This window comes from Labrus bergylta, chromosome 16 (genome assembly GCF_963930695.1).
Source record: "Labrus bergylta chromosome 16, fLabBer1.1, whole genome shotgun sequence".
NCBI classification, from domain to species: Eukaryota; Metazoa; Chordata; class Actinopteri; order Labriformes; family Labridae; genus Labrus; species Labrus bergylta.
This window is the reverse complement of record NC_089210.1, coordinates 4,917,992-5,204,142: the sequence shown is the minus strand read 5'-3', so window position 1 is coordinate 5,204,142 and position 286,151 is coordinate 4,917,992. Positions and strand designations below refer to the sequence as shown.

At 41.0% G+C, this 286,151-nt stretch overlaps 17 protein-coding genes, 2 long non-coding RNA genes and 3 other non-coding genes across 27 annotated transcripts in view; 15 read left to right on the top strand and 7 right to left on the bottom strand.

Annotated features, from left to right (window-relative positions):
- Window positions 1–798, bottom strand: part of LOC110002442 (MBT domain-containing protein 1-like) — a 14,605-nt gene extending 13,807 nt beyond the window's left edge. The window contains exon 1 of the mRNA XM_020658045.3: window positions 659–798. Coding sequence (XP_020513701.2) covers window positions 659–679 — 21 coding nt within the window. The 5' untranslated portion in view covers window positions 680–798. The remainder of the gene's footprint in view (window positions 1–658) is intronic.
- A 1,181-nt stretch (window positions 799–1,979) lies between these two features.
- LOC110002440 (keratin, type I cytoskeletal 18) lies at window positions 1,980–6,991 on the top strand. The gene is made up of 7 exons (XM_029282203.2): window positions 1,980–2,180; window positions 3,001–3,129; window positions 4,001–4,083; window positions 4,157–4,316; window positions 4,396–4,545; window positions 4,674–4,790; window positions 6,749–6,991. The coding sequence occupies exons 1-7, from the start codon at window positions 1,980–1,982 to the stop codon at window positions 6,989–6,991; spliced, it is 1,083 nt and encodes a 360-aa protein (XP_029138036.2).
- trnas-cga (transfer RNA serine (anticodon CGA)) lies at window positions 4,930–5,011 on the top strand. Its single transcript has one exon. It is a non-coding gene; the product is annotated as a tRNA-Ser (tRNA).
- trnas-uga (transfer RNA serine (anticodon UGA)) lies at window positions 5,271–5,352 on the top strand. The gene has a single exon. It is a non-coding gene; the product is annotated as a tRNA-Ser (tRNA).
- trnas-uga (transfer RNA serine (anticodon UGA)) lies at window positions 6,185–6,265 on the top strand. The gene has a single exon. It is a non-coding gene; the product is annotated as a tRNA-Ser (tRNA).
- Window positions 6,992–10,579: 3,588 nt separating the features above from the next.
- Window positions 10,580–11,291, top strand: LOC136183097 (uncharacterized). The gene is made up of 2 exons (XR_010668913.1): window positions 10,580–10,994; window positions 11,080–11,291. It is a non-coding gene; the product is annotated as an uncharacterized lncRNA (long non-coding RNA).
- Window positions 11,292–11,436: 145 nt separating this feature from the next.
- On the bottom strand, window positions 11,437–14,817 carry LOC136183098 (uncharacterized). The gene is made up of 3 exons (XR_010668914.1): window positions 14,468–14,817; window positions 14,316–14,374; window positions 11,437–13,402 (listed from the first exon to the last, which is right to left on the bottom strand). It is a non-coding gene; the product is annotated as an uncharacterized lncRNA (long non-coding RNA).
- Window positions 14,818–29,291: 14,474 nt separating this feature from the next.
- On the top strand, window positions 29,292–33,164 carry LOC110002443 (keratin, type I cytoskeletal 13). The gene is made up of 8 exons (XM_020658047.3): window positions 29,292–29,782; window positions 30,136–30,218; window positions 30,994–31,150; window positions 31,323–31,484; window positions 31,752–31,877; window positions 31,956–32,030; window positions 32,128–32,273; window positions 32,889–33,164. Exons 1-8 carry the CDS (start codon window positions 29,360–29,362, stop codon window positions 33,079–33,081), a joined length of 1,365 nt encoding a protein of 454 aa, XP_020513703.2. The 5' UTR covers window positions 29,292–29,359; the 3' UTR covers window positions 33,082–33,164.
- Window positions 33,165–38,163: 4,999 nt separating this feature from the next.
- Window positions 38,164–41,945, top strand: LOC110002444 (keratin, type I cytoskeletal 13). The gene is made up of 7 exons (XM_020658048.3): window positions 38,164–38,602; window positions 39,237–39,319; window positions 39,911–40,067; window positions 40,678–40,839; window positions 41,060–41,185; window positions 41,271–41,491; window positions 41,763–41,945. The coding sequence occupies exons 1-7, from the start codon at window positions 38,201–38,203 to the stop codon at window positions 41,866–41,868; spliced, it is 1,257 nt and encodes a 418-aa protein (XP_020513704.2). The 5' UTR covers window positions 38,164–38,200; the 3' UTR covers window positions 41,869–41,945.
- Window positions 41,946–49,406: 7,461 nt separating this feature from the next.
- LOC110001442 (keratin, type I cytoskeletal 13-like) lies at window positions 49,407–53,102 on the top strand. The gene is made up of 7 exons (XM_065965130.1): window positions 49,407–49,845; window positions 50,371–50,453; window positions 51,045–51,201; window positions 51,806–51,967; window positions 52,215–52,340; window positions 52,426–52,646; window positions 52,923–53,102. The coding sequence occupies exons 1-7, from the start codon at window positions 49,444–49,446 to the stop codon at window positions 53,023–53,025; spliced, it is 1,254 nt and encodes a 417-aa protein (XP_065821202.1). The 5' UTR covers window positions 49,407–49,443; the 3' UTR covers window positions 53,026–53,102.
- A 7,460-nt stretch (window positions 53,103–60,562) lies between these two features.
- On the top strand, window positions 60,563–64,218 carry LOC110002441 (keratin, type I cytoskeletal 13-like). The gene is made up of 7 exons (XM_065965129.1): window positions 60,563–61,002; window positions 61,528–61,610; window positions 62,202–62,358; window positions 62,962–63,123; window positions 63,371–63,496; window positions 63,582–63,802; window positions 64,036–64,218. The coding sequence occupies exons 1-7, from the start codon at window positions 60,601–60,603 to the stop codon at window positions 64,139–64,141; spliced, it is 1,257 nt and encodes a 418-aa protein (XP_065821201.1). The 5' UTR covers window positions 60,563–60,600; the 3' UTR covers window positions 64,142–64,218.
- A 1,862-nt stretch (window positions 64,219–66,080) lies between these two features.
- Window positions 66,081–69,145, bottom strand: LOC110001435 (keratin, type I cytoskeletal 50 kDa-like). 2 transcript variants are annotated; one of them, XM_065965128.1, is made up of 7 exons: window positions 68,704–69,145; window positions 67,876–67,958; window positions 67,599–67,755; window positions 67,357–67,518; window positions 66,961–67,086; window positions 66,613–66,833; window positions 66,081–66,383 (listed from the first exon to the last, which is right to left on the bottom strand). In XM_065965128.1, exons 1-7 carry the CDS (start codon window positions 69,112–69,114, stop codon window positions 66,254–66,256), a joined length of 1,290 nt encoding a protein of 429 aa, XP_065821200.1. In that variant the 5' UTR covers window positions 69,115–69,145; the 3' UTR covers window positions 66,081–66,253. The 2 variants fall into 2 exon arrangements, with proteins under 2 accessions (XP_065821200.1, XP_065821199.1); XM_065965127.1 differs by having other exon boundaries at window positions 66,081–66,386; window positions 68,704–69,144.
- A 9,188-nt stretch (window positions 69,146–78,333) lies between these two features.
- Window positions 78,334–82,976, top strand: LOC110001441 (keratin, type I cytoskeletal 13). The gene is made up of 8 exons (XM_020656931.3): window positions 78,334–78,798; window positions 78,975–79,057; window positions 80,108–80,264; window positions 81,060–81,221; window positions 81,317–81,442; window positions 82,175–82,249; window positions 82,358–82,506; window positions 82,751–82,976. The coding sequence occupies exons 1-8, from the start codon at window positions 78,391–78,393 to the stop codon at window positions 82,872–82,874; spliced, it is 1,284 nt and encodes a 427-aa protein (XP_020512587.2). The 5' UTR covers window positions 78,334–78,390; the 3' UTR covers window positions 82,875–82,976.
- A 7,234-nt stretch (window positions 82,977–90,210) lies between these two features.
- Window positions 90,211–94,365, top strand: LOC110001440 (keratin, type I cytoskeletal 13). Its single transcript, XM_020656930.3, has 8 exons — window positions 90,211–90,745; window positions 91,525–91,607; window positions 91,947–92,103; window positions 92,373–92,534; window positions 92,621–92,746; window positions 93,050–93,124; window positions 93,214–93,359; window positions 93,989–94,365. Exons 1-8 carry the CDS (start codon window positions 90,281–90,283, stop codon window positions 94,125–94,127), a joined length of 1,353 nt encoding a protein of 450 aa, XP_020512586.2. The 5' UTR covers window positions 90,211–90,280; the 3' UTR covers window positions 94,128–94,365.
- Window positions 94,366–95,733: 1,368 nt separating this feature from the next.
- si:dkeyp-113d7.1 (uncharacterized protein LOC407709 homolog) lies at window positions 95,734–104,244 on the bottom strand. 2 transcript variants are annotated; one of them, XM_020656929.3, is made up of 3 exons: window positions 104,003–104,244; window positions 100,970–101,657; window positions 95,734–98,797 (listed from the first exon to the last, which is right to left on the bottom strand). In XM_020656929.3, the coding sequence occupies exons 2-3, from the start codon at window positions 101,441–101,443 to the stop codon at window positions 97,709–97,711; spliced, it is 1,563 nt and encodes a 520-aa protein (XP_020512585.1). In that variant the 5' UTR covers window positions 101,444–101,657; window positions 104,003–104,244; the 3' UTR covers window positions 95,734–97,708. The 2 variants fall into 2 exon arrangements, with proteins under 2 accessions (XP_020512585.1, XP_065820895.1); XM_065964823.1 differs by lacking the exon at window positions 104,003–104,244 and adding an exon at window positions 103,309–103,903.
- A 1,303-nt stretch (window positions 104,245–105,547) lies between these two features.
- On the bottom strand, window positions 105,548–129,178 carry si:dkeyp-113d7.10 (uncharacterized). The gene is made up of 5 exons (XM_065964824.1): window positions 127,831–129,178; window positions 116,061–116,372; window positions 115,199–115,531; window positions 113,864–114,102; window positions 105,548–113,138 (listed from the first exon to the last, which is right to left on the bottom strand). The coding sequence occupies exons 1-5, from the start codon at window positions 128,222–128,224 to the stop codon at window positions 112,893–112,895; spliced, it is 1,524 nt and encodes a 507-aa protein (XP_065820896.1). The 5' UTR covers window positions 128,225–129,178; the 3' UTR covers window positions 105,548–112,892.
- Window positions 129,179–140,781: 11,603 nt separating this feature from the next.
- Window positions 140,782–147,596, top strand: prf1.3 (perforin 1.3). The gene is made up of 8 exons (XM_029281922.2): window positions 140,782–141,207; window positions 143,010–143,262; window positions 143,764–143,805; window positions 143,883–143,975; window positions 144,135–144,271; window positions 145,246–145,741; window positions 146,292–146,662; window positions 147,150–147,596. Exons 2-8 carry the CDS (start codon window positions 143,017–143,019, stop codon window positions 147,439–147,441), a joined length of 1,677 nt encoding a protein of 558 aa, XP_029137755.2. The 5' UTR covers window positions 140,782–141,207; window positions 143,010–143,016; the 3' UTR covers window positions 147,442–147,596.
- A 5,909-nt stretch (window positions 147,597–153,505) lies between these two features.
- On the top strand, window positions 153,506–215,885 carry stx1b (syntaxin 1B). The gene is made up of 10 exons (XM_065964825.1): window positions 153,506–154,096; window positions 181,965–182,039; window positions 182,653–182,752; window positions 190,093–190,167; window positions 198,800–198,873; window positions 200,481–200,589; window positions 203,731–203,804; window positions 205,491–205,628; window positions 205,724–205,834; window positions 206,229–215,885. Exons 1-10 carry the CDS (start codon window positions 154,067–154,069, stop codon window positions 206,307–206,309), a joined length of 867 nt encoding a protein of 288 aa, XP_065820897.1. The 5' UTR covers window positions 153,506–154,066; the 3' UTR covers window positions 206,310–215,885.
- Window positions 215,886–218,255: 2,370 nt separating this feature from the next.
- si:dkey-89b17.4 (zinc finger protein 850) lies at window positions 218,256–242,325 on the bottom strand. The gene is made up of 5 exons (XM_020658244.3): window positions 242,129–242,325; window positions 232,258–235,037; window positions 230,838–231,947; window positions 228,828–229,687; window positions 218,256–224,142 (listed from the first exon to the last, which is right to left on the bottom strand). The coding sequence occupies exons 2-5, from the start codon at window positions 234,825–234,827 to the stop codon at window positions 223,715–223,717; spliced, it is 4,968 nt and encodes a 1,655-aa protein (XP_020513900.1). The 5' UTR covers window positions 234,828–235,037; window positions 242,129–242,325; the 3' UTR covers window positions 218,256–223,714.
- Window positions 242,326–244,624: 2,299 nt separating this feature from the next.
- thoc6 (THO complex 6) lies at window positions 244,625–251,792 on the top strand. 2 transcript variants are annotated; one of them, XM_065964679.1, is made up of 14 exons: window positions 244,625–244,726; window positions 245,332–245,372; window positions 246,646–246,737; window positions 246,842–246,906; window positions 247,027–247,130; window positions 247,787–247,824; window positions 247,969–248,017; window positions 248,592–248,663; window positions 248,755–248,857; window positions 248,944–248,993; window positions 249,071–249,133; window positions 249,371–249,481; window positions 251,269–251,397; window positions 251,543–251,792. In XM_065964679.1, exons 2-14 carry the CDS (start codon window positions 245,346–245,348, stop codon window positions 251,621–251,623), a joined length of 984 nt encoding a protein of 327 aa, XP_065820751.1. In that variant the 5' UTR covers window positions 244,625–244,726; window positions 245,332–245,345; the 3' UTR covers window positions 251,624–251,792. The 2 variants fall into 2 exon arrangements, with proteins under 2 accessions (XP_065820751.1, XP_020513901.1); XM_020658245.3 differs by lacking the exon at window positions 244,625–244,726 and having other exon boundaries at window positions 245,218–245,372.
- A 962-nt stretch (window positions 251,793–252,754) lies between these two features.
- On the bottom strand, window positions 252,755–263,627 carry med15 (mediator complex subunit 15). Of its 3 annotated transcripts, none has more exons than XM_065964676.1 (18): window positions 263,467–263,627; window positions 262,402–262,489; window positions 262,218–262,269; window positions 261,627–261,650; window positions 261,295–261,459; window positions 260,759–261,078; window positions 259,890–260,303; window positions 259,609–259,725; window positions 258,983–259,129; window positions 257,259–257,377; window positions 257,022–257,149; window positions 255,838–255,972; window positions 255,569–255,632; window positions 255,391–255,457; window positions 254,575–254,732; window positions 254,204–254,370; window positions 253,931–254,029; window positions 252,755–253,573 (listed from the first exon to the last, which is right to left on the bottom strand). In XM_065964676.1, exons 1-18 carry the CDS (start codon window positions 263,532–263,534, stop codon window positions 253,437–253,439), a joined length of 2,469 nt encoding a protein of 822 aa, XP_065820748.1. In that variant the 5' UTR covers window positions 263,535–263,627; the 3' UTR covers window positions 252,755–253,436. The 3 variants fall into 3 exon arrangements, with proteins under 3 accessions (XP_065820748.1, XP_065820749.1, XP_065820750.1); XM_065964677.1 differs by having other exon boundaries at window positions 260,759–261,075; XM_065964678.1 differs by lacking the exon at window positions 261,295–261,459.
- Window positions 263,628–265,955: 2,328 nt separating this feature from the next.
- On the top strand, window positions 265,956–268,928 carry LOC136183131 (uncharacterized). Its single transcript, XM_065965198.1, has 2 exons — window positions 265,956–266,056; window positions 267,046–268,928. The coding sequence occupies exon 2, from the start codon at window positions 267,087–267,089 to the stop codon at window positions 267,990–267,992; it is 906 nt and encodes a 301-aa protein (XP_065821270.1). The 5' UTR covers window positions 265,956–266,056; window positions 267,046–267,086; the 3' UTR covers window positions 267,993–268,928.
- The last annotated feature ends 17,223 nt before the right edge of the window (window positions 268,929–286,151 follow it).

Sequence of the window (286,151 nt, the reverse complement as noted above, 5' to 3'; positions counted from 1 at the left end):
TTAATTAATGACACCAAAGACGGGTGTCACTTTTAATTACCCAGGGCTGGTTTAAACCCGGGTTAAGCCCTTACGATCGGCGTCTATAAAACGCACGTACGACGCAGATTACAAATGAAATCGCGTGTTTTCTAATTGATTCACCTTTATAGTGAAGTGGACGAAGCGGGAAAATAGCAAAGCGATAATAAAAAAGGAAATTCACCTTAAAAAACAGGAACTTGGTAAAGAACACCTTTGCCGAACAACAGATACATAAGCATAGTTTACTCGAAATAAATTGCTGATCAGTAATCAAGGTGCGGTTTTTTTTTAACACGAGATAAATCTAATATTGCATGACATTTCAATGCCGGTTTGGCAGGTGAATAACAGGCAATACAATTATAAAAGGCTATGTTTTGACAAAAATTAATAAACACTTGGCACAGAATATATATGCCGAATGAAAGAGTATATAGAGCTCCTACATTAAATTGTATAATTACATGTCCATGTGGTATATATTCCTATTAGAGACCTGGGGAATTGTAAAATCCTGCGTTTTTTAAAGGAGTTTCTGACTTGACTTCTCAGCCTTGAACACCGCTATCACAACCATAACAAAGAGGGGGGGGATTCGCTTTCCAGTCGGAGAGACACAAGCCTAAGAACTTACCAGGTCTCTCGGGTTCTCCATGAGGCTGGGCCGCGGAGGGTCACACTCACTCAAACACTCAAACACTTAAATATAACCATTAAAAACCAGAGCCACACATATCTACAAAAATATCCCCTTTCGAGTGCGCAGGCGCAGGGACCGCGGCTGCTGGTCTCTGATTGGCCGTCGCCTCTGCTTCGTGTGTGGAGTTCAGATAAGGTGGTCTTTCCTGCGAGTGACCTCTGCTGGACAGAATATGAATATCAGTTTTACCTGAACACAAAAATATATTTAAATAAATCATATACTAACATTACATTAGATTTATTTTTATGCACTCCCAGCTGCATTTTCCTAATTAATAAATAAACATTGTGTATTTAAAAACTAAAGAATGTTAAAGTACTGTAGATTTCTTAATGGACCTTGGTGTTGACTGAACCCTGTATGAATTGGTGATTAGAATGTATTTTATGTGAAGAATTAGCAGTATTGGATATTGAGTAATGGAGTAGTTGTTTTTTATTTTATTGGTTTCACTAACATATAGGCTACTGTTTATTTTTCATGCTTGAAATGAAAAACACAAAATCATTCTTTCTCCTTTACATGATGGATCCAGAAGCTGAAAAAGACCACCAAAATGATGCTTAATTGTTTATCTTATTGTGACATACTTTTAAGGGAGGACAATTTTAAACGAACAAACAGATTGCTCAACAGAGCTTTGTCCGTACTGATTACTACGTTCTAAAGTCTTTACATTGCTGTTTAATGTGTATCTTTTATGATCATTCTGTCGCTGAATTGGGGATTACTGTGATTTCAAACAAATGCACGTCAACTGACGACACATTAACTCAGATTATAGATGATGTATGAAGAAAAATTAGTTTGTCATGTAAGATATAATGTGTTTAGGACAGTTGCCATTTGGCCCTCAGGTCAAAGAAAAACTGCAGAACAGGTAAGTACTTGATGTTCTTTTCTATTCCACTGATCACTAAAATAGCATAAAGGGGCAGGGCGTCCATTCTGCTGAAACCTGTTCTAAATGTCACTATTTAAAGGTTAATGCAGATTAAATTTCGCTTCACCAAGTCCTAACACATCTGTGGCAGAAACACCAGAGGGCTGCTCAACCACAGCAGGGAGTTTTTAACAGCAGCAGAGGGATTAGTTTAAGACATGCAGCTGTAGAATAAGGGAGAAAAACCTGTGTTTGTGTCTTCACTTCTGCAGAGAATGACTCTTTAAAAGGAGCAGTGCATGTTAGGAGCGTCGATGAGTCCAGGTGTGACATCCGCACTTAAGAACGTAAACACAAGTGAGTGATTAGATGTCACCGTGGCAGGTTCTTCGTGCAGGCCGAGCGAGCTGGGCAGCTCTGGGTTACCGTGTTCATCATGGACCTGGAGTTCTGGTGCATTACAGCACAACTCCTGCTACAGCTCGAGACAGCAGTAGAAGCTTCTGTTTGTCCAGGGAGAAAGTCGCCCTGCAGGATCTGAACAGGAGGCTGGCCTCGTACCTGCAGCAGGTAGGAAAAGCAAAAGAGGGAAACACAAAAAAAGACTCACATGATGGATTCAGCAGCAGCAGAAAACAAAATTAAACTAATATTCAAACGTGATTTCCATTGCTGTTTCGAAGCATACGAAATAAAAAATAGCAGATCTCTTGTGTATTCTTTTGTCCTGTGAACTGTAGCATGATCAAAAAAAATCCTCACTTCTGCTCGTCTTGATTGATTGAATATCAGTAAAAACTGATTTTTTTAAACTTCAGACACAAGGGAAGATTACTCATACCAATAGTTTAAGAATCATAAAACACAAAACTATCAGATTTCTTGATTGAGTTTTACAGAAGAACGTGTGTACTTCTTGTTTATAAGCAATTGCTGATTGTGAGAGGGGAAAAAGAAAGATTGGTTCAGATTGTTTTTTGGCGTTACTCATGTTACATTAATATATTTTTTTCTGTTGGGTTTAAGCCACCCAAATCTTTACAAGCACTCCAAGGCTTGTCCGAAGGGTTTCATATTTGACTTCACTTCACCTTAAGGGGCCCACAGTAAAACAGATTAGGGGCTAACGCTCCAAAATAAGACAGAAGACATTACTACATTTGGCCTACCAGGAAAAAATCACATTCAATTGAGATTTGCAAATGATTGATAATGGTTGTTGTACACAAAAGTAACAGATTTCTGAGTGGAGTTTGGCATTGACTTAGCAGAATGTTAAGTATAAGAAATTCATAATAAAGACAAACCAGCTGATTTAAAAAAAAAAACAACAACATCATTATATCTGTTTATTGATTTATTGTTTGTCTCCTCTGATTGGTGACTGCAGGTCCAATGTCTGGAGGCCGTCAATCAGAAGCTGGAGCGTCAGATCCAGGAGGAACTGGACAAAAAGGGTCCCGGAGAGCTGAGAGAGCTGGACACACACCTGAGGACAGTGTATCTGCTGCAGCACCAGGTGTGCTAAACCACACGGATATAAACAAACAAAGTGAAAGGAGATTTAAGCAGTTCAATTAAATAAGAAAAAAACTGAATAAACTTCAATAATAGAAAAAATAATAAAAATTCATAAAAAATGAAGACTTAAAAGAAAGGAAAAGACAAGGACAAATGAAGGCAAAAAAAAAGTGATATATAAAGGCTAAGAGCAGCTGTGCAGATAAACTGGCGAGTTCAGACCTGTCAGGAAGCTTTGCTCTGTTTAAAGGTCAGACTTGTTGAGACGTATCTTAATAAAATCTGAAGTGACATCTTGCTCATCTTGAGATTGAACTGGATTTTGAACAAAAGAAAGTTTTATTGACAAGCAATTACCTCTGAATAGAGGTGTGATGTGAACAATCAGGACAATAAACATGACAACTAACATTCATCAACAAGGTTTTTCAAGCTTGAATTCATCTTAACCAATTCTCACCACTGCAATCAAACTTTTAAAACAAATTAAACATGGTGAGTGTACTTCTGGGATTTTTAACCATTAGACATACAACGACGTCAAGCCACAAACAGATCTTGAGTCATGTCCCAAACCAAATCCCAAGTATTAGCTAATGAGTCTGAAGTCTAAACCATTAAGTCCCAAATCAAAAACAGAACATTTCAAAGTGATATCTGTGTGCGAAGTCAAGAAGTCAGGACCCTGATATCAACTAACAAGTCCCCAATCAAGACAAACAAGTTTTGAGTCAAGACTAGTTAGTCCTAAATCAGAACTAAAAAGTTTAAATTCACGTCCTAAGTCAGGGCCGACAACCAAAAAGTCATAACTCATTATGCACAATCACCCAATAAGATGTTGTTTTAACTTTTTCTCTCACCCTTAGATTAGTGAATGTCTCTCGGCTCAGGCTCAGGTGAAGCTGCAGCTGCTCAGTGCAGAGCTCACCTCCTTGGACCTCAGTGCAAGGTATTTACACAAAACATTTAACACATAAAAAGCAAATGTAGACATATCCCATCATGCTTTGCTGTGTACACAGGTATGAAAAGGAGCGAGAGCGTCGTGTTCGTCTGGAGGCGGAGCTTAGTGACCTGAGGCTGCTGGGGGATGAGCTTAATGTCCACAAACTGCCAGAGCTGCAGAGTCTTCTAAACAATCAATTACAACAACTGATGGAGCTGCAGATTCAACATCAACAGGTGAAACAATATAAACTTACCTGAATTGTTCAAAACAGAAGACCTCCTCTGACTTGATGTTTCCTGTATACATGTTCAGGACATGCAGGGTTGCCCAACCCAGGTGTCAGGGGTTGCAGTGAAGATGCAGACCACCGGGTCATCAGACCTGATCCCGCAGCTGGAAGACCTGAGAGAGTGTGTGACACTGCTGAACAAGAACCAGAACGAGTGCTGGTTCAACACTCAGGTATAAAAACATTTACTGCATGTTTTTATTTCGAAAGCAAGCCACACATAAGTGAAAATGAACTATTTTAATGTTCTTAAAATAGTTTTGTGAGCATTGTAGTGCATTTCATGACGTGTTGTTTTCAGGTGTCCATGTCGGCCTGTGACTCGATAGCAGGGTCAGAGGTAGACCAATCAGAACTAGAGGACCTGAGAAGAACAGCAACAAGTCTGGAAGAGGAACTAAGCCAACTTCAGGATCTGGTAGGAGTGATTATCCAATCGTAGGTTAGCAACTAGATGGGGTAGGGGCTGAAGTGAAATACTTGAAAAACAAAAAGCTGAGTGGACTTGAAAAAACTGAAGTTGATTTGAATTTAGAGCACGAACCTAGACTCATCCAGCTGTAATGGCCGAGTGGTTAAGTTGTTGGACTCGAAATTCAATGGGGTTTCTCCGCGCAGGTTTAAACCCTGCTCACAGCGCATGTCACTAAAAATAAAGTTATGATATGATAAGCCAGTCAGGAAAAACTTGACTGGCGTCTCAACATTGCTTCATAAAGTTGGTCCTGACCTAGGGTTTATCAGTCATCAGACTGAGTTGCTTGTAAGGCCGAACAGTAGGTAAGCAGGTGTTTTAGTATCAACAATATCTCAATATCTTAATTTCTGCAACATCTCCTTTCAATCACCTGTCTAAAATAGATCATTTGAATTTGGCGTACTGTTTCAGCCTACACCAGCTGTGATGGCCGAGTGGTTAAGGCGTTGGACTTGAAATCCAATGGGGTTTCCCCGCGCAGGTTCAAATCCTGCTCACAGCGCATGGACACTTTAATTAAATTATAATGACCCAGTCAGAAAATTTGAGAATCAGGAAAATACTTCAAATTGCTTCAAGATACCATTTACACAATCTGGTCTTGACCCAGGGTTTATCAGTGATCAGACAGAGTTTCTTGTGTGACGGAACAGGAAGCAAACAGGTGTGTTAGTATGAAACAGGTATCACCAGATTAATTTCTGCAACATCTCCTTTCAATCACCTGTGTCTGAAAAGTCAATTTGATTTTAGCTCACAAATCTGAACTCCCCCAGCTGTGATGGCAGAGTGTTTATACTCTGGACTTGAAATCCAATAGGGCCTCCCCCTAGAAACTTGAACATTGGTTTGTTGGAATGACATATCATGAGCTTGGAACAGCTATCCTCAGCCTCAATTCTTAATATAATAGAGTTGCCAGGGACCTTCAAACCTGAGCCTCAATTAAGGGTTTTCTGGATTTAACAAAGTAGTTTCTTTGGACGCAACATAGCCCAGAGCTGTGATAGCCGAGTGGTTAAGGCGTTGGACTTATAATTATATAGTATATAGTTATAATGACCCAGTCAAAAAATTTGAGAATCAGGAAAGTACTTGAGATTGCTTCAGGATACCAGTTACCTTGTTTGGTCCTGACCTAGGGTTTATCAGTAATCAGACTGAGTTGCTTGTGTGACAGAACAGGAAGAGAGTAGGGTAGTAGAGTAGTAGAAGTAGGGGGTTAGTAGCAATGAAATCTAACAGTATCACCACATTCACCTTTACACTCTTTGCCCTGCACCTGTGTCTGATAAAGTTAATCTAAATTTAGAGAACAAATCTAGACTCCAGTAGCTGTGATGGCCGAGTGGTTAAGGCGTTGGACTCGAAATCCAATGGGGTTTCCCGCGCAGGTTCAAACCCTGCTCACAGCGCATGGACACTTACATTTAATTTATAACCCAGTCAGTTAAGTACTTCAGAATACCAGTTGGTCCAGTTGGTAGTGTTTATCAGTCATCAGACTCAGTCACGTATATGGTAGAACAGGAAGCAAGCAGGTGTGTTAGTATCAACAAAACCAAACAGTACAACAAAGTTTCTGCATTGTTCGCCACAATTTCAAACGTCCAATATCGCCCTATTACTCCTTATATCTGATACTCTTCTTTGGAACTTGCTCATCATAGCGAGTAAAACCTTGTTGTTCTGCCCTCCATTATATTTTAACAATGTAAGCTTGACAGTCAGTGGAAGAAAACTGAAAAGAGCTAATCAGTTTTAGTGAACACCTAGCTACTTACTGTTGTAGTTGTTTATTGCATGGTATACCCCTTCCAACCTGCTAAGGAAGGATCACCTTCCACACCCCATAACAGTGAGTATTATAGATGTCCTGTCTGTCTGTCTATCTGTAGAATGCAGTGTTGGAGGCTTCTGGTCTGGAGCAGACAGAGTCCTTCGTTCTACAGCTGGAGGTCCTGCAGCAGAGAGCAGACTATTTGGGCAGAGAATTTGACTCAGTTTTGCAGGGAACAGCTCAGCAGGCTGCAGACTATGAGGCCCTGCAATATGTCAAGACAAAAATGCAGACTGAGATAAACGACTACAAGAGGCTGCTGGACGGATTGAGTCAAAAAAGGTATGAAGTTTATTATTAACTTCAAATCAGTCCTTATCACTTTACAATCCTAATAAAAAAAAATTTCAGTTCCAGACATGTTTTAGTTTTCAACAAGAAGGTTTTATCTAGCCTGAAACAATGCTTTAAAACACCCAAAACAATGAAAATTGTAAATGTCCCATACTCCAAATATCATAAAATAATCAACAATCACATTCAAAAAAATAAAATGTCAACATTAAAATGATCACACAATGATAAAAACAAACCCAATTTGAATTGTAAGTCTTTCCATTATGTCATGAAAAATATTTGTTGTTTAAAGAATCCCCAGAAATACAAATTTGTCTCTGGTTTTCTCTATTTAGCACCAATATGCATTGGCCTTTTTGGAAAATTCCCAGGAAATATTTGATAAATTAAAGAGGTTTGTTTTAACACCACTGTGCCTTTAACAAAAACATTCAGATCTGTTTTTACCATTCTCCATGTTTGTATTTGTCCTTATCTTCACAGGTTCTCAAGTCTTCACTTAAACTCTGTGACCAATTTCTCATCTTACTGTGCCACAACCAGCCCCTCTGCTTTAATGAAAAACTTTACAGTGCACAAAACTGTCAGTAGTCAGGTAGGAAATCAAAGAATGAATCAGATTCAGACTGTCTCCAGAGACAACAGCTGCACTGTTAAAAAAACACCCGTACTTGGTTCACTCACAGAAATAGTGACCACAAGCCAGACAATCACGGACAACAGCAAACATCCAAACAGTTTAACAGTAAAATCTATTAACACATCAAATCAGAAAGAGTCATTCCAGAAGTCTGAAAACAAGAAGACTGAAGCTCTTTCTGAGGGGACTGAAAGGGAATCCATGACCACTGGTGCAAAAATTAACAAACAAAGCATCCCTGTGGAAGATAAAATTAACTATGAACATCATGGCCCACTGAACTCAGGGTTTGTTGATTGTCAGATTAGCCAAAATGTCCAAGACAGAGCTGTTTTTAAAGCCTCTAAATTAGAGTTACATACGTCCAACAACATGTTGCTTTCTGGCAAACAATCTGCTACAAGTCCTACTGTTCTTCCAAAACTAGAAACTCTGATTTCCAACCAAGCAACAACAGAGGCCTTTAAACACACAACCCCTCCAACTGAGATTAGCAAAGCCTGTGACACTGATCCCAGTGAACAGACTGCTGCAGAGATTAAGACGGAGACAGAAACTGTAGGTCCCTCACCAATAAATTGCATTGAGGGCGCCATTCAGGCTGAGGAAAAACAAGAACTTATCACTTCTGAACAAAACACCACTGATGCTGGTTTACAGTCTGACAGGTTAGGTTCAAACATTCATGATGTGATCATCAAAACCATTCCTTGTGCAGAACCAGATTATGCATTCAGTAGCGAAGAAAATAATGTCATGCAGGAGTCAGATTCAGGATCTGGCATTGCATTACATTGCCCAGACACCAATGTTGACTTCCAGAGAAGAACTGAAAGTGAAGCTATTTTGAACAAAGTAGAAGTAGAAGGGAACAAGAGGGAGGTAGTCAAAAGTTCTAATGATATCAACAAGGTGGAGATTAACCCTGCTGAAATAGATGATGACATCAATAATCCACCATGTCAAGAAGAACTGATCAGTACTACAAAGTCCAAAGAGTCTACAAGTCGAACAGATTCTGGTGTGGCTTTGAGTTCATCCAGCACTGATGGGTTTCTGAGTCCAGATGAAGGTCGTGTCTTTATGAGCCATTCAAATCCACTCTCAGCTTTGAGTCAAGAAATGTGTCTTAGCCCAGTTGAGACAGATGTGATAATGAGCATGACTGATCAAGTATTTTGCCCAGTTGATCTAGATAGTAGAAGTCCTGATTCACTTCTGAGTCCAGAGGACCCAGACATGTTTCTTAGCCCAAATGATCCCAACACATGTTTGAGTCCAGTTGAGTCAAATTTGTGTCTAAGCCCGAATTTTGAAGATGAGGACGAGGACGCATGCCTAAGTCCATCAGAGGCAAATACGAGGGTGAGACCAGTCGAGAAATATGTTCTTACAACAAAAGAGGAAGGCCGATCCCTGTCGTTTAGTGGAGATCAAGCTTTGCCAGGAGAGGGCAGAAACAGAAAAGTGAGCGATGGAGACAGTCTGTGTTTTGGATCATTTGAAGATAACACAGAGAGTAGCTTTAGTGTGAATAGTTCAAAAGTCAACTGCAAACCCACCAGTCAAGGGATTGGAAGCCAGTCAAAAGACTTGGAGTTCAATGGTCCCAGTGGAAGTAGTGTCATAGCAGACAAAGAGGAACAGCTAGGTTTTGGAGGCCTTTATCGAAGAAGTACAGGAAATGCACCTAGTCCCCGAGATATGGACAAAAGTACAGGAGACACTAAAGACATGAAGAATATCCAGAATCCTGGTGGCAGCCTAGGAGGCACAAATGGCACAGACCAACAGAAAGAGGATTCCTGTCTGAAGAGTGGAATAAGGGAGCAGAATAATTCTAATAATAAATCAGATGACTTTTGTATTGTACCTGCCAATGAAAGGACTACCTTTATTGGTGTGACTAATAATTTAAATGACGTGGTTCCTAACAGCGGTGTGGCAAGTGATTCAGCTAGTCTCTGTGAGATAGTTGCTAATTCATCAGGTAGAGTCAGTAATAATGAAGATGCTGCTGCAGAGATACAGGGAAGATTTAGGAAAGGCAGTGGAGATTGGAAGGTTTATGGTGTCAGTACAGAAAATACAAGTACAAGCTTATCCAGCACAGGGAGTGAAGAAGGTCCATCAGCGGCCACGCTTCCAGCAACAAGTCGGCCAGAAACAGGGAGGTTTAGTAGAAGAGGAAGTGGGGATTGGATGGTTTATGGCAGTCTTGGGCGTAAGAGCAGCTTATCTAGCACAAGAAAAGAAGAAGCCATGCTCTTTTCAACAAGCCAACCAGAAACAACATTTGGTAGCATGGTTAGCACCACTGGAGAGTTGATGGTCGACAGCAGCAGTCTTAAACATACCATCCGCCAGGCTGGCAGTGATGATTTATTCAACACAAAGAGAAGAGAAAGTCTGCCAACAGCCCCGCACCTAGCAACAAGCCCAACAGAAACAGGAAGGTTTGGCAGCAGAGGAAGTGGAGAGTGGAAATTCTATGGTGGAAGTACTGGTCGTATTAGCAGTTGGGCTGGTAGCAGTAGCTTACCAAATGCTGACGACAAAAAAAGGTCATTGGCTGATATACAACTAGCAACAAGCCCACCTGCAATACCTAGAACAGGAAGATTTGATGGTGGGGGGAGTGGGGAGTGGAAGTTTTATGGTAGGAGTACTGGACGTTCGAGTAGTGCCAGCAGTGCAGATGGAGCCAATGTCAGTCATATCATCAGCCCACCAACTAGTGGACAAAGACTCAGTAGTGGTGGGAGTGGAGGCAGACTCAGCACTGGAGGTGTTGTAAGGCGCAGTAGCAGTGTAGGTAGTGGGGGCAGGCTCAGCAGCTCATCTGGTAGCCACAGGACTAGTAGATCTGGGAGATATGGTAGCACTGGCAGCGGTGAACGGATGCCTGTCTACGGCTCATCTAGCGGACGTAGGAGCAGTTCAGTGAATGCAGGCTTGTCAGGTGGGAAGACCAGCAGCCAAAGAGCCCCAAGTCCTGGGGGAAGAATGAGTGGCAGTATTGGTAGTGGTGGTTGGCTGAACAGTTCAACAGCAGATGGGAATCACATGAGTAGCCCTGTGAGCAGGCCTAGACTCAGCAGTGCAGGTAGCAGTGACAGAGTTAGCCGCCAACCAGGGGGTAGGATCAGTAGCTCCTCTGGGTCAGGAAGAGCCAGTAGCACAGGGGGGAGGGCCATCAGCAGCAGCAACTGGCCAATCAGAAGCACTGGCAGCAGAGCAGGAAGCAACAAGGAAAGAATCAGTGTTTGCAAGATGGCGGCTCTGTCAATGTCAGCAGCTGGGAGGGAGAGAAGTCAGGACAGAAGAAGCCAAGCTCAGAAAACCCAACATCAACAACAGGCTACAGGTGAGAGCACCCACTTTCTATTCACAACAGCAACACAAACAAGAGAACATTGTTTACAAAAAACACTCTTATTCTTACGTTGCAGGTACGTCTCCTCTTCTCCAGCGATGGCTGTCAACTGGTGTTGGGGTCACCAGTGCTGACCCTGAAGGCATTAATGATGTCATGCATCTCTGATAGGCTATCTAGGGAGGGACAACCCACTTAGAAGCTTAACATACCTACAAGTGCAAAACTACTAAAACACTGTAAACTTGTTGTTCTTGAATGAAGAGATTAAAAGCAAGTGCTAGAGAACTTGTTTAAATTGTTTTCTTAAGTAAAAGTTTCTTAAAACAAAAAAACAAAGACACTCCCTTACAAGATACTTTTAGCAAAAATTAAAAGCATTAAGGGAGTGGTGCCCGTAGCCTAGTGGTTAAAATGTGTGTCCCATTTAAAAAGGCTGAAGTCCTCAAAGCAGGCAGCCTCCTTTCCTCCATGTAACTCTTCACTCTCTTTCTCCCCGATATACGACTCTATCCACTGTCCTGTCTCTAGAATAAAGGCATGGAAAGCCCAATAATAAATATTTGGCGGGGGGGTATAGGGGAACTATGTTCTCATCACAGACATAGTATACTAAAAACAAAAAATGTAAATACCGAAGTGGAGTACAGGCACCTAAAAATGGAACTTTAAAAATGGAAATGGAACCTCTTGAAATCTTTCCACCGAAGAAAAATACATTACAATACATGTTTGATTATTAAAAATGTATTTCAAACTTACTTCTTACTTAAAGTATCACAATCATTGATAAAGGAACTTACATAAATCACGTTTTTGTTGCTTTTTTTGTTTTTACTCACTGTCAATGTACCTTTTTCCTACGTATGATTCAAATTGTAGATTTTGGGTTGTTTCTTCTTTTGTTTCAGTGGTTTAACATGGTTTTAAACATAATATTTTACAGAAAAGTAAAATATTAATTAATTAATTAATTAATTAATTAAAAAGTTAAGAGAAAAGAGTAACATTTATCCAAAAGGAATGGGGATATATTCCAAAAGGTACACAATGCTGGAAGAGTTGTCTGGCTTCATGTCATTGACAAATGTTGTATACTTCTAACCTCACTACATGTTCATGTTTAAAAGTTCCTTAATATTAAACAGCAACAGAACTTTGATTGAAGTAGTTTACATTTGAAGACAAAAAGAAACAGATCCAGAAACCTTTATCTTTTTAAAGAGGATTTGTGGGGATGAGTTGATACCAGCAGGTGGCAGCAGAATCCAAAGTTGTGACAATTGAAGAAGAGCTGCAGACTTCAGTCAGCAGACTAGAGAACATGATGACATTAATGTGACTCTGAACAAAATATATGAAGCAGAGCTTTATTAAACACTTCTGAGGTCGATTAAAGAAAATTATGACAGAAAATTATTAGTGTGTCTTCAGCAGCAGAATGATCCCTGTTGTTGTTTTTTAATCACTTTATTGCAATGGTCATACACAATGAAAATTCCAGATCATTTCCATCTTTACAATGCATTGCCAAAGAGGACACACAAAACAGAAGAGCTAATTAAAGCTAAATTAGAGAGTCCAGGAAGAGAGAAAATCAAAAATAGTAATAATTGTGGGTGGGGTTGGCCTATTTACAGACCTTCAGACTTTATGTTATTTATTTTCTGTGAATTCCCTCTTATCATAAATGTACGTTTTTAGTTGTCTAAGGTTTGTTCTATTGTCACAATTTGAATTTTGGTTGATGTTATTGTTTCCATGTCCTTGTCACCTGCTTCATGGCCATCCATCGCAGAATGTTAAAAAGATATATCTATGTTGATAGCCAAAACGTGTTCAACATGTTCATTTAAAATAAAGAAATGATTATAACGCTTCCTCAGCCTCTTTCAAAAATGATGATACAATATGTGTATAATTTGCCTCTTGCTCCCCACACCTCCTCCAAAAATGTGGTCCTGCAAGGGTGAATATTATCTGTGTTGGCAATGTGAAATAAAATATCTCATACTCACTTTCCGCTATTTGCAATATTTAAAATTTCTACTTAAGCTGTTATTCCAGTCTTCTGCTGTGATATGGATTCTCCATTATTTTCCCATCTTTTTTCTATCTTATGATTAACAATAGTATGCTACTGCAATATTGATATTGATATACAATTGTAATTCAAGTACAGCTGATTAATGACTATGAAAGCTTAAAAAATACATATTTTACTTATACTGATGTTCTATAGGGGGCAGTTAACATCAAATAGTCATGATTTTTTCAAAAGTATGGAGAACCTGATAGGTTGGTTTATCCTGCAGTGAGTTTCTTGTTGGTCCTTTAGTGTAATTCTCACTCTGACCCGTGGGGGCAGCAGAGTGTCAGAACTCTGATGAGACATTTACCTGCAGAGACAGCAGACAGGTGATATGAAGACACAAAGACAGACAGATTCACAGAGTGTATAGTTAAAAAGCCAATAAACTTCATAATAAGAATTTTTTAAAAGCCTCATGATAAAAAAAAAGATGCATTGATGTCCCCGCAAACCACATAAAGGAATATAACAACATGGAAACAAATGTAGGTCAAAGGGTGGAACTTTATTTCAGTATTCAAAGTGTCTTTTGTTATATCATTTAAACTGTCCACAATAGATGTGTATTTTGTAAAGGTTTCAGAGAGTCCACACATCTTTGTTAAAATGTCCTCAAAAATCTGACCCTTGACCAAACTGTGGAAAGCTTGAGGGTTGACAGGATTCCTTTAACTGGAAACAAACTCAGTTGTATTGTGTCTTCTGAACATTCAATCCATTCATTATTTTAATGTGTCGCTTAGAGAAACATTTTTGCCTGACATTCAAATGGTTGATCATATTGAGTAATACTACTGAGCATGTGCAGTGGGTTACGCGCTACCAGGAAGCAACACTTTAAGAAAAAAAAAAAAAATTAAAGTAAGAGAGCATCATGAAGAGATCATTTTCAAGCTATTTTTTTAGATTTCAATCCATCTCGTATGCTTTTTGTATGCAATTCAATCAATTCAATTTTTTTTTAAATCAGTTGGTTAAAGTGATAAAGTGAAAATGAGGTTAATATAAATAACATTAAACACACGTAATATCATGATATTTGCAACATCCAACATTCTTTTAGCCTTAGAGAGACTCTTGACTGGTTGAGTTTTATCACCAGTCTCCTTAAAGTTTTAGCTCTTCGTTTCTACTGACACACTTTACTGCAGAAATCTTAATAAAAACGTGAAATCTGCACACTCCTCCTTCTCTACAGGATCGTCCACTCACTGACCTACCTCCTCTCCAGCAACCACTCCTTCCTCAGAAATGTAAAGGTCAAGATATTTCACGCAGCCTGCAGCAGAAAGGAGGTTTGTGTCTGGAATTTTATGTAGCCTACTTTAACTACTCATACGTTGAATAAAGTATGTGGTCAGCAGAACATTACCTATTTGAGATTTGATAAATGGCCTCAGGCGATGTCACTGCAGTCAGCGCTGGTCAGGGTTGATGACTACAAGTTTAAAATGAAATATCTCTCCAGACCATTTTCGTGAACTGTTTCTACTGCAGACGACACTAACTGTGGTTGGCACTAAATACCACAAACTCCCACACAACTGTCAGAAGATAAGTTGCCTTGTGGGTAGGGCTGTCAAATATTACCTTTTTTTAATCGCCATTTATCGCTTAATTTAAAAAATCACGAGTATGTTTGATGTTACAAAATTTTGCATTCAAAATTTGGCTTTTATTTGGCATGTTTCTAGTGTCATAAACTGAGAGTACTTGACTTGCTTTTTTATTCAACCCTGCTTTTGTTTTGAAATACAGTAAGAACCACATAGACCATAAAGCAGGGGATGATTTGGGGGGGGGGAGGGGGGGGGGGGCTACCTGTGATTGACAAGACACACCCACCGCTATTTGGAAAATGTCTTGTTCAGCGTTTTTTTTTGTACTGTAAGACACTCTTCCACAGGAGTTGAGAACATTTTGTTCAAAGCCTGTTTTCCCGCACAGCCCCCTTTTGATGCCTCAGGGTCTCAAAACCTGAAAGAGAACTTCTACAGTCCTGCAGACTCCACCATTACATGAAAAGGGCCCGTGCTAATTCCTTATTCACATTATCAAGCTTATTGAGCAGTTGGCGTTGATTCTTTGGAGAATGTTTTTGGTCAAAAGTCATTAAGTTGCTATAAAAATCATTTTTATTATTAACAAGCAACATTTAGGCGACAATGAAACTTAACAAAAGCGGAAAGCATATTTAACTATTTTTTAGTTAATGTATAATAATAGTATAATGTGAGAATAAATTAAGTTAAATATTAGGACACATTATTAATGGCAAACACATAAATGAAAAAAATACAACTTTATTTCTCCTCACATAATGTTTGGCACTTTAACATTTGGCATTTTAAATTGAATATTTTCCCTTTGCAGTTCCTGCAAACATGATTAATTAATTCAGTCACGGTGTGTGGATTAATGCAAATATTAGCATTTTGCTGAAATTCCAAATTCAAGCACCCAGATCGACTTATGTGGTCATAAAAGTCTTATGGAATTGGGCACAAAGCTGGAAATGGCACGGATAAAAGAATAGTGTGTGTGTGCCTGTGTGGGGTATGTTTATAGTGGCTGCAGGATGAAGGTGACACTCGGGTGTGGCCTAACTGACAGGTACTAAGTGATGAGATGTTTTCTGAAGTGAATGCTTTAAACCCTTGAGGTATTTTCTGGGTTATAAAACATTCAAACAAAGGGCTTCTTTCTGTTACAAAGAATATTTAAAGTGTGGTACAAGACATGACACTTTATTCCAACTAAACTTATATAATATCAAACTATTCATGTAGCTTAAGTAGTCACTATATTTAAAGGATATAAAAACTGAAACACTGAAGTTTTAGTATTTTGTTTCAGTCTGCAATTATATTACATATCAATCCAGCATATTGAAGCATTAAATAAAAGATTCATTCCCTTTTTGACAAAACAATTACATACAGATAATACTGTTGCATCTCCATTTAAGTTGCACAAGGACAAAACAAAAGAAACGTCAGAGTTACAAAAATGTTATACAAAAGATGGTGATAGCTTGATTTAAAGTCACATTGATTTAAACTTAAGAATAACCTACATTATAACCCACGATGACATGACATGATACACAGTGTGTGCAGGTTACTGGTTCCTCTATGTGCTCTTATACAACTACAGACTCTGCAGAGGGTGTGTGTGTGTGTGTGTGTGTGTGTGTGTGTGTGTGTGTGTGTGTGTGTGTGTGTGTGTGTGTGTGTGTGTGTGTGTGTGTGTGTGTGTGTGTGTGTGTGTGTGTGTGTGTGTGGTTTTCATGCATGTTTGAACAGGATGTGTTTGTTTCCCCAGAGGCCTGTTGGAACACTTTGAATATTTGAAGTATGAAGAAGAAAAAAACAACATAAGAAAGTATTTTCCCTGTGTCACACACACACACACACACACACACACACACACACACACACACACACACACACACACACAAATCTTAGAATGGAATAATTAACCTTTCCCTAATCTCTGCAGTGATCTGTTAATTCCCATCTCTGTTCATTTTAATCTTTTTTTTCTCATTGGCACTCAGCCAATCAGCCCGCAGGGCGGTTGCCGAGATGGCGACACGCCTGTCACTGTCTGTGTCTCTGTCTCTGACAGGTCTGATTCAACCACACCTGGATGTGGATCAAACACAAACATAACCTCTTTAAAATTGACTATAATCCCAACTGGACTAAAGTGTTTTTATGATCAGACAGATGACATGAGAAAACAGATCCAGTTAAACCTGCATAAGCTCAACTTTGGCAAACATGGAGCCGGTAATTATTATCAAGGCCCTGCTGGGTACCTCCTTAAGAAAACATGTTTTATTTCGGAATTATTCAGAATGATTATAACAGGGTATAGCAATACGTTTGTCTAAAAATTATAAAAAGTTAAATGACGTTTAGTAGAAAGATCCATCAATCTTTATTTGTAGAGAGCCAACACATTTTATCTCAAGACACTTTACAAAAGAGCAGGTGAAGTACCTTACTCTTTGTTATATTATCTACAAAGACCCAACATGAATCCATCATGAACACTAAGCAACATTTAGCAGTGTTGCAGCAGCAATGAAAAACTTCCTTTTAGAGGCAGAAACCTCGATCAGAATCAGACTCATGATGAACAGCCGGGCTCTGCTGAAACTGTGCCGGGCTTGGAAAGTGGGAAAGAAGCAGGATGCAGGAAGAAGGAGAAGGAAAGATGCCCTTTGTTAATTGCGTTTTCTCTGAAGAAGCTTTTACCTCAAAGAAAATAAACTGCTGCAAAAATAGGCACGTTCATCATTTTCTGAAAAACATGCATTGTAACATGAGGGTGTGGCTCAGTTGGTAGAGTCGGTCATCTCTTAACCGGACGGTTACCACATGTCTGATGTGTCCTTGGTCAAGATACTTAACCCCAAGTTGCTCCAACTGCTTCATTGCTGGTGTAAGAATGTATATGAATGAGATGAGTTACTTCTGATGGTCTCTTTACATAGAAACCTTTGCCATCAGTGTGTGAATGTGTAGGTGTGACATGCGGTGTAAAAGCGCTTTGAGTAGTCAGAAGACTAGAAAAGTGCTCTACAAGCTCAAATTCTTTTTACCATAACATTTGGTCACACATTGTTTTACTCCCAAATCATTGAATGGAGTTTGGTTTGAAGATGCGAATATCTGAACTCAGGAGGATTTGTGTGTTTCTGTGATGAATCATGGCTTTTACTCAAATTAGGACAATCTACCACTTTCACCAAATGACTGTTCATTCACGTGTTTCAAAACAGAGTCACATGCAGATTGAACATTACGAGATGGCGACTGCTTTTTAATTGAAGCTTTTGTAGTACGTAGAAAAGTAGTTCTCTCAACAGGAAACCTGCTGATACAAAGAAGATTTCTAGCAGAAGCAACAACATTGGCAGTTTTCCCTCATTGTTAAAAAACTGAATGGAGTTTGGTGTTCATATGAGCGTCTCTCAAGATTTTTGGTGACTGAAGTCGATCTTTGCAGAATGTCTTGACGCACCAGCAGAAAACGTTGATCACGCTCAAAGAAAAAACAGAGGTGGCAGGTGATGTGTGTGTGTTTTTATTAACACTCGGAGTTAAACGCACAGAGAAGCAGCGAGTAGAAGAACTGGAACTTGTTGGAATGAAAAACAGTTGAACAGTTTGTGCAATGGCACGATGGATTCATTAGAGCAGAAACCTGGCAGCAGATGAATAGCGACTGATCTGCTGTCAGTCTTTAGTGTGCAAGGGTGTGTGTGAGTGTTTGATGGCATCCAACATAAGAAGACATTAAATCTTTAATTGTGACTCTCTTCTCCTCTGCTAGCATCTCAAGGTCAGAGCAGTAAACTGATTACTTTTATGTTAAGCATTAAAACAAAGTAGGAACAGCATCAGGGTTATAAAACACAACTCTTACTCACTGAGTAACTGATTGTTGTGTAACTGATCGAACTCCGGAATAACTTGTAATTAGATGATGACTCCATTTAACGGTTTCACACATGGGAACAAACTTTACAGGTGTGTGCAGACCAAAGGGTTAAATAAAAGTACAATGGAATATTTTGAGCAAGACATTTGTTTGACAGTTTAGATCAGATTTTCTGTCCCAACAGTGACGGATATTCTCCTTTGACACTCACGCTGATAAAAAAAAAGTGTCGGCTTTATCACAGGCTACTGATTTCAAACTCAACAGTGTGACCTGTACTGCTCTGCTGGCTGGCCCTTGTTGGCCAAACAAAGAAAGCAGTATTGTATTTATTTAAAGCACTCCTTGTTAAACTCCCCCCTTACATGACTAACCTGCTTTACTAACATCTCAAGCCATACAATCAGAACTCAGACCTGGATCCCCTTGAAAATACCAAGGTTTAGGATTGAATGCGCTTAGCAATGCTGGACCCATTATGTGGAATCATTTTTAAATGGCGGCTAAGTTGCCTTCTCTCATATCATTTAGGGTTTTTTTTTTAAAGATTTAATGTCTGAACTACCTCAGGAAAGTCATTGAAACTGTTTTATTTTTTTATTTTTTATTTTTATTTTTTTACTTTTTATTATAGTTACAAGAGAAACAGAAAACACATGAACAAAACAAGGCAACCAGAGAAAAACAGACAATCATCCGGATTGGAGAAAGAGAATAGAAACAAATGAACAAAAAGAAATGCATGAAAAATGAGAGTGGCTGTGATGACAATTTTTGATGATGAATATGATATGAATATAAGGGGGGAGAGGAAATAAATCATCAAATAGGTCATAATAAAATGGTGGCTACAGACAATAATAATAATAATAGTAATAAGAAAAGATTAAATTTGATGGTAAGAGGAAAATAAATTCATAAATAAATTGTGATAGTTATACAGAAAGGAAACAAAAGAAAAAAAATGTTGTGTGTCTTTGTGTATGTGTCTTTATGTGTGTATGTGTATTTATGTGTGTGTATTTGTGTAAGTGTGTGTGTGTCTTTATGTGTGTGTGTGTATGTATTTGTATGAGTCTATATTTGTGGTAGGGAATATCAGGGGTTTGGACTATGTTGTTCGGGAAGTAGTGAGGTGAGGATTGGCTCCCAAGTTGTCAGAAATTGATGTGTTTCATTGTGGATGGATGCTGTAAGTTCTTCCATGGTGATATGTTCGACAAAGAGGTCTATCCATATTGAGGTGTTTAGTTTTTTTCTGCTTTTCCAGTTGAGGAGGATTGCTTTCTTGGCGACAGTGAGCCCAATGAGTATTGTGTTTTTTTGGTTGTTGGGAAGTGTGATTGAAAGAGTGAAACTGTTTTAAAATGTCATTTTAGCTAGTAAGCATGGTTTTGTGTTCACTACCCCCTTGCTCCTCGTGAGCTCCACCCTCTTCCCTAAACATGTTCACCTCTGGTCAAAAGTTAAGACGGCGAAAATTGGAAACTGGAAACTGGAAACTTGAAAGCAGGTGTACACAAACCAATGTGATATCTCTGTGGCTACAAGCAGAGTGCAACATGAGTATAAAGTTATGTGAATACTGAACTTTCTGAATCTGCTCATAGAAGTTATTGCAGAATATTGCATCAAACAGGTGTGTTTGTTTTCTAAACCTGGACTCAGGTGTCTCAGCCCTGCACCCTGTTCATCCGCTTACACACAACTCTAGGATAAAACACATCAATGTAGAGCTTAACGATTCCACTAAACATGAACATCAAATTACGATGTTGATATCAAATCATTGAGAAAATAATTTTGTTAAATATAAATTCTGTCTGCACCTTCAGCTCTGTCAGGCACAAGATGTCATTTTGAATATGCCAACAGTGTAAAAGTATCAGCAAGAGCAACAGTATTAGTCTTTTCCACTTGAAATCTTAATTTGCCCTGTAATGTCAACAGTACTTTTAAGAGCAAGCAGTAACTGCTGAAAATCAGAGTGTAGTCACTCTCGCTGCAGCTCAACTTCAGGGCTCAGAACAGCCTCAGGTGAGAACCACCTTGACATTTCCTTTTATGGTCAAAATATTGAGCTGGAGATGAAAAACAGAGGAGTGGGCATGCTGCAACAAATCCCGGTTTATCTGAGCATCATGAAAGAGTGAAAGTTCTCTGCAGGACACAAACGTACAGAGTCGCACAAAGAGCAACAAAATCTGAAGTAGGAAAAGCTTTGATCACTTTTTACAGATGAGCAGAATGTTGTCATTATCATTTGAAAAACTAATAAGGTAAAGTAAGGTTTAGTTTGTCTAAAGTTGTGTTTCTGCAGAATGGCATGCAGAGTTTTGGTTTCCGTGCAGAGTGGTGTGATGCGTATAGAGCTGTGACGTCTGAGTGACTGATTGATGGTCTGTTAATGGGAGAAAGTGAGACAGCAGAGCAGGATTTATGACAGGGACAGAAAGCCAAGATGTTGTTTGAGGGAAGATCCAGAAGAATTCATGTGCTGCCACACCCTGTTTTGGACGCGGAGAGGAGGGAGGGCATGTTATTATCTCAGTCAGGTGATGTTTGATTTAGTGCATGTTTTATGACACGGTCTGGGGACGTAGAACAAGGAACTATCAAAACGACAAGATTTACTGTGAGATTATCCTCAAATAAAGTCACTGTGTTGAGGAAGTCACAGGTGAAGGAAGTATTCTGAGCTCTTAAAGCTGTTTCTTTGAGTGTCTAATACTGCTGGTAATGGGTTTACACAAACGTTTGTTTAAAGTCTGATTGTGAACACATACTGTAAGGGTTTCTTGTGGGTCTGTTTGATACTAAAAGTGCAGTGACAAAGCATCACTTGCTTAGTCATCTACATCTTGGGAATGTGAACAGTCTGTAAACTTATTTGCAGTAGTATTACACACTTCATCTCTGATAAATGTAAATAAAGATACTTTAGAAAACATTAAGGTGGAGGTCAGGTTTATTTTCCACCTATTGATGGTCAGCATACAGACATATTGAACTCTTTTAATAATCACTGCATATCCTCTGGCTTTTTATCGAAGTTGGAAAAATTCCCTGTGGTGTCTCAAATGATTGACAATACAAGTTGCAGCGAGCTTTTACCCTCAGTCCTTTTACGATATCAGATGTTTATATTGCTCTTAAAAATCTCACCCTCATAAACCAGCTGGTCCAGACAACTGGGGACCTTTTTTTTAAAAACATGCCTGACATTTTACAGCTTCTCCGCCATGACACATTTTCTATCTTACCTTGAGTGCAAATAAAATCCCCATAGTCAATGAACAAGTAACGGGAAACCACTGCCATACTTTTGAGTGGTTTGTTAACTTTACTGGTATAACTCAAGCTGTTCAGTTAGAGGTTGACTTACTACAATTACACAAGGGGGACACATCAAGGTTTTGTTCTGGGCCCACTATGATTTACTATCTATATTAATTGCCTTGGACAGAATATTCTTTTTTTTATTTGTATGCAGATGACACTGTTATTTACCGCTGTGCACCTACACTTGCACAAGCTTTTGCAGATCTTCAGCATATATTTGACTCAGTACGAGAACAGCTCTGTCAGCTGTGCTTTGTTCTTAATGCAGACGGAACCAAACCCATGTTCTTTACATCTTCAAGGAGAGCATTTTCAAAGTATATTGTTGCAGAAGACAGTAGATAAATTTATCTTTTGAATACTCAGAGGTTTTACTTAATGGCAGCTTGTCTTTCAGTATGTTGCTAAATGGTTTTCTGGGATTTTACGACAGAAATAAGTCCTGTGAAGAGTCCACCTTTTAACCTTTTTCTTGATTATGGTGATGAATAAGAAAGTCTTCATATGCTGGACAGTGTGCATGCACTGAGATTTATCACAAACTGTGGATTCTTTACTCCTCATTGTACTTTATATCCGGAAGTCAATTGGACTGGCTTAAGTACATGCCAGCTTGCACATTGGTATATCTTCATTTATAAAGACATTCTTGGCAAGATTCGGAACTACCTTCTCTCTCTTTTAATCATGAAGGACGAAATTAACAACCCCCCATTCATTGTGCATCGTTCAATTTGTCATTTCCCAAAGTTAGACCTGAGAAGGAAAGTTAGCGTTAAGTTTTTTCATGTGAACATGCAGTTACTCAGGCTGGTTTGAATGCATGAAACTTGTCTGAACATTATCTTTATTATTATAACAACATCCTGACAGTGTTTGACTTTCTCATTCAGAGAAACCATCACCTGCAGGCACACACCTGGTGCTACTTGACAAAGGCTGGTCCGGACCCTCCGATAGTCTGTTCAAGAATCTCTGAATCCGTGGCCTCAGAAGTTCTTGGATATTTTATTTAAGTAAAGCTGTGAAAGCAAAGTACTTTGTTCAAAGTAAGTATACATGGACAATTCAGGGGCGTGTCCAGGGAGTGCCTCAGTATTTGGCTATCTGACAAAGCCAGGTGTGGTACCCAGAAGGGTTGACAGATTGTATTGTCCAACTGAAGATTTGCACAACATTGTCAGCACAATATTCTGTTGGTAATTTACACTATGACTATTGTTAAATGTGTAGTCTTTTTTCCGTATGTAGCCATGTTGAGGACTTAAAGATAAGGTACATACAGGCTTAACAATACATTTGTTTAGTGTTACTCTGTTGTTTAATATTTACTAGGAATATTTATTCAGGAATTTAAATATCAGACATACACATGTTAAAAAGTAGGATTCTCTTTCAGTTCTTGAACTTTGTTCACTATAAATGACTAACGTAAAATCCAGTGTATAAGACGCACTATACTTTATCCTGTCCTATATAGCGTTGCAACAAGCATACCAGAATGAAACACGTCATGACCAGTGGCAACTCTAAAGTCTGTTGAGGCCGTAGGCAAAAATTCACAGTGGGCCCCTCCAGACATCAATCATCCCCATTATGTCAAATGTGAAATGTGAACCTTTTTTTTTTTTTTTTTTACAGATTTTATATATTACCATTATTGAATACTAATGTTCTTCTGGTGACTACAATAGTAGGTTTTAACAGCAAGAGTGAGTGTTGTAAGATGGCGCCACCTTAGAGGGATTATCTAGTGTCATTGCAAACTTTGGGTATTGATGAGCAACTGCTGTGGTTTAAAATACATCAGACTTGGGGGGGACTAAGAAAATCAGACTGAAAATCTGAAGAAAAGTTCAGCTGCATCACTCCTGAAGCACCACCAAAAATATTATTCAGCAAGAATTTAGCAAAACTTCAAATCCACAACATAAAAAAAACATACTTGAGTCATCCCTCTTACCTGTCACAGTCTTAAACATGATGGTGTTTCAATTCTTCAGCACAAGGTAAATTTCCTAACCAAGTACTATTGGTGCCTTAAACTACATACAGAAACTATTTAGTTTAATTGTTGTTTCTTTAATTTTTTATCCCCTGGAGTACATGTTAGGACCAGTTTCTGCTCTTGGAAGTTTGCTTTCTCTGAGATTAAAAGACCTACAAACAGAAGCAATACGTTGGTTAGCTTTTGTTCCAATTTTGCCAATAAAAAAATATACATACTAAACATGCCTGACAAAGAATACATAACAACGTTCAGCTGTGTAAGGTTTTCTGTTCTTTGTGAAGACTTTGCATCAATAAAGCTATTGTAACTTCTGGTAGAGAAGCAATCAGTCATAATGAGGTTTTTTTTCTTACTTTGAGCTTTTAAATATGATACAGAAATCTTGTTCATGAGGTCTTCGTTGTATCTTTTTCAAAGCAAATATAGTTTTTATGCCACTTATTTGTTATTTACATCTCTTTTAGCTGACCTACTGTAGTTTAAGTTAGAGAGATTCTCCTCTGTGCACCAGCAGCCCTGCCCTCTCAGGTAACATCTGTTATATAAGTTTGATGCTGCAGGCGAAGGATTCAAGAGTAGGGTTCATTAGGGGTTGGGGGGCGAGCTGGAGCAGGTTTGGAGGGTTTCTCCGCAGTTTTCCCTGAGGTGGTGGAGAGGATTGTTACCAAAGTATGTATGTGCATCTGTTATAGACAATAGCTGTCAGTTTCTGAGTCGAGCCCGTGCAAAGTTCTCAAACTCAAAGTCTCCTTTTTTTTTTTTGAACTGAGACTGATAACGATTTGTGGTTTTCAATATTTATTGTTAGTTTATCCATGGTAAGAGAGTTCCCACCTGTTGATACAAAACACAGTTTTAATACTAAACTATTCTGGAAAGCCAGATTCCTGCTAGAACCAGATATTAGCACATTTACTGTTCCATGCAGTGTGCATGAGGTAGTACGTTTGTTTTTTAGTTTACTGCTCATAGTTCACTACATCTCAGAAAGACATATTGTACATATTGTCCATATATATAAATATATATAGTAGGAGAGTAATAGAAGTTCTCTGGTGTAAGTAACAGTAGCAATGTAGCTCTGATGTTAGCTATTGTTGCAGGAGAGTTTTCATGTAAGCACTAGAAGAAGCAGAGTTGTGATTTTTCTTTTATTAGCGGGAGAGTTGTATGAATAGCTGTAGCAGCAGGAGAGCTTTAGATGTCAGCTTTAGTATCAGAAGCTGTGTTAGTTTGAACAGTAGAAGAGTTGAGACGTTAGCTTTAGTAGCAGGCGAGTTTTCTAATTGTAGTGTTATCTGTGTATGAGGAGAGTTTTGTTATAAGCTATATCGGGTAGATATACACATTATATCTGGTCAACCCCATTCTTCAGTTAGATCAGCTTTTAATCCCATCACGGCCAGATGACATCATCGACCATCTTCTCGTCAACCTCGGGCTTCACAGTTCAATCAGCTTCTTCATTGCATACGACCAGACGACATCATCGGCTAACACCTGCACCTTAATCTGGACTCTATGAGGGGGTAGAGCTTGCTGCCGCTCAGGGCAGATATCTTCAATCAGCCTATCTCCTAGTAGAGTTCAAGCGCCAAAGATTCTCTGACAATCATTCAATCTCACATCATCATGTAAAATAAATATTCATCTTTAAATCATTAAGTTGTCTCTCCTGATTGAACTGGTATCGTCCCATATCTTACATTTAAAGGCAGGGTTGGTAATTCCCTCAGTGCTCCGTCACATAAAAAGTGAAGCCAAGCCCTGGATCTCTTTTTTTTGTCTTGATGAAGAAATATATGACAGAGGTTTTAAAATGTAGAAGAAATGAAGCAGAAAAGATTTAAAAACATATAAATGAATGTAAGTATCATAAGAGTAATAAAGCTGAATCAGAGCAGTACATTACCCCCAGTAACCCTGCAGAAGGCTGCCCGTCTGAACATGTTCTTTGTTGGTAAAATTGTCCCTTCAGAGCCAAATATCTGTGACAAACACGCCTATTAAACAAACATGTCTGAATTCAAGCAAAATTAAATTATCACCTGTAATTACTATGGAGAAGATAGGGCATGGGTGTTGTACATACCTGTCTGTTTTCCTTGCAGCCTGAGAGCAGATGCTCATGATGGGAACAGGCCTGCAGCAGAATACCACGAAGCCACACCCAACCTGCATTTCCACTTAAATCATTAAACTTAAATGACTGACATTGCTCCAGGATGCATTTATGCATGAAGTGAATCTATTGAGTCATCTGTCCCAGTTTGATGCCTCTCATTCAATCGCTGTCGTTACATTATTAACTTAAGTATCGATGATTCTTGAGAAACAAACTGCTGAATTTGCCAAATTCAAACTTTAAAGATCACACAATATTTACTAGAAGACAATATTAATATTCCTCATGTACTCATTTGCTATTCAACATAAACATTCAGGGCTTTGAATGTGCCATGTTTTTAATGTGTACAAGCAACTAATCATGAATCATTAGCAGGGTGGAGAGACAATGTGGACGCTAAGATTGCTAGCGGCCATCAAATGCAAAGTGTGTCTAGAGCAAAATTGACGTTAGATGATAGCAGAAGGGTTCAGGGATTCCATTAAGCCTCCACGCAGACTGTTTTCTGCAGACTGTTTTCTGAGATACTTAGCCAGCTGAAAACCAATCCAGCAATAATTGGCCTTGTATTAGAGGTAATGTGCTGGTCTTCATTACATTTCCTCTCGTTTCTCCTACACTCTGCTCATCCCGTACACACCACCCACTTCAATAAGGAATTACTATGCTGACAGAAACCATGTCGGAGGAAATAGAAGTGTATTTTAATTTACAGTTTGACCCAATGCATTGTGTTACCATTGGAGGTGGAGCTTATGAACTATACTACAGCCAGTTAGCATGAGGCGCTCCAATTACTTCACTTTCTGGTAGCAGCCATCTTTTTAATCCAGTCTTTAGCTGTCAGAAAACCACATACTTACTTACCGCCTGCTACATACTAAAACAGTATAAACTGCACACTGATGCCAACCTGACCATTACTATATATATATACACATATATATGTCTTTAGCAACATACAAAACTACAGGTCACATGACTTCATCAATCATGTATCTACGGCCCAAGCTACGTTGGATATGCTAGCTTCGAACTAGCGCAACCATCATCCCATGAATATACTTACTTTCATTACTAATACAGCTGCGTAGTTATATACTCTGTGTGCTGCTGCGTCTCAGTGCGCATAGATCCACCAGAGAAGATCTTTGCTCTGTAGCATAATAAGGGGAGCATTTAACCCTTTGTAGGTGCCGTCTCAGCTAATGTCTCTACAACAACATGCAACACATTTCTCTGTGTGTTTAAGAAGTGCAGGGAGAAGTGCTTTATGGAAGGAGAGCTTACTTTGATGGGGGAGAACGGAGCATGTGTCTTGTCCCAGATCCCATTGCCGGATTTGTGCCCGGCAAATTGAAATTCGTTTACATCGTTGTCAGTAACTTATTTGATTGTAAAAGAGAAAAATTAATCCAAATGTCAGACTTGTTGCTTTATCTTAATGTTGAAAAAAAAAAGTTGAATCTTCCTTCCACCGCATTTGTTAATTCTATCATTGTGACCACTAGCTATTTGGGACCATCCGGGACCCGCAGTAATTTTATTTCCGACCGCCCAGTCCAACCAGATTGGTGTTGGGTACCGCCGGACCTGTAAGACGCAGCCTTTGTGTCCAAGACTACGGACAAAGAGTTTAGTGAAAAATATATAATTTTAAAAATATATAATTAGTAATCAGATCTTAAAAGGCTGTTTTGTGGTGTTCAATACTGTGATGTTATTAAGTTTTGTTCAGAGAGCTCATTAACTTTCATTAACTCATTCAGAGTCATATGAAAGGAAGTTAAATGGATATTGGGTTTGACATTCAGCAATGAATGTTGTATAATCGTTCAGTGAATGCGGGGCTTTAAGTTAAGTCTGAATACCTATTCACCGTGGATTAAGTGAACAGCATGTGGCTAAATCCACATTCCTAATATCTGGTTCTATATGACTGCACCTATAATTAAAAATAATTATTTAAAGCATTCATTATATTATGTTAAAGATCTTAATGCGTATTATGACAAGCTTTACCCAAATGTCAGAACTACAGTATGGGTGTAATTGTAAATGAACTTGATCTTGGAAAGAGTTCTTGTAGTCTTCCAGACTTGTGGTGTGATACTGTTATGTCAAATTAAAAAAAAATAATTACATTTTTATACATTGATCCTGATCCAGTTGCTCTGGGTTATACTTCCCTGTCGGTATATTACAGAGGATCATATTTTGGATGCGTTAACTCTGCTTTTAAGGTAATTGGTCTCATCAAACATTGCTTTGTCATTCAAAATATACTGGTTAAAGTAGATACCAAATCGTCTTTGGCCTAGCAGAGACCCTCAGGGTTTCAGGTAAAACGGTCTACAGCTGGGGCCAGAACATGCAGAAGACAAACCATCAGGATAAAGAGGGGAATATCCGGGCAAAGGCTGGAAAATATGGAATGGAGACTGAATCATTGAAGCAGAGGTTTGATCATCTTTGATCATCAGACCTATCTGGGCCTTGCTTAAACCATCTCCAGCAGAGGTCAAATTAAACAGGATTTGAGGTCAAATGGGGTTGAGGTCATCTAACCATCTTGGGTAAAGGTGGGCAAAATCATCATATAATTGAATCGAACATATTTCAAGCTTTGAAATGAACTACAGTCTACCTGTTTCAGATGTGACCCAGTGGATCAGGGATTAAACATCAATCATTTTGGCAAATTTCCAGTATGAAATAATTTTACTGGTAATGACTTAATTCATGGTTGAAAAACTTCTCCACACTTTAAGTACAATAGTCTCTCTTAGTCTCTTAGGCTTGTTTCCTCAAACAAGTGGTTTAGTCTTTAAGGCACTTTGGCTCACGTGTCCCTCCACAATAACTTGCGGCCAAGTATTACCCAACCATTCCCTCATAAAAAGATGTAATAACAGATTGTGGTTATTGTGAAGAAGGTCACTCTTTGCTGCTGCTGATTGATTGGATGTGTTTTTGCATGTAGTGAGGGACCTTTAAATCTAAATGTCATCCAAGTTTGAACTCGCCTGCAGTCCTTTAATACTTTAATCTTCTGATACAAGCTGAGATCTTTCTGTGTGTTCACTAACAGGTGTATGCACTAATGATGGGTGGATTCCGCATTTCTCAGGCACACCTACAGCCCATTATCCCTTCTGTTGAGTTAAACAAGGACAGGTGTCTCCTCCCAGGCTTGGCTGCATCCATCTCTCCTCCTCCTCACCAACTCCTCCAACAGTATAAAAAATCAGCCGCTCTCTGAGCTCCACAGTCTTGTCTCCTCTCCTCAGCTGAAGCAGAAAGACAGCCTCCTTTACCCTCATCTCAATATGAATGTGTACGGGAGCGCCAGATCAGGGAGGGCTGGGACCTCTCAATCCCTCTACGGAATGTCATCGGTCAGAATGTCCTCAGGTTCCTCCTTTGGCGGAGGTGGCGGAGGTGGCAGAGGTGGTGGAGGTGGCTTCCAGTACCAAAGTTATTCTAGTGGTGGTGGAGGTGGAGGTGGTTCTGGGTTCTCCTTCGGTGCTGGCGGTGGCGGTGGAGGAGAGATGGACATCTCTGCCAACGAGAAGGCCTGCATGCAAAACCTGAATGACCGTCTGGCCGCCTACCTGGAGAAGGTGCGCAGTCTGGAGGCTGCCAATAGCGAACTGGAGCTGAAGATCAGACAGTTCCTGGAAAAGAAGAGCTCCCCGTCCTCCAGAGACTACAGCGCCTACTATGCCACCATTGCAGAGCTGCAGGGAAAGGTGGGTTGAATTCCGACATGTATACAGACATTTAGTCGTGTGACCTTAACACAACAACAGCAACTGAGTTTTATCATTGAATGAAAGTTAGAAACTAACATTTTAGTTGTAGTTTATTATCATGTTTTAATTATGGTTACTTGAAATTATTAAGTTTATCAAAGCAATACCATAGATTTGCAATTATCTTCATGCTGAAAAAAAGATCGCAGAAAGCAGAGAGTATTTTTTGACTCATTCATGGGCTCCGCTAGCTTTCCATCAGTAGTATTTTTTTCATCAATACAGTTACTTTATGCAAGATAAACACAAACTGAAAGTAAATAGCATTTCTTTCCTCTTGTGTCTCTCAGATCCAGAATGCTACCAGAGACAACGGTGGTATCTACCTCTGCATCGACAATGCCAAACTGGCTGCTGATGATTTCAGGCTCAAGTGAGTGAATTCATTTGTTAATTAGAGCTAAAATTGGGGAAACTAGGGTGCGCACATCCAACCAACACGCATGCAGATGCAGGACAAGAAATGTCCTAACTTAAAAAAAAGTAAAGGATCTGCACATTGGCCAGCTCCCAGTGTCTTTACAGTGCTGACCTTTGACTGTACGGAGAGCCAGAGAATCCAAATTTCTTCAATTTCACTTAAGGTCTTCTGTCAGAGACATATTTAGCACACAGACCTGAGGGTCAATAACACAATCAAGTCCTTTAGGTCAAACGGTCATCATAGCTTTCAAGCTAATTAGCTAGCTTACAGAAATTGAGTAGACTGATCATGAGCAAGACAAGTGTTTTATCTCTTTTAGTTATAGTTTACAGACAGGAATCAATGATACTTTAATGTTAAACGGTCCAGTTAGCCATCAAGCGAATTAGCTAGCTTACAGATACTCAGTTAACTGGAATTTAGCAAAACATCTGCTTTACATTTTTCCAGTGACACTGCTTCTATGGCTGGAGACAAGAGTTCACGATTCCGATACATCTATTCTGCACTGTCCAGTTAGCTACCGAGCTAAATATCTTGTAAAATCACATAGGCTACAGCTAGCAAGCAAAAAAGAGCGGGGATAGGAGTCCATGATAGCGAACACTATCTATTTAGCTTCCAAGTTAAATAGCTTTCTCATATTTTATTAATAGTTGAAGAGAAGAGAGATTTCCCCAGAAAAACTGATTTAAACCGTTTTATTAATTTGTCCTCTTTGTAGGTACGAGAACGAGCTGGTCATGCGCCAGTCAGTGGAGGCAGATATCGCCGGGCTGAGAAGGGTCCTAGACGAACTGACAATGAGCAGGTCCGACCTGGAGATGCAGATCGAGGGTCTGAAGGAGGAGTTGATCTTCCTTAGAAAGAACCACGAGGAGGTCAGTGAATCTCTTTCATCCATTTAAGGGGTTCATATAATTCAATTAAAAATAAATTAAAGATGTTTATGAATTAGGTTCCCACAGGCTTGGGAAATTTCTTAAAGGACCTTTCTGGTAAATACAAGTCTGGAATTCTACTTTAATTAGTCTCTCTGTTGTTTTTCTGCAGGAGCTGCTTGCCATGCGGACTCAGATGAGTGGTCAGATAAACGTGGAGGTTGACGCCCCATCAGGACCCGACCTCGCTGCGATAATGGAAGAAATCAGAGATCAATACGCAGCTAGTGCCGCCAAGAGCAACAAAGATCTTGAGGCCTGGTTCCAAGCGAAGGTACGACTTCATTTTTTTTGTAGGATTTCAAATATCGAACATTTTGTACCTATCTGTAATATCTCAACAGCTGTCTGAATTGTAATAAAAATCTCTCCAGATATTTAGTGTTGTGAAGTAAAATTACCTTTAGATCTGAGAGTTTTCCTGCCAAAACAGAAATTATTTATGACAATAATATCACAACTTGACACATGTAGATCACTAAATCAGTTGGTACACTTACAGATTGTAAAAACAATGCTGTAATTTTTTCCTTCCAAACAGACAGCAGAGTTGAACCAAACTGTTGCTGTCAACACAGAAACCATGGCAACGTCCAAAACTGAGATCACAGACCTCAGGCGAATGCTGCAGAGTCTGGAGATCGAGCTGCAGTCACAGTGTAGCATGGTGAGAATCACACACACACACACACCTTTTACATGGAGTGTCTGTTATGAGTACTGAACCGGCTCCGCTCTCCTGCAGAAATCGTCACTGGAGAGCACCCTGGCTGAAACCCAAAACCGGTATGCCATGCAGCTCGCAGGTTACCAGAATCAGGTGAGCATGCTGTTTCATATTTACACTCAGACTATTGCTGCTTGTCGGATTAAACATGTAAACCTTATTTTTTCTTCTTCTGCTTTTTCTTCTTCAGGTGACGATGCTGGAGGAGCAGTTGCTGCAGCTGAAGGCCGACCTGGAGAGACAATCCCAGGAGTACCAGATGCTGCTGGACGTCAAGACCAGGCTGGAGATGGAGATCGCCGAGTACAGGAGGCTGCTGGATGGAGAGGGTGGCAGGTGAGTGATTTAAAGGGTTGTTTGTGCAACTGCAGGACATAGAATTCAAGTCAGACATAAACAAACAGTTAAAGACATACTAAATTCTTCAGGATTGTTTTTGACATGAAAAAAGATTTAGGAGTGTATGCTCGGTTTAGGAATAGAAAGTCTTTGTTGTCACATGACACTGTCCCAACTTTTGAAGCATAATTATGGCATCAAATTCAGTATGGGCATTTCATTTCCCAAACACAATGGCTTTCTCAGTTTCAAAATTTTAACATGACGTCTTTGTGCAATTTTCAATTAAATACGGGGTTTCAATGTTTCAATGAGGAAAAATAACTACATGTGATTTGGAAACATAAAGGAAAAAAAAAATCTTATATATATTATTCACTTTAATTATATTTCTGCATGTATTGATAAATAAAAACAAATGAATATTGAATGAATATTAATCTTGATAGGGTTAGGGCAAAAATTAACATTATTTATTTTTTGCTCCTTCCACTTCCACTTCTTTACTTTTGCATATTCAGCGCACTGTATCTCTCATGACGCTTAGAAAGGACAATTCTTTACTTTGAATGTGACTTGAGATGTAAAAATCTATTTCTCTTCCTCTTGCAGTTCCTCCTACTCCTCCTCTCAATCCAGGTCTTCCGTGACTTCCTCCAGCTCCTCTAGCAGTGTCGCTACTGCCGTCGTTGCTGCCCCCGTCAGCACCTCCATCACCAAACAGAAAGTCATCACCATCGTGGAAGAGGTAGTGGATGGTGTAGTTGTCAGCAGTAGAGAGCAAGTCCAAGTCCAAGAGATGTGAGCACCTTTGGGTGGCGCACTCACTCAGCTACCATCGAAACAAATCCACAAAATAAATGTGGGCTGAGGTGCCTTAAAAAAAAAGTTTGTGTGTTGTGTATTTTTTTAAAGTGTCCCTCTTAAGACCGCTATGTGCTGCTGTTGTACTGAAGGTTACCAAGGGCTATAACAATAGCAAAGAACTTAAAGAGTGAACAACAAAAGACATAAATGTGTCTCAAGAAAGAAAAAAAAGTGGTGAACAAAAAGGCTTATAGAGGTAAAAGGTTTTTTATCCATTAAGTTTTTCCTAACCCAGTGTTTCAGTGAGTGTTTCACATTACAGATTTCAGCACAAAGTATGACAAAAGAAAAACAACGGAATTGAACTTGTGACACTCAGAGTATTGTAGTCGTACCACAAAGCGCCACAAGGTGGTGCCTCTGTTATGTTCTGAGTTTGCGAGAAAGTGTGTCTATGACAGTCAACTCGTATGTGTGTAAGATTGTGACAGGACTCTTAACTTCAGTGATGAGATGGTGCAGGATATCTATGTTTTACTGTTCATGTATGAACGGTGCATAGAGCGCCGAGGATACCTGGCTTTGTATGCTCGATAAAGTGTAGTAGAATAATGGTGCTGAGAGGAAATCCTGCACTCTATTGTCTGTCGACTATCTGATGCTAACCAGCTATCTCAGGACTTCGGCTAATTGCTGCCTGCCCCTAGCGTCTCCTCCTGTGCCAGCCACTTTACAAACTAAAAAGAGAAAAATTAAATTTCTTTATCACTTTATGTTTAAACTGCATTAAGAAAGGTTTTTAGTAATGAAATTGAAGTGATTCTATCTAACTCTGCTCTCGACAATGTGTATAAAAAAAGGGTTAATGTTCCTCTTTATCTACCACTTGACTTTTTTAGTTTTTAAATACATATTACAAATACGCTTTATATGACTGAGTCAGAAGTAAAATATATCAGGATTCAATAAGGCAAACAAAAAAGCCCTCTTTACATCCGAATGGTAAAAACAAACAGGTTGTCCACACCATAAATCATATATCATATTAGATATGTTTTAATGAAAAGCAAAGACACTGTTAGGGGGGTCGCGAGATTCCTTCCAAAAACATAGAAAAATGGAAAATGGTGTAAAATTGCATATTTCACCCCCTATTGTGTGGTGTTTTAATGCTAGTGTTTGGAGTGGCCTAGTGCGTCAAAGGTGGGGTTGTTAGAACACTTTTTGACCAAAGTTTGCAGTACCATTTTAGTTTTATGTTCGAGTTTAGTTTTATACCTTTCATGGTCTGCCTCTGGTCAAAGTGGTTACTTTACAATGTGGTATAAATTAAATATCTTTAGTCTGGAAATAATTTAGTGTGTGAAAATGCATTTCTGTTATTTTCTTGGATTCTACAAGACCATTAAACTTACAAGGTAGATTTATGTTCTTCAAATATTCTGGCTTTAGAAACGTATGCACAGTTTGATCGAGTACTTTATAGCATCCTTGCATACTTTTCCCTCAAACAATATCAAAGCTGTGAAGTAACAGCTAAGTGTCGAAAGATGTGTAAAAAGCAGCATGAATGTATACAATAGCTTACTGGTCATTTCCAGTTTAATCAGGACCATACCTAACCCTAACCTATCCTTCCATTGTCTTCTGTTTTTCAGGTGTTAGGTGGCAGTGAAAGCAGGCTAAGCAAGTTGGTTCAGTTTTCTGTCCCCCGGGAGAATAGGGTGTCCAACTGTGATATATAATCCTCTCAGTGAGCTTTGGGTCTACCTCTATGGAGGATACATTTTTTAACCCCTTGTGAGTGTAATATCATTACTTTTGTTACTTCTAAAAGCTCATGGAAAAATGTGAAGATTTGAAGTTAGATTAACTTGTAAATATAAACCTTATCCACAATATGAAGAGCATTGGTGCCTTGATGAGTAACCGTAATGTATATTTATATGCAGATGATATGATGATGATGATTTGTTGACGAGGTAACTGGAAGGTAACACCTTCAACTGTCATGTATTGTTCTGTTTTTATTATTGTTACCCCTCTTGAACATTACCCTGGCTGAGGATTCATCATTATCATCTTCATTTATTTATTTGAATCCTTGTCAAACACACTGAGGGAGAGCCCTCAATAGACCCTCGTACGTTTTGAAATAAGAGACTTTTTAAAGTCATCACATTGCTTCCTGAGGCGAGCATAACTTTCTGATCCAAATTTTAGTCACGATCGATCCAAAATATTTAGAGACGTTTCAGTCTGAGGTAAAGAGGTGGAGAAACTTTTTATTTTCATACAGACACATTACTTCCTCTTCTAAAATGACACAACAGTCCAGGTTCCTTATCTGTCCTCACAAACACAGACGACCACACACTAAGTAAACACCATTGTTAAAAAAAACTGCAGACAGTCGTAGTTAATCTTCCACTTTGTAGCAACATGAGAGGAATGCGTATTCCAGCTTTAACCAGCAGCCCTTCAACACACTCTGAATGTGTGCACTTTCAGAAGCAACAGTTGGAAGACTTCACAGTTTTAAGGTGTTCGTAAATAAACGACTATTATAAATCAAGCTCCAGAAAGCTTTCATACACAGACGGGTGCCTTGTATCCACTTAGCTAAGTGACTGGAATATAGATATGTAAATATACAGATGATGCCTCCTAGTGTCCAATGTAGGAAAGTGCATTTCTTTACGGTTAGATAGAAACCTTATACTACCAGTAGTCATGGGGAGTGGGCTAATATTGTCTGATTTTTCACCATCCAGCAGTTTGGAATATGTGTTTGGAGAATTTCAAACTGATAAAGCGGATGACTATATTTCATATCAAACTGATAAATCTGACTATATGACTATTTATAATTGTTACAATATTTTAGCAGAATAACATTACTCTCTCATTACCAACAATGTGTTTAAACTAGCAACCTGTTAGCTAAGCTAAGCACCTAGAATGATAATAATGTTGGGAATTTTGACAATACTGCATCCCAGTTTAAGAAAAAATTAAGCAACAGATGTTTAAAGATTTTCCAGTGGGAACAGCACAGTATACGTCAGTTTGTTATTATAGCTAAAATTCTCCTCTTAAACAGTTGACAGAGAGTGCATTTTGATATGGTAAACATCCAGTGGCTGGTGTCATAAAAGTGTAAGTGCAAAGTGCAAGCCTAAAACTTACTTTGAAGGCAAATATCAACCAGTCTTTTCTGGTTTTGGGATATATAATGGGTAAAAATGTAAAAACACGGGCTTTCAGTACGAGGTTAATCTCAAATAACACCAAAATGTTTTTAAAAGTTGTAAGGGACATAAGCATCTGGTGCGACTGTTGTCATGTTACTTTCAAATCGTGAATTCATGTGTACATCTAACCTTTGCACCTACCAGCCACCGGACATAAGATTCTTTCAAAAATACTAGACATTAAGAAAATAAATAGCAAAGCAGAAAGAAAATAAATCAAAAATATGTGAGTCATGATTCCAGTGTTTTTGAAGATGCTGCACGTTTCTACATGTACGTCATTGCAGCCGTTGCAGAGCCTTTGCACCCCCCTGGCCACCATACTTCTGTCTATTTAATTGTACATTCAGGATCAGAGAAAGGAGTTTCACTGCTCCAGCATATACACTAAAATGTGATTCCCCCATGGAAATGTTACACCCTGTAGGCCAAACTATGTTGGCGACCCACATACTTTCTTTCAACGCTGTGTCCCTCTCCTGTTTCAACATGAAAAAAAAATTCCAAGAGAGCAAAAGTCACAACCACAACCACAATGCTCAGCTTTTATCTAACCAAAGATTTGGAAGATGTGACATTCAGTGGTGTTGAACAATAATGTGTTGCAAGTCGTAGACTGCGTCAGTGTAACACAAGGGGTTAACGACAGATCAGATACAACCTGGTCCAGTCTTGTTGGTTTTCTCGAAACATATGAGATGAGATGAGATTCAACTTTATTGTCATTACACATATACAAGTATAGAGTAACGAAATGAGGTTTGGCATCTCACCAGAAGTGCAAATAAGCAGAAAGTGCAAGAGTCTGTGCTATGTACAGTAATTACAAAATTTACAGATGTAGACTAAAAAAAGTGAATTATTAGGTATATATGGATGGCTGGATTAATGGGATGCTATAAATATAAATAAATGCTATAAATATAAGTGTATTCTTAGGATTATAATATACAGATTAAGGTGCAGTGAGCATGCTATACTAGTTTACAGATAATATAAAGAATATGGACATATTGTACAGGTCGATAACTTATTGAGGTGATATGAACATACTATAATACAATAATACAGGTGGATGAGAGATGTGTGTGTGATATGGAGGTTGAATATGAAGTATTTATGTCCCAAAGTATGCGGACGCTCCTGTTGTTAAACTGAAGTGTGGTATAAGTCTGTGTCTCTGCTTTTTGGTTTTTCTTTTTGGTTTAAATGAAGGGAATCTTTTGTCACACTACACCAGCTGAAGACTTTATGACTGTGTGCTTTCTGTTCTGTATTGTCACAGCAAACAGACCCTGAATGAGGAGCTGCCACAAAGGATTTCATTGTTTACATGCACAATAAATGTGGAGAGAGGGGAGTGTGTGGTGCAGACCTGCAGGCCTGGAAAAACACACACACACACACACACACACACACACACACACACACACTCAGAACTAAGAAACAACATACAGGTCTGAACATGAAGGGAGGAATCCAGGTGGACGTGAGACAGAGGAGGGTCGAGGGTCTTCAGGTATTTGAAAGTGCAAGAATCAGCAGCAGATTAGATAAAAGAAGATTTCATCAGGTAACAGAGGAGAAGATTCAGCTGAGCAAATGGATGATTGAGTATCCAGAGAGCAGAAAAAAACAGAGGGTCTGGAGGGTAACGTTTGTATAACACTTGTATACTTTACATTCCTGCTGTGATTGGCTTGTTTGTCACGTGGCTCAACCCGCTCAAGTCGCTAGCCCTTAGGCGTGGAGCAGGGGCTGGACCCTTCACCCCTCCCTCACTTACAGGCAGCATAAAAGGAGCTGAGTCCAACCTTGCCTTTATTCTCTCCACTCCATCCAGAGCAGGAAGACACCTCCACCATGACCTCCTACTCACGCTCAATCAACTACTCGGCTGGAAGCCGCATCGGCTCCCAGAGGGCCCCCAGTGTGTATGCCGGCGCCGGAGGCTCTGGGGTCCGCATCTCCAGCATGAGCGCTCCCAGAAGTTTCTCCTCTGCTGGTGCAGGCTTTTCTGCCTCTGGGGCTGGTGGCAATGCTGGCTTCAACCTGGCCGATGCCGTTGACATCTCTGACAACAAAAAGATGGCCATGCAGAACCTGAATGACCGTCTGGCCACCTACCTAGATAAGGTGCGCAAGCTTGAGGCAGCCAACAGCGACCTGGAGCTTAAGATTAGACAGTTCCTGGAGAAGAAGACCAAACCTGAAGGCCACGACTACACTGCATTCAAGGTCTCCATCAGCGACCTGCAGGACAAGGTGAGACAAAGTTCTGGTTCTGTACACAGATCTGCCTCTATCCTTCTTAAAATAGGTAACTTTAGGCTGTGGCTAAGAGTGAGATCATTTCCAAGCATCAGGATAATAATCATTTGTGTAACTGGAGATGCCAGAAGACATTTGTAACTGAAGATGCCAAAAGACTTTTGTAACTGAAGATGCCCAAAGCTTTCAGGGTCAATAATGAAATCTTCTACAGCACAAAAGCTTTAAAAGCCCCACACCCAAACTCAGGCGTTCAGTCACACAGGCAGGAGTGATGAGTAGTTTTCTGCAGGATGTACACAGGTGCAGCCACACCCTGATCACCACCTGCAACAGAGACATGCGAGCTGCAGCTCTGAGTTTGCACAGCGTGGGCACAGGAAGAGAAAACCAGTCAAACATTGAGAGAAAAATTTGCCTCATATTTGCATATCTTGTTTATATATCATTTGTGAAACTAGCTCATGAAACTCTGTACTAGAGAAGTATAGAACCAACATTTCCCTTTAATTTTATAGCAAAGGAGGATAAAGCTGCTTCTGCAAAGACTTACAGTGTCAGTATGTGTTTCATTTACAGACTCTGATAAAGCCTGAGCAGGAAATGGAACTCTTCTTTTGTGTTTCAGATCTTTTACGCCACTGGTGCCAATGGCTCTCTCTACCTGGCGATCGATAATGCCAAGCTGGCTGCTGATGACTTCAAGGTTAAGTGAGTATATTAGCCCTGGTTTCAAACACAAAATGTTTTGACTAAAATGAACAGCTGACTCCTCAGAGTGTCTTAAAGTACAACTACATCCTGAACAAGATTCATGGTTTTCTTGTTGAAAATCACATGAGAAGGGGTGCATATAAACGAGGACCCTGTTGAAATGGAAGGACAAAATTGTTTTTTCTTTGTCCAAATGAATTGCTTATTTAGGGTCCTGAACATGGCCCAAAACTCACTAAACTTGGAATGCCCATCAGGTCTGGTCAGAAATGTAATATTTTGCAAAAAGGCTCCACAGCGCCCCCTTGGAATTTTCAAACAGGGCTCCTCATAGAGGTTACTTTGACCTACATGAATGAAACTGGGTATGCATATTAACCATGTCAAGACCTACTGAAACTTCTCATGCACCCTTAGCTAAAACTCAACAGGAAGTCCACTATTTTGATTTGAATGAAAAAAGAATGACTTTATTTTCATACTTGAGAAAAATTGTCACATTTCAAGGTTTCATTTACTCATTGCTATCTATTAGATTTCTTACAAATGGATCACAGTAGTGATTGATTGTTGTCTGCTGGTGTGCAGGTACGAGAACGAGCTGGCCATGCGTCAATCAGTGGAGGCCGACATCGCCGGGCTGAGGAGGGTCCTGGATGAGCTTACTCTGGGAAGATCAGACCTGGAGATGCAGATCGAATCCATGAAGGAGGAACTCATCCAGCTCAAGAGGAACCACGAGGAGGTGAGCAAGAAGCTGCAATTAGCCACAATAAAACATTCCTGGTTTTAAGTTATATATAACATCTTCTTGACCATTATTATTTGTTTAACAGGTTTCTGTAAAACTGTAAAACTATTTTGACAAAAGAACCCCCCCCCAAAAAAAAAAAGACAGGAATGACTTTTAATTCTTTCGAAAGGTGATTGAAGCAGATATATTTGCATCTAATGTCTCAGGAAGCTTGAAGTAAGATAATGGTAAACCCATTACACATTGCTATATTTAAATGCCATTGTTAATTTGGTAGAGAGAATGTCTAAAAGTTGAAATAGGTCAATTTAAGTTTAATTCTTAAAGGTAACATATTATGCAACATACAACTTACCAGGTTTTTGGTGGATTTTTAAACATGAAACTTTACAGACATGTTTTGGGGAGCTCTGAGACTTATTTAAACTGCTTAAAAAGGAGGATAATATGTGACCTTTAAAGTTGGTATTCTTGTCTGAAGGTCAGTAAAAATGGACCAAATGACAAAAACTCGACTTTTGACTTAAAAACCAACATAAAAAACGAATGAGCTCCTGTCATGAACTCATTTTTTCTTTGCTGTTGATGTGCTTTCCTGCAGGACCTTCTCAATATGAGGGCCCAGGTTGGAGGTCAGGTCAATGTGGAGGTGGACGCTGCTCCTCAGCAGGACCTTTCTGTTGTCATGGCTGGAATCAGAGAACACTATGAGACCGTTGCCAACAAGAGCCGCAAAGACCTGGATGCCTGGTTCTGTGCCAAGGTAAGCTAAATGTTACTTTCTTTATGTCTTAAGTTCTTGAATATTAAATAATTATTTTTAGTCATTGAAGAACTCCAGTTAGCCATCAGATCAATAAAGTGTTTGAAAAAGATGGTAAAAAAAATAGTAGTGTCCTCTGCATACAGCATGAGTATAAGCAGTTTTAAAATGCCCACATGATTGATGACATTTAATCTTTGTATTTTTGTTGTTTGTTCAGTCTGAAGAGCTCAATAGGGAGGTTGCTGTGAGTACAGAGAGTCTTCAAACATCCCGCTCTGAAATCACAGAGGTCAGCCGCAACCTTCAGGGCCTGGAGATCGAGCTCCAATCCCAGCTTAGCATGGTGAGTTTCTACTTTTTCTTGGTCTCTTTTCTTGTGAAAAACACAGTATGTAAATCCCCTTCACACTGCTGCTTCTCCCTTTCAGAAAGCGTCTCTTGAAGGAACCCTAACAGAAACCAATAACCGCTTTGCCAGCATGCTGGCCGGGTACCAGAGGCAGGTGGGCAGTCTGGAGGAGCAGCTCGCCCAGCTGAGAGCAGACCTGGAGCGTCAGGGAAATGAGTACCAGACGCTGCTGGACATGAAAACCAGACTGGAGCTGGAGATTGCTGAGTACAGGAGGCTTCTGGATGGAGAGCTCTTAACGTAAGTTCACCAGTTTTGTTGTTTTGGTTAAAATAGGTATACTTAGTATGTTAATTGGATTACAACAATGGGTTTTGCGACACATAAAACAAAGTGACATTAATTAAATAACTTTAAATAATACAAATTTGATTTTTGGCTGCACGTTTTACAAAAATCCAGCATAAAGCTGTACTTCTGACATAACCTATCATTGATTAGAAGAGTCCATGGTATACTCTCGTTTATCAGTAAACTGACAGCTGACTCATGTTGTTGTGTTTTCCTGCAGACCGCCTGTCTCCACAACCACCACAACAACAAGGAGGGTTGTCATTGTCACCAAAGAGACCGTGGATGGTGAAGAGGTCAGCTCTGAAACTGTGATGAGAGATTGAGACAACAAACATCCGTCAATTTGCTGCCAGCCATTCTTAGAAATACACCAATAAAAAATACTTCTGATGAACTGAAACATGTTTGTGTGTGTGTTTGATGTCTGTATGTATCATTTATGCTCTCACTTGTCAACTTCAAACAAGTAAATATCTTTATTTTTCCTAATTTGGTTCCAAATGTTGCACATTAGAAGACATACATTTTAAAATACTGTATGTACAATTGATACTAATAATAAGTACTTTAATTATAGCACCTTAAAAACATATGTTTACAAAGAGTTTCGACAGACAAAGCAAAGGCATAAACTCAGGACAACAACAGAACAGACATCAACAGTCGAGCCAAACAGAGAGTAGAAAAATAATATCAATGGTAAAAACAGGAATAAGAAAGACAATCACTGAAAATTAAACAACAGATAAAAAGTCAACAAGATGCTGAGAACAACACAAAAATAAAGAAGAAGAGGGAGACAATGTCACAACACAGGCACTTGAAACAGAATGAAGATCCATCCATCCATTCTCTTTAACTGCTTCCCGTCCGGGGTCACGGGGGGCCGAAGCCAAGAGACAACCAGCCACACTCACATTCACACCTACCGGCAATTTAGAGTCACCAATTAGAGAGGAGAACCCACACATACACGCGGAGAACATGCAAACTCCACAAAGAGAGGCTCCTGTCCCAAGGGGATTTTAACCAGGAACCTCCTCGCTGTGAGGAAACAGGAGGGTCTGAGGTCACGAGGTCTATTTATTTGTTTTTTAAAACTTTCCATAATCTCACCCCAAAGGAAGAATGTGCAACTTTTTGATCCAGTAGATGTCGCCTTTGAGCACCAGCAAGAAACCAAAACAAACTGCTCTTTGGCGACACCTCCGCTGTTCTGAAGCCCTCCGCTCTCCTGCAGTGACACACATCCAACCCCTCTCCACTCGCATTCCCACGAAGCAGTTCTACGTTATCTGTTACAACGCACCATAGTTAGGCACCATTAAGCGCAAGTGGCGGACAAAATTGTTCTTGGCCTGAGTTGCAATCACCTGTGACCTGTGTTGTTGTGTTAGCAGGCTAAAGTTAGCACACTTTGGCTAGCTTGTCACTTCATTGTGCACATAAATTGACACGGAATGACCATGATGTAAAGACACTTAATTGACATCCAAATAAGCAGTGAGACTATGAACAATACAAAGGACATTAATTTCCAGCAATACTCATCTCACTTGTCTCACGGACGCACACAGTAATAATAAAAGTCAGTCAGAAAATACACGAGTCCTTTTAGTTGAATCCAAACTTGTCTGGGCATGTCTCTCTGACTGCCGTTACTTCGGAGATGTGCTGTGAATGCTACATTCATGGGCGCTCAGACAATGAGCAACACATTCAGGTGCACTCAGAAACAGGAGATGCAGAACAAAAGACAAACCTGAACAGGCCTTTTTTACAGCCGCCCCCAAATTTGTTAATCAAATTTGCCATCAGTGTGGTTTCTGTCATGTATCCGTCCCTTATTGGGGTAGTGCAGGTAATCGGATGAGGCGTACCACAGGGCGGGTGTAGGTTCGGGTGTAGGTTCGGTCTTACTTTTCCATCTGCTCCAGGAATAACGGCCTTTACAGTTCCAACTTTCCCTCTTCTGATGAACTGCTGATCAATAACAAGGAGGATAGTTCCAACAGTGATGTCATCTTTCCCTGTGTTCCACTTCTTTCTTGTTTGTAAGGTGGGTAGGAAGTGCTGTATGTAGTGTCTCCAGAAATGATCAGTGAGGACTTGAGTGTGCCTCCACCTTTTGCGACTGAGCAATTCGGTTTCTGGGTAGACGACTTGTGGGAGGGAGGAGTCTGGCCGCCCCATCAACAAGGAGTTTGGTGTGACAGGATCTGGGTCGGCTATGTCTGTTGAAACATAACCCAACGGTCTGGAGTTAAGGATGTTCTCTACCTCGATAAGAACAGTCCTTAACACCTCCTCTGACACATGCTGTGCTCCTAAGGTAGTGCGGAGAGCAGTCTTCACTGATCGCACTTCACGTTCCCAAGACCCGCCAAAGTGTGGAGCATTTGGGGGATTGAAACGGAACCGGATTTGTTCAGCTGCCTGTTGGTCTTGAAGTGCAGTTTCCATGGCCTTAATTGCTTCATGCAGTTCTGTACTGCCTCCTTTAAAGTTAGTGCCTTGATCTGACAGAAGCTCAAAGGGTCTTCCTCTGCGACCAATGAAGCGTCAGAGCGACATCAGGAAAGAATCTGCATCCATATTGACCAAAAGATCGATGTGCACTGCCTGAGTAGTAAGACACTTGTACAGGATGCCCCACCTCTTCTCGGTTCGCCTTCCTACTTTGACGAGCATTGGTCCAAAACAGTCCATTCCGGTGGAATAAAAGGTAGGTTTGAAGAGTCTCAAACTTGAGGGAGGCAACTGTGCTATTTTTGGGACCTCTGGTTGGCCTCTCCATTTCCTGCATTCAGGACAGTTGTGTTGGTGTCTTCGTATGATCTCTCTTCCTCTTAATATCCAATATTTTCTGCGGAGCTCAGCGAGGACTCGTTCAGCTCCAGGGTGCTTCAACTGATTGTCAAAGTGCTGAATTAGCAGCTTTGTTACAGGATGAGAGGGAGCTAGAAGTACTGGGTGCAGAAACTCCAGGCTCAGACTTTCACATTTGCGGAGTCTGCCACCTACTCGGATCTGGTCAGCAGACTTGTCATACTCAGGAGAAAGAGTAAGCAGTTTGCTGCTTGTTGGGATGGCTTTCCCTGATCTGATTCATCCAAATTCATCGGGAAAGCTCTCCATCTGAGCATGTCTCAAGAGGACAACCTCTGCTTCGCGGAAGTCATCAGATGTAGGGTGAAAACTGCTGTCAGCCGCCCCGTGTAGTGACCTCGTTGTGGCTTCCAGGAGTTTCTGATATGTGCTGAATTGCTGGATATCAGATAAGGTGGGACTGGCAGTTCCTGTCAGCAGACCGCAGAATGCTGTCTTTCTCAGCTCCTCAGCCTCTTCAGTAGATTCTCCAACAGATGCCTGTGGCCAGTGGTTGGGAGGGAGTAGTAGAAAGGGTGGACCTTTGCTCCAGCGATTCTCTCCAACCAGCAGAGACAGTTGTTTCCCTCTTGTTATATCATCAGCAGGATTGGTCACTGTGTCGACATAACACCAGGCAGCTGGGTCAGAGAGCTCCTGTATTTCTGCCACTCTGGTTCCAACAAACACTTTATATTGGCAGGAGTCTGACTGAAGCCAGTTAAGTACTGTGGTTGAATCTGTCCAGTACACTGTCTCAAGGACATCAATTATCAGCTCCTTCTTCAGGACTCAAGCTAACTGAGCTCCTGTTAGTGCACCACACAGTTCAAGCCTTGGGATAGAGAGTTGTTTCTTGGGTGCAACTCTTGATCTTGCAGCAATGAAGGCTACCTGGACTTTTCCATTCTCTTCAGTGCGCAGGTAGGCCACAGATCCATACGTAGAGTTCAGAGGAGTCGCAGAAAACATGAATGCTGCGACGGCTGTTGCTACAGTCCTGGTAGGGTCTGTGTAGCATCTTGGCAATGTTATTAGCGACAGCTGATGTAGCTCCGATACCCACGCTTGCCAGGCCTGGAGCAAGTCTTCTGGGAGATAGGGATCATCCCAGCCCCTTTTTATGTCCCAGAGCCGTTGCATAATGATCTTTGGCTCTTGTGGTGTATGGAACAATGAATCCAAGAGGGTCATACTGTTGAGCAAGCAGCCGATACAAGCACTCTGTTGGTGAGAATCGGACTTACACTGCCACACTAGTCCGAGAGTGCGCTCTTGGGGATCTACCTTCTCCTGTGTGAACCAGAGTTCACTGCTCTCAGATCGCAGCTCTTTGGTTCGCTGACTTATGACAGACGGAATGTTGCTAGCCCATTGTCGTAGTTCGAATCCACCATCCTTTAGGAGTGATTGCAATCGGTCCAACAGTTCCTTAGCTTGCTTTGCAGAGGGCAGACTCTGTAAACAGTTGTCAACATAGAAACAGCGATCTATAGACAGGCGAGCCTCTTCCCCTGGCTCTGTGTGGCGCTGGACATGAGTTTGTAGCGCAAAAGTGGCACAACACGGACTGCATGTTGTCCCAAAGGGGAGCACCTGCCACTCGTAGACAGTTGGTTCTTTGTCTAACTGCATGTCACACCATAAGAAACGGAGGAATGGTTTGTCTTCTTCCAGCAGGTGGACCTGGTGGAACATGCCTTTAATATCTCTGCTGATGGTGACTGGATGTTCCCTGAACCGTAGGAGAACTCCTAGCAGGCTCGATCCCAGTGTGGGACCAGGAAGGAGGTGGTCATTCAAATTCTGGCCCTTAAATGTGAAGGAGCAGTTGAAGACTATCCTGTCTTTTCCATTGTGGTGTACCATATGGTGGGGTATGAACCACGAATGGCTGCTCTCTTCAGCCTCTCCTGGAGAAATGGGTGTAATATAGCCAGCATCAAGCAGTTTGTGAACCTCCTTTGAATAGATTGCTGCATTATCAGGTGCTCTTGCTAGCCTTCTTTCCGTTCCACATAGCAGATTCAACACAGCCTCATTTGTAGCACAGAGTGGAGGAAGATTTTCTTTCCACAGAAGTGGAGTAGCATAGTGTCTAACCCCATCCACTTCTACTCTAGTTGTCTTCTCCTCTAGCTGTCGGACTGCCTCTGTGTCCTGTTTCGACCTGGTGATGAGCCGCTCACTCCGATAAGGCAGCGAATCTAGTTGCCAGAGTTTCTCAACATGGTTGAAGAGCTCGGTTTCTGGAAGGGTACAGGAGGTAAACAGGCACTGTTGTGGAGTTAGGCCATACCTAACCCTAACCTATCCTTCCATTGTCTTCTGTTTTTCAGGTGTTAGGTGGCAATGAAAGCAGGCTAAGCAAGTTGGTTCAGTTTTCTGTCCCCCGGGAGAATAGGGTGTCCAACTGTGATATATAATCCTCTCAGTGATCTTTGGGTCTACCTCTATGGAGGATACATTTTTTAACCCCTTGTGAGTGTAATATCATTACTTTTGTTACTTCTAAAAGCTCATGGAAAAATGTGAAGAATTGAAGTTAGATTAACTTGTAAATATAAACCTTATCCACAATATGAAGAGCATTGGTGCCTTGATGAGTAACCGTAATGTATATTTATATGCAGATGATATGATGATGATGATTTGTTGATGAGGTAACTGGTTGTTAAGAACACCTTCAACTGTCATGTATTGTTCTGTTTTTATTATTGTTAAGCCTCTTGAACATTACCCTGGCTGAGGATTCATCATTATCATCTTCATTTATTTATTTGAATCCTTGTCAAACACACTTAGGGCTCTCCCTCAATAGACCCTCGTACGTTTTGAAATAAGAGACTTTTCATTGCTTCCTGAGTCGAGCATAACTTTCTGATCCAAATTTTAGTCACAATCGATCCAAAATATTTAGAGACGTTTCAATCTGAGGTAAAGAGGTGGAGAAACTTTTTTATTTTTCATACAGACACATTACTTCCTATTCTAAAATGACACAACAGTCCAGGTTCCTTATCTGTCCTCACAAACACAGACGACCACACACTAAGTAAACACCATTGTTAAAAACCAGTCGTAGTTGATCTTCCACTTTGTAGCAGCCATAAACATGAGAGGAATTCTGAATATGTGCACTTTCAGAAGCAACAGTTGGAAGACTTCACAGTTTTAAGGTGGTCGTAAATAAACGACTATTATAAATCAAGCTTCAGAAAGCTTTCATACACAGACGGGTGCCTTGTATCCACTTAACTAAGTGACTGGAATATAGATATGTAAATATACAGATGATGCCTCCTAGTGTCCAATGTAGGAAAGTGCATTTCTTTACAGATGGATAGAAACCTTATACTACCTGTAGTCATGGGGGATGGGCTAATATTGTCTGATTTTTCACCATCCAGCAGTTTGGAATATGTGTTTGGAGAATTTCAAACTGATAAAGCGGATGACTATATTTCATAAAAAAATGATAAATCTGACTATATGACTTTTTATAATTGTTACAATATTTTAGCAGAATAACATTACTCTCTCATTACCAACAATGTGTTTAAACTAGCAACCTGTTAGCTAAGCTAAGCACCTAGAATGATAATAATGTTGGGAATTTTGACAATACTGCATCCCAGTTTGAGAAAAATTTAAGCAACAGATGTTTAAAGATTTTCCAGTGGGAACAGCACAGTATACGTCAGTTTGTTATTATAGCTAAAATTCTCCTCTTAAACAGTTGACAGAGAGTGCATTTTGATATGGTAAACATCCAGTGCGGACCATGGCTGGTGTCATAAAGGTGTAAGTGCAAAGTGCAAGCCTAAAACTTACTTTGAAGGCAAATATCAACCAGTCTTTTCTGGTTTTGGGATATATAATGGGTAAAAATGTAAAAACACGGGCTTTCAGTACGAGGTTAATCTCAAATAACACCAAAATGTTTTTAAAAGTTGTAAGGGACATAAGCATCTGGTGCGACTGTTGTCATGTTACTTTCAAATCGTGAATTCATGTGTACATCTAACCTTTGCACCTACCAGCCACCGGACATAAGATTCTTTAAAAAATACTAGACATTAAGAAAATAAATAGCAAAGCAGAAAGAAAATAAATCAAAAATATGTGAGCCATGATTCCAGTGTTTTTTAATATGCTGCACGTTTCTACATGTACGTCATTGCAGCCGTTGCAGAGCCTTTGCACCCCCCTGGCCACCATACTTCTGTCTATTTAATTGTACATTCAGGATCAGAGAAAGGAGTTTCACTGCTCCAGCATATACATTGAAATGTGATTCCCCCATGGAAATGTTACACCCTGTAGGTCAAACTATGTTGGCGACCCACATACTTTCTTTCAACGCTGTGTCCCTCTCCTGTTTCAACATGAAAAAAAAATTCCAAGAGAGCAAAAGTCACAACCACAACCACAATGCTCAGCTTTTATCTAACCAAAGATTTGGAAGATGTGACATTCAGTGGTGTTGAACAATAATGTGTTGCAAGTCGTAGACTGAGTTAAAGGCGTCATATGCACTTCACACTTAAATGTTATAGTAAATCAAGTATATCCTCTGAGTAATGACTGTCTACAATGGGTGTAACACCGAGTCCCACTGTCCGTGATGTTTTCTGAGTTTTCCGAGTCATATTTTCAGTTTGTTGACATAGCCAGGACGATTTTGAAATGGTATTTGAAATGTGCAAGAATCAGCAGCAGATTAGATAAAAGAAGATTTCATCAGGTAACAGAGGAGAAGATTCAGCTGAGCAAATGGATGATTGAGTATCCAGAGAGCAGAAAAAACAGAGGGTCTGGAGGTTAACGTTGTATAACACTCGTATACTTTACATTCCTGCTGTGATTCGCTTCTTTGTTATGTGGCTCAACCCGCTCAAGTCGCTAGCCCTTAGGCGTGGAGCAGGGGCTGGACCCTTCACCCCTTCCTCACTTACAGGCAGCATAAAAGGAGCTGAGTCCAACCTTGCCTTTATTCTCTCCATCCAGAGCAGGAAGACACCTCCACCATGACCTCCTACTCACGCTCAATCAACTACTCGGCTGGAAGCCGCATCGGCTCCCAGAGGGCCCCCAGTGTGTATGCTGGCGCCGGAGGCTCTGGGGTCCGCATCTCCAGCATGAGCGCTTCCAGAAGTTTCTCCTCTGCTGGTGCAGGCTTTTCTGCCTCTGGGGCTGGTGGCAATGCTGGCTTCAACCTGGCCGATGCCGCCGACATCTCTGACAACAAGAAGATGGCCATGCAGAACCTGAATGACCGTTTGGCCACCTACCTGGATAAGGTGCGCAAGCTTGAGGCAGCCAACAGCGACCTGGAGCTTAAGATCAGACAGTTCCTGGAGAAGAAGACCAAACCTGAAGGCCACGACTACACTGCATTCAAGGTCTCCATCAGCGACCTGCAGGACAAGGTGAGACAAAGTTCTGGTTCTGTACACAGATCTGCCTCTATCCTTCTTAAAATAGGTAACTTTAGGCTGTGGCTAAGAGTGAGATCATTTCCAAGCATCAGGATAATAATTATTTGTGTAACTGGAGATGCCAGAAGACTTTTGTAACTGAAGATGCCAAAAGACTTTTGTAACTGAAGATGCCCAAAGCTTTCAGGGTCAATAATGAAATCTTCTACAGCACAAAAGCTTTAAAAGCCCCACACCCAAACTCAGGCGTTCAGTCACACAGGCAGGAGTGATGAGTAGTTTTCTGCAGGATGTACACAGGCGCAGCCACACCCTGATCACCACCTGCAACAGAGACATGCGAGCTGCAGCTCTGAGTTTGCACAGTGTGGGCACAGGAAGAGAAAACCAGTCAAACATTGAGAGAAAAATTTGCCTCATATTTGCATATCTTGTTTATATATCATTTGTGAAACCAACTCATGAAACTCTGTACTAGAGAAGTATAGAACCAACATTTCCCTTTAATTTTATCAGATCTTTTACGCCACTGGTGCCAATGGCTCTCTCTACCTGGCGATCGATAATGCCAAGCTGGCTGCTGATGACTTCAAGGTTAAGTGAGTATATTAGCCCTGGTTTCAAACACAAAATGTTTTAACTAAAATGAACAGCTGACTCCTCAGAGTGTCTTAAAGTACAACTACATCCTGAACAAGATTCATGGTTTTCTTGTTGAAAATCACATGAGAAGGGGTGCATATAAACAAGGACCCTAATGAAATGGAAGGACAAAATTGTTTTTTCTTTGTCCAAATGAATTGCTTATTTAGGGTCCTGAACATGGCCCAAAACTCATTAAACTTAGAATGCCCATCAGGTCTGGTCAGAAATGTAATATTTTGCAAAAAGGCTCCACAGCGCCCCCTTGGAATTTTCAAATAGGGCTCCTCATAGAGGTTACTTTGACCTACATGAATGAAACTGGGTATGCATATTAACCATGTCAAGACCTACTGAAACTTCTCATGCACCCTTAGCTAAAACCCAACAGGAAGTCCACTATTTTGATTTGAATGAAAAAAGAAAGACTTTATTTTCATATTTGAGAAAAATTGTCACATTTCAAGGTTTCATTTACTCATTGCTATCTATTAGATTTCTTGCAAGTGGATCACAGTAGTGATTGATTGTTGTCTGCTGGTGTGCAGGTACGAGAACGAGCTGGCCATGCGTCAATCAGTGGAGGCCGACATCGCCGGGCTGAGGAGGGTCCTGGATGAGCTTACTCTGGGAAGATCAGACCTGGAGATGCAGATCGGATCCATAAAGGAGGAACTCATCCAGCTCAAGAGGAACCACGAGGAGGTGAGCAAGAAGCTGCAATTAGCCACAATAAAACATTCCTGGTTTTAAGTTATATATAACATCTTCTTGACCATTATCATTTGTTTAACAGGTTTCTCAAAGCTTCTTTAGGACAGAAGAAACTGTAAAACTATTTTGACAAAAGAACCCAAAAAAAAAAAAAAAAAAAAGACAGGAATGACTTTTAATTCTTTCGAAAGGTGATTGAAGCAGATATATTTGCATCTAATGTCTCAGGAAGCTTGAAGTAAGATAATGGTAAACCCATTACACATTGCTATATTTAAATGCCATTGTTAATTTGGTAGAGAGAATGTCTAAAATTTGAAATAGGTCAAATTAAGTTAAAATCTTAAAGGTAACATATTATGCAAAATACAACTTACCAGGTTTTTGGTGGATTTTGGGGAGCTCTGAGACTTATTTAAACTGCTTAAAAAGGAGGATAATATGTGACCTTTAAAGTTGGTTTACTTGTCTGAAGGTCAGTGAAAATGGACCAAATTAAAAAAACTTGACTTTTGACTTAAAAACCAACATAAAAAACGAATGAGCTCCTGTCATGAACTCATTTTTTCTTTGCTGTTGATGTGCTTTCCTGCAGGACCTTCTCAATATGAGGGCCCAGGTTGGAGGTCAGGTCAATGTGGAGGTGGACGCTGCTCCTCAGCAGGACCTTTCTGTTGTCATGGCTGAAATCAGAGAACACTATGAGACCGTTGCCAGCAAGAGCCGCAAAGACCTGGATGCCTGGTTCTGTGCCAAGGTAAGCTTCAAACAACATGTCGACAACATGCCTCTAAATGTTACTTTCTTTAAGCCTTACATTCTTGAATATTAAATAATTATTTTTAGTCATTGAAGAACTCCAGTTAGCCATCAGATCAATAAAGTGTTTGAAAAGGATGGTAAAAAAATTGTAGTGTCGTCTGCATACAGCATGATTATAAGCAGTTTTAAAATGCCCACATGATTGATGACATTTAATCTTTGTATTTTTGTTGTTTGTTCAGTCTGAAGAGCTCAATAAGGAGGTTGCTGTGAGCACAGAAACTCTTCAAACATCCCGCTCTGAAATCACAGACGTCAGACGCAACCTTCAGGGCCTGGAGATCGAGCTCCAATCCCAGCTTAGCATGGTGAGTTTCTACTTTTTCTTGGTCTCTTTTCTTGTGAAAAACACAGTATGTAAATCCCCCTCACACTGCTGCTTCTCCCTTTCAGAAAGCGTCTCTTGAAGGAACCCTAACAGAAACCAATAACCGCTTTGCCAGCATGCTGGCCGGGTACCAGAGGCAGGTGGGCGGTCTGGAGGAGCAGCTCGCCCAGCTGAGAGCAGACCTGGAGCGTCAGGGAAATGAGTACCAGACGCTGCTGGACATGAAAACCAGACTGGAGATGGAGATTGCTGAGTACAGGAGGCTTCTGGATGGAGAACTCTTAACGTAAGTTCACCAGTTTTGTTGTTTTGGTTAAAATAGGTATACTTGATAATGGGTTTTGCGACACATAGAACAATGGGTTTTGCGACACATAGAACAAAGTGACATTAATTAAATAACTTTAAATAATACAAATTTGATTTTTGGCTGCACGTTTTACAAAAATCCAGCATAAAGCTGTACTTCTGACATAACCTATCATTGATTAGAAGAGTCCATGGTATACTCTCGTTTATCAGTAAACTGACAGCTGACTCGTGTTGTTGTGTTTTCCTGCAGACCGCCTGTTTCCACAACCACCACAACAACAAGGAGGGTTGTCATTGTCACAGAGACCGTGGATGGTAAAGAGGTCAGCTCTGAAACTGTGATGAGAGATTGAGACAACAAACATCCGTCAATTTGCTGCCAGCCATTCTCAGAAATACACCAATAAAAAATACTTCTGATGAACTGAAACATGTTTGTGTGTGTGTTTGATGTCTGTATGTATCATTTATGCTCTCACTTGTCAACCTCAAACAAGTAAATATCTTTATTTTTCCTAATTTGGTTCCAAATGTTGCACATTAGAAGACATACATTTTAAAATACTGTATGTACAATTGATACTAATAATAAGTACTTTAATTATAGCAGGCAAAGACAAAGCAAACAGACAAAGCAAAGACATAAACTCAGGACAACAACAGAACAGACATCAACAGTCGAGCCAAACAGAGAGTAGAAAAATAATATCAATGGTAAAAACAGGAATAAGAAAGACAATCACTGAAAATTAAACAACAGATAAAAAGTCAACAAGATGCTGAGAACAACACAAACATAAAGAAGAAGAGGGAGACAATGTCACATCACAGGCACTTAAAACAGAATGAAGATCCATCCAACCATTCTCTTTAACTGCTTCCCGTCCGGGGTCACGGGGGGCCGAAGCCAAGAGACAACCAGCCACACTCACATTCACACCTACCGGCAATTTAGAGTCACCAATTAGAGAGGAGAACCCACACATACACGCGGAGAACATACAAACTCCACACAGAGAGGCTCCTGTCCCAAGGGGATTTTAACCAGGAACCTCCTCGCTGTGAGGAAACAGGAGGGTCTGAGGTCACGAGGTCTATTTATTTGTTTTTTAAAACTTTCCATAATCTCACCCCAAAGGAAGAATGTGCAACTTTTTGATCCAGTAGATGTCGCCTTTGAGCACCAGCAAGAAACCAAAACAAACTGCTGTTTGGCGACACCTCCGCTGTTCTGAAGCCCTCTGCTCTCCTGCAGTGACACACATCCAACCCCTCTCCACTCGCATTCCCACGAAGCAGTTCTACGTTATCTGTTACAACGCATCATAGTTAGGCACCATTAAGCGCAAGTGGCGGACAAAATTGTTCTTGGCCTGAGCTGCAATCACCTGTGACCTGTGTTGTTGTGTTAGCAGGCTAAAGTTAGCACACTTTGGCTAGCTTGTCACTTCATTGTACACATAAATTGACACGGAATGACCATGATGTAAAGACACTTAATTGACATCCAAATAAGCAGTGAGACTATGAACAATACAAAGGACAGCAATATTCCAGCAATACTCATCTCACTTGTCTCACGGACGCACACAGTAATAATAAAAGTCAGTCAGAAAATACACGAGTCCTTTTAGTTGAATCCAAACTTGTCTGGGCGTGTCTCTCTCACTGCCGTTACTTTGGAGATGCGCTGCGCATGCTGCATTCACGGGCGCTCAGACAATGAGCAACACATTCAGGTGCACTCAGAAACAGGAGATGCAGAACAAAAGACAAACCTGAACAGGCCTTTTTTACCGCCACCCCCAAATTTGTTAATCAAATTTGCCATCAGTGAGGTTTCTGTCATGTATCCGTCCCTTATTGGGGTAGTGCAGGTAATCGGATGAGGCGTACCACAGGGCGGGTGTAGGTTCGGTCCTTCACTTGGACAACTGCTGTTCTTACTTTTCCATCTGCTCCAGGAATAACTGCTCCAGTTCCAACTTTCCCTCTTGGAAACTGCTGATCAATAACAAGGACGATAGCTCCAACAGTGATGTCATCTTTCCCTGTGTTCCACTTCTTTCTTGTTTGTAAGGTGGGGAGGAAGTGCTGTATGTAGTGTCTCCAGAAATGATCAGTGAGGACTTGAGTGTGCCTCCACCTTTTGCGACTGAGCAATTCGGTTTCTGGGTAGACGACTTGTGGGAGGGAGGAGTCTGGCCGCCCCATCAACAAGGAGTTTGGTGTGACAGGATCTGGGTCGGCTATGTCTGTTGAAACATAACCCAACGGTCTGGAGTTAAGGATGCTCTCTACCTCGATAAGAACAGTCCTTAACACCTCCTCTGACACATGCTGTGCTCCTAAGGTAGTGCGGAGAGCAGTCTTCACTGATCGCACTTCACGTTCCCAAGACCCGCCAAAGTGTGGAGCATTTGGGGGATTGAAACGGAACCGGATTTGTTCAGCTGCCTGTTGGTCTTGAAGTGCAGTTTCCATGGCCTTAATTGCTTCATGCAGTTCTGTACTGCCTCCTTTAAAGTTAGTGCCTTGATCTGACAGAAGCTCAAAGGGTCTTCCTCTGCGACCAATGAAGCGTCAGAGCGACATCAGGAAAGAATCTGCATCCATATTGACCAAAAGATCGAGGTGCACTGCCCGAGTAGTAAGACACTTGTACAGGATGCCCCACCTCTTCTCGGTTCGCCTTCCTACTTTGACGAGCATTGGTCCAAAACAGTCCATTCCGGTGGAATAAAAGGTAGGTTTGAAGAGTCTCAAACTTGAGGGAAGCAACTGTGCTATTTTTGGGACCTCTGGTTGGCCTCTCCATTTCCTGCATTCAGGACAGTTGTGTTGGTGTCTTCGTATGATCTCTCTTCCTCTTAATATCCAATATTTTCTGCGGAGCTCAGCGAGGACTCGTTCAGCTCCAGGGTGCTTCAACTGATTGTCAAAGTGCTGAATTAGCAGCTTTGTGACAGGATGAGAGGGAGCTAGAAGTACTGGGTGCAGAAACTCCAGGCTCAGGCTTTCACATTTGCGGAGTCTGCCACCTACTTGGATCAGGTCAGCAGACTTGTCATACTCAGGAGAAAGAGTAAGCAGTTTGCTGCTTGTTGGGATGGCTTTCCCTGATCTGATTCATCCAAATTCATCGGGAAAGCTCTCCATCTGAGCATGTCTCAAGAGGACAACCTCTGCTTCGCGGAAGTCATCAGATGTAGGGTGAAAACTGCTGTCAGCCGCCCCGTGTAGTGACCTCGTTGTGGCTTCCAGGAGTTTCTGATATGTGCTGAATTGTTGGATATCAGATAAGGTGGGACTGGCAGTTCCTGTCAGCAGACCGCAGAATGCTGTCTTTCTCAGCTCCTCAGCCTCTTCAGTAGATTCTCCAACAGATGCCTGTGGCCAGTGGTTGGGAGGGAGTAGTAGAAAGGGTGGACCTTTGCTCCAGCGATTCTCTCCAACCAGCAGAGACAGTTGTTTCCCTCTTGTTATATCATCAGCAGGATTGGTCACTGTGTCGACATAACACCAGGCAGCTGGGTCAGAGAGCTCCTGTATTTCTGCCACTCTGGTTCCAACAAACACTTTATATTGGCAGGAGTCTGACTGAAGCCAGTTAAGTACTGTGGTTGAATCTGTCCAGTACACTGTCTCAAGGACATCAATTATCAGCTCCTTCTTCAGGACTCAAGCTAACTGAGCTCCTGTTAGTGCACCACACAGTTCAAGCCTTGGGATAGAGAGTTGTTTCTTGGGTGCAACTCTTGATCTTGCAGCAATGAAGGCTACCTGGACTTTTCCATTCTCTTCAGTGCGCAGGTAGGCCACAGATCCATACGCAGAGTTCAGAGGAGTCGCAGAAAACATGAATGCTGCATGGTAGGGTCTGTGTAGCATCTTGGCAATGTTATTAGCAACAGTTGATGTAGCTCCGATACCCACGCTTGCCAGGCCTGGAGCAAGTCTTCTGGGAGATGGGGATCATCCCAGCCCCTTTTCTTGTCCCAGAGCCGTTGCACAATGATCTTTGGCTCTTGTGGTATATGGAACAATGAATCCAAGAGGGTCATACTGTTGAGCAAGCAGCCGATACAAGCACTCTGTTGGTGCTTGTATAACAGAGAATCGGACTTACACTGCCACACTAGTCCGAGAGTGCGCTCTTGGGGATCTACCTTCTCCTGTGTGAACCAGAGTTCACTGCTCTCAGATCGCAGCTCTTTGGTTCGCTGACTTATGACAGACGGAATGTTGCTAGCCCATTGTCGTAGTTCGAATCCACCATCCTTTAGGAGTGATTGCAATCGGTCCAACAGTTCCTTAGCTTGCTTTGCAGAGGGCAGACTCTGTAAACAGTTGTCAACATAGAAACAGCGATCTATAGACAGGCGAGCCTCTTCCCCTGGCTCTGTGTGGCGCTGGACATGAGTTTGTAGCGCAAAAGTGGCACAACACGGACTGCATGTTGTCCCAAAGGGGAGCACCTGCCACTCGTAGACAGTTGGTTCTTTGTCTAACTGCATGTCACACCATAAGAAACGGAGGAATGGTTTGTCTTCTTCCAGCAGGTGGACCTGGTGGAACATGCCTTTAATATCTCTGCTGATGGTGACTGGATGTTCCCTGAACCGTAGGAGAACTCCTAGCAGGCTCGATCCCAGTGTGGGACCAGGAAGGAGGTGGTCATTCAAATTCTGGCCCTTAAATGTGAAGGAGCAGTTGAAGACTATCCTGTCTTTTCCATTGTGGTGTACCATATGGTGGGGTATGAACCACGAATGGCTGCTCTCTTCAGCCTCTCCTGGAGAAATGGGTGTAATATAGCCAGCATCAAGCAGTTTGTGAACCTCCTTTGAATAGATTGCTGCATTATCAGGTGCTCTTGCTAGCCTTCTTTCCGTTCCACATAGCAGATTCAACACAGCCTCATTTGTAGCACAGAGTGGAGGAAGATTTTCTTTCCACAGAAGTAGAGTAGCATAGTGTCTAACCCCATCCACTTCTACTCTAGTTGTCTTCTCCTCTAGCTGTCGGATTGCCTCTGTGTCCTGTTTCGACCTGGTGATGAGCCGCTCACTCCGATAAGGCAGCGAATCTAGTTGCCAGAGTTTCTCAACATGGTTGAAGAGCTCAGTTTCTGGAAGGGTACAGGAGGTAAACAGGCACTGTTGTGGAGTTAGGCCATACCTAACCCTAACCTATCCTTCCATTGTCTTCTGTTTTTCAGGTGTTAGGTGGCAGTGAAAGCAGGCTAAGCAAGTTGGTTCAGTTTTCTCTCCCCCGGGAGAATAGGGTGTCCAACTGTGATATATAATCCTCTCAGTGAGCTTTGGGTCTACCTCTATGGAGGATACATTTTTTAACCCCTTGTGAGTGTAATATCATTACTTTTGTTACTTCTAAAAGCTCATGGAAAAATGTGAAGAATTGAAGTTAGATTAACTTGTAAATATAAACCTTATCCACAATATGAAGAGCATTGGTGCCTTGATGAGTAACCGTAATGTATATTTATATGCAGATGATATGATGATGATGATTTGCTGATGAGGTAACTGGTTGTTAAGAACACCTTCAACTGTCATGTATTGTTCTGTTTTTATTATTGTTAGGCCTCTTGAACATTACCCTGGCTGAGGATTCATCATTATCATCTTCATTTATTTATTTGAATCCTTGTCAAACACACTGAGGGAGAGCCCTCAATAGACCCTCGTACGTTTTGAAATAAGAGACTTTTCAAAGTCATCACATTGCTTCCTGAGTCGAGCATAACTTTCTGATCCAAATTTTAGTCACAATCGATCCAAAATATTTAGAGACGTTTCAATCTGAGGTAAAGAGGTGGAGAAACTTTTTTATTTTTTATACAGACACATTACTTCCTCTTCTAAAATGACACAACAGTCCAGGTTCCTTATCTGTCCTCACAAACACAAACGACCACACACTAAGTAAACACCATTGTTAAAAACCAGTCGTAGTTGATCTTCCACTTTGTAGCAGCCATAAACATGAGAGGAATTCTGAATGTGTGCACTTTCAGAAGCAACAGTTGGAAGACTTCACAGTTTTAAGGTGGTCGTAAATAAACGACTATTATAAATCAAGCTTCAGAAAGCTTTCATACACAGACTGGTGCCTTGTATCCACTTAGCTAAGTGACTGGAATATAGATATGTAAATATACAGATGATGCCTCCTAGTGTCCAATGTAGGAAAGTGCATTTCTTTACAGATGGATAGAAACCTTATACTACCTGTAGTCATGGGGGATGGGCTAATATTGTCTGATTTTTCACCATCCAGCAGTTTGGAATATGTGTTTGGAGAATTTCAAACTGATAAAGCGGATGACTATATTTCATAAAAAAATGATAAATCTGACTATATGACTTTTTATAATTGTTACAATATTTTAGCAGAATAACATTACTCTCTCATTACCAACAATGTGTTTAAACTAGCAACCTGTTAGCTAAGCTAAGCACCTAGAATGATAATAATGTTGGGAATTTTGACAATACTGCATCCTAGTTTGAGAAAAATTTAAGCAACAGATGTTTAAAGATTTTCCAGTGGGAACAGCACAGTATACGTCAGTTTGTTATTATAGCTACAATTCCCCTCTTAAACAGTTGACAGAGAGTGCATTTTGATATGGTAAACATCCAGTGCGGACCATGGCTGGTGTCATAAAAGTGTAAGTGCAAAGTGCAAGCCTAAAACTTACTTTGAAGGCAAATATCAACCAGTCTTTTCTGGTTTTGGGATATATAATGGGTAAAAATGTAAAAACACTGGCTTTCAGTACGAGGTTAATCTCAAATAACACCAAAATGTTTTTAAAAGTTGTAAGGGACATAAGCATCTGGTGCGACTGTTGTCATGTTACTTTCAAATCGTGAATTCATGTGTACATCTAACCTTTGCACCTACCAGCCACCGGACATAAGATTCTTTCAAAAATACTAGACATTAAGAAATAAATAGCAAAGCAGAAAGAAAATAAATCAAAAATATGTGAGTCATGATTCCAGTGTTTTTGAATATGCTGCACGTTTCTACATGTACGTCATTGCAGCCGTTGCAGAGCCTTTGCACCCCCCTGGCCACCATACTTCTGTCTATTTAATTGTACATTCAGGATCAGAGAAAGGAGTTTCACTGCTCCAGCATATACATTGAAATGTGATTCCCCCATGGAAATGTTACACCCTGTAGGTCAAACTATGTTGGCGACCCACATACTTTCTTTCAACGCTGTGTCCCTCTCCTGTTTCAACATGAAAAAAAAATTCCAAGAGAGCAAAAGTCACAACCACAACCACAATGCTCAGCTTTTATCTAACCAAAGATTTGGAAGATGTGACATTCAGTGGTGTTGAACAATAATGTGTTGCAAGTCGTAGACTGAGTTAAAGGCGTTATATGCACTTCACACTTAAATGTTATAGTAAATCAAGTATATCCTCTGAAAATAACTCTGTGAGTAATGACTGTCTACAATGGGTGTAACACCCGAGTCCCACTGTCCGTGATGTTTTCCGAGTCATATTTTCAGTTTGTTGACATAGCCAGGACGATTTTGAAATGGTATTTGAAATGTGCAAGAATCAGCAGCAGATTAGATAAAAGAAGATTTCATCAGGTAACAGAGGAGAAGATTCAGCTGAGCAAATGGATGATTGAGTATCCAGAGAGCTGAAAAAAAAGAGGGTCTGGAGGTCAACGTTGTATAACACTCGTATACTTTACATTCCTGCTGTGATTCGCTTCTTTGTTATGTGGCTCAACCCGCTCAAGTCGCTAGCCCTTAGGCGTGGAGCAGGGGCTGGACCCTTCACCCCTTCCTCACTTACAGGCAGCATAAAAGGAGCTGAGTCCAACCTTGCCTTTATTCTCTCCATCCAGAGCAGGAAGACACCTCCACCATGACCTCCTACTCACGCTCAATCAACTACTCGGCTGGAAGCCGCATCGGCTCCCAGAGGGCCCCCAGTGTGTATGCCGGCGCCGGAGGCTCTGGGGTCCGCATCTCCAGCATGAGCGCTCCCAGAAGTTTCTCCTCTGCTGGTGCAGGCTTTTCTGCCTCTGGGGCTGGTGGCAATGCTGGCTTCAACCTGGCCGATGCCACCGACATCTCTGACAACAAGAAGATGGCCATGCAGAACCTGAATGACCGTCTGGCCACCTACCTGGATAAGGTGCGCAAGCTTGAGGCAGCCAACAGCGACCTGGAGCTTAAGATCAGACAGTTCCTGGAGAAGAAGACCAAACCTGAAGGCCACGACTACACTGCATTCAAGGTCTCCATCAGCGACCTGCAGGACAAGGTGAGACAAAGTTCTGGTTCTGTACACAGATCTGCCTCTATCCTTCTTAAAATAGGTAACTTTAGGCTGTGGCTAAGAGTGAGATCATTTCCAAGCATCAGGATAATAATCATTTGTGTAACTGGAGATGCCAGAAGACTTTTGTAACTGAAGATGCCAAAAGACTTTTGTAACTGAAGATGCCCAAAGCTTTCAGGGTCAATAATGAAATCTTCTACAGCACAAAAGCTTTAAAAGCCCCACACCCAAACTCAGGCGTTCAGTCACACAGGCAGGAGTGATGAGTAGTTTTCTGCAGGATGTACACAGGTGCAGCCACACTCTGATCACCACCTGCAACAGAGACATGCGAGCTGCAGCTCTGAGTTTGCACAGCGTGGGCACAGGAAGAGAAAACCAGTCAAACATTGAGAGAAAAATTTGCCTCATATTTGCATATCTTGTTTATATATCATTTGTGAAACCAACTCATGAAACTCTGTACTAGAGAAGTATAGAACCAACATTTCCCTTTAATTTTATCAGATCTTTTACGCCACTGGTGCCAATGGCTCTCTCTACCTGGCGATCGATAATGCCAAGCTGGCTGCTGATGACTTCAAGGTTAAGTGAGTATATTAGCCCTGGTTTCAAACACAAAATGTTTTAACTAAAATGAACAGCTGACTCCTCAGAGTGTCTTAAAGTACAACTACATCCTGAACAAGATTCATGGTTTTCTTGTTGAAAATCATATGAGAAGGGGTGCATATAAACGAGGACCCTAATGAAATGGAAGGACAAAATTGTTTTTTCTTTGTCCAAATTAATTGCTTATTTTGGGTCCTGAACATGGCCCAAAACTCATTAAACTTGGAATGCCCATCAGGTCTGGTCAGAAATGTAATATTTTGCAAAAAGGCTCCACAGCGACCCCTTGGAATTTTCAAATAGGGCTCCTCATAGAGGTTACTTTGACCTACATGAATGAAACTGGGTATGCATATTAACCATGTCAAGACCTACTGAAACTTCTCATGCACCCTTCACTAAAACCCAACAGGAAGTCCACTATTTTGATTTGAATGAAAAAAGAATGACTTTATTTTCATATTTGAGAAAAATTGTCACATTTCAAGGTTTCATTTACTCATTGCTATCTATTAGATTTCTTGCAAGTGGATCACAGTAGTGATTGATTGTTGTCTGCTGGTGTGCAGGTACGAGAACGAGCTGGCCATGCGTCAAACAGTGGAGGCCGACATCGCCGGGCTGAGGAGGGTCCTGGATGAGCTTACTCTGGGAAGATCAGACCTGGAGATGCAGATCGGATCCATAAAGGAGGAACTCATCCAGCTCAAGAGGAACCACGAGGAGGTGAGCAAGAAGCTGCAATTAGCCACAATAAAACATTCCTGGTTTTAAGTTATATATAACATCTTCTTGACCATTATCATTTGTTTAACAGGTTTCTCAAAGCTTCTTTAGGACAGAAGAAACTGTAAAACTATTTTGACAAAAGAACCCAAAAAAAAAAAAAAAAAAAGACAGGAATGACTTTTAATTCTTTCGAAAGGTGATTGAAGCAGATATATTTGCATCTAATGTCTCAGGAAGCTTGAAGTAAGATAATGGTAAACCCATTACACATTGCTATATTTAAATGCCATTGTTAATTTGGTAGAGAGAATGTCTAAAATTTGAAATAGGTCAAATTAAGTTAAAATCTTAAAGGTAACATATTATGCAAAATACAACTTACCAGGTTTTTGGTGGATTTTGGGGAGCTCTGAGACTTATTTAAACTGCTTAAAAAGGAGGATAATATGTGACCTTTAAAGTTGGTTTACTTGTCTGAAGGTCAGTGAAAATGGACCAAATTAAAAAAACTTGACTTTTGACTTAAAAACCAACATAAAAAACGAATGAGCTCCTGTCATGAACTCATTTTTTCTTTGCTGTTGATGTGCTTTCCTGCAGGACCTTCTCAATATGAGGGCCAAGGTTGGAGGTCAGGTCAATGTGGAGGTGGACGCTGCTCCTCAGCAGGACCTTTCTGTTGTCATGGCTGAAATCAGAGAACACTATGAGACCGTTGCCAGCAAGAGCCGCAAAGACCTGGATGCCTGGTTCTGTGCCAAGGTAAGCTTCAAACAACATGTCGACAACATGCCTCTAAATGTTACTTTCTTTAAGCCTTACATTCTTGAATATTAAATAATTATTTTTAGTCATTGAAGAACTCCAGTTAGCCATCAGATCAATAAAGTGTTTGAAAAGGATGGTAAAAAAATTGTAGTGTCGTCTGCATACAGCATGATTATAAGCAGTTTTAAAATGCCCACATGATTGATGACATTTAATCTTTGTATTTTTGTTGTTTGTTCAGTCTGAAGAGCTCAATAGGGAGGTTGCTGTGAGCACAGAAACTCTTCAAACATCCCGCTCTGAAATCACAGACGTCAGACGCAACCTTCAGGGCCTGGAGATCGAGCTCCAATCCCAGCTTAGCATGGTGAGTTTCTACTTTTTCTTGGTCTCTTTTCTTGTGAAAAACACAGTATGTAAATCCCCCTCACACTGCTGCTTCTCCCTTTCAGAAAGCGTCTCTTGAAGGAACCCTAACAGAAACCAATAACCGCTTTGCCAGCATGCTGGCCGGGTACCAGAGGCAGGTGGGCGGTCTGGAGGAGCAGCTCGCCCAGCTGAGAGCAGACCTGGAGCGTCAGGGAAATGAGTACCAGACGCTGCTGGACATGAAAACCAGACTGGAGATGGAGATTGCTGAGTACAGGAGGCTTCTGGATGGAGAGCTCTTAACGTAAGTTCACCAGTTTTGTTGTTTTGGTTAAAATAGGTATACTTAATATGTAAATTGGATTACAACAATGGGTTTTGCGACACATAAAACAAAGTGACATTAATTAAATAACTTTAAATAATACAAATTTGATTTTTGGCTGCACGTTTTACAAAAATCCAGCATAAAGCTGTACTTCTGACATAACCTATCATTGATTAGAAGAGTCGTTGTGTTGTTGTGTTTTCCTGCAGACCGCCTGTCTCCACAACCACCACAACAACAAGGAGGGTTGTCATTGTCACCAAAGAGACCGTGGATGGTAAAGAGGTCAGCTCTGAAACTGTGATGAGAGATTGAGACAACAAACATCCGTCAATTTGCTGCCAGCCATTCTCAGAAATACACCAATAAAAAATACTTCTGATGAACTGAAACATGTTTGTGTGTGTGTTTGATGTCTGTATGTATCATTTATGCTCTCACTTGTCAACCTCAAACAAGTAAATATCTTTATTTTTCCTAATTTGGTTCCAAATGTTGCACATTAGAAGACATACATTTTAAAATACTGTATGTACAATTGATACTAATAATAAGTACTTTAATTATAGCACCTTAAAAACAGATGTTTACAAAGAGTTTCGACAGACAAAGCAAAGGCATAAACTCAGGACAACAACAGAACAGACATCAACAGTCGAGTCAAACAGAGAGTAGAAAAATAATATCAATGGTAATAACAGGAACAAGAAAGATACAACGGGCAGGTATCAAGAGGCAGTTAAAGATATAAAAAAATACAATCACTGAAAATTAAACAACAGATAAAAAGTCAACAAGATGCTGAGAACAACACAAACATAAAAAAGAAGAGGGAGACAATGTCACGTCACAGGCACTTAAAACAGAATGAAGATCCATCCATCCATTCTCTTTAACTGCTTCCCGTCCGGGGTCACGGGGGGCCGAAGCCAAGAGACAACCAGCCACACTCACATTCACACCTACCGGCAATTTAGAGTCACCAATTAGAGAGGAGAACCCACACATACACGCGGAGAACATGCAAACTCCACACAGAGAGGCTCCTGTCCCAAGGGGATTTGAACCAGGAACCTCCTCGCTGTGAGGAAACAGGAGGGTCTGAGGTCACGAGGTCTATTTATTTGTTTTTTTTAAACTTTCCATAATCTCACCCCAAAGGAAGAATGTGCACTCGGATTTGTTTGTGTCAACTCAACTCAGCTTTATTTATACAGAACCTTCAATGCATAAAAACGTGCATCCCCATGCAGTGCTTTACAAAAGAACAAACAGAAAAGGACGGAAACTGAAAGAAATAGATTAAAACAAAAGGTAATAAATGATTAAAATCATACAATCGATATGAAGTATCACGGTAAAAATCAGTACTTAATAACACAGGAACAAGAATGAAGAGGATGGTGAGCTAACCATGACCACCAGACCTCAACTAACCCCACCATCCAAGTGTGGTAGGAATTAACTGAACTGAAAAAAACTTTCTGAAAAAGACATTCCTTCATGAAATGGATGAAAAAAATAGCCCTCCAAGCTGTATTTTTTCATGTATACGTATACATTGTGTAGTGCTTGTTAATTATTGGATTTTTTATAAATGTATTATTATATTTAAACAAACCTTTGTGCTTGGTCTTTATTGGTATACATTCACACACACACACACACACACACACACACACATTTGGTCATTTGTAAGTAATCCTTAAATTTAGCTTAACCCACTTGCTACAATATGGTATCTGAAGCAGTTTTTATTGACTTATTGACTTATTGTGACAAGCTTTTGAGTATTATTTTCAACTGAGTGAGTAGAATTGCAGCCGTAAACCGCCTCACTCTCCTGCAGACGTTCAATCTCTATCAGGTGTTTGAGACTCTGTGTGAACTTACATTGCATGCTTTGTTCAATTACATGTAACCAAACAGCAATTGTGAACTGTGAGTGTGAATTGGTAAATGGACTTGGGCTTGTATAGCGCTTTTCGAGTCTTCTGACTGCTCAAAGTGCTTTTACCTCGCAGGTCACACCTACACATTCACAGCCGTTTAAACACTGATCAGTTTGAACTAATCCATTCATACACACTCACATGCTGCTGATGAAGCAGCGGGAGCAACCTGGGGTTGCGTGTCTTGCCCGTGGACACTTCAAACATGTGGCTGCAGGAGCTGGGGATTGAACCCCCAACGTTCAGGTTGATAGAATACCGACTCCCTCACTGAGCCACAAATAAAAACACAAGAACCAGAACCAGATGCCAAATATTTAATTTATTGAATTCACAGAGTTGATCTGACATCAGCCTCTTAACTTGAGGTATGATTTATATTTTTAATACCGCTGATATCAGAGGGACTTTCGATATGCGATTATACTCGTCAACATTCATATCAGAGGGGCTAAATGGTTTTGGAACATCTTTACTATTCAGCTGATTGTTCTGTGACGATTGATTTCTCCTTTGCACTGGAGTTGGAGCTCACCACGTTTCCAGAGGAATCCACTTCCTGCACGATGGTTACGACTCGGGTGGTCTTGGTGACGGTGGTGGTGCTGCTTCAGAAACACAGGACAGGAAGAAGTCAATCAGCTTAGTTTGACCTTTATCATTTTATTTTACTCTATTTTAGATTAGTTTTTTGGCCTTTATTTGATAGGACAGGGGATAGAGCAGGAAATCAGAGAGAGCAAGTGGAAGATGACATGCGGGAAGTAATTTTAGATTTTTCATTGATTTGATTGTTTTGTTTTTTAACGTGTCTGTAGAAGTCCCTGAACTCACCTCTCAGTCTCGCCTTCCAGCAGCCTCCTGTACTCGGCGATCTCCAACTCCAGTCTGGTCTTGATGTCCAGCAGGTCGACATACAGGACCCTCTGGTTCTCCAGGTCGGCCCTCAGCTGGGTCAGCTGCTCCTCCAGGGCCACCACCTGCCTCTGATACCCCATTAGCATGTTAGCGTAGCGGCTCTTGGTCTCCTCCAGAGTCACCTCCAGAGCTCTTTTCTGTCAGCGGGAGGAGAAAGGAGGAGTGAAAGGTCAGCGGCGTTTCATAGTACTGATCAACATCAGAGTTCCAAAACCAATTTCTTTATTAAAAATGTGAAACTTTTCAGATGAAATGATAAGTCACCTTGCTGATGTGAGCCTGCAGTTTGATCTCCAGAGTCTGAACTGTTCTTCTGATATCGCCGACCTCACTCTTTGACGTCTGCAGTGTATCGGTGCTCACAGCCACCACTTTGTTCAGCTCTGCCGTCTGCAGAGAAAAACAGTCAATTATGTTATTGAGCCAAGTACCGGGTTCATCTGGAAGTATATGTCAATAACCATTTTTAAAATAAAAAGTAACTTTGAAGGTGAAGTGAAGATGAGATCTTTCAACTGGTCCTTTAGTCTCTGTTCTTGAGCTTTCAATCTCATCACATAAATTTTCCAACAATGATCGAACATAAAGAGGTCTCAAAACTGAAATAAACTGGAACTAATAGCAACTTTTTTTTAACAGCCGACAGGAGCAGAGTCTCACCTTGGCCTGGAACCAGGACTCCAGGTCTTTGCGGTTCTTGACAGCGACGTTTTCGTAGTGTGTTCTGATTCCGGCCATGACGGCGGCCAGGTCCTCCTGAGGCGCAGCGTCCACCTCCACGTTTACTTGACAGCCCACCTGAGCCCGCAGAACCAGCAGATCCTGCAGGAAGAACCCGGTTACTCATCCTGGTTTTTAATGTTTGCATTTCTTCGTCTCTCTGTTTTTTTGTTGGTTCTCACCTCCTCATGGTTCCTCTTCAGCATGATCAGTTCTTCCTTCAGACCCTCCACTTGATGCTCCAGGTCGGCACGGCTCAGAGTCAACTCGTCACGGACCCTCTTCAGCCCACCGATGTCGGCCTCCACAGACTGACGCATGGCCAGCTCGTTCTCGAACCTAAAAAAAAAAAAAATACCCGAATGATTTGAGGAAGAGAAGTTCACAAAAAGACCAAAGTAATACGATGATTTCATGCTCTGGCCTTTCATATGGGATGAATTAAAGTGTCACACTCACTTGATCTTGAAGTCATCAGTGGCGAGCTTGGCGTTGTCAATGGCGAGGATAAGGGCAGCGTTTCCACGAGCAGCCATGTGAATCTGAAAAGGAACAACATAAACTGGATGAGCATCTGATACTTTGGCTTCAGTAGATTTAATCTATCTACTTTTAAAACATCAGTGGAATTGAATGAGTACCAGGTGGAGCTAAAAACAATCAAACAATAAATTAAAAAATAAAATACAGAAAGACTCTTTCTTTTGTTGTTACAACTTTGTCCCTTCACTTAGTTCAATTCACCCCCTCCCCCCTCCCCCCGCCCCAGCCCCCAAACACAAACACTGAGAGACACACACCTGTTTTATCAGACAGGTTTCTCTACTTTGAATGTCTCTCTCCTCACCCTGTGTTTGACGTTGTTTTGAAAGTCAAACATCATTTCATGCAAATATTGAGAACACATATTTACTGAGGACTCATGACCAAAAAAAAGTGAACATACCTGAACATATTTACATGTTCGCCTCTTTATGTCAACAATGTCCCAGCACTATTTGTCTGTTGTGAAACTTTAGCCAGAGGCCTTTACAAATATACTTGATTGAAACATTAGTAGAACAAATAAAAATCAATAGAAAAAAATTTATCCGTGTTGGTAAAGAGTTAAAAATAATATTTTCACCTCAATTCTGGTCTTTATTTGGTTCAACATGTTGAGACTTTTCTGCTAAGATATGTAGCCTGCGAGGATAAACTCAGGGAAAAGACTACCCTATAAAATCAGCATTTCCTTCATTGTGTTCTTTTGCTCAAACGTCTGCTGTTTTGTGTCTGTGTTCTCACCTTTCCCTGCAGGTCTTTCACTCTGACGTTGAAGCTGCGGTAGTCGTGGACCTCAGGTCCCGTTCTGCTCTCCAGATACTGTCGGATCTTCAGCTCCAGGTCTCCGTTGGCCTTCTCCAGACTTCGCACCTTCTCCAGGTAGGTGGCCAGGCGGTCGTTGAGGTTCTGCATGGTCTCCTTTTCGCTGACGGCAACGTCGATAGCGTCGCTCAGGTCGAGTCTTCCTCCAGCTGCAGAGCTGGAAGAGAAGTTGAAGGAGGCCTTGGAGACACGGACTCCTGACCCTCCAGCTCCTCCATACACACTGCCGGATCCGGTGCTGCTCCCCCAGCGGGAGGAGGACATGGAGGGGCCCATCACGATGGAGCTCTTGATGGGGGAGACGCTGCTGCGGCTGGAGTAGGAGGTCATTCTGGTGGTCAGCTCTAAGCGGAGAGTGAGGAGCTGCTGGGACAAGGAGCCTTTTATGGCTTAGTGTTAGCTGGGTGGGCGGTCGTGTCGTGTCGGGTCGGGTCGGGTTGGGTAGTCAAACAAGCCTGAGGGACTCTCAGCGTGGCCCCAGGGTCCGATGGCAAACAGGCCTGTGATGAGCGGGGTGGGGTCCACAGGTTGGGTGGGTTTACAGCTCACAAAGAAAGTCTCAACACTTTCTCTACTGTCTGACCATCAGATGGGGATCAGGGGCCGTGGGGCCTGAAAGTCAAGTCCTGCCAGGCCACACAGAGCTCAGGGGACCAGACATCCAGTCAGACCTCAAACACCTCACAGGTCTGACCAGATTTATTATCTTTCTTTCTTTTGCCCACCATCACCTGTGCATCAAACAAAAACACATCAAGAAATGTGACACAGTAATCTAACAAAAAATGAAGTAATTCTTATTTTTTTTGGTAGAGTTTGGTTTCAAAGGGGGGGGGGGGGGGGGGGGGATCGGAGATGACGTGATGTCACAGAAAGAATATTTTAAAGAAAGTTTTATCAAAAGTTAACCGCAATATGATTTGATTCATCTCATGGTCTTTGTCTTGTGGCCTCTTTGAAGCTCCCAAATCCTGAACCTCAGATTGCTGACTATGCATAATTTAGTTTTCTTTAAATTGCTCAGAATCGTATCGAGTTTGGTTCGAGGGAGGTAAAAAGCTTTGTTAGCAAAAGTCACATGAAGTTTGTGAGAGAGGAAATCTTGTATTTTAAACCTACACTCCTTTAAAAATATATATTTATAGGTCTAAATTACTTTTTTTTTTTGCTCAGGTGGATCTGTTCAGTTTGAGGCAGTGAAAACGGCTGTCACGGCAGAGATGTAATCCTTTGGGTCGACTTAAAGTTCTTATTTTTGCTCAGATTGTTAGTTTATGTGTCTGACAACATTACAGAGGGGATCCTTACAGAGACACACCTTGCTGTTAAAGATTATTTTAACCAGAAGTAGACATATTCTCTCTAAGCCACCAAACTCCATTGACAAAAAAATATTAATTTTATCCCACAGAACAGGAGAGTTTCTCTTCTACTGCTGATTAGTTTGATAGTTAGTTCATAAGTGTGCTAAATAAATATTTAGTGAGATCTTAACTAACCAAATATATCACACATTAACACAAACAAACTGACCAAACAGAGCAGCAGGACTCGTACGACTCATGTCCTGCAAACACCATTTTTATTTCAGAGGAGTCCGGCAGATCGAGATTATTAATTTGAATCAGGTGCAGTGTACAAAATTACATTATTCTCATCAGAGAAAAGATGCTTTGTAGCAGATTAAGCTAACTATAGCTCACTTCCATCCATATTCCCTGGGCAGATGATCGGAAAAGTGAAATACAGATTGACCAGTCATGCACACACACAAATTTCATACGAGAGAAGAACACAATACAGATATTAGAACAATATGTACACTTTTTAGTTGTAGAAAAGTTGCTACAACTGTCAGTGTTGTCGATGTGACAAATGAATGCTGGTTCCTTATAATCAATTTTTTCACTTCATGAGAGAAAGTCTGCGTAAAGTATCAGATTGGTTGGGAGATGATTCTATTCTATTCAGATTGTGTAAAATCATCTTCCTCTACAAAAAGGTCTGTCTCTGCGGATCGGTACTGATGTCATACAATCTGAGTCTGTCAGTGACAAAAACAAAAACTTCCAGTGGACATACTTTATGCATCCTTATCTGATTTAGACGCCAAAATATTAAAAGTACCCAGGTCAAAAAAAAAAGAAAAAAAGGGGGATTTACCTTTTACTGTTTATTTTGTGGTGATGACTTTCTTGCTCTCTGTACTCACCTGAGGGGTAAATAAACAGAAAAGAAGACTTACCTAACAGGCTCAGGTCTGACCAGGTGGTCGAACAAGAAATTTTTCAAAGGTAAGCGGTCTGAGGAGAGAAATTAAATTAAACACTTTGAGTGTGTTTATTGTCTTTTAAATTGTTATATTCTTTGTGTGTTTATGTGTTTAAGGACCTTCAAATGTAGATGAATTCACCAGAACAGACAAGCTAATCACCAGCTCTTAAAAGGACTTTCAGGGCTTTTTGTTTTCTTTTGAAGTAGTCGTTTTTTTTTTTTTAATTATCATTGAGAAATTTTGCTTCTGATTTTCTCACTAATTTGGAAACGGAGGCTGAGGGGAGCAATTATCAGTTGAGTGCAATCTGCCAACTCACCACAAGATGTCACCGAACCCTAAACACTGATCTTTAAAAAGCCTGAAGAAGTCAAGCAGTGGGTGTCTCATATGGATGTATTAAATAAGTTAATGCAGCATTTGAGGTGGAGCCCTGTTAATTCGTTTGAAAGGTGCTCACTGGCACATGAAGCAAAACAAAATCCTACAAAAAATCTCTAAATCTGGCTTTAGTGGCACTTTCTAAGTTTTAGGCCCTAATGATGATTTTTCAATGGGTTAATTAAGTGTTCATATTAGGAATTTAATGTACCTAAAAAGATGTATCTGCTGATTTATAGACTCCTTTTCTGATGTAAGCTTATATAAAAAACTGTTTTTGGGCCCAATGGTGTCACATGATGCTGCGATACCAGGTTCAACCACCATGTCATATTGGCTTCAACAATAGGCACACTTCCAGGGTGTTTGGTGTCTAGACAGAAAAAAGATAAAATGTTTGTAAAAAGTCTATGGAATTCATGGGGGAAAATTGCAAAAAAATAGGTTCACCAAAAAATCAGTAAAGGGGTCCAAGACCATAAATATCACATAAAAATCATCATCTTCTGTGCATTGGGCGTTTCACTCACTTAGACCGTAACATTGGGAAGGGTGCAGCCATAACCAGGGGACAAAAATCAAATAATCAAGAATTTATTCCTTCTTTAAGAAAGAGGCAAAGAAGTGATTAGATGGACTGCCAGTTGCATATGCCGCAACACATGAGTGGCATATGCCATCATATAAATGGCATATGCCGGTCTGGTCCACTCATGTGCCGCGGCATGTGCCGTGACGTATGCCGGTCTGGTCCACTCCTGTACCGTGGCATGTGCCGTGACATGTGCCGGTCTGGTCCACTCATGTACCGTGGCATGTGCCGTGACATATGCCGGTCTGGTCCACTCACGTGCAGCAGCAGATGGTGCATATGAGTGGCATATGCCGTCATATACATGGCATATGCCGGTCTGGTCCACTCATGTACCGTGGCATGTGCCGTGACATATGCCGGTCTGGTCCACTCACGTGCAGCAGCACATGGTGCATATGAGTGGCATATGCCGTCATATAAGTGGCATATGCAGGTCTGGTCCACTCATGTGCCGCGGAATATGCCTCATATGAGTGGCATAAAAGTGAGCTCTCCCGAAGTGAACGTGATCCCTTTAGATGTGTGTTCACAAAGGGGGGAAAGTTAATCCGTCCCGGTAGCTTCGGTTAGCCGCTAGCTGAGGCAGCAGCCGGCGGAGGAGGAGGTCTACTGACTCTCCCTATGCCGCACATGAGTGGCATATGCCGTCATATGAGTGGCATATGCCATCATATAAGTGGCATATCTGGTCCACTCATGTGCCGTGGCATGTGAGTGGGATATGAGTGGCATATGCCCATCTGGTCCACTCATGTGCCGCAGCATATGTCGCATATGAGTGGCATATGCTGTGTCACATGAGTGACATATGCCGGTCCAGTCCACACATGTGCCCACATATAAGTGGCATATGCCCAGCAGAGAAAGTAGAGCCCGGCATGCAGGTAAATAAGTAAATCAATAGAATAACACCGAAACAATGACAATTCAATAGAAATACTTCATGGTTATCCATGATTTTTCTCATCATGAGAAGTTTTGTGAGACTAAATCCATTCTGGAGAGGAGCAGTGGGAAACACCATGAGGGCCAGGAAAGATCCTTTCCTTTTCATAATCCTTACAGCCTGCTCAGCCTCTCCGTTGCGCTGATGGAAGTTAGGGCTAGATGTCACATGGCTTAAACACCATTCATGTGCAAACTTTCTGAAAGACTCAGAAGCAAATTTCGGTCTGTTGTATGAGTATACCACTTCTACTATTCCATGACATACTATTATGTCAATCCATTTCTCCCAAACTATTATGTAGACATTTGACACATCTTCCTTTGTATCAGGCATAATTTTTCATTTCCCCTACATAAATTCATGCAATTTGTTCTCTTTGTAATTCCTCTGACATGTATGGGCGTTGAAGCTGGAAAAGCTCCAACACCCTGAGGGTTTGAAAGTGGTTTACAGGCTGAGGCTCTGTGTCAGATACTGAAGAGCAATAAATCACTTGACAGTTATTATAAAACCAAGCCTGTTCAGAAATAACTTTGAAAGGTTGTTCCGTGAGTGCTGCAAACTGTGACCCTACAGTCATACAACAACCAATTAGATAATAAGGACAGAAACTGAATAAAAAAATGCAAACAATTTGTGCTGAAACTCTCATGCAGTGTTTAAAAGCTCAGCTGTGCAAGATATGATACTGCTGAACATTTGTGATGGTGATTAGCAGATTGCTAGGTATATGTAGCGTATAGTTATCAGGACAGAAACACATACTTGAACTTTGTATCCTTTTTAATGTACAAATATTTTAATACTTCTGAATGGCAACCTCCACCATTGTCACAACTCGTCAAAAACAAAGAGTAGACCCAAGGGCAGACTCACACAAAAAATATTTATTTGAACAGAAAGGCAAAAGGCAAAATAAAGCTAACTTTTAAGAAATGAACTTCCACAGGAGGGAAGAAACAGACAGGTTTTCTAATTACAAAATAAAACAACAAGGAACAAACAAACTGAACAAAAGTTAATCATGACAACTATACATTTCTGTGAATCATTGCTGGCTTGCTCTTTAAATTCAGCTGGCAAGAATTTAAAATCCTCCTCACCCACAAGGCTCTTTAGTCAGGCATATAGACGGTTTAAAAAGATGGACGACATGACAGCTCCCTAAAAGTGAAGCCAAAACATTTGTAGCTTCCCCCACTGACTGCTTCAATATTGGCCATCAGCACCTTTCTGTTGATTTAAACCCAACCTGTCATTAAAATGTTCTGTAAATGTGGCCACTGCACACGATCTATTCTCTAAAAGCAGAAGGTTTTAGATGTCAGTGTTGCTTGAATAGTGACTGTAGTTAAAGCCTTTGCACACGTTTTTTTAGATCCGTAATCCGATAAAAAAGAACGTTACGCCTGACGCCTTGCACACTTCGCATTATGAGGTTACGAGGTGTCTGTCCACGTGAAAACAAGACAAGAGCGAGGAGAGTTTCCAGTTTGATGCACTGCCATCTATAGTGTAACCGCACATTAAAAAGAGGAACACCAATTTCTAATCAACTGATCCAGAACAGCGGCTGGGCTTTTGATGGAGAGATAGGATAGTGGACATTGTTGGAAATCAGGGAGAGAAAGAGAGAGTGTAGGGATTTGAACCTGGGCCTCCCGCTTAGAAGACAGTAGCCTCCATACATGGGGCGTGCGCGCTAACCACTGAGCCACCAGTGCCCTGTGACTGGATTTCTTTTTGAACCTGCAACAATTTCATAAGAAAAGAAAAGAAAGAAAACGACTCGGTGTGCAATGGCCTTAAGAGTCAGTCTACCAGCAACTCATGAAACACAAACCAGTTGAACTTTGTTCCTTTTTACTTTTATAAACTTTCACAGTCCATCATCTGGTTACTTTTCAGTTTCACTATAAGCGTTCGAATGAAACTTTAAAGTATAGGTTGCAGAGTACTTTCTGTCCACCTGACGCTCATAGAGAACCTGATAAAAAAATGTTTTTTACGAGCTCTGACTCCGTTTCAGTTTACAATAAGACTGGCTGGGCCTGCAGAGTTGGATTTCTCGTTGGCAGATCCCCTGCTGAGCGATGGTTTCTCTCTCAAACTGAGCTGCTGCCGTGCAACCCAGCAGAGAAAGTCATGCATCACACAGCAGGAACCCCACGGAGTAAGAGTTCAGCCTCAGGGTGTAAAAACAGGTCTGTTAACAAACACAGATTCAAATTCAAACCAAGCATTGTAGCTAATTCCATTTTTTTAATGATCTCTCTGAAGCGTAGGATTGTTTGCAGTGTTGACGGGGGTGTGATCGCCTGTGTTGAGCCTCGGTGATGAAAGACGGGACGCTGTCAGATGGGTGTGATGTTTGTCAAAGGTTGGAGTGGGGAGAGGAGGTCATAAACAGGCTCATTTAGTGTGATCAACAGGTGCACAGGGTTCTAGATAAACTTAGCAAATAGAAAGAAAGAAGAAAAACAGTTTGCAAACATTACTGATTGTGTCCAGGGTACAAAGTCGAAGAAGGACTGAAGAAAAGAACTCAAAATCCAACACGAGATGAAAACGTCTCGTGAAAAAATAAAAAATAAAACAAATGTTTTATATAACTGAGATATGTAAGAAAAACCAGCTGCAGGTAAACTTCAAGCCCATGGGAGGCACAAATAAGCCTCACAATGTGTGATTTTAGTTGGTCACTTTTCGGTATCAGATAAGAAGATTCAAAGGAAGAATGTGTGACATTTTACACATAATTATAAAAGAAGTCAAATATATTCTCTGTAAATGTTTCTCTGAGTCATGACTGTCTACAATGAGTGAGAAGCTCGAGTCCCCCCAGCTGTATTGTTGTCAGTGTTTACATCATGTTTACATGTACAGGACGGCCTTGTGCATGAAAGCTGTTTTAGTCCGGGACTAGAGAAAAGAAGAATAACATACCCGATGCTTATTTAGATGTTAGATAAGTGTCTTTAGAGCATGATCATTCCGTGTCTATTTATGTGCAATATGAAGCTATGAGTTAACCAAAGTGTGCTAACACAACAATGCAGGCCTCAGGTGTTTGCAGCTCAAGCAAATGACAATTTCTGCCGCTTGCACTTAATCGGGCTTTTGGTGCGTTCTAATTGACCACTCCTTTGTGCAAACGCAAGTGGAGAGGGGTTGAAGGTGTGCATTCAGGAGGAGAGCGGAGGCTTCAGAAAAAGCAGAGGTGTCGTCAAAAAGGAGTTTGTTTTGGTTTCATGCTGGTGCTCAAGGGCGAGGGGATATGAAAGTTGCACATTCTCCCTTTAAAGCAGGGGTATTTAAATATTGGAAGAGTGAGCCTCCCCTGAAAGAACGCCGGCTTTAAGAATCTTTTTCAAACCACAGTGTCCCATTACCTGACATCTGGTCGTGATGGCTCAATCTGAACTCCCCGGGTAAATAGTTCAGAAACTGAGTTTATGAACTTTTAAAAGCCTATTCTCCATAAGAATGAAACATAATCGAACCTCGAAGACTCTCACACCATCACAGCTCATCAGTCTGTGACTTCTAACATTTAAAACGTGTAAAAACTAGTCATCTGCTTTTGGCCTCGGGCAGCTCTGTTTAACCTTTCATTTCTTCAGGAAGTCTCATTAGATGTAAAGTTCATCTTTCAAGAGAGTCAAAAAAAAAAGCATTGAAACCAAAATGTCACATCAAGCTTTGATGCTTCCAGTAACTGTACACCCACCAAATTCTACCTTTTAGTGCCCCCCCCCCAAGGTTAGTCCAAGGTTAGGACTATTACCCCTGCTAAAGGTCAGAACTATTACTACTACTTCTACTATTATTATTTTAGTAGTTACTTTTTCTTTTCTTAATTTTGGGTAACACAAATCCATGGGGCCACTGACAGGCTGAGTCTTGTACAGCAGTTACTGACATTACAGGAGTTGCTTTTGTTATTTCTGATACTGTAATTTGTTTGTCTTGGAGTATCTACTGATTTTAGAAAAACGGGTGCTACTGCTTATTCTACTACTTCACCTTGCTCAGCCCACGGACAGACTGAAGAACTCTTTCGCCTCCCCGTCCATAAGACTACACAACACCTTTTCATTTGTCAGCTGCACAGCGGTATTAAAGAGACTGCATCTAGTTGGACACTTTAATGTTTATCTCAACATATAAAATATCAGCAAAAAAAGCACCTTAAAGTATAGAGACTCACTCAAACATTGCACCACCTCTTTTTTCAGACAGAGCTTCACATTGCAACATAAATTGACGCGGCATGACCGTGATCTAAACAAGCAGTGAGTATGTTATTCTTCTTTTCTCTGGTCCTCGACTAAAACAGCTTTTATACACAAGGCCGTCCCGTCCATGTAAACATGATGTCAACACGATGTAAACACGACTCTGACAACAACACAGCTACAATGGATGTTCATAAAGTTAGTGTCTAATTATCTTTTGTAACTTTGTCCTGTTGTATGATGTGTCAGCTAACATTAGTTATTGGACATTAAATGAACCAGAGGGCTAGAGGGCAGTAATACTAGCATTAGAACACCCACACTTTTAAAATTGCTGCTCCACCCCTGGCTGGGGGGACTCACACTTCTCACTCATTGTAGACAGTCATGACTCAGAGACATTTACAGAGGACATACTTGATTTACTTTATATGTATGTGTGAAATGTCGCTCATTCTTCCTTTAAAACAGAATCTGACTTTTCTGATTTGACTTGTGTTAGAGTTGATGTTGTTTTCCAAAAACATTCCAAGTATTGATTAAAGTCTGTATCTGGATCAAACTTTTACTAAAAGTCTTTCTTCTTGTTTTCAACAACAGCATTGTAAAACACCTTCTTTTGAGGGAAGCAATTTTGACTCTTTTTATGATATTTGCAAAGGATTTGTGATTTGAAATGTTGCTCTTTAAAACGCATGTAACTGTATCTTTATCTGCTAAGCCCACACCTGAAACACAGACACTTGTTGACGTGAACCTAGTATTACCCTGATGCTCTTACAGTTAACTTCTGTTCATGGCCTTTGATTCAACTTTGGCTTTTCCCGCATCTTTGACAGCTTTGCTTTCATGTCTCTGCATGCTGATCACAATCTGAAGGTCGCACAAAGCCTGGAGGTTCTGGAGGATTTTTACACTCTGGCATCAATAAACACAGCAAGTTATTGTCACGCTGGTGAGCAGGTTTGAAGGTTGCATTTTCCCCTGACCATCCCCTGACACACCTTGCGCAGGCGTTCCGTGCACATTCCTCCCGTCATGGTGCCTAATGACTGATTGACGGCTCTTTGGCTGCAGGAGGTTTAAATAGGAGGCGAGAGACGTGTGCCTCCTCACTCTCCCCTTCTCTCTGTGTTGCCTCCAGCTACAGTGGAAAACATCCTCCATCATGGCCACCCTATCTCGTTCATCCGCATCCTCTTTCTCGATGAGGTCCTCCACGGGGGGCATGGGTGGTGGACGCTTGGTGTCCACCATGAGGGCTGGCAGCGTGTACGCCGGATCAGGAGGCCAAGGGGTCCGGATCTCCTCTGCTGGTGGTGGCGGCGGCGGCGGCTACTCATCCTCCTTCAGCTACAATGTGTCAGGCAGCGACGACAGCGTCATCGGCAACGAAAAGTTCACCATGCAGAACCTGAACGAACGCCTGGCTGCCTACCTGGCCAAGGTGGCCACTCTGGAGAAGGCCAACGCCGAGCTGGAGCTGAAGATCAGGCAGTTTGTGGAGAGCAAGGTCGGCCCCTCCACCAGGGACTACAGCGCCTTCTACGCCACCATCTCTGACCTCACAGACAAGGTAACTCTCATCGTCACCCTCATCCTTATGGTAACAGGTGTAGGTGACTCAGGGGCAGAGCAGAAAGAGTTTTCTTGATGGAGGAAGGGTTAAGAGTCTTCTCGCAGTTCTTTTATTATAATTCTACAAATTGTTCTATAAATGTTTCAAGTAAGTAAGTTGTGTGTCTTCTCCAGATTCAGGGAGCCATCAGGGTGAACGGAGCCGTCAACCTCAGCATCGACAACGCCCGCCTGGCCGCAGAAGACTTCAGGTCCAAGTGAGTCTAAATACCCCCCTGTGGTGGAAGAAGTTCTTGAACCAACATAGCAGAAACAGTAGTACCTGTGTTCAGTTGATGGAAAAATGGGTTGAGGGGACAGATTTATGATCATACAGTCGGCCCACATGAGAAGTCCCAAGTCCAAACAAGTTGTGATTAAATCTTATCACACTTGAACAGAGTGTTTGAGGTCTGATTGACTCAGTGTTCAGAATGTTCTACCAGAAACAACAGCAGAGCACACTTTTAGATTTGGACAGATAAAGAAACACTCTGCCAGATACCGCACTTAGATGAACGGTGTCAGGTGTATTTGGATTGACAGGCTGCGGCGGGTATGGTATTAATGTTTCATCAGGCAGCTCTGACCTCAGGGCTTCATGTCATCGTATAATTAACTTTCTAATTACGACAGACACCTTCAAAACCTCTGGTTTGAGGAATGTGTGGTTAATTAATACAGAAACTGTTTCATTAAGGTGCACACATTCTGTTATTCCGTTAATTACTGTGGTGCTTTTAGCCTGACCTGTTTCAAAACGTTACTTGTAGTTGTTGTTATGGGAGTTGTAGTTTTTATAGCGTGTGTGAAGTCATTTGACAGTTTAACAGCCGCACAGACCAACTCGTAACACACTTTGTAATGTTTGTATAACCACAGAGCATCACGCCTGTCAATCACTTGACTCCTCCCACTACTCCTTCTATTCAAGCCCCCCCTCCTCCTCCTCTTCCTCACCCTCCTTCTTTTCCTCTCTCCTCCTTCTCTGCATCTCCTCCTATCCCCTCCTCCTCTTCTCCATTCTCACCTCCACCGTCCTCCTCCCCCCTCCTCCTTCTTCCTCCTCATCTGCTTCCTTCCCTCGGCCTCCTTCTCATCTTTTGCCCCCTCCCTCCTCACCCTCCCTCCCTCCCTCCATCCCCCTTCTCTCCTTCACTCCTACTGACCTCTCCCTCCTTTCCTCTCCCAACCTCTCATCTTCAACCTTTTCCTCTTGCTCCTCTACATGCTTACCTCACCTTCTCCTCCTCCTCCCTCTCCTGCAGGTACGAGAACGAGCTGGTCATGCGTCAGTCTGTAGAGGCGGACATCACCGGGCTGAAGAGGGTCCTGGAGGAGATGAACATGGCCAAGACGGACCTGGCGATGCAGATCGAGGGTCTGAAAGAGGAGCTTATCTACCTCAGGAAGAACCATGAGGAGGTGAGAGAGCACGAAAACAACTTGACCACACTGTGACAATCACAAACTGACTCCTTAGTAGATAATGAGGTTGGTCAGAGTTACTAAAACGAATGAAATACATGTATAAATACATTCTCCCTGGCCTCTTGAACTCCCTGAACTCTTTGAAATAAAGTAGTGAGAAAAAGGAAATGAAACACTAACTAAAAAAATCACACTTTGTAGTCTAAAATTGGCAGCAGCAGGCTTCCATACAGGAGAAGCATCCTCAGAGTGTAAATCAGGATTGAACAGCGACCTCTTGAGGCGGTGCTGCTCTTTACATCCAAATATTCTTCTCTTTTTAAAAGTAAAGAAAGTAAGCAACAGTATGATCTCAAAGATACTGATCAGTCAGTTGATCATTTTGAAATGCCTTGATTTGTCCAACCTTTAAGGCTGCAAATCCTCCTAACGAAAGAAAATTTTAATTTACTGAATAAGTGTAATTTAAATGTAATTGATTATTAAACTGTGTGGCTGTGGCTCAGTTGGTAGAGTTTTTGTCTCTAAACCAGAAGGTCTGGGTTCAATCCCCAGCTACTGCAACCACATGTCTTATGTGCCCTTGGCCAAGACACTCAACCCAAGCTGCTCCCACTGCTTCATCAGCGGTGTATGATTGGGATTAGTTACTTCTGATGGTCTCACTACATAGCAACCTCTGTTATCAGTGTGTGACATTTGGTGTAAAAGCACAAAGCAGATTTTTTTCTTCAGTGTTTGAAATGGTTATTTTGTATTTAGGTAAATAAATATGTTGTTCCTCCGCAGGAGCTGCTGGCGATGCGCGCCCAGATGAGCGGCCAGGTGAGCGTTGAGGTGGACGCCGGTCCGTCAGTGGACCTCAGTAAGATCATGGCTGATATCAGAGAGCAGTATGAGACCAGCGCTGCCAAGAGCCAAAAAGAGCTCGAGGCCTGGTTCCAGACCAAGGTAACACTGTGACATCATTTCCTGTGGATAAACAACTCAGATGTATGTTCTTGTGTTTTTAGATCTTTGTGTGTTTTTTGTGTGTGTTTGTGTAGTCAGAGGCTCTGAGCAAAGAGGTGGTCACTCAGACGACCACTCTGCAGACATCCAGAACAGAAATCACAGAGGTCAAACGCACGCTGCAGAACCTGCAGATCGAGCTGCAGACCCTGCTCGGCTTGGTGAGTCTCTCTGCGTTACCACTACTCAGACAATATTGATCATAATAACTTTATACATTTTCAAATCCAGATTTTACAAAATGCTTTGACAATAAGCTTATCATGAAAGTTAGTAGGAGAAAATAGGGCAAAGCAATAATAGGCAGTAAAACAAAAACAGGAAACAGGGATACTAAGAAATAAAAACAATAGAAATAAACAAAAGCCGTGAAAATAAATGAAAGCAATTGAAATAATGAAGATAGAGGAAAATATAAGCAATGTAACATTTTAAAAAGCAGACAAAGAGAGCTTCAAATTTACAGAGCCCATAAGAAAAAAAAAATTAAGTTTCTGGTGAGCACCAGGAGCTTTCTTACACTCAAAAAAATGTTCTTGTGAAGACGACTTTCTTTATATCTTCTGTCCCAGCACCTTAGGGGCTCCGTAAAAAACTTGATTTACAGTAAGAGGTATTTCTTTCTCTTAGATCATAAAAAAACAAACCAACATCAGACTTTGAACCAACAGATGTGTTTCCCCCTCTCTCCTCTCAGTGGTATAGTCAGGTGTGAGTTGATGAAGAATTTGAATCATGATAGATAAAAAAATGTACTCCGAAAAATCAATATGAACATCAGAAAAACAAATATTTAAAAAATGTATTTATACTTTTGAAGGATCAGTCTTTATAGAGAATATAGTTTTTTACAGTAGGGACTGTTTTCATGTCTTCTGTGTGTTTTTCTGCAGAAAGCGTCTCTGGAGGGAACTCTGGACGAGACTCAAAACCGCTACGCCATGCGGCTCTCCGGATACCAGTCTCAGGTGAGACAGGAGAAGAATCACTTTTGAACTTTTACCTTTTAGACTTTTGTTCATTCAGCTTTAAACTATTCTTCTTCTCCTCCTCCTTCCTCGTCTTTACTTCTTCAGGTGACCAGTCTGGAGGAGCAGCTGGTTCAGCTGAGAGCCGACCTGGAGCGTCAGGGACAGGAGTACCAGATGCTGCTGGACGTCAAGACCAGGCTGGAGATGGAGATCGCCGAGTACAGGAGGCTGCTGGACGGAGAGGCCAGCAGCAGGTGAGACTCAGTGGAGGAGGGGGCTCAGTTGTTTTTGACCACACCCGATGGGGGGGTGATCAGCTCAGTGTGGAATTAAAAAAAAAAAAAAAAATGTTTCTACCTTTGTTTTGGGAAACATATTACACAGACTTAGAAGAGAATGGATGGAACGTGTGTTGTTTTCAATAATTAATGTCATCATATTTCTTTTTTAGCTATTTTTATGTCTGTCTAACTGATCTGCTCTCTGATTGGTCGACAGCATGTCCTCCTCGTCCTCCACCACCTCCACAACAAAACGGACAGTGACAGTGGTGGAGACGGTGGTTGATGGGAAGGTGGTCTCCTCGTCATCCTCTGCCTCCGCCTCTGTCCTGCAGAGATGAGGCAGACAGCCAGTCTTCATCATCATCTTCTTCACTATTATCTTTCAGGGATGTCGATCAGAGATTTTGATGTTTAATCAATAAAACAAGAGTCAAGATAAACTGTGTGTCTGTATGTTGACTAATGTCGGAGTTTATACACTGAGTTTGTCGTTGGCCGTTGTAGTAAAATAGTCAAGTATTTTTTTCAACATGTATTATGATAAAGTTTAGTGTTTACTTAACACAGAATTAAATGATGTAGTTTCTACACAATGCAAGAGATGAGTTGAGGGGAGCTTCTGGAGCAACAGCGCTTGTGCATGTAAGTGAGACGCGTGGCTTTTAAAATAGCACAGAAGGGAGGGAGTGGGTGTAAATTACCAACCCTGCCTTTAATATTAGATTTTGTAAATAAGGAGAAACAGAACAATAATCTTGTTATTCCAGGATGCTGACATCATTTGATTTTAAGAAACTAAATGAATGAAAATCTGCAAACTCAAAATTTTAAAATTTATCAAACTCTCAGTTTCCGTAGACTAATTGCATGGAGTGAAACCAAGACAAAAAGTATCAACAAAAATAACCTCGTTATTCTGGAGTAACACTATATCTATATATCTAAGCATCGATTGATTGCCTTTAGTAAATATTTTAATGTTATTTTGCAACAAAGGGATTTGGAAATTCCTGCTGCTGTCAGCTTCTGTTCACACTAATACATCCTGGAAGAAAATATAAAATCATAAAATTCTTCTTTTTTATTTACAATTTAGATTTTTTTTCTTTCTGTTATTACTTTTCCCGCTTAGTTTCAAATTATTATTTAGAATCTAAGCTTATACTGAAGTTATACATGCTTACAATGTAAATAACAAAATGAGAAAACAAATTAAAATAGTTTGAAAAAATGTATTTGATATAATATAGTATGATTAATTATACTAGCACATAATATTGAATTGAATGTAATGTAAAAAAATAAAAAAGCACTATTATTATAGATAAAACTTGATGCCAAAAGCGTCTGTCATAGGACAGGTTGTGTGACAATGCTGCCCCCTACTGGTTCTCTTTAATCATGAGTTTCTTCCTTCTTTATAACCATGGTTGTTTATTTCCTTCTACTTCCTATTTTGTTGCTGTTTTGCATAATCTCTTCTGAGTTTTGGTGTGCAGGCTGCTTCACGCCGGGATCATCATGCACAGGTTTAATTTCTATCCATCCTGACAGATGAGATATTATTTTTCAACCCCTCTGGGCCTCATTCCTCTTTCTACCTGCACAGATTTGAAATGAATACTCCTCTCTTCCATTGTTAACTCTCAAATGTTGCCAGAGCGATTTAGGATTGATTGCATGACTTGATTTGAATGTTTTTCCCATGAAAAATAAAACCAACTCAAGCATTTATTCAATGAAGGTGATGATTTATAAACATTTCCCCCTTTTTGTTCTTTCTGTGCAAGAGTTGTATTTTTTTCCTACACAGCCCAGTTTTTGTTTGTTATGTAACTTTTTTTAAAATGTGTATTTGTGAGACACATTTGGAAGTGTATGTCAAAGATTAAATGCCTGTCATTTTCATGTACTGTTTTTCTTGCTGTGTGTAGATGAGTGAATGAATGTTGTCAGACTGAACAACAGAAACTGACTTGGTTGATATAACAAAAGTTTCTTTGTGAATCCAGTCTGACTGAAACCGAATCACTATGAACACCAGAGGAGACACACCAAACTCACGTTGGTATGAATGGACGTGTAAGGACATCGTATCATCTTAGAATAATTCCCTAAGGGTTAACAACACGATAATGTCCCTGCTTTCCAAAAGTGTCCCAACCGCCTATTAGACTCCTCACCCAACCTCCCATCCCCCCCAAAGTAATCAATTCATTTAAAAAAGAAAAAGCTCCACCTCTTAAAAATGTTCTCACCGTTCAACTCAATCTATCAAAGTAGTTACATATATCAAAATATAAAACAAACACCAGACACTCTTCCAATCTTCATCCAGTCATTTTTGAATAACAGGTGGGTGTGTTAGAAAAGACCTGTGTGATTTGCTGACATGCCTTACCCACTGTTCCGCCCAATGGAAAGCACTCATTTGGTTTCTCTGATCTGATTCTGAAGTGCAATGCGTATTTACCCTCAAGCAGTTTGGTGAACTTTAGAAGCTTTAGAAAAGGTTGACTGCTGTTAAAAGCAGTCCTACTTTAAGAAATCATGGTTTATTAACTTGCCCCTCCCCCACCTCAGGCGATCTGTTATACCTCCTGAGTTATATAACGCTGCAGTCTGTTCATAAATCTGATATTTTCTGTCATCATGCCAATCTGCCTATGGCTCATTTTTTTCCTTAAGGCATTTGAAGAGAAGAAAATGTGGACAGAACAATAAAATAAAATAAAAAAGACAATTCTACTGACTGAATTTAACAGTTCGAAAAGAAATGAAGCATAAAGAATGCAAAATGTTGTGCACCTCTATCTGGTCATAATTATTTACCGAGCAACTACTTTTTAAACGAAATATTACTTTGAAACTATAAGAAAAAAGTAAACATGACATGTGCCTTTCTTTTTGTCTGTTATTTTTATTTTTTGTTCCCATCAAAACCGCATGTGCAGTGAATAGAACTACTGTGGAACGAGAGTCGCTGCAGTGGCTGGTATTTTTTCATTTTGAAAAAAAAGTCATGTAGTACCATAACCCTTTTTTTATGACAATTACTTGTTTGCCCGCTGCTTACGCTTCAGTAACAGATCCAGTGGGGTAGTGTTTGTGTCCAGTGTTTTGCACTTCCGCATTAGATTCATTCAACCAACACTGTAGGTTGGCGCTTGGTGAGCAGGTTAGCAGGATTAGAATCATTAAATGCAATTTTTGGACATTTTCAGCTTCAAAAGTCAGGAGTGGTACCAAAATAACCAACCAACGGTTCTACTTTTTGCTACCGTTCTGTAAAGATGCCAAGCATACCAACTGACCCTAAAGAGTGTAGCTCGATACAAATCAGCTCGTTGATTGTGGGCAGTGGTAATAGAGGACAAACTCTGTGTTTAAATATCCCCTGGATTTCTAGACAGCAATTTCAAGGATTTTTTTTGTGAGTAATGTCATAATTGCACTGCCCCATGGGCGACCTCTGAGGTGCAGACCTTCGGTATCATTGATCTTTGTTTACTGTCCAGTTCTTCTTCATGGAATTTATTGGGGGGGCTACACTGTGTCACACTGCTATGATGTCATGCTATTTCTGAATACTTTATTAATTCAGGAGGGGAAATTACGTAGCTGATGCGGCTATCACCACCCGGCTTACACCCTGCATGGGTAAGGTTGGATGTGGGAATGAAAGCAAGATCAGGGGTTACCATATCAAACCATACCAATCTGTATTGAACCAAACTAAACTGCTTGGTGGAAACAGGACTTAAGTAAACAATATCTGTAAAACATGGAAAATAACTGGATTGACTGTTGGGTTTCAATTTTAGTTGTTATATAATTTTCAGAGTTGGTTTAGACTTGTGATCTGCTTCACATTGGTTTCTGTTGTAACTTGGAAAGAAAATGGATAGTTAAGCCCGTTGCTGAAGTTGACTGACAGATGCTTTACAGAGCTTAAAGTCATTCAGATATAAGGTGTGGCTTAGTTTGATGGTTACAAAGTCCCCAGAGCAGAGCCTGAAGCCATCTGAGAGAAACAAAGAGGCCATTCTAAAATGTATCAAAACAGAATCGTATTCCCCATGTCCAATTGCCCCTTGAACCATTGACCCCTCCGGCACCACAGTGGATGCCCACGATCCCAATGCTGCCCCCATGTGCCTGGCCCATGTCCCCCCAACTAAACCCACCAACAACTATGGAGAACCCCCAAAACCTATAACCAAGTAACACACAAGCTCTTCTGTATGTGTTCTCTACAACTGTTGGGTGATTTGTCATGAAACGTGGTTCATCTGTCCATCAGGATGATGTCTGTTTTTTCAGAGTTTGAACACAATGGTCGAGAGTTTTGGTGTTGAAAGAATTCCAAGAGCTATTGAGCAACCACATTAGAGCAGGCTTTGGTTGTATTCGAGGCTGTTAATAAATACATACAATTATACAAAGAAATATAATAGGGTAAAAACAATAATTTGATTTTGCACCAACAGAGTAAAACGAGATTAAACCTGAGTCAATTCAGCCTTGAGAGCATAGCTGGCTCAAACAGCTTCCATCTGCAGCTGTATGAAGCTATTTATGATAACATAATACCTACAGACATACATGCAGAGACACATGTGCCTGCAAATCCAGCTCCTCATACAGGAATTAGTGCTTTTCTGGCTGCAGGGTTAATGCTGGTACGTGTGACAGCAGATTGCCCATCAATTTGCTTTTTTCATTCCTCACATCAGAACACTTCTGCTAGCTCAGCAGATTAACTCTGAATGCAGTGAGGTCCAAAATCAAAGTTTCTGCATACACTTTTTCTTCAATAATATGAGGGGTTTAACTTAATTGTCCAATCTGTAGACAAAGACAGAATGAACATACTGATCCTTAATTTACAACTAAAATGCTCAAATGTGAAGTGTTGTCAGACTTGAATCTTGTGAAACCTGCCCCAGAAATCTCAAACGACAACCTGCTTAGTTGCCCTAAGCTTCAAACTGTGAAGTATAGGTTTATGTGTGTATATACTGTAGGGCCCTGCAGATGTTTTGCAAGAATAAGTAAGCAACGTCTACATAAACATTCAAAAATAAGAGAGCTGAGAAACACTTTACAGTTAAAACTAAACGTCCTTCTCTGTTCTCTTTCCTGATGCTTCCACCTACTTGACGTTGACCAGTGGACAGTTTGATGACCCATTTGATGAGATCATTGCCAGGATTTCTCTGACGGACTCCAACTACCGACGTTGTGTTTCAGCTGCGTCTTCATCTGAGTGGCAGCTTTCACTGAAGAAGAAGAAATCCTTTACCGGTACTTCACATCCTTTTATAATACCACAATCGGAAATTACTTTTACATTCTGTTTTTTGAGATATGCTACACAAATAGGCTGATATATGCACATGCACTAAGAGGATCCTATGGACATGCGTTAATGGAGAGGTGTTAGAGTGAGGGGGGCCTGTACATGAAAGCGCGTCTAAGCAGTTGAGGGTTTTGTGCCTTGCTCGAGGCAACTCAGCAGTGCTAGTGAACCGTCACCTCTGCAGCTACCAGACCAATATCCAGACGTGGTCAGCACCGGGACTTGATTCCCCTTGTTAAACTCAAAGCTGGTGATACCTAGGACTAGTTCCCTCCACCACCACTGCTTACATGTTCACAACATCTCACATACTAAGGGATGAAGTTCATGAGCAGCTTGTTTATTCTGATGTGACAATCCATGCCACCTGTGGCTCACAGATGTCACAATCAAGGCGTGTTAAGAAAGCGGTAAAACGTTCTCCAAAGAGCAGCGAGTTCACACTAAACACACACGCATACATCACACAAACATACCACAGATCACAGGGATCTGCACAGCTCCAGGTCGCCATGACGACAAAAAAAAAAGCACTGTCTCTTTGTCAGCTAGGGGCGTTTTCCCACAGAGCAACACACCTGAAGAGGGACACTGACAGACGGACAGGTGAGCGCTCGCTGCCAGGAGGTGTTTCAGTCCCTGCTGCCGCTCTGTGAGCTCTTTGTGCTGACGGAGAGAAAAAATTGCAGCGATCGTGTGTTACATCACGGTGCCAGAGAGTACAACAAGTACTCAAGAACATGTAGAGGTCACATTTAATGCTACTACAATCAGAGGCGTTGCTTGTCAAGGGCCCTAACAGACTAATCACCACTCACTACAATTACCACACCACTAGATTTATCCAAATGTTGAAGGTACTGCACATGTTTTATTACAGATTAAACTCCACCAGTAAGAAATACGCAATTTAAAAGGGCTATGCAGTTGTCCATCGTCTAGGGGTCAGCCCCCTCACCAGTTCATTTTAGGGGTCATCAGATGACTTGTTCTGGTTATATCAGACATTTTAATTAAGATGTCAGCACCATAGGCTATATATATATAGATGAACATCAGGCCTCCATCTCCTCCTGTTGTTTAAAGGCTTTATCTGGATTTTTTTTGATCCAGCAGATGTCGCCCTTGAGCACCAGCATGAAACCAAAACAACTTGCGGTGCATTGTTGTGTTAGCATGCTAATGCTAGCGATCTTTATTATGCTGGTATCTTCACACTGCATGTAAATTGACCTGAAATGAGCGTGATCTAGAAACACAGTTAAGCAGTGAGTACAGTATGTTATTCTTCTTTTCTCTAGTCCCTCAATTAAACAACTTTTATACGTGAGGGGAGGAGTCAGCCGGCCGTCCTGGCGATGTAAACAAACTAAGATAGGACTCTGAAAACTCTGAAAACATCACAGACAGTGGGACTCGGGTGTCACACCCAATGTAGACAGTCATGACTCACAGAGTTATTTTCAGAGGAGATACTTGATTTCTATTATATTTAAGTGTGAAAAATCGCATATAAATACTTTAAGGTTGAAGCCCAGTATTTCCTGAGGAAATTCACCGGTTTAGGTGGTAGCTAGGATGTTGACCGGGTTGTTGTTGGGATGAGTGGCGTGCTTCGGGGCCCACTGCAAGTATGGGAGCGGTTGACCACAATAAGAAAATGTTTTACATTTTTGTTTGTTTATATTTCTCTAAAAATGGGTTTATGTGGACTGATAATTAATGTGCATTACATAGTTGAGGTAAGTAACTTCTGTATTATAATAAATATTTCGTATTATGTATTAACCAGAGCTGTGCATTAACTAAACCACAGAAAAAGAAAACTGATTCTGGAAAAAAACTAAATAAAAAACGCTAAAAGTGAAACAGTGAAAAAATGAAATGTTTGATGTCATGGGGTGGATATTACATAATTTAATCGTGATTAACTAGTTAATGCTGGGATGAAGTGTTTTAAACTAAATTAGTTTTTACATTTGTAGCTGCAGAGTTTGGAATGAGCTGCAGGACATTCATTGGAGATTTATCAAAGCTTGACAAGGAAACCTTACAGTCAAAGTCCTGCAGAGAAATCATGAAGCTTTTTTTTAACATACCTTAAACACGTCTGAACTAGCTTACAGCATGGACTGATTTATTTCACTTTAAAATATGTGCAGTGCAAAAGTGTAAAAAAAAAAACTCGTAAGAATTCAGGTCTGGTGTTACATCCTCCTTCTGGGGGGTGTGGACCCTCGACCCCGCCCCTTACCTGCAGCTCAGCCCAACTGAGCAGCTTTAAAAGGAGCAGGCTGATCCGTCTCTCCTCACTTCTCTCCTCTTTCCCTCCACCGGAGATCAGACAGACAGACAGACGGCTCCTCTTCCTACTCCATCATCATGACAATGATGTCCTCTTATTCCACACGGAACTCCATGATGGGTGGAGGAAGCAGCTATGGAGGTGGCGCAGGTTTTGGCATGGGAAGATCATCAATGGGCGGAGGCATGAGCTCGTACAGCATTGCAGGAGGAGCGATAGATGGAGGTGTGAGGGTCTCCCAGGCCAGCAGGACCTTCTCTGCTGGTGGTGGCGGTGGTAGAGGCGGTGGCGGCTTTGGCTTCGGTGCTGGTGCAGGTTTTGGTGGCGGCGCAGCTGCAGACGACAGCGTCATCGGGAACGGGAAGTTCACCATGCAGAATCTGAATGACCGTTTGGCCACCTACCTGGCCAAGGTGGCCACTCTGGAGACGGCCAACGGCGAGCTGGAGCTGAAGATCAGGCAGTTTGTGGAGAGCAAGGTCGGCCCCTCCACCAGGGACTACAGCGCCTTCTACGCCACCATCTCTGAGATGCAGGGAATGGTGAGGAAGAGGGGTACTATGGGAAATGTTGTGCACTGTCTGTAGTCTAAGCTGTCGTCCAGGGACTCACTTTCTATAACTACTTTTTTTATATGACAAGTTGTGAGATGGTTGTAGTTGTCAATTTATACATAAATGCATAAAATGAAGAAAGGGAAAAAACTATTTTCCCTGTAAACCTAAAAACAAATCAAAACTAACAAAATATAGCAGGGAAATTTACTTTGTTGCATCAGCAGTTTCCAACTTTGGCATCTCTCAACATAACAAAAAAATCAAGAAAATACAAAAGCTGTGGTGAAGCAGAGGACACAGGGATCGGATGGATGAAATAAAAACAGGTCGACCACACCCGATAACGGTGTTCATTGATCCTGGTATATTCGACTCAAGTGTCCCTGATGTAGGTCAGCCTGCCACACCTCAGATTCTTTGATCAGAGTTTATAATGCTGCACGTAAAACAGATTTAAAATTCACTTCAGCTCATAATTTTGTTTTCCAATATTAATAATGTGGTTACCTTTGTTCTATAAACCAGTGGCTGTAATTGATCAGACTGAAGGGAGGATGTTTTGAAGTCTGATTGGCAGCAGGAGGACTCAAAGAGAAGTAACGGATAAATGTTCTGAATGTAACTTCTGTGGTGAAATCTGATCATTGTGTGTGTGTGTGTGTGTGTGTGTGTGTGTGTGTGTGTGTGTGTGTGTGTGTGTGTGTGTGTGTGTGTGTGTGTGTGTGTGTGTGTGTGTGTGTGTGTGTGTGTGTGTGTGTGTGTAGATCCAGGACGCCATCCTCCTCAAAGCAACAGTCATGCTGAGCATCGATAACGCCAAGCTGGCTCAGGACGACTTCAGAATGAAGTCAGTAACGTTAACTTTCCAGTTCATTTTTCTTTCCTGCAAAATGTGAAACATGAAACAAACAATAATCATTCACATACGATAGATCCAGAGAGAGTCTGTCAGACTGTTTCTCTGTCCTCAGAGATACAGATCCTCCTCATTATAAGCAGCATCACTCCCCCCCTGGTGGCCACTGTGGGGAATGCAGCAACTTGATTCACTCAATAACATGCTGAGTTCTGCGAAGCAAAGACTTATTATATAGGAATCATTTTGAGAAACCTGCACTAACTTTTATCATTCCTTAGACTCTGAGTCCTTTTTGACCGTACTTTGATGCCGTATAACCCGATGCAGGTTTGAGAACGAGATGTCGATGCGTCAGTCAGTTGAGGCCGACATTGCCGGTCTGAAGATGCTGCTGGGAGAAATGGGCGTGGCCAAGACCGACCTGATCATGCAGACAGAGTCTCTGAGGGAAGAGCTGGTGTCCATGAAGAAGAACCACGAGGAGGTAATGAAATAAGAAATAACTATAATGATTGAAACTATGTTTAAGAAAATTGTATTTGACATTTTTCTGATTTTCTTGGCTAAACGTTTCCCATCTGCTAACATGGAGGAATTGGGCTTTATGACCTATACAACAACCAGTCAGTGCGAGCGAAATAAAATTGTTGACTCTTAATGTTTTGGGAGCTGTCATGTCCAGCTTTGGTCATGTTTCAATCCCTGACATTCAGACCGTAATGATCAGCTGACTAACCCCTCCTCCTCCTGCAGGACCTGATGTCCATGCGCACTCAAATGAGCGGGCAGGTGAACGTGGAGGTGGACGCCGCCCCTCAGGCTGACCTCACTAGAGTCTTGGAGGAAATCAGAGAGACGTATGAGGCATCTGCCGCCAAGGGCCAGAGAGAGCTCGAGTCCTGGTTCCAGGCTAAGGTGGGGAACAGAACCTGCACATCTCCACACCTGTGGGTTTTCGTTCTCTTTGTTTTAGTGACCTTCTCCTTATTCTCTTGTCTCAGTCGGCGGAGATCAGTCAGGAAGTGGCAACAACAGAGATGACGATGAAATCAACATCAACAGAGGTGAAGGATGTGAAGAGTCAGCTTCAGGGTCTGGAGATCGAGCTCCAGTCACAACTCAGCATGGTGAGGACACTTGTAGCACTTGGCAGCGTTGATTGATTCCTGATCGAAACCAATGTTTCAGTGTTTTAAGAAGATCCATGTTTATATTTTATTGTTACTTTCATCAAGAGTCTTGTTTAGTTACTGTTTATTAATTACCTTCATCATTCAAAGAATGACACATGGAGGACAGGCGATGTCAAAATAAAAACACACTAAAGAGCCTTTTTTTTTTATCAAAAAGGAGCCAAATAATAAATTATTTAACATATATGTAGGTAAAAAATGATCAAATCAAACACTAACTGGTCTGTCACTCTGCAGAAAGCATCTCTTGAAGCCACACTGAGCGAGGTCCAGAGCCGCTATGGCATGCAGATGAACGCATATCAGTGTCAGGTGAGCTGTTACGACTGCTAGCAGCACATTAAAGTCAGTATTGGATTTTTTTGAGCATCAGCTCTGACACTGAGCGTACCTGTGTGCAGGTGACCAGTCTGGAGGAGCAGCTGGTTCAGCTGAGAGCCGACCTGGAGCGTCAGGGACAGGAGTACCAGATGCTGCTGGACATCAAGACCAGGCTGGAGATGGAGATCGCCGAGTACAGGAGGCTGATGGACGGAGAGGGAGCTTTGTAAGAAGAGATCACAGATTTCTTTCTGCTTCGAACTTTGAGGATCATTTATTTCTTTATTGAATCCTCGGCACTATTTGTATTTTATCACTTGTTTTGGGAACAAAGGGACTAAAAGGCACCAAAAATGTTGTAATTGCCCCGCTAGATTGTTTTACACACGTGAAATAGGCTGTAATGGCTGCAACGTTAACTTTAACAAAAGATCCTTTGAGAGAGAGACCATTTGTTAAAAATGTGTTTGTTTTTTTATCCCAAAACAAGATGTTATATAGTTCTCTCCTAAAAGAGGGGGTGATCACAAGGCATACAGGGAAATCTGGAAACCAATGATTCAAAAAACAGTTCTCAAGGAATGACTCAACTTCAAATTGTTTGAACCGAGATTTGTTTGATTGATTTTCAGAATACAAAAGTAGAAAGCATTTCACCCACGACACTGGCCAAAGACTCTTGTTGAATTCGGGTGTTGGCCATTTTAACTACCATATAAAAATGTTCAAATAAATCTGGAAAATACCCAATATTAGTGATTGAAAACAGCCATTCATTATTGAAAACATAATTTCACTTGGTGTTCTTGTGTTTCTCTGACTTCCTGTATCATCTTTGCTCTCTCTCTCTCTCAGATCTTCAATGGTCTCCTCCTCCATGTCCTCCTCCGGTTTGGCCTCCTCTGCCATGAACGGCAGTTCCTCCTCCTCCTCCTCCACCACCACCACCACCACAGTCGTCACAAAGGTCATCGAGGTGGAAGAGACGGCCTGAGACCACTTACACGTCTGTCTGAACCGAAGTCAAGCCTCAACCAATTAACTCTCTGCATGCCGACCCAGGCTGCAGATCTATCACTTCATTCTCTACTCAGCTTTAATTCACAATGACTCCATAGATTCTGGGTGTTAGAGGGGGGATTGAACCTTGTAAGCCTTGGCAGGGAATGAGTTTAAAAAAAAATCTTCTGTCTGATGCTGCAAGGAATAAAACTTTACTTAACTCATACAAATGTGTCCGAAAGTCTCTGAAGAAATACTTAATGAAAACCCTTCAACATAAATGGTTCAGTTGATATTTGAAAAACATTTATTATGTATTAAAAAAACAAAATCCCAACAAAGGATCGTATTGAGGGTGCCAAAGCTATTAACTTATGTATGATCTTCTCAGCAGAATCAATGACTAATGAACATCCCACCTGCTAATGAAGGTTTAAATATTTATTTGAAATCTCCAGGAACAACAAGGAGCTGGATGCATTATAGATCATATAGATGCATTATAGAAAGCAGGTTACGCCGAAGCTTCTTCACAGAGCTTTCAATTAAAGAGGACATACTATCCCCCTTTCTCCACCTTTTCAAACAAACCCCCCTGTGGTCTAAATGAAACATCTGTGCTGTGATCAAAATATAACATGAGTCAAGCATCAGAGGAGGTTTGTGACCCTGTATAAACCAGCTCTCTCAGAACGCTCTGTTTTGGTGTGTGTGTCTCTTTAAATACAATGAGCACCCCCCCGGTAGACATCACTCCTTCCCTAGCGAGAATACATATGGCAGACCTGTGCAAAAGTTTTGCTCTACGCTGGCGGTGGAGTCCATGGATGGAGACACCAGGGAAGGGGAGGGGATTTTTTTTTTTACCAGAATCCCACTGTGACATCACAAGGAGAGCAAATTTCAAACGGAGCACTTTTCTCTGTTGTAAGACTTATGCAGACCACAAACAAAGGACTGGATGGGGTTATTTCACATTCTGTGGGTCGGTAGACACTCAGGTTACCAGAATATATGTTCAAAAACACTGTGGAAGTGGATTTTTCATAATTAAATCTCAGTCTTCATTAGTGAATGTAATTAGCTGTGTCTCAATTAGGGTGTTGCATCCCTTGAAGGGTCCCTGCAGGGAAGGCCAACAACAATCCTGACTCCCAATGCTCAGGCTGCCACCAATAAATCAACGTATGACAAAGACTCTATGAGCTAACAGGCGGGGTATGGTGAACGGCATGACGGGGGCTACCGATGAGCCTCCTGCCGTAACACATGGCTGACGTCGCTCCGGCTTCATCCATTAATATCTAGTCTATGATCCCACCATGCAGACAGCTAGCAGCTCCCACCTGTCACTCTAAGTCTTAGTATAGTTTTATCAGGTGAGTTATATTAAAAACTCAACAGAGTAGTTTTAACCAGTTAAAAAACACACTTTTGAGACCTTGTACAAGGCAGTAAACATGTTTATTTCTGCTGTTTAAGCTGGACATTTTAACAGGATTAACTCACTTATTGAAGATACGCCAAGTGGACACTTGAGGAACTGCAGTTTTTTTGGCGCTTCAGTGTTCAGTGCAAAGACAACAGAAAACGAGATGTGTCATTAGTTTCTTTAATAATTCTGTTTCCAGTACAAGATGCTGCATCAATTTGCTCTTTTTTGCTGCAGTATTTTTTTTTTTTCATATTTCAAAGTTTTTTTTTTAGGAATGACATTATCAATAGAAGATTTGTACACAGTGAGCGATCTGAAAGGGGGGGGGGGGGGGGGGGGGGGGGGGGTCGCTGATGTGTTTGGTCCTGTTGGAGTTCATCATGTAACTGGAATGATTTGAAGGAATGTCATCAGCAGATTATCATCATCAACAACAAAAAAGATAATGTGTCCTGATTAATCAATCAATCAATACTGGTTGAAAAGATATATCTAAATGATATCATCAGATATTTTACAGTACAGTAACAAGAGTGTACACCTGCAAGTACCCATACCTGTAAGGAAATACTACAAAACTGGCAGCAAGTACTCCAAAATAAGTACTCACGCTTGGCAAAGATTGAAAAGTACTCCGGAGTACTTTAACACTTACACTGAGGAATATGAACCAGGACCCTGCTTACCAAACACGTGTAAAGGCAAAGATGAGTTTTGATCTCATGGAGGGAGATCGGATTCTGAAAACATTATTTCAGATTCTCCAAAAGTTCTTGAAAGTAACAACCTGCATGTTTTTTTTTAATCTCAAACACATTTTCTACCTGCTGCCGTTTGACAGAACTCAGGCTTAAAAAATAATTACACTAATGAATGTTAATACCATCTGTGCTTTGATTTGAAGTCGTTTGCTAAAGATAACTAAAACCCTCATTGGAGACAGAAAAACTTTTAGACAATCTAATCAAATAGCATCTCAGACAAACGACAAATCCAGATTTTGTATTAGAATTTGAATTTAAAATGAAGGACTAAATGATGATGGAGTTTTTGTTGTGCCGTACAGAAGATAAATCTGCCTGAATCTTTAAGAATTGTATGGTCATAACGCATCATAGAAAAAATTGAGAGGTTTGCTGGGTTTATAAAACAAGACACAATTAGAGCACTAATGTAAAAGAAAAAAGAAAAAAACACAGTGATCTTTTTTTTTTTTTTTTTACCTCTGATGTCCTTTTTTATCCATTAAAGCTGGAAAACAAAATCATCACAGAGAAATACTGTGATTATTCAAGCCTTAACTTTGAGTGTTTGTGTTCAAATGAAATGAAAAAACTCAGCTATGATAGATTAGCTGATTCTTTAACTTCCAAATCTCAGTTTAAATCAGCGTCTCCTCTGGACTGGAGCAGGACCGACCCTCATTCAAATCAATCACAGGAATAAAATATAGATTGTCATCAGATTTGTTTGTGTGCAGAATCTCCCCTGGATTTAATCCAGGTAAGAAAAAGACACTTGAAGTGACGAGCTGAATTCTGATTTCACTGTAAAACATTTCTTCTGCTGTGTTGTTCACACTCTGTGACCGATTAACTCAGGTTTACAGTAACACACAGAACGTGACTCTGAAGTGTACGTACATGTACTCTCTCTGAAGTACTTTCTGTCCAATACTGCTCTAGGAACAGTAAAAAATTAACAAAGCTGTGTTTTCCGTGAGCAGGGTCCTGGTCAGTCCGGAGCTGCTGGTCTGTTTCAGTAAAAAAAAAACTTAAGAAGTACTCAGACTGGGGTACTGCAGTATTTGTGCTTGTGTATCAATAAGTACTCCAAAGTAAGTCCTGGGACCTGGACTCAACACTCAGACCAGTTTACAGAGTATCTACACCCATACACACACACACGACCACAACACGCACACACACATACATACACACACACACACACATACACACACAGAGACACTTGCATAAGAGCAAATGAGTCAGAGTCGCCCTGCCCACAGATAAAAAGAGCACAAAAGGTATGAAAATGTAAGAAAAGTTTGATAAGGAAAGGTAATATATGTTTTTTATAAAAAAAGAGGAATAATACTTTGTGTTTTTGCGCGAGGTTAAAGGGTGTTTGAGTCGCTTTTAGCTGCTGTCGCTGCCCACGCTGCTGCTGCTGCTGCTGCTACTCGCCGTGTCCACGCGCTCTCGCTTGTGGATCTGCTCGTGAGCTTTTAGGTGACCTGACTGGCTGAAAGTCTTCCCACAGTGGGGGCAGGCGTACGGCCGCTCCCCCGTGTGGATCTGCTGGTGGGCCTTCAGGTGTCCGAGGCGGCCGAAGCTCTTCCCACACTGCGTGCAGCCAAACGGCCGCTCGCCCGAGTGGATCTTCTCGTGGGTCTTTAAGACGCCCGAGTTGCTGAATGTCTTTCCGCACTGCGAGCAGGTGAAGGGCTTCTCGCCTGTGTGGATCTGCACGTGGTTCTGGTAGCTGGACTCTTTGCTGAAGCTCTTGCCGCAGTGCTGGCAGCAGAACGGCCGCTCGCCCGTGTGGCTCAACTGGTGAGCCTTCAGCTCTTTGGACTGGCCGAAGCTCTTTCCGCAGGTGACGCAGATGAACGGACGCTCGCCGGTGTGCAGGCGCTGGTGCGAGCGCAGGTCATCCGCTTTGGTGAAGCCTTTGGGGCAGTGAGCGCATACGTACGGCTTCTGGCCCGTGTGGATAAGCTGGTGGCGTTTGAGGTTCCCGGCCTGGCCGAAGCTCTTGCCGCACTGCGAGCAGGTGTAGGGTCGCTCCCCGGTGTGGATGCGTTGGTGCGTCTTCAGGTTTCCCAGCGTGCTGAAGTTCTTGCCACATTGCGTGCACGAGAACGGCTTCTCGCCCAGCATGTTTCTAGGTTTCCTCGCAGTCGGGTTCTGTGTTTTGGTTGTAGGCACAGCACCTCCGCTCCCCTCAGCTGTAGCCTTCCTGTCCTGTGCTGGCTGCAGCTCGTACAGAACCCCACCTCCGAGCTCAGGGTCCGATTTGCCCATGCCGTCCAGGAGTAGCGCGTCGGGCCGCAGCTTGTTGAGCTCGGTGCGGAGCTCGGCCATGTGGATGGACTCGAGCGCGTTGTGCGGACCTGACATGATGCTGGCCTCGGGGTATTCACACTTCAGGGAGCCCAGCTCGGTGTAGTAACACTGCAGGTCCACATGGTGGTCCGACTTAATGTACTCGAGTGTGTCCGTCACCTGAAACCCAAACACAAAAAAAACATCTTCAGATTTTATTCTCACCACAGTCCTTTAACAGTACAGTGATATGTTGGCTTAATCACTTTCTGCTCTCTGCCTCCTCTATATTTAAACACTTGTACTGCTCAGAAACTGAACATTAGTTATTTAATAAACTCCATAGGAAGAGCCTGTGTCCACTCATGTCGTCTTCTGCACTGGCAGCGACCATTTCTATGCAAAACCAAATCAGTTCAGCCTTTTCAGAGCTCAGCATCCTCAACTCCAGCTGCAGTGCTCACAGCTTTCACTTGAAAATAGTAAAACTTTTAGAGCACTGCCAAGCTTATCAATGTCAATTCTCTCTCACCAGTGTATGTGAGGTGCATGTAAAAAACATTATGTTCATCTTTTACAGAGCAACAACAGAGTCCATAAAGCTCAGATCCTCAGCCTGGTTAAGACAGCAGGCAAGATCATGGGAATGTGTGCCCCTCTTACCCCCCAGGATCTTTTTGAGCAGGCCACAATCACACAGGCCAAGGGCATTTTATCGGACACTTCCCATGTATTGCACTCTGAATATGTTTTGTTGAACTCGGGGAGAAGGTACAGGGTTCCTCTGTGCAAACACAACCGCTTCAAAAACTCACTAGTCCCTTTTTCAGTTAAGCTCTTTAATGAGCAAAAAATAGAGGAGGAACGGAAAACCAGGAGGCCCGAAATGTACCGATAACTGTAGACATGTATGCATGTATGAAACTGTCTGGAGTGGTGTACATGTGCACAGTGTGCATGTGCCTGTGACTGTAGGAGTGTGTGTGTGTGTGTGCGTATGGATAGGTAAGCAGACGTTTGGATGAACTGTAGCACGGAGAAGTTAAATGTTTTTTACACATTTGTAATTACTGTTTTTATATTGTTTTCCATGTATTGTCCATGCAGCAATTTCCCAGCATCCTAGACAAATTTCTCCCTAAGGAGACGAATAAAGAAACCTTGAACCAACCAATTATTTTGTATATTAATAATTTTGGAAATAAACGAAACAGAAATTAAATGAAATCAATGCCAAGAAGGAGTGACTCCTGATATCGTCTGTGTGGATTTTAAATTCATGTTTGTATGAGTGGACCCCAGGAAGAGGAGTCGCTACTTAGGTAGTGGCTAATGGGGATCCAAATAAACAATGTTAGTCAACAACAACAACATGAGAAGAACTTGTCTTTTAACTTGCACAGTTTATCTCGTGAATTCAGACGATACTACTTTCAGGTCTTTAGCTGCTCTCTGATATGACTCCTTCCCATTTCTTTATGTTTTCTCTGTCAACTTTCCTTGAACAACAGAAAACATCACGCAGCACGCTGTAGGGCTTACAGTAAGCGGCAGCGAGAAGCACTCTGTTAGTGGACACAGGCTCTAAAAGGTCTGATCCTGCAGGGATGAACCATCAGAGTTTAATCACTCCCTGTTTGTTCTGTACTGGTTTTAGAGTAGCTCAGAGCTGTAAGCAGCTCTCTGTCTAAAGGGATTAGAGGCGTATCTTAATGATATTAAGATCTCAGCAGGGTAAGACTCTCTGCTACTCGCAAACATCTCATCATAATATCAGATAGCTGGATCCTGCTGCTGCTGCTGTGATGATAATTCACACTATTCAGAATGATGTTCATGCAGTTTAGGTCATGAGGACGGGGGAATGATCCAAAAATACAGAACATCCACTTTTTCTCTCCAAAAATCTCATTTCACCAGGTCTGTTTATTTCTGAGGAGGAGGAGCAGAGTCTGTGGTAAAAACCTTTATCAAGAATGAAAACTGACAGCTCATTAAGAGTGTGCAAAGCTGAATTCCTGTCAGCTTGTTGCTCCTGCAGCTGCGTGAACAATAACAAAGCCAATAAAAAAAAAACTAAAAAGTTCACCGTTTTGTCAGGCGTGTCATTTAAGGCGCACTCACTCTAGGCCAAGTTGTCATGTACCACGCTTAAGCACAACTGCCCTCCCTATTCCCCTGCTGGCCTGCACTCACACTCCAGGACTAACCGGACCTGACCACGGTTGCAACACATGCACGGCTTTACGTGATTAGGCAGAAAGGCTTGGTACAGTTTTCCTGGTGTAAGCGCCCCCTTAATATCCGTTTGTGACAACAGGTTGGTGGTCTATCATGAGGTCTCATGTTTACCTGAGAGATGTAGTCGAACACGGAGCTCGGCTCGTAGTGCGACTTGTAGTCCAGCTCTGCGACATCAGTGTGGTGGAAATGGCCCAGGTGGGGGTTGTCGTGGTGACAGTGATGCTCTGACTTGATGTAGTCGAGGCCGCTGATCTCCATCTTGATCTGGTCGTGGCCCAGCTCAGCAGTGGACAGCGGCTGGATCTCAGACAGGTCCACGGTCCGGATGGGTTCCAGGTCTCCGTCCTCTGGCTCGCTCTTCACGCACGGCAGCATCACCAGGGGCTCGGCGATCTCCGCCGCCAGCGAGCTTAGTGTGGGGGTGGGGCAGTCTGAGGACATGAGGACCATGGTGGGCGTTGAGTCAGAGGAGGTGGTCCCTGAGCCACAGTCCACCTGCAGGGAGGTGTCAAGAGGCGACGGAGGGGAGCCGCATTCAGGGGGCATGCCGAGGCTTAAACACTCACTCTCCAAGTCTGTCATGGTGGGGGGCGGAGCTAACCCTCCTCACCTCAATCTGGAACAACACTCCTCCTCCTCCTCGTCCACAAGTACGTCCTCTCTCCCTGCTTCGAGTAAGTGTACCTGTCCTGAGAGGGGAGAGGCTTAGAGGTAGGGGACGTTTCCCTGAGTGTCTCTTCTGGGAATCCAACAATCGTCCTTCTGATGTCAGCAACACAACCTGACTTAGACCAGCCTGTGGAGAGCGAGGGGGTGGGAGACAGAGGTGATTTGGCTGTTAGTACAACACAATAAAAACAAACAAACAAACAAACAAGTCAAGGCAGCTGAAGAACTTCTGTGTTATTCAACGTAAAAATTGGGTTTTTGTCACTGGAGTGTGGTGGCTCTGAAGAGTGAAGTCAAGTGACTAAATAATCTTTCTTTTCTCTTCAGGGATCCTTTCTGTAATATCATCAGACACTTTGATTCTAATAGATTACATTAATAATCTGAGCCTGTTTGGGGGGAACAAAAATGACTTTTAGGAGGACAGACTTCGTCAAACAAAGACTATGTTGCAGGAATTAAAACCTCAAAGAATCAAGACCTGATGTTCCTGTATGTCATTGAGACACCAAAATAAGTTAGAACAGTACTCAGGTTTAAAAATACTGGAGGCCCCCTGTCACAAACTTTCTGTGAAACTTGCTTCACTAAGAATATTTTTGCACAACCACCGACCAAACTCCTGACAATTTCTGAGCATATTAAAAAAAAAAACATCAGACTATAAAAAGAAGTAAAAGTAAGGGCCGGGTTTAGACAAACTGTGATGACTCTTAGATCAGGGGTGGGCAACTGGCGGCCCCCATCAACCCTTATCGTGGCCCTCAGGTCAATTTGTCACACATCAATTAATTGGAAACATGAAGAAAACATGATGAAATCTGCCATGAAATCATGAAAACCAGAAATACGTCCATAATAATATTTGATCGCTGGTATATGTTGAGGCATAATTGATTGTAATCGTTTAATTTGGCCCCTCTGGCAATGAGAATTAAATAAATGTGGCCCTTGCTGTCACCAAAGTCGGCCAATCCCCGCTTTAGATCATCTTTACATTTACTGACCAATAACAAAAAGTGAAGAAAACTGAGAGGAGCCATTACAAACACGAGTAACTTCAGTAACAAAGACAACCGACGGACATCACCTAAAAAGGATGCACGTGATCTTTTTACATTTTTTTGTTTCGCTGAATGTGGAGAGAAGCTATGCAGGACTCAATCAGAACCTGAGCTGTGATTTGATGGGCTGGATTCAGTACGCACCTGATGATCATCATTAATAAATAACAATAAACTTATGCTTCATTCTCTTAAAAATGTTGCTGGATTAATTATCTTTTTCCTGTTTGACCTGTTGGGATCTTCCTCTATCATGAACAGTCAAGCAGGAAGTTCAATAAAAAAAAAAAAAAAGAGAACTGTGGCCCAAAAATCTGAATATGCACACTGAAAGAAAAAAAAAACAGACAGAAGTCAAAGTGTTCTCCAGCAGAGGGAGGAGGAGAACCTCTTTGTTTGGAAAGTTTCTGCAAGAAGTCATGTTTCAGCACAACGACTTGAGTCTTATAAGACTTTTAAAGTGCATGAAACGGTGACTACTACAACAACACAGCTACTACTACTACTACAACTACTCCTGCAGCTCTGCAGCGGCCACACACACACACACACACACACACACACACACACACACACACAGAAAAGTTTGTAGCCTTGTCTAAGCAGAGAAAGAAAAACAAAAAAAAACCTCTGCCTCTTTTGTCCTGTAAGTCAGACTGGAGCAGATTGTCTTTCTGCTGCAGCAGCCCCCCGGTGACAAACTTTCAGATTTACCTGTCTGGTGTCTTCAAACACTCAGGTGCCTCTTTTTTTTTTTTTTTTTTTTGGAAGCCGCCACGCAGACTCTGACTGCAGGAATCTGGCGCTGCTTTCCTCCCCTGTCCAGCTCCACATTCACACACCACAACCTCCCGTTCATGTGCACCGAGGTTTTTTTTTAAAAGTTAATATGTCCCTGGAAGCCCGGAGTGAAAACACAACATGACACAGAGGGCATAAAATCCGCTGTTCTGCCGTACAAAGACAGGGCAGGATGCCATGTTTTGCGTGCTAACGCGGCTAGCCAGTGGCCATCTTGTTTATCACACTAACGTCGTTGGCAGCCCTGCTAAGCTAACTAGGCTAGGTGTTAGCATGGGGGAGAAAGTGAGAGTGCAGCGGGGAGTAAGAGAGGAGAGGAGGGGGGGTGGAGGAGGTGGGCAGAGAGGGTTAGCTGCGGCTCTTTCTTGCATTTAGCGGCGCAGCGGGGAGCGGCGCACAAAAGGAGATCCAAATCTGCGGCTACACACACACACACACACACTCACACACACACCACACACACACACACTCCGGGTCCGGGTCTGTCAAGGAGCCGAGCGGCAACACCGAGAGGAAGAGAGGAAGGAAACTGCGTTGTGTTAAAAAAAAAAAAAAGCATGCAAGGCAGGCTGCTGGTGATAACGAGCCCGGACTAGGTTCACGTTACCTGCGGGGGGTCCGGGTCGCAGTCCGTTTCATGGCTCGGCTCCGCTGGCCCGTCACTTGTAGCTCCCTCCGCCGGACCCGCCACGTCCACCTCGGCAGAACAACCCGCCGCCTCGCCTCCTCTCCTCCCCTCTATCACTGACTAATTCCGCTCCCTCCCTCCTTCCTTTACCTTCCTCTCCTCCCTCCTTCCTTTACCTTCCTCTCTCCTCTCGCTTATTTGCGCGCCCCCCCCCCTCCGATAATCCTTCCTTCCTCCCTTCCTCCCCTCCTTCCTTTAAAGCTGCTGAAGTATCTGTCGGGGAATGATTCGGCTCTGAGATCCGGCTCCTTTAAATGAGAGGGGCCAGTGTTAGTGTGCTGTAGGCCTGCCCACCTGCGAGCTCCAACTACCAGCCATTGTAATGATTTCTACTATGAGCACTTCAAAAATGTCCATCTCAAATCTGGAGCTGATTTAAATTGACAGAGATTCATTCATGCGTCTCAATTAATCCTTTTTGAGTGACTGGTGAAGGCCTACATGTGACACTCACCTGGTCTGAGAGAGGAGGGGATGCAAATTTGGGCTGGTAATAAAATAGTGCGTGATTATTTCTAAAGATTTGTCAATCAAAAGGTGTTTTTCTTTTTTTGCAACAGTGTCAATATCAGGCTGGCAAAATGGTTACATTTAATTTACAGGTAAATCAGTTTTCAGTGAAAAACACAACCGAGTGTGAGGCGAGTGAGCACAAGGTCGGTTTTCTAAACAAGATTCTCTCCTATCACCGTAAAGCTCTTTTCCCACATGCACAAAACTAACCGAAATAAATCCTAAAAATGTTTCAGGGTGCACCGGCGCACAGGATTTTGTCCCTGTAAGTCTTTTATCAAACAGCATTTTTAATTCATAGCAATTAATTTGCAGGTTGTGTGGATTTTGGCATCTCCTGTTGACATTGCATTAAGAAGTCCCATTTAAAGCAATTGTAATCTGCATAATGAAGTGGATTCACATATTTGGATTGATCAGTGGTTCTGAACTGGTGGGCCGAGACCTAAACAAAGGGTCCTTAAAGTTTGCCTAATAAAACATTTCTCAAATAGTCTATGAAGCACTTTTTATAAATCTGTTTTTTTCTGTTTTTAAACTCCTCAAAAAAAGTTTGGAAACGTTATTTCGGTCACTTATTTTGCCCCTTTAATAATACTAATTGGTGTTGTATTTTATATCGTTGGAAAGCCTGATTAGTCACCTTTACAAAGTGGCAAAATAATTGACCAAAATAATGTTTCCAAACTTTTTTTGAGGAGTTTATGTTCTGTCATGTTTATTATCTGCCTGTGGTTAAAACTTGAAGGGTTCTGCCTCTTTAAAGCAGTTTTTCCTTGTTGCTGTGACTTTGCTAAATGTTGCTTAGTGCTGTGTTCGTGGTGCATTAATGTTGGGACTTTGGGACAGTAAAGATGGGTGATTGACTATCTTCTGTATGTGTTACCTTCAGTCACATCACATTTTGACACCACATGAATGTAGAATAAAAAAAAAACATTCAGGCCCAGCTGGTAGTTGTGAACATTTATTGGTTTTATTTCAATTTTAACACTAAAAAGTACCCGGTCTCATAGACTAAAACAGGTAATAAAAATAAAAACCATCATCATGGCAGACAGCTGTAACGAGGTGTACATTGACATTCAGACTGTGCTGTGATCAACACTGGGCACAACACGGTAACAGCCAAAAAAAAAGTGAACACGTCACCACTTTCAGGTGTCCAAGGTTAATAAAAGTTGACTCAAACTGATATTTGTCACAGAAAGGTTAAACGTCCGATCAATTCTTAGTTTAATTTTCGAATTAACTCACTGTGGACATTTCTTATTTACTGGCTGAAAGCTGAGATGTCCCACCTTTCCCATCAGTCATCTTCAGCAGCTATGAATTTAATTATTTAGAAGGAATCTCTTTAAGATTTGATTTTCTTAGACCGCTGATTTAAAAAAAAGGGCACATTTTATCAAAAGTATTGCATCAAATCCAAACACACTGAGATGAATTTTCTTTGAAAAACAAGAACAAGTCTGTTCAGAGAATATAGGTTTAAAATCAAAGTCTTGTTTCCCTGTGTCTTTACGAACATACAGTCTGCTTACAAATAAACACTTTAACTGAAAACAATAAAACTTTTAAAAATGCTTCCCTTTCATCCTGTCGTTCCCATGTTTTCGTCAAACAATCAGAGGACCAAGGACCGTTCCCTGAAGAACTCCTTTGTGAAGTTTTTAAACTCCAGCTGTATTTGAAAAAAAAAACAATATCCTTAAGGATTTCTCTCTTTTTTCTAAATCTTGGCCACTCTGGGCTCCCAGTAAAACTGGTCTATATTCCCTTCTTTCACTCTGTTCTCTTTTCACAGCCTGCAATTTTAACAATGAGGCTAAACTGAAAAAACATCATCTTTTCTTCACATGGAAACAACAAAACCGCTTTTCAGAAAACAGCCAACAAATAAAATAAAACTTAGATCACAGGAGTCGAGATGTGCTCTGCGATATGTACACATGAAAGTTGTCTGAATGCGTCTCAGTGCTTAAAATAAAATCACGAATGAATGTTACAACAATAGATTTCTTTCACGTCCTCCTTTAAAAACAAAATTTGGAGAGAAATGCATTTGGTGGAGTTTCTAGATAATTAATTAACGGCCTGTGATCACAACAACAAAGTCTGTAGAACATATTCTAACGGAAAGTTTTGTATAATTTAAATGTTTCAATGGGCACATAACCTAAGCATTATTTATTAGAAAGTCAAGCAAGAAAGAATGATTAAATGTTGCCAAATCTAGGTATAAAAAAATATGTTAACACAAATGTTTCCCTTATTTATTCCATGTTCTTATGTAGATGACATCATATCTTTCTTGTGATAACAATGAGTAATCTCAAATTCATCTCCTACACTTAAACCTTATTGGGAAAAGGAAATAAATATCCGTTTTGATTTACTGGGTCCCTGTATTGCTTCAATTATTTTTCACAGAATTTATTGCTGTTGAAAACAGTTTCTAAACACGCCTGGTTTGGTCTCTATACTTCACAATTTTCCTTTTTTTTAAATTTCCATCCAGACAAACTTCTCTCTTTTATGGCTTTGTAAACAAGGTCAGGAGGAGCTGTGACGAGCAAACAAGTCAAATGATGCTGCTGCTCTCATTAGAAAACCTCATGCCACCTCGGTATCTCAGATTTTTACTGTAACATTGTTACATCTGGATCAGTGGGGATTTCACTTTTCAGCTTTGGAGATATGAGGTTTTCCTCTGAGCATTTTCTGACCGGTTAACAGTGCAGTGAAGCAGCTCATGTCCTGTAAAAACCACATAACTAATTTTGGAAGTAAAAGTTTGTAGTTTTTTGTGTGCCATTTTGGTTAAAAGAAAACAAAATTAAAAGATTATGCTGCACTTAAGTATCTGCCTTTACATTATTTGGAAGGTTTAGTACAAATTGTTGTGCCATTTGTGTTTTAACTTCTAGATTTCTCGAAAGAAAAGTTAAAATTATGCAGTATCTCATGATTTTTTTTACTCATGAGTTTTTTATGATTATGGTTTCAACCTTAAGGCAGGAATGGGCGTCCATATTTTTGTGATCCTGTTGAGCTCTCTTATACCTTTTAAACTTGTTATGAAAGCTTTTTTTTTCTCGAAATCCTTAAAACAAAAGTGTAATCTTTTGAGGTAACTGTTCTAATCAGAGGTAAGAACTAAAACAACAACACAGTGTCTAAAAATATTTTTGTCTTTAAACCTGAGAAGTTTGCGTGTTTTCAGTTTTGCAGCACAGCTTCAAGCTCTGAGACGCATCCAAAATTACACAGATAAAATAAAAGATATACACATTATTGTAGTCAAATATCAACGGCGTACTTTCACTGAGGTAATGAGGTCTGTGTGGAATTAATAAACACTTGAAATGTTTTACGTGAAAAATGAGGTATTTGACAGGTATGGAGTCTGAAAGTGCAAGAAGTCAGAAAAACAAATACTCTCAGTGTTTGCAGAAAAGCGGTTAGGTCATTCTGATGTAAGCAAAGCAAGACAACAAGCTTTAGTTATTCAAGCAGAGGCAAAAACAGGTAATTAAACAGTTAATAATTTATCAAAATCCTAGTATTATTATTTTACTGAAGGAGACCTGTTTTCATGAAATCAACCCAGTCTCAACATTTTCATTCTTTTACATCTTTTGTTTTTTGTTTTTTTTTGCAAATGAGCATTCACCAGCGGCTGTGAACGGGCGATCCTCTACTATTTTTCTACGTTGAATCAAGATGTGGTTGCTCAGCAGAGTTTTAGCTTCATATTGCTTAAAGTTTTTGTTCAAACAGGTTATAAACAGATTCACCGTCAGGCTAGAAAAAGTTAGCTTATTTACAAAAAAAAAAACGAAGATTGTTGGTGCTGAAGCATTGCAGAGCACAAACAACATCTGTACATAAAAAAACATCAGGATATATCGCTGATATATTTATATATTTATCTGATCCTTCTTTTCACCACAATCCATCCCTCCATCCATCCCAAGCTGTGGTACAAATGCTACAAAAGGTTGTGTTGTACTACAGAGACTTTGCACACAAACAAAGATGGTGGGGGAGGAACGACTCAAATAAAAACAATGAAACGTTTTTAAGTTAGAAGAATTCATCCCTACACATTCCAACACAATATTATCACGTTTAGATGGTTACAGTTCACCGACGTAGTTGGCCATGAAACACTTGATTTCATCTTTGGCGCCCTTTAATCGGATTTCTGATGAAGAACAAGATGACATGATCTAATGAGGCATAAAAAAAATATATTTTCAGAGTCATCTTTTTAATTGTGGGACGCAAAAAGGTGCCTTTTTTTTAATTTAAGAGCATAATGTAGTGCCTTTAGAGGAATAATTACCTTTAAAGGTATAGAATTTAATAAACTTGTAAAGAAAACGTTTAAGTTTAAAAAAATACAAATTCTTTATTTTGTCATGAGAAGGCTTCCATATTTGGAACTTGTCATCTTAAGGATTTGGTTAAAAAACTGGATCTTTAAATATGTGAAAGCACCACACTGACAGGATTTGAGAGGCCTAATCAGGACTTCCTGTTTGGCCTCACTGATATTTGCTCCAGCATGAGGCACACAGGACCAGATAGGCATCGACGGGCTCTTCAGTTTTACTATCAGAGTTATGACAGCATTATTTGTCATCTGCTTTTTTTTCTGTTTCGCATTGTTTTGATTTTTTTTGGGAAAGTTTGAAGATATCAATTTAAAAATATTTTTTAATATAATTTCTCATTATTTCGCAGTTTAATTTGTCTTTCTTGCCAGTTTATATGGAAGCTCATTGCGCCCACATAAAATGTATTTATTTTTAAATAAATTAAAACAGTATATGTTTGCGATTGCAATAATCACAATACTAATACAAAATTATTTAAACATTAAACATGATTTGTTTTCCCTTTAGGATAAATTTAAACTTTGATTTAGTCTGGTTTAATTCCCACTTTGAGTCAGGATGCTCGCATACTTTTCAAGTTCTGTCCTGTTTGTCCTCCATAAGGAACAGGTTCACGAAATTAAAAACGGGTCACATAATTAGTCAAAGCCAAGTAATCATTGGTTTCTATTGATGACGTGTTTTTCATGCTTGTTGATTTTGTATGGGTTGAATTTTTATAAAAGGCATTTTTGTGTTTTCTTTTTTGACAGAATTAAAAAAAAAAAGTTTTGAAGACATCAGTTTAGATTTCATTAATTTGTCCCTCATATTTATCAAGTGTTCTAATGGAAGAAAATGTCTGCCAGGAAAAGGGTTAAGAAAAGGTTAAAAATCAAACAATGTAAATTGTTGTAATAAATAAAATTTTTAAAAATCCTTAAGGTAAAGACCTCATGATAACGAAAAAAAAACAGCCAACTTTTTTTTCCTTTTCCTTTTGAAATGATGACATCTAGATATTTATCTTTCGTCTTTGATGAAACTGTAAAGATTTATATAATTATGAATTTTTAATGATTATTTCACAAAGATCCAAAAGAAGAAAATCATGTTCATCGATTACTTTTGTATCTTAACACTTTTTTTTCTTTTAGACAGAATGATACAAAGTGCTTATATTCAATAAGCTAATTGAAGGTCATGGTCTCGTTTGTTTTTAATTAATGTGACAATTATCAAAATATTGATCTTTTTTTTTTCCTGGCAGCAATGGTCTTCCGTACAGAGGAGCTCGATCAAAGTGAACACGAGAATAATTAGTAGAAGACAGAGAAAGGTTGTTTGTAGAAGAATGGAACAAATTGTGATAATACCAGCTTGTTTTTGTTTTTTTTGGGAGGTATCTGTGAGGTAACATGAACCGAACTGGACCGAAGGACGAGGAGTGGATGAAGGAAAGATGTAAGGAAAGACTGAAGGAGGTAAAGGTGTAACCCGTTGCAGACTTAAAACCGTCTTCCTTCTTCCTCTCGTCTCGTCATCAGTTCTGTCTGTAAAGTTGAAACTGTACAACAAAAAGGATCAAAACTGCAGATTCACATTCAACGAGTCCAAACAATCGATGCCACTGACGATAGTTTCATCTTCCTCTTTGTTTGTAGAAGTGACACGCAAAGAACTTCAAAAGAAGATCTTCAAAATATCTAAAACATGACGAAAAATGCACCTGACGATAATCCAAAACTGTTTCCATAAAAAACAAAAAAAAAAAGTATCCAGTCCGTCTGTCGAAGAAAACAAACAAAAACAAGAGCACTTTAAAAACAAACAGGTAGAAAAATCAAAGGTCACTTTTTGTCTGTGTGAGCGACCGTCCACGCTGTACAGTTCCACAAAATCACCACCACACAAATGAAACAGGAATAAGGAAAAGGGGAAATGGCGCTCCGACTGTTCGGCTGCTGCGGCGACGAGCTTATTGCAAAAATATTTCACCTGCTCGGACTGAAACTCACCTGCAGCAGCTGGAGCTTGTTCCATGTCTATTAGTAGGATTTGATGTTTTTTTTTTTACAGGAGTCGAAGAAGAAGATGAGGTGGATGTACAGCAGGAGGAGGAGTTATGACGTGATCTTCCCTTCGTCACATCGGGTCTGACGCCTCCTTGTTTAGTGCGTGTTTTCCTGGGTCAGGTTTTTTTTTTTCCTCACCCATTTCCCTTCAGTGTTGTGAATTTTGATTTCCTGTGAAGTCAGAGGGGTCGACTGCTCCAGCTTCAGAGTACAACTATTTTACTTTGAAAAGCTCATTTGTTTTGAAGCCCTTCCGAGCGAGCATTCTGGTTCCTGATTGGAGAAGAGGGTTTTTCAGGGCCATTAAGATTTGGTAGATTTCTGGATTTTCAAGTTGAACAAACTACAACCTGAGTGTTTATAATTCAGTATTGTGTGTCCACTAACGGTGTTTTATGGGCTGCTGGTGCATATTATAGAAAAGGACTACAGTTCAGCTATTTCAGTGCGCGGCGTCCAATTTGCAACAACACCCACAGCAGCAGTTTCGCTTTTTCCTTCACTCAGTTAAAAACAGTTCCTCTCTTGGAGCTCTGCTGCTTTTATCGATTTGTCACTTCTCTCTCACCAACCAATCAAAAGCTCTTATCCTAGGGAATTGTTGCCCTGGAAATTTTCCAAAGTTGTTATTCACACATGTCCCTTAAAGCATGAAGTTTGCGCTGTTGAACTGGGGAGGGCGTCTCAGGAGGCGGGACTTGACATAAAAGGTACGCTGCATTGGTCATGTTTACAGGATAACGATGTCGGCACTAACAAAGTCTGACGCTGTAATGACGGTTTGTTTGCCTTTATGCTACATACAAAGAAAATACTGCCGAGCGGAAAAGAGCATGAAGAGGACAGCAACAGTCTCTCACTGGTTGTGTTACTGTGCTACAGTTTACTCTGGGGGCCGGCAGGAAAAAATCCAGGTAAGTAAAGAGTGAAAAATTCAGCTGTATGCATTCAAATATGCAGCTCACCCTGACAATTATCAACAGTTTTAGGAGTTTTATTCAAGTGTGAATACTCCAAAAGTCAATAAGGGGAAGACTTCTTTTCAATTTGTCTACAACAATGGCGGAATGGGAAACTCATCCTTCGCTCGCAATATTTAAACCAATTTCAGAGCATGAGAAGCACCCTGAGATTGAGGTTGTGGGCGCTGCCGCATATAAAACACCGTTAGTGGACGCCCTGATGCTGTAGCGGCTTCAGCTAGAGATCTGCTAGCATCTGGAGTAAATTAAGTCCGGGTGTTTTTGTCGAGTCAAAGCGTCTTTTTGCCCAATTTCAGAGTGAAGGCATCTTTTTCTTTTCTATTTAGTGTGAAACAACATCCTGTTCTGTTTCAGAGTAAAATCATCTCTCTCTGTTTTCTTAGTTAAAGCACGTTTTCTGTTCTGTCAGAATAAAAGCATCTGTGTTTGTTTAAAGATGCTTTTCAGAGTAAAAGCATCAATGTGTGTAAACTAAGAAGAGAGCCAAAAGTCCAGTCGCCATTCTGCTTTAGAGTTTAAGCATCTAAGCGTGTCTAAAAATGCATTTCCAGGTACATGTACGATGTATCATCCTGTTCTTTTTAAAAGTTATCTTTGTGTGTAAGAGTTAAAAACTGCTCTATACTCATTGGTTGTGTCTGTGTACCGATTACTTTCTCAGATCTTCAGGTGTTTGTTTCAGTAAACTTGACTCTGAACCAGATGTGTTTCCCTTTCTTGGTTTTCTGCTCCCTGGTTCTGATCCGGTCTCAGGTCTGTGGATCCCACACTCTGTACTCAGGGTGTTTTTTTTTTTGTTGTTCTGGACTCTGTTAAAGCTCAACTTCAAGCCTGATGTTACGCCATGTCGGATTCAGGACCTGCTCCCGGGGTGCTGGGTCCGCACGTGGCTGTGGAGGCGGGTTGCTGAGGAGAACCTTTTCCCGCACTCGGAGCAGCGCAGCGCAGAGGAGGAGCCGCTTGGCGGGGACGAAGGGGATGAGGTGTCGGCGGCGGCATTTTCAGCGACGTGAGTCTGACGGTGAGCCTTCAGGAGGGACATCCGACTGAACCTCCGGCCGCACTCCTCACACTCGGACCAAACCCTCCGCCTCTTCTTCTGCACAAACACACAGAACAGAACACACAAACCATTCTGTTATTCTATTTCTAAGCCACAGAGACGAGTATATTTTAAGATCCTGTGAGGAACTGTCAGTTTGTCTCGTTTTTAGCGCCCCCTGTGGACAAATGGGTACCTCTCATCTCTTTTAGGTTCTGTACTGTACATTTGTAAGACGTATTTTCTGAGGAAAAATCTCTGCCTGCTGCTTTTTTTTAAAATCAAATGGATCACTAATTGAGAGTCTCTGCTTTGGAAAATGTTAAAAAAGAAAGTAAGCAGTAACTCACTTTGCCTGAAACCTACCCTGCAACAGATGTTTAGGCCTTCAAAATTACGATCAAAAAATAATCCATCTTGATACGGATGGCCTTGTTTGCTTTAGTACCTTTTAAAGAGTCGTCAGTGTACATTTCAGTGTTATATAACCAGATAGAAACTCCTAACAAGAGCTTTAATAACGCCTCGCTGCTCACTTACAAAACAACGATAAAACGGCTCCACCTTACCTAAACTCTCTCATCCAGGTCTACACTCCCTCCCGCCCACTAGGCGTCTGATCCAACCTTCACAACAGGGCCCTAAGTCTCTAAGACTTTATTTGATTAAAGATTAAGGTGAAGCCATTACCGCCTGTGTCACTGCTGCAGGCTGAAGACATTCAAAATGGTCCTTTAAGAGACAAACGGCAAATGTTTAAATCATTGCATCCTTTCCCTCACCTTCCTCCCTTTGTCCTCCTCGCCCTCCTCTTCCTCCTCACCATCCTCTTCCTCCTCCTCCCTGGTTATCGGGGGCGACGGGCAGATTGGCACAGGTGGCTCCTCGCCGTTGGTTGCCAGGGCGGCCAGCGTTTCGTTGGCAACCGCAGCGGCGTCTTCATCGTCTTCTTCAAGCAGCTGAGACGGCAGAGTGAGGAGACGGTGAAGCATCGAGGCGGAAGAGCGACGACCTGAGGAGCCTGAGGACGGAGACACAAAGAGACAGAGAGTAAAATGCCATAAGTGAGAGTAAAAGAACAAAAATGATTGGAATAACTTCAAGAATAATTACAGTAATTTATCAAAACTCTTTTATTCTGATCCTTCTTAAATCCAAACTGGATCGAGGTCACAGCTTTGTATTGTTTTATTCATGACATGTTTATAATCATTTTATGAATAATTGTCTTATACAACATTTCAGCTCAATTGGGAAAGAAGTAATGAGTATGACTTTTTTTTATAATACGGCTGAAGTGACATCACACAGAAATAAAGCGAGCTCAGAGTGTTCATAAATAACAAAATGACGGAACGGAGCACCAATCAGCTGCAGCTCCAGATGTGTTATCATTTTTATGAGAGTCCAGCAGAGGGCAGTGAAGAGTCCAAAACACACAAACACACCGCAGACAGAGTGTGTGTGTGTGAGTGTGTGTGTGTGAGTGAGCGTTTACTCAAGGGACAGCGCTGGTACAGTATGCGGTATAAACACAAAGTGTATACATTCTGTACATGAGGCTCCCTCTGTGCATTAAGCCGGAGCAGCAGTCATTAAGGGTGTGGTTGTTGTTGTGTGTGTGTGTGTGTGTGTGTGTGTGTGTGTGTGTGTGTGTGTGTGTGTGTGTGTGTGTGTGTGGTTTACAGGAACTGAACTAAGGAGTAAAAAAAGGAGCCATAGAGTATACGTCTCTGTCTCTCTCTCATGTTTACATTTTGTTTGAATCCTTTTTATATTCCACTTCACAATCCAGATAATAAAAAGGATTTAAGTCATGATTATGATGATGTCATCATGTTTTTATACTATATATATTTTTTAGTTTTCAGTAGTTTCTCAGGTTGTGTTTTATTTTAATTTTCAGGTTAGGTTAAAGAGGGGTTAGGGTTCAGGTTATTGTTTAGGGTTTAAGTATTTCCAGTTGTGCTTTTATGGAGATTTTATCTTTATTTCTTTTTAAATAACGTTCTGCTTCCTCTCTTGCCGGTCAGGTGGGTCTGATGTTTCTGTGTCTACCTGTAAAGATGAATAAACTCCAGTAATAACCTGAAGATGAAGAACTATCCGTTGCTCACCTGTGGGGCTGTGAGGAGGTCCAGGTGAAGGTCCGGTTGACCGTCCTCCGGTGGTGTTGGCTCCTCCCCTGCTGTTCCTCTGACACTCCTCCTCATCAGGAGAAAACACCTCCATGTCCTCCAGAGGAGTCCATCGGGGGTCCTGCTGGGGGGAGGAGGGGGAGGGCTCCAGGTTGACAGAGTGGGTGGGGAGAGACTGAACCTGCCGAGCACGGCCCTCGCTCAGACTCCGCCCACCTCCTTCTCCATCGCCGCACCACTTCTGACTGAAGACTTTGTCCAGGATGGGAACCCAGTCCTGAGAGACAGAGATGATGGGGGGACGCTCCGGGTCTGAGAGGGGAGGAGAAAAGATGAGAGGGTGAGGAGAAAGGAGAGGAAAAGAGAGAAAAGAGAGAGTGCAGGGAAGAGGAGAAGGAAGAAGAAGGGTTATAGGACAAGGAGGAGAAGGAGGAATATGGTAAGGAAGCAGGGGAGATAAAGAAGTGATGAAGAAGAGCAGAGGATAAGAGGGAGAGTATGGGGTGAGGAGGAGGCGATAGAAGGACGTAAAGAAGGTGATGAAGGGAAGGAAATAAGGACAAAAAGAGGGAGAGTGTACGGAGTGAAAGAGGAGAAGAAGGTGAGGAAAGGGAAAGGAGATGAGTAAGGAGAGAGGGAGGAGGGAAGGGAAGACGGATGCGGAATGTGAGTGGATCAAGGAAAGGAAGCAGAGGAGATTAGGGAGGGAGGAGTTGAAGGAGAAAAGGGTAAGGAAGAATGGAAGAAGGGGGAAGGAAGTTACAAAGAGAAAAGAAGGAGGTCATAAAAGAGAAGGAGGGGAAAAAGATGGGAGAGGAGAGAGAGTTCTTGTTTTATTTACCGTCTCTTCCAGCTATTCCTTTGGACCCGAGGACATCGGCCAGCTCCTCCCTGGCGTCTTCAGAGTCGCTTGGTGACACCGAGTCATTCTCTGAGCCTCTTCTCCTCCCCCCACCCCCACCTCCTCCTCCTCCTCCTCTCCCCTTCTCTCCTCCTTTGCCAGTGCTTTTGTCCAGTCGCTCCTCCAGCCCCTGCTGCTCTCGCTCCATCTTTGTGATCTCTAGCAGCAGGTCATCGAACGACGCTTCCACGATCTTTGTCAGCTCCCGCACGGCAAAGTCAAGGACCTGCTCCATGACCAACTTCAGCTGATCTGCACGGAGGGGGAGACAAGAGGGTCAACAACCAGCACCATCATCATTTCCCTCAGATTATTATGTTTTATGCTGTGCTCATGGCTCTATGAGGCGGCGATCTCCAAGGCTGAGAATAAAGCAAGTCAAGAGGTTATTTTGATGCCAAGCAGGTTTCCAGTCTTGGAATGTGGAAGTGATCAAAAGTCCAGCTGACGTCACACGCTTACAGTCAATTTTCATTTTCATGATTAAGAGAATCAAAAAAGATAATTAAGATAAATGTGATCATTTCCCCCGTTACTGTCCGCTATTTCAATCTCTGACCTGGCGCTTTGCATTGTGGGAAATCATACATGAGGGAGACTGGTCTGATGCATTCTGTAGATTTTTCTTATATCAGTGCGTCATCCTGGTTTTTCTTGCATAAAGCGGATCTTGCATTTATTTGCATACAGCATTTTGGCCAAATCAGTGAGTACCACTAGTATAGAAGGCGGTTTCAAAAACAGTACACGTTTACAGCCTGGAATTTAAAAAAACGTCTCTGTCCCTGTAGTTTATTTGTAGTTATTTTTTCCAATGGAGAATAAAAGATGCTGTTTGAATCAAGAGGCCCCACAGCACACATTTTACATGTTTTTGTGTATTTCCTACAATACAATTTACATTTTGTTGTTTTTCCTTTGCCGTTACGTTTCCTGACATCAAGGGACGCACAATCAGCAGACGCTCGGCAGGAACCTGAGGAGCTCCGTCAGGAACACTGAGCTAATGGCTGAGTCATAACACGCATGTCGTCATGGTAACCACATGTCTGGCAGACATGTAAATAATCCACAGAGTGAGCTGTAATCAAAGGATCCAGGTCAGACGTCAGTCAGTTCTCTGTCGAGTTTTTTTAATTATCTGCGAGACAATGTGTTACTGTGTTACCGTGTGTGTGTGTGTGTGTGTGTGTGTGTGTGTGTGTGGGTGGGCATTTCTTTTCTGTTTATACACATCACATAGCCACTAATACTCGGTCTTTATTTGTTTGGTATTTGCTTGTCATTGTGGTTTTTGACCTGCCAAGAGACTACAGATGGAAATGAGCACATGGCTCCAACCTGGCATATTTACATGTTTCTGTTCATTAATGTCCCCATTTTAAATAAATAAATAAATAAATATGTTGTGATTATATAATCTACATTTTAATTAAAAAAACATTATCAACCAAGAGACTCAAAAATGAGTATCCTCCTTCTCCAAATATGGTCATTCCTGTTTCCCGTAACAAATGGAGACGGCCAAAATGGAAACTTGACCTCTCATTTCAAGACAAACTTATGTTATTTTTCAGAGCATCTTAAGTGAATTGACAGAACAATAAAACTCTGTCAAGAAATTCATGTGTCCAAATGAATGCTTTTAGTATTGAATGTTTTATTGTTTTTAAATGAGATTTTTCACTCAGCTGTTTTAATGTGTGGTTGTACAACACTGTGGTCAACTCCTGCTTGGAATGGATTTGGATAATGCCTAACACATGCATCTGTTCTTTTCTTTGGTGTATTTATTTGTGTAGTGTAGTTGCATTAAGGGGGGGGAGGGGGCTACAGCTGGCTTGCATTGTGTAACCCTGGGTTACATATATATATAACATTAAAGGTGAGCTTTGACCTGCACAGAAACATTGTTGATATGAAATATGATGAGTCTGTAAAATCTGGTGTGTGTGTGTGTGTGTGTGTGTGTGTGTGGTCAATGGATCACACTGTTTGTTGTGTCTACAGTCCAGTCATAACAGCTACACAGTAATTCATGTTGTTTTGTGTCTCTGTTGCTGCTCTGCATTTCAATATGTTTACTTAAATAAGACTCATTATTATATTTACTGTCTTCCTAACACAACAGAAGAAACGTTCTGTGTATGTCCATACTTTAGGAGCTGGTTTCTTATTTATGTGTATGATTTCATTTATTTTACAGATTTTATAGACATGAAGCATTTCAAAAATACTCCAACAAAAGCTAGAAGTTCTATAACCCAAACATTATTATTTTAATACAACAAATCCTGAATGTAAAAACATGAATATTATTCTCAACACTGTCATTCAAAGCCTCAGGACCCACCACCAACTCCTTTTGTAAGAATCGTGACCCAAATTTCAGATCATTTTCAACCAATGAGATTTGCTTCATGAGAAGTGGTGCAGTTTGGACCTCAGGCGGTACAAAACATGAAACAGAACAAAGAAATGAAAGAAAACAAACATGTTGTTCGACTTTTTGTAACTTTTGCTTTTCAAGCACACTTTCGCGACCCACTGAAAACCACTCCAAGACCCACTTTTGGGTCCTGACCCCCCAGTTTAGAACCACTAATTTAAACAATTTCCTTTTTTTTAAGAATGTTATATTTTTAACAACACAGTACAAATGTGTTCCATCTGTATAATAACAGTAGGTGTGTTCATTTGTAAATTTGCTTCATGACTAACAAATAATGTGCAAACAAAAATCCAGTCGGGTCAGAGTTCTATCTTTGTGGGGACTTTCTCGTCTTGACTCTGTGGCTGTGTTCATTCGTATCTCCTCGCGTGTACGGTCAAGATCTGTGTTCAGAGAGAGGACAGACCGCTGTGTGTGTTTGAATCATTAATCAGGTTTAAGAGCGGAGCTGATCTCAGAGCAGATCAGAGGACGGGCCCGGAGTTCCCCTTAAAGCAGCCTCATTATGAGCTTAATGAGCGTTAATGGAACCAAATGGAGATAAGACTGACACCGTGTCATCTCGCATCATCTTTGGATATAAATATATTTCCTTGGATAATATATCTATAATCAGACTGTGAGCTTAAGTGCTGGTCAGGATATATCTGGATCATTAGCTCCATTCAGACTGCCGTTTTTCAAGGCGTGATTTTTACGTCCCTGTGACATTTCGCCTTCAATCAGAATGTCTCTGAGGTTTTAAGTGTTCCCCACTCTGCCTCATCTTCAGAGGAAGCAACAGATGTGTTAGAGAAGAGAGACGGTCATCAGTGAGCGCAGAGCTGTGTGTGTGTGTGTGTGTGTGCATGTCTGACTGTGTGTGTATGTGGAGTTCCTGCAACCCCAAAAACCCCAATGTGAATTCACAGACTGGGACAGATTATTACGCTATCGCAGAATCACTATGAACGTACAAAGACATAATGACGGCTGAGCTTAATTACGGAAACGCAAAAGGGCTAATAACTGTATCGTAAAAAGTCTAAAACCATCTCGTCTTTCATTTACAGCCAAAACTCGTAGAACAGACTTGTTTTTTACAGTCCCTCATTACTCTATGTACTTGACAACTTGGAAGACATTCTTTAGTTTTGCCTCTCATTTTCACACATTGAGGTCTAAATGACTTGTTTTGCACCAGTAGATTGATTCTACCCCCAGCAAAGAAAGAGCTTTAGCTTCATCTGACCGCATCATGGTGTGAAGCTAGTCCATTATACTCAGGCTTCCATCCAATACAAAACAATCTATGCACGCTGAGTGAGAAAGCATTATTCGGCCATTTGTATTCATTGCTTTATATTCAGACTTCTGAATTGTAAATGCTCGACTTAAGATTACATCATCTGCAGCCCTACACGGGTCTGAATAAAACTGCTTGCACCATGTGCAGCATTCACGTTTTACTTGAGAAGGACTGGCATCCATTATCATATCACTCACATGGATTTACTCATGTCTGATTGTGCTATATAAGTCATTCCACGCTGTTTTTATTGGGCACATGAAGAGCTAGGACGCCCGAGTTCTGTTTGGTCCAAAATGATCAAAACCATCAAACACAAAAGAACACAAAGGCCAAATTAAAGAGACAAAAGGACAATGACATAATTGGATTAAAAAGTCCCAAAAAAGAAAAGCGAGAGATCTTTGGTATTAAGTTCAAAGCCAAGGAATACAAATGTGCTGGAGCAGAGAGACCAGCAGTTTAGGTGTCATTTAAATGATTGTAATCATATGTGGTGACTCTTAATTTGCTCGATGCCACTGCGTCCATCATATGACCATCAAAAGACGAATCGACTCAGGCTGTTTGTTTGTGTGGTGGAGTCGAGGCTTCAGTCAAACCTCTTTGGCTCACACAGAAACAAACAGACAAAACAAAAGCAGGAAACACAAACTGGTCTCACCAACCAGCATCCAGAATCCCGACCACTAACACGTCTGATGAAGAAAAACTCGTTGAAGGGAGTTCCCCGGCTGTGGAGGGAAACCAGCTCTGACTGTACTGATTTCCTGTCAGTCATTACCCGGGGCAAAGCAAAACACAATAAACTCTTTTGTTCACATATTTCCTGAAATTAAGTATAAACCAAATAAAGATGAATTTTCCTCGAGAACACAAAAGGGGTAGAGTCTCACTGAAACGTAGAAACAACAGAGCCTCTCTTCAGTTTAACAGACACGTGCTGTGTGTCGAGGTGGAGGAAGTGTTACAGTAGACCTACCTTTCTCAAAATGTGAAAATACTGCACAAGAGAAAAAGGCCTCCATTCTTATTCTGAATGGAATTTTTGGTGTTTTAAAACAACGACCCGTTTTAACACATCTCAGGGTTTAAATGACTAAAAGGTAAAACAAGTCTCTGGACTGCTTCAGTAGATTTCTTCATCAAGCAGCAGTCAAACATGCTGTAATAACTGCCTGGAAATACTTAAATGTCATTGTATTTCCACTAAAAAAAAAAAGTTTTTGCCACCACAATTTACAGAATGTTATTATAATTGTCTGTCAACATTACAAAAAGGTGACAGAGTGAAGTGATAGACCTTTTGATTTTCAAGAAATATGCTTTATTGAACTTGATACAGCAGTAACTAGAGCGTATTTTTCTCTTCCTAATATCCATATAGGTATCTGCCCCAAAAAATCCCATATCGTTCTGGCCCTAGCAGTAACACTGCTCTCTCCAAAGCCACCGGACGCCAGTCATTTAAACTTGCAGATCACAGGAGCTGCTGCTGGTCTACTCCAGCCTCTGGGGGTTGGTTTTTGTTTTGAATTCATACAAATGTGGAGATAGGAGTTTTTACATAATAGGAATGGGATGTGGAAATGTATCAAAGCTGTCAGACATGTATAGTGCAGAGGAAAGTGAAAGGCATTTGGTGCAGTAAAAGTAAAATGATGCAAAAATGAAATGTCTGTTTTTGCTTTAGTACTGTACTTGAGACTGTCTGGTTTGGGGGGCAGGGTGACCCGGCTGTTGTATGATTTTTCAGGGTCAGACTCTTGCTCCATATGTCCATATGTTCATATCTCATGTTCGCATGTATGTCCATATGGTCATATGAACACATGGAGGGTGGGAGGAGTCAGAGGCTGTCTGTGTGCACATTAATGAAATATAGGTTGAAGAGGCTTCCACTCCAATCGCTATCACTTTTTTTTCCACTACAGTGCCCCCCCTCGTCGATAATGGATGCATCAGAGATGTATTATTGCTTGCGTGTAACAACTAAGGGTCATCAAGGGTTCACAGAGCCACTGTTACATCTGCAACTTAAAACATTAATACTAATAGGAGCTTAGCTCAATGCTTTTAAGTGAAGCGAACACAGAAGTGCCAAAGTGGCCACTTGAGGCTTTGTGCTAAAGTAAGTCAGTGCTCACAGAGCCCCATGTCACAATGTCCAGCGTCACAGTAGAAACAAACATGTACAACCTGGTATAAAATACAGCTCTTGTTTCTCTGTTCATTCTGGAGGGAGTGGATTTCTATATAACTCACCCGTTTGAATTAAACTAAAGGTTATGCATGATTTGGGGTGTGGCCGTCACCTCAGCTTATCCTGAACATAACCTCTTGGCTGTGTTTGTGAAGTTGGAGCCATGTGGAGATTTTTTCATAAAAATATCAGAACATGTATTTGTCTTGATGAGCAGTGTATGGCACTAACAGACTGTCCAAGATTCTAATTCTAGTATTACTTCATGTATACAGTATTATAGCACTAATAATGAGCAGGTATCTTTGCCTGCTCTTACTATACCTTGTTAGCTTCAGTGTCTGCACAATGATTAACTTGTGGAGGTCCCTGCTGCAGTCGGGATTGTTGTTTTTTTCTCCAAAGAGGTTGGGCAGCTAATGAATTGGTCACTGGTACAGACCATTTAGCTTTAAAAGCTCAGTATTTATTAACCCCTTCCTCCTTTCTAAATTCCTTACACCATCCAAATGATTAATTGTATAATATATAATTGAATAATCAAAAGCAAGAACATTCATTAAAAGTAGTCTTAAACCAACCTGTCAGCTCTCATCCCTTTCGCTTGAGGCCTGAATTACAGTTGATGGACTTCTGCTGGGGTTTTGTTTTTTGGTCAAAGGGGGGGGGGGGGGGGGGGGGTTGTGTCAGATCTCTCTGTGGGTTCATTTAATAACTTACACTAACACAACCAATTCTGCGATTCTCTTTCCCCTCCGCCTCCTTCATCCTTTGTTTTCTCTCCACAGTGAGTAAATCAGAGTGAAAGCTTGGCCGGCTTTTCCACATGTTAAAAACCCCACACAAAACAGTGACCTTCGACCGGGGGGTGTTGAGGCCGCGGCCTAATTATCTCCCTGTGTGTTTCAGAGTGAGTCCTGCAGACCCTCTGCTGCGTCTGTCAACTCTGCTTACACTTGTCTCCTTTTAACTGTTGGACAATGTGGACAACAGCTCCTCGAAAGCTATAAATTATCCTGACTTAAAACACCAAGAAGGCCATAACCACATTTCATGACACGTATATGACTTTTTTAGTACTTCAAATGTAGTAGCTCTTTACCTACCAACAGCCAAACCTTTAACACATGGGACTTTAGCTGAAGCTAGCAAATTAGCAGCTTCTTCCCCCAGAGACATCTGCGTCTGCAAATGAATGAATAGACAAATAGCTAACCAGCACAATCATGACTACACAGGAGGGATATAAATCTGCATGAACTCGTCCTCTCTGGGGCGCTCTCAGTCCAAAGCCTAAGAATAAATCACGTCCCTGGGAAAAAGGAGGACGAGTTATCGCCAGAAAACAGAGCCCTGAGAGCTGATAGTCGCTGCTACTGACCATGCGTTGGACGACTAGCGGCGTACAACCATGTGTTCAGATGAAACAGATCTGCAACACTTAATCTCCCTTAGGTGACCCCTGGATGACCTCTGATTTAAATAGGAGGGTGCAGACTGCTACCAAGGACAAGGACATGGGCCCAAACTCAGATTGTATGTTTCTTACTCAAATTTATGTTTAATGATTATGATTAATAATTCAATGTTATTTTTGGTCTTCATCTGTATTTGTTGGTTTACTCAGAGTGCAGAGTTTTTTAGTTCTTGAATGACATATATATTTTTTCTAATCCTTGAATTGTGCAGTTAAATATGTAGAAATTAGGATAATGAGCCATTCAGGTTTTCCACTTTTCTCTAATCTCTGGCCTCTTCAATTCTGAATCTGAGTGACCCCCCCCGCCCTTGTTCTTATTCCAGAAAAGCTCAAAATATCTCACCTTATGCAGATGACACATTGATTTATATGCAGGTGTGCGTGGTCCCAATCTCTGGTTGGGTGCAGCAAACAATGTACTAAAATGTCATGCCATTAAAACAAATCAAAGTCAGTCAATTCTAAATGTTTTGATCCTGACATACTGCCTTGTACTAAGCAGATGTCTAAGCTGGTATGGGATAGGATCCGCTTCCTGTCCTCAGAGTCCAAACTAAACCAGAAGATGAAGTCCGCTTTTTTCAAATAAAACGAGAGACTTTTCGGTTTACATTTTTAATAATTGGTGACATTGATTATGTCTTGCAAAAATGTGTTTGTGCCTATTTTAGATTTTTTTTCTGTTCTAGTTAGTCTACCCCTCGCTCGTCTTTTTTAAGGAGTGTTTTATTATTGCCTTGTGTTTCTTGACTCCTTTCTATGTTATGTAATAGCGGTTAGAAGGTGTTGCACCAATAAACTTGAATTTTTATGGACGTCTGTTAGTGTTTAATTCCTCAACAAGAGCTGATGTTCTTTTTTTTTCCTGTTAGAGATAAATCCCGCTCAGATCCGTATGTGATTCGCTGTCTCTGCCGTGATGTCACAATCTATCCTGAGCTCCTCTGTGTTTCTGATCGTGGCGTGTTGTGGCTGTGGCCTGGTTTTATACTGACATGAGGCAGGCGGGGTGGAGGGGGGGGGCGGGGGGTTAAGGATGGTTTGCGTGTCAGCAGTGCGTTTGCGTTCGAGTGCACAAATGTGTGCATGCATGCATGACAAAAGTCCTTCTTTCTCACGTGTCTCTGCATGTGGAGAAGTGTCTGTTTGTTTGTGCTGCTGCAGCCGTGCAATAAAATCACACCCAAACAAACACACACGTATATAACTGCGGGGGAATGCTGCTAACACCGTTTCTGATGTAGGAAGACGGTCCTGCTGTGATCAGGCTACATCATCTGGATTAGCATGATCTTCTTATTATTATTTTACTCGACTCATCAATCATTTTAAAATAGATTTCTCCTTAAAGATATTTAAGAAAAATGGCAGACGCTTTCATTTTCTGTCATTCTGACGTGTGTTTCTGTTTCTCTATTTTTATTTTTAAATCAAAGGACACATAATGTCTTTGGGTTTAGGAACTATAAGCTGCATAATGCTATAATCCACAGACAACAATTGTTTGTTGTGATCTTTTGAAGCCAACAATACTTATTTGAAATATTATAATCTATGTTTATATATAATGATTTGTTATTTTAAATGGTTATTCTAGTACTTCGAACACAGGGTCTATTTTTACACACTATGCTCACACTGTGCGACTAAATCGTTTACAGTGCACCACCAGAGCTCACGATTTGTGTGCTCACACTGTACACCCCGATTGTCGGGCCTGACTTGAGACCTCACACTTTATTAGTTAAATCAGCACGAATCATTCAAAATCGTCAATCGAAAACTCTCATAGACAGAGGTTGAAGTCATCTCTGTGTCGGATATTTTAGTTTATACAAATTCACACAAAGACAAAAACGCTCCATCTCTCTCCTTCTCACAAACACAATCTGCATCATCAACTAACACACCTTTACTAGCAGTCAAGCAGGTGATCAGGCTGTGATCCGCTATTAAACCTTGGCATGTGATCAGGCTCAAATTAAGCCCGACATCAAATGTATTTATAAGACTCAAAAATCGTGTCTAAATCCTAAAAAGGTAAAGTGTACACCTGGCTTAAGAGTTCTTGTTTTACCTGTCACAGTTGCAGCTCGTCTCACAAAAAAAAGTCCTTTACTTCCATGCCCTACTTCACATCCGCACACATCCACAGCTCTTTTCTTTTGAAAACATCAGTTCCTTCTGTTACTGTCAAAGACAAGATAACAGGTAATGGTTATAGTTCTAAGAAAAGATCGTTTGATATTTTTGCTGATATTTGGGTTTTCTGCCTGTTTAAGCACGTTTTATTTTCTGTTGCCTGAACTTTTGTTGTAATTGGTTATGAAGCCAACCTCCTCCATGATAACAAATGGTCATGACATGGACATTGGTGAAAAACAAAAATCAAGACACCAATAACTTATAGTTTGTTCTCATCATGCTGATTTATTTCCAATCATCCATTTTTCTGAACCATTTAGTTTCAACTAGTTATTTTCAATAACGTCGTGAGAGAGTTCTGGTGACTAAAGTGGCTCCTGTGATGGATACTGCTGTAGACTGTGTCGACCTGCTGCAGTAGACTGTGCTTACCTATAAGTTGGGCAGACCTGTAGACTTAATTTACCTGCAGTAGTCTGTGCTGACCTGCTGTAGATTGTGCCAACATGCATAGGCAACCTTGCTGTTAACTGTGCACAAGCTTGTTTCTATCTATAGACTGTGAACATGTAGACTGGGCTGAGCTGCTTTAGTCTGTACAGGCCTGCAGTAGACTGTGCAGATCTGTTGCTGACTGTGTCGTCCTGTAGTAGACTGAGCCTTCCGGCTGTAGACGACCTGCTGTAAAAAAATGTAAATGCTGTAGACTGTGCCGACCTGTAGACCAGGCTGCTGTACTGCAGACAGAGCCGACCCGATGTAATCTGTGCCAACCTGCCACAGACTGTGTTGACTTAGGGTAGACTGTGCCATCTGCTGTAGACTGTGCCGACCTGTAGACTGCGGGCTCTTTGTCAATTTGCCATTAAGTTTAATGTGACTTTTGGGTCTGGTTAGGGGCCGAAGCACAATAACCAATCTTCGTCTAAAATAAAATGTATCAGAGCGATGCGTAAGCAATATTTTGGCTTCACTTTTAAACAACAAGGGCAGGGGCTGAGGGTCATCCTTCTTTGTGTACAGCAAATGCTTGAAACTGTTTATGTCCTTACCCTTACCAAACAAATAGTGCTACTCGTCACGACAAAAGAGAGCATTTACCGACAACATGATTGCAAAGGGAAGAAAAATCTTTTCTTATAAATTGTCAGGGAAAATTGGCACCACGCTGTTCAAAATTGATATCCAGTTAAAAAAAAAACGAATTGCTCAGCATGTCGTCTCTACTTGGAACCTGTTGAAAACAAACTTTCTCCAAATAAAGCCCCGGGGCTTCACCTCGACCTGAATCCAATCTCTAATGTGCAACAACAGTTCAGACCCTCCGAGAAGCACATTTCAGCCTTTTTGTAGTTGCACTGGCGACGCATTTGAGGTGCCTCGAAATCCCCCACATAAAAATACTAGAGGACGCTTACTAGCAGTCTGATTATCCACTGCCTGAGCTACATCTTTGTCCGTCTTTTTTCCCGCCTCAGTCCCTTTTATTTCCAATGAACCGCTGATTTAATCCTCGCTGGGGTCTGCCTCAATATCCGTCTACAATCCTGTCCACAAGGCCTTCTCTTCTTTGTCCTGGTCCCCCGCCACAACCACCTCCGCCCCTCCACTCCACTCACGAAGAGGCTGCAAATCTTCACAGTGATCTACAAGCTTGTGGAATAAAGGTTTGCTTTTATTTTTCAACTTCACACTGGTGTTTTTCCAGCATGTGGTGCTTCATGAGCCACTTTTCCTCTTGAACCTGTTCTGACAAAAACGCTTCACAGTGATTTCATGTGATGTGACATGACACCCACACATGGCTCCTGGTTCTCCATTATGATCATTATATCCTGCCTCTGCTCCATTGTACTCCAATTAAAGCCCAATTAAAAAGTTGTCCTGACCCTCCAGGCTGTGTCGTCGGGTTTTCTCCTCAGACTGAGACTTCTTTGTCCCTTGGTACGTCAAGAAAGCTCATGAATCTTGTTTTATCACCTGAAGGCCTCACTTTCTCTGCAGTTTACTAATAAAGCCTCAAAACGGCCTGCACGGTTACGCAATCCCGCGTGTTGCAGGAGGCAGACAGACAGAGGGAGGAGTGCCCAACAACTGCTCGCTAAGAGTGAATATGAGTGTGTTGTGTAACCGGCTACTCACCCACTACTCGTCCCCTCTGTTCCAGGCGTCGTGTGTCGGTGGGTATGCCGGGCTCGATGCCCTGCAGTCCGGGGGCGTGTTGCTGCCTCTGCTGATGCTTCTGCTCGGGCTTTGTTCTGTCCGCCCGCTCGTCCCCCGCCGTCTTGTGCTTACCAGCCGCCGGGGAGCCTCCGTTGTCCGCGGGGCTGGTATTGGCTCGACCCCGGGTCTCCCACGACTGCAGCTGGAGCCGAAGCCGGTGGTTTTCCTGCTCTTTCACGGCCGTCTCCAGCAGCAGCGTGTTCAGACTCGACCCCACTGTCTTGCTTATTTCCTGCACAGCGAGCTGGACGACCTGCTCCAGCACGGACTCCAGCTGGCCCTGGAAAAACGAAATGTACACGGCCCCGTTCATGTTTTCGCCCCCCTCCGGTAAGAGGGCTTTCTCATTCTTCTGTAAGCCGTGCCCCCCCGACCCACCCACCCCCTGCCCTGTCTCCCCCGACAGAAAGCTGGGTAAAAAAAAATGTGTTCCCCGGGTCTCTCGGCTCCTCCAGCGGGTGATCGGTTCTCAGTTCTTCGGCTGCTTGCTCTCTCCACCTCGGCTTCTCAGCGCGTGTTCAGCCCCCTCGGAGGCTGCCGGAAAGACCCGAGTAGAGGCGCAGCAGCATTTCCCGCCCACATGTCTTGGCCCACGCGCGCCGTGCACGCTGGCGCCCTTGCAGTCAGCCACGCCATTTTGGCTTTCAGAAAATAACATCAGTCAAGACTAGAGAAACACACTTACTACTCTGAAATACCTTTAAATTGACACACATTTCTGGGATTAAGTGAAGTAGGACTCATAAATACTAACAAGTGTAGACTATTTGTGACAGAGACTAGGATGCTGAGTTTATTTTTACCTTTCTACTGTTTTTCATAATCAGTCACTCAATCAATCAATCATTTTTTATTTGTATAGCGTCAACTCATAACAAGTGTTATCTCGAGACACTTTACAAAAAGCAGGTAAAATACCTTACTCTTTGTCTGTTAACATTACAAAAGAGCAGGTAAAAACACCATACTCATTGTTATGTTACAAAAAGCAGGTAAAAGACCTTACTCTTTGTCTTTTAACATCACAAAAGAGCAGGTAAAAACACCATACTCATTGTTATGTTACAAAAAGCAGGTAAAAGACCTTACTTATTGCTATATTACAAAGACCCGGCCTATCCATCATGAGCACTTTTAGCAAAGCAGCAAAAGTTACAGTGGTAAGAAAAAACTGCCTTATTGTTAGTACGTATTCTCATGGATTCATTCATCTTGATAATTTTGTGGACATATCTTTAAATTGTGTCAACCATCTCACAGTAATTCTACTTTTGGGTCTGTGAAGGTGTAACCTCATATGGTGAAACATGTAAATTATAGCAGATCAATGTTTGGATAGGAGCCAACCATATGTTGTCAGCATTGTTTTATAGTGATGTACCCAAATGGAAAGGAATTTGTGGGCTGTACCTTCTAGCAGAATATAAGCCACACTGTGTGATGAAGACTTAGCCATTTTGCCATTTTGCCCATGATGGCCACTTTGCCAATGATTGTCAATGATTGTGAGATCTTGGTCAGCATGGGTCAGCGATGGTCTGCACTTTGTCAGCGATGTGTGTTGTGTTTCTGTGTTGTCTGACCATGGCTGAATAAATCTAAGATGATCTACAGTCTGTTTCACGTTTTCATAATTGTCCATCTACTACAGAAATAACCCCCACCTAACACTTATTAAAAGGCAGAGATCTTCGGCTGGATCCCCGGCTCATGATGAAACAGCCTTCACAGGCCTAGACTGCGCCAGACTTGGAAGGGGATAGGGGGAGAGATGGGATAAGATGCAGGAAGAGGGATAGGGAGCAAGGGGGTGGGGGGAGGCAAGCCGTCCATCAACAACCCTTCCACACAATATTTTATACTTCGCTTACGATCTGTCGTAGCTATAACTTCATACAAATTAGTTTAAGGTTTTCACAGTTCTCTCTTATCTTAAAAAGTGTAATCTTTTGGGGCGCTGTTTGCGCAGTGGTTAGTCCCCATGTATGGAGGCTAGTCCAAGCGGGCGGCCCAGGCTCAAATCCTGCCTGTGGCTCCTTTACCACATATCATTCTCCACTCTCTCTCTCTCTCTCTGATTTCCGACTCTATCCACTGTCCTGTCTTTTCAATAAAGGCACAAAAAGCCCAGAAATAAATCTTAAACAAACACAAGACTTTAAACAACTTCAGGTTGATTGGGAAACAAAATGTTTTCAAGTTTCCAGTTAGCCTATAATATCAGTTAATAAGCACATATAGGCCTAGATTGTTGTGTATTCAGTAGTGTATGTAGTTTATATTTCAAGCATAAGCATGAGGCTATCTTTAAAAACCACACTTAGATGTTTCACCCTAACCAGGTCATGTTCTATATAAAGACTGTTTATGATGTTTAGTTTCCATTTCTAACTGTCTGTCAAAAGTTTGCATTATAAATGAGATTAAGTCTTCACCTCTGTTTCTCCTTTAACAGCAAGACACAGTAAAATACTCTTGTGTAACGTCTGAAATCAGAACAAAACATGCACCATGCTGTGTCTCTGGTTCAACAGGTTTTTTTTTTATTCAACGGTAAAGTCACACTAGATCAAATTTAACCCCCACAATTGGAGTTCTAGCAGCATGTGTTATATACGTCTGCAGGTTAAGGATAAGGATGAACGTCATCACGTGTGTACCCCATCATTTCAGGATACATTATTACAGCCTACAACACACTAATCATATACTGCAGTGTAATTACACTCTGCAAATCCAGAGTACCACCGACTTCCTGTTCTGTTCCACTTCCGCTTTGTAGTTCTTTTTACCATGATAAAAGACAAATAATAAGCCTTCAGGAACTACAGCTACCATCAGGGCTGACACATCTGCTGTGGTTATAGTGCAGATCATTTCCATCATAATAACAGGTGGGGAGTATAGGCTAAACCCTTGTGTTTGTCCTAAATAGCAGAGATAGGCAACTGTTATTTTCTTGCAGTTTTTGAAATGAACTAAATGACCTATAGGTCTCGTGAAAAAAAGGATTCCAAACTGTAATCTTTGACTGTTTGTGTCACAAAAATGTACTACCTCTGTGTAAACCTTTTGCATATTGGCTACTTCAGTACAAGCATTACAGTAGGTCAAAACATTTCACCCTGTTTTATTTGACCTTATTCACTTAAGTTAAAAAGCAATTGTTGATCTGCAGAGTCCCTCTGCACCTTTAAGAAAAAGCTAAAGACCCAGCTCTTTCATGAATACCTACTAACTTAATGATGATGGTTTTGATATCATTGATGATGATGATGGTTGTGATGATTGTTTTTGTTTGATAACGATGACTTATAAGATGGTTTCTATACTGATTAGAGCTCTCAAGAACTGCCGTCAATGTTGTGCTTTGTAGTCACTTCCTGTCAGCACCTGTGTGTCCAATCGGACTCAAAGCTGATCGTTTGCTCTTACTGACATTGTTTCATTTTTTCTAGATCCTTACTCTCTGATGTACGTCGCTTTGGATAAAAGCGTCTGCTAAGTGAATTGTAGAATTGTAGAATGATCAGAAAAGACAATGAACACGATTTACAGCTAAGCTTAAGTCAAGGGCAAGAATGCTAACAGCACAGTTTGATAGTTTTACAATAGTGAAGACATAGGCCTATAGTCCTATACTTGTGGTGTTAAATAAAACAATAACCCCTTGGTTAAAGGTATAACTTAAAATTTTTGGAAAGTGTTACAATAAGGAAATTCATTTTTAACGTAAGCTGCCTATCTTTTAACATAAGGTAGGCGACACAACGGGCCCAGCTAAAGTCATGGGGACAAACACTAACCAAAGTCCAGCATCCCATCAAATGTTAAACCTTAATTCTATATTGCTTAAACTGATAGCCTACCTAATAATAATTGTTTATAAGCCATTTAGAGTGGGCAAATACTAATATTTCTCCTACTATTACTGGCATCTTATATAGCCTCCTAGGCTGTGCTATAATAATCATACAGGCTAGCCATTCTAAATATTTAACCAATAGGTTCATTTAGGCCTAAAACGCCCAGTAACCTGGTTGGAGCGATCAGTTTTCATGTAACTGCGGTGTTTGTTATGTATCACTCGGTAAAATCCTGACTCATCGCCCTTTAATTCAGCATTACATCACTGACAACAACCACAGCATGTCAGCAGCGGGGAGGGAGGGGCGAGCAGCTCTGCTTTGTGTCCGCAGAGACAGCAGCTCTCTCCGGCTCTGATTGAGCAGCATGCCGCAGCAGAGCGACACTCCCCCTAAAAAAACCTGCGTGTTTGCCCGAGGCGTTACGGTAACGGCACAGCGCTGGAGCCAGCAGTGTCAGAGGGGGGCGGGGTTGGCATCATGGTCGAGCACCTCCGTGTCTTTGTTGAGAGCTGCAAAAAGGAGCACAGTTGGTTTACACGCCCCCTTCGCCGCGGCCTGTGCTACTTCTGAGGCCGCCTGGGGGAATCCGTAAGGCGGCATCAGCACAAGCAGAGACCCGCTGGCTGGCTGGATGTCTGCTGGCTGCTGCCTCCGTTTTCTTTTTTTCAGTTTCCGTGTGCAGGCCTGTGGTGTGAATGTAACATGTGAATGCAACGCTGTTATGTCATCACAGTGTGTTTACAGAACATGTTCATGCAGACTTAGAAAGCAGAGGGGGAAGTGGTTCACACCATTTCCTTGTGATGTATTTTGCTTTTACACGAATCAATGACTACTAAATGCTTCAATCATCACTTTTGTTTGCACACAGACGTTACATTCAAATTTGCAGTTTGGTGATCGCTGATCTTAATGAACTTGAGGGCTCATAAAAGCAAAGGCATGAGGTCGTATTTGAAGCCATGGCTACTGTGGAGGACGATAAGCCTCTATGGGGCACACAACACAGCCGCTTGGCATGATTTTAGGTCAAAAATTTTAAAGTGAAAATTGGACTTATTTATATTTGCATTTTACACCACGTATTTGTGGTGCAGAATATGCTGCTGGCGTTCAAATAAAAAGTTCTTCATGGAAAAATATACATATGTCGAGAAAGGAAAAACGTAAAAAAAAGCTCATTAAAAAGTCCTGAATTTAGGATTATGAAAATCTAAATTGAAGTCTTTAAATGAACGTATGTCTTGGGATTTAAAATGAAAAACCTTCTTGGCAGTAATTGGCCTCCGTACTATCGGCATCATTGTTTTGAAGCTGCAGTTAACTAAAGTCTTTTTACTCGCTGTAATAGTTTCAGGGTTAAGTGATGTTTTTTTCCTGATAAAAGTTAACATTTTAACCTTTAACGTTCTGTTTTACTTCCTGTTGTTTGTGCACGTCCATGCCTCTTGTTTCCTGCAGCTCCTCCTCACAGGCATCATTAAACTCATCCACCTTGAAGCCAAGCTGCAGATTCAGGTTGAAGGTTTTGGCTGACGTGGAGAGAGTCGGACCTCTTTCTGCAGCAGAGAGGCCCCGCAGTGGTTTTTATGAGCCCGTATAGGCCTATATATATACGGCCCTCGGCTGTGGTTAATCCTATAGGCTGCTCCTACAGAGAATTTATTGTCTCTGCTTGGATCCCGGCCCTTCCTTAGGAGCGCTTGTTTTTAAGAGTCGGGTGGACGGGCTCAGAAATGATCCAGAGGAAAAACACATGACGCCTGGAGGGGGAAGTTTCAAATGTGGACGGAGCTGCAGGATGAAGGAGAAGGCTGCAGGCTGAGTCTCTGATGAGAGTTTGTGTTTGTTTTTAGTGGAGCTGGAGGTTTGTTGGTTCAATAAACGCTGCCGAGAGTCACTGGACACTTGTTACAGAATCACCCAAAATAAAGCAGGGTTACCAACTGTTCCTCAGCCCCCTCCCGACAAATCCACAGATTCAAAAAAACGTTTCATCAAGCAAATAACTGAAATGCTCCTAATTGATGTTACTTCCATTTCCACTTCCTGTCATCTCAGAGGGAAATGTTGATCCTGTTTCATCACAGCTTAAGTTACTTTTAAATATTGAAAAAAGACGTCCAAAACAACAAAATTCAGCCTAATCTTGCAACTATTAAGTGAAATGAACACAATCTCCTGACACCACAAGGCCAGGATGTGAAATAACATGCAGTCACAAGTTAAACAATGGCCATTACTCCAAAGAAAATAATATTGTAACTGCTGTGTTACCTGGTTTTCTAACTTTCTCTGCTTTCTGTTTTGGTCTACAAATATGATCAGGTGATGTTTTACCTGTCACATAAATCAGCTATTACCTGTCTTGTAAATTATATACATATGTCAATAATTTGTTTCACTTCAGCAGAAAACGTTCACATGAAGTGAGAAGGACAACATAAGAACAGTGTTTTGAGATTGGAAAGTGATCCTCACCCAGCAGTTTGTTTTTTGTGTTTGAGGGGGAATTTGTGTATCTATGTGAGTCTCAGGTGGGAATGTGTGAACATGTCGGTGAGAAGCTAAAAACAGAATCATGTGGGAAACTCTGCTTTGAAAACTTAGTGGTTTTGACGTGTTGCCCAGTTTCTCCTCCTCCTCCTCTCGACTCCTTCGGTATCAAACTGAATCTCTTACTGTCAGGATCAGTGTTTACAGTTTTTAACTCAGAGTATGCACACTGAGATTCTGCGAACACAGAAACCTCTAGAAGATATCATGTGGACCTTAGAGACGATATATTATTTAAAGAGGACATATTATACCCATTTTCCCACCTTCTCAAACAGTCCCCTGTGGTCTAAATGAGAGCATTTTTCTCTGTGTTGTAAGTCTTGTGCAGACCACAAACAAAGGACTGGATGGGTTTATTTCACATTTTGTGGGTCGGTAGACACTCAGGTTACCCAAATATATGTTCAGAAACACTTTAAAAGTGGATTTTTCATAATTTGTCCCCTTTAAATAAGCAGATCTCATGTTCTGAATACTGAGGGAAACAACTGTTCACCAATGAGTATGGTTCTGCTCTGGGTTTCTGCCAGTTACATCATCTGGTCTCATTTCATGTTGTTGGGTTCTTGTGATGGGCTTTTACTTATGATGTTCTTGTGGTGTTTGCTTAACATAATGTGTATTATGTTGTCAGGGTTCTTGTGTTGTCTTTGTCTTTTTGGTGTTGTTTTGGATTTTTTGTGTTTGGGTTCTTTAAACTTTGTTCTAATGTTGCTTTTGCTTGTATGTCATAGCATTTGGTAAACCCGTGTTTTTAAAGGTGCTACATTCATAAAGTTTTTTACTATTATTAAAAACATCCAATAAGAAGCTCTAGACTGGACTCTAAAGTCCAGAAACAGGAGGGGCAGAAGGTTACACAGGCAGAAACAGGTTCTATGAAGGTCGTGTGAAAAATAGAGGTAATAAATCAAGACACAACATAAGCTCCACTTTACAAGCTGACGAGGAACAAAAGAGGTAGATTCAGAACCCGTGTATATGCTGGGAGTGGCAGATGATAGAAAAGGGCTGCAGGTGAGGAGTGGGCGGAGTCAGCCAGGTAACTGAAATGGGAATGCCGGATGTAGAAAGTCAAAGAGGTACGAAGAGACTGGGTAGTTGTAGAATTTTGACACTTTAGTTTTTTAGTTGTGAAATCTAATTTTCTTGTTTTTCTCAAAGTGATTTTTCACACATAACTTGTTTTATGGTCACACAACTTACCTTTTAACATAAAGTTATTCCTATTTGTGTGTGTGTGTGTGTTGGGTGTCTTCCTGACTCTCCAGCTGCGACTCCTCTCAGCCTGTGATCGTTCATGTCCATGCTGTGTGCTGTATCCTGCACACAGAGCACTTTGAGGAAGTCCTCCTATAGATTCTATATGTTAGCATGTTGGTGCTGTGTTCTCGCTGCAGCAGGCGGAGCTGACTCATGGAGAAAAAGTCGTCTGATAGTTTGTGCTTCAGGTGAACTCCCTCCTCCGCTGCCTGCAGGCCCACAGAGCATGTCTGTACCTGTCTCTCTCTCTCTCTCTCTCTCCGTCTGTCTGTCACCTGCAGAAACATTAACTTGATGAGGCGTTCAAAGACACGTAACGTTGCATAACAGGTGAATGGAGCACATCTGTCACAGCTGGATGGACAGGAAGATGCTTATTACACAGCAACATGGAGGAGGAAATTGTTTCTATGAATTATTAACAGCAGGTCGGCTCAGAGCCCTTTTCTCTGACATGTGAAGAATGATATTTTAATATGTTTACTGCCCTCCTTCCCCTCTCTCTGCCAGTTCTTTCAGCTCCAGATGTTTGTGATGAAACCAGGAGAAAAGATGCAACTGTGTCCTGTTTCTGATTGTTTTGCAATCCCTGAAGTACAAATTATAGATACTGGTGCGTTCCTTCTGTCTTTTTACTTCCATTTTATTTTACTTTTACTAAAAGAACACACTTCATTTATATCACAGTTTTCATTAAATTACTTATTGACAAATTATATAATCTAATACTTTGTTACCAACAATTTAAGGGTCTGTTGAAATGTTCAATCAATTCATTGAAAAGTCAGCAGATGTAAAAAGTCTACTTGTTAAGCTATGATCTAAAGCTTCAGGCTGTTTGCATAATATTACAATCTGTGACCTTAATGAGAAACAAAAACATTAGCAGTAGTCCTTCATACAGATAGTGAAATACAACATTTCCTTAAAAGCACAAGGAACAATAGTTGATATTAGGGCTGGGAAATATATCGAGTTTTTAAGATATATCGATATATTTTCAAACAAGATATAGGGTCAGACAATATCGTTAATATCGATATAGTTTATGTTGCATTAAAATAACGTTACAGAGGTGCCAGGTCACCTTTTTATCATCTCACTGATGATGACTGACTGACTGTCTGTCCCTCTTTATCCTGCTCCTCCTCCTCTCTCTCTTTTATTGTATTTATATTAATATTTATTTTATAATATTACTTTTTAAATTCACAAACAGGTAGTTTATTTTCCATGTGTTTTCACTGTTAATAACATACATATCGATATATATCGAGTATCACCATTCCGCTAATCAATATCAAGACATGAGTTTTGGTCCATATCGCCCAGCCCTAGTAGATATAATCACATTTCTCTACTTTTAACAATTTAGTACAACTTCTCACAACAATTTCAAAACATGCATTTCACTTTTAAGAGAGAATTATTGCAGTATTGTCTTTAAAAGGATGTGTTTACTTTGTCAGTGTCTGCAGGTTTGTTTGTCTGAGAGTATTCAGGGAGCATTGACAGAACTGATTGTCCCTGAATGCCACATGATCAGAGCGCTTATAGGTGAAAGCTGTCACTAGATGTTTACCAGCTTAAAAACAGGTTTCATGTTTCAACTCAGCAGACAGATGTGAAGTACAATCATCTGTACGAAAGATTTCATGCAACATTTAAGACTGTTAGAGGGAGGACGTGATGAAGAGGAGAGACAGCTGAAGAGGTTTTGGGGACTTTGAGAGGAGGAAGAAGAGATTTACATAAATGAATAAAGAGGATGACAGATCCACGTGTTTCACAGATCTTTGACTTTACCCTGGGAAATCAAGCCTCTAATTTAATGTTCATCTTCCTCTCTGCAAAGTGATGGGCTCGGAGACTGTTTTCACTTCTTTAATGAAGGTTAATCAGCTCATCAGAAGATGCATTGATCAGAGTGAGAGAGGCAGTGAAGGCAGCAACAAGATGGAGGGTGTCTGCTTTGAATTTTGAGGTTTAAAATCTGTTTTCTGTGCATAAGATTGTCATGGTTCGTCAAGAAGCAAGGGTGTGGACCCAATTGAAAGATCACGAAAAGAAGTTATCTCACAAAAAGGCCAAGAGGAAAAAGAAAAAAAATACTTTCAAATAAAGTAAAACATCAAAACAGAAAAGTCCATGAGACAGGTGAAAGAAAAACACAAAGAGCCGCGAGGAAAATCATCAAAAAAGGGATGAAACACAGAGACAAATGGTGTGTTCAAATGATGTCCAACACATTGGAAAAACGAGTTTACGAGTTGTAAAATGCACATGAACGCCTGCTCAAGTCGGAGCAACGACTCTGAAAATTGGGAAGGAACAAGGTGACCAACTTGCCGACTTGACTTGATATTCGTCATTGTTAATGTTAAGGTACTTTAGATTAATTCATGCATTGCACATTCACTTTTTGCTCAAATATAACTTATAGCAGAGACATTCCACTCATCTTCTTTGTAGCATCCACGCTGTTTTTGTAATTGTTACAATATTTCGACTTTCTGAACTAATCGAGAGTAAAATCAAATGAAGAAACATTTCTGTAACAAAAGAAAAAGATTCAACAGTGAGGGTATACAACTGTTTTCTCTTATTGTAAACTGAATACAGAAAATACAAAAAGCCTTCTTCCTCAAGGGGAATTCTCCTGATTATTTCCTGCTGGGTTCTCACATCAGCTCCCTCAGATTTTCTGTGGAAAAAATATGAGCAGGTTGGCGGGAGAAAATCTGGATAAAGTTAAAGTTAAAAAAAACTGTCTGTTTGTATTCAAACATTCACCTCATCTTGAAAACTTTAGGAAATCTCAGATGCCCTACGAAGAGTCAAATTTCATGCATCAAAATTGAGCTTATAGCTAGAATTTGAGTGAGCGTGTGTGTGTGTGTGTGTGTGTGTGTGTGTGTGTGTGTGTGTGTGTGTGTGTGTGTGTGTGTGTGTGTGTGTGTGTGTGTGTGTGTGTGTGTGTGTGTGTATGTAAGTACAACAGTGTTATCACCAAGGCATCATTTAATCTCATAACGTTGCTGCAGAGACAAACAGAGCCATCACTGCCATCTTTGATAACCTACAAATGTGTGTGTGTGTGTGTGTGTGTGTGTGTGTGTGTATGTGTGTGTGTGCGTGCATGCTTGTGTGCAAAAAGAAAAAAAAAAGGATCTTTTGATATCGAGCACAAATCTTACACTGATCTTACACTAATCTTACACACAAACACACACACCCACCCACACACACACACACACACACACACACACACACACACAGATCTCTCCTCCTGCCCTTCAACCTCAGCCCAAGGTGAAACTGATCAGCTGCAGTGTGTCAGCCAACCTGCAGGGGGAGCAAGAGACAAAGACAGGAACATAAAAACAGGAGGAAGAGGAGGAAAGAGAGTCACAGAGGATGGAGGGATGATGGAGAAAGCATGAAAGGGAAGAAGACAACAAAGAAAAATGAATAAAGTCAGTCTTATTGATTAGAGAGAGAGGGAAGAAGGAGGGATGAGGAAATGCAGACGAGGAAGTCAGGATAGATCAGAGCGACAGAAGAGGAGAATAAAGATGGAGGAATGAGAGAGAGTTGGATTATGATTTTATTTAACAAGAGATATTTTTACATTTACATTTACATTTAATAAAAGAAGTCAGAGTGTTACAAGGGGGCAACTGGTCGCTGTTTTACTCCAAATCAGCACTTCTGTGATTTACTTCTTCTGCAGCTCCTTACATGTAAATGTACATACATGTGATACACGTAGTGGAAAGGAATGCTGTTGTAATCTATGTCAGCACTCATGGAATGTCTCTTCTCCAATCGGATTCCTCGATCAGAGCATGTTGCATAAAATGCATTAACTGTGGTGATGTCAGAGAGAGAGAGAGAGAGAGAGAGAGAGGAGAAAACAGGAGAGGAAAAGAAATGCAAGTCAGAAACAAAGTCAGATTTATTGTTGCTGTGAAGTGAACTGTTTCGTCTAGACTCACTATGTGTGCAGTCAGCAGTGTGTGTGTATGTGTGTGTGTGTGTGTGTGTGTGTGTGTGTGTGTGTGTGTGTGGGTGTGTGTGTGTGTGTGTGTGTGTGTGCTGATGATTCACTACAGTTACTGCATTAGTAGCAGGACAGCAGCCAGAGACGGACAAAACATACAGCAGCTGGTTTTATGGCCTTCAGAAGTCACTTTAGTTCAGTTGATTAATTTGATGTCACATGATCAGATGTCACTTAAGTTTATACTATAATGTTGATGATGCTTTCTTTCAAGTCTTGAGTCCACTTTAGGGCCTGTGTTGGCACCGTGTTGTCATTGGCAGCGCTCATTTTCTTCTCAAAATCAAATAGTGCAGCGTTTTCATAAGCCGTTTTTTTTTTTTTTTTTTTGCAGCGCTCTCAGTCGAAAATAGTTCAACTTTTGGGTCCTCAGGAGGCAGGACATGACGTGAAGAAGATGCTGTGGTTGCAATGTTTAGATGAAGGGTGAAGCAGAGACCAACAATGTCAGTGTTTTGCCCTTTAATCGAATCTATTATCTACTGTTATTGGACTTATCCTCAGCATCAGCGAATGTGTGGGAAAAAAAACACACTGGTTAGTGTCCAAGAGAAGAAAGCGGTTTCACTATGTGCACGATGAGCACACTGGTCAAATGAATATGCCCAGCTGCATTCCACTTTCACATTTTGTGGAGTTGTGAATACAGCGCAGGTCACATGATCCCTAAATATTACTGAGCATCCACTTCACATCTCTTCAGGTGAGATCAGTTCACTTTATTTTGTGATCTGTTTTCTCAACTTATGCAATACAATTCACGCCTCTTTCTTCCACTCCTCCAGCTATTTTTTTTGTAACATTTGCGTGACAGGGTACAATTTGTTCAGATCCGTGTGTGTGTGTGTGTGTGTGTGTGTGTGTGTGTGTGTGTGTGTGTTAGAGAGAGAGAGAGAGAGGAGAGGAACAGTCATGACAGCAGTGTGACTTTCACAGCAGCTTTCCTGCTGAGTCTGAAGTTTGTTTTTGTCTTAAGCACACGACAGCTTCCTGTCTCTCACACACACACGCACACACACACACACACACACACGCACATAATGTTGATGTCAAAAACTGCCCGTTTATTTTAGTTAAACTTGAATCAAAATAACCTTTTACTGGCATCGAAAAGTTTTAATATTCATATTCATCAATGTTGACCCAAGCATCAAAATACATTTTTGATGATTTTTTTTCGTATTACATTTAAAATTAGACTTTAATCAGACATATGCTTCCCTTTAATATCAAATGAGAGTATTTTTAAATTACATGTGTCCTTGTTTTTTCACCTGAGATCGTCGTCACCTGAAGGTGTTCGAGTGTCTTTTTGGCTCCTTTGAGGTTAAAGAGGAGAAATAAAGAGCAGCAGCGAGGCTGTTGTGATGACTTTCAGAGTTCTTTGAGGTGTGATCACACTCTGCACAGAAACGTCTCAATAAGTGTTTTTAAAACCAGAAACAGAAACCCACTCCACACAGAGCACAGAGTCGGACCGACACTCAGCAGGGAGACTTTCTCCTCCTCATCATCATCATCATCATCTTCATTGCTGTGACGGTAGGAAAATGTTCTGAAACATATGAATGAGCTTGATGTCCAGTTTTTTGGAACCTGCATATTAATATATACTTCATCGCTAATGTTGAGTATTTTAACACAACAGAGCTATAACAAATAAAAAATAAAAATGTATCCTGCAGTGTTTTCTGTTACCATGAAAAAATGTTAGCTTATTCATTCTAGAAGCAGAGCGGGATATTCTGGCACAACTTCACCAACTAACAAGGTGCATGAAGAGTGAAAGGCTTAAAGAGGTCAAAATGCTAATATAACTATAATAACATCTTTACCCTCTGTCTGACCTCATCCCGCTGACATTTGACGTAATTCTCTTGATTCTGATGGTGCCAAAAGTGTTAAGTATGTGTCTTCATTTTTGACACAAATGTTCTTTTAAACAACTTAAGGGGGGTGCAAATGACCTATAGTGGTAAGGTCACACCCAATATGCGATCAGGTCCGACCTGTGGCTGCCTTGTCTTATTCCAATCTCTCTCCCCAGTTTCCTGCTCCACTGTCCTATTGCATACAGGCAAAAGGCCCCAGAAATAAATATTTTAAAAAATTACTTTGGAAATATTAAAACACTCATGGCATATTAAGAAGATAAGATTTTTGTTTTAAATATTAATATCCGTGCCTAAAATGCAAACTGCATTACAGAATCTTAGATGAAAAAACTGATTAAAAAACTTCAAGATGAAGTCACTTTAGTCAATGTTCTGTGTTAAAGACAGGCACAATGTTTGGCCTTATTAGGGCCAAGTTAAAGAAAAAAAAAAATCTAAAATTTTGAGATTAAAGACGTACATTTATAAGAATAAAGTTGTTAATTTATTTATGTCAAATTCGTAAATCAATCCAAGAAAGAGATTATTTTTCTCCAAGTCAAGCCCCAGTTTTCTTGCAGTATCTTTTCAGGGTCCTGACACTCTTGACAATGTGATGATGCTGGTGTGCCAAAATAATATCTAGTTTTATATCTGCTCCTAATAACTAATGGGATATTTAGAGACATTGTCAAACTGTTATTTTTAAAGTAGGTCACACCACAGAGAGTTAATCCAACACTTGTGGAATCAAAGTTTACTTGCCATAATAATTATAATATTCCCTTTTATATGCATAAGTCATGGTATGGATTAAACTAGCAAACAGTAAAAACACAAACAGATTTGACATTCTTAAAGACCTTTCCATGTCTGATGTTTCTTGTTGAAAAAGAGAAAGCTTTCAACCATTTCAACGCCTGAAGATGGTTGACATCACTTTGAGGTTAAGAGGAAGGCGAGGCCGTAACTGAGTTAAAAACACTGACAGGTGGTGATGAATCCCTGAGTCAAAATGATGCCTTCTGGGTAGAAATACTTCAATAAACTACAATTCTACAATTCACTTAGCAGACGCTTTTATCCAAAGCAACGTACATCAGAGAGTAAGTACAACACAAGCAAGGATCTAGAAAAAAGGGAACAATGTCAGTAAGAGCAAACGATCAGCTTTGAGTCCGATTGGACACACAGGTGCTGACAGGAAGTGACCAGAGGCAAAGCACAACATTGAGGGCAGTTCTTGAGAGCTCTAATCAGTATAGAAACCATCTTATAAGTCGTCGTTATCAAACAAATAATATGGAGACCATCATCACTAAGTTAGTAGGTATTCATGAAAGAGCTGGGTCTTTAGCTTTTTCTTAAAGTCCAATGGACTTTGGAAGTTCATTCCACCACCGGAGGGGCAACAAACTATTTAGTTTTTTTTCACAGCAGTCTGTTTCTTCTTCTTCTTATCCTGTTCAGTTCTACGATGCTCTCCTCCAGCCCTATCCTCCTCCTCCTCCTCTCCCTCCTCCCTCGAGCTCTGGGGTGTCAGACCAGCTCCTTCACCGAGTGTCAGAACGCTCCATTTGTCCCGGGTCACAACCTGGCCGGTGAGGGTTTCGACGTGGTGCTGATGAGGACCAGCGGAGCCAGCGTGGTCGACGTCAAGAACTTCATGGTGGGAGGAGTCGAGGGGAACTGCACCATATGCCACAACCACCTCTTGAATCAGGTCAGATCCTGAGCCAGGTTTGATACTGAGTACGGCCTCAGTACTGTTCAAGCTCATTGACTAGATGTGAAGGCTGATGATAAGTCTCCACCTTCTCATGTTGTACGCAGTCGTATTCGAGTATCTGTTGTGACCTTAGGCAAAAATCTATTGAAGGCATTTTTTTTACCAATATGTCTGCCAGTTTCCCAACACTTACTACCCTTCCTCTTTTTTTTTCATATCCTACTTTTAAAGGGAATAATACATGCAACGCCTGTCAGGTCAACAAAAGTGAGCGCTGTCATATGGGGGCCCCTTAGGGAGGTCTCCTACTGTCATTGTAGAATTTTCACATTTTAGGCCAGTGCTTTGGATTTGCATTCAGGACACACAGGGGAGGAGAAACAGAGGGTCGAGACAGGCGAGTGGCTGCCATGGGTTGAACCATGACAATGTAACATGGTTTGATTGTGTTTATTTTATACACAACTAACTGTTTTTTGTTTCCTCGTCAAAAAGACCCAGAAACTCCCGGTGTCCGTGCTGGACTGGAGGATAAAGGTATGTTTGGGGAAACATTAGTTTGAGGGATCATAGTCTTGTATATCAGCAGGATCTAAGTTGCTCTCTGCTCTCAGGTGAACTGCCGGCGTAGTCTGAGCAGTAAGTTCTTTGAGACGAGCCAGTCATTCATGAAAGAGACAAGTAATTCTCTTTCAGCAAGCTGGAAGGTGAGAGTTTTAACAAGATATGGTCATAAAAATAGAACATCTAAAGGTCATGAATGCTAACACTGTTACCCAAAACAAAAATAATCTTGTATGTCAACCACTATGTGCTGCAGAATGTAAGCTTTTACGTTTTTCTTCATACCTGTTGATGTCCCTCAGGTGGGTCTCACTTTGCCTGCATTTGGAGGATTTGCAACCGGAGGTTCATTCTCCAAATCGTCAAAATTTGCAGACAGTCACAGCAAGAAAGACAAGTTCTCCTTCACCACCCACAGTTTTAACTGCAAATACTACTCGTAAGTGCTGAGAGGAAATTTAGTAAGTACTTCCCAATCTGATTGCACCAGAAGAAGAAGGCCTAGCCCCAAATTGTCACCCATTGGACTATTCAAAGAAGAAAGATATTGATTATGAATACTTTATTGTAACATGCATATACATAAGGGTTAAGGGTAAAGTGTCGAGGGATGTTGGAGGGGGGATAAGAAATCAGTGTCAGAGGAATAGGAGTGAGTAAGACGTGCTTAAACACAACTTTAATGGAAATGGGTTGTGTTTAAGGTGTGGTCTATGTTCCCGAAACCACATTTTTAATTTGGCATTCTTGGCTGTTACCATCTGGTTTTTGTGGGACCATATTTGGACAACAGGGGGACCTGGAGAGGAGCGATGGGTTAGCCAAGCTATCAGATCATGGTAGGGCTAGTTCTTTGAGCAAGATGCCTCTGTTTTTCATATAAACTTGCTAGCTAAAAAACACACTTTTAGCTAAATGTTCTTACCGAAAAAGCTGAATTCTCCAAATGTCTTTAGGGAACAAATACAAGATGACAAGAAGACATTTTTCAGGTTACCATGGAACAAATAGTCAATCGAAGGTAGACTCATCCTAAATCCTCCTCTTCTTTATGGTCTACTTGACTCAATACTACACAATCACATTGTATTGAAGAAGACTTAAAAACAGAGATTTGGACCATACTCACATTAGGTAGATGTTTACTGAGAAAAGAAACTCCACCATCAGCCAAGCTGGTCAATAGAAAGAATACAGGATTTAGGCACACAGAAAAAGTGTCACTTTTCGATTCAAAATATATGCCCTTTTCTTAATTATTAACTCACATTGTTTTAAAGGTAATAATGACCCCTCACTGTCTGAAGGGGGAGCAGTGTAAAGTCTGATAATTGTCCTCAAGTGAAGTCAGGAATGGGGGGAGGGACTTCTTTAAAATTAGACTTTTAAAACGTTCCCCTTTTGAACCCTCAGCTTCCGTCTCCACGCGCGCCCTCCTCTGAGTAAAGAGTTTGAAGATTCCCTCAAGGACCTCCCCTCCACACGCCACCACAAGAACACCTTGGCTTTCAAACGCTTCATTGCCATCTATGGGACGCACTTCATCCGTAGGGTCCAACTCGGAGGCCGTCTGAACTCCATCACTGCCATCCGGACCTGCGAGGCCTCCATGAGCAAGATGTCAGCCCGCACCGTCAGCAACTGCCTGAGCGCGGAGGCTAGTTTCGTGATGTTCGTCACTTTCAGTTCAGCCTTTGAGTTCTGCAAGGCACAGAGCAAGAGCCTGAAAACTGGATCAACCTTCAGCCAGGCCTTTTCTGACCGGACCACAGAGGTTCATGGAGGGGACGGGGATGTTGGGGACATCATGTTCAGCCCGAACAGTGCCGCTGAGTACAAGAAGTGGCTGAATTCCCTGAAGAGGGTCCCAGGTGTGGTTTCCTACCAGATCAGCCCATTGCACCTGCTGGTGAGAAACTAAATTAAGAGCTATTTATTTACTTAATTATGGCTACAATTTTCTTTGTAAATGTGGCGCAAAAAAACGAACTTTATAAAACACGATCATGTGACTGCCCTCCATCTTCAGATGTGTTTTCCTTCATAAGAACATTCACACAACTGTAACTATACAGCAGGACTTGAGGAAAGTTAGCGAACAGATAATGCAACATCTAGTGAATCATTGGCGATGAACTTGTTGAACAAGTTTCTCTTGAAAACTTTGATTGAAGGTGTACTATGCCACATTTAAAAACTTTAAGATATCAATTCAATCATAAATAAATATATTGTTAAGTTATAACTTTCTCAAAAAAAAAAAAAGGGTGAAGTCAAACTCCCTCTGGGTTGTTGTTCTTAACTCTGTGTTCACATTGACGGACCAGTGCTTCTCTCAGCTTGTTTATGTTTGAAAGAGAGACAGCCCCGCCTTCTCAAGGACACGTGTAGTAGACGCCTAATGGCTGACTGCATTGCGAGATTTTTCAGTTAAACTTTTCCCTGCCTCTACTCTGTAGGTGACGGACAACCCCATCCTCAGAAGTAACCTACGTGACGCCATCAGCGACTACATCAGCAAGAATGCCAGGCCGCTCAACTGCCCGGCTCGCTGCAGGATTGGCAGCCAAAACCAGAACTGTGCTTGTCGTTGCCAAGGACACCAAATGGTCAACTTGGAGTGCTGCCCTAGAGAGCCTGGCATTGCCCAGATGAACGTGACGGTGATCCGAGCGGAAGGACTTTGGGGGGACCATTTCTCTAAGACAGATGGATACGTTAAGGTTTTCTATGGTAACCAAGGAGCGGTTACACCGGTGATCTGGAACAACGACTTCCCCTCCTGGAACTACCTCATTCACTTTGAAACTGTCAACCTTCAACGCAGGCAGTAAGTGAACCTTACTAATCTGACATAATATAAACAGTCTACATGATATCAGTCATCATATCAATTTATAATCTTAGAAAAGCAGTTTTCAAGAAATGAATGCAGGATTGGTATGTAGGGACAAGATTTTGGTGTCTCAGCTTTTGTGCATTTCTGTTTGAAATCATGTTGAAATTGGTCACTCCAGTTATAGGCTTGGTTTATATGCAGGAAAAAGTCCATGTGAGAAGCATACAAGATCGTGGAACGTTTTTGCTGAAATTGCAGTCCTGGGACCCATAGGCTATCTTGGTACAACAAATTCAAGTTGTAGATGTCAGTCCTCAACACCAACCTCTGGTAGCTACACGTACTGTCCCACTTCCTGGTGAAGTCACTGGATCACATTATCATAATAATAACACCAGCGTTAGAGTCAATTGGGGAACAAAAGCCAGAGGTTTATTCTAATACCTTTTATTGATGATGACATTTATTTCTTCCACAGGCCTATCCGCTTTGAGGTTTGGGACCGGGACAACCGCTGGAACGACGACTTGCTGGGCCAGGTGGACATCATCCCCACATCAGGAAAAAACATCAACAAGAGGTTACGCCTGAAACACGGCTTGCTGTCTGTCCGTCTGTCTGCGGTATGTGCTCCCAGCCTGCAGGGATCCCTGTGTGAGCAGTATGCCCCCTCACCGACCTACGAGGGCGTGATGGGATACACAAAGGAGGACCAGGAGCACCAATGGGACTCAGGGAGGTCAGGTCATCATGAGAGCGTCTTGCTTTGAGAATCTCTTCAGGCTGTTTATCATTAGAAACATGTTTGTTTAAAAAATAAAAAGTTAGATCACCTGTCAATGCTCCTAATTCTTTTTGGCTTTACAGTTTTTTATTTGATATTTTGAACTAACACCTACACCAATAAAACAATACTTAAATAATGTATATGAAGATGATTTCATTATTTCATATACCATTATATAATGGTTTTTGGAGAGCCTGATAAAAATAAAGATAAAATAATAAAATAATAAAAATGAAAAACATCTTCTCCATTCCCAGCAAGAATTTTTCATTGAAAATACTTTTTTTTAAGTCTATTTCCACTGTTTGAAAAAACATTCAAAACTGGTTTGGGTTTGAGTGAACATTTTTGACTGACTATTGATTAGTCGACTCTGCTTCCATCACAAGATTCTCCACACACTAAAAAACACAAATTAAAATAAATCTTCAAGTCACATGCCATGTATTGCAGCTAAGATGATAGAATCACCAACCCAAACAAATATTACATCTAGCTAAATTCATTCTCATGATTCCATTCATGTAAGTCCACCAGTCACCAACATCCATTTTCTTCCACTTGTAGAAGACATACGTGTGCATGTCAGTGGCAGGCCAACAGTTTACTGTCAGCAGTCCTGAGTAACAGTAACAGTTGAAACACACCCTGCTGACTGTGTAGCACCTACACACACGTCTATGAACACACACACACGCTCACACACACACACACGCACCACAATAAACAATCCGTTTTTCACTGCTGATGCAGGTTTTGAGTAAACCCAGAAGGTTGACCTGTGAACTAGCTCTGCTGACCTCCAGAGGTCACAACAGGTCTGCATAGTCCTTTACCATCTTAACGCTTTTGCCCACAACCTGTACCCAAAAAGCCCCCTCATTTCACGGTTGAATTGCATTTTGTTGTTGAGGAATTTAGGGGATTTTTTCTGGGGATGAATGAATTTATTTTTTGAGTCTGATCTTTGTTATGAGATGTAAAAACAAGACCAGAAAAATAATCATTTGATCGCTGGATCATGAAGGCTTAAGAACACATTCAAAAGCAGCACCAACGTTTATTATTACTTTAAAATGTATATTTATATATTACTTGTTTGTGGATATAAATTATGTTTTATTGTTGTTGTTTTTCAGTCGGTTCCATAAAAGGAGCAGAGTGAAGGATTTAGTGACATCTAGTGGTGAGGCTGCAGATTGCAAAAAAAGACAACGGTAACTGCTGCCCTCATACTCGTCTTGTAGGGGTATTAGTAGAGCATATGGTGGCAGTAGCTCAGTCTGTAGGGACTTGGGTTGGGAACCGATTCAAGTTGCGTCACGGACCATATTTGGGAATCGGTCTGGTAGCTGGAGAGGTGATAGTTCACTTGCTGAGCACTGCTGAGGTGCCCCTGTGCAAGGCACCGAACTTTGTTTCAGATGGTCACAAAGTTACAGAAACATTCAAACACTGATCTATGATTTTTAAAGAACCAGTTGTTTTTGGTATGATTTCGATTAAAGGTGATTTGACTTGTTGATGACTGAGCTGAACTCTTTGAGGAGTTACTGTGATTTCAAATGTCCACATGAGGAAATAAAAAGGAAATATGTTCTGATAAAATGGTTTGAAATGAGACATTTGTTCCCTGATAATAATTCAGACCGTTCACCGTCCTGTTGGGCCGACAAGGACAGACCAGACGTGGTGAATTATTGATGAAACAAGATCTCTGATTTCCTTCAAGATTGGTTCAAAGAGCCGCTCCTCTTCCCTGAGAGTCAAACGTCTGTCCACTCTGCACAACCTGAATATGAATTAAGACGTTTAAAATGTCTTCTTTTTTTTCCTTTTGGGTAAAAAGATTCCGAGAGGAGGATTTTAAAAAAAGAAAAAAGAAAAGAAGAGAGAGAGAGAGAGAGAGAGAGAGAGAGAGGATGATGAAGAAGAGGGGATTTCCTCCGGGCGTCCAGCCAACCTGCAGCCGCCTCCAGAGTCCATCTCCACCATTAAAACTCCATTTTAAACTCTCAAGACTCTGTTTAATAGCAGCTGGCCTCATATATCACTGCTGATACACACACACACCCACACACAGACAAACACACAAACACACCCCCACACACGCATAACTACTATCTCCACCCAGAGAACATCCCTGTTCAGAAGTTGGAGGGATTTTAAGATTAGAAGTGGTGTTTTTATCCAAATGAGAGAGTCTGATGATGGGACCTGATTTGAGGTCTACATCCAGGTTCAGGTTCTTTCCCACATGAGCTCAAGAGAACAAAAACCAAAGATCTCAAGGTGAGCGTGAGGCTTTGTCTGTTCTTAAACAATAAGACTTGATGGTGAGCTTTTTTTGGATACAAGAAAGAGGGACTCCAAGGCAACGAGGGGGCAACAACTGCTCTGATGGACGGATTCAAAAGGCTTTTAAAATGGCTAACTTCATTTGTATTTCTGATGGAAGATGGGATGCAGTCAATGTAAAATGCTTCTTATGTGGATGTGTTAATGTTGTTGAAGTCCAGAAAGTACCTCCCTAAAAAAAGGTAAGTTCAACTGTCCTCGTTTTGCCAGTGTAGAAGAGCGACATTTCTGCCTCTAGATACCAAACATAACTTTGCTGAATATAAAGTAATTCATTCTGACACCTTTTAGACATAAAATTCATACATGACTTTGATACATTTGTGAAGAGACCACAACAGAAATCCTAAAAACCTCTACAAATACATTTTCACACACACCAAATAAGTTCCTTCCCAGTAGTGATTCTGACACAGAGACTTGGGTTTCAGCAGATACCGAGTACCAGCAGGATACTTTTCATTCAAACCAGTCTAAGTGTTGCAGTCAGACAGGTCAGAGTCAGTCTAAGCAGACATTTGTAGTTCATTTCTGCTTATTGACACTGCCCCCTGGTGGCTGACAGGGTAAGGGTTTTTACCTTTATTTGTGCTTAGACCTGCAGCTTCATAATTGGTCGACTAAGGTCATGTGAGTCAAAGGTCAGAGATCAACCAGGAAGCTGCTACAGACAGATAACTGTTAGCTCTTCTTTCTGCCCTGTTTGAGGCGTTAAAACTCATCAGATGTAAGTTTAATAACTTTTGTGATTCTATGTTGGAATAAGCATCAAGTTCTCAGACAAATACACCTTCATGTGTTGAAGATGAGTATTTTCATTAAAGGTAGAAACACTGATTTAAACAGTCAGTAGCTCACTTAGTTTGTGAAGACTCAAAAATGTGTGTTTTCAACATTTATATTAGGAGAGTATGTAAAGATGATTGTGTGTTGTTTGTTTACAATTTAAACATATAGAGCAGCGATGACAGCAAGGGCCACATTCATTTAATTCTCACTGCTAGAGGGCAAAATTAACTCAACATATACCAGTGATCAAATATTATTATGGACATATTTCTGAGTTTCATGATTTCATGGCAGATTTCATCATGTTTTTCATGTTTCCAATTAATTGATGTGTAAAACATTTACCTGAGGGCCACGTTGATGGTTAATGGAGGCCGCACGTGGCCCCCGGGCCGCCAGTTGCCCACCCCTGATAGAGAGAGAGAAGATTGAGTACAGTCACTTCAGCTATGCTCCTGTTTCTTCTGAAGCCCGTTAGCTAACAGTAGAAAAAATTTTTTTTTTATTATTTTGTTCCGTACCTGTCAAAACACACAACAGAAAAAAAAAAGAAAAAACGATTCACACTTTATCCCATGTACAGAAAGGAGCAGGGAGAAGAATACATCTTGTTTTGCCTGCCCCTTACTCAAAAAGCAAACAATAAATGTTTGGATGATCTGTCCAATTACAATCAATGAATGAATACCATGCCAACATAAAACAAATCTGATAATTCAGTCTTCACTTCCTCAGAAATAAGAAGGAAAACACACAAAAAACACACTAACTGCCAATTTCATACAGTCCGATAACTTTGTTCTTATACATGATAGATGTTTGTAGATCCAACCGGAATGCAAAAAAAAGTTCTGTGTGAACCTTGATTCACAACATGAGGAAGATATACGTAAATCTCATTGGAGCAGGGCAGTGCAACAAAAAACAACAGCACACAGAGAAGGAAGACAGACCGGCACACTGCCTCAAGTGACACAACAAGTTTTAATTCATCACCATCACAACGTTTCAACCAGAGGTCTTTCTCCTGAAGAATAAATCTGGTCGAAACATTGTGATTGTAATATCTTAAAACTTAATTTAACTTTTTTTTCAACAGGCTTTTTCATTCTTGCATAATTAACATAGAAAGCTAAAGTGATGCTTGTGCACAGAACGGGATTTCCAGTTCTCCAGTGACGCTTCATTTGTAACTGTATTTGGTGACATCACAAATGTGAACAGAAAATGTTTCAAGCTTTTCTGATGACTTATCTGGATTATTTTGTGTTTCTTATCGGGCTGTAAAAATAGACGATTATCTGTTGCCAGAGATATCACAGCACCCTCTAGTGGCTGTTTTCATTAACACTAACCAGCTCTGTTTTTCTGCTTTAATGCTCTTTGCATTTAAGCTAGTGCTGTGGTCATTTTATCCACTCACGTTAAAGGCTTTATATGCGATTTTTTTGATCCAGCAGATGTCGCCCTTGAGCACCAGCATGAAACCAAAACAACCATTGTTGTGTTAGCATGCTAATGCTAGTGATCTTTATTATGCTGGTATCTTCACACTGCATGTAAATTTACCTGAAATGAGCGTGATCTAGAAACACAGTTAAGCAGTGAGTACAGTATGTTATTCTTCTTTTCTCTAGTCCCTCAATTAAACAACTTTTATACGCGAGGGGAGGAGTCAGCCGGCCGTCCCGACGATGTGAACAAACTGAAGATAGGACTCTGAAAACTAGGAAAACATCACAGACAGTGGGACTCGGGTGTTACACCCATTGTAGACAGTCATGACTCAGAGTTATTTTCAGAGGATATACTTGATTTATATTATATTTAAGTGTGAAAAATCACATTTAAAGCCTTTAATGTGGAAAAATTAAATAACTGAAGAAAGATAACTAAAGTGCCATCTAGTGTTGGGACAATGAACCTTTAGTTAAATTCTTCACGTGAACTTAACGAGATTTACGATATTTTACAGCCGCCTCAAGTGGACACTTAACGAACTGCATTTATTTTTTTTGCACAGTTGCATTGGCTTCATTTTTGAAAAAACAGAAGTTGCCGCTTGATTTTCGGATGATAGAATTGAAGCATTGACGTGTTTATCCTCCTTTTGGTTGTACAGTATGAAAATGAACATGATTTCTTTTTTTAAATGTGCTTTATACATACATTTGACTTGACTTGTTGCAGCGAGAAAAGGTCGAACTCATTTTACTCACTTTATTTACGTCACTTTATTGTGCTGAGTAGGTTAAGTTCCCTCCTGAGGATCAATAAAGTTTTATTTGAATCTATTAACCAAATCTTTGTCAAAACGTCTCCATTCTATGGATTATTTTCTTTGATAAATATTCAAATTACCAACAGCAATCCAATATATCTAGCTGGGTATTACAAGGTTGCAAAAAGGAAAAGTAATTTGGATCTTAAAATGAAGACACTTGAGTCAATGTGGTTGATTTAGCCATTGAACGCAGCCTCTCCCTTCATATATCCTGAGTGTAAACTGATATTTTGTTGTAATTTGAGATTATGTGCTCTATTTACGCTGTAATGTGCACATGCAGATTTAGCAGAATTTTTCACATAGTAGATTTTTTGCATGTGAGAACACAGAATGAACAGATTGTGCATCCCCCCCCCCCCCCCCCCCTCCAACTGATCCTCATTCACCTGAAACCATACACGCACGCAAACACACTCACACACACACACACCTTGCTTGCTGCGGAGGGAGAGAAAGGGGAGGGGAGAAAAGAGGAGAGGAGGGGGAGGGGAGAGGCAGCAGCAGGTAAAGATGGAGGGTGGAGGGAGTTGGCGCCTGCGCACTGCCTCTACTTCCCCTCCGCATCGTCCACCCCCCCCCTCCCTCCCTCAGCTCTCTTTTTCTGCAGCATCAGTACCACACTTCCTCCCTCCTCCCTATACTTTCTCTCCCTTCCTCCCCCACTTTCTCTCTCTCTCTCTCTCTCTCTCTCTCTCTCGTCGCTCTTCCTGCCGGGCTGCTGCTTTGCGCGCTGCGGGGCCACACTGCAACCGCACCGAGGAGGAAGAGGAGAAAGCCGCGGACCAACAGGGGGGCCAGCCTGAGGCAGAGCGGCGGAGAGGCGCAATTTAAAAGAAGAAGAAAAAGCAGAAGAGGAGGGTTCGAGCGCGCCGTCACCACACGGATAAAAAAAAAAATCCTCCTCCTAAGAAGCAGCAGCAGCAGCAGCAGCAGAAGGCGGAGACGCGTCACACCGCGCTCTTCCTCCCTCCATCTCTCTGCTCCGCTTTTCAGGGGAATCGAACCATAGGAGAGAAAAAAAACGAGAGGAGGACGAATAGAGAAAAAAAAATCTTGTTGGGGAATCTCGGAGCGCAAAACGACGAACGGCGCGGTGTTGGAAACCTCCCCCCCTCCCCTCCCGGACCAGGGCCGATTCTCCGTTTTCTAGCAGCCAGCTCGGCGCGGCGACACCATGAAGGACCGTACGGCGGAACTGCGAAGTGTAAGCTCAATTTTCATTTTTAATTTCCATCCATGTTGGCCTCCGTGTTTTCCCTCCTCCCCCTTCCTCCTGCGGCCGTCGCAGCAGCTCCTCGGCCTCGCCGCCTCTCCTCCGCTGCATCCGGACGCGAGCCGAGTGCAGAGGAGCGGCGCAGCATTAACCTGCTAAAAGCCACATTTGAGCTGATTTGAGGTGTGTGGAGGAGGAGGAGGAGGAGAGGCGGCTGAGCTGCGGCTCCTCATGCTGTGCATACAGAGTGATGTGAAGGAGCTGCAGAGTGGAGGGAGGATGGAGCCTGAAATGGAGGCTTTTCTCAGACATCACATTGATTTAGCGTTCACTGGTGGTGGATGTTTGGTTTGGTAAACGGGATGTACCGGCTGGAGGTCACGGTTTACAGCTTGGACCCTGTTTATTTGAGTGATTTTCCTCCTTTTAATGGCCTGACTTTAAACGGGTCTCGACGGGTTTAGACGCAGAGGCCCTGCACAGGTTTTCTCTGCTCGTGCAGCGCTGCATGCATGATGGGAAAACTGGCTTAAAAAATAAATAAAAAACGCTCTCATCCATGCTAATGTGGCCGTGCATGTCCATGCATGCGTGCTTGGATGACCTGATGGAAGAGGAGGAGGAGGAGGAGGAGGAGGGCTGACTCTGAAATGAGCCGGGAACCAAAATGCAGTGATTTTTTTTTTTTTTTTTTTTTTTTTTTTTTCCGAGGCCGCATCCTGCATCTTGCGCGCGCGCCTCCTCCCTGATAGAGCCGCGTGAGTGTGGGAGCATGAGTCCCGATCAGGCGGGGAGGAGGATCGATCCGTGGCGGGATGGGTGATCAGGATGCAGCTTTATCTGCCGCTTTTACCGCGTGTCTCCTGCCGCTCCTGCACGGCAGAATGGGAGGGGAGGGGAGGGGAGGGGTAGTGGTGGTGTGGGTGTGGGGGTGGTGGGGGTGGGGGGGTCCCTTCATTTTACCACAGCCTCACCCATTTTATGACTGTGTGGCTCTGCATCGGGGGAGACTGGAGGTTTGACAAACAGCTGATGCTGGAGGTTTGGGCGGATTTTTTTTTTTTTTTGGGGGGGGGGAGAGAGAGAGAGAGAGGGGGGGGGGGGGGTGTCACATCAGCTGCTCAAACTCTGCAGCAGCCCCACACACACCCCCCTACCTCAACCACCACCACCACCGCCACCACCCGGGTTCAACTGGGTTCGCGTCAGACAAACGAACTGAATCCAGCCATAATCACACACACACGCACGCAATACACACACACACACACACACACACACACACACACACACACACACACACACACACACACACCACACTATCTACTTGATCGATCTGATTGGATTCTCTTCAGCTCTTCTTCTCTGTACAGATATATTCCAAAGGGTCAAAACTGATCAATAGTATCTGATCAATAAATCAGCAGTTGAACTGTGTGTGTGTGTGTGTGTGTGTGTGTGTGTGTGTGTGTGTGTGTGTGTGTGTGTGTGTGTGTGTGTGCGCGTGTGCGTGCGTGCCCGTGCGTGTGTGTGTGTGTGATAGGAGGTGATTTGCATTTAAAAAGTGACAGGCTCAGCACCGCCCGGAGTTTACCGCACTGCTGTCCATCCATCCCTCCATCTTTTTTTGTTTCTCCTTCCATCCTTTTTCTTGTTTTCACCTCCCCTCCTCCTCCCTCCCTCCATCTTTTCTCCTTTTCCCAATTTTTCTTCCTTCAATCCTCTCCTCCGAGTCCATCTTTTCTTCATCCACTCCTCCACATTCTTTCTCTCTTCTTATCCTGATATAATCGCTTCTTCTATTTTTTTCCATTCCCTTCTTCTTGCATCTTCCCAAATCTCCATCATCTTTTTTTTCTTTCCTCATCCCTTCTTCCCTGTCTTACTCTGTCTTTCATCCCTCCATCACCCTGTCATCACATTAGCCTCCATCCCTCTTTCTCTGCCCTCTCCCTCTTTTCATCTATTTATCCCTTTATTCCTTCACCATCCACCCAGTCATCTCTTTTCTTCTGTCCACATCTCTCTTCCAGTCGTTTATCCCTCCTGTGTCCTTTTTCTTATTTAACATCTTTTCCTCCTTTCAGTCTATCACTCCCATGTATTTCTGTCCTCCTTCGTTTAATCCTCCATCCCTTCATCATCCTGTCTTGAATACATTCTTCATCCAAACCTGCTTCCACTTTCTTATTCTTGTTAATTTCCTCCTTCATTACATCAATCCACCATTACTCCATCTGTGTCTTAATATGTTTCCATTTATACGTATTTGTGCACATTGTGTTTTAACCTAATTGAAGCAAAAGTAGCCGAAATGTGCTTGAAAGTTTATAATTTTGTGGCCGTGTGAATGAATGTAGCCTAACATAATCATCTGACTCACACATCTCTCATCTCTTCTCATAAAGACCTAAAAACATGCAATGAGGAGACTGGATCCTCCCCTTAAATTAATGCACAATAACATCCACCAACATGTTCTTGCTCCAACACATAAACTGTATCCCACAGTTTGTTTGTAAGCCATTCTGTTAATGCAGTAAAGGTACAGACTCAAATCAGAAGTTTCATCAGTTCAATCAGAAGGATCAGCAACGATAGCATGCTAACCTGCTTGTACTGTAGGTCGTACAATCAAGATGTTACCAGGCAGCTTTGATAGCCACTCCCACGGGTTTAGGATGAGGCTATGTTGGCAAAGATGGATAAACTCTAAAATATCGCAACTAGAAAAACAATTTTAGTCCCGTTATAGTCTAATGGTTGCATCCATGTGACAATAAATGTGAGATTTTATAATATATGAAAGGAAAACAATTTGAATTTCATCGAAGCTTCTTACCTTAAATCGTCAAAAGGAATCAAAAAATGCATTTAAGAGATGAAAATATCTGAAGAAAGCAATAATGATTTTATAATACTGGAATAGACTTTAGGATATTGTATAGTTCATGTTTAAGGGTCTGGATTTTAAATTTTGTCCCGCGTCAATGGGTTCCGTTTACACATTTTAAAATAGTATCCCTCAAATGTCAAGGGGTGTAATATTTCCATTATTGTCTAATTCTAAGTTATCACCCACTTCCATGGTGCCAAATTTATGTGCATTCATTTCAGTGCATGCTTGGTCACATGCTGCAAAATGGGACCGGGTATACATGCTTGGGACTCACAGAATTTATCTGGCACGATGAACATTATCAGTATAGATATAGGGAAGAGGCCTGTAGCTCTTACAGCTGCTCTGCATGTGTCTTTTTTTTTCATTTCTTAATTTAGCCTCTCTCCATCCATCATCCCACCATCCCAAAAATCCATGCCTCCTACTTCGTTTTCTCCGTCTTCTTCTACTTCATTCCATCTTCTACCCTCCCTTGTCTCCGCTTTCCTCACCCCCTCCATCGCTTACTCCCCTCTTCAATCCATCTTAACTTTTTTTCCTTTTTCCGTCTTCATTCCAGCTTTCCTCAGTCCACCTATCACCTCTCATTTAAATCTCATCCCTTCTTATCCCGCCCCTTGTGTCCCTCCCTTCAGCCCTCCATCTCTGTCTCCACATCCATCCACCACCATTTCTATCTTTGCCGCCGCCTTTTTTCCCCTCATCCATGCAATCCATTTTCCTCGTCCTCTCTCTCTCTGCTGCAGATTCTCTCACTCTGCACTCATTTTCATTGTCTGATAGTTAAATCTCCTCATTCCTCCAGTCCACTCTTTGTCGGCACCGTCGGCCATGTTGGTTGATCACTGGAGTGAAATCCAGCTCACGTTATCCTGCCGGTAACAGATGCTGCTGTATCATGCAGCAGCACTAGCAGCAGCAGCAGCTTGGTAGTAATAATTATATTTTTATGTAATGGTCCACATCACTGTGACGCTGTCTGCTCTCCTCCTCCTCCTCTGTGCTGCCTCTTGACTGAGTCAAGTGTCTCAGAGTCCACAGGGGTCCTCATGAATGCTGAGAGTTTGAATCTGAGTGAAGCAATAAGTCAAAACCAAACATCACTGAACATGTTTTAAAGAATGATAGTGCAGTTTTCTTTTGTTTCATTCAGGCCATTTTGAAAATCTATAGTTGAGAGTTTGTTGAGAATTAGAGTGAAAATAATATTTTTGCCTATTTAATATAATGAATTAACTGTTTTTTTTTTTTCAGTTTAAAGCATGGACTGTATATAAGACATTGACATAATCTGGCCTAAAGGTGAAGACAAGGCCAAAGAGTCTTAATGCGTTTTTTTTCCCCCTCCTCAATTTCAATGATAGTCGTCTCCAGTGCAGCATGATCCCATTTGGAGTCAAATGGACCATAAAGCAGGAATTAGGGTGGGGCTACTTGCGATTGACAAGATGTTCCATGGCAGCCTGAAAATGTACTTAAAGACATTCTGAGCATTTGGCTGTCTATTTTGAGTATGTAAATATTGTTAAAAGACTGTTTCGCATTTTCAATTGTAACGTTAAACCCTGCTCACCAAGCTAATTCCAGTATTAGTTTATTGTTTAGCATTTGTAGATCTTATTCTCCTTTTCGTGCTTCACCCTGTTGTCCAAAGATGGTCACCTCTGATTAAAAAAACTCCAAGATGGCTACGACAAAATACTGACTTTAATGTGTTGTCTAATTCTTATATATAATCTAAAATTTAATGGCACAGTTGATTGCTGTGTAAGCCGATATGAGTCCCATTTTACCTTGTTGACACTTGTTTTCAGAGTTTTCCATATGCGGTTGCTAGAGGTATGCCATACATAAATACAATATGCAGGATCTCCATTCGGTGATGTCTTGGTCTTAAATCATCAGAGAAATAACTTGAGCTCAAGTTAGCAGCTTGCTAAACACCGCTGAAGAGCATCTGAGGCTGTGTGCAATGACACAGCTAAAAATGTAAAAGAGCAGAGATCCAACCGACTGAATGCAAATGAATTTTGGTCTTCTTCTCTGTTCATTCAAATCATCCACAGCCATAAAATATTTCCAAATTTTCTGTGATTGGTTTTCTGTGATCTGTACAAAGGCAGTCACGGTTGCATCTGAGGAATTAGAAGAAAAAAAAATGCTGCATCATTGTTCTGCCTGCTGCAGTTAATGTTTCATCATTGTAGACACCATTCAGTCTCTGCAGTAGGTCGTTTTGGAGAAATGTATCTTGCTTATGTGTTGCTCTAACATGTGTGATGCTTAAACACTAAACACAGAACAGATGAAATTGGTGGTTTAGCTTCTGGTTGTTAGGAGGAGGACACCTTTTAAAATACCTAAACATCAAAAGAGTCAAGAGGTTCACATTAAAATCTACTTCAAATATTTTAGAATAAAGTTTTTTGCTATGTTTTGAGTTGTTAAAATGGTCCTTTACTGTATCAGGAATACCTTAAACTGGTATAAAATAGAAGCATACCCTCTATATAGACTACTGTCTGCGTTGGATAGTTATGAATTTATTCATCTATTCACGTCCATGATGAATGAATTTTGTGCCAAATACAAACTTTTTGTCTGGAGATTAAACAGAAGCATGTGCACAGACAGTGTCCAAGACTTATTCATTTGAGGGTTTACTACAAAAGACATGTACACATACTGTAGCTGTGGCTGTGGGAGACACTAAGCTGAATTCATTCTGTTGAGTGTTTTAACGCTGATTCTGATTTTCTTTTAAATGATATTCAGATAGTTTATATCTTACATCATGATGATGGCTGTGATTGCTTGCTCAATAGGGAAAAATGTACAGTGCTTTGGTTGATAGCTGCTAAAGAATGGCTCATTTTTTGGTGTTTTTGCTTTTCTAAGTTAAATTACAAATACGACCAGTACTACGTATCGATTAACAGAAACCAAAGTGATCTTTCTTTTTGAGTGTGTTGTTTGAGCAGCTTCTGGGCATGTTAACTTTCACAGTAAAGTTAAATAAGAATGTCCTCTTCAACATCCCGGAGAGAAGAGCATTGATAATTCAAAAATATATAAAATATTTAGCTTGATGAATGCATCTACTTGTGGTACTTAAAAGTTTTTATCTGATGCAAATAGACGTACAAAATTAGATTTTTATTTTATGACAGTGAAGGAAAGGCCGCTGGTTAAAAAACTGCTCCTGTGGTGGTTTGTGTGTTTGTGTGTGCGTATGTTTGTGTGTAACTGCACCCTATCCCATTTCAGTCTCATTGATTATAACAGAAGGGGGTGGGGTGAAAGTAGGGTCATAATTCAAACTGTGTCAATGCATGATGAGAAAGACAACATGTTGCTAAAGCACTGCTTCTGCACACACAAACACAAACACACAGCTATGTTAACGTCACGCACATTTATTGCCTGCTGACATACTAACCTGATACCAAATCTTCCCTCTAAATTCTATTATGAATGTTGTGGGAACTGTGTATGTTTTGTCCTTAAAAGGAAAGCAAGTCCCCACAATGTTGGTATGTAACAGATTTATGTCCCCACAATGTGATTTATACATGTCCACCTCGCACACACTGTGGGGTTACATGTCTTTATAACATCACGTTTTCTATCTTTCAATTCATAGAGACTTAACCTCACCCTAAACCAAGTCTTCTCCATAAAACTGTTATGTTCTGTGTGTGGACAATGTGTTATTTATTTGTCCTTAAAAGGAGGACTAGTACCCACAATGTTAGTAATACAAGTTGACACACACATAGGGCATTTTCTTGGCCTTAAAATCAAATTAAAAAAATGCCCTGTATTTTTTGGTGATTACCAGCTGGTCAATAATGTCTGACATTCATCACTCTACTTTGATATATGACACCTGTTCAGTGTGACATGAAGACAACACAAGACGCGAAACCATTATTGACAGAAAATCAATCTTTTCACGATCGATCAAATGCTGTCTGGTTTTTAGCTTCTTCTAGTGAGATTTTTTTTCTCTCTGTCTGTTAATACAGTAAACTGTTGTTTAAGAAAACAATCTAAAGACTAATGTTTATTATCAGTAATTAGCTTTACTTAATACATTTAAATAAAGTAAAGTTGTGTGTTATTATAATTAGATTTTGTCTGAAAAATGATTACAGACTTGAAAGCAACTATTTGAACAATGTTCTTTCTTAAAGTATCAAGTAAAGATGAAAGACACAATAAGTCCAACTTATATATATATATATATATATATATATATATATTTCTATAATTAGGTAGGCAATAACAAATTACAACACATCAACACATTAAGCGTTTCTATCTAAGAAGTGGTTAAAAAAACTATTGGTAAAAGAGTTTGTGCAAATGTTATTAAATCTGAGTAAATGATACAACCACAGATGCAAAAATGACAAATACTGTGATAAAGAAATATTTAGGAATGAAGCTAAATGGATTAGCCGTGATTCCATTTACCAACTAGAATAAATTGTAATCAGAGCCTATTGTCACTGTAGTTCATTTTTGTCTTCTTGGAGGCACCAGGTGGGTGGGTGTGTTTGGTTTAGTGTTTGTTTGACTTTATTTACTTAACCAACACACACATACACACACACACACACATACACACACACACACACACACACACACACACCTGCTGCAGACAGAAGGCCTGCTGCTGCTGTCTCTGTCCTCTCAGTAGTGACTTGCTCAAGGGCACCTTGACGCTAGCAGCCTGGCACACCTACAGTCCAATGATTTTCATAATATAGTTGATTTGACTTCTGCAAAGGCTTGGACAACTTTTCATTTTAGTGTCTAACAGATCAATAAAAATAAAATAAACATGCAGTGTATGATACTACTGTTGGAAGGTTTTTCATCCACTACAGGTGTTAAATCCTGTGTCACAAAGAGCACCAACAGACTCCTACCACTGAGCTTCAAGTGTATCAGCAGTATTAATATGTTTACAGCAAACACACTGATTTCTTGGGTAATGTCAGAGATTGCTCAGGATATGAACAGAAGTTTGATCGGGGAAGGGGAGATATTAGTTTGTTGGTTTTATGGTGGAGGAGTTTGTCTTCACTCATTATGTGGGTAAGTAATGATTCAGTGAGCTGTCAAGTTTTTTTTGGATTTGTACATCCAACAATTAAGTCAAAGTCTGGTCTCGGGGTAGACTGAAATTTAGACAAGGGTGTGGCCATGATGTGAACTTATCATTATTAGAGGTGTGAGTAGCATCAATATAGAATCTGGAGTCAATTCACATCCTTACAATCAGTTTGCCAATTTGCCCTGCTTCCAAAATGTGCATATCTGGTTGGTCCCCGTTCTTCTTAATTATCACTTTTATGAGATGAGACTTTGTATATACCTATATATATATATATCTACTTGTATCGACTTGTTTGTGGATGCAGCTGACTAGAGGAAGCTGTTGGCTCTAAAAATGTATTTCTAGCTACAGGCTTGACGTTAATGATAGCTAGCTCATGAGTCTGAAGGTCTGTAGTGTGTATGAGTGTGTTTGTGTGTGTGTGCTGGTGGCCATCCTTCAGCCAAGTCAAGGGCAAAGTCACTATTACACCATTACTGCGGGCACACAGAGGGTCACTTTCACATCATGACATTATTCTCTGCTCAAATGTTCTCTGAATGTTCTCTACTAATCTCTGGCTGCTTTGGATTCATTATTATTGCTTAATATCATCTTGTTAGTTAATTAGTGGTACTTCTTTGGCGTGTTTCTGCTTGATCGTTCTTAGCTCAAATGCTTTTTCTAACGAAATGGTGAGAAACAATTGTTGAAATTTGATTGTTGCAAAATCAGATTATCCATTTCCTCCGTCTATTAGTCTTTGCACACAAACACTCACATTTATAAGGCCCTACTTCACATATTCATTACAAAAAAAAACACTTTTAAAGAATGTATCTTCATTTTCCGTATGTATGGTTATCTCTTTTAAATAAATTCATGCAAGTTCCACAAATATCTCCATTTAGACAATCTGCTCCTCACTTGTAAAAGGGTCCCCATTTGCACAGGAGTAAAAATTGGTCCTCACAAAGATAGCTGTACAAAACCACATACACACCCTCCTCCAACGTAATATTGAACATGCAGTAACTGCTGACAGAAGACAATTGTGTGTGTGTGTGTGTGTGTGTGTGTGTGTGTGCGCGTGTGTGTGGGCAGATTGGTCAGTAGGAGGCTGGTCATGTGATTTATGACAGCATCTCCCTTTAATGGCCCTGAGATCGTCCCTGCCCTTTTGTGTGTGTGTGTGTGTGTGTGTGTGTGTGTGTGTGTGTGTGTGTGTGTGTGTGTGTGTGTGTGTGCTCATGTATTATAGATGTTCCCCTCCCCCCTCAACAGCTCAGTGAGCCGCTTCGTAACAGCAGCAAACATCCTCCTCCTCCTCTCAGCCTATGAGCCTTTTTTTTTTTAACCTATTAATTCATTGGCTTACTATTAATTCACAAGTTCAGCCAATCAGAGGGTAATCCTTTGAATCAATCAGAGACGTTATCAAGCATTATGTTTAATTCTCCATTAGGTGAAGGCGACCGCTTTCATCCTCATCTCTGTTTTCATGTGGCTGCAGACGGATGGCGGGGCAGTGATGTCACGCTGATGTCACAGTCTGATAGGAAAATGTCTGTGAGTTCCTCTCGTCCTCTGAGTCACACCAACAGGAAGAGAAAGATTAATTTCCCTCTTCAGTGACGGTTATCTCAGCTCAGGATAAAACAGCATTAATTTCTCTTTAATTGACCACTTGCTCGCTTTAATAGCTACCAAATTGGATATCTAACTTTTAATAAGATTTTGCAGGTGTGATCACCTCTGGCATGTTGACCTGGAAATACTGTTTTTTTTTTCATTAGCAGGAGATTGAGATAAATGTGCTTTTATATATTTCCACTTTGATCTCTCAGACACATGTGAGTCTATGGGATAATATTACCTTAAGGTCTTTTTATGTATCACTTCTCAGACCAAATGATTTCAGCTTTGTTTTCTAGAAACTCAGGTAAGTTGTTCTGCCTGTTCTGGGGTTGGAACATGTAACTTTTGATAGCTTACTTTGTTTATCAAAATTCAACCCAGTATCAGAAAGTGAACTATTTAAAAATACAGAAAAGAAATTAAATACGGTTTCTACAAACTGTAGTCTTCTGTTTCAGCTTTGTGATTGGTTGATTGATAGGGAAATGCACATTGGGAGTTGTAGTGTCTTCTTCAGCTTTTATGTCAACAGGTCTTTTGTGTTTTTTGATCTTTTAATAAACTAAGCAGATATATTAATACAGTAACTCAGCATAAAAAAAATTGAAATTATTCAAACAGGATTTAACAGACAAAAACATTTTTTTTGTTCCTCTACATCCATCTAAAAGTGATAAACTGACCGATGAAGTGTTCCTGTATGTTTGTCAGTAAATTCTCCTAGTTAGTTCTGCCATATAAACAACCCTAAAAACTAATATAAAAAAAATACAGGGAGTAATTAGTTTGTATTGACATTAAGAGGTAATGGCAACACTACATAAATGGTAGAAAATCTTACAAACAAAGGGCTTTGTAAAAGAATTTGACCAAATATACTTCTCAAACAGAGGTTACAGAAAAAGACTGATGTGTCAAATTAAGGTCCCGATCAGTGTTTGAGGGAATAAGAAAATCAAGAACCCTTTTTAATTGAAGTGAATGACCTGACTTCTCTTCCCAGTCAGCTGTTGCCTCATGTTGTACATTTAATTAAACTTTGATTGAAGTCATGCTACTCGCCTAAAAAGATTGAGATGAGTGTGTGAATGTTTTGTGTCTGGCTAATGGGCATGTGGGCAGCACAGAGAGCTGTTAGTCAGGCTTTCTTCCTCTGTCTCCTCTGCTCGACCACAGATGTGTAGTCGTCCTGTATTAGATCCAATGGAGGAGATGCAGTATAAATAGTCATGGGCCAAAGTCATTACGGGCAGTTATTGAATTGAATTAAGGCATTAAAAGGTCGGTAGATGGCTACACTAAGTGGCACAAACTCGGCCTCACCTCCCTCAGCCGGAGTGTGCCTTTCCTTTAAATAGACTCCTGTAGCTAATGCCTGACAGGAAGCCGAGCTGTGTGCTACCATTACCTCATACACACAGGTGCATGGAAAAACATGACTGTGGGGGAAATTAAACAAACAGGACTCCAGAGGCTGACCACCTCTGAGTCTGAGGGGGAAAATGACTAGAAGAAAAAATGTTCAGATAGAATTATAAAAGTTAAATCACTTGGATTGAATAAAGTTTATATGAAAAAAAACATCATGAAATGTTAGTCAAAATATACCTAAGTACTGATGTTGAATGACTACCTTGATTTGGACTTCCTTTAAATGACGATAGGTTTTGAATAAATAAAATAAAAAAGGAATTGCAATGGTTTAACTTACTAGAAGTTAAAACTTGACAGGGACCTGGTTTGTTCCAGTTGCTCAAGTAAAAGTTTCTTAAAATGGATTTAAAAAAAATAACCACGGTCTTTTTTTGAAAAACTCTGCAAGATTTGATTTTACTTGTTGAAAATGTGTTCATAAAACTTTGGATGTGGCCTTGTGTCTAGGCCACCAAGTCAAACCTGGATGGAGAACTTGGCATTTCAAATTTAACTTGTTTCCGAAACAGGTGGACACTGGTCATACTACACCATCACAAAATGCATTGCGGGTCTCAGACTACTCAATGGCGAAGCTCACCAGCCAGCGATCAAGCTGTACCTCATAGCTAGCTTATTCAACATTGCACAGACCAGAAATACTTGTTTTATAAGGTCACGCGAGCCGTAATTTAGTATGTTGCTAAAGGCTTACTAACGGTCGGGTTAGTAGGCAGTATGCAGTTTATTGTTAGAGTACGTAGTTGGCAGTACTTAAGTATATGGTTTGGTACACAGCCTTGGACTTTGTTGAAATAGTTTGAAGTTTATTTTAAGTTTGTCAACTTCATGATTTACTTGAGATTTTTTAGCTGCACTGCTGCGGTCACACTGCACCACTTTGTCATGCTGCGCAGTTGAGTTAACACTGCCTTGCTAGCAATTCAAGACACTGCATTCCTATATCTTTGTTACACCTTTGAGGTCACAATGCATCCATGAGGTCACACTGCACCCATGAAGACACACTGCCCACTACATCTGTCAAGATCATGCTGCAACGCCAAGTCCATAATGCACCGCTGAGCCACACTGCACTGAGGTGAAACTGCACCTTTGAGGTCAGACTGCACCCACCAGGTCACACCTGACCGCTTACGTTCTTGCTATGGTCACACTGTACTAATGAGGTCCTACTGCACTACTAAAATTACACTGCACCACTCACGCACCCTTAAAGTCACTGCACCGCTAAGGTGGCGAGATTCAACTGCTGAAGTCACGCTGCCCCATTGAGATCACACTGTACCATAGAGGTCACGTTGCACTGCAAAGATTACACTGCAATGCCTTGGTTACACTGAACCACAAAGGTTACGTTACATAGCTGAGATGGTGACACTGCCCTGTTGAGGTCCCACTGCACGGCTTAGGTCACATTGTGCCACTGAGGTCAAGCTGCACCACGAAGGTTACACTGCATTAATGAGGTGGTGACTCTTAACCGCTCAAGTCACTTCTAACCTATAAAGTGACTCCACACAGCTGAGGTCACACTGCACTGCTCACGTTAAGCTTTACTAGATCTTAGTGCTCAGTAGGAAACTGGGTGGCAAATACGATAAGAAGAATGTGGAAGTGGAATTTTACTGTTCACATGTAGAAAAAAAAAAAAAAACCTGTGTCAATGAGAAATCAGATTTGGGTCACTTACTCCTGCAGCGTAAAACATACGCACACACATGCAAAAACACACACACTCGCACACACATGCACACACATGCACACACGGGAGCATGTTAACTCTCTCTGGGGATAAAGGATTTGGAACCAGGACAGCAGAATGTTTCAGGAACACAGTAAATTGATCCTGAAGGACGTTTGGTTCCAATATCACACTAAGAGTGAGAATTAACACAGTTATCTACTTCTTTACATTTTAGTCCTGTTAATTACACGGACCGACAAACCAAACATTTCCAATTTTTATAAATCTGCATCATGATTTATTTATTTCAGTATCCTTTGAAAAAGTTTAGTATATAAAAACCCAGTGAAAATTTCTTTATTTTGGGTTCACAGTGCTGTGTTATCCAGATTTCCGCTGACTTGTGACTTGCTAGATACAGAGTAAATGCCACCCAGCAGGGACGGATGGACAGACGCTCCATAGATGAAAGAGAATGCCTATAATTGGTGTCTATTTGATAAATCCTGGTACTGATCCCAGCTTACAGATCATTAAAATGGGCACTGGTCAGCCTGAAGTAGCAGGAAGCAGCAGGGAAGTTAATCCAGACACAGGTTTTGGTGAGGGAGGTGAAATCACTCAAGCTGTGTAGGCCTGTTTTCCAGGACTACATCAATATTTCAGACCTGCTTTGGGGTTTTTAATGTGAGGGAATGAAGCAATTCTCCAAATACAGATATTTAAGTGAAATCTAAGTTTGATAGGAGGAAGTTGTTCTACATTCTATGTTGGTCTTAGTGTTTGTATGTGAACACAGACACCTGGTTGTATCTTAACATAAATCTGTGTATTGTCTGCATAATATTGTTCCGGTTCTCCTTTTTTTGGTGTGAGCTTGCACATGTTGATCTGCAGAACAAAGAGAGGAAGAAAACAGACTCGTTGTTGTCAAATGAAAGCAGACAGCTGAAGAAAGTGAAGGAACAATGACTGATGGCGAGGTCACCTCAAAGACACCGTCTTTAAAAAAAGTTTGTCAGCCTCAAAGTTTTCAATCTAGGAACAAAAGAAACACCCACAAACGGAGGTGGACTGTGACACTAAAGGATGATTTTAATTTCCACTCTCCTGAGCTGTTTTCATGTGATTTACTAAGGGAGGTAAACCCAAAGAAGGCTCATTTACTGAGGCATAAAACGGCATTTCATATAAAGAAATTAATTACAATCTAATAAGTATTGTAATTCGTTTTGAATCCTGCTCAACCAATATAACCCCTGATTATTAGAAGAAGAAAAAAATAATGTAATGTTTCCTTGAAAAAAGTCATTTATATTACAATTTGAATGTGGTGATATATGGACCACAAAAGCTGCAAAAAAGTAAAACTCCATGATAAAAACTTAATGGACAAAAAAGGTGTGAATTAGTATATTTTTGACATTGAATAACATAGACGTTTCAATTTGCGTATTAACCTTTGTGTTTATTCCTATATCTAATTACATTTCTTTTTCTATTGCCCCTTTTTCATTTCATTCTTGAAATGTAACTCCGTATATGCCCACACTTTGTTTATTGGAATCTATATTGAATGTGTTTGACCGTCATAATGACTTTTTATATAACTTTCAGTTATTGCATTACTTCAAAATTAAAAATCTTCCTTGAGTTTAAATATGTAATTGTTTTTATTTTCCTGCATTTCCTTGGAAGCAGTTCTTAAAATAACAGTGTTTTCATTCATGTTTAATCCGAGGACAGACAGAGGCAGAGGCAGTGAAGAGCGGGAGTGGATGATAAAAGAGTAGTTGTAGTATAAATCAGGTGACCCAGTTAGAAAGGTGAGGCTTGCATGAGTGAATGTAACCATTAAGAGTGTACGTACAGGTTGAAACACACACAGATAGTAAGTGAGTCACTTTATCCTGATCATCCTGGCTTGACTACAGAGGAGAACTTTTCATCCTGCCTCTAACTGCAAACTGCAAACTCAAGGTCTGACTTCAGCCTAGCGTATAGTTTTATGTGATACGTTTGAGCTAGGTTTACGAACCTTCCGCTCTTTATCTGCCATAATTTCTTGGCTACTTGAGATCCTAATCAACCTCTGGTGTAATAAAATTAAGCCAATGCAGGAGTTCAAAAAATGCATTTTCTTGACTGTCCACTTAAGGCTGGCTCCAAAAACCAAGGAATACAGATCAGGTCCCATATTTACAGTAAATGCCCATTTTAATAGCAGAAATAAACATTTCCAGAGTCTGGATCAAAAATGGATTTTGGTCTCAATAGTACATGCCTTTTATTGGGACACAATGTAAGGTGGATGAATGTTTTTTAAACTCATTTTATTTGACAGATGGGTGTGTTGTAGTTGTTTGCCAGTAGGCTAAGGGCCTGTTTCAACTCCACCTCTTTACCTGCTGTTAAATTGACCAAAAGTTAGTTTGAGATAGTATTTCAAATACGGCGACCATCATTGTTGGGTTTTAAAATGCCTCTTCAGAAACTAATAGGTGTTGCACTGAGACTACACCCATGTTTTCTACACTCTATGCGCCTTATCAGCAGATGCCTCCCTAGGCTATTCTGTTGTATTTTGCATGTGCTACTGTCTTTGAGCTTAAATGTTAAATTTTAGTGGGCTCTTCTCGGTTTTTGATTTAACAAATCCATTTATATACATTTCTAAATAATTAAATGTCCAACACATAAATACATTACAGCTATTAAGTACATGTGTCTATTGATGTGCATCTCAGAGTATCACTGTGTCTTTGTGTGTGTGTCAGACTACATCAGTCAATAAACCAATACAGCTTCATCTTATTAATTAGCTGTTTCCCTTTCATTTAGATGCACACTCAGGGGCACAGTTTAATTTGCATTCATTAAAACGTGTTTAACGTTGTTTTGGGTCATCTTGGAGGAGGTGGATTGTGAATTTTGAAGTAAATAATTTAAGCAAACATATTGCATTTTATATATCTAATAAGTGTTTAGTAATATAAGTTATTATTACATATTTTAAATATTGAGAAAATTAAGAAAGGGAAACCTGCATATGTGATTTAAAAAAATAAGAACTTAGGAGTTCCATTTAAAAGATTTCTTCTGTATGAAATGTACACTTTTTTATGTTTCTATGTTTTCTTTATGTTTATAAGTCAATTTATATAGATGTACAAGAGAAAAACAAAAATTCTGAGTCATGTAAACATACCTGAAACCGAACGCTTTCATGACTATAAATAAATCACATGTTTAACCACGTTCTTCAATCAATATTGGCTGAAGGAGCCCTGATTGTGGAGCACAGCTGTGATGCTTATTGGTGTGATTCATCAAAGCTGGATCAATACTTTATTGAAGCTCAGTCAGATGTGCTGCTGGGGGTTAACAGATGTTTTCAGGAATAAATTAATCACATATTGTCTAAGTGTGTATTCAAAAATCTTTTTTTTTTTAAATCCTGAATAAAGAAACTCTGAGTTTTTAAAGGAGCAGTATAGAATATTTTAAGATTAAATATTTTCAATTTTTTACAATGGATGAAAGTATAAAAGACGTTTAAAAAGATATAATAAAGGTTAAAACATTATGAAGAAATGCTAGATAACAAAGTCTTAAATGACGGAGGACCCATGATTGAGCCTTGGGGAACTCCACGTGTTTTGATATCATTATGCCCTGAAACATTGGTTCCTCTTAACTGTGGCCACAATCCTTCTTTACATCACATCTCCAGTTAAAGCTTCTGATTTTAAATAATAATTTAATCTTTTTTTTTTATTTCAATCTCTTTCAGGAAATTATTTCTAATTTCTTTAATTTAATTTTGATAAAATACAAATCATTTTCCACACTTTGTTTTCAGATGTTTTGGTGCCATTTTAATTTTGAAAGAGAACAGTTACGTTGTTCTGTTTGGATGATGCCAGCAGAAAGTACTCAGTCCTTTACTGGTATTCAAATATGAGCTCATATTAAAAGATCAGATTTAGAAAAAGAGATGCATTTGGTAGTGTTGATGTGAAAATCATTAAGAAGTATACATTTATTTATCCTAAGGAAACCATGACTAACTTGGTTTTCCTTTTACATTTTAAATTAGCTTGGCTCATTTAGAAAGTTCAAAGAAAGAACACTTAATCATTTATTTGTTATTACACAGCAAAATAATAAAAAATGTGGATATCAAACCCCACCCCCAGTGCAGCAGCAGCAGTGAGATGAAGGAGGCGGCAGCACTGAGGCACTCTGGGTAATCTAACTGTTTTCCCAGGATGCAATGAGTCATGGAATCAATAGATAATCTCCTTCTTTCAGTCGAGTGGCGGTCTGAGAGTGTATGTCTGTGTGTGTGTGTGTGTGTGTGTGTGTGTGTGTGAGAGAGAGAGAGAGAGTCTTCATACCAGCACATACTTGCTGTCAGATGAAAACATTGTAAACTCCTTGTATATTTTAGTTAAGGTCTGAAGTTACCTGCTGATGTTTGTGAGCTATTTTTTTAGACAAAAATGTACAAATGTACGTACCCTATCATTCACGGCAGAACAACCGGGATAATAACCATTACAAGATGCTACGAGGTGCAAATATTGAAGAAAAGTATATCTGTACAATATAATGGGGTGTAACTTGAGTAGTGATGTGAGTAATTTCAAGAACCGATCCAGGTTTTATATCTGGACAGACTGATGAGCCTGTTAACTCTGAAGGAGGCTGAGACAGGATCTGTACACCACCAATATTACCTCAGAGGGGTCAAGAGGGATAAAGGGAATCTTCTCCAGTCTGAGTCCTCCGTCCATTAGAGCAACATAAAGCCTCTTTCTTTCTGTCTTTCTTTCATTCTTTCATGTCCCTGCATCTCTTTCTGTCCTGCATTCGTCCCTCTGTCCCTCTGGCGTCGACGGCAGTCTGACTGTTTATTTATAGAGACAGAAATAAAGGAGACAGACTGTGTGTGAGTGTGTGTGTATGTCAGGATGGTTTGATGTCACTCTGTGACTATCTCCTCTGTGTAGTTTGAACACCTGGTCAGGATGGAGGTGAACACAGTAAATCCTGATAAAGACGTCCTCCATCTGTTTCCGGTCTGTATTTGCTCTCTGTGCATTTTCTTCAGAGAAAAAGAGAAATGATAAACTTTACCCCAAGCAATAAAAAACTCTATTGATAGTTAAACTGATGTAGAAATGTACTGATCAGTCCAATGATTGATAAGATCCCCAAAATATGAGTTGTGAACAATTTTGTTAATTTAACTACCATTTTTTAGTTGGCAAATTCATTATTTGCACATTTCAATGTCTCATTTGTGTGAGGACTTAATGCGTTTCATTGTCCTTTTAAGCTATTCACTTTAGGTTTGACTATAAATATGTGATAAGGCTATAAAGACGCCCTGAAAATGAAGAATTTCACCTGGCTGTTTGTAGTTTTAGCTGTCACACTCTCTCTCCCGAGTTTGCCTTTGCAGCAGCTCAGTCAGGGGCCCACTTCAAAATGTGACTCTTCAGGTTCCCCTGTTTAGTGTCACTTGTTGTTTCTGTGCCCCCCAAAAATCACATAGTTTTGATAATGTTTGATGACATAACAACTGGATGTTTCGTATTAAAAAAAAACCTATTATTGGTGTGCAGCATCAGAGTTATGACATACAGTGGAGAACGGTATCAAATATAAAATGGCAGACCAGCAGGGTGTAATGGAAGTGTGACATCTGATGACATATTAATTTATATGTGAATCAATACAAATGGAAAAATAGTCTGCCATTATTCATAATATATGTACCACTGTATTGTGGGCTCATTTTTTTTGTATGGGTGGGATATGTATGTATATATATGTGTTGTGTTGTGTGTTTGTATGTATGCTGGCTGCTGGAACACCTACATTTCCCCGCTGGGATGAATAAAGTATATCTTATCTTATCTTATCTTATCTTATATCATGTTGATCAAAACTCAACTTTGCAGTATTCTGCAGAATCCATACAGCCAGATAAAGTATGACATGGCAGTTCATTCACTGTCATTGTTTTTTTTTTTTTAAACCATCAGCCATTTCCACAGCCTCTTGTATACGTCACCCTCAATGACGCTGCTCTGTTACATGTCACAGCAATTGCCAACCATTTGGTGAGATAACGCTGTAGAGCTAAATATAGTTACACACTGAGACGCCAGCATTACACCTTTGCAGATTTGATGTTAAAGTGCAAAAGTGTTTTGACAGCAGGGCTTCATTACAGCCCTGCTGCGAAATTGCATTGTAAATCGCTAACGAGACTAAGGGGGTAATGAGACAATACAAACAACAGTAACTGTAACATATGGATTATATAACGGAGGCCTGGGAGAAGAGATCATTTTAAAAAAATCTTTTGAAGTGATCAAGCAGATTTTCAGTGTGCACCAGGGGCGTGTGTTGACCAGCCAATAATATCGGCTGATATTATCATATCCAGCGACTAACGGTATTGGCTAATTCTATCGCAGATATTACCAGATTTATTCACCAGTCAAAAATAATTTCATTTCAGTATCGTTGTATTACACTAGCAGTTCTTTTTTGCTCGTTGCCATCAGCAGAGGGCGCTTTATGGATAACATCAAGCCTGTGTCACCCTCGAGAGTGTGATAATGCGCGGTGACTTTCCAGTTGAGTGCCCATCTTGTCTACGTTAAACTGTATATCTTTTTTACAGATGTTTGATAACTGCATTTGAGGAATAAACGCAATACATGTGTTTATGTATATCTATCTACCTCTACAGCTCAAACATTAATCTAAGAATATTGGCCGATATATCGGTATCTGATTTTTTTCCCCTCCCTAATATCGATCTGGGAATCGGCCCCTAAAATCTTGTTTCGGTCGGGCCCTACTACAGACCTTCCCACATTAAATGATAAAGATGTGTAAAGATATTTTTATTACAATTTAAAGTAGAATAGTCCCGCCTCCGAAAAGGGCAAACAGCCAGTCATAGTTTAGGATTTTGGGTGGCCACCCCATGGACCTGGTGTGCACATTTGAACTTGAATACTATATTTAAAAAGTTTCACTGGACAGAGCATAATGTTTGTTGAAGAGTTGGAAATTTTACAGGAAATCTAAGTAATAAGGCACATTATTTTAAAATTACTCCAAAAGGAATTATTGAATGTCTTGTAAAAATCAGATTGAACCAAAAAAAACACATTCAGTCAATTGATTTGCTCATAAACTGACCTCTGTGAGTCTGCAAAGTGACATCACATTTATTTAAAGAGCTTTGTCTTGGAGGCAGTGAACGCGTCATAAATCTGAAATACAGAGATTAATTAAAGATCTTTATCAAAACATCTAAAGATTTAAATAAAATGTAAAATGATTTAGGTGAATTTTCAGAGGAAACAGTGGTCACAGAGTGCACAGATGGACTCTAGATAGAGCCAGAGATCCCAAAGGATTGTGGGTAACTCGCCCCACTGCTGGCATGGTCTACTGCTAACACACACACACACACAGAAACGGAGTGTGTGTATCCATGCATGCAAATACACACACAGTCAGCTGGCATCAGAAACACACTCTGACACCTGAGGTCAACGTCCTGATTTAAGTCTGCATGACAAGAGAGAGAGAGAGAGAGAGAGAGAGAGAGAGAGAAGACTAAAAAAATCTGAAATAAGGAGGGAGCAAGAGAATAATAAGGAAAGAAAAAGATGGGAGGGATGTGGAAAAAATGGGAGGGAGAAGAAGAAGGAAAATATAAAGAAAGAAATAAGAATGAAAGGTGAATAAGTAGGAAAGGATTTAGGGAAGAATGAAAGGTGTAACAGAAGTATGAATGAATGGACGGATGGAAGGAGCATTGACTCGTTAGTGTGAAGAGATATTTGGGCAACGGGCAAATATAACCTTCAGTCCATCACACAGCCCCACAGGCTGAAATACACTGTAAAAAATATCTGTCTATGGTTTTTATTTTTAAATTTGGCTGAAATAAGTAAAAAAAAATGTTTTTAATCAATAGGAATTCAGACCCCTTTTTTACTTGTTGCACTTTAACAAACCATAGACTGCATAATACATATAACAATACGTAATCTGAATGACATCACCCATTGATTTTTTTTTAAGCAGAATTTTTAAGCCCAACAATAGCGCTCACCATGTTGGGAAAGTCTTAAATGAACTCTCAATCAATCAAAACACACAAAAAGCAAAGCAAAGAGGTGGAGTTGAGATGGGCCTTTAGCCTCCTAGCAAACGGCAACAACACACCGGCCTGTCAATAAATCAGTCACATCTCTAATTATGAAAATGTTCGCAAAACTCCAACCCTTTATAAAATCAAAACTGACACGTTGCACACAGTCTGTACCAATAAAGACATTATCTTTTGATACCAAATTCCTTTTTTTTTTTAGCTAGGCTGTAAAAACGTTTATTTCTGCCGTTAAAAATGAGCATACTAATGAGGCCTCCTTGACTTTTGCAGCCAGCCTCAAGTGGACACTTGAGGAACTGCAGTTTTTATGGCACTTCCACATTGATTTTTCAGCACTGGTTGCTGTTTGAAACAAACCCACTAGACGTATAAATATCTGGGTAATTTATGCAAAATAAGAAAGATTTAAAATCAGCTTTATTGTTTCTGCCAGCACCTGATGACATCTAATTTGGAAAATCAGATTAAAAAAAAAAAAGAATCTGTCTAATTCACCGTGTTTCAGTCAAAATAACCAGCTACACTCACCTTTTTTTAAATCACCACAGTTCTTTTACTCAGTTTTACCTTCCACCTTATCTTTGTGTGTTTCTATGATTTTTGTCCGTGCTGTAGTTTATTTTTATATAATTCTTTTTACAGTGCAGCAGCAGAATACTGTCCTCCCTATCCCCTCCCCCACCCTGCTGTATGTGATGCTCACTCGCCCTCTTTCTCCGTCTCTCTCCATCTCTATCATCCCCCATCCCCCACCCTCTCTCCTCAATCTTTCCTCCTCTTCCTATTCCTCCCCTCTCCATCTCATCCCCTCCTCTCTCTCTCTCTCTCTCTCTCTCTCTCTCTCTCTCTCTCTCTCTCTCCCTCGTGCTGCAGGCTGTGTGTTCACTCAGTCACGTTAATCACATTAATTTGCTCATAAACACACGCAGTACACACACATGTGTCCTCACGTTTACAGATTCCATCAGCCGAGCTTTATTAGCAACATCACACACAGACAAACACACACTTTTTAAATTAGATAACAAATAAACACACATATATATAATGATCCAGAGTTAATCTGAATGATCACTATCATCTCATTGAGATCCATCTTCATACTCTTTATTTGACATCATCATCATCACCTCTTCTGACCTCATGACCTCGTTTCTAGAATCCTGCCCTGACCGCAGGGAGTGTGTACAGGGCTGCATATTCATATTAAAACATAATGTAATCATAAAACTAATGCGTGACTCATTGTTGCCAGGTAACGAAAAATAATGAATGCATCCCCTTGTAGTGACTGTTAGGTCTGTTTTTAAAAAGCTCTATGTGCTTAATTTTTTGCTTTTAATTGAGCAAATATCACCAAAAACATATGACAAATATGTAAATGAATCCTGTCCTAGCACATTGGTGGTAACTAGACATGAAAATTGTGCTTTGAAAAGACGAGTCTGATAAGTTTCTCCTCCGCCATTGTTGTTGATGAAGCTGAAATCACAAGTCCCGCCTCTTCTTGATTTTGATTGATTGGTGAGGGAAAGGTGACATTGACGAGTGTGGCGCTGGTCCAAAAGTTAAAATGGTCAGGACCCTGAGTGCCTAAAAAAAGCTGATCTGGTTTTGCATTGGAAATGGGCGCTGCCAGCTCGAACGAACGGTCTTAGTGGACACACGCTGAAAGCTCACTGCTGACAGGAGGACATCAGAGTTTTCAGACTCTTTTCCTAAAAGCGCCGATGGAAACCATGCCCGCACTGAACTTAAAAAAAGATTAAAGGATTCATAGTTGTTGTGAGAGGTTCACTTCCAGAACCCATCTACAGTACGGCAACACCCGGGGGACAAACACTGTAAAAGCCCATCAGAGGTGGAGCCGATGAAACATTTATGACCTGATGCTTCTCTGTGCTCTGTATTTACTGTACACACACACACACACACACACACACGCGCACACACACAGGCTGCAGCTTCCAAACTCACAGGTGTGACACGTGATGACATCAGCATAGCCTCAGCCAATTCGGAGCATTATTCTGCATTTGGAGTTTGGAGCTTGTTAGCTTAAAATACATCTTGGCTCCAGACAACAGTCTGATGTAAACCAGGTTTAAACATAGACCTGGTTGCAATGAAGTCCCAGGGTGGTTCAGGTCTAGGTTTCAGGGATCCTCTCCGACGGCCATGTTGGAATCTGAGCATCAGATTTAAGTGTCTGTGTGTCTCTTTGGAGCAGAACTCTTCAGCCTTGATTAATTATTAATCAAACCTTTTCCATTTCCTCAAAGGCTCCTGATCTTTGACCTCGCGCTCTCCTGTGTGTGTGTGTGTGTGTGTGTGTGTGTGTGTGTGTGTGTGTGTGTGTGTGCGTGCGTGCTGAACTCCTCATGACTCCAGCATTATGGAATCAGAAAGTAATGTAGTAGAAATGCATGAATCAAGAGTTTGTCCTCTGATTTAACATAAATATTATCAGCAGTTTCCTTTCTGTGTTCTGCAGATTTACTCATTTAGTTTCTTTATTTTTTTAAGTAGTCTCTGATTTTTTCTGGAGGTGTATAACATACATTTTACCCACTTAATAAATCTGTGTTGGGAATCATTTTGACTTAAAAAATGAAGTAAGGGAAATGACAAATTAGCAGAGGTCTCACTCTTTAGTTTTTTCTGGGAACAAAAACTCAACACATTATTAAATGTTTCTGTTTACTGTAACTGATATCTACATTTTTATATTTTTTGCATAAATACCTTCAAAAAATTCACCCAACATTTGGCAAGCAAGTACACAACTTTCTGTTTAGATGCATTGTGGGTAATGTAGGCTCAATGATTAAAATGTTGACGAAATAGTCTAATGCATTTAGCATTGATTTAATCCTTTCCATTCTAAACTTTCATCCATCATATTTGAAAGGTGCTATTTCAGGATGAGTCTCTGAAGCAGATTTAGCTTCTGAGAACATCAACAGTGTGGAGGTGAAGGTCAGAGGTCACAGAGCGACCCTCAGCGATCCGTTTCAGACTTTTTGGCTCATTCACAGATTCTGAGAGATGAAAAAACACTTTCTTATATCTTTATTTTAAAGTTGTACTCGTGTGATTCCCTTGCTGACCCAGTTTCACTGATGTGGTGTGTTTAAGTGCTGCGGGGGAATCAGGAAAAACAAACTATCTGCTCTGAGACTCAACACGTTTATCTAAAAGTTTGAGCAATATTCCCACATAAGGCTCCTCCTGCACTGACTCTCAGAGGGGGATTTGGACTCTTTTAACTCTGTTTTATTTGACTCCTGAGCCCAGGAGGCCTCTTTAAGATTGTTAGTTTTAATACTAAATTAACATCATCTGTACACAACATATTTAAATGCATAATTTGTCGATGTCAATACATTATTATTCATGCCCTGAATTAAACAAACAAACCATATCAAATAAATTGATACTTAAATGATGCTGAAATGCTATTGATCAGTAAAATAATCTAATAAAACACTAAACAAGGCAAGCCTTAACATTTATTTTTATTATATTTATATATTAAGAGCTGCACATTGAGCCGTTTCATAATAAAGCTTCTGTACTTTCACTAAGTTCAATCTTAAATGCAGATTTCAACATTTTAAGGTCAGTAATTTCATTAAATGCAAAGATAACAATAATGTTTTTAACAAATACACAAATAGTACCTAAATAATCTTCCTCTACAATCAGTTTTTTATTGCAGTATTGTTGGGTGTTTTCGTTAAACTGAATATTATCAAGTTGTTGAAAAGATTATTCAAACAAAAACAGCAAATATTCAGTAACAAAGAGATTAAAAGTCCCGAGCAGATAAGTAATATGTTCTTAGTTTTGTTTAAAAAACACATCTAAGCTGGCACACAGGATGACGTGTGGTCTTCGCCCTCCTGTGTTTGAAATATTTCCCATCAGCCCTTGCTCCTCCCAGAGTTTGTGAATCCAATCCTTCCCTCCTTCGGGTTAAACTCTGACGATGTGTGTTTTCTTGACGTGTTGGTGACAAGCGACTCTTTGTCACGGAGCTTATCAGCGTGGAGCAGACGTGTTCGCTGCCATTGTATCTGTTTCTGTTTCCCATCATGCTCAGCACACGCATAGAAAGAGACTGTGACGGTTTCTACAAGACCGGGCTTTAGGGGGTCGCTGAAGGGTTTGAGTGACCCAAAGACAGCATCAGGTGTTAAGTAGACCTTACTGGATCTTTTTAGATTGTGACTCTTATTGTAACCACGCTCTGTCGTCATAGCAACTTTGATTAAAGTCACAAAGGCGTTGTATTGGTGTCCCGGTGTGGGGTCAAATATGTCATTGTGTTGCAGAGGCATGAAAGGCACGACATGTAAACACTCAGACATGCACACACACACACACACACACACACACACACACACACACACATTACCACAATCTCCACCCATCACGCCTCGGTTACTACCTTTGATGCTGGATCAGGAGCAGAACTACTTTACCCCACCATTGTGCCTCTGTTCCTTTTAACGTTGCAAATGAGGCGTAACAGGCGTAAATATCCCGCCTTGAACTGCCAATGTATGAGGGACAAATGTTACACATACAGAATACAATACAGTAGAAAGCCACACACAAGTAACATATAAGCACAGTGAATTAATTGTCTTGAACCAGAATATGTTGCACTGGTACTGTAGATATGTGCTTATTATTTATTAGTTGAATATCAAAAAGAATTTATGCTAAGCTAAGGTAACCAAAACCTTTTCTTAGATATTTAATTGATAAATAGCTGTAGCACAAAGAGGGTGTGGCTTTTGTGACACTTAAGCACACACATGCACAGCCAAAGCTCCCTTGTGTTGCCCTGCTTTGTGTGTGTGTGTGTGTGTGTGTGTGTGTGTGTGTTTGTTTGTTTGTTTGAGTGTGTGTTCGTGTGTGCACAGCATGCAGGCGTGTGTGAGATGGTGGAATATTCTGACCTCTGGCATCATTCCGGAGATGAGGAGCATCAGGACTGCTAGCATGCAGCCTGCTGTCATCACATCGCACACACACACACACACACACACACACACACACACACACACACACATTAACACACACAGACACAGTAAGGTGTGCTGGCAGGATGGTCAGGGAAGATGCCATCAGTCTCTCTGTGGAGCAGCAGATCATTTTGGAGACACCTGAGATATTTAATAACCTGAAGAATAACTCAAAGATAAATAAAGATTTATTGTAATTATTTGGTAAACATGTCAGATATACAGATGTCTGAATTATCTGATAAGAAAGCTGCAGAGAGAACAAAACACAGTAATCCAAACTGGAAGTAACTGGAATTATAAATCAAACCGGAGAGGAGGAAAAGATCTGATAGCGTCACCAGACTTTTTGTTTTTGTTGAATTTCTTTACTGTTCTGATTTTTAATTTTCTGACTCTCACTGAACGTGTTTCTCCTCTGTGTCATCTGAGTTTTTCAAAGTTTAAAGCTCTTGGGATGATCCCATTCCCCTGGTGGTTCTGACGTTGGTGTGTTCAAGAACTTTTCTTTTGTTTGTCATTCTCTCCTTTTGTCTAAAGAGTTACTCTGATGTCTGATCTTCATGAGACAGAGGGTGAAAGTTATAGAATACACACTGAGACTGTAGCATCATTTTTTCGGAAGCAAGAGTGTGTTTGTCCTTCTCTGTTTGTGTTTGCATGTCCTCTGCAGAGTAAGCGTGACGCAGGGTGAGGGCGGGTGAGGAGGTGTGGGGGGGAGGAGAGGGCTCAGAGGGACACGGTATCTGCAGTCTGACCACAGAGAAACAGAAACAGAACCAGAGAGGCAGAGCTGCAGCCAGAGATGCTGCTCTATGCTAATAAGTCTATCTTTGGATCAACATGTTAGAGCCTGTTTACTTCTGCTGTTGATTCATAAGAGATGATAAGATGTTTTAGCCTCTTGGCATGCTGATTAGTTAATGTTATGACTTTGAAGGAGAGTAAGATGCTTATGTAGGCTTAACTCTTCTCATTTAGATTAACAGGCTAACATTAGCATCCAGTAGGCCTACTAAATTAAACATTGAAATAGCAGGCTAGTCTTTTAAACAATAAAAATTATTATCAGCAACCTGCCATAGCTGCAAAATGATGATCATAAATAAATAATGCTGCTTGACTTTTGTTACTTTTGTGTAACTTATATCAGTTATAGTTTGAGATGAGGCAAAACAAGCAGGCTAACATTAGCTTCAGCCCGCTAGCTTTTTATGCACTAAAGAAAAGAGGCGGTTTTAGCATGTTAGAGGACTTACAAGTATTTTAAACATGTTTCAACCTGCTGAAGGCATGTTTAAGATAAATAATGACTACAAGGGAAGACTGTTAACTTTTAAGCTTGTAGCTTTTGTTTCATATAGCCTAGGTCATTAGTTCATAAGATGCCAGTGAAACTAACTATAGCATCAACCTGGTATCTCGTAGGTTAGTTGTTTGGTAGAGTTTAAATGTTCTTGTGGCTTTCTGTGTTTAAATTAGTGTTTGTGAACTGACGGGATGGCTACCCGTCTCACCTGTCGCAGAGAAGGATCGGCTTCACTGATGAAACATGATGTCAGGAGAGAAGAGAGACTGTACACACTCGTCTCTGTCAATAATAAACAGAAATACAATCAGTGCAATTTGAAACCGTTTACTTTCATGGATTGTTTGCTTAAGTCTGAATCAGCTGCTGACCTCATGTCACCTCAACCTATACCTCTCTGTCTGTGTGTGTGTTTTTAATTGTGATGCAATTAAATATTTAGGAAAAAATGATCTCCTCGAATAATTTGAATAAAATGACTTTGATTTACTCAAAACTTAAATATTGTGCTTCTGTCTTGTGTGTCTGCAGGCTAAGGACAGTGATGATGATGAGGAGGTGGTGCAGGTCGACAGGGACCGCTTCATGGATGAGTTCTTTGAACAGGTGAGGCAACACACACAAACACACAACACATGTACAGGTACATATAACACAGTATACATGATGTTCTGGAAACACTGAGAGACCACAAAACAAGATTCACATATTCAATTATACAACATTTTTTATATGCTAAACAAGGTAACCTGTGGTTTAATGTCCCCTTTAGTTGTATGAGCAACAACCAAATTTTCAGTGAAGCATTTAATCCATCCAAATTTGACAAAACTACTACTTTAAACTACTTTAATATTTTGGCACATTGTGGAAAAAAACAGGAGTTTGTGTGGCGTGGGAGAGCAGTGACCTTCAGTCCACTGCGGAGGGTAGATTATCCTCCTCCGCTGATAGACATCGACTCCAACAACACTCAAACACATACACACACATACACACATGCGCACAAAGATTTAATGTTAATCTCCCACCTGAGGGCAGGAAGCTTCAGAGCCGATCATCATCTTGTGTGTTTGTGTTTAGCACAACAACAAAAAAAAACACACACACTCAAACTGATCATCAGAACAAACACAGGCAGTCTGATTGTGTGTTTACTGGTAGTTTCTGAACTGCTTCCCCATGAAGGTGTAACCGTGATGTGTGTGTGTGTGTGCAGGTGGAGGAGATCAGAGGCTGTATAGAGAAGCTGTCGGAGGATGTGGAGCAGGTCAAGAAGCAGCACAGCGCCATCCTGGCCGCACCCAACCCTGACGAAAGTAAGACTCAAACAGTGCTTTAGCTGTGAGGACCTTCACTGACATGTTCTTCTTTTCCTGATGCTCTATATTCCAGGTCTGATCATGTTGCGTTAAAACGTTCTGTCGGTGACAAGAATCCAACACCAATAGAGTTAATATCTGAAATCTCTGCACACTGACATCAGCAAAAAGAAGAACGATCAGATAAACATGGAAAAGGGCTGGAAAAAACAACAACTCTAACTCACTGCAGTAAACTTTTAAAGGCTTTATATGTGATTTTTCACACTTAAATCTAATATAAATGAAGTATATCCTCTGAAAATAACTCCCACTGTCTGTGATGTTTTCCTAGTTTTCTGAGTCCTATCTTCAGTTTGTTTACATCGCCAGGACAGCCGGCTGACTCCTCCCCTCGCGTATAAAAGTTGTTTAATTGAGGGACTAGAGAAAAGAAGAATAACATACTGTACTCACTGCTTAACTGTGTTTCTAGATCACGCTCATTTCAGGTAAATTTACATGCAGTGTGAAGATACCAGCATAATAAAGATCGCTAGCATTAGCATGCTAACACAACAATGCAGCGCGAGTTGTTTTGGTTTCATACTGGTGCTCAAGGGCGACATCTGCTGGATCAAAAAATCCAGATAGATAGTAAGATAAGTCTTTAATTTCCTTTCTTTAAAAATCCACCCTTCACTGTTACACATTTGGAGGTCTAAATGATTAATGGGGCCACATCACTCTCTTCAAAGCCACCCACAGTAAATACACAGAAGGCCTGCCCTCACTTCTTCCGTTTTTTCACTCCTTTCTCTTCTCCCTGCTGCCTTCCTTCCCTCCTTCTTTTCCTTTCTCCTTCCTTACTTCCCTTTTTTTCCTTCTTTTCCTTGCTCCTTTCCTTGCCTCCCTCCTTCCTTCCTTCCTTCTTCTACTTCCTTAACCCCAGCCCACCTCCCCCTGACACATCAGTGAAAATCAAATCGTCAGATAAAGATAGAGAGCTGTGTTCACCGTGACCCTGCTCACTGTGACTCAGCAGCACTGACTCAATGTCACCGCTGAAGCCCAGAGCCAAGTCTGTGCTGTCACAAACACTACACTGTAAAACAAAGTCTGGATGAAAAAACATTTTTTTTTTGTCCAGGGGTGGGGCACAAAATCCTGCACCCTGTTCATAGTCATCCTCTGAGGTTATCTCCGAACAAGTATGGCCATCGGGTTTATCGTCCGATCAGCAGCCAGAGAGACCTCGAGGTTTCATTTTGAGACTTTAAACAAGGAAGCCTTTAGCTTGTTGCTGGGCAGATAACGACACGTCCTGTCACTTTAAGAAACCACTCCTCGCAGATTCATATCCCTTTATATCTGATTGATGCAGTTCAAGGTTATCAGAATGCTAATACGCTGATACTTTAGTTTTATCATACTATTACGATCAATAGGACTAACGTTTTACAACCAGCTTAACACTTTGTTTTTACCATGTTCATTTTAATTTTAGCTGGAAGCGACCATATTTGGATAAAGGGTAGATAGAGCCTGCTTATCATGAAAAAAAAACTCAAATTCATGAAAACCAGAGTTAATGGTCACACGCAGTAAGAGTCAAAAATTACAACCTGCTGAGCGTTGGCGGTAACTGCGCCAGAGTATGTTTTTTATCTGGACAAGCCACTCTCTCGGGCTAAATACAGAGAGGAAGCTTCAATATAAACAAAAGTTTCACATTTGTAAAAACCTGATCGCAATTTATGTGCAAGTCATGGAGCTAATAGCAACCGCGATCTATTCTTAGTGAACCCCCCCCTTCCCCCCTCTGATGGCAGCTTGCACTAGCTCCTCTCTGTTGGTTAAAATAGTGAGTCAGATATTCTCTGGGTCTCTCTTCTCCACACTCACAGACTCGCAGGCTTTGAGGTGTGTTCCTGGTATAAGTGCATGAGTACTTACTGTGGAAATCATCAAGTACATGAGGGCTCTTTCAGTTTAAAATAACACTTTTCATGACTCCACATATCTGCGAACTACACGTGGAAAAGACAGTTCTTTGTGCGCTTGGTGAAGTGAAAGACATGCAGCCGTCACCTAAATGTAAAGAAATGTTGATATATTGAAGCAGTATTCAATAAGGTTTGAGGAAAATGTAATGAAAGCCAGCATGGACATGAGGGGAAATCAAGTAAGTAAAAGTAACAATGTCTAGCCTCTAGTTTATTACTTTGTGGTATAGCATGTTTGAAGAGATGTTTGTGTTTGTTCCAGAACTTCCCTGAACACATTAAGACAGTAAGATTGTTGGGTTGTTTTTTTTTTTTTTGCTAATTAGAAGGAGGTCTGTATTATTAAAATCCCAGCTCCAGACCTGCTCTTCTTTGGCCGACTGCTGCTGTCTGCCTCATATAAGCTCGTTCCTGTCTGCTATAAATGATTAGATTTGAATATTGGCAGCCCAGGACTTCCTTAATGAACGCCCGTTGGCTCTGAATCTGTGTGTTTCTTCCTGCTCGTCTTCACACAGAACCTCAGTTACATAACAACAGAATGAGACACACGTCTGTTTCTTTGTTTGACATCTTTTCACACTGCGAATGTGTTTTTTTTCTGCATGATTTGATTTCACATTGTTGCATGTTGATGTTTTCTGTTAATGCATGATCAATGATATTTTTTTTGTTTCTTCTCCATCCTCTTCTTCTTTATTTTTCCTTTTGAAACTTTTCTTCTTCATCGTCCATTTTCCATCCTTTTTTGTGATATTCTTTTCCCTCTTCCCTTCTTCTCTCCCTCCTTCTTCCCTTTCCACCTCTTTTCAACTTAATTCCCTCCCTCATTCCCAATTTACTTTTCTTCCTCTTTCTTCATTCCTTTATTTCTCCTTTCCTCTCTCATTATTTTCTCATTCTGTCCTTCATCTATCTTCTTTCCTTGTGTCCTTTCTTTTTTCTCTTTTCTACTTTCCTTCTTCCTTGTGTCCTCCATCCTACCTTTCTGTCTTTTTACAGCCCATCCTTATATATCTCCTTCTTCCTCCCTTTCTTCTATCACTCCCTTTTACTTTTCTTTCTTACTTTTGCCCTTTCTTTCTTTCATCCTTCCTTTCCATCCCCTTCTTTCCTTCCTTCCTCCTCAGTCCCTTCCTTCTCTCCTTCCATCCTTCCCTCCTCCCTTCTGTGTTGGTCCATGTTGTCTTTTTGGTTGCATGCTGCCCGTGAAGTCTCTGCTGGTTGAAGTGTTTAAACTGAAGTGAACCTGCGAGGAGATGAGGATTTAACATCTGCCAACATGTGAGTGACACCTGATTGAACCTCTTCTCTCTTGTGATGAAATTCGTCACCAAACTTTGACCGAGAAGTCGAACAGCAACACCGAATAGCCGTTATAGTTCATGTCCACCTTCAGATACCACCGTCAGCTAGAGGGATAGTATGCAGCATCCAGTGGCTATTCTAGAGTCTGTTGGGGCCTTTGGCCAAAACCAGTTGGGGGGCCCTCCAACCAGCGTTCAGCAGGGCAACAAGAATGAGTTCTGTCAGATGGGAATCCCTTAGGGAGGGGAAAGCACATTTTTGGCCGTTGATTTAGGCCCCCTAATTGTCTGGGGCCCCAAGCATAGAGTATGTACTTAATGTACCTAAAGTAAAGCACAGAGTATGTACTTAATGTACCTAAAGTAAAGTATAGAGTGTATACTTAATGTACCTAAAGTAAAGCATAGAGTATGTACTTAATGTACCTAAAGTAAAGCATAGAGTACTTAATGTACCTAAAGTATAGAGTATGTACTTAATGTACCTAAAGTATAGAGTATGTACTTAATGTACCTAAAGTAAAGTATAGAGTATGTACTTTATGTACCTAAAGTATAGAGTATGTACTTAATGTACCTAAAGTAAAGTATAGAGTATGTACTTAATGTACCTAAAGTAAAGTATAGAGTGTGTACTTAATGTACCTAAAGTAAAGCATAGAGTATGTACTTAATGTACCTAAAGTAAAGCATAGAGTACTTAATGTACCTAAAGTAAAGCATAGAGTATGTACTTAATGTACCTAAAGTATAGAGTATGTACTTAATGTACCTAAAGTATAGAGTATGTACTTAATGTACCTAAAGTAAAGTATAGAGTATGTACTTTATGTACCTAAAGTAAAGCATAGAGTACTTAATGTACCTAAAGGTAAAGTTATCCATTATTTCACCATTCAACATACAACCACTTAGCCGTTTGCTAACTTGTTACCAAGGACAACCATAAGAAGGTTCAACAGTTAATAGCTGAAAAGGGACATTTCACCACCGACCATCGGGGAGTCAGACATATTTACGCCAATAAATCGATTCTCCACCGCTGCTTGTATACTGGGACAAGGACTATAGCCAAATTTAACGGCCTGATCGAGAAAGCTGTAGCTCAACTTGACGCGTGCTGAATGATGAAACTCTTTCATCCAGTTAAAAGATAATGTTGAAAAAGTATTTAGTTTTATACCAATTAACTTAATCACAATCCAAATCCAAGATCAGTTTATAGCCTCCCCTGAGCTCAAAGTGTATTATCCCCACTACTCTGAAGGCTTTTATTGTGAAATATGTGTCAACAAGCAACTTTTGATGCTAAAACTTTCCTGATATTACTTGAATTACATTTTTTTTCATTCTTAACTCAGATATTTTGCCTGCACTGTTTTGACATATTTGAAAACATTTTAGATGAAAATTAAGCTTAATTTACGAGGTTTAGTGTTTAGAATTCTAGCCGAGATCGCTGAAGAACTGTTAATGATCTGGGATGAAGATGCAGCGTGCAGTGATGAAGACTTTGTCATATCAGAGTGAAATATTTGCACACAGATCAGAGCGGTGTTGCGTTCAAACTAGTCTTCATGTTAAACTGAGTCGACACTCAGACTCCTCTTCCTCCCCGCGGTGAAAACATGTCGCTTCATTTCTTCTTCTCCTCCTCCTCCTCCTCCTCCTCACTTCTGGGTCAGCCGCTCTGCGCTGCAACACACCGGCACACAAAATGCATTCCAGTGTTTCTGCCTGAATAATGCATGATGGGAGTTGTAGTGAGAGTGGAGGGATACAGATGTAATTCTCCTTCTAAACCGCAGTCGACCATAAACACGCTGATACTCCTCCTCACATGATCCCTTCATTTCTCCTAGCCTCTGCCTCTCATTGGCTGTCCGAAGTGTCAATCAAAAGACTGAATTTTTTTCACCTGCAGCCAATCAGCGGGTTTTAAAGAAATGAATGATCCACATTAAGGGCAATGTACAGGCCAGACAACACAAGTACACAAAATGAGAACTTTAACATCTGTCTCAGATGAAGATTAGAAATCAGAAAAACAATTAAATACAAAATTTATGAACTGGAGTAATATGCGTATGAGAAAAAAAAACCGGGACCCATCCTCATGAGGATTTTATGTTCTCTACAGTCAAGAGTCTCCGAATGCTCTTAGATTACAACCTTTTATTGAATATAAATATTGTATATAAATGTACTCTTTACCATGTATGAATTGGCTGATGCCTGACTTCAGCTCATTGACTGAAAGAATGAAAAAACATACAAAGCATGAAAAAATAGCATGGAAAAAGATACAAAATAAAAAGAAAATTACACATCAAAAGAAGATTTAATTAAGAGATTTTTACATTGTTTTTGTGTTTGATTTAATTTGCGTTTCTGACACTAGAAGTTCTGATGTTCACATTCCTTTCATTCTATTCCTCCATTTCTGTGATTATTGTAAAACATAAAACACACTGAGAGAAAAGTCCTGCTGGAGGTAGACCTGATAATTATCTTGGCAGCAATCAGTGACAATAAAATAGAAAGAGTTCTATAGTTTCCTCTTTCATTATTGGGCATTAGAGTCCAATGCTCTCAAACGCTTTAGCATCATGTGCTAACAGCAGCTAGCACAATGAGCAGAGAGGAGAGGAGAGCAGGGAGGCGGTCAGACGGAGCGAACAGGGTGAGTCAGAGGTAGAGGAGGCTGAATGGCACTGCAGCGCTCGTAAATCTGACTGCACTGCTGCAGTTATCACACACACACACACACACACACACTCACGCAGACACACACACACATTAGGCCTCCCTTCCCTCCAACATGGCTGACATGATGTGATGTTACTGTTTCTGCACACACATCATCAAACACCCACTTCACATCCTTTTCTTCTTCTTCTCTGGTGACCTTTTTTTGCTGCCAGATTCGGTTTCTGTAACAGAGAGCGACTCAGAGCAGAGTCCAAGGCTCTTGTATTAATAATAACAATAAAAACACGTCTTCATTATATAACCCACAGTTCACTGATACTGTAATTAGAGTTTCAATGAGCCCAGTGTTCTCAGTGTATGGAAATAAAAATGATGAGTGTCCTGTTTTTAAAAAGTTCTGAAGCTTGGTTGGATTGCTCGGTTTTACCCCCCAATTAGTTTTATGACTTTTAAACTTCATGAATTAACATAGAAAAATATGTGAATATGCTAATTTGCAAAGAACAATTTATTAACAATTGTAACACTACAGCCTTTGTTACAATAAGTTTGTCTATATTCCTACATCAATGGCATATTAGGTGAAAGCCCAGTGTTAATCAGAGCTCCCAAGCATTTTAACATTTAGTGTGAATTTGTCCTGATTTTGCTTCAACCTAAAGAATGTTATTTATTAAGTAATGTTACATAATACAGACAGCCGTCCCAAATCCATCATGTGCTACAGCTCACTCCATACACAGAATTTAAACCATTATTTATTTATTTTTCACCAGGTTTCTAACAAAAAGTAACTCTCAGTTCTCTAAAGAATGTAAGAAACAAGAAAATATTTTGGATGTTGTACGTACTGATATCATAGATATCACAATTTCAAGCGTGCGAGGACCACCTGGGAGTAAACTGGATTGGTTTCTATTTGGGATCACTTCTGATTGGCTGGTGAGGCCACGCCCCCCCTGATGAAGACCTGCAGAGGAGACTTGTTGGCTGTTTTAGCTAAAACATTAAAGATCTACCTGATTGTTGTTTTTTTTTAGAGAAATGTGCAAACCAAGAAAAGGTTCAACGTGATGGGAAGATTATCTGACAGGTGTTTTATTTATCTTTTTAAAGATGTGATTAAAATGATAAAGTCTGACTCTGATTCAGTTTATTTGACATGTATTTAATTCAATTAAATGAATTCAGGTGGATTTGCTACGACATCAGAGAGGGCGAACAAGGAGAGACTGTAGATGTTAGGAATTAAATGTTCCTTTATAAAAAGCCTCCAGTAGTAATACACCTGTCATATTCTAACAAACTGTTCCTGGTTTATTTCCCTCTGCAGAGACCAAGCAGGAGTTGGAGGACCTCACAGCTGACATCAAGAAGACAGCCAATAAAGTTCGCTCAAAATTAAAAGGTATGCTCTTAGACTTACCTGTGAAAACACACACACACACACACACACACACTGACACACAAAGAGAAACCGCAGATGATGAAACGAGGCAGCAGACAGATGAGCTCCTGCTGACGGTGTGAAACAGTTTCTGTGTGATGAATCAGACGAGGTGACGAGGTCGCTGCAGGATTCAAAGCTCTGCCAAAGAGTCGGATTTTATACAAACAAATCGACTTTTTATCTGCACGCAAAGACAAGTTGAGACCAAAGGTACAGGAGGAGTTGAACTTTACACTTCATGATGAATGACGAGATGGCAAACTGTCCCTGAACGCATCACCCTGATGACTAAATCCATTGTTTTCTACCTTGGGAGCTGAAACTGAACCAGACGTCCTGATGTACAGAGGACGGTTATGATGGTTTCTATCAGACATCTCCTCTAGCAGCACTAAACATTCATTAACAATGGTCACCTCTTTAATTCTGTCAACAACCATGGATTTTTTCATTAAAGAAATGCTAAATATTTTGAAAAAAAAGTCAAGTTCTTGAGAGAAACTTCAAATATGAGTAGATTTTGGCACCCTGAGCTTATCCTGTTCATGTGTAAGTCATGTTTACTGATGATAAATCTCATCCTGCTTTCCTTTAACAGTCAAATATATCAATGAGAAAACAAAGTCGGTATCAGCAACATGCCTTCAATGGGCTGTCATTTATACAAGCTGATTCCATTGTAGCTGTAGGGTTGCTAGGCGACAGGGCGGGGCATACTGGTGAGGCAAACAGGGAATCCTCCGTAGACCAGACCGTCTCTTTTCAGTTCGGCTTGAGCGGTCTATGAAGGCTGGGTCGTTTGAAGGACACAACCCCTGAAATAAGACACAGCAAGTCATTGGTTGATTAGAGCGTACCGCCATGTTAGCGCAGCATGCAAGCCACTCCATGTTTAATATCTTCCCATTTCCTGCTCGGCAAAGAGCGCTCCTATTGGTTGTTGACAATTATTGAATTCATGGTTATTAAGAGAAAAGATTTTTTTTAAACTCAGGATGAATTAAAACATGGTTAACTGATAGTCAAGATGAGAAAAAGGGGGCGGCAGATAACCTTGCGGTGACGTCAAGTGCGCCATATACAGAGGTCGTAGTCCGTATTGCAGAGGCCGTGGGTTCAAATCCGACCTCGGCACTTTGCTGCATGTCATACCCGACTCTTTCCTCCCAGCATTTTGTGTCTCCCTTGAGCTGTTTTATCTGCTAAAGGCAAAAAATGGCCTCAAAATATCTTGGGGGGGAAAAAAAGCTCAGACTCAGTTTATCGGCCACTTTAAAAAAAGTCTTACAATTTTATTCTGACATCTGACATGTGTCTACAACAGTGAAATCTGTGTAAAGTCAGGCTACATCCTCTGACTGATTGATGGAATAAAACAACAGGAAAAATGTCAGACTCCAGGATGATGAACGAGTTTGAAAATTGAAAATCTCGCTTGTCTGAGCCTTGGGGAGAGTCTGGAGAGTAAGTTACGACCTGAAAAGCTCGAGGACACTTTCATTAGCCATGCCAGCTTGTACGCTTCTTGTGTTCTCTAAGACGTTAAACAGCGGAGAAGCTTACCTTGAAAAGTCCTTGACTAATACTTGTAGCAGCCAGCGTCCCTTCAAAATCTGACATCATACCTCTTTGAATATTCATGGAGACAGGACTTCTGGTTAATAAGAGTCTGGAGACCTCATTTAAAGATCTCTTTAATGTGTTTTTTTCCCCCAGTTTCTGCATTGAAGTCTTATTATGGCAGAATACTCTTTAAACTGCATATTCATAGATCAGAACAAGAAGCTGTCAGGACCAGCAGTGTCTGAAAACGAGCAGAGATAGTTGAAATGGCACAAATACAGAAATGTCTTTTAACATGCACTCTGCTGTAATGGTCATTGGAATAGATAAATAATCAATCAGCAGGTCAGTAACACAGTTAAATGTGTCCAAAACCGTGGAAAACAAAGCTCAGGAAGCTGGCATTTCACAGGTCCAAAATGACAATTCCAAATAGTCCTGGGAGAAACCTTCCAACATCCAAAAGGACCTGGTCATTCTTCAAAATATTCAAACCCTACCTACAAGACAAGGGAGAACAAAAATTCCCAGGAAGCGGTCTAAGCCTAGAGCAGCGTAACTGGAGGTTGGTCCAAGCCTGAGCTAGCTTTAACTGTAAATGGAAAGATATAAGCCTAGTCTTAAAAATATGGTAAATTGGTAATTGGACTTTAGCTTGTATAGCACTTTTCTAGTCTTCTGACGACTCAAATCGCTTTTACACCGCAGGTCACGCCTACACATTCACACCCTGGTGGTAGAGGCTGCTGTGTAAAGATGTCTGTGTAGGTTCTCAGTCATCCAGGTCGTCGTAAATTCAAAGCTTGATCCAAAGGCAACTGGACTGGTTGATGAAGATCTTGAAGATCTCAACCAGTCCAGTTGTAACCCTCATTCATACACATTCATATTCCACCTATGAAGCAGCGGGAGCAACATGGGACATGTGGCTGCAGGAGCTGGGGATCGAACCCCCGACCTTCGGGTCAGGAGATGACCGACTCTACGAACTAAGCCACAGATCAAAATAGAGAAAGTGTCTGGTTCCCAGAAACCTGAATGAAAGATGATTTCACAGGAGAGACGCGTGATAACTGCAGGCTCTGCCTCCCATACTACTTTTAGAGACTTCAGGTATACCAAAAGCAGACGTGCATTCTGGTACATTCATTTAGGTACAGTATTTATGAAAAGCTCTTTAGGTGAAAAGGAATTCTACTAATATAGGTGAGATAGGAACTCTTTTCCGGGTCCTTGTCAGTAGACGTGCTGTAACATTTGGGACCAGCTTAAGAGTCTTTAGAGACTTAGAGAAGCCTGATAACAGGGAATTACAATAATCCAACCAAAGAGTAACAAATGCACGGACTAGTTTTTCTGCATCATTTTGAGACAGGATGTGCCTGATTCTTGCAATATAGCAAATGTGGGAAAAAAAAGGAATGACCTTGACCTGTGTTTTATGTGGGGGTTGAGGGACATGTCCTGATTAAATAGAACCCTCAAGATTAATAACAGTGGTGCTGGATGTCACACTGATGCCATCTAGGGTGGTTATATGTTTTAGGGGCAAAACACAATGGCTCAAGTTCTGTCTGAGTTAAGAAACATAAACTTTGAGAGCAACGCATCCGGGTACTTTGCCCAAACGATGCCGGCCCCGCCCCTTTCTGGGTGAAATCATTTAAGTTAATGGACAAGTTGGGGTCATTACCGATTTAAAGTCTTAAAAAAAACGAAAACCGTACTTTAAAACGGCAAGTATGAGCCTAAATCTGATGACCAGTGATGTAAACATTTAAAATATGACATTTCTGAACAGAGATCGGCATCATAACGGTATAAAATTAACCGTGTACGTGAGTGTCTGTTCAATCTCTCTCCCTCAAACTGCTCAAACGAGTCATCAGAGTAATTATTAACCGTGTTACCCGAGAGGGATCTTTATTTTTAACTAATACATTAGTGAATGAATGTGTGAAGAATCTGTTCTCTTCTGTCACGGAGCAATCGCTGCCTTAAAGCTAGCAGGAACATGACAGCGGTCCCACAATTTACCACTTCCAATCCTCTCTAGTTTCAATCCAAACACACACAGCTCTTCTTTTACCCTCCTTTGTCCTTTGTAAATGAAAACCCGATACTAAATTGTGTTTTTAAAATAGTTTGAAGTACAAAAAGCTTCGCAATCACGTTTAATCTCACGGCTACCAGTGTTTTCTAATCTACCGCCGATACATTCTCAGGTGTTGTTTTCACCCAAACGGGTTCGACTGCTCTTATGAATGGTATGCTTTCAGTTTAGTATTCTGATTGGTTTCATTTGGCTTCAATGATGAGTATAATTGATAGCATAGTGATAAACATTAATGGTGTCTTTCCTCATGATGTTAACTAAAAGAAACATATACAGGGTGAAAATCATTTGTCTAAGCACCAAACGTATATGAAACTCCATACCTTACTTTGACTTAGATGACATATAGACACATAGATGACTCCAATAAGATCTGAGTTATCTGATAAAGAGGATTTAAATCATCTCAACATGGCTCGATCCTGGACCCAAACCTGCTGGGTCTTAGTTCCAACGGAAGACCTGTTAAAGCCTTAGGCAGCACAGTAGCTGAGTTGAGTACTAAGACCCCACCCGTCCCATGATTCTCACCTTCTGGAGTCCTTTTGAGAGTGCTGAGGCTTTAAATTAAGAAACATTGGCAGGAAATATTGAAAAGGGATGTGTTGTGAGACCTTGAAGTGCAGGTGAAGCAGCCAAGCCTTTATTAGGGACAATGACATTTTTAAAAAAAGAGTGTTTTATTAGATAGCTTACTGTAACACTGTTTTATTGGCAGCTTTACGGTGCACCTTTATTAGAAGGTTTACGGTAGTCTTTGGTCAGGATGACAGCGACCATTGACCTTCAGCAGAAGAAGGAGAAAAACATTCGGAAACACGGGCCATGATTTATCAAGCTGTAATCGTTAAGACAGTTTCACGCACGCACACTTGTTCGCAGACACACACTTTATACACACATGCAGACGCAGGCCAATGAGCTTAAAGCTACTGAAAATGCAGACACACACACACACACACACACACACACCCACACACACACACACACACGAATACACACAGTGGGTGCAGCATTATTGGTTCATGCTGAAGGTTCAAGGACATCGCTGCTTTAATGTGAACAGCCAGAGGTTGGACTACACACACACACAAAAGCCTGTGCACACACACACACACACACACCCATACATATATACATACACAGACTGTACATATGCAGTCTCAGAATAGCGTTGATGCTCAAGATAAAGCTATAATTGGAAACCCCACAAGGCCCGATTGTTATTGTCCTGTGTCTCTCTCTTTCTCACTCACACACACACACACACACACACTGCAGCATGTTTCCCACTGTTGATGTCTCGCCCCTGGGGGAAGGGGTTAGGAAGGGGAGGGTGCGAGAGAGAGACAGGCTCTGCCCACATGGCCATCAGCAGGTTCATGTTCTTCAAAAGTGTTCAGACCAGGCAGCTGAGCTCTGCTCCAATAGGCTGCAGGTAACATGAGATATATTACTAAAAATAACACGTCAGGATAGATTTTTTCTAAAGATGAAACATGATATAAATTCATACTTACACAATTCTCACTCTGATGAAGCTTTGGGGATATAAACAAGAACTGTAATGTGACTGTGTAAGCAAAGTGCGCTTTGGGCCACATATTCTTTTTAGTCTATATTTGTTTATAATTTTCATCCTAATTAGCACTGCTAACTGTGTCGATTTAGCTGTTAGTAGCTTGTGTTTGCAGTGTCCCAATGGATGAGCAGACTACTATCACTGGAATACTTTGATTCTGACAAGAAGTTAAAAATAGGATCATTTTAACGGGGAGTGTTTTTTCTCTCTGATTTCTTTGTGGATTTAGAAACATAATGATCTGGACTGGTCATGAAATATAATGTTTAAGGGCGTGTTCATAGAAAGTAATTGTAGTTTTTTGTTGAAGTGAACTAATGAGTTTCCAACTCGTGAACAAGAAGGTGAATGAAGTTCACTCTGGAGACAGTTAATGACCACTCAGCGTTACAAAGTGTGGTCTGACGGGCTCTGTGTTTTAAGGCAGCCAAAGTCGGATATGCACTACCCGGTTTGTGTTTAGCATGGTGAATGCTGCTAGCAATTAGGACGAAGCAGCTACTGGTACTGCTGAAGCAAGTTCTTATGAACATTTAAGTTATAGAAAGTTACGGTTTTATGTTTAGACTAGTTTTATGGACAGATAAGAACAGATTCCAGGATAAATCTTACATTTTTAATGAAAACTGTGCCAGCTGGGTCTGAAAAAACGGGTCCGTATGTCAGTCTCATAAGCAACGAATTTTAAACGAGATATCACGTTGAAGCATCTTGACAGTCTGGGGAAATATCTGCTAGTGAATGATGAGGATGGAAACAAAGAAGGCTCAACTGGGGGGGGGAGTATCTTGATGCAGCTAAAAGAAACAAAACAATAAATGAAAGTAAGCTTGTTCATTTTAGTCTGAACTTGATCTTTGAAATTGTAAACTTGCACCTCACTTGTTCTGGGGATCTTAAGGTTGCACTGAATTTAAAAGTATGGCTTTTTAATGTCTCAGAGTTCAGATTTGACTCAGGACTCTAAGAAGGAGTCTGATTTTTGACTCACAAAAAACTTCGATGTTGAAGACTTTCATGGAAGTTTATGCACACAGCTGGACAATTCCATTGTTGGGTGATATGTCTACAAAAGTGTTACACCCCAGCTTAAATCAAACAGCAAAAAGCATTGACTTGTTTGTTAGTTGTTTCATCTGAGACACTTTGTTTACATCTGGTAAGTACGGGATAAAGCAAAAAATATTGGCACACAAAAAACAAAAGGACATGCTCTCTACATCGAGGGAAGGTGGACCCACACAGCAGAGGTCTTACTGGAGCTCAGAGAGAAACTGAATCATAACAGGAGTGAGTCAAGCATTCCTTCTGAACCATAAATTATTTAATATATGTATATTTAACTTTTAAGTCTCTGAAAGTCTCTTGTCTTATTATTTTATTGTTATGTAAGAAAAAAAACATCACTTTGGGTTAGAAACTGGGGATGCTAAAGATGTCCTCACGCACACACAAACACACTTGAACACACAATCTGTTGCTTACTCACCCAGTTTTTTATCTCACTGTCACATAGAAATACACACAAATAGAGCAAACACACACACACACACACACACACACACCATCAGTGCTGCGAAATATTGCTGAGTCATCATGGATCCAGCAGAGAGCAGCTGGGCAAAGAGCCAGGAAACACACACACACACTCACTCACACGCACACACACACACACACACACACACACACACACACACACACACGCACACACACTGGACGGAAATTATTATATAAGTGTTTGATTTTGTCTTATCACTTTCTGGAGAAAAAAAAAAGAAATAAAAGTGTCACATGACACCAGAACAGACCTACAGCCGGATACCATGGCGTCCAAACACACACACACACACACACACACACACACACACACACACACACACACACACACACACACACACACACACACACTGGTCCAGCTGATGAGTAAATGATCAGCTGTGATTATTTTAAGTCTGTATGTCTCTCACAGATCTGAGTCAGTCTGACCTCACAGGACTTGACCTCCAGTAATGTGAAGTACTTCAATGATCTGATACTTTTGAACAGCTCTTAGCCAGGAACCATAGACTGTATATATAAATATGGACAACATGCCTGAACCTCCTCCCCGTTGTACACAGATGAAGCCAAAATACCCCCTGTGCTGATTAAGGTACCAGAGGAGCCGCATTCATCAAAAGAGCTGTCAATCATTGCATTGAAGTTTTTAGTTTTATGTCAAAATAAACTGCAGTGTATCTTATGGAGGCGTGTTTCCTGTGGGGGGCGCTAGAGGAAGAGCTTTTGTGGGTAAACTCTGTTTGGACCAATGCGTCGCCCTCATCCTGCTGACTCTGAGCGTTCCTCTTGGCTCTGTAGGTGTCTGCAGACAAGAATATCCTCACACTTTATTAAACTGTGTCTCCCTGGTTGAATAATAAAGTCTGAGTGATGAGGTGATGCTGATGGCGGAAGAGGAGGGGGAGGAGAAGTGTTGTTTCCTCTGAGACGGAGGTGGGCAGGCTGCAGGTTAAACACTGAGCTGTGAAAGAGGACGATTATCAAATAATTCCGAGCTGTGGGTTTTTCTCACAGAACCAAATATGACGACGCTTTCACATCCTCACAGCTCAGTCAAATGTTGAAGGGTAATTCTTCTATTTTATTCTTTAAGAAACTTCTTTAATGACAAATAAGTACAAATAGTTTTAGAACAGCTCCAGTAGATTTCTTCAGCCTGCAGCAGTGAAACAGGCTGTGATGTCACCTTTGACCGATCAAAGTATTAACGCTGTGGCTAAGCTACACTTCATAGAGACGTTTCCGCCTCGCTCCACCACTTGTTGTCTTTCCCAGAAGCTATCCCAGAATGCTTAGCAAGTACCATGCTGGTGGTGTTACTTTTTTTTTTTTTACAGTTTTTTCTCCATCAGTATGTCAAAATCAGACATTTAAAGAAAGCAGCGGTAAACTGTCCGTCAATAAACCTTATGAAGTGCAGCCAAGTTAAGCTCATCACTTTTGAAACACAACTTCCACTTTAATAAAATGATGCAAAATCCAGATTCTGATGAGTACTTTCCCACTTTTTAGTGAAGTGAACAACTTGAAAAGAAGCAGATTAAGATCCATTCCTTGTTATGTCACACCCACTGCCTGTTTAATATAAGTACAGATCATTTGAGACATTAACAAATACAGAGTATCTGACTGACAGTGAATGCAGCACGGGCTTCATTTGCTGTGGTACACGTGGCTTATATTTTTGATCATCATGGTAAAAGTCATTAAAGTGAGGCGGCTGTTTTCCTGTTCGATCTTGACCTGTGAGTGTGTTTGTCTTCCTGCAGCAATCGAGCAGAGCATCGAGCAGGAGGAGGGTCTCAACAGATCATCAGCGGACCTCAGGATCCGCAAGACACAGGTGAGACCGTCTAAGAAAGACAGAGGGCATACTTCTGTTTTTAGATTTACTACAACGCCTGTCACAGTCTGTTTTTTCACTTTCAGTAAGATTATGATTTGGTTAAAAAAAATGAAGAAAAAAGAGAAATATCTGCACACTGTTCAGCTCCCAATGACCTTTCTCTTTAAAAATCCAGATTCATCTTCTGAGATTTTAAATAGATTCATAACTCTATTTTTTTTCAAGCGCTAATGCTAGCTCTTTAATTCAGTAGAATGCCAAATAGAGCAGCAAGAAATTCATCCAGTCTCACAGAAGACCGGAGTAGATCCTGAATTCTGTACTAATTCAAAAATAGACTTTGAATCTTGAATCATGACTCCAGAATCGTTTGAATAGAAAACTGATTCTCGATCAAATCATGAGACGCTCAAAGATTGCCAGCCCTAGTGAGAGTCATAGGAGCCGATTTGAAGTTTTTGAGCTTTCTTTGTCTTACTTGTCCTATAAAAACATTTCATTTGGACCTTGACAAAATCAAACTTACATGTAATCTCAATATCATGTATCACATCAAACATGCTGACTCACTTTTTACAGCAGACAGAACTCAAACGCCCGGAGAGCCTCAAACGCATCCCACACAGAGAGTAGCTCCAGTAAGCACAAAAAAAAGCTGGACTTGACGTGTAATGATGAAAAGTCAAATTAAAGATGATTTCTTGGCATTTTTTTCAAATATCTTATTAATTTTTAACTGCAGAATATATTTTTTTAAACTGCTGTATTTGTATTTTTACTGCAACATTATATATATAAAAATAGAAGAGCAGATAAACTCTCTGCCTCTCGTCTGATTGCTCTGATGTGACCCTGCAGTATTCTGCTCTGTGATTGGCTGCTGCCTCCCCTCTCCTCCTAGCATGTTGCTCCCTGCTGCCTCCTGGTGCAAGAGAGGAGAACAGCAGCATCAACACCTTACAAAACTAGTCCCATCAACCCCCCCTGCACATCCATTTACACATAATTAAATAAAACATTTAAGCCAACAGTAGTCAGTGATACATTTCTACCAATAATAACAAGAATCACACTTTCAAATTCTGCATTACGAGTACTAGGCTAATTTTTCTCATTCACTTCATTTGGATTTTTTTCTTAAGCATCCTTTAAATTGAAGACTTTAGATGTGAAGGGAAAAAGCAGAAAAATATATTTGATAATTTGAGATTCTTTCACGATGAAATATTTTTTTTTCTTTTTATTAAATCCTTATATGGTTAATTGTGTATTTTATAACCTCAAGTTTTACTACAGTGTGTCCATTGATTTGCTTGTCTCATGTTAACCTGCACAAAAACAGCAAAGTAGATCAAGTTTGGTGCAATGCTTTGCCAAATATCGTGCAACGAAAACATGCCCGGTGACAATTAACAATTAATTTACTAATGTTACGTGTTGTTACCCTGGAAACAAGGACATGCGACATGAAGCAGAAGTACTGGGATTTGTAATTTAAGCGACCGGTTTGCATTTATAACAACAAAACTGAACCTCTTCTTTCTCCTCTCTCCGTCTCTTTATCTCGCCGTCCGTCCCTTTCTTGACTCCGCGTCGTCCTGCAGCACTCGACGCTGTCACGTAAGTTTGTGGAGGTGATGACTGAGTACAACACCACGCAGTCCAAGTACCGTGACCGCTGCAAGGACCGCATCCAGAGACAGCTGGAGATCAGTGAGTACACGCAATAATACACACAAAATACAACACATAGTATACATCAAACAATACACAACATGACATTCAACACTTGACTCTGCCTCACTGAAACAGAGAGATGTGCTGCAGTTTTTAATGACATATTTACATCTTTAAAGCATCATGGCCAGATCACCTCTTTACTGCTGTATATAACTTTGGCAGCGGGCCAAGGTCATCATGCGCGTATGCACACACACACCTTCAGTTATAAAAGAAGCCAGTTAGCCCGTCTCGCTGCTGTTTGATTCAGAGGCAGACGCTAAGAGGAAGACGACAGATGAATCTAAGAAGAGACAGAGAGACGGTGACCGCCAAGCAAGAAGCAGAGTGTACATCCCTGCAGATATTACTCACAACAGATGATGACGTAACGTCAGGCTGTATCAGTGTCTGCGTCATCGTCGTCTCATGTTTAGCAGCTTTACAAAGTTATCTAACCTAAGTAATGTCTCAGGTTTGCAAATAAATAAATGAATCCATTTTACACCAAATTTCATCTCTTTCCTTGACAAACTCCACGTTAGCTTTATACTGTTGGAACCTCACAATATTATCTCATTTAGCACAACAAGTTATCCTCTCAGATGTAGCCTTTTAGCCACAGCTGCAGTTACACGCAGAGACCTTCGGTGGGCACCAAAGCACACAAAACCAGATTCCTACTTACCGTTGCTTGACCCCTTCAGGGCTCTCTAGTGGCCGTAGTTCATGATTCGTTTTCACCTGTCAGAACATTTCAGTTATTTTATTGTTGTCTTGATGTACAAACAAATATTTAAAAGTTCCAAACCTTTCCAAGTCGTGTTGGTGCATAAATCTAAGTGCAACTGTTTCAATGACTTTAACTACTTGTTTGAGAAGTGCAAACATGTAGGTTTGACAATGTGTGTTATGACATCAGTAGATTAGCTAATTGAGAAATCGAGCTGTGTAGTCGTTACTGTAGGAAAACTTTTTCTACAACACAAAACTTGACATCCTAAACACAAAATACGCAACAGACGGATTGAGATGCAGAAATGCAGGTGTATAAATGACAGACATGTCGCAGCTTAAAGGATAAAGGGAAAAAACATCTTTGATATAAAGTCTTACCCTAGCCACACAATGTTACTTAAATCCTGTCTTCTCTCAACAAATAAGACCCCAACCAGGTCTACATCGAGGTCCCGACCCGAAGTATTAAGTACAGTTCAGAGTGTTAATCTCATTTTCTACCATAAGCAAACATTTAATCACTGAATCATTTAATTTTCATCCCTATTTTCTGGTTATAGTTTGAACATGTCCGTCTGTAAGATAACAAACAAGGTCGACTCGGTCTGCAGATAAACATCAACGTACAACACAGACACACACACACACGAAGACACACAGCTCCAAATCAGACTAATAAGCAGAACACACACACACACACACACACACACACACACACACACACACACACACACACACACACACCAGACACCAGACACAGTGGAGAAACAGCAGCACATAGAGCTGATTCAGACACATAAACAAACAGACTGCAGAGCTGGTGCGGATATTTTATTCTCAGCGTTTTGACCTTCACACACACACACACACACACACACACACACACACACACACACACACACACACACACACACACACACACACACACAAACTACGTCTGCCACAATTACTGCTCTCTAAGTTGTTGTTCAGTAACACACAATATGCTCAGACTGTCTGATGTAAACACAGTCCTGCTGACATCAGTTATAGAAATACTTTTCACTTTTTATATAAAGAACTTGTTCTTGTTTTCCAGGCTTGTGTAATATTTCCTCTTATACCATAAAGTAAGTCCTTTGAGACAGATGCTAAAGGGTACCTTGAAACAGACACTAGAGACTCCAAACTGTCCTAAGCAGCTAATGCCAAAGGCTACATTTGAACATAAAGAAAAGGGTACCTAGTTACCGACCTTAAAGGCTTTATATGCAATTTTTCACACTTAAATATAATATAAATCAAGTATATCATCTGAAAATAACTCTGTGAGTCATGACTGTCTACAATGGGTGTAACACCCGAGTCCCACTGTCCGTGATGTTTTCAGAGTTTTCAGAGTCCTATCTTCAGTTTGTTTACATCGCCTGGACGGCCGGCTGACTCCTCCCCTCGAGTATAAAAGTTGTTTAATTGAGGGACTAGAGAAAAGAAGAATAACATACTGTACTCACTGCTTAACTGTGTTTCTAGATCACGCTCATTTCAGGTAAATTTACATGCAGTGTGAAGATACGAGCATAATAAAGATCGCTAGCATTAGCATGCTAACACAACAATGCACCGCAAGTTGTTTCGGTTTCATGCTGGTGCTCAAGGGCGACATCTGCTGGATCAAGAGATCCAGACAAAGCCTTTAAAGGGTACACTGAAAAAAACAATGGTGCCATGTTACAAAGGCAGGAAGGTTATCTGAAATATTTGTTAAATATCGCCCTGAAAGAAACCCTAAAGGGAACCTTGAACCATATTTGAATGGGTACGTTTACAGCAACTTCAAGGCTGCTTTTAGACAAAAGCTTCAAACATGTTAACGACAGACCGACTCAAAGAGTGCCTTAAAACAGATGCTATGAAGGGTGCCATCAAATAGATAGTAAAGTGTAGTTTGAAAACATCATGGGTACCTTAAACAGTAATGAAGGGAACTTTTGAACAGTCCCTAAATTGTACCTTAAAATAGATACTAGATAGTAACCTACTTCTTTCTACAAAAGCTAAAAGGATAAGCTTAACAGCCTTTAAATGAAACCTCAAAAGAGATCCTAAAGGGTACCTTGAAGGAAAGGCAATGAAGGGTACCTTGACACATTTATTGTTATTTGACATTTGGTTGTTACACTGAATAATTGCTCTTTTTGTGAGAGAATACTTGTTAGCCTGATGCTAATGTCTAAAATTCTAAATCCCCACTGCACTCTTTCATGTGTGCCACTGTGAGAGGCAACAATGAACAATAACATACTATGTTTATGTACATTATTTTACATTGAAAAATTATGTATTATGTAACAGAAGTGATGCTCGAGGTGTTTTACGCTCTAACGCTCGCTCTACTTCTGTGTTCTTTCTTTACAGCTGGGAGAACCACCACCAACGAGGAACTAGAGGATATGTTGGAGAGTGGCAAGCTGGCCATCTTCACCGATGATGTAAGCACCGCACCTGAGCCGGGCTGAGCCGGGTCACTTTAACCTGAGCCATTCTGCATACCGTCAATCTTTATGGTTAACTGTCGGCGATGCAGAATGGCCATGAGGTGCGCTGAGACATCAAGTGAACACGGCCTTTGTCATATCACAGCAGAAAGGATGATGGGATGATGTGTGAGATGCTAGCCACTGCACTGTCACGCTCTTATATTATTAATTCAGTCATCTTTACTTATCATTTTTAAATTCAGACTAAAGCATAGGCAGGTTCTACTGCTGCTGATCACAGCGCTGCCTGGTGTTGTGATCAGTGGTCAGTACTGCTCTAACTGAACATCAGGCTCGAATCATTTCACTGAGCTCTACTGGTTGAAAACACATTGACCTGTGAGGTCACCGTGGACTAACAGTGCAATGCCACTTCAACCAGTAGAGGTCAGCAAAAACAAGATTTACAGCTGGTGTTGAGTTACTCAGTCAAACATTCAGTGACAGAGTCAGACATTAAAAAATAACTAAAGTTAAGAAGTCTCCTGGACAGTCCCCTGTCCTCAAATCAAAGCGCAACGTCAACATGACCATGGACTGTACGTAAGAAGAGGGAGTAGACTCCAAGTCTAACAAGCCGATGTGAAAGTAAAAGCTGCATTTTTTTAATCCAATGGTTACAAAAAAAGTCTAATTGCCTAGAAGTCTTAAAAAAATAGCGTACTTTTCAGTTGAGTTATTCCCTTAGTTCACATTTTCCTTACAAACTTTATGCTCAGATTCTCTAGGTTTAAGTCTTGAACAATACAGCATGAAGTTAACTTGGCAAATGATGGTCCCCTTTGGAGTCAAGACCATCAAGCAGGGAATGCTTTAGAGCATGGCTACCTGCAAATTGATAAGCCACTTCCACACAAGCCTTAAAAATGTCTTGTTCACACTTTAAGAAGTATGCCCTTCAGTTTTTAGTTAGAAAATTTTCTCTCAAAGTCTGTTCTCTCTTAAGCATCCCAATTAACGCAACAGTACTCTGAATAATCTATTGACCTTGCTAATCAAGTTAGCCGCTAAAAAAACATTCGCTAACCCCTCACTGGGCTCCAAATATGGTCAGTTCTGGCTCCAAAAGAAAAATCAGGCATGACATTCAAAAAACAAATGTGATGCTACCAAATACTCATCCAAAACTGATGTTTGAGGTCATGGTGGCTACATCCACTTCTTATGAATGGTCTATGGTCATGAAACTAGTTGTTGATAGTGATAAACACTAGTTGTGAAAGTAGTGTATTTTACATTGTGTAATTACACACACACAACAGATGTAGACTTTTAAAGGCCATTATTAAAATATTTTAGATTTTAAATATGTTGAACTGAATACCATAAATTACAACCAGTGACTCTCATATAGTGACTAAGAGCAGTTTTATGTGCAACATAGTGGTGTCTATGAGAAGCATCATCCTCTATCCTCTAATCCAGTCAGGCTACGTTGTGACGACGTACTTCTTAACTGACTGGTTTGACGTTTCTTTAAAGTAAGAGAAATTGGAAATTTGTTGTGGTTTGTATTTGAATTTTTTTTTGTTCTTTTTTGTTGATATTTTTAGTTTTTAAGGAGTTTTTTCCCCCTTTTTTCTTTATATAAAAAAACCTGTCATATAACTCTCTTGATGAAACCCGCCCCCTCTGCAGATCAAAATGGACTCTCAAATGACCAAGCAGGCTCTTAACGAAATCGAGACCCGACACACCGAGATCATCAAGCTGGAAAACAGTATCCGCGAGCTGCACGACATGTTCGTCGACATGGCCATGCTGGTCGAGAGCCAGGTTTGTGACGTGCCAACCAAAAAAAGTGTGTTTTTGCTTTCAGAGATCGTTTTGGGTCTTACGTGTTAAACTTTGGGATGGGTGACCTTTTTTAGGGAGAGATGATTGACAGAATTGAGTACAACGTGGAACACTCCGTGGACTACGTGGAGCGAGCTGTGTCCGACACCAAGAAGGCCGTCAAATACCAGAGCCAGGCCCGCAAGGTAACTTATTCAGTACAAAGAAAACGTTCAGAAAACTGGGTTCATTGATGCCTAAAGACAACTACAACGCCTAGAAAATATTGATTAAGGAAACCAATTTGTGCATGGAGCGTTAACATATTTTCATATTTAATCTTCTCTGTGATTGTTAATGGTTTGCGATGATACCATTGATGTCTTGTGCGCAGCACTTTGACTTGCCTTGTCATCAGTTTTGCCTTCTGGGAGATTTAAAGGCTCAACAACTCATCTACACACTGAACTGCCCACAATAATGACACCGAAATCACAATAACTAAAACAGAATGAATACCTTGATTTGATGTCATGCCAATCGTCTTCTTTCCCTGATTCCTTCTTTACCAACCCTCATGTCTCTCCTGTCACCCTGCAGAAGAAGATCATGATCATCATCTGCTGCGTCATCCTCGGCGTGGTCCTGGCGTCGACCATCGGCGGCACGCTGGGCTTCTAAGACGCTCACGCCCCCCTGCCGCTGTGACGACTGAAAACCGACCAACCGTCCGACCGCCAGCAGAGAAAAAGAAAAACACCATCGACAACAACTTCACAAAAACTTGAAACAAAAATGCAAGACAGATAACCAATCAGCTAGGAAGAGATAACAATCCAATCACAGATAGGAGGAAACACCGCAGGGTTGGGTGGGGTTCAAAAAACAACGACAAAAAAACCACAATAAAAACACCATTACATTATAGCTGACTTAAATACATAACATATACAAAAAGAGGGTACAAATAAACCTATTTATTACAGATGTACATGTAAATGTATTGAACATATGAAGCAACACATGGGTTACCTACCTGTAAAAAAAAATATGACCTATAATATAACATATACTTGTTTGTTTGTTTTGCTTTTTTTTCTTATTTTTTAACCGTTTTTTTTTCTTTTTTTGGAGTCTCCGAGGACAGTGATGATGATTGCTTCTGGGTGGCAGTTCTGTAGGATGGGCATTCCAGAGCTAACGTCTTATTTGTTTTTTTGACTTCCTTGCTTTGATTTAATCGTCCGTAGAACTGAGCGCATTCTTAATAAATGTTCTCAGATTTTAAACGTAAAGACAAAATCTATGACAGCTCCGGCAGAACATTCTGGGGCTCTCGAGCTCTGCGCTACATGTGGGAACAGTCTGTTCCGGAATACTGACAGAACACGGCGAGGTTCCGGAATACTGTCAATTGAGGAATATTATGGAATGTCATTAGTGATTCTGCAATGTTCCAGAATGTCATCTGTATTTATGGAATATTCTGGAATCCTGTAAGTAATGCTGGAATGTTCTGGAATGCTGCCCTGCCGGACGAGCACCCACTGGCTTAAGTAGAACCAACTTTGTTACCTTGTCTCTATGAGGGAGGGACGAACCTGGCTGTTTGCTTCAGCCACCCTTTGTAGAAGACCTCTCATTGGTTGCTTACTCCTGTCACTCACCTCAGTCAGCCTGTTAAAGGAGTTTAGAAAGGCATGCCCAAACCTTGCAACACCATGTGTAAAATCACAAGAAAAAAAAAAAAATGACACTCACCCACTGAACTGTTTTTCACAACCAGCCGACTGGTTTGGAAAACACCATGTGGTGAGGGGGGTGTCATTAGCAGTGGCAGGTTTCCACAACAACAACCTCCCCTTCTTGACGCACCTATCCGACCAAAGAGCAAGGGGAGGGAGGGCCCAGTTTTTTTTCTGCTGAATTAGATTGACCAACGGCAGAGAACACGAACTTGACCGACAGGAGCGCGGTGGAAAGGAGGAGGAGGGTTTAGAGGAGTGTGGGAGGAGAAGGGCAGTCAATCTATGCAGTTTAGATAAAATGAAGACGACTTGTCCCGCCTCCCGCACTCAAGATAGCCAATGAGGATCGGTGGTTCAAGTTCTTGCACCAATAGGGTCATTACATAAGGCGATGTAGAAGTGAGTCAGGGCTGATTGTCATGTCCGAGCTGTCACGGCTGTTCTTCCAGAAGATTCTTAAAAATGAAGAGAACACTTTAAAAAGTACAGAATAAACGATAAACTAAAACATAGCATTTCAAAAACCAACAAGCTAGACAATTTCAACAGAAGATGTAGAAACTCTAAAGATGCTGGCATGCCCTGGTTACCTGAGTGTCGTGGTAATATTGTTGATTTTTCATTCTTTATGGGGAACATTTGTTGCTTCGTTGTTCCGTGGTGCTGCTGTTTTAGTGCGTGCATGACGTGTCCCGTGACGTATCAGCCTGACATCATTTAGCAGTTACTGTTCAGTCTGGTTTGATGCATTTGCCTGTGTCCTCCCGGCATCCCTCCATCTCCTGACTGAGTGTGTGTTTGGAGATTGTGGTATTTGATTTATCAGTTTAATTGCCTCAGTTAAACAGGTGCTACTTAACAGAAGAGGCATTTCCTGTTGGTGGATTGTCTGTGTGGAAGGCGGAATATGTGACGCACACACATTCACATATTTACACAACATAGAACATGCTTGAACGCCTCATACATGTAACATTTCACACAGACACACTGATCATTCTCCCTTATTGAACACATTATTTACTTATTTGTGTCACACATCTTGCCAGTGCTTATTTTGGACTAGTTAACTAGCATGATATAGCGTTAGCTTGTGTACTGTGTGGCACATATAGCTGCTTGTCAAAGATTGATCCTGAGTTTTCTGTTCTTATTTTAATGCTTAATATCAAAGACACTTTCTGCGTGTCTGAGCAGTGTTGGGGAAAGAAAAATGAAACTTGAAAATGAAAGCGGAACTGTGAAAGCTAGTTCTTGACGTTTGAAAAAGACAAAATCATCTAAAAAAAAACAGTTTCACATGCTGTTTTTAACACTGCATCTCAAAATGAAGTTAGCCTTCTTTTCAAATTCAATCTGCCAATGACAGCAGAACATTTGGGAATAGGCTAGTTAGCTCGTTAGCTAGTAAAAAGCAACAAAGAAAAGACAAAAAGCTTTGATTTGATCATTGGCCTCTTTCTGAAACTTATAGCCATGGAATTACATCAAATTCATCGTCAATTAATTTAACTATATATCAGAATATCACGATGCATTTGCAGATAGCAGTGTGGCTACTTCTTAACACTAAGACTAACCACAAATTACCTTTTAACTTTAGATTGGCCAATCTTAATAGAGTCAAGAAGACAATATTTGTCAGTTTATCTGATGAATGTGTGAATCTCAACACTGCTCCAGATTGGGGCAACATATGTGTGTTGTGTTATTATGTGTTGTACAAGCATGTTTTATTTAGTTACTGCTAATGCAGTCTGTGTGTAATACTGGACACACGGGGATGTATAACATTACAAGACAGTATTGTTACCTTGGCTTTTGATTGGGGGGGTTAAGGAGAAAGGTTTGCTTGTGTCAGGCTCTGTGATACGGAGGTGTGATGCTTCTGCTGAGGCCTTCACAAGCAATCCTGCGCTGTCACTGTCAGGATATCATCAACCACAAAAACTACCTTAAACTCAGCAAAATCAGTCAACACTGCTCTTGGTGTGAAAGCAATAAAGTCAGTTGTTAGGTTTCATTTGACAAAACAATTTGTTAGCTAGCTAGCTCACCTTGTCTACATTCTGCCCCCAGTTTAGTGTCTGGTGTTGTAAAGTGCAACCATAATATTTCTTTGGTAAGCAAACAAACAAAGCCACAACATGGCTAACAATTTTTATCCAAGACAAGATCATGTTAGTCGTCCTGTTGTATGCTAATGGTACCGCTAGCTGCCAGTATGAAGTGTAGACATGAAAAAATAGTCATTGTCCTGTTAAAAAAATGTGTTTTCTTGGCAGTCATTATAGATAGAGCTGTTAGTTTTAGATGTCTGTGATGCTGTGTAGTTGCTAAATGAAATAAAGGGCAAACATGTTTTTAGTTCCAGGCTTTGTGGACGATCTGATTCGTGCGTTTTCATTTTACTCCCCGACTTCTGGTAACCAAAACTACACTCTGTGTTCACCAAAGCTTAGCAAACACCCTAACCACTCAAAGCAGCCAAATCCAATAGATGTTTGTTCACAATAATTGTCAATAGATATAGAATCTGCAGATGTGTTGTCAATGTTCATGGCTAATTATTGTCCTTTTAGGTGCTTTTTTAGAGGTTTTTAAAAATGTAGTACACACTGAAACTGTCAACCATGACTGAAATATCAAACCACGATTACTCAAACCTAACTACATTCCCCCAGGTGTCATTGGACAATCTTAGAGTTTTACATTTTCTATGTTTCAGACATTTTATTAGGAAATTGACAAATTTGGGAAAATCAAAAGGACATCCATACATTTGTCCACCACGATGCTTCATTTGTCACCTTTCATCAACATCATAAAGTCAGTTGTTAAGTTACAGGTTATTGATGGTCGATGGTTGTCAGGGTGACGTCACGGTCATCACAGTGGTCGTGCAATGGTTGGGCGGCGTTGGTTGCGGTGGATTTAAATCTGCGATGTGATGATGCTTAGCACCAGCCAGCTTGTTGAGAGTTATGTTTCTTTGCTGTGTATGTGTGTGTGCATTTTTCTGTAAACTTCCTGTTCCTGTCTGGTATCCATCAAGCCCTGTTGTTCCCCTTTGGTGTGGAAAACATGGACAAGCTTCACAAACTAAAGACTTTATGGTTTGTTCAACATCTGGATGATGATTAGGAAGTTTGTCCCAGTATTCATTCCCGCTGTCCATTTGTCCCTCCTCTTCCTGTTTGTGTTGTAGTTGTTTGGTTGTAGAAAAAGGAATGGAAGTCTGCCCCTTCCCCTCCCAAGCAGACCCTTGTCCATCTTGTTGAGTGTAATGATAATGATAATGATAATAATAATAAAAAGGCATGCAAAAGCGTTGTGGAGTTTGCATGATGGTGTTTTTGTACCCCACCCCCAACCTGCCCTCCATGTCGCGCACTTTACTGCTCATCGGACCTGTCTTTGGTTAGCACGTTACCTAACTACACTAATCCGCCATTTTTTTATTCAAAGCTAAACACATGTTGGCATAACGCAATAACTTGTGTTTTGTTTCTGCCATTGTTGGAACAGTAACTGAAATGTTTAGGTGTTTTGTTTCAAGACTGAGTTGGTATTTAAATGTGAAAGACAAAAACTTTCAAACCCTGTTGTCCATTGGGTCATTCTGCTCACCCCCCAACTCCGTGACATTGACCCTCCAAGCCTCCCACTAGGTTTCACACCTCTGTTAGCATCGTTTTCTGATATTTTGCCTCCATGGTTGCATTTGTGTGGTGTTTTTGTGGAGGAAGTGCCCCTGCAAATGTTCTTAGTTGTTCAAAGTCTGAAAACCTGTGGGCTAACCTCCCGTCACCTCTCCACCCAGCCTTGTCTGCAGCATGCCTCCTTACCTGCTCAGTCAAACAAGATTGGTGCATAAATGTGTGACTGTGTGTGTCTGTGTGTGTGTGATATTGTGTCGGAGCAGCACAAGTTTGTTTTGATGTGTGACGCATCCGATGGCAGGTTCACGGGTTTCTCGGGCATTCGATGAATACCACTTTTCTTTCTTTAAAATTCACGACAAGAGTCAAGACATCCGAAGTCTTTATAGACGCCATGATCACTGTTATTATATTTATTCAAATTTAAACCAAAGCGTTTTCTGCCCTCCCCTCATGTGTTCTCAAAATGTTCGCCGCTAATATCAAAGAGCACAACGCGAGTCAAGTTTACACTGAGATGTTCGTCAAAAATGTTGGAAAAAATATATGTAATAAAAAAACATCAAATGCTACTATGCCATATCTATAAAAACAAAAGCCCTGCCCCCCTGCCCACCACCAGCCCTCACTGCATGTTGGTCTGTACGCCAATCAACCCGACCAAATTACCCAGTAGTTACCTCACACCACGATGACGTCTAGCTCCACATCCCCTCTCCTTTCTTTCCACCTGTTGATGTTAGTTTGTGGTCGGATTTAGTGCACAAATATGACCAGTAATCATCTGTAAAAACGATTAGCATACATGCGCTTCTTCTCTTGAGGCATATACGGAGACAATGGTGGTGCTTTCTTATGCTATTTATGAATTGCTATTATTCTTGTTCTTTTGGTGTCCCTTTCTGTATAGCTTGTTAATCAGTCTCTGTGGTCACACTTCAGGATCAATGCCACTCTGCAGGTTTTTAAGGGTTAGCTAGCTAGCTAGGTATCTTACTCCACAGTAGACAGAAGCCTCTGGGTTTCACATACAAATAACAGCGGGGTCAATTACGATGAGGCAGATCTAGCTAACAATGCTTCGTTGTAAATGTCCGTCTTTAATGTTGCTTTTATTTGTAACCTTCACAGCACTCAACCCTGAATGCACAACCGTACAGTTAACAGTTAAATCTGTTCAAATTAGGGATGCAAAAAAGATGCTAACATGACCCATAGGCTATAGATGTTGCTCCAGCGGAAGATGCTTGCAAGCAAATGTCCACGTGAAATCTGTCCATGGATTAGCTGCTGCACAGTTATCTTAACATTTGATCAAAGGACGCTTCTGAACTACTATTGTGCAGGTAAAGGAACAGATAAGTGATCTTTTTTTTTTTGTTGTTGCAAAAATTAGGGACTGAAAAATGTGCTAGCTATAGCTCCCGTAAACCTACAGTGAGCATTTTCCATTGTGTGAGAGAGGACTGCAGCCTTGTCACCAACACACTGAATTTCTATAACTGTATGTACATGGCTCTATGGCCATATCTGCTTCTGTTGGCTGTGTACAGTTTCTGTCAGAGCGGGGTACAGAAAGCAGGAAAAAATCATCCGGAGAGAATTTGGGTGTGACATCACGACTCCAAAGATTGACTTACCACTAGCTTTTAGCTATTAGCCTGCATGCCGAAGTAACTTTGGGCATTGTTTCACACATGTTTAAATAATAACGTGTAGTCCCTGTAGTATCATATTATTTTTAACGCAAAATGTGTGTGGGCACAAAATGCTCTGCAGTTACTTCCGCAAATGATTTGTTTTAAGCAGCACAACTCCTGCAGGCGAGGGTCTGTCTCTGAAGCTCGTTCTCAACAGACACCGTGTTCAAAGACTTTGAGGATTTAAGATCATTGTGCTTTTTTGTTCCTCTGATGTTGGACAGTGAAACTCCTCTCTACGATGATTTTTGTCTTCCTGAAAACAATTTTCAAAAACCAAAACCTGTTCGGTGCCCTGCTCTGGATGATAAAATATGAAAATGTTTTGTTTCGTTTTTGTCGTGGCTTTGACCTGCTCAAGCAAGCTACAGTGTGATATTATCGTTGTTTCTGATTTATTTTTTATTTTTTATGTGAAGCTTCACCCACAAGTCTCTGCTCTCCTCATTGTACGAGACAGTATTTAAGTTTGTATCAGTGTTTTTCCCTAGTGGGAGGGGTGGGAGAAGTCAGGGGAGGGGCCATGAAGATAGACCACGCCCACATGGTCTCTGCCATAGCAAGTAGAAAAGACAGTTGAATAAAATTATCATTACTATTGTTATTATTATTATTACTACCATAAATGACAAATGAAAATGCAGTAAAACATTTGCAAAAACCCACAAGGAGAGCGAACGCTTCACAAAAAGTGATCAAACTAACATAAAAACATAAGAAGGGAGGTTATGATGATTCTATAATAGCAATGATTTAAAGAAGTACAAAAGGAGTTATGTTATCATAAATAATAGTAGTAATATTGAATATTGAATGCTCGCAATTTTGTCAAACTGAAACTGGATTCTTTGTGTTATGTAATTATTGTAAATAACTTCAAAGAGAGAAAAAATGACTTGCATGTCTATGTATAAATCTACTGAGATATCTATTCCCGTCAAAGTTGACACGTAGTTCGATCTCTGTCCTTTTTTGCAACTTTCGCTTTCCCCTCCAACATCACCCATCCTCCCCTCTGCCCTCCCCGACAACAGTCCTTGAATTCTCTCTTTGTGGGTGAGAGAACAACAGGAAGAGAAGAGAGGAAGAGAATCATAGCTTCCAGCGTCCTCGTCCGTCATGCCCAGTTCAGATGCTGTGTTTGCACCAGCCCGCAGAAATGAAACTATCACACCTGTGGGAGTAAAGTGTACAACAATGTTTTTTCTGAAAATACGGCCAAAAGGGAAACACTGTTGTTCCTCTAATTTGTCACGATTGTCTCTTCATTTCTTTCACAATTTAGACAGAAATGAAAAGATTTTGGTGTGTCAGCGGGTATTTGATGTAAACACAGCTACAACCACACCTCTGTCCATCACCCCAGTTCCAGAGGCTCCACCCACTGGCTCCTCTGATGAAAGTGCTTCCCTCCATAATAGGAAAATTAACCCCGCCTCCAGGGCTTTCCAGGTCACGCCCCCTTGATCGTTTCGGAAGCTCTGTGAGCGGGTTTCCGAACTCTCTCTCTCTCTCTCTCTCTCTTTCTCTCTCTCTCTCTCTGTCCCACTCTCTCAAGCAAAGCTTATTAGCCAAACACCAAATCTGACACGTGGTCTCTTTACCTGCCTGTTCTCCCAGAATATAGCCTGCACCCAACTAGTCTATGCTAACCTGCTAACAGTCTGATTACTAGAAAAAGTTCTAAGATGCAAAATGTTCCAAATGTAACAAACCATTTGCCCATTAGCCGTCGTCTTCGTCTGCAGTTAACATAAAACAGAGAGGATCTGCTTTCTAACATATATCATTCTTGGTCTTCATTTTAACAGCGACCATAGCGCCTTCTGAGCCACTTAAACTAAAGCTGTTTTAAGTTTGCATGACTTTTGCACCATTGTTAGTCTTCAGGCTGATATCAGTGTTGTTAAAATGCACAAAAAAGGGCGTAGTCCAATTTTAAAATTTGTTCCTGCATCAGCTCAGCCCTCCAGGTGTACCTTCAAGTTTTGACCACAGTCTTCCTGTTACATGGCTTTTTCCATTTATTAGTTCTCAACCAAGGGCTGAGCTTCACAACTCACCGGCGAGGTCAAACTCTAGATTGGATTTCAACAGATTAAAGAGAATACGTGAATAAAAGAAACAATCTTTTGACTGAGGGCAATTTGCTAAATTCTGAACGCAGTCCAAGGGCAGCTTTTCACCATCGACAGGTTTTGAGAGACACGGTTGTCCAAGAGTCTTCATCTAATTCCTTGCCCAATCTCTAGCCTCACACAGGCCTACCGAAACATAGCGTGCAATATTTAGAGAAACAAGGGCTTTCATCATTGTGCAGGAGTTCACTGACCTTTAAGCTCAGACATCCTGCACGGACTCCATTTTTAAAAATCACTCATTTTATACGCCATAAAAAAAAAGCACCATTTGGCTCATTGTGTACCATGAAGAAAAAGAAATGTCTCACCTTTTTTTTTTTTTTTTTTTTTTTTTTTTTAATGCAGTTGGACAATTAAAGTCAGAAAGAGGCCATCTTGGGGGGGAAATGGCAGTATAAAGAGATGGAGATTTGAGGTCCGAATTTCTTTTTCCAAAACTTAGAAAAAAAAAAAACGAAACAAAAAGAGGACAGGGCCATCGCTCTCCAGACGCAACTTTGACCGGAAATGCAACTTGTGTCCCGTTTTTTTTGTGTGTGTGTATGTGTGCGTAGCGTAATGTAAATGCGATCTGTCCCCCCTCCCCCTACCCTCTCTTGCCCCCATCTAAAATAAAATTCCCGCCCCTCCCCCTCCAGACCTGTCTCCCCCCCCCCTCCACCCTCTCTCTCGTACTGCTGTTGGCTGTTCTGTTTAGTTCATGTGACGTGCCAGTATTCCCCCCTTCCCTCTATTTTACCTATTTGCCCCCCCCCCCACACCCCACTCCCCCCAAACCCTTCTCTCTCTCTCTCTTTCTCTCTTGCTTTCTCTCTCTCTCTCTCTCCTCCCAAACTTCCTCTCTCTCTCTCTCTTCATGGATCTTTAAGATGACAACTCTATGCAGATGCTGTCTTTTATAAGTGTGTCAAAATTTTAATTTAAAATAAAAACTTAAAAAAACAAACCCTGACAGACATATTGAAATGAAACAAAAAATGAATAAAGAAAAGGATTGTTCAGTGTACTGCTGCTGCCTGATGGGATCTTTATTGCTGTGTGTCTATAAAATCACTTTGACTTTCCTCTTTTCTTGAATTTTCTCTTTTTCTTCAATAGTTTTAGTAAAGGGTTAAGGGTTTCCTCTCATTATAGTCCCAGCTATAATCAGCTTTGTGTCTTGAAAACATTTATTTATAACTGCCAGTGAAGAAGGGGAGAAAGGATTTGATTTTAAAATGTCATAGTGTAAGGAAGAAGATATATCTTTATTATTTAAATTAAATTTATGTATATATATATATATAAGAGCAATGAATGATAGGTAAAATCAAATGTAGAGGAATTACCAGACGTGTGAAAGTCAGGTAAGAGTTAATTGTTTACAGCTTCTCAATTAGTCAGGGACAGAAGAAACAACGAATGGGACATCAAACCATATCAAGGTAAAACAACATACTTCATTATCCTTTAGCCGCTAATATTAGCCATCTTCGCTAACATCATGGCTTGTGAGTGGAATGTGATATTATGGGAATTTAACAGTTTCTTAACTGATGATCTTCGTAAATGTTTACACAACTGTAAAATAATAACTAGTTAGCTCGCTTTATCTTTATCATGACCTCTTAAGATTCTCAGACTGCAGGATAATCCGGCAGATTTGAGGTCCGATTCTTCCTTCCCGACAATCGCTCCGGACTCAGGGCTGCTCAGAACCGATTATCTGCCCAGATGATCTTGTAGTGTGAGTTGTATAAAGATCCAATCTTAATCCTGATCTGCTCGACGGTGGAGATTTTCATATGTTGTGAAAGTGTGAGCATGTTTGAGATTATGAAAAGGAACATCTGTTCTCCTGAAGTGTGGGATTCTGCCCAAATTCTAAATCTGGAGGGAAGATTTTTAAAACTCCTGCAGTGTGAACCAGGCTTAAATCACACTTAAGGATTCTCAGGTTTTTAAAGAACGCCGTATCACATTCAGAGAACCATTTAGAAAAGTTGATTGTATCTCAATTGGCTTTTTTTAAACCACCGTTTTGCTATGGATCATCTCTTTCTTCTTTTTCTTTTGTTGTGTGGCTCGCAGCTTTTTCTTGCAACCCAAAACAACCACTGCTTCTGAAATGATCAGCAAAAGTAAGGACAAAAAAGACAGCGGATCTGTGGGGACGCTGAGCATGTCTAAAGGTAAAACTACATATTTGATTTTTCCGTTAGTTAAATTATATAAGCGACCATTTAGCATTCAATTAGCTAACATTACAGCTTGATAGTGTAAAACTATACAATGGAAAAGATGTGAATTATTTTCTTTTCTCTAGATAGAAACTTTAGGTAACAGTTTCTTTAAGTTCCTTTAAAGTTTCAGAACTCTTCACTCAAAGTCAGAGAGCTTTAGCTAACCTTACCTGTTTTTAAGGTAGTTGTATACTTAACCTTTAAACCCCATTATGTAATATTCATAGTTGCTTTTTATAATCTAATCATGGCCTTAGGAGAATCTCTACATGAATCTGAAAGATTTATTTAAAATAAATTGCATTCAGAGAACCATTAGGGAACATTGATAGTTTCTCTATTGTAATTTTTTCCATAGACTGAGTCTCCCTCAGTGTTCATTTTCGTGTCAGACCGATTCTGCTTGATCCCTGATTAAATGTTTGATCGCACCTCACCGTTGGATATTGTATGAACATTTTTTGGGCAGAGTTTGAACAAACTGCAATAATCCTGATGTTCCAAAAACAACTCATTTTGAGGTAGCTTAAATGCAAAGTTAGATTTAGTCTTGTCTTAAGGTATAGACAGCATTCAGAACAGTCTGATTTTAGCACAGTTTATTCAACATATTATTCAAACATGGGATCCCAATGCTGTGAGTAATCAATTTAAATTGGTTTGCTTAGTGTGGCTTTAGTTAGAAGGGCTAGCACCGTCAGCAATTCTGCAATTCATTTAGCAGAAGCTTATGTCCAAAGTAAATACAACACAAGCAAGGATGCCATGCGATACAATATTATTTTCTAAATCAAAATACTGCCAGACCGTTCTGCACTATGAGATGTCATTGGTCCACTGTGTTAGTTTACATCCTGGTATTAGAGCATTAGCAGTAGCAATTTACCAAGCTACAGCCCTGGCTAGTGGCGGACAGCTGAGTTACAGCTAAGACACATCATTCGATCAATTAATATATTAACATGACTATCAATCATTTTCATAACATCATACATAACGTTTAATAGTTTAGAAAATTAATCGTGCACATGTCTTCTAAAAGAGGAAACGTCAAACAAATGAATTATTCTTTTCACAATTAAACCGTGATTTAGATAATGTGTTAATTAATTTATAATTTAATTAATAATTTAAGTTATTCAGCAGAGGCAGCAGACTGTGTAGAAACAGAATTTATTTATAAAAACAGAAGCAGAACAAAGTGAGAGAAGCAAACAAACAGCAGAAACATTGTCCCATCAGCTTGTAGGTATTTCGTTACACTTTAGTGAAAGTTGCAGAAAAATAAGAAGGAGAAACCCTTTGGAGTTCTTAGAGGTGTTGAGGGTGAAGAAGGGTGCCATCTTATTTTCTGGTGGAAGTAAGTAAAGGTGCATTATGTATAACTAGAAATAAATTGATTGAATTATTTATCTTTAATATTTTGACATATAATACTTTGTATAATTTGTTTGTTTATTTTAATTAACTATTCAAATCCAGTTTATGTCTTCTTTCAATAAGCAAAAATGTAGTCGAATAAATTCAGAGCTCACACTCTTTTTTTTCTGGGATTGATTGAATTTTAAGCTCCATTAGAAACAGTAACAGAAGAAAGAGAATAAAAACACGTGTGGAGTGTTTAATTTATTTATGGAATTGATGATGGGAGGTTTAGATTATGTGATTATTCGCACTGACATCTGCTCGTGAGTCAACGCTCTCATAAACATCATTTTATAACAATAGAAATAAATGTCATCTACAGTTATTTGTATATAAAACTCATACAGAGGTTATAATACAGAGGTACAGTGACAAAACATCGTCTAAGCAAACAGCACCAAGAGCCTACTGCTACACTTTTACAACTCACTCTGTAATGCGCCATTTTGCATCCCCACATGAAAGGATAAGAAATTATAGACGTGCACACGGACAAAGATTGACCTAAAGCAAATTTGATATTCACTCTCATCAAATATACCTTGTGGCAAGAAGAAAAATGCTTTTGTAATTCTGTGAACAGGTCCATCATGTCGACTAACTTTAACTTCATTACGTGTCCGAAAAGGATCAAAGTCGAAGCTCTCAGGAAATATCAATAACAGTAACCAGAGATATTCCCTGGTTTGTGACTTTGTATCTCAACATCACATAAACTACAAATCAGAAATTTCTAATACTGAGAAAATAAATCTCAAAATGACAAAGACTCAGATCTGAATGAGATCTTTTTCACAATGAAAACAATTCATAATGTCGTAAAAATAATGAGAATTATGACTTAAAGGTCACATATTATCCTCCTTTTTAACAAGTGTAAATGAGTCTCAGAGCTCCCTAAAACATGTCTGTGAAGTTTCTTGATCTAAATCCACTCTGATCCTGTATTTGATCATGTCTATAAACCCCTCTATTTCAGCCCTGCTCAGAACAGGCTGTTTATGTGTCTGTACCTTTAAATGCAAATGAGTTGTGTCTGACCCACCCCCTCTCTGGAAGAGGATGTGGCTCGGGCTTTCTCGCTCCATGTCCTATTGTTTACAGTGAGAAGGCAGACTCAGAGGGCAGAACAAACACCTAGCTGTGGGAGTGTCACCCACCTGGGGGAGGGGTTACTGCCCTTTGTGATGTCACGAAGGGAAAATCTCCAAACGGCCTGTTTGAGCACACATTTTCTTAAAAGTGGAGCAGGCAGAAGACAGAGAGGATTGACTTTTCTAATAATTGGAGGGGTTCGTAGACAGTTTAGGGACTCATATCAGTGTTTGAAAAGTGAAGTGTATTTTGCGTAATATGTGACCTTTAAAAAACTGTTATGGGGAGACAATTCACAAAAATACTCTCATAATATCTCGTCTTGAATTTTGTTTAAGATAGTCATGTCTTTTCTTGTAATCAAGATAACTTTTATCATCTCATAGTTATTTGGATTAAAAGACAACACTGTTACAAAAACATCCTTTATCAATTATGATCACGGTTTCTCATGAAGACCTGGACATTTCTCACAATCACAAAAAAGATGTTCATTATAATAAGGAAACAATCTCAACCATAAAAAATATGAATCTTGTTTTATGTTTTTTTCTAATATTGAGATCCAGATGTCACAAGTACGAGAAAAGAAAATTATTCAAAGCAGATGTTGTCAATCTTTGAGAAACTTGACTTAATTTCTCTTGATTAAGAAAAAGAATTTCCAGAGTTTGAGAAAATATGTCTCTTATTAAAAACTTTTATTGTGGAAACCATTTGACTGTAAGTATAATATCTTTTTTTTTCTTATCGTTATGATTTTTTCATCTTCTCATTATTTAATAATCTTGTGATCATGAAAAATATGTCTCATAATTGCACGATACTCACCGTGAGTTAGATAATGTTCTGAAATATGACGGTTGTCTCATTCTCATCGGAGGTTTGAGAATACTGACTCATAGATCTCTCAAGGAGAGGCCGTTCTCATCTAATCAGGGGAACAATTACTAGAAAACGTTGTCATGCTTACAGAATCTCTTTTTTTCGTTTAATTATGTTTTCTTGAAACTAAAAGGTCGCCAATTCATTCCAAGAACACAATCAAGAGAAAACATCACAGTGAAACATTTTTTAAAATGACAGCTCACTAAGGAAAAACACAAATTTGTGAATATTGCCATGTATAAATTGCACAATTCTCATAATTAAAAGATCCATTTATAGAGTTATGAGTTTATAATTAAAGTGTCTTATCTGGTCATTTTAATAAAGTTGTAAATCGGAGTTATTAGGTCATAATTTATCTTTGTAGACAAATCTAAATATTGTGAAAAAACAATTCAACAAAACAATCGTATAATTAACAGACTCACATCTTTGTGTGGCGACTGTTGATGATTCTGAGAGGCTACATGATAATTGGGCGGTGGGGTCGGGGTGGGGGTGTGGCGTCTTTAATGAACGCACAGAGCTGTAGATATTTCGGTTTAAGGAAAGGTTACAAAATGGCCGTAACAGATTCTGCAGTATCTTTTTCAACAACATGTCAGATAATATACCAGGCCTGAACTATAGAGACCACACACATCTAGTTTGATCACCTTTTACGAACGTGTTCTCCTGCAGGTTGTGACAAAGTGACAGCAGAAGACATCAACAGTTATCATCACATCATTACTTTTCAATACTACACTGTCTTTAGTCGGTACCACGACCCTCTAACTATGTATATAAGTCATCAGGCACAGAGTAAGAACGTACAAACATCCCCGAAACAAATCTAACTAAATGCACAGAAACAAACAAGGGGAAGAAGTCTGAGTTTGGTGAGTTTCTTCAGAGACAAAGCTTCACGGCTCCCGACGTCAGCTTTTTCATTTAAAGAAATCCATCAAGTGCTAAAGATAAAAAAAAAAAAGCAATGACATTAAAATGACGTATAGAAGATTAACCGCTGGTTATAAAAGCCCATTAACACCAGGAGAAGAAAAAATCTACCGACTTGATTCTCCATGAAAACATGATGTTAACACGGCTCCGACAACAACACAGCTGGTGGGACTCGAGCTTCTCACTCGTTGCAGACAGTCATGACTCAGAGAGAAATTTACAGATGATATCTGGATTTCTGCTGTAAAATGTCGCACATCCTTCCTTCAATTATGAGAAACTAATAATTAAGATATTCTTATTTATCATCTCAGTTTTTACTTATAATTAAAGATTATAACTCACAGATGTCCTCCCAATCAAAGGGTAAACGTGCACCAACCACTGGGCCACCTGCGCCCCGAGTTGATCAGAGTTAATATTTTAGATTTAAATTGAATAAATGCCAATTATTATCCCAACTATTGATGGGAAAATATTCTACAAATGTTAGATTCCAACAATAAAAGACCATTAAACGGTAGATGTTTTTTCTCCTCGGGGCATTAATGGACTTCCATAGGAGACATTAGTGCTGAAGTGAAAAACACTCTTGACTCGGACTGAAGAGCGACAGAAATGTGTTGATCCAGTTATGAGGTCTCACTGTCCGACAGCTGCCGGTTCAAACGTGAAACTAAAACTCTCCGTGAAGAACCGCGACCGCGATCGTCCATAAACGTCCCCCATGGCGTGCGTCCATTTCGACCTTGAGTTTATAAAAAGACGTCCACAGATTCTGACCTCAACACCCCCTCAGAGAAAGAGAGGATGGATGTCAAACTTTACGAGTTCATAGGTTTCGATTTCTTCAGGTTCAGCTGAAGTTAACAGTTTTTGTCCTGACATTAGAGCATCATGGAAAACCATCTCATCTCAAAAGACGAGGACAATGCAGTTTTTGTCCTCCGAAGCGCTAAAATGTGAAATATCCTTCTGTATGTCCACGTATAAGTCCTCCAGGTTTCACTGCTGGATCTCTTCCAGTTGTTTTGAAAGATTTTAACGTCAGAAAAAGAAACGCTGTGATGACTTTTTGTTCTTTAGTTCATCAGAGAGAAACAGCCATGTCACCAATCAGACAGTTCCTCTGAAATCCATCTGATAGGTTAGCTCCTGAACGCATCGTTTACTCCTCTTGCTCTTTTTCTCCATCTCATGTAATCACAGCTTTTTATATTTAAGTCTTCTGCTTAATATAAAAGATGAAAAAGCCAAATTAAACGGGATTTTAAAAAAAAAAAACGTAAAGAAAAAGACCTCTTTCAGGAGTGACACCAACCTGATACAACCACCAGAAATAATCACAGATTCTTGCCAAATTAGCCTTACATTTGATATATTGATCTTTGTATTTAAACCTATAGTTGAAATGGATTCCTGTCAAAACAAATCTGCATATGGAATATTAACCTTTCCTGCTGCTACCTGTAGCTTTAGCAGGAAGAGGCGGAGTCAAGTGACTTCTGTGAAGGTCAGGATGTTGTCTCACTGTTCTGATACTGATTCTAGTTCATTTTTACTAACAATGAGGTCCATTTCCTGTTGCTGTATAAAAATGTTCAGGAAGTGACCTGATAAGTGTCAATATAGAAAAAAATGAAAGCGATCAAACAAGGTATTTACAATCCATTGAAGGAGAGCTTTAGTTTCGATGTTTCAGGTCAACGGAGAGAGGATCGCTGCTGGAGACGGTTTCATCATCGTATTTTAGAGACAAAGAAACGATGTGAGGGTTTAAATCTTTTCAGAAAGTTTGAAGGAAAAATTAACCAACACTAAAAACATCTTTTTGACTCTAAAATAATTTTGTACTATTAAAATATTTGACTTTGTAAACCATTGTCTATAATTGTTCTGAAAGTGTGTAGTTGGAAATCTTGTCTTGTAGGGTTGAGCGTTGCCATGGCGTTTCCATGTTGGGTCGAGATTTGACCAACATGATCCTCGTGTTTCATTAAGTCGTAAATGAACTCGTCTCAGTCTGAAACTCTACGACCTTCTGGGAGAAAGAGGGACATTCAAAGCTAGTGGATTGAGAGCTGTGATTTTCAGGTGAAGTAGTTCAGTCATGTACATCTGCTGGATTTAAATTCGATAAAAGGTGTTCTGGTTTACTGGCAGACCTTCAATTGGTTCCAAGATTCAAACCCCTCAACAGACCAAACCCTCTCCGCTGTGTTCCAGAAGCTGGACAAAAGGCAGAAAAAAGGTCGGACGTTTATATGAAAGATCTGGAGGGGACGGTGAGGAAAGCGGAGGGCCTCCCTCTGGACAACGGCGGACCCCTCCAGTGCACCTTCATGTGGTGCCTCAGGTTGGACCGAGACGAGAAACTTTTGTCGCACTGCTGGCAGGTGAACGGCTTCTCCTTGGTGTGGATGCGGCGGTGGCAGATGAGAGCCGTGGACACCCGGAACGACTTGCCGCAGTCGGGGCACTGGTAGCGTTTGGGCTCTGTGTGGATCCGTCGGTGGTTCTTGAGTGACATCAGGTTGGGGAACTCCTTCTGGCAGGCGTGGCAGAAGTAGGTCCCCGTCTTGTGGCTGTTCTTGTGGTTGAGCAGGGAGCTGGCGTGGCGGTACGAGCGTCCACACTGATTGCAGACGAAGCTCCTGGAGCTGTCGGTTGAACCCACCGGACTCAGATCTGAGGGAGACAAACACCAGAGTTTAGGGGTTCGGATTGAATGAAGTGCACTGAGGTGAACTGTTACGAAAGCAGGGAACTGATTCAGAACTGATGTGACACATGATTGACAGCAGGGTCTAAAAATAAAGACCCCCCTTTAACTAGGACTGCAGCGTCCACCTGCAAACCTCCTGAGTCCGTCAGGACAAGTCCACTTTGTTTATGGAGAATCGCTGAGGTCTGCAACTTCATGTTTCAAGACAAACAGACTCATAGGAAAACAAGACATTACATTTTTTTTACAAAGAAAAAAATACATTAAAAAAAACATCATGGTTATATTAATAAATAAAAATCATCATCACAGAAATCTGTTTGTGTGCTAACAGAAACATCATTTATAAAACCTGAGTAGATGAATCCTCACTCACACCTTTACTTCTTCTCAAACACAAACCTTCATCTGAGAACACAGGACTGGGATTTTGGGTCAGAGGAACTTTTTGTAAGCCTGACATTCTTGTGTTTTCAAGTTAAACACAATAATGTTTAAGTTATAAAGTCATAAAGTACACTACCTTAAACTACCTTAGTGATACCTTTTCAGCTACTTGTCATGTACTTGATTCTTTTTCATCCTTTGCTACTTTCTCACTTTTAGAATATATCAAACTGCTTCAGTTTCTTAACAGATTCAGACTTTGTTCAAATGAAAATAAAGGAGTGTACGATCAACGATTGAGATCCAGCTTTGTTGAGAAACAAATAGAACACTTACAGACTCACCTTGACCTGCTGCAACACTAAACTAATGAACACATCGAGCATCAATCATTAGGTGTGTTTGTTCCATGCTGAGGTCAAATAAAGGTGACGATATAGATGTGACAACAGTAATCTGATAATATAGATTATAAACATTATATCAAGTTTACTTTACAAGTATGAAAAATGTAGCATTGATAAACTTGAATTAATAGTTAATTTTAATGTAGCGTTTAAAATTAAATAAAACCTGAAAATGTTTTAATAATTTTAAATCCAATATTGAAATTAGTTTTCTTTATTTTTTTATTAATGTGTGACATTTTTAATATAATTATTCTGACCTGAAATAACTTATGTAATTTAGATCATGTAAATATAAAATTATTTGGTGATGTTTTTAATTATTTACAAAACAGATGAAAATTATTTGGCATTTTCAATCAAATCAAGTCCTTCTTAAGATCACTGATTCAATAATTAAGCCCACAACAACATAAATATATAAATATGAAAGCATGATAATAAGTGTAAGTACTCCTCTGATAAACATAAATAAATAAATATGACTTTGATTAGTGCATTAACGTGTTCATCTCTTAAATGTTGCAGCAGGTAAAGGTGGAGCTCGTTGTTCTGACTTTTTAAACAGTTTGCTAAATCGATAAGTTTGTCTCTTAATTAATAATGACTTCCTGGTCATGTGACAAACTCCTGAAAGATAAAATGCTGAAAATGCCCGACTTTAATTAAAACAAAGCAAACAATGACATTGAATTCTTGTACTAACATAAGAACTTTAAAAAAGGAAACCAATCGATCAATCAATTCCAGCATTGGTCCTTAACCTGTGACCTGTGAGTGTAAAGAAGAACAACGTGTTGGGAGCATGGATTAAAAACACTGACCTCCACTGTGTTTTGTTTTCAGCTATTTATTTTCAGTACTCAGCAGTAAGGGTTATAGTATATGGACAAGTTTTTTCTGTTAAGAAATGAATTATCAAAACATAGTTTATAAAAGTGTATAGTAAGCATTACATATATATGCATGGAAACAAAATGTTAGAACTTAAAAACAAAACAAAAAAGGGGGTTATATTTGTTCCAAACCAATCTTTTCTTCATCTTCTTCTCTCTAACATCTACTTGAAATGCAGGCGGGAAAGTGTGCACTCAGAAACCAAAGTCAAACATCGTGGAGGAGGAAAATGCAAAAGTAAAGGTAGAGAATGTACAGTTATTACTTCTGTGTTCTAGATCAAGATCACATCGACTCCTACAGCACTTGACGGTCACTGCACGGCTTTGACTTTTTATCTCTTCTTTTTTTTTCATTTTTTTTTTCAACTAGCACCAGTGCTCCTGAAAACGCTGACAAACTGTGGTTTTAAACACACACAGAGGCTTCCAAATAGTCATAAAAACGCAATTAAATATAAGGAAAAAAAATAACACCAATAAATACAAGAGGTTACCATAAAAGTGTAACATAAAAAAGGTTCAAATGATGAGGACTTAATGCACTCCGAGTAAAGAGGAGGATCACTGAGTCGTCCCTTTTCAACGAGAGATTTTGTGAAACAGGAAGGGGGGGGGGGCGAAGACGAGGGGGCCAAAGGTGGGGTCAAACTCAGTGGAGATAAATATGGAAGAGAGGGATGATGGGAAGGCTCGACTGGGTAAAACCGTCACAACATCACTTGGTTAAAGGCAAGAAAAACACGTTCCATCGTGTACAGTTCCTAAATGTTCACAGAGTCTCAAATGGTCGTCTCCACGGAAGAGGGGCATTGAGGGCAAAAGGGGGAGGTTACATCAACACAGCTCTAAACTCACACATCCTAAAGACTAGCGCCGTCCATTACAAGTGTTAATAGTAATAATATAAATAAATGCATTACTACAATGATGTGTCATCTTTTCTCCTTATAAAAGAGGTTCTGTAGAGAATACAGTCAGAATACAATACGATACAGGATCAAACAGAACAGAACCCATCAATATACAACTCTCCCTCCCTTTACTCCTCCTGTGTTTACTGGTCATCGTGGTTTCTTTCTCCTTTTTTAGGCCCCGCAGCCGCTTTCAGCAGCGTGTTTGAGACAGAGATGGATGCTGAGACAGGAAATCTACACAGCAAAACTAGGATTCTCGCCTTGTTCTAACACACAGATTCTAACGGACAGCAGAAGTGATGGAAATGGTTGATGGGAAGCGTACCCCTCATGAAGCAGGAAAAAAAGGGGTTGAGACTTTTAAGTTTTGCAGATGTACCAATCACTACCCCCACAATTTTTCAAACTTTATTCTGGGATTATTGCGGCGTCAAGTTCCCTTGTTTCCCTTTGATTTTGGTGTGACCACTTCTTCAGCATGTGTCTTAAAACCTAACATGTTTTTTGTGATTTCTGGAGCAGCACTTTCAAAATCTCTGCATCACAATTTTTCTTTTACTAGAGCTTTCAACTCGTCTCCTTTACGGGAATGAATCGACTCAGTTGTGTTTTCAGTTTCTTGGCTAGATCCAAAGTACTTCAAGGACATCATTACAAATGACTGTCTAAGAAAGTCAGTCTTAAAAATTGGTTTTCAAATGTGAAACAGCAAATCAATAGCAATTTAAAAGACCATGTGTTGAGGCCCTGACTAAAGCAAATGGGTACGGGGCTCGAGTTGAGATTGAACACTCAAGACCCTTTACGACAGACGTTGATTCGTCAAAGCATGTTACTCAGGGATTTGACAGTTGGCATTGAACTGTAAGCAAAGGATGTTCATTCGAGTTTTATCCTTTAACTAACTCGTACGTTTTCACTACCGCTGCTGAACCTGTGTGCGAACAAGGCGACCAGAAGTTTTCTGTTTATGAAGCTACCAGAATATAAACATTGCAAAACACACTTAAACTGGACTTTAGCATCCTGCCTACAGCCCTAACAGCTCCCAGAGGTACTTGCCGTCTCCTGCCACACCAAAAAGGTACAAAAAGGAAAAATAAACCACACCTCTCTCTTTACCAGAACATCCACTACATGTTGGTCACACATAAATAAAAACAGTTTGAACCTTCTTTAGACCTACTCGGTCATAATATGATTTTAAAAACATTGTGACAAAGGCCTCGAGAGAAGATTCCATCAAGACAAACTCCCCTTGAACGAGGATGGAGGCGAGAAACAGGAAACCAACTGCAGCACAGGACCAATCAGCTCCCAGGATTGAAATGAACAAGATGGCTCATTACTGGAAAACAAGCATTCGACTTCCTCACGCCTTTATCTGGACCCTCACAGCAGCTCTGCTGACACTCTGTCAAGCTTAAGTCTCTACAGCTGGACTCTTAAGTGTGTACGAGCTCCAACAAACAGTCTGTTATCAGCTCAGTCTCTGCAGCTGTGTGAGGCATCAAAGGTCCGCAGGTTCACAGAGCTTTACAGGCGACATGCAGCAGTGAGTAAGGCAGGTGTAGTGAAGTTCATGTAGTTTATAACAAACTGCAACATGTTTGTGTTCAGTCCATGTCTGTCTGTCTGCCTGTCAGTCAGTCTGTGTACGACAGTCAGACAGGTCTACAACCACAGCCTTGTGAGAATGTCTGCAATGAAGCCTCTGGAGGTGTGTGTGTATACGCACATTCTCCATTTTCTGTGTGTGTGTGTGCGTGTGTGTGTGTGTGTGTGTGTGTGTGTGTGTGTGTGTAGCATCCATTTTGTGCTCTCCCTCCTGCTCTGTGTTTATGAGTCTAAGAGCCCTGTTCTTCACACACACTACAGACACACATGAAAATGAGGAAGAGAAGGGTGAGCAGAAGGAAAAGCTACGTTTTGGCAATTCCGGAAACCTTGGCATTTGACTTCCCCCCCTCCCCCATCCCATGTCTCAACCACACCCCCCTCCCTCATCCCTTAGCTCAAATGAAGGGGCCGCCAGGCATACCCAGGAAGTTGGGCGCACCCATGGCCATGGGAGGGGGCGCCGTGGAGCTCCAGTGCACCTTCATGTGGTGCCTCAGGTTGGACTTGGAAGAGAAGTGTTTGTCGCACTGCTGGCAGGAGAACGGTTTCTCCTTGGTGTGGATGCGTCGATGGCAGATGAGTTGTGTGGACACCCGGAACGACTTGCCGCAGTCGGGGCACTGGTAACGTTTGGGCTCAGTGTGGATCCGTCGGTGGTTCTTGAGGGACATCAGGTTGGGGAACTCCTTCTGGCAGGAGTTGCAAAAGTAGGTCCCAGTCTTGTGACTGTTCTTGTGATTGAGCAGGGAGCTGGCGTGGCGGTACGAGCGTCCACACTGGTCGCAGACATGGGACTTGATGACCTCACTGTTGCCCCCTCTGCTGCGGGCTTTGGTCATGCTACTTGGGTTGAGTCCTTGCTCTTGCATTAAGGTGAGGTCCAAGCCTGACCCCCAGCCCAGCTCCTGGGAGCCCCCTGGTCGGGGCTGCTGGGGTCTGGGCTGGCGGGGCTGCGGTGCCTGACCATGGGTAATCTCCATGTGGAGTCTGAAGCTGGCATGCGTAGGAAAGGCTCTTTGGCAGGACCGGCAGGTCAGCTCCCGCTGCTTCTGGTGGACACGTCGGTGGTTGTAGAGCTGGGACGAAACACGGAAAGCCTTGCCACAGTCGTGGCAACGGTGGCGCCGTGTCTCTGAGTGGATACGGCGGTGGTTCTTCAGGGCAAGCAGGTTAGAGTAGGTCTTCAGGCACACGGCGCAGTGGTAGATGCCGACAGTGTGGGTGTTTTTGTGGTTAAGGAGGGAGCTGGCATGGCGGTAGGAGCGGCCACATTGATCACATCTGTGCAGAGACAAAGAAGGAAAAACAATAGGGAGGAAACAATGGGGAAGGGATGGAAGGAAAGAAAATTGGAGATTAGCAACTGAAGAGTGTATTTTACACATTTTTTTAAACTATCTTTACCAAGTCAATTTCAGTTACTGGTGACCACTTGTTCTTTATAGTTAAGGAATATTTTAAATTCTCATCATCTAAGATGTTGCACATACAGGTATATGATCTGAAATCCGGCTTAAAGCTTTAAAGACTATTACAAAGTGGTGTACCATTTAAAGTTATGATTTCTAGACATGTCATAGGGGGGACTGCTGAGTGGGAAAGGGAGGGACATGGGAGAAACTATGGACAAACAACTGGGATTCATGAAGGGAAATGGGAGGTATCTGCTGCTCCCTGCACTGCACAAATGAACACAAGCTTCTAACAGCTTCTTTCACATCAGAAAACAATTTCAAAAACCTTCATTCACAGCTTTCTTTCAGATTAATTTTGTGAAATCTGAGTGAAATGATGAAAAATCAATCAGAAATGCCATAATAACCTCTACCAAGCCAAACTGTAATTGCTTGCAGTTGCTGTGGGGTTGACCATTAAGTAGTATTAACCTCTTGACATGTGCAGTGCAGCTAGCTCCAAATACTTCCTATTCTTCCCTGTGATTTCAGGTTGCCAAGACATCACAATGCAAGGCCCATCACATAACTGCATTTTCTAGTCTAATAACTAGCCAGTATCTAGCACCTAAAGAGAACACACACAAATCAAAGACTACAATTTAAAATCATAACAGGATCACACAACATCAATACTTTGCCAATATGCTACAGACTACTTTTATCGGTGTCAAAGTTTGCTTAGAAAACAAAGCATGAAAACAAAACATCTGAAAAGAAAAGTTGATTGTTGGTAGGCTAAAAAAAAACTGAAGTGTGTTATATGCTAACTGAAAGCAAACAGGGTTGACTTATCTGGTCTCTCCACTAATTCAATTTGTCCAAACTTCAGAAAAATCCGAATTCCGGCACGCGTATGGTCCCAAGGAAGCCGGATTGGAGATCATATACCTGTAATAGACATGTAGAGACCTAAATTTATCTTCACTACTTTTTTTCCAACTTCGAAGAATCACAAACAACTGACGAGAACTCACGTGTACCGACACTCCTCGCCCTCTCCCGCGGGTGCAGTGGCCTTCCTTCTGACTTCCATGCCTACCTGGTTGTCCCCGCAGCGATGCCTGGCCAGACCAGATCTTCCCTGGAAACTCTTGCCACAGGTTGGGCAGCCGAAGGGGGTGGCACCTTCCTCATGGACCTTCTGGTGGTTACGGAGGAACCTGGCCAGACGGAAGGCTTTCCCACACGTGTGGCAGATGTGCTTCTTCCGCTGAGTGTGGATACGCATGTGGTTGCGCAGCGCCATGTAGTTGGTGTAGGGCTTGTCACAAAAGTTGCACCGGAAGTTGCCTGTCTTGTGGGTGTGCTTGTGGTTTAGTAAGGAGCTTGCATGCTTATAGGCACAGCTGCACAAGTCACATGCGTAGGGTCTCTCATCGGAGTCCAGGTCCACAGAGCTTCTCTCCATGCTGATGTTGGTGGAGCTGTTGGTGGAGGAGGATGATGGCAGGTGCTGGGCAGGGCAGTCATGGGCTGCAAGCTCATCAGCTGTGGTAAAGCCTTCACAGCAGCCATCACACTCAAAGTCCATCTGAACCCCTGGCCCCTGCGGACCCTTGCACAGGCCAGCTGTAGTGTGGGTAGCTAGCTGTCTCTGAGTACGAAAGCCCTTGCCACACTCTTGGCAGTTGTGCTTCTTCTGGGCAAAGTGGAGTCGTAGGTGGTTTTTCATTGCTAGCCTGTTTGGGTATGTTGAGTTGCAAACATTGCAGTGATACTCTCCAATTTTATGAAGGTTCTTGTGATTAGCCAGGCTTCCTGCATGGCGATACGTTTTTCCACATTCTTCACAGGAAAAAGGCCGACGTCCAGTTTCAGATGGGTCAAACTTTTGGGGCCTGGAAGTTCCAGCTGAAGAGTAGGGCTTTTTGAACCCTTGATGGCTGTATTTCACACTCATCACCTGGCTCTTTGATGACTCTCCTCTCATAGTCTGCAATTGTGATGGGCCAGCCTGCTGGAAGCGGGAACCATTGGGTCCAGTCCTTACAAGACCTTTGGCTCGGTGCTCCTCATGGAGACGGAGGTGGTTGATCAGCTGCTTTTGGATCTTGAAAGCCTTGCCGCATTCTTCGCACTTGTGCCTGCAGAGGGAACGGGCAGAAATAAAGAAAACACTAAGACTCTGGTAACAAACTTGAACCAATGTAAGCATAGCAGAAGTATTGAACATGGTCCTTTGGTAAAAAAGGGATATTTGGTACAGGGCTGAAAGTCATTATTCAGTTTGACCTGTTTGGCATAAGATTCATTCAGTGCAATTTTTATCACAGCCCTTGCAAGCATTCTGCAAACAATAATAGATTTTAAGTGGATTTTGATTAAAACAAAATAAATTAGCTCTCCATTGATTAAGAAACATGCACACCTCTAAATTCAGAAAATGGAACCTACCTTTTCAGATCAAAGTGGGTCCTTTGGTGGTTCTTAAGAGCCAAAAGGTTGTAGTAGCGTTTCTGGCACACCAAACAACGGAAGACACCAGTTTTATGGGACTTCTTGTGATTAAGGAGTGAGCAGGGATGTCTGTATCCTCGTCCACATTGATCACACTTGTGTGGCTTGTCACTTTGGTCAACCATAGGTCTACGTCCATCCCCACCAACATCACGACTTCCTCCGGCTACCCCACCACCAACGCCTTCTCCACCAGACATCCCTTTTGCTCCATTTAGGCCCTGCTTGCTCAGGGAGCTGCCCCGATTCTTACCAGGGCACAGGTGGGTAATCAGGTGGTGGCGGTCAGCAAAAAACATGCCACAGTCAACACAAATGTGGTTGCGTCCATCCATTTTGTCATTACCATTAGCTGAACCGCCTCCAATAACAGGCTGCTGTCCGTCTGGCCTTTGAGGGCCATGGACTAGCTGGTGATTCAGAAGGTCCTGCTTTCTAGAGAAGCTCTGCCCACATGTTGAGCAAATCATCCTCCATTCTTGATCAAGGTTGGAAGGTCCTGGAGCTGTAGGGTTGTTGGCATGGCTACGCAGGTGGCTTCTTAGGGCTCTGAGGCTGGCATAGTGGTTACCACACACTGAGCACTGATACACTTCACCATCATCATCATCATCTTTGTCATTGTTCCCCATTCTCTTGCCTCCACTCTGGGAGTACTGCCTTTGACTGCTTCCTTCTTTTAGGTTGCTAGAGCTACCGGCAGGGAGCGAAGTCCCACTGGAGCTGTGGTAATTCATGCTCCCCATAAAACCGTTAGACATGTTGCCCTGCTGTTGTGGTTGCTGCTGGCCACGGCGGGGACACATGTGTGACTTGATACCAGATACATCTGCATACATCTCACCGCAATCTGCACATACATGTCTGTCCGCCTGGCGGTGTGCAGAGTTGCTTTGGGAGAGTGAGCTGCCATCAAAGCGATCATGGAACTCAAGCGAGTCAAGCCCACTGCTGTGTCCAGCATCTGGTACAAAGTGGGCAGCATCACCAAGATTTCCTGGCAGTGATATTGGAGTAGTGGCACCACTGCCTTCCTGAACGTAGCTCTGCTGGGAGTCCAGGGTTAGAGGCTCTGGTGACAGCCAGTCGTTGCTGTCATTACTTAACTGGTTGGAGCCACGCCCCTTGTGGCTCCTCAGGTGGCTGTGTAGGGCTGCCAGGTGAGGGTACTGCTTACAACAAATGGTGCACTGGTAGTGGCCTGTCTGATGGCAGCGTTTGTGGTTGACCAGGCTTCCTGCATGACGGTAGCTTTTGCCACATTCTCCGCACTTAAAGCGCCGCTCTCCATCATCTGGAGAATTGGCCTGGGGCACACGGCCTCCTGAAGGCGAGGACACAGAACCCTGTGATCCAGAGCTTAGCGTGTCTGAGTTGAGGATTGAGCTGTCTTGGCCATGGGAGGCAGGGTGGGGATCATGAGTCAGATAGTGGACTTTTAAGGTTTCCAAATCTGGATGTCCAGCGCCACAATATGCACATGTGTAGATGGGGTTGTTGACTGGAGGACCCATTATGGGATCATAGGGACCTCTTTTCTCACCTGGCAGGGGTGGAAGGGGCAGAGGGTCCCCTAGGGCAGGAGTGTATGCTGGGGATCGAACCGCACTCAGATTGTGAGGCATGATGCCAGGGAAACTGCGTGGCAGTCCTAAAGAGGGTGTGGCTGAGTTGTGTAACAGAATGTGCTCCTGAAAGTCAGCCTTATTCGGCAACGCTATCTGGCACAAGTGGCAGAAACAGGATGCCGTGTCATCACTCTGGGATGACTGGGCACCACTGCTGCGCTCCGAGTCGTGGAGGCTGCTGCTACCGCTGCTGCTCACCATTGATGCTCCAGGGGTCTTGAACTTGGAGTGAGTTCTCTCGTGGCTATTTAGGGCAGCCAGGTTGCTATATTGTTTAAAACACACAGAGCACTTAAAAGTTCCTTGCTGGTGACACTTCTTGTGGTTCACCAGGCTACCGTGGTGCCGGTAGGTTCTGTCACACTGATCACACTTGAATGGTCTGTCCCAAGCGTCGTCGGATTCAGGGGAGCCTTTTTTTCCGTGGTCGTCTGTCTCGTGGCTTTGTAGGACACTATGTCCCATACCACTATTGTTCAAATGAGAACGCCCAAACCCGTCCGAGAGTTCTTGGGCGAGGCTGTAGTCCCTCTCGTCGTGGCCTGCTTCTTCGGGTACCTCTTCACTCTCTTCTTCTGCGTGCGTACTACTAGGGGACAATGTATGGATACGAAGGTGATTCTTCAAAGCCACAGCATTAGGGAGGGTACGAGTACAAACCGGACACTGGAAGGATCCTACTTCATGTGACTTTTTATGATTTGCTAGGCTAGCTGCGTGCTTGTAAATTCTGCCACACTGTTCACACTCAAAACGTCCAGTCTCTTCTTGCTGATAATGTGCTTTCATATGCTCTAGAAGACTTGGAGTACTCGGACAAACCATATCACACTCTTTACAGGGGAAACCCTTGGCACGACTCATATCATGCATTGCCATAGTACTCTAAAGCAAATCGTTTGGAGGGAATCACTGTTCACATCTAAGCAATGAACAGTGATATAGGGGAGGTGGAGGAGGGGGCTTAGCTCTTTAGCTGGGGGTAGCCATGGGAGCCTTATTCTCCCCAAGAGGTCCAGTTTATCGGGGCCCACCCTGGGAGATGGTGGGCCTGCAGAATCCTGGGTCACACCAGCCAATGAGGTATTACTGTGGAGACAAGAAGAAAAGGGAGAGGGTAAGCTAAAGATGAACTTAAACTTTGGAAGCGAAGTTTCCATTGGTCAGGTAGCCAAAGAATGAAATCCACAGTAATCTGTATAAGAGCTGCCAGACCTTTTCTGACATCCAAGCAACCCTTGGATCTATTTGTGTTTTTAACAGCTGAGCCATCCCCTTTAAGAAAGGTGTAGGTGTTCTCATGCATGCATGTAATATAGTCTGGCCGATTTGCATATTCATCTACCTTGTCCATCAAATATCTGTAGATGAAAACATTCTTTTCATTTTACATTGTAAAAAAAGCAGGAGCTGTAGTCCCAACACCAGCAGACAGCAGTATGCATGACACACCTTTGTTGACAGAGTAAAGAGGAAAGGCTGTAAATCCTCCACAGTATCAACAAACCCCCCCCCCTATAGTCTCCACCTACTTGCTCCATCAATGGTCAAACACACACAGCAGCCTAATCTCACAGTAATGCTAGTGTTAAAAGTGAGGTCATTTTCACTATAACAGAAAAGAAATGAATGGAAAAAGAAAGCAGTTCTAGACTTGAGACAAGGGGTCAGGATGAGTGTTTAAAGGCCCTGTGGTAAACTCAACTTTTGGTGAAAACAGTGTTATCTAACAGCTGAGATTGGTCTATTCTTTAATGTATTTTTTTAAACTTAAATAATTAAATAAAGTTAATGTTACAGGAATTATCATTCATGCATGTTGCAGCGAGATCATTTCTGATTCAGCTGTAAAATGTTGTATTTATTAGTAGCATTCATATTAATTGACTGTGACATTGCAATATGACCTACTCCCTATACAGAGCATAAAACTTACTTGCTGCACCGAGTTTATAGTTTTTGCTAATTTTCAGCTCTTTTCACAAAGTGGGCCTTTTAAATTTAAAGTGTCATACAGGAAAAGAGCATCAAAACCAGCATGAGGTGATTATGGTACTTTGGTCTATTATTTTATTGGTTTGATTCTCAAAGGCTGAGTGTTTTGAAGAATAAAAAATGGAGAGCATGAAGCCAGCCCATCTGTAAGTGTCTGAATGAAAGTTACAGTGAGGCTGCTGTTGGTCTAGTATTGACTCTCTTCTGTTTGTTCCTGATATCACGTGACCCTCTAACAGGGGATGCTGCACCTGCTGACACAGTGAAAAGATAAAGAATAACCGGCAATAATTAGCTGCCTCCATCACAACTACAGCCCCCTCTACTGGACGGTAGATGTGGAAAATAGTGACATTATCTCAGCAGTACACCTGACACACACGTACAAACTACACAGGGTAATTAATTAAAGACTAGCTGCCTGTAATGTATCAGAAACGCCACATTATCATCATATTTCTGTGGTTGCAGATTCTCTGTTCTTTGTTTTATATCATCTTTACTGAGTCTGTGACTGTGCAAATATGTAATTTTATGTCTTCTGCTTATCCCTGCAATAGAAAAGGTCTATTTTTACAACACTTAAGCATGAATTATATTACTTACTATAGGATTTTAAACAGACTTTCTGTGTAGCGTGAAATATTTCTGGTTTGGAGTCTTCAACTAGAAAATGTATCCTTCTCCAGGATTAACTTCATATGTATTATATAGTTATCCAAATATAAATATATATCCCTCACAGTATTTTCTGGTGTTTTTGTATTACTGATCCTAAGAGGTCTAACAAAGTAAAATCTGTTATGTGGTATAAAATTGAATACATTATTCAGTTTACGGAGAAGGGTTTTAAAGAAAACAAATCAAGATGGATACCGATATCAATATATGTTACACCACAATCTCCATCTGAGTCATTTAGTCAGAAATTTGTATATTCTTACTTGGTTTTTAAGATATGAATTACCACACGTTCACACAGGCGAAAACACACAGACAGGGATCAGATCAATAGCTCCTTAAGGACCAGAGGTGATTAAAAAGAGTCGATGCCTGTGACAGTTTTAACAGGCTAATCTGTAATCTGTCACAGATTATGGCAGGCAGCCATGTTAATATGCACCTTGCTAGGATTCACATGAACACACACACTCCACAGAAACATGCAAGGTCTTTAAATGAATTTTAACACCAACTCATGACTGAACCTTATAAATGTTATTGCAAGAAATTGCTTAACTCAGTGCACACCTTGTATACTATAATAACCACTGATACACAATCATTCGGCTGGAAAGTGTTTGTGTTACTTTATATGTGAGTGTTTCTATGTGTGTTGTGCTACGTGTTAATGAGACTTAAGGGGGGGGGGGGGGTAAAGGCCTGTAAGAATACCCCAATAATCTGAAGGAAGTCAAAGAGGAAAAGTAAAAAGACAATGAAAGAATGAAAAAGATCTAATGCAAAGGGAGAATAGAAACCTACTGAGGTAGCTAGAGGGGGCAGCGGCAAAGGAGGAGTGGGGGAGGGGCGGATGCCTGCTCGGGGTTTGAAGCGAAGGATGAAAAAGGACAGAGGAAAAAAAGGAAAGCAGTAGAAAATAAAGGTGTGGAGGCGGATTTGATTGGCGGGAGAAGAAAATGGTGGAGGGTTAGGGGGCTGAGGAGGCGGAGGGGGAGGAACACACGCAGACATGCTGACGAGCTGCAGTGTGACAGGTGGGAGAGCGGGAGGAAGATAAGACCAGGTACAATTACAGGCGCTTTCTTTCTTCCTCTTATTGGTTTTCAACGTGTGTACAACTAATAATAATTATAATCATAGCTTCATAATGTTAAAATCTCTATTTTTTTCAGTGACATCTTGTTCAGAGGGAAATGAGAACATTATAAAAAATACATAACAGCCAAAACAATACAAGAGAAATGTTTGTTTTTTTTAATCTAAAATACAGCCAGAACAAACATTTAATGAAATATACAGATTTCAGTTTTACAGGACAACGCATTTAGCTTTTTATCTGAAATCTTGGCTTCATGTTGACATAGTATGAATAGCTAAATGTACTTGTAAAAGTATTTGCAGAGCTTAAGAACAACCCATGCCGTGAGGTTTCACCATTATTAGTAAGCTTATTATGTGTTGAGTAGTATAAGTGGATAGGAATATAAACATGTACATAACTTAAACACACCTGTTTGACAGTGTCAGACGATTGTTGAGTTTCACATCAATATTCGAACGATCAATCACCAATAGTCACTTTTATTAACATAAGGATCTTTAGGTTTTTTAAGGACTGCGATGATTAGCCATTTGATTTAAAAGTCCACTGAAATAAAAACATCAGAATTTCATTATTTCAGTTATTGCGATAAATTAAATATTTTTTTTTAGTTCTGGATCGTTGGTCGCACAAATGATGCATAAAAAGGGGCTGCCTCATACCATGGGGAGTTATAAGGGTTCTTTCAGAGAACAAAACATGTCTCAGATTAAAAACATCTGCACATAGTTCAAAAATTATGTTGCTGGTTTTATTATTTTCTTTGATTTTTTTAATGTTTTGCTTTATTGGTTTTTAAAAGTCCTCTTTTAACGTTTCTACTGCCCTTAGTTATAATGCTCTTGATGTCTTGTGTGAAGCCTTTTTATTTTTTTATTGCCTTGTTGCTGTTAGCTATATGAACTAACTTGCCTATATAAATGGTGAATCTGAAACTGCTAGGACTACAGAAGCAAAACAACCTGGTGGAGATTACCTGGCTGAGACAACTAGAACATGAGACCATCAAGCAGAGACAGGACTATACCTTATCAAGGATAAGAAAACCTGGCTGATGTGCTTGGTCCAGAGTGATTAGGCTACGAGATCAAAGACACCAGACCAAGAAATACTAGGTGATCAGGGCGAGATCACCTGACCAAAGCAATCAATTTTAGACTGCTTGACAAAGACTACAAAGCCCAGACCCAGCCCAGAGAACACCTGACCAAAACCACCATACCAACACCACCATGACTTCCAGGCTAAGACTACAAACCAACAACAAATAGAACATCAGGCCATGGTTACCTGACCGAGACAACAGTCAGATTACTTGACGGAGGAAACTAGACTGACACTTTCTGACCAAGACAGGACTACCAGGTCATGTCTTCCCAGCAAACTGAAAAGCTGAGAATTAATCAGGCTGAATCTAATTGGCCCAGAGGCAACAACCACCACCACAGCCACCCACAAATACCTTCCTCAACCAGGACTACCAAGCAAAGTGTACTTGGATAATAATTTACAAGGCACAGTTTTTTTTAAAGCTAAATAACCAAGCCAAACAAGTTGAGCAATCCAGACTGAGACTACCAAACTAGGACATGACTGAGGACTACCTTACAGAGACGACTAGACCAAGACAACTAACACAGTCATGAACAGTAAAGTGTAGTCTGTGCAGCAGACACTGCAAACACTGTCAGTGTAAAATCCTCTCAAGTGCCACTAGCACTTTTCTAAAGGACCCAAAGAAGTTCTTCAATAAGCAGCCTTCACACCTATAATGGGACCACAGAAAAGAAAATCTCAAAAATGGAGTAAGAGTAACTCACATAACTCAAGTTTGTTTTACTAGATCTTGAATTTTTTTCCCATTCGACTGCTAAACTTTACAAAAAACATTTCAATATTTACTAACAATCTCACTTACATCATTGATTTTTATTTAATTGTCAAAAAGTTTAAACACTTCCTGCTGCTTAAATCACACAAGTCCATTTTTACACCAACTCAATCAAAAAAAAAAAATACTGTTGGACAAAATGTAAACACATGATGCTTATTGCAGATGAATCTGCAGCACTCACAATTAATGTAAAGAACAGCAGAGATAATAAAGGAAAGTAAAGAAGCGGTCAGAATAAACACGGACGAGGTGCCGAGCTCGGCCAGATGTTTGACGTGAGGGAAACCAAACAGCAGAGTCACTGAAGAATGTGAGACACCCTTTACAACATATAACCTGGCAGAAAAACATCTCCTCGCTTACAAGGTATTGTCCGTAAAAAACAACAACATTTCTATTAAATAGCTTTGGTTCATTTTTCAAACAACGAATCAATCAGGTAGATTTTAAGTCTGTGACCAACTGAGAGGTAGTACAGTTCCTAAAATAAAACTTTTATTTTAACTATTCTATTTAAACACTTTACAGATAATCTGAAGTCTGCCAGTGGGATTGGCACCAGGGGCCACAGCCCGAGGAGACTGTGAGGTCCCCAGTTTGGGATCAATAAAGTAATTCTATTCTATTCATACAGATGCACTACATTCAGACAAACTGCTCTGTCAGTCAAAGAAACTAAATATTGGAATATTCTCCCACTCACAATAAGAGACTCACAAACATATGCAACCTTCAAAACACACCTCAAACAGTGGATAGAAGAAAACCAAGTCTGTGACCACCTTTAACCCTGATTATTGTCTTGTGTCACTTGTGCCTTTGTATTTTATCTTTCTCTGTTACCTGCCTAGGGACAACAGATGGAAACTATAGCACTTCTGCTATAATCTGGCATTTTTACAGCTGTAATTGTTACAACTGTTCATAAATATGCACTGTCCCTAACAAATAAATAAAAAATAAATAAATAATAAATATTCAACATTTATTTCATATTAACTGATTATTAAAATAATTATCAGATTACATTATGACATTTCCAGAGTGCATATATAACTTTTAACTTGACATTTTTGTCTATGTGTATTTATTTTCCCCATCCACCAGCACTGCATCTTTTTCTTCTGTGAAACTACAATATCACACTGAGGACATTTATCATTAACAATCCAGCACAGATTTTCCCCAAATGAAGCATCTCATTCATAAACAGATTTGAATCGTTGCTCTCTGCAGCAGCAGCCAATCAAAAAAAAAAAACCCCTTTTCTGTTTTTTTCCTTCCAACTTTTTTTTTTCTTCTTCCCACTAAGCTGCAGATAATGTAAACAAACCGAGTCGGCGCTCAAAAAAAAAAAAAAAAAAAAAAACGAGCCTGGTTCATTAAAACTTGCTCCCTTTTTCTTCACGAAAACAGTCGGCTGCGTTTCTCTGTGTGTGGTCCTGGAGGTAGCTCAGATTCAAACCTGGTTCCCCCTCTCCCCCACCCCTCCGTGAATACATAACCCGGGTTTGATCACACATGGGTTGTTTTGAATTCAAACCCCACATAAAAACTCTTAATCTGCCATCTACATTTTACTTTCCTTTACTACAGCGAGGTTTGGCAGAGAAACAGCCTCTGCAGCCGCAGCACGGCTCCCTGACCTTGGCCCGTCTCCTCTTGCTTGGGTTCAGCCCCAGCATGAATTTATCGGGACAAAAGCGGCATTTCACCGACACACGGCCGACATTTCCTTCGGCCGACTCCCCCCCCTCCCGAATATAACCGAAGGAGCGACACTGGGAGCCCGGTCAGCCGTGCAGAGTAACACGGGGGAAGAAAAAAAAATGCTGACTTTTCTAGTTATATCCGACATGATGCCACCAGCACAGCGGGGACAAACACCCACAGTCAAGCCCACTTTCACTGAGACCCCATCTCCATCGGAAAATGGCTTTCAAGCAAGCGAGCCATTTTCCCCCCATGCTAACGGGGTTAGCTCCGTTTTTTAGCCCCCACAGCCGAGCATGCTATTCCCGCTGCCTTAAAATTAAATCCCGGAGACGCGTCAAGCGCAGGGAAATGACGTAAAAAACCAAACTACGCATTACCGTGGTGATATTCAGGTTTTGATAAATACAATATTTTGTTGAAATGGAGGCGGAAAAAGAGAGACTCGGCCGAGCTAATGTTAGCAGCAGGCTAGGCTAGCTGGTTAGCAACCCCCCCCTCTCCCTCCCTCCCCACCCCCCCGCCGCGATGCCAGAAAGAGGGTAAAAAAACGGAAGTTCAAAACAACAAAACACGCAAACAAGAGTGTGCATGAGAAAGTGCAACGCTAAGAAAAAAACAATGATTTCCACTTGTAAATAAAGGCTTTCCTGCAGTAAAAATGTGACGCCGCTGCATGAGTGGTTAGCATTCCGAGGCTAGCCCGGAGCTACACAAAGATCTCGACGAACACACCGCGGCCCCCTTTGATGGAAAACCGCGATTTTCAACCGTTTTCCGCGTCAAACTTACCCCTCGGTTGGCCCTTTTGCGCACGCAGCGTGAACGATGCACGGCGTTGCGATGTAAATAAAAAAACAAAAAAACTGCAGGTCTCACGGATTAGGCATGATTATTTATTTTTCCTCCTCCTCTTCTGTCACCGACTTTTGGTTCTTGGCTCGTCCCCCCCACCGTTACCGCCGCTTCCACAGCAGCATAGCCGACTTCCTGCCGCTGCTAGCCGCGCGGAGCACCGAGCGCACACGTTGACGCGTCATCATGCGCAGGATGGAAAAAACAGCAGCAATAAGAGAAAACACCGGTTTGTTTGTTTTTGAACGGTAATTTTAATGATCAGGCGGCTCTATCTGTTTCTCCTTTGTGCTTTTCTTGTGACATGCATGTCTGATCTTTTTTTTTTTTTTTTTTTAATTAATTAAAAAGCATTGGAACTGCTCGGCCTGCAAAATGAGCCGAGCCGTGCCGTGCCAGGATGGGGCAAATGACACCCCCCGAGGTCATTTTTTTTATCAACTTCCATTCTGCACGCACAAATACAAGATTAAAGATTCAAGATTTTTATTTGTCACATGCTCATACAGATGTGCAGTGAAATGTAAAGACTGTTCCGCAAGGCTATGCGATAAACTGTCTCAATTCTCAATTCCCCCCCAGTTAACTTCATCATTCATTTTGTACTTGTATATAACCCCTGTTTTTATTTTTATTTTTATTTTTATTTATCTTATCTATTCTGTTTAATGTGTATTTTGAGCTTCCTTGTCTGTGCTGCTGTAACACCCGAATTTCCCCTCTGGGGATCAATAAAGTACTATACTATCCTATCCTATCCTAAACACTCAAATTACTAGTCAAGTCAAGTCAACTTTATTTATATAGCACATTTATAACAGCTGAGGCGGCCCAAAGTGCTGTACAGTAAATTAGGCAAAATACATTACATCCAAAACATCATAAAGACACGTTAAAGTAAATTAAATTAAAACACAAAACAATAGTAAGAGATCTAGTAGACACTGCTGCTGGGAAAAAACACTCAACTAGAGGTAAAAGCCATGGAAAAGAAATGGGTTTTTAAAAATGGCTTGAGCTGTTCAGTTGTGGCAGCAGATCTTATTTTAAATGGTAATCTGTTCCAAAGTGTCGGAGCTGCAACACAAAAGGCTCGATCGCCCCGAGTTTTGAGCCTTGTTTTGGGCACGTCCAGGAGCAGCTGGTTGGAGGACCTTAGTGCTCTGGATGGAGCATGAACATGTACACATATATACAGTAAAATAGAATATAATGTAAAATGTAAAAAAATAGGTTAATGTAAACAGTGTAAAGTGTCCAGGGTGTCAAAGGGTGTCAAAGTGCAATGTGCAGATTGGAATGTGTGGTGTGTGTGCATCATGTAATCACAGTTCTGTTTTGTTTAGTTCTGTTTTGTTTTTAACTGAGGAGAGTGGAGTTAACAGTCCGGACGGCCTGAGGAAAGAAGCTCTTCCTGAGTCTTTCTGTGTTCGCCTTGATGTGTCGAAGGCGCCTGCCAGAGGGTAGCCACGTAAACAGTCCGTTACCTGGGTGGTGGGGATCACTCATGATCCTGTTTGTCCTGGCTGTGCTCCTCCTTGTGAAGATGTCCTGGAGGGTGGACACATGTACACATGTTCATCCTGTGCTGGAAAATGCAGGGTTTAGCCATAGACTACCCATCATCGTTTAATGATCTTTCACCTGCATGTCTCTGCACCTACTGCGTCAATAAATAGATATATTTTATTTTTGATATCTATGATCTTTTGATTGAATGGGCTCAAGATTCAAATGTAAGGCCCAGCCCAGAATGCATCTGCTACAGATCCATTCTTTGGGATAAGCCTTTAATATTCAATAAAAAAATTATTGATCAATTCTTGCTGTTAATTTTTCCCTGACCTCTTTCATCGGTTCCGGTTTAAGACAAAATCGGATGACTTAACAAAACTATCAATACTGTATCTTGAAATCTATACATTTATATTTATATTGATTTGTGTCCCTTGTTTTTTAAATGTTGTGGCCTTTTCACTGCTGTGATGTTAGATGAATTTTAAAAAAAGAAAAAGTTGTAAAGCAGCTCATTGTTTCCTGAAGCAGAAATAAAACATCATATAGGTACAATACATCCAACCAATAAACCAAGACTTAGGAGTTAATGTGTGCTTAGGAAAAAGTCAATCGCATCAATAGGCTATCAAGTTGCGTTAAAGCTGGTCTTGTGAATTTAAACGTGTCAAAACAACACTAAGTAACATAAAGCGAGAGATTTACAATAAATCTTTCATACAATAATAACAAAGTTTCATAGAATTGTACAGAAAAACGTCGAAGGTCTTAATTTATAATGTGCTTTTGGAAGAAAAAAAAAATAAGAATCAGCAAAATCTGAGTCTCCTCAGGAAGAACATCCTGCTCAGGAAGGGACAGAGCAGGATGTTCTTCCTGAGGAGACTCAGATCGTTCAGTGTCTGCAACAGACTCCTGAAGACCTTCTACCAGTCTGTGGTGGCCAGTGCCCTCTTCTTTGCTGTGGCATGCTGGTGGGGTGGAATCAAGACTGGTGAGGCAAACAGGTTCAACAAGCTGGTGAGGTATTTTTGAGCTTTCTTGTCTGTGCTGCTGTAACGCCCGAATTTCCCCTCTGGGGATCAATAAAGTATTATACTATCCTATCCTATCCTATCCTAAAATGTTCAATCAAATGTTAAAAGATGTTTTATTTTTTATGCTTTTTTAGATTGTTATTCAACTCTGGCATCACCATTGTTTTAATTCTATTTAGTCTTTGGCAGGCTACCTGTTTAGATTAGGTAGCCTACTTTTCAGTCCAATAATCACGAGTGATTTTTCTTTTTCAAACATACAATGACACTTGAGTCTGTTTAATAAAGTAAAAAAAACATTTTTTAAAGACATAGTCATCACAAAATCATAGCAAGTCCATATTTATCTAATTCACAATAATTGTTAAATACATTTCCTTCGCAATATCCACGAATCATCATTCATAATGTTTCTACTCGCAAATTGAGTCCGAATTCTACTGGTTGAGTCTGTACTACATGTCCCAGAATGCATTGCCTCTCACATAGAGACGTTATCTCCCCTCGCCGGCATTCAGCTCCTTCCTTTCCTTCACACCGTTTTAGGTTTTTTTTTTTTCCTGCTTTAATTCCAACTTTGTGCTCCAGGTGATCACTGCAGGATGAGCAGCAGGATGGGTCCCGTAGAGGTAAAGTGTAGCACTTTTAATGATCCGATTATTAACCCGATAACTGGTTTAAATGACAGAAACCTGGCTGATGGTTTAGATCGGCGCGATGTGCTGTGTGTTGTTGTTGTTGGCAGAAATGTGGCTAACCGCGCTAGCATGAAGTTAATTCCCAGAGACAACAAAGATAAACAAAATAAGATGTTAAATTTGGATTTGAATGTGAATTATTTTCCTTGGTGTTGCTCGTGTTGGGTTCCATGGGGAGAAGTCAAACCTAAGGCCAAACTCCGTTCAGATTTCTGCTGATTTTTGATTTTCTTGCTTTTAAGTAGGACTTCTTATAAAACAGAAATATTTTTACGACATAGTTATATCAAAGATAGTCTGCTGTCAAATTCGGGTATTCATTGGATTGATTACATGGCTGTTGTAGTTGTAAAGTCACCCACATACTGTTGGTGAGAAGTGACCGAATAAACTGTACTGCAGTCAAGTGAGTCCACAGATTTTTCAAAATAAAATGTCAAAGCGTCTTAATGCAATTTGAGCAGATTTTAACTTTAATTATCAATAAAAAACTATTCAGTAAAATCTGCTGAAAATTCTCATGACTACAGTCAGGGACATGAGGAATAATAATTCATTCAAAGTTTCTCGCCACCTATCACAGATTTGTCAAAATAAGATATCAAATATGAATCAAATATCAAAGCGTCTTAATGCAATTTTAGCAGACTTTGCCTTTAATTATCTCAAAAACTACACAGTAAAATCTGCTGAAAATTCACAGGACTACAGTCAGGGACATGAGGAATGAGAATCCATTTAAAGTGTCTCGTCACCTATCACAAATTAAAAAAAATATAATCAACATTTCTAAAAATATAATCAGCATTTTTCAATGTGTCTCTATGCAATTTGATCAGAATTCAACTTTAATTATTTCAGAAATTCTACAGTAAAATCTGCTGTAAATTCTCAGCACTACAGCCAAGGACATCAGGAACAAGAATCCATTGAAAGTTTCTTGTCACCTCACACAGATTAAAAAAAATTAAGCAACAATTCTAAAATATCAGTGTCTCTTTGCAATTTGAGCAGAATTCAACTTCAATTATTTCTAAAATTGTACAGTAAAATCTGCTGAAAAGTCTCAGGTACGGCCACGGACATCAGGAACAAGAATCCATTGAAAGTTTCTCGTCACCTGGCACAGATTTTTCAAAATAAATTAATCAAAATGACTCATATCAAAGCAAGTGTAGTAACGTTTGTCGCCTCTGTTCTGCAGCTGCTCCACATGACCGTCTTCTCTCAGAGTTTCTCTCCATGTGGTCGATACCTGGCAGCCGGTAACAACTACGGAGAGATCGCCCTCTTCAGGTGAGACAGCACACATACCTGAGAGCTTAAAGCCACCTGCAGCAAGTCTGTGAAAGTGTATTACAAAGCTTTATTAACCATCGTTATGTGTTGAAATGTTGCAGCTTGTCTGCAGCTCTGAGTCCAGAGGCCACCAGACTGAGTCAGAAACCTGTCCTCACATTCACAGGTGAGTACAAACACACTATAATGTTAGCATTAGCATGAGGCTAATAGCTGCTGCTCCTTTAATAAACTGAAAAAAGAAAATAACTTTATGTTTTTTTTTTATTATTATTATCTCCGTCAGCTCATGAGGGTCCAGTGTTCTGTCTCCTCTCCACCGACTGTCAGCTCCTCAGTGCAGGGAACGGAGAGGTCAGCGCCTGGAGCTGGGCCGAACTTATCAAGAAGGTGACTGTCACTTTAAATTCAAACCAGCGCAACAAACACTCCAGGTGGAGGTACAGATGGAGATAGACTTAACAACAAGATACATTCAGTCACTGTTGTTTACTCTCTCTCATGATCTGTTCTTCAGAGTTTTCAGTTCAATAAAAAGATACGATTGTTAAAGGGAAATTCTAATATTTTAGATCTGGGCATTATTTGGAGTCTAAATTGCTTCCATAGATTGATACATTCTGCAGCGGCGAAACAAGCTGTAATAACTACAAGCTGATTCTCAAATAAATCAAAGTGCGTCCACTGATTTTTTTAGATTTTGTTTGATTTTTCTCTCTTTATTCTTATTATATATATTTTTTTACTTTTATTCACCAAAACGTGCATACACACACTCACACAATAACAAATTTAAAAAAAAAGAGATACAAACAAGAGGGGAACTGTGGTACGATACAGTTTTGCAAGCAGATTTAGACAAAAACAGACAAACAAAACAAAAGGAAAAGGGTCAGCAAGGGACAAAATAAGTAAATGAGCAAACAGGACAAAGAAAAACCATGGTGGACAGTATAGTAACAAAATGATGTAAAATAAAACTGGTGGGATAGGTTGTACACATGGTGATGATTTTTAAACATGATTTTCTCTCTTTATGTCCTCAGAATGTCAAACCTGTGTGGACAAAAAGACCAAACTACAAGTGAGGCACATTTTCAATTTGCTTCCTGTCTGTCTGTCTGTCTGTCTGTCTGTCCGTCTGTCCGTCTGTCTGTTTGTCCGTCTGTCTGTCTGTCTGTCCTGAAGACTCCAGCTCCTGAGCCGTTTGTTCTGTTTCTGTCCTCAGATCCAGTCTGGAGATCCCCGAGATCAACGCCATGATCATCAACCCCAGAGTGAGTGTGGACGGTTTACTGCTCAGTACCAGATCAGATCCTGATGGGATGAATCCACCTCCTCAGTACCAGATCAGATCCTGATGAGATGAATCCACCTCCTCAGTACGAGATCAGATCCTGATGAGATGAATCCACCTCTTCAGTACCAGATCAGATCCTGATGAGATGAATCCACCTCCTCAGTACCAGATCAGATCCTGATGAGATGAATCCACCTCCTCAGTACGAGATCAGATCCTGATGAGATGAATCCACCTCTTCAGTACCAGATCAGATCCTGATGAGATGAATCCACCTCCTCAGTACCAGATCAGATCCTGATGAGATGAATCCACCTCCTCAGTACCAGATCAGATCCTGATGAGATGAATCCACCTCTTCAGTACCAGATCAGATCCTGATGAGATGGATCCGTCGACGCTTCAGAGAAACTTTGATTTCAAACATGAATCTTTTTTTCCTCCACTGTTTTCAGGCCTTGAGTCTGACAGTTTGGCCGACGCCCTCTTTGTCTTTGTGAGAGCGTGATGCGTTCACAGGTCGTGCTGAGCTCCGTGTCTCTGTGTTTCAGGACAACAGTCTGGTAATCGGAGGAGGAGACAACAACATCCACATCCTGGACCTGGAGAACGGAGTCTTCAAGGTCTGACCTGGAAATCCCGGAGTTCCTCCTCTTCACTGAGGAGTTTGGAATGCGTTCTAACGGACGCTCAAAACTGTGTTGTGTTTTTCAGGCGGTGCTGCAGGGTCACTCGGACTACGTCCACTGTGTGAGCGTGAGAGAGAGGGAGGCCGAGATCCTGTCGGGGGGGGAGGACGGCGCCGTGAGGATGTGGGGTGAGTGGCGGCGGCGGCCATGTTGGACTCGGGTGTAAAAAGCAGCAGAATGTTTTCATATTAATCACTGATGTTGTGTTGTTCAGACAGCCGGACAAATCAGTGTGTTCACTGCATCGAGCTCTACAAATACGAGGTGAGGAAACTCCCTTCTCTCCATCTTTTTAATGTTTTTCTCTTCGAGAAGAAAGGTGACCACGTGTTCTGTTTCAGAGCTGTGCTCGGCCTCAGTACGGTAAATGGATCAGCTGTCTGACCACAGACTCCGACTGGATGGTGAGAAAACACAGACGCACACTCACTAGACCTTCATTTATATGTGTCTGGGATAGGAGGAGATGTTTTTATGATTATTAATCTATCGCTTCAGGTAAAGGCGGGGAGAGGATGTAAAAAAATTGTGTCGTTTGGAATCAGCTGACGCTTTGTTTTTTTTCTTCTTTGCTTTGGGGAAAATCTATTTATTTAGAGTAAAAACATGTTCTTCATTCTTCTGTGTCTCTTTCCTTCCAGTTGTGCGGTGGAGGTCCGTCTCTGTCCCTGTGGCATCTCCGCTCTCTGTCTCCGACCTCCGTCTTCCCGCTGAAGGGCAGCCAGAGACAGGCCACCTTCCACCAGGACTTGGTGAGCTCGCTCTCTCTCTCACGCTGTTAGTGTGTGTGACGCTGGAGTGTGTTAGGCTGGAGTGTGTTAGGCTGGAGTGTGTGACGCTGGAGTGTGTTACATTAGGCTGGAGTGTGTGACGCTGGAGTGTGACGCTGGAGTGTGTGATGCTGGAGTGTGACGCTGGAGTGTGTTAGGCTGGAGTGTGTTAGGCTGGAGTGTGTTACATTATGCTGGAGTGTGTTAGGCTGGAGTGTGTGACGCTGGAGTGTGTGACGCTGGAGTGTGTGACGCTGGAGTGTGTTAGGCTGGAGTGTGTTAGGCTGGAGTGTGTGATGCTGGAGTGTGTGATGCTGGAGTGTGTGACGCTTGAGTGTGTGACGCTGGAGTGTGTGACGCTGGAGTGTGTTAGGCTGGAGTGTGTCGCTTGAGTGTGTTACATTAGGCTGGAGTGTGTTAGGCTGGAGTGTGTGACGCTGGAGTGTGTTACATTATGCTGGAGTGTGTGACGCTGGAGTGTGTGACGCTGGAGTGTGTTACATTATGCTGGAGTGTGTGACGCTGGAGTGTGTTACATTATGCTGGAGTGTGTGACGCTGGAGTGTGTTACATTATGCTGGAGTGTGTGACGCTGGAGTGTGTGACGCTGGAGTGTGTGACGCTGGAGTGTGTGACGCTGGAGTGTGTTAGGCTGGAGTGTGTGACGCTGGAGTGTGTGACGCTGGAGTGTGTTACATTATGCTGGAGTGTGTGACGCTGGAGTGTGTGACGCTGGAGTGTGTTAGGCTGGAGTGTGTTACATTATGCTGGAGTGTGTTACATTATGCTGGAGTGTGTTAGGCTGGAGTGTGTTACATTATGCTGCAGTGTGTTAGGCTGGAGTGTGTTACATTAGGCTGGAGTGTGTTACATTATGCTGGAGTGTGTTAGGCTGGAGTGTGTTACATTATGCTGGAGTGTGTTAGGCTGGAGTGTGTTAGGCTGGAGTGTGTTACATTATGCTGGAGTGTGTGAGGCTGGAGTGTGTTACATTATGCTGTGTTGGCGTCAGGGATAGGTCAAGATATCGGTACAGCAATTTAGCGTCACCCTGACTCCTCACATTGACAGTGACAGTATGAGAGTGACGTTATCAGAAGTTAATTGAGCGGTGGCGCAGTGGTTAGTGCGCGCGCCCCATGTATGGAGGCTATAGTCTTCCCATGAGGCGGCCCAGGTTCGAATCCAGCCTGTGGCTCCTTTCCTGCATGTCATTCCCCTCTCTCTCTCTCTCTCCCTGATTTCCACCTCTATCCACTCTCCTATCTCTCCATTAAAGGCACAAAAAGCCCAAAAATAAATCTTTAACTGACCAAAGAATCCCTGGAAACACCTGATGGGCGTGTGACGCTGTGTTGAAGAGAGTTATACTAACGGTTGTTCACAGCTCCTTTCAAATTCCCAAAGTTTAAAATTGCCATTTAGAGACTGTTTGATTCTCACACAAAGAAGCATGATCTTATGAGTAGTAGTGTGGATTTGTTTGCGAGCTAAAGACACCGGACAAAGGCCGCTTGTTTCTGTTATCATAATTGTATGTTAGCCAGCAGACGAGGGAAGAGTCAGGATTTGGAGATGACAGCCTGATGACGAGTGAGGAGGAAAAGCTTAGAGGGCGTGAAGCATGAATGAATGTCTTTTTTTGGAGGGGGGTAAAAAATATTGTATTGACTCTTAACTTCTTATTCGAACAATTTAAGACGATTTGTTGATCTCTTAAAATGATCCTAAAAGCATCGACCCTGTTTGTTCACCTTCTCCCTCCGTAGATCTTGACCGTCGGTGAAGGTCCGTACGTGTCCCACTGTCTGCTGGGTGGAGACGTCAAAGCTCAGATCCCCTGCACACCGCAGAGCCTGAACACACTGCAGCTCAACACCAACAGCACCGAGCACAGGGTGAGTCAGTGAACGCATCGCATCCTCACAGAAAGACAACAGAGGGTTTAAACACATCATTCCCCCCCCCCTGAGGTGATTGTCTGTTAATTTTAATGTAAAGCTTTTATTTAAAAAAGTAAATAACTGTGTTTGTGTGTTCCAGGTCCTGACCGTGGGCGGCACCAGCAATCGCATCGACGTGTTCACTAACCTGTCGTACCGAGCGTTTTCACTCAGCTTCTGAAACGCGCTCAGCGACATGGTGACTTGTTGGTTTCTGTCAGTATTTCCACAGTTTTTAGAAACACCGTTCACTGCTTTTGTATCGTTTATTCTGAAGGTAATAAAATATTTTGTCTCATTTTATACAAACTCTTTTAATTATTTGTGGTAAATAAACAACCAAAAACAAAGTTGACTGAATTGGTTTTTTTTCAAAATAAAATCCAACAGACAACCGTGGTCAGAGTTTGAAAAATAATTTAGAAAACTAAAACTTTGACAATCTGAAGATTTCTTCTTTTGAGAGTCAGATGTTTAAAATGATGCCTTCAGTTTCTGTACACTGGGTAACAATGCTGCTTAGCTTAGCATAATGACCAGTGGACACAGAGGGAGAAAGACAGCTTTGTGTTTGTTGACACATCAAAAACAAGCACGGCGCTGGATAGCCTAGCAGTTATGTACAGAGGCTACAGTCCTCGTCGCAGCTGCGTCAACACTGCAGGACTTAAAGCTTGATTCAGATTTCATAATGTTTGAAAGACTCCTGTGGGAGTGGCTTAAATCTGATTTGATGTGACTTGTGCTGTTCAGACAATCATAAAAACATCAGATCTGAGTCACACGAGTAAAAAATAATAGCTGCAGTGTGAACGCAGCCTGTGAGGGGCGGTGCAGTTACACTCGGAGACCTTTGGTAGGCGCCAAAACACACCAACCCAAATTCCTTTAAATCCATCTGTTATATTTACCGCTTTTTTACTCATTCAGGCTGGAGCCGATCCCAGCTGACATTGCTAGCCAGTCAATCACAGAGCTGACATATAGAGAAGGACAACCAGCCACACTCACGGGAAATTTTAGAGTCACCAATTAACCTAACGAGCATGACTTTGGACTGTGGGAGGAAGCAGCAGTACCCGGAGAGAACCCACACATGTACCGGGAGAACGTGCAAGAGAGGCTCCTGTCAGACGGGGATTCAAACCAGACACCTCCTCGCTGTGAGGAAACAGCACACCACTGCACCACGAGCAGCCCAAACGACTTACAACTCACCAAGTGAACATTTGACCTTAAATTAGATTCTTGATTTCAACAGTTAAACTGCTGTTTTTTTCTGATCGGGACAAACTGAAGTGACTGAAACTAATTTAAAAAGTTGAAACTGAAAGGTTTAATTATGATAGCAAAAAAATACATTTATATTTTCACTTTGAAAAGCAAAGTGTACAAACATTTCTTAAAGTTCTTTATGACAGATCCTCTCTGAGGTACAAAAACAGAAACTCATTCAAACAAACACAAACCATTCTGTGTTGCATTCAGGGGAGCAGAATATATATCGGGAGATTTGAGAGTTCAGCTGTTACATGCGGTTCTGTTACTCTTTTCCCTTTTTTTGTTTCCTGTTGATGCAGAAACAAATTAAATACAAGTAAGCGGCTAAAATCTGCTGTTTCACAATAAGGCTTTTGAATACAGCAGAAACATGTCGACGTAAGGACACTCTATGACGCAGGTGTAAACAGGCGAGGGGGCTCCATCAGCATCATGCCAAATAGTCTTAATTTTCCCAGAATGCATCAGGGATTTGATCAGGTATGTCATTCTGTTAACATCCGCAGGTTGAGCTCATGGAGCGTTCAGGAGCGTGGGACACAGCAGCTTCTTGATGTTAATGAAAACCGTCAACAGGTGGAGCCGTTTGTCTTAAACACTTCACTGATGAAACCTGTCCAAGGTCAGACGTTTAGTGTTTACGTCATTTGAAAAAAAAAAAAGTGTCTTTGTGTCAAAGCAATGCTGTCAGGTGACCTCAGGTGGGCGGGGCTTCATGCAGCAGACAGGCAGGCCTGGCGGACGCTCTGAGCCCAGGTGTTGAGCAGCTCCGTCACCGAGTGTTTGTCAGGCAGCTGCAGCAGTTTGGACGTCATGTTTTTGTGGACCGTTTGCAGGAAGCCGTTTGCACCTGGAAAAATCAGAGACGAATCATTCACCCAATCAGCTCGTTATGTTTGACACATTAGACCAAAGGCTCATCAACTACATTTGCACAAAGGCCAGCTTTTTTCTTAACAGACACCACGGGGGCCGGACTTTAAAACATTCTAGCACATAAACTTCAAAGCTGCAAAGTTCTGGAATCAGCTTCACTTGTTGCATTTCTCCAACAGTCTGTATATGTCTGTCTCAACTTCATCACCATACATCTATAAAGTGTGTGTGTGTGTGTGTGTGTGTGTGTGTGTGTGTGTGTGTGTGTGTGTGTGTGTGTGTGTGTGTGTGTGTGTGTGTGTGTGTGTGTGTGTGTGTGTGTGTGTCTCACCATACTGCTCCCCGTCGTCGGCCCAGTACGGACTCTGATCAGGATAATCTGCAGGAACACTGAGCTGCAGAGGAGGAACACTGGGGAGGTTTTTATCGTCTGAGGACACAATAACATTAAAACAAAGTTAGCCTTAGGGGGAGGGTAAACTACGAAGCAGGGTGTTCAGTTCTCGAGGGAAATTCTGAGTTTTTTGTACTATGAAGGTGGTTCACTGCTTATCTTTCAGGTCCCAAACCCCCCCCCCCCTCCCTCAGATTTTTCTATACTCACCAAGCTTGCATACGAGGTGCACGGTGCCGTTGTTGCTGCAGAACGAAGGATCAAGGTTGACGAGGAATTTGACGTCGAGGCGAGCCACCTCCCCCTGCAGGATGTTCGGGATGGTCTGCCTCTCGTCGTCCTCGTGTTTCCTCTTCCTGCCCGAGACGATGGGACCCCTGACAAGAACAAAAAAACTCCTGTAAATATTCACAACTATCGTCCCTGTGAACTAAAATAGTAAAGGAAGTTATGAAGTTATTCTAAAGTGAGCACTTTATTTTGAGATGCCCATTTCTAAAGCCTCCTTTGGAGATTTGGCTTGTCCCTGTTACTATGGCGACTGATCGCAAACACAGTTTCCTGATCTGTGTGACACGTACGTGATGGGGGGTCCATGGATGGTGGTCATGGCGGGGGCGAAGGTCCTGTATAGAGAGTGGTTGAAGACCGGAGAGCGGATGTTGGCCATGACGGCGTCCAGCAGCGGCTGACACAGATACTGCTGCTTGGTGGGAACTGGAGGGGGAGGCGGCGTCGGCTGAAACAACACATCAAACTTTCAATCACACATCAGATGTTAAAAATATTATTCAGTGTGTTGGAGCAACGTGAGCTGTGTTACTCCGTTATTATCCAGGAGCAATGAGCTTTGTGTGCGGTTTACCAAAAAAAACAACTGGTGGTGCAGTGGTTAGTGAGCGCACCCCATGTATGGAGGTTATGGTCCTCCAAGCGGGCGGGTTCAGGTTCGAATCCAGCCTGTGGCTTCTTTCCCGCATGTCATACCCCACTCTCTCTCTCTCCCTGATTTCCAGCTCTATCCACTCTCCTATCTCTCCATTAAAAAGGCACAAAAAGCCCAAAAATGTATCTTAAAAATAAAAATAAAAATCCACTTTCTAAAAACAACAGACAAGAGGCAGAGAGTCCTGTTGGAAGAGTCGGTTAGCGCGGCTCATAACATCATCGTCCCCTCTAAATGCAGAGGCGTAACAGGGGGACGAAGTGATCGCCCTGAGGCACCAATATTTCACCTTTGCGGAATCTATACCAACGTAAAAAGCTTGATGACGGCTGAACTTGCATGCGGCACTTTTGCAGAAAAAAACAAACAGTCTGACAAAAGCTTAAGACACAGCGAGAGGAGTTTAAGTTTCAATCAGAAGAAAAGTTTGGACAGAAGGAAACGTTCTCACCACGGCCATGTCGTTCTTCAACTTCTCCAGAGCGATCTCACACTTCTGCAGCGTCTTCAAAGGACACCTGCAGGTCACACACACACACACACACACACACACACACACACACAAATGAGTTAATTGAAGTCAATTAAAGCGTTGATGATCGGTGTGAGATTCATTTTTCAGCTGCTACCTGGTGTTTGGATCAGTTAGGATGTTCAACAGACTCTTCATCTTACTCAGGTCCTTTTTTCTGTCTGTAAACAAACACAAAAAATATTAACGCTTCTGTAATGACTTACATTCACTGCTTCGTCTATGAGGAGCCTGAAGGTCCAAGGTGACGTCTTTAGATCTATCTCCATCTACAATCAAATTCCTGCAGACATCACGGTCTGAAAAGTTTAACCATGAAACATTGTATTGATTTTTTTGACGGACAGTCTGAGCTCCGAGTCTGACCTTCGTTCTTGTCGATCTTGTTGATCATCCTGCGCAGAGGTTCGATGTATTTGGAGAGCTGTTTGAGTTTCTCCATGTACTGCTGATCCTCCAGAGACGTGGGTCCAGCCGGACTCATCACCGAGCTCGGGTTACCTGCAGGACGGGAGGGAGTGAGGGAGGAATCATTAGTAATTACATTTTACTATGTCTTCTTATGTTCTGAGAGGCTTCTGTTCCCAGAGTCCTCCCCTTGTTTTGTCTGCTCTACGATTTATCCCTGCTAGAAACAGCAGCCTGAAGTCTCAGGTTACTTTAGATGTCTGGATTAAAAAAAAAAAAAAAACTCTGACAGACTGAAAACACGGAGTCATCTTCAGAGGAACTAATTTAGATTTTTATGATTTTGAGAATCCAAAGAGATAACTGGTGGTATTTTTGTGTGGTTTGGTCTGATTGTGATTATTTCCCCTTGTTATGATGACCGTTGCTGTCCGTAATTTGAATCACTGACCTGGCGCTTTGCATTGTGGGAAACAGTACACAAGGAAGACTGGTCTGATGCATACTGTAGATGTTTCCTGAATCATACGCATCCTGGTGATTTTTGGCATATTGTGTTTTTGGTCATATCAGTATGCACTACTAGTAGAGTAGGTGGTTTTGTAAACAGCCACAGTTAACTGAGGCGGAGTTATGACGCCAATTTTAAGATAAAGGTCGTCAATGCAGCACCATCATGAGACAACTGTCAAGAAAAATCTTCAAAGTGAGTGAGAGGAGAACGTGTGAGTGTGTTTCTGAAAATCAGCAGCACCTGCCCTCAGACTTCAGAGAAGCGACTGTCTTTACAGCACTAAACGTTTCACTTAGGGCGCTCTCACACTAGGCAACCCGTACCGTGCCCAAGCATGTTAGACCTCCAAAGTCCAGTTTGTTTGAGGAGTGTGAGTGCTCCATGATCAAACATGTAGTGAAGTCTACTGGAAATGATTGAATGATGAACTGAATCTAAAGGGATTCTACTAAAGGGTGTTATAAACAACAACCTACCTGGTTTAATTCGATATATTTATTATGAAAGATAAGATCTTTTTAGAAGATTCTTTATAGAAGCAACATTTGTTCCCTAAAAAGATTATACAGCTGTGCAGGTTGTTCAGATAAAGTTCTGTTGTTAACGTGTTTCGATTTTGAGTGTGTACCTGGAGTATTGAGCGGCCCTGGGGAGGGGACTCCATAGTTCTGGGGGGTTCGACTGTTGGCGGGGCTCGGTGAGGGCTGAGGCGATGGACTAGGCTGGAAACCCCCCGGAGACGGCGTGGGACCGGAGCTGCAGACGGGAAGAGGAAGACGGATAAAAAAAATGAAGTAAAAGTGAAATAAATCAGAATCACTGTGAGCGTCCGAGGGCAACAGAATCACGTGTCCAGCTGCTGCACCTGGCTGAGTTGGGCTGCGAGGTGGGGGGCTGAGGTGACGGCTGGGGAGGGGGAGGCATCGACTGTGGGGTCTGGACTTGTACAGGTGAGGGCGATGACATCATGGAATGCTGCTGCACCTGTGGAGGGTTGGACAAAAAGAGACGGTAAATCAACCAATCACAGGAGGAGAGGCTGCAGCCGCTGAAGCTTTATGACCCACGTTGAGACTTCATGAACGTCTGATTCAAATATCTGCTGGATTTAGTTTTCAACACTTCACTTTATGGATAATTCTTTTTTTTCACACCTCAGCCTCTAAACGATGAATAGCTTCAACTAGTTTTGGAATCACTCCAGTACATTTCTTCAGGCAGCAGCAGTGACAGAGGCTGTAAGGGTTGATTAGAGCTCCTTGGGTGGTAAGTTCAGATGAAAGTAAGCCCACTAAAAGTTCATGTTTCTGTTACTGACTGACTTTAAGTGTGTGGAAACATTACAGATAAAAGACCTTGATTACACTCTCTTCACAGTTAACAGACTCCATTAATTAAAACAATCATTTTACCTGACAGAACCCAGAAGCTGCTGATCTTTGTCCTGGTTAGTCTACCTCTGAATCACAAAACTGTCTCTTATTTAGCTGGCTGCAAATGGTACATTTAAATATACAAATAAATGTACTTCAAACTAAGTAGCAGGTCTGTGGTCACCATGGAAACAGACAAAGTGGTTTGAGTGCAGCAGAATGTTTGGGTTGCTTGGCAACGGGTCAGAGTCAGTTCAGATGTGGAACTAGTTGAATTGGTACTGTTTTCTTTTATATGACGGTCTTTGAACTGTCACAGAGAAACAATATAACAATCCAGAGGAGATGTTAACAGCAGTGCTGATATTCACTACGTCTCTCCCTCTAATGCAACACTGCTTAAATAAACGCACTGATTTAACTGACAAAATCATGTTTAAATATCCTCTCTGCTGCCCATAGTTCAAAAACCCTCCAGCAATATGATGGAGCAGCCTTTATGTCGCCTGAGAGGCAAAGGTCAAGGAAAAGTAGTAATCATATGGAGCTGTTACCAAATGTGTACACGATATGTAGAGCATATAAATGTGTACCTCATTTTTAATTGGTTGGAGCTGAAATACACACCATTCATTAGTTACACATGAGTCGGGCCTCCCAATTGGCTGTCTAAGGTGATCAACAAAACGTGCTCGGAGAAGGGTTGTTTCGCCCTTCGCTCAGGCTCACAGGCTCACTGACTGCCCCGCCTCACTAATCAGTTGTAGTCCTGAATTCGGGAGTCATTTCTATCAAACTTGTACTCCAAAACGCTGAAATTACTAAAAAGTATATCACCTTTTAGTTTAAATGCATGATTATGACACAATGAGGGAAAAAAATGTGTTTAAAAAAAAGGCACTGTTTGGGATAAATTAGCTTGTTGCTAACACACTCCCATTCATTGTGTGTTGCAGGCAGCTTACTCACTGCACAAAGCATGCTGGGATACCTAGTGCAAGCACCAGGCTGGCAGCACGTCTCTCTATCTTCACACACATTTGTGGATCTGTGTTTGCTTTTCGCCACATCAATAGCAGCATAGATTCAGGTGATATGTGAAATATATAATATATGTGACTGTAGAAAGGCAGAAGCATCAGGGCAGACAGAAGTTAAAGACACTGACAGACAGAAGCACGCTGTGGAGGACAGGGAGGGGTCTGGGGATAGATACCTGCTGTGTCATCTGCTGTCCTCCTGCCGCGGCGGCGGCAGCGGCGGCGGCGGCAGCTGCGGCCGCTGCAGCAACGTTCTGAGGGGGGATGGAGGGGTTCAGGGGGGCTCGAGGCATCCGGGTGGTAATCATCCCAGGACGAACCAACTTTAGAGGACACACAACGGAGACATGACAGCAACGGTGAGCAGAGAGGACACACACACACACACACACACACACAGCAGCACAAATGTTTGCCTTTCTATAACTGTGAAGATTTTTCCAGCCTGAATTTACAACACTGTAAAAGTCGAATAAATTAAAGAAAATGGGATCATGTCTTTTGCAAAATAAAGTCTGTACTTGAATGTTTGTCGGTGTAATCTTGATTGTGGGTAGTTTATGTTATTCAGTGAGGAGAAATCTCAAATAGAGAAAACTTTTAGAATGTTTTGAAAACTGGATTGTGTAAAATTTCTCAAGAGGACATTTCTTCGTCTGAGATGGTATTGAAAAATGTTTAATCTTTAGATTGGAAGTTAAAACTAAAACAGAGAACAGACTGGCGTGTGGTCAGTGTCATGTGATGTCATGTTGTTGTGTTTCACAGGAAGCACCTGAGCTGGAGGCGGTTGCCATCTCACCTGTCCCGGGACAGCTGAGCCGGCTGCAGCAGCTGCGTTGAGCTGTGCCTGCGCCGCGGCCTGCTGTGCCGCTTGCTGCGCCTGCACCTGCTGCTGCTGCTGCATGGCTGCTCGGGTCTGCTCACACACAAAGCATAAAAGCAGAGAGGCGGGTTAGCAAGAAAACAGGAACTCCAGGTGATGATTTATTCTCTTGAGAGTCTGACCGGTCACATTTATGACTTTATTGCTTTTGCACATTATCAAGTTAAGTTGATGCCTGCAGGGGGCAGCAGTCTCACCTGGAAGGCCTGGATCTTGAGCTGGTGCTGCTGCTGCTGCTGCTGCTGACTGAGCGAGTTGATGGGAACGTGCTGAGCGGAAGCCATCTGTCCGGCCAGAGACTGAGGCACCATGCCGGGCTGCTGCTGCTGCTGCTGCTGTTGAGTGTGTGGAGGCATCTGACCGGGCTGAGGCTGAGCCTGATTCTGAACCTGCTGTTGTTGCTGCTGAACCATGTGTTGGATGGACTGAGCTTGAGCCTGAGCTTGAGCCTGAGCCTGAGCCTGAGCTTGAGCCTGAGCCTGAGCTTGAGCCTGAGCCTGAGCTTGAGCTTGAGCCTGAGCTTGAGCCTGGGCTTGTGCCTGAGCCTGAGCATGCTGCTGCTGGAGCTGCAGCTGCACCATCTGCTGCTGCTGAATCGTCGTCTGATGCATCTGCAGACACAAGAAGCAGTGTTTGGTGATGTGATGTCTTTACTAAAAGTGAGAGAATACCAGTCACAACAAAACAGTAAAAAACATTTTAAAGTTGACATGAAGGGTTTACTTCAGTCTGGTTGTAGAAATCTTTTTCCCCCCTCTGTTCGCAATTATCCCGCCAAGGAACTGCAATATACGAGGGACAATTTAGAATTTTCCTGATGGGAGGATCTTTTACTTGATACCTTTAGCCTCAATCTTGGAGCACTTCAATGTCTATCATCATCTGATACTGTAGGTGATATAAACCTCTGGGAGTGGATTCAAATTCCTCAGTCATTCCGGTGAGTCGAGCAGCGTTGAGGTTCAAGTTTAAAGTCTTTGATCTATCAGCATCACTTATGTGCACAGTTCTGTTTATTAAGATACATAAATCAAAGATAATATTGATGTTAATGTGGTGAAGATACCTGGTTCTGCTGCTGCTGGTTCTGGGCCTGTTGCTGCTGCTGGTTCTGGTGGTGCTGCTGCTGCTGCTGCTGTTGTTGTTGTTGTTGTTGTTGTTGTTGTTGCTGTTGTAGCTGCTGCACCCTCAGCTGCTGCTGCACCTGGAACTGCCGCTGCTGCATGGCAACGTTCTGCTGCTGCTGCATGGCGTTCTGCTGCTGCTGCTGCTGGGCCTGTTGGAACTGCTGGAACTGAATCGACTGCTGCTGCTGCTGCTGCTGTTGCTGCTGCTGCTGCTGAGCCTGCACCATCTGCTGCATCGGCATCTGTCCTGGACCCCCTACTAAAGAGTGAGTGAGAAGATCATGAAGGACAAAATGATCTCCAACTCAGTCAGAGGAAAGCTCTGGAGTATCAGACACACAACGTGCCGAAGCGAAGACCGAAAGGAAGACCGACTCGGTCCACCAAAATCTGCAGTTTAAACGCAGCCAGCATCCCCGGAACGAAAGATCAGCTTTAACAGAAGACACACACCACATGGAGGAAACACACTCACTGGATTGTGGGTTTCCAGCCACCCCTGCCATGGCATGCTGGCCTATCTGCATCTGCCCCATGGCCCCCATGCCACCCACTGGAGCACCGGTGGGGCGAGGCCCCATGCCAATGGCACCCGGACCCCCTCCAACCCCTGTCAGGTTAGTCAGGGCATTCATGGGATCTAGCAGAAGGGTAAACAACAGACAATATTACGCAGCACCAACATGCACAGCAGAAATCATGAACACTACGAGTCCGGAAGTGACAGGTCCAGCAGAAGAGAGAACACAGCAAAGAAAAACCGAAATGGAAAGTGAACCAAACGGCGCAAAAGCGGAGTCCACTTACCTGGACCACCAAGAGTCTTCTTGTCTGTAAAAAAAAAAAAAAAAAAAATCATTAGTAATCACCGCACTCTGATTTCTTCTACATTCTCTGTGTGATAACTGGAATAACTTGTATACAGTAATACATTCTCCTCCTGACTTGCTGGTGTATATTATCAATATTTAAATTGCAAAATGATCTCCCTGCCAATTTCACTCATCGCATCCTTACTTCATGACTACTCGTGGTGGAATGAATGAATGAGGGTTCATCATCATCGGCCAAAAAAAGAAGATGACAGCGGGATGATGCCAGAGAGGATAAAGAATGATGAGATGTGCCTTTAAAAAATACAGATATCCTGCACTTTAACTTTTTAGTGGCTTTTTATATTCTTGAGGTAATCACACATCCAGATGAATCGTGTTTGAAATGACTGCAAATTCACTACATTGTGATATTATCGATATCACCATGGGCCGGGTATCTCGTATGGCATTGTGGATTACCCTGCACTTCCCAGCCCGCATGCTAACAATTACGTTGATGTTTTTAAATCAGGAGTTGACTCACAGCTCACAGAGCGCGACGTGTTATTGCGTTACAACTTACGGATGTCTCTGAAGTGTATGATCAGCCTCGCCACCAGCGATAAATACTCCTCCTAAAAAAAAACAAAAAAACAATATCAACACCTTGAAAGAAATATCATCCTTCACTGAAAAGACTCAAACAACACGCACTTCATAATGTTCTTGTTTAGTGAGAAAATATCCTGCAGTGGATCAGTACTTACTCTGGATTTGGCTTTGACATAAACATGGTTCTCCATGTCATTGCTCGACTTGGTGTGTGCCGTTCCTGCCTTCCTCATTGCCTCCTCACTGAGAGGAAACACATACAATCAATCCACTGAAATAAACTGCATTCATTTGGCAACATTTCTTCAGATTCAGTCCTTTCTTCCTCTGAGCGTTAAACTGGCACAAACACATTTCTGTACAGATTTTATTTTATTGATTTTAATCACAACGTCACCCTGCACTCTCATTCATTCTTTAATTAACAATTATTCTGGGTCTTAGTGGTAATTTCATGATGTTTGTTTACAGCTGTTGTGTTGACTGAGCAGTTTCTCAAACACAAGTTTCAAGGATTTGTTTGCAAAACTGTTTCTAAATGTTTATTCTGGCGTGAGATGCTGTTAAACCTTTTGGCCAGGTCGCGAATAAGTCTTATTTGTAAAGTCATACTTTCATTAAAGTTTCTGGCATGCACATAATAAAAGAATACATATGTTTACATTTGCATTGCATGTAGCCTTTGTAAAAATAAAAAATAAATCATAATACGTTTGAAGCTACTGTGATTCATTAACTAAACAGCTCTGTGAACACCTGGTGAAAAAGGTAATTTATATGAAGACACTCAGGGTAATGAACGTGTGTATGAACTAGCTAGTTTGACATGATTAGGCGGATTTAAACTTACAAACAAAAACACAACAGATAAACATATTTCTGCACAGTGCCTACATGAAAACAAGAGGTAGGAGGTAGGAGGGAGCCCGCTGTATGAGCGATGAAAGCTAACACTGAAATCTGCCATAACATTCAATTAAGGTTGTTTTTTTATTATTATAGGCACGCCGATTTAAAGAGTCGGCTCCGCATTTTAATATAAACTGTTTCCCGTGTTGATAAAAATGTTTTAATTGCTGCAATTTTGCGATTTTGTTTAAAGTGACCATTTTTCAAAGGGGAATCCGGCTCAGTTAGCTCGCGATAGCTCCGCTAATGAGACTCGCGCATCAGAAGGTGTTTATATAAACACACAGCCAAGAGAAACACACATATCTTACATTTGAGCGACGACTTTTTGTCGAAACTGAGGGCTCCTCCAGTCGCTGTCTGGTCCAGGGACTTCCATTACAGAAATTATATATTTAATGAGGATTTTTCACTGGAACACTTTAATGTTTTCCCTCTGCTCTTCCTCCTTCCGCTCTGAGGAAAATGGCGGCGAGTGGCGAGCGTTGTGTTTGTCGCTACAGCCGCCTGCTGGACAAACTGTGGAACTGTTCACTGGAGCGAAACATGAATTTAATATGGAGGACGACATCTGACAGAAGTATAAATAAATAAATAAATAAATGTATAAATAAATACTGGAATGAATAAATAAATAAATAAATAAATGTACAAAAAAAATACTGGAATAAATAAATAAAATAATGAATGAATAAATAAATAAAAGAATGAATAAATAAATAAATGTATAAATAAATACTGGAATAAATAAATAAAAGAATGAATAAATAAATGTATAAATAAATAAAAGAATGAATACATAAATAAATTTATAAATTAATACTGGAATAAATAAATAAAAGAATGAAGAAAAAAATAAATAAATGTATAAATAAATAAAAGAATTAATAAATAAATAAATGAATGTATAAATACATAAAATAATGGATAAATAAAATAATGAATGAATAGATAAATACATGTATAAATAAATAAAAGAATGAATAAATAAATGTATAAATAAATAAAAGAATGAATAAATAAATGCGTGAATAAATAAATAAAAACTGGTAAATAAATGGGACATAAAGACCTGCTGCGGGAAGTTGCTGACCAGCTTGAGAACTGTGAGTTTATTCATAGGAGGGTTAGGACAAACTCTGAAATAAGCCATCTTCACTTCTTCAGCTAGCTGTCAGCATTGAACGGAAGTAGTAGATTTGGAGCAGCGCACTCCTGTGACCAATCCTGAATGAGACTGACGTTAGTCCCTCCTACCTCATTAGCATACCGACACAGAAATGTAGAAATAAATAAATGTAGAAATGAGTACATGTGGAAATAAATAAATGTAGAAATGAGTAAATGTGGAAATAAATACATGTATAAATAAATAAATGTGGAAATAAATAAATGTAGAAATACATTTAAGACATTTAATTATTTATGTCCCATTTATTTACCAGTTTTTATTTATTTATTCACGCATTTAATTATTTATTTATTCATTCTTTTATTTATTTATACATTTATTTATTTATACTTCTGTCAGATCTCGTCCTCCATAACCCAAAACTTCAAGTAAAAGCCCATCATCCCAATTTAAAGGTGCACTATGTAGATTTAATAGTGAAATTTGAAAGTTGGAGAAGTGAAACAATTATATAATATATTTTCTGAACTAAATAAACAAACTTTATTCAAAGGAAAAAATGGGACACTGTCTGGTACCTGGTTTCACTGTTGCGGCCCCCCACTATAACTTCTCGTGTAGTATTTTATCTTCAAACAGTGTTACAGGGACCAGACTTTCCTCTGAGGACAGAGTTATGAACATGTACCACATAATCTGTGCATTTCTCCAACTTTCACATTTCTCTACCAAAACTACATAGTGCACCTTTAAGGCCCGAGCAATTTTACTAGCCTGGTATTGTCGCACGATTATATTGCCCGTGAATCTGCTCACCAAGACTGTAGCCAATTTGTTTTAACGACATACCAAAATAGTCCTAAAATTATAAAATCTTTAGCTAAGGTCTAAGTACACCATCAACTTTTCTTTTTTTTTTATCTTTATTTACACACACACACACACACAACATGGCATAACAATAACATGCTGGGTGGCTTGGCATAGGAATCCAGGGAATCCATAATCAAGCAGTTAATTCAATTCATGAACAGAAAGAGGACGATGGATCACAGTGAAAAATAAAATAAAGATTAGACTTAAAGAAAAAGAAGATTAAAATGTCTGGGTTTTCAGCAAGTGCAATTCTTTCTACTAAACTGAAAAGTCTTTATCAAGTCTTTGGAAATAGTCACATAGCTCCTGATGGAAAACGTTGAAAGTAGGCTCTTTAGATATTTACTTTTATGAATAAAACTTTCCCAAGCAGTATTCTAGCCTATATAAATGGCCAAATCATACTTTGGTCTTCCTCAAAATCACCAAACAACACATCTCTTTTGCCTAAATGAGAAAGTGAGGGGAAAAGTATCTAAAGTAGTCTAAAGAAATGGAAGAAAGGCTGATATCAAAAAGCCTTATTCATCATCACGTGAATTCAGACCCATACTCTACATAATAATAATAATAATAATAATAATAATAATAATAATAATAATAATAACAATAATAATAATAATAATAATAATAATAATAATAATAGCCTATAAAGAACCACATTTAAACAGGCTATAGGTAGGCTAAGCAGGTCCGTGTTGGGTTCATGTGCAGGTTAATGTTGATGTCAATTATTGAGGACTGCGGCAGTCAGATTTTACTTTCACTTTCACTGATATTGTAAAAACCAAGTTAACGTCCCGACGTATCCCACTGCGGTAAAGCCAGCCGCTCCTCCCTTTTGCCTGGTGAAGTGAGCTTTATCTCACTTCACCATCTCGACGAGAGCTGAGGTAAATAACTAACCTAGCAGTCTTAAAGCTTCATGTTTAGTCGTCATTTGTTTTTTATTAACACGCTGATCAAAACTGAAATCTTTCATAGCCTGATGGAAGAGATCTGTTGGACGTGTAGGCTTTTTTTTTAAGCTCAAAGTTATTATAATGGTCAGGAGTTGGGTGTGAAAACAGATAAATAAGTGAGGATATAAATAAGTTTAATAGTCTAGCCTCTTATTGTTTGAGTGCATGGGGTTAAATGAATCATTTTTAGACCTGTGAGGATGATACAAATTAAAGGTCATGGTGTTGTGATTACAGATGTAGACTAAAACTAAAGGGCTTCAGTAACCTACATATTATCATGGTAACCACGACACGCTAAAACTTGAGCTTTGAGGTCCCGGGGGGTTATCATGCAAACAGATGAGGCTGGTATAACATGAAGATATTCAAGACAGGCTCTGGCTCTATCATGATCCTATCACACTGATGCACAAAGGACCGTAGACGCGTTGTCATGCCAACAGAGGCTAAAACTACAAGGTCCAAGAACAGTAGGCTATATCAGACTAACATTCAGAGGCTAAACATGAAGGCTTAAAGCCAAGGTCATGTTCATGGTACCAAGATGATAAACCAAAACTTAAAACTCACAGGTTCATATTTTATATTATTTTAGTTAAGTTAACAAACTAAGGCTATAGTTTGAAGGTGTCAGGACATGTTATCATGCTAACAGGTTCAATGCAACAGTATTATACTGAGGCCAAAGCTAAAGAGGGGGGAAGGGGAGGTTAAATCATTTATTACACTCATGACATTAAACAATAAAAGTCCTAGAATGGAAAAGATCTCCGGATTTTTACAAATGTAATTCTATCAGGTGATCTCAGTCAGTGTCTTACTCGTCATGTAGGCTACATCAATATGCTAAATGCAGCTACAATGCCCAGGTATATCAGGATGTCAGTGTTCACGCTATATTTATTTGTGTGTTGCAGTGATAAACAGAAATTTTCAACTTTCATCTGAAAACAAGACGATGGGTGATGTGTTGAGCTGGGAGGAGCGTGAGAAGGCCGCACTGGACCGTTTTGTGGAAAGTCTAAAGGATGGTCCAGATCTAGGAGTTGAGAAGCACTTAGTGATGTACACCAGTCAGTCGTCTACAGACAACCTCAGACAACTTTATGAAACCAGGAAAATGCAAGCGGCCGACTGCGCTGCAGACTGGATTAAGAACCTGGCAGAGAAGCTGGCCGCATTCACTAAGTCTGCTGATATAGCTGGACTTGGAGCACTGGCCATCGCCATCATCATTGACATGGTTTCATTCAGTCCGCCTGAGGAGAGCATTGAAGAGGCTCTGCGATCAGTGTTAGCAGAGGAGAAGACCTCCGAGGTCTGGGATCTGATCGACGAGTGTTTGAAGAGATTCACAATGCACTTTGAGAACAGAAACAAGCTGAGGAGCGACCTTGAGCGGATCGAAAGCCAGCTGAGTCTCGCTCTCACCAAGTTGAAGAACTCCATGGTGAGGGACGGGCACATGCCGAATCAGTCTTTAAAGGTGTGGGTGAATGGAGCAGCCTTCCACATCCAGATGCTGATTCACCTGGAGAGACTCGGAGAGAATCAAACCTGCGACCCGATACAGAATCTCATCGCAGTGTACCAAAGAGATCTGGACACACTTTTTGAAAAACACAAGGAAATGATAATGGGAAAGTGTAGACTCGATTTTTTTGCCCCTTGTATCAGGGTTATGCTGGGTGAAGATTCAGAGTATTATTCTCTGGATTTAGGTGTCGACTACGAGAAATACTTTGAGGCATATTATGATCACAGGTACCACAGACAGAAGCTTAATATTCAGGAGTATTTCAGTGATTTAAGACAGAATCTGCCACAGCTGGTTCGTCTTACAGGCTCCTTCAGTGTCAACTGAGAGCTCAACCAACAGAAAAAAAACACATTGAGTTGAACCAAACTGTGACAGGACACACGCTGTGGTAATGAAGCCTGGTCATGGTCCCAAGACATTTTACTCGATCTTGTTGTTGATGTCTCTACCTTCACTGGACTCTGTATCAGTATTTGGACTTTGATTTATCAAATTGCATTTCAATTTGATTCCTGATCATTTCTATTGTGACTCATCGTGCCCCTGATGATCTTTTCAATCAAGCTCTCGTGATCTTTTGTATGATTTGACTCGCTTAAATCTTCCATCGTCTTGAGGATTTTTTCTCTGTTCCATAGCTCTTTTGATTTGGACTTCTTTGGATCTGATGTGTTGTTTTTGACTGATTTGTTTTCTAGTTGGACATGCCAGTTCTTTGATAATGTTTAAAGTAAGCTAATCATTTGGACGACTCAGTTCTTCGGCCTCAATCTCAAGGATGTCCTTAAAATTGGGGCGGCAGTATCTCAGTCTGTAGGGACTCGGGTTGGAAACCGGAGGGTCGCCGGTCCAAGTCCTGGTGCGGACCAAACATGGAAGTTGGTCTGGTAGCTGGAGAGGTGCCAGATTACTTCCTGAGCACTGCTGAGGTGCCCTTGAGCAAGGCACCAAACCCCCTCCCCACCACCAGCTCAGGAGCGCCCGCTGTGGGCAGCTCCGTCACTCTGACATCTCTCCATTAGTGCATGTCCATAGGATCCTGTTTGTGCATGTGTGTATATATTTCAGCCTATGTGTGTGTTGCATGACTTACAGAGTGTAAAAACAGAACTTTCCCCTTGCAGGGATCAATAAAAGTAAAATCTTAATCTTAAATCTTAAAATGTAATGGGTTATTAAGACTCTCTTGTTCTATCTGTGTTTGAAATTTCAGTTTTAAAATGTGACATATTATGTGCGATAATAAATGAATCTGCCAAATTCTCTGATTCAGACCTGCATCTGTCAGTATAATGTAAATCCTGTCTTCTTTTTTAACCTTTTATTTAAACCCTCACTCTTCCATTTTCCCTTCTTTTCGTCTCTCTCTGCAGATCCATGTGAAGTGGGTTTTTTTGTGATTACTGATATAACACACATATATATCTGACATTTTTCTTGGATCATTTCATATCCTGTTAGAACAGGAAGCTGTGAAATATCCAATTTAACACAAAGCAGAATGTAACAGTTTCCTTAGAAGAATTTGACCGAGATTTAAAATCTCAAACATTATTTTTGGGTTAGGATAGCTTGATGCAGGTGTCAGTGTCTTGTGGTGCAGTTGACCAGCAGGGGGCAGCATCAGACTTTCTGTGTTGCACATTATATTTGAGAGGTTTATAGACTTAAAGGTATCATAAACAAGATTATAGTTTGGGTTCAAGTTCATCAACACCTGCTCAGCAGTCTTTTGGGTGAAAGAGGAACTGTTTTTTGTTTTTTTGGCAGGAAGTCCAGAAGGTTGACTTCTCCCACTTGATCTTTGTGTTGATCTTTTTTTAACTTTCATTTTCTTGGATCAGTTTTAAGCTGATAGGAAAGCTTCCCCAGAGTTTAATTGGACCTGGGGTCACATCGGGACAAATCTTTCTGAGCTGAAGTGAATCTTTTTTTAAGAAACGTTTAGCCACTGATCAGATCAGATACTTATTTGTAGCGTGTTGTAAAATGTATATTGCTTTATAGCATTCATGTGTTGTTATATTATGACATAATGTCTTCACATCTGTAGTGTTATGTGGTTTTGAGTTACAATGGATGCCTTAAGTCTGAAATCTTCTGCAGTCCATTCATCCACTACGCTGAGCTAACAGCTAACTGTAAAGGGTGGGATCTGTCTATCTGTCTTCCTGTCTGTCATATGTAACTCAATAACATTTGACTCGATCCACTGCATCCTTAGCAAGCCTTTTGCTGTGGACCTCAGGAAGTGTAGTTTTAAATGTAGTACCATTTGGGCAGATGGTTACATGTCCAGGTGAGGAAGAAACCAATGTGGGCTTATCTCAAAACCTCATCTTAAAACATAAACAAATTATTTAAAAAACATAAAAAATACAAACTTAATATTACAAATCAAATACATATTAGCCTACTATTTAGTCTATTCACCTTTTTCATCCATTGCCAGAGCACTTTATAGGTAATTCTATAGGCTACTTTTTTATAAGAACAGTAAGTGACTCTCGTTTAACAAGCCTTCAGTCTAATCTCTGAAAAGTCTTTACCAAGTCTTTGGAAATAGTCACATAGCTCCTTATGGAAAACGTTGAAAGTAGGCTCTTTAGATATTTACTCTTGTGAATAAAACTTTCCCAAGCAGTATTCTAGCCTACATAAATGGCCAAATCATACTTTGGTCTTCCTCAAAATCACTAAAAATTATCCTATCTAGCTTAGTAACCATGGATTCAAATACACCAAAATACAGCGGCACGTTCGATCCGCGTCCTGCCAGTAAGACGTAGGGGACCCCCAAAGGGCCCCACTGTCAGGACAGGCTCCAATAAGAGTGTTTGAGCTCCCCACTCTCCTCTTTTGGAGCTGGATCTCTATCTTTCTCTCCCTCTCTCTCTCTATCGCTCTTTCTTTTCCTCTCAAATCAATAAGCTCTGACTCATAGTGCAGTTTTGCTACACAAAATAAGTTTCATTTAGCTGGTTCATGAAATTCAGCAGTTAACTTCAATTATTTTCTTATACTTACTTATGCTTCTTTTTTTTTCTTTTTTAAAGAAGGCTTTTTGTGCCTTTGATGGAGAGAGTGGATAGAGTTGGAAATCAGAGAGAGAGAGAGAGAGAGAGTGGGGAATGACATGCAGGAAAGGAGCCACAGGTTGGTTTCAACCTGGGCTGCCCGCTTGGAGGATGTGGCGCTCCACCTCGTTATCACTTTAGCTCCTCTTTCCATATATTATATTATCAAATAATTAAAGATTTTTGCATTTGAGGTAGACTAATGCTCAGTATTTTTTCTGTGAGTAGGTCTATTACTGCTATAAGTATTGGGATTTTATGATATTTTGACCTTGAACAAAAAAAAGGTCCAAATAAAGAAAATAAATCATCTTGAGTAAATTCAGTTTTTCACAAATATTATTATTTCTGCAGTCTTGTCTTTCTTCTATCCTGAAAAGCCTCAGTGTGCATCAACAACTGGTGCAGACATTTGAGCACAGTGACACACATGGAGGAGAACTCTGTTGTTTCTAAGACAGAAGAGCAAACACACAGTAAAAGAGGTGCAGACAGGTCCACAGATTCTACTTTTTGGTACCCATGAATAGACAGCAGGTGCTTGAGTGTTTTACTGTCCTTTTCATTTGTAACAATCACTGTTACCATAGCAACATATATTTCAAACAGAATTAGATATTGATGTGAAAGAAGCAAATGAGTGTTTTTATGACTTTAATTAAGTTACACAATAGTACACAAATAAATGTTATCAAACCTTCTTCTCGCTTTGCGCGTGCGCAGAGTGCAGCCGGGTTTAAGTTTTGTCGTTTTGGATTGGGTGTGTGCATCTTGATGAATAGACGATCTGGTAACGTTGTATCTCCATTCATACAAAGCATCACCGACACATGCAGGTGAAGTAAATCCTACCTGAACGCACGCGGGCTCCCTGCACGTTAACTCATACTGGAGTCTGTCTGTTTGTTCTTATCACGCCTCGGTCTGAGGATGTTTTTGTATTCCGGAGGACAGTTAGCTCTGTTTTAGCCTCTCTGCTGCAGATCTGCTGAGATTCTTTTTTTAATTTTGCCCCCACAGTCAACACACAGGAGCACGTGACCAGCCCGCGAGGAAGAGCAGTGCTGCAGCTGCAACACACACACACACACACACACACACACACACACACACACACACACACACACACACACACACACACACACACACACACACACACACACACACACACACACACACACACACAGAGCTGCTTCTCATGCAACACAGCCTCTGTTCAAGTGTCCCACTAATACTATCGACTGATATCTACACTGCAGCATTACCTGTGACAACATGGCATCTCTTTAATGATCACCTCATTTACTTAAACAGCACCTTTAATTTAATGTTTGCACTGCCTGTTATTTAATGTCTGTTTTTGATCATTTTGCACTATCTGCTTTTTAAACTTTGCTGTACATACATAAACAACACACCTTAAGAAGGTCAACACCTTTTTTTTATAATTATTATTATTATTATTATTGTTTTGTATTATTATTATTATCATTTATAATTATATTTTATTTGTATTTTTTTAAAATTATTATTATTATTATTATTATTATTATTATTATTATTATTATTATTATTATTTTTAATTCTGGTCTAATTACAGATTTTTTTCCTCAACTGTTTTTAGGTTCTTGCTTTAAATTACACATATATTTTTTATCCCTGCATGGGTTATGTACATTTCTTGTATAAGTCTATTTTAATTGCACAGTTTTAAGTTTGATTCATCTAGGGGTATTCTTTAAATCTTTTTTTAATATATATGTATGTGAGGGGGGGCGTCAGTTTTGTAGTTTAATTTGGAACAAATGTTTCATGTCATGTCTTTGTAACCTGCTACTGGATGCTTTGAATTTCCCTCTGGATCAATGAAGTATCTATCTATCTATCTATCTATCTATCTATCTATCTATCTATCTATCTATCTATCTATCTATCTATCTATCTATCTATCTATCTATCTATCTATCTATCTATAGGGTTGTGTGAATCAAGTAGACCTAAGTCAATAGAAACACACTTCATACTTAATTAAAAAAAATTATCTTATATACAAATAACATCGCAATTTATCACGCTGTGTTTTGTGAAACTGTAATGGATCCTTTGCATTAGCAACAATTAGGCCTGCTGTTACCATAGCAACATGTAGACCTATTGCAAACATAAAGGTTCTGAATGATAGATTGAAGTGACATTTGTAAAAGAAGTTGACTTTGACAAAACGCTTGTTTTTAATGACTTAAAGTGCGATATACACTCCTCCAAATCAATACAGGCTTACACTGACGACTCAGAAAGTATTCATCCAGCTGTCTACTCTTCTCGCCTTTGCGCTTGCGCAGAGTGCAGTCGTGCTCAGCCCTTGGTCGCGGGCACAGCAGGGTTGAAATTTGAATTGTTTTTGTTTATTTAGAATCTTCAAGCTTAGTAACCATGGGAACACATGAAGACAACAGCGCGTTCGATCCGCGCTGTTCCTTTAATGACGTCATTGAATACGTCATACAACTCTCAAACCGAGGTTATGAATAGGACCCGTGTGAACAGTCAGAGTACCACTTCCAAAGAGGAAATGTGGAGCTCGCCGAGAGCCAGGTGCTGGTGGATCTCTACTGGCACCGTCATGCCAGTTGGGGACCCCCAAAGGTCCCCACTGTCAGGCCAGGCTCCAGAGTGTTTGAGCTCTTGTCCTCTTTAGGAGCTGGATTTCTATCTTTCTCTCCCTCTCTCTCTCTATCGCTCTTTCTTTTCCTCTCAAATCAATAAGCTCTGACTCATAGTGCAGTTTATTAACTGCTACACAAAATAAGTTCCATTTAGCTGGTTCATGAAATTCAGCATTTAACTTCAATTATTTTCTTTTACTTACTTATGCTTCTTCTTTTTTTTTTTATGTATATATATTTATTTTGGGGCTTTTTCTGCCTTTGATGGAGAGATAGGACAGTGGATAGAGTTGGAAATCAGGGAGAGAGAGATTAGGGAATGACATGTGGGAAAGGAGCCACAGGTTGGATTTCATCCTGGGCCGCCCACTTGGAGGACCTTAGCCTCCATGGGGCGCGCCACTTTTTCTAAAATCAGCTTTGAAGGAGTATTTTTACTTGTATAGCTGGTTCATTTCATTCAGTCGTGTTAGTACTTTCAGCACCAACCCTGACATACATTTGATCCAAAAGGGCTCAGATGTAACTTATTTAGGGGTGTTTAATTAATTCCTTTAAAAGAGAACCCTCAGACAAATGATTAGCTTCAATTATACCCAATATCACTCACTGTGTAACATTAACTCTCTAATCACTTTAGCTCCTCTTTCCATATATTATATTATCAAATAATTAAAGATTTTTGCATTTGAGGTAGACTAATGCTCAGTATTCTTTCTGTGAGTAGGTCTATTACTGCTATAAGTATTGGGATTTTATGATATTTTGACCTTGAACAAAAAAAAGGTCCAAATAAAGAAAATAAATCATCTTGAGTAAATTCAGTTTTTCACAAATATTATTATTTCTGCAGTCTTGTCTTTCTTCTATCCTGAAAAGCCTCAGTGTGCATCAACAACTGGTGCAGACATTTGAGCACAGTGACACACATGGAGGAGAACTCTGTTGTTTCTAAGACAGAAGAGCAAACACACAGTAAAAGAGGTGCAGACAGGTCCACAGATTCTACTTTTTGGTACCCATGAATAGACAGCAGGTGCTTGAGTGTTTTACTGTCCTTTTCATTAGTAACAATCACTGTTACCATAGCAACATATATTTCAAACAGAATTAGATATTGATGTGAAAGAAGCAAATGAGTGTTTTTATGACTTTAATTAAGTTACACAATAGTACACAAATAAATGTTATCAAACCTTCTTCTCGCTTTGCGCGTGCGCAGAGTGCAGCCGGGTTTAAGTTTTGTAGTTTTGGATTGGGTGTGTGCATCTTGATGAATAGACGATCTGGTAACGTTGTATCTCCATTCATACAAAACGGGAGTGTTATCAGGAGTGTCATGGGCTTATTGTAGCCTATTTACAATTCAACATAAGAGACCTATTTGTTATTTTATTTATAATGATCCTATCTAGCTTAGTAACCATGGATTCAAAAACACCAAAATACAGCGGCACGTTCGATCCGCGCTGTTCCTTTAATGACGTCATTGAGTACGTCATACAACGCTCAAACCGAGGTTATAGATAGGACCCGTGTGAGCAGTCAGAGTACCACTTCCAAAGAGGAGATGTGGAGCTCTATCACCTGGCTAGATCCAGGTTGAGGCCCTAAGTGTCAGGTAGAGTCACCAGCATGGTCTGTATAGACCAAGGCTCGCCAAGAGCCAGGTGCTGGTGGATCTATACTGGCACCGTCCTGCCAGTAAGACGTAGGGGACCCCCAAAGGTCCCCACTGTCAGGACAGGCTTCAATAAGAGTGTTTGAGCTCCCCACTCTCCTCTTTTGGAGCTGGATCTCTATCTTTCTCTCCCTCTTTCTCTCTATCGCTCTTTCTTTTCCTCTCAAATCAATAAGCTCTGACTCATAGTGCAGACCCGTGTGAGCTGTCAGAGTACCACTCCCAAAGAGGAGAAGTGGAGCTCAAACACCTGGTTAGATCAGGTTCAGTGTCAGGTAGAGTCACCTCTATACTGGCACTGTCCTGTCAGTAGAAGGCGTAAGAGGGGACCCAGGTGGTCTCCTCTTTACGAGAAAGGAGGGACCTCCTGGGTCCCGTCTTATCCCGTAAAGGGGGGCCCAGGAAGGTCCCACACTGGCAGAATAGGTTATAACAGGAGTGTCTGAGCTCCCCACTCTCCTCTTTAGGAGCTGGATCTCTATCTTTCTCTCCCTCTCTCCCTCTTTCTCTCTATCACTCTTTCTTTTCCTCTCAAATCAATAAGCTCTGACTCATAGTGCAGTTTTGCTACACAAAATAAGTTCCATTTAGCTGGTTCATGAAATTCACCATTTAACTTCAATTATTTTCTTTTACTTACTTATGCTTCTTTTTTTTTCTTTTTTAAAGAAGGCTTTTTGTGCCTTTGATGGAGAGAGAGGACAGTGGATAGAGTTGGAAATCAGAGAGAGAGAGAGAGAGAGAGAGCGGGGAATGACATGCAGGAAAGGAGCCACATGTCACGTGTTTACTTCATTGTATTTTTACTGACATTCTCAGTATCATGCTTCTGATGTTTGTTGTTTTTTGTTTAAGTTTATATTCCCCCCCAACTGCTAATCTATCACTTCACCCTCCAGCCCGTCTCAAACATTATTTTTGGGTTTGGATATCTTGATGCAGGTGTCAGTGTCTTTTGACCAGTGCAGTATAACAGTTGACCAGCAGGGGGCGGCATCAGACTTTCTGTTTCTGTGTGGTTTTGAGTTACAATGGATGCCTTAAGTCTGAAATCTTCTGCAGTCCATTCATCCACTACACTGAGCTAACAGCTAACTGTAAAGGGTGGGATCTGTCTATCTGTCTTCCTGTCTGTCATATGTAACTCAATAACATTTGACTCGATCCACTGCATCCTTAGCAAGCCTTTTGCTGTGGACCTCAGGAAGTGTAGTTTTAAATGTAGTACCATTTGGGCAGATGGTGGCACCATAAGTTATTCTGTTCTTACCCCCTCCAAGAAGGCCCTTCTGCACTGGCTTTATTTTAGAAAAAGAGGTTACATGCACTACTGTTACAAACTCTATTCATGGTGGTTGTAACATTACTGATTGTAAGTCCACCTCAAAATTGGGATTTAAGTGTGGCTGTTCGGCACTGGTGGTGAGCAAAAAGATGTCAGGAGGCAGAAGTCAATGCAAAATGAAGTGATTGATTTATTAACCAAAAATAGCACCAAACAAAAGTCCCGGGTAACCTAATAAAACAAGATTACGTAAACCAAACGAAACCACAGCCTCACAGCAAGCTGCCACTAACCAAACAACCACCTTTCCCCCCCCCCAGACTCTGGCTTTATACAAGAAAACCCCAACTGGCCTCACTTTGTCTGATTAAGCTCAGGTGATTTCACTCAGCCTAATCACTCTGCAGGCCAGTGTAGGGAAGGTGGGAGCAGGTGAAAGGTATGGGACAACCTTTTCACATTTCCCCCTCCCCTGAAAGCTCGCCATCAGGATGGCGAGACAGGAAGTCGGCCACAACATTGTCCCTTCCAGGTCGATAATGGACCCTGAATCTGTAAGGCTGCATCTCAAGAGCCCATCTTGAAATGCGGTTGTTTGAGTCTTTCATTTTATGAAGCCACTGCAGGCCTCTGTGATCTGTCTCCAGAATAAAGTCTCTGCCTAGCAGATAGTATTTAAAGGTCTCTAACGCCCACTTGATGGCCAGACACTCAAGCTCAATAGCCGAGTACCTTGTCTCTCTTGGCCACAATTTCCGGCTGGCATAAGCAACCGGCTTCTGGGCAGTCCCTTCACCCTGAAGCAGGACAGCCCCCAGACCCACCCCTGAGGCATCAGTTTGCACGACGAAGGGTTGGCTGAAGTCTGGGCTCTGCAATACTGGATCATCACAGAGTGCCCCCTTCAGGTCAAGGAAAGCCAGTTCATGCTTTCCTTCCCATGGCAGTTGATTAGGGCTGGACTTCCTGGTAAGGTCAGTTAAAGGAGCTGCTCGTGTGGCAAATTGGGGAACAAAGCGTCGATACCACCCAGCCAGGCCAAGAAAAGACCTCAGCTCCTTCTTGGTACCGGGACGTGGACAATCCTTCACTGCCTGCACCTTGTCCTGTTGAGGTCGTATCACACCACGGCCCAGCAAATAGCCCAGGTACTTTGCTTCTGGTTGGGCTAGGGAACACTTTTTGGGCTGAACTGTCAGACCGGCCTGCTTGAGCCTCTGTAGAATTTCTCCCAGATGCCGCAGGTAAGCAGCTGAGAAGGATTCTGTCCCCTCCAAGACTCTGTCCATGAGTCGCTGAAACGTGGCTGGGGCCCCATGCAGACCAAAGGGCATGACCGTAAACTGGAAAAGGCCTTGGGAAGTTCTGAAAGCAGTGTACTGCCGGGCCTTTGGAGCCAGCGGCACCTGCCAATACCCCTTGCATAGATCGAGTGTGCTGATGTACTGGGCCTGTCCAACACGCTCAATAAGGTCATCCAGCCTTGGGGTGGGATAGGCATCAAACTTTGACTGAGCATTAAGTTTACGAAAGTCAATGCAAAATCTAATAGTGCTATCTTTTTAAAGTACTAGCACTACAGGACTGCTCCACTCACTGTGAGATTTTTCAATTACACCCAGTGTCATCATTAACTCCAGCTCCTTCTTCAGGGCTGGCAGCAACCTCTCTGGAATCCGGTACATTTTCTCGCGGACAGGAGAAGGATCTTCCAGGATAATGTTATGTTCCACTATGTTGGTGTAACCTGGTTTGTCTTTAAGCAACTCTGGAGGAACAATGGCTAGCAGCTCACTCTGCATTTGTGGGGTGAGATGAGCAAGGTCCAACTGAATTTGAGTCTCATCTTGATTTGGCAAAAACTGATCAGTTTGGTCCTCCTCCGTCTTTACAGCTCTGACCAGAAGCTGCTGGCTAGACTGACTGGGCTTTGGTACCCATTCTTTAAGGAGATTGACATGATAAGTCTGCTTCTTCCGACGACGTTGGGGCATGTCAAGTTCATAAGTCGCAGGACCCATCTTCCTCAGAACTTTAAAAGGCCCCTGCCACTTGGCTAGCAGCTTGTTGTCTGTGGTTGGTAGAAGCAGCAGGACCTCTTGCCCCGGCTGGAAAACTCTGACCTTTGTCTTTTTGTCAAACATCTCTTTTTGTCTCTTCTGGGCTTGCTCCATATTAGCCTGAACCCTGGTTGCCATCTGCTCCATCTTTTCCCTCATTTTAAGGACGTACTGGAGGACAGGTACTGGCTTCAAACCACTGGATGGCTCCCAGGTGTCTCTTAGCACATCAAGAGGTCCTCTCACTCGCCTTCCATACAGGAGTTCAAAGGGCGAATAGCCGGTTGAGGCATGAGGGACTTCCCTGTAAGAGAAAAGCAGCGGCAGCCAACAGTCCCAGTCTTTTCCATCTTCAGCCACAAACTTCCTCAACATCGCCTTCAGTGTCTGATTGTATCTCTCCACTAACCCGTCAGTCTGGGGGTGGTAAGGGGTGGTCTTAATACTTTTAACCCCCAACAAGCTATACACCTGCTTTAATGTCTGAGATAGAAAAGCAGCACCCTGGTCTGTCACTATCTCCCTGGGAATGCCTACTCTGGAAAACAGCTGTAAGAGAATAGGTGCCATGGCCCTTGCTGTAATTCGCTTCAGCGGGAAAGCTTCAGGATAGCGGGTGGCATAGTCACATATTACCAGTATGTATCTATAGCCTGACCTAGACCTTTCTAGAGGCCCTACAATGTCCATACCTATCCTAGAAAATGGAACATCAATTATTGGCATGGGCAGCAGTGGAAACTGCTGTACTTTCTTGCAACTGGACAATTGACACTCATGACAGGTTTTACACAACATTTGAACATCAGTGTACAAACCAGGCCAAAAGAATTTACAGGAAATACGGTCCAATGTTTTAACACTGCCCAAATGACTTGCCCAAGGTATGCTGTGGCCCAACATCAATACCTTGTCCCTCAAGCTTTCTGGCACTACAAGCTGCTCGGCTGCCCCCCTTTCTGGCTGATGGTACAGTAACCCCTTGCGCATCAGAAAACTCTCCCCCGTTAAGGAGGGGGATACCCCCGTGCTCACACCATCTATCACAGTGACCTTGCTGAAAGCACTTTGTAACGTGTTGTCTTCCCTCTGAAGCTGGCTTAAATCCCCAGGAACATCCCACCACTGCCACCAAATGTAACATTACTGATTGTAAGTCCACCTCAAAATTGGGATTTAAGTGTGGCTGTTCGGCACTGGTGGTGAGCAAAAAGATGTCAGGAGGCAGAAGTCAATGCAAAATGAAGTGATTGATTTATTAACCAAAAATAGCACCAAACAAAAGTCCCGGGTAACCTAATAAAACAAGATTACGTAAACCAAACGAAACCACAGCCTCACAGCAAGCTGCCACTAACCAAACAACCACCTTTCCCCCCCCCCCAGACCCTGGCTTTATACAAGAAAACCCCAACTGGCCTCACTTTGTCTGATTAAGCTCAGGTGATTTCACTCAGCCTAATCACTCTGTTTCTAAGACAGAAGAGCAAACACACAGTAAAAGAGGTGCAGACAGGTCCAGAGATTCTACTTTTTGGTACCCATGAATAGACAGCAGGTGCTTGAGTGTTTTACTGTCCTTTTCATTAGTAACAATCACTGTTACCATAGCAACATATATTTCAAACAGAATTAGATATTGATGTGAAAGAAGCAAATGAGTGTTTTTATGACTTTAATTAAGTTACACAATAGTACACAAATAAATGTTATCAAACCTTCTTCTCGCTTTGCGCGTGCGCAGAGTGCAGCCAGGTTTAAGTTTTGTAGTTTTGGATTGGGTGTGTGCATCTTGATGAATAAACGATCTGGTAACGTTGTATCTCCATTCATACAAAACGGGAGTGTTATCAGGAGTGTCATGGGCTTATTGTAGCCTATTTACAATTCAACATAAGAGACATATTTGTTATTTTATTTATAATGATCCTATCTAGCTTAGTAACCATGGATTCAAATACACCAAAATACAGCGGCACGTTCGATCCGCGCTGTTCCTTTAATGACGTCATTGAGTACGTCATACAACTCTCAAACCGAGGTTATAGATAGGACCCGTGTGAGCAGTCAGAGTACCACTTCCAAAGAGGAGATGTGGAGCTCTATCACCTGGCTAGATCCAGGTTGAGGCCCTAAGTGTCAGGTAGAGTCACCAGCATGGTCTGTATAGACCAAGGCTCGCCAAGAGCCAGGTGCTGGTGGATCTATACTGGCACCGTCCTGCCAGTAAGACGTAGGGGACCCCCAAAGGTCCCCACTGTCAGGACAGGCTTCAATAAGAGTGTTTGAGCTCCCCACTCTCCTCTTTTGGAGCTGGATCTCTATCTTTCTCTCCCTCTTTCTCTCTATCGCTCTTTCTTTTCCTCTCAAATCAATAAGCTCTGACTCATAGTGCAGACCCGTGTGAGCTGTCAGAGTACCACTCCCAAAGAGGAGAAGTGGAGCTCAAACACCTGGTTAGATCAGGTTCAGTGTCAGGTAGAGTCACCTCTATACTGGCACTGTCCTGTCAGTAGAAGGCGTAAGAGGGGACCCAGGTGGTCTCCTCTTTACGAGAAAGATATATATATATATATATATATATATATATATAGGGGCTCTTGCTCCTTTTATGGAGAGAGAGGTCAGTGGATAGAGTTGGAAATCAGGGAGAGAGAGATTAGGGAATGACATGTTCCTTTAATGATGTCATTGAATAAGTCATACAACTCTCAAACCGAGGTTTTAAAGAGTAACTAAACCCTAAACCACTTTTTTCAACTCTAAACCTCTGTATTTGAGTATTAAGTAATGTTCTGGATCAACTCTTTTAAAAAAATTATTATTATTATTATTATTATTATTATTATTATTTTTAATTCAGGTCTAATTACAGATTTTTTTTCCTCAACTGTTTTTAGGTTCTTGCTTTAAATTACACATATATTTTTTATCCCTGCATGGGTTATGTACATTTCTTGTATAAGTCTATTTTAATTGCACAGTTTTAAGTTTGATTCATCTAGAGGTATTCTTTAAATCTTTTTTTAATATATATGTATGTGAGGGGGGGCGTCAGTTTTGTAGTTTAATTTGTAACAAATGTTTCATGTCATGTCTTTGTAACCTGCTACTGGATGCTTTGAATTTCCCTCTGGATCAATAAAGTATCTATCTATCTATCTATCTATCTATCTATCTATCTATCTATCTATCTATCTATCTATCTATCTATCTATAGGGTTGTGTGAATCAAGTAGACCTAAGTCAATAGAAACACACTTTATACTTAATTAAAAAAAATTATCTTATATACAAATAACATCGCAATTTATCACGCTGTGTTTTGTGAAATTGTAATGGATCCTTTGCATTAGCAACAATTAGGCCTGCTGTTACCATAGCAACATGTAGACCTATTGCAAACATAAAGGTTCTGAATGATAGATTGAAGTGACATTTGTAAAAGAAGTTGACTTTGACAAAACGCTTGTTTTTAATGACTTAAAGTGCGATATACACTCCTCCAAATCAATACAGGCTTACACTGACGACTCAGAAAGTATTCATCCAGCTGTCTACTCTTCTCGCCTTTGCGCTTGCGCAGAGTGCAGTCGTGCTCAGCCCTTGGTCGCGGGCACAGCAGGGTTGAAATTTGAATTGTTTTTGTTTATTTAGAATCTTCAAGCTTAGTAACCATAGGAACACAAGAAGACAACAGCGCGTTCGATCCGCGCTGTTCCTTTAATGACGTCATTGAATACGTCATACAACTCTCAAACCGAGGTTATGAATAGGACCCGTGTGAACAGTCAGAGTACCACTTCCAAAGAGGAAATGTGGAGCTCGCCGAGAGCCAGGTGCTGGTGGATCTCTACTGGCACCGTCATGCCAGTTGGGGACCCCCAAAGGTCCCCACTGTCAGGCCAGGCTCCAGAGTGTTTGAGCTCTTGTCCTCTTTAGGAGCTGGATTTCCATCCCTCTCTTCCATTTAGCTGGTTCATGAAATTCAGCATTTAACTTCAATTATTTTCTTTTACTTACTTATGCTTCTTTTTTTTATGTATATATATTTATTTTGGGGCTTTTTCTGCCTTTGATGGAGAGATAGGACGGTGGATAGAGTTGGAAATCAGGGAGAGAGATTAGGGAATGACATGTGGGAAAGGAGCCACAGGTTGGATTTCATCCTGGGCCGCCCACTTGGAGGACCTTAGCCTCCATGGGGCGCGCCACTTTTTCTAAAATCAGCTTTGAAGGAGTATTTTTACTTGTATAGCTGGTTCATTTCATTCAGTCGTGTTAGTACTTTCAGCACCAACCCTGACATACATTTGATCCAAAAGGGCTCAGATGTAACTTATTTAGGGGTGTTTAATTAATTCCTTTAAAAGAGAACCCTCAGACAAATGATTAGCTTCAATTATACCCAATATCACTCACTGTGTAACATTAACTCTCTTATCACTTTAGCTCCTCTTTCCATATATTATATTATCAAATAATTAAAGATTTTTGCATTTGAGGTAGACTAATGCTCAGTATTTTTTCTGTGAGTAGGTCTATTACTGCTATAAGTATTGGGATTTTATGATATTTTGACCTTGAACAAAAAAAAGGTCCAAATAAAGAAAATAAATCATCTTGAGTAAATTCAGTTTTTCACAAATATTATTATTTCTGCAGTCTTGTCTTTCTTCTATCCTGAAAAGCCTCAGTGTGCATCAACAACTGGTGCAGACATTTGAGCACAGTGACACACATGGAGGAGAACTCTGTTGTTTCTAAGACAGAAGAGCAAACACACAGTAAAAGAGGTGCAGACAGGTCCACAGATTCTACTTTTTGGTACCCATGAATAGACAGCAGGTGCTTGAGTGTTTTACTGTCCTTTTCATGAGTAACAATCACTGTTACCATAGCAACATATATTTCAAACAGAATTAGATATTGATGTGAAAGAAGCAAATGAGTGTTTTTATGACTTTAATTAAGTTACACAATAGTACACAAATAAATGTTATCAAACCTTCTTCTCGCTTTGCGCGTGCGCAGAGTGCAGCCGGGTTTAAGTTTTGTAGTTTTGGATTGGGTGTGTGCATCTTGATGAATAGACGATCTGGTAACGTTGTATCTCCATTCATACAAAACGGGAGTGTTATCAGGAGTGTCATGGGCTTATTGTAGCCTATTTACAATTCAACATAAGAGACCTATTTGTTATTTTATTTATAATGATCCTATCTAGCTTAGTAACCATGGATTCAAATACACCAAAATACAGCGGCACGTTCGATCCGCGCTGTTCCTTTAATGACGTCATTGAGTACGTCATACAACTCTCAAACCGAGGTTATAGATAGGACCCGTGTGAGCAGTCAGAGTACCACTTCCAAAGAGGAGATGTGGAGCTCTATCACCTGGCTAGATCCAGGTTGAGGCCCTAAGTGTCAGGTAGAGTCACCAGCATGGTCTGTGTAGACCAAGGCTCGCCAAGAGCCAGGTGCTGGTGGATCTATACTGGCACCGTCCTGCCAGTAAGACGTAGGGGACCCCCAAAGGTCCCCACTGTCAGGACAGGCTTCAATAAGAGTGTTTGAGCTCCCCACTCTCCTCTTTTGGAGCTGGATCTCTATCTTTCTCTCCCTCTTTCTCTCTATCACTCTTTCTTTTCCTCTCAAATCAATAAGCTCTGACTCATAGTGCAGTTTTGCTACACAAAATAAGTTCCATTTAGCTGGTTCATGAAATTCAGCATTTAACTTCAATTATTTTCTTATACTTACTTATGCTTCTTCTATTTTCTTTTTTAAAGAAGGCTTTTTGTGCCTTTGATGGAGAGAGAGGACAGTGGATAGAGTTGGAAATCAGAGAGAGAGAGAGAGTGGGGAATGACATGTGGGAAAGGAGCCACATGTCACGAGTTTACTTCATTGTATTTTTACTGACATTCTCAGTATCATGCTTCTGATGTTTGTTTTTTTTTGTTTAATTTTATATTCCCCCTCAACTGCTAATCTATCACTTCACCCTCCAGCCCGTCTCAAACATTATTTTTGGGTTTGGATATCTTGATGCAGGTGTCAGTGTCTTTTGACCAGTGCAGTATAACAGTTGACCAGCAGGGGGCGGCATCAGACTTTCTGTTTCTGTGTGGTTTTGAGTTACAATGGATGCCTTAAGTCTGAAATCTTCTGCAGTCCATTCATCCACTACGCTGAGCTAACAGCTAACTGTAAAGGGTGGGATCTGTCTATCTGTCTTCCTGTCTGTCATATGTAACTCAATAACATTTGACTCGATCCACTGCATCCTTAGCAAGCCTTTTGCTGTGGACCTCAGGAAGTGTAGTTTTAAATGTAGTACCATTTGGGCAGATGGTGGCACCATAAGTTATTCTGTTCTTACCCCCTCCAAGAAGGCCCTTCTGCACTGGCTTTATTTTAGAAAAAGAGGTTACATGCACTACTGTTACAAACTCTATTCATGGTGGTTATGCCTTTATTTGATAGGACAGTGGGTAGAGTAGGACCTAGGGGTGAGCGAGAGAGTGGGGAAAAGAGTGTAAAGGAGACCAGGTCAGACTAGAACCCAGAGAGAATGTCCCAGGTCCTCCAGCAGTCTATAGCAGCACATGCGTTGTGATCTCGAGAAAAAAACCACAATTTACTTGTTATCATGATATTAAAGACTTAAATGAGATGTATGGAGGTCCGGTTTGGGCTTCCATAATTATTAGTTAATTTGCACATTGCTGAAAGAAATGTCAGACCAACAAAAAAGTCACATGTCCAGGTGAGGAAGAAACCAATGTGGGCTTATCTCAAAACCTCATCTTAAAACATAAACAAATTATTTAAAAAACATAAAAATACAAACTTAATATTACAAATCAAATACATATTAGCCTACTATTTAGTCTATTCACCTTTTTCATCCATTGCCAGAGCACTTTATAGGTAATTCTATAGGCTACTTTTTTATAAGAACAGTAAGTGAATCTCGTTTAACAAGCCTTCAGTCTAATCTCTGAAAAGTCTTTACCAAGTCTTTGGAAATAGTCACATAGCTCCTTATGGAAAACGTTGAAAGTAGGCTCTTCAGATATTTACTCTTGTGAATAAAACTTTCCCAAGCAGTATTCTAGCCTACATAAATGGCCAAATCATACTTTGGTCTTCCTCAAAATCACTAAAAATTATCCTATCTAGCTTAGTAACCATGGATTCAAATACACCAAAATACAGCGGCACGTTCGATCCGCGCTGTTCCTTTAATGACGTCATTGAGTACGTCATACAACTCTCAAACCGAGGTTATAGATAGGACCCGTGTGAGCAGTCAGAGTACCACTCCCAAAGAGGAGAAGTGGAGCTCAAACACCTGGTTAGATCCAGGTTCAGTGTCAGGTAGAGTCACCTCTATACTGGCACTGTCCTGTCAGTAGAAGGCGTAAGAGGGGACCCAGGTGGTCTCCTCTTTACGAGAAAGGGGGGACCTCCTGGGTCCCGTCTTATCCCGTAAAGGGGGGCCCAGGAAGGTCCCACACTGGCAGGATAGGTTCTAACAGGAGTGTCTGAGCTCCCCACTCTCCTCTTTTTGAGCTGGATCTCTATCTTTCTCTCCCTCTTTCTCTCTATCGCTCTTTCTTTTCCTCTCAAATCAATAAGCTCTGACTCATAGTGCAGTTTATTAACTGCTACACAAAATAAGTTTCATTTAGCTGGTTCATGAA

Coding starts and splice junctions, on each gene's coding strand:
- LOC110002440 (XM_029282203.2), top strand. CDS start 1,980: ATGTCACCGTGGCAGGTTCTTCGTGCAGGCCGAGCGAGCTGGGCAGCT. Junction 4,546..4,673: donor AGTGCTGGTTCAACACTCAG/GTATAAAAACAT, acceptor TGTTGTTTTCAG/GTGTCCATGTCGGCCTGTGA. Junction 4,791..6,748: donor TAAGCCAACTTCAGGATCTG/GTAGGAGTGATT, acceptor GTCTATCTGTAG/AATGCAGTGTTGGAGGCTTC.
- LOC110002443 (XM_020658047.3), top strand. CDS start 29,360: ATGAATGTGTACGGGAGCGCCAGATCAGGGAGGGCTGGGACCTCTCAA. Junction 30,219..30,993: donor GCTGATGATTTCAGGCTCAA/GTGAGTGAATTC, acceptor TCCTCTTTGTAG/GTACGAGAACGAGCTGGTCA. Junction 31,485..31,751: donor AGGCCTGGTTCCAAGCGAAG/GTACGACTTCAT, acceptor CCTTCCAAACAG/ACAGCAGAGTTGAACCAAAC.
- LOC110002444 (XM_020658048.3), top strand. CDS start 38,201: ATGACCTCCTACTCACGCTCAATCAACTACTCGGCTGGAAGCCGCATC. Junction 39,320..39,910: donor GCTGATGACTTCAAGGTTAA/GTGAGTATATTA, acceptor GCTGGTGTGCAG/GTACGAGAACGAGCTGGCCA. Junction 40,840..41,059: donor ATGCCTGGTTCTGTGCCAAG/GTAAGCTAAATG, acceptor TTGTTTGTTCAG/TCTGAAGAGCTCAATAGGGA.
- LOC110001442 (XM_065965130.1), top strand. CDS start 49,444: ATGACCTCCTACTCACGCTCAATCAACTACTCGGCTGGAAGCCGCATC. Junction 49,846..50,370: donor TCAGCGACCTGCAGGACAAG/GTGAGACAAAGT, acceptor TAATTTTATCAG/ATCTTTTACGCCACTGGTGC. Junction 51,202..51,805: donor TCAAGAGGAACCACGAGGAG/GTGAGCAAGAAG, acceptor GCTTTCCTGCAG/GACCTTCTCAATATGAGGGC.
- LOC110002441 (XM_065965129.1), top strand. CDS start 60,601: ATGACCTCCTACTCACGCTCAATCAACTACTCGGCTGGAAGCCGCATC. Junction 61,611..62,201: donor GCTGATGACTTCAAGGTTAA/GTGAGTATATTA, acceptor GCTGGTGTGCAG/GTACGAGAACGAGCTGGCCA. Junction 62,359..62,961: donor TCAAGAGGAACCACGAGGAG/GTGAGCAAGAAG, acceptor GCTTTCCTGCAG/GACCTTCTCAATATGAGGGC.
- LOC110001435 (XM_065965127.1), bottom strand. CDS start 69,114: ATGACCTCCTACTCCAGCCGCAGCAGCGTCTCCCCCATCAAGAGCTCC. Junction 67,756..67,875: donor ACTGATGACTTCAAGATCAA/GTGAGTGTGACA, acceptor TTTTTTTTTTAG/GTTCGAGAACGAGCTGGCCA. Junction 67,087..67,356: donor AGTCCTGGTTCCAGGCCAAG/GTGAGACTCTGC, acceptor TTTTCTCTGCAG/ACGGCAGAGCTGAACAAAGT.
- LOC110001441 (XM_020656931.3), top strand. CDS start 78,391: ATGGCCACCCTATCTCGTTCATCCGCATCCTCTTTCTCGATGAGGTCC. Junction 78,799..78,974: donor TCTCTGACCTCACAGACAAG/GTAACTCTCATC, acceptor TGTCTTCTCCAG/ATTCAGGGAGCCATCAGGGT. Junction 82,250..82,357: donor TCTCCGGATACCAGTCTCAG/GTGAGACAGGAG, acceptor TTACTTCTTCAG/GTGACCAGTCTGGAGGAGCA.
- LOC110001440 (XM_020656930.3), top strand. CDS start 90,281: ATGACAATGATGTCCTCTTATTCCACACGGAACTCCATGATGGGTGGA. Junction 92,747..93,049: donor TCCAGTCACAACTCAGCATG/GTGAGGACACTT, acceptor GTCACTCTGCAG/AAAGCATCTCTTGAAGCCAC. Junction 93,360..93,988: donor ATGGACGGAGAGGGAGCTTT/GTAAGAAGAGAT, acceptor TCTCTCTCTCAG/ATCTTCAATGGTCTCCTCCT.
- si:dkeyp-113d7.1 (XM_020656929.3), bottom strand. CDS start 101,443: ATGACAGACTTGGAGAGTGAGTGTTTAAGCCTCGGCATGCCCCCTGAA. Junction 98,798..100,969: donor TGTTCGACTACATCTCTCAG/GTAAACATGAGA, acceptor TTTGGGTTTCAG/GTGACGGACACACTCGAGTA.
- si:dkeyp-113d7.10 (XM_065964824.1), bottom strand. CDS start 128,224: ATGAACGGGGCCGTGTACATTTCGTTTTTCCAGGGCCAGCTGGAGTCC. Junction 114,103..115,198: donor ACCTCCTCACAGCCCCACAG/GTGAGCAACGGA, acceptor CTCCGTCCTCAG/GCTCCTCAGGTCGTCGCTCT. Junction 113,139..113,863: donor AGGAGGACAAAGGGAGGAAG/GTGAGGGAAAGG, acceptor GTGTTTGTGCAG/AAGAAGAGGCGGAGGGTTTG.
- prf1.3 (XM_029281922.2), top strand. CDS start 143,017: ATGCTCTCCTCCAGCCCTATCCTCCTCCTCCTCCTCTCCCTCCTCCCT. Junction 143,806..143,882: donor TGCTGGACTGGAGGATAAAG/GTATGTTTGGGG, acceptor CTCTGCTCTCAG/GTGAACTGCCGGCGTAGTCT. Junction 144,272..145,245: donor TTTAACTGCAAATACTACTC/GTAAGTGCTGAG, acceptor TTGAACCCTCAG/CTTCCGTCTCCACGCGCGCC.
- stx1b (XM_065964825.1), top strand. CDS start 154,067: ATGAAGGACCGTACGGCGGAACTGCGAAGT. Junction 203,805..205,490: donor TGGCCATCTTCACCGATGAT/GTAAGCACCGCA, acceptor CCCCCTCTGCAG/ATCAAAATGGACTCTCAAAT. Junction 205,629..205,723: donor CCATGCTGGTCGAGAGCCAG/GTTTGTGACGTG, acceptor GACCTTTTTTAG/GGAGAGATGATTGACAGAAT.
- si:dkey-89b17.4 (XM_020658244.3), bottom strand. CDS start 234,827: ATGGCAATGCATGATATGAGTCGTGCCAAGGGTTTCCCCTGTAAAGAG. Junction 231,948..232,257: donor ACCCACTTTGATCTGAAAAG/GTAGGTTCCATT, acceptor TTCCCTCTGCAG/GCACAAGTGCGAAGAATGCG. Junction 224,143..228,827: donor GGGTGCGCCCAACTTCCTGG/GTATGCCTGGCG, acceptor TGTCTCCCTCAG/ATCTGAGTCCGGTGGGTTCA.
- thoc6 (XM_065964679.1), top strand. CDS start 245,346: ATGAGCAGCAGGATGGGTCCCGTAGAG. Junction 245,373..246,645: donor GCAGGATGGGTCCCGTAGAG/GTAAAGTGTAGC, acceptor TCTGTTCTGCAG/CTGCTCCACATGACCGTCTT. Junction 248,664..248,754: donor TGGAGAACGGAGTCTTCAAG/GTCTGACCTGGA, acceptor TGTGTTTTTCAG/GCGGTGCTGCAGGGTCACTC.
- med15 (XM_065964676.1), bottom strand. CDS start 263,534: ATGGAAGTCCCTGGACCAGACAGCGACTGGAGGAGCCCTCAGTTTCGA. Junction 259,726..259,889: donor TCAAGATCCAGGCCTTCCAG/GTGAGACTGCTG, acceptor GTGTGTGAGCAG/ACCCGAGCAGCCATGCAGCA. Junction 253,574..253,930: donor CGACGACGGGGAGCAGTATG/GTGAGACACACA, acceptor TGATTTTTCCAG/GTGCAAACGGCTTCCTGCAA.
- LOC136183131 (XM_065965198.1), top strand. CDS start 267,087: ATGGGTGATGTGTTGAGCTGGGAGGAGCGTGAGAAGGCCGCACTGGAC.